The 265,311-nt window shown below is 41.4% G+C and overlaps 1 protein-coding gene, 1 long non-coding RNA gene and 1 other non-coding gene across 6 annotated transcripts; 1 reads left to right on the plus strand and 2 right to left on the minus strand.

The window, feature by feature from the left end:
- Positions 1–50,567: 50,567 nt before the first annotated feature.
- On the minus strand, positions 50,568–196,590 carry LOC116997381. Of its 4 annotated transcripts, XR_004418173.1 has the most exons (5): positions 196,576–196,590; positions 195,455–195,543; positions 117,751–117,869; positions 83,216–83,510; positions 50,568–52,118 (listed from the first exon to the last, which is right to left on the minus strand). It is a non-coding gene; the product is annotated as an uncharacterized LOC116997381 (long non-coding RNA). The 4 variants fall into 4 exon arrangements; XR_004418175.1 differs by lacking the exons at positions 195,455–195,543; positions 196,576–196,590 and adding an exon at positions 137,792–137,829; XR_004418174.1 differs by lacking the exons at positions 195,455–195,543; positions 196,576–196,590 and adding an exon at positions 123,863–123,877.
- Positions 196,591–226,776: 30,186 nt separating this feature from the next.
- Positions 226,777–233,136, minus strand: LOC116998290 (glutaredoxin-related protein 5, mitochondrial-like). Its single transcript, XM_033063829.1, has 2 exons — positions 232,818–233,136; positions 226,777–226,985 (listed from the first exon to the last, which is right to left on the minus strand). The coding sequence occupies exons 1-2, from the start codon at positions 233,134–233,136 to the stop codon at positions 226,807–226,809; spliced, it is 498 nt and encodes a 165-aa protein (XP_032919720.1). The 3' UTR covers positions 226,777–226,806.
- A 2,308-nt stretch (positions 233,137–235,444) lies between these two features.
- On the plus strand, positions 235,445–235,717 carry LOC116998394. The gene has a single exon (XR_004418375.1).
- Positions 235,718–265,311: the final 29,594 nt, after the last annotated feature.

Raw genomic sequence — 265,311 nt, forward strand, 5'->3', positions numbered from 1 at the left:
GCTCTGGCGGTGTGCAGGTCCTCTGCATCACACGTGCCTCTGGACATGCACACCTGGCGGTCACAGATTTCCTACCCAGCCTGTTTTAAAATTCTCCGCTCCCTCTCTCACGACGGCCGAAAAGAACTGCCGACAGCTCAATCTTACATCTTTTCATGCCTGAGCTGTTGGAACTTTTTCAGCTTCTCTCCTCCTTGTTCCCAGAATGTACTGTTCAACAACACACAATAAACATATTTTGTCCCTTTTCTTATGCTTTTCCCAGTTCCTCACAAACACTATTATCACTTTTAACATGAAAAATTCAGTGTATTCATTCATTGCTTGGTTCTGAAAAAACTTTGACACCAACACAAAAAGTAGGATAATGAAAATGTGTGTCATAATGCATTGAAAGCTTTTTTGTGTGATTTTTTTTTTTACCCTTTTGACATGTCCATGTTAGTTTCATCTCCTAGGCAGAAGTGTTTGACTGTGTTTTTACCATTTCAGCATATTGTAGGGGTCTGAATTAGTGCCAATGAGAATACATCTGTATGCCACCACCAGAAGAACATGGAGAATCAACTTTGCACTGGGATTTTAAAGCCTGGAAGAAAAATAGACCGTGCTTCATCATGTGTACTGTGAGCTCTATACTGTTTTGCCTACTGTTGCACTGCTGCAGCAGGAGGTGATGGAAGGAAAATCAGCTGTTTTAAATCAGTCCTTTACTTCAGTGACTATTATTGTGTCTGCCAAAAATGCTTTTATGTCAAGAGGCTCATTAAGTAAACAAGTAAAATCCCAAGGAGGCAATGTAATTTTAAGATTTTTTAATTGAGTTGTGTAAATAATGGAATTTTCTCTTTGTAGATTCTCTCCAAAGTTTTGAAAGGATATCGATGTGCGTGTCAGAAGCCATAAATTAACTTCAAAGCAGTGTTAATCTTTCATCATCCAGATAAATTTTAAATGTGCTGGGTAATCATCTCTTCATAGCAAATGTGGCCTGGTCAGTCACTGTATCTGCAGCAACAGAGAATAACAAAATAGTTCATGGAATAAAAGCATAGCTAAAATTTCAAAACCACAGTGATGTCTGCACTCATTTAATTCTATAGAGCATGAGAATTGTAGAACAACAGAGCTGGAAAGAACCTCAGGAAATAAGCAAGTCCATGAATCTGCTTAAAATATTACCAGTGACCCTCCAAACACGGTGTTTTTCTTTACCCAATCTCTTTTTTAAAGCATCTAATGAGGAATGTTCCATTCCCTACCAGGCAGTGCATAGATTTATTCCATGGCCGTTCTCTAAGTCTGTATCAAACAGGGACATGAAGAAGAAATTATTTTCTTTGAAACAAATTGCATTCTCAGAAATGCTCTTTGTGTTTTTCTTTTACCAGTTTTATGGTATTTTGACCATTCACTGAAAATGCTCAAGGAGGATTTGTAATGGTATCAAGATTTTCCAGGCATATTTCCAAATATTTTACTGTGATGTTCAACAAGTTTAGGAAATTAACACTAATGAGCACCCATGCATTCCTTTAGATGTTACCAAATATTACTTCCTATTCTTGATCTCAGATAGGAATTTGGCTAAGTTATCTTGGAAGACAGTGCCAATCTAAACCAGTAATTGTAGAAATATTTGCAGAGAATTTGCTCCTTTACCTGGTAGAACTTTTTAACCTTCTTCTCTGCTTGGAGGTTCACAGATTTCTATTTGCAAAAGCCATCCAAATCATCCTTATATTTTATTTTAGGAAAATACTATTAATCACCACAATGTCCTCAATCTCCAAGCCATTAATTTTTCATTCACATTTCTTAAGCCCGATAAAGGAAAAAAAGAAAAACCACTGTTCAGTTTTCACTTTTGATTTTTTTTTGTTTACTGCCGTGTTTGTGAAACAGCATGGTTTGTACTGTTTATGAAGCAAATAATTTCTGAGGAACACCAAATTATTTCTCTTTGTGGAATCATAAACCATTAAGGTTCAAAAGACCTCAAAGATCACCAAGTCCAAGTGTTAACCTGACATTGCCACTAAATAATGTCCCTAAGTCCCACATTAACCCAGGGGAACATCACTGACCAGCCACCAGCTGGATGTAACTCTGTTTGCCACCACTCTTCAAGCTTTTAATTATGATACTACAAAATACAAAGCTTTGTTTCTTCGTCTTCCCCCCAAATACATTTTGGATATAAATTGCTTTATAGTAGGTCTGTAAGTTCTTCTGTAAAGCAAACATTTTAGGTGGGCTTCTGTCTTTCAGTAATGATAATGCAGAGCTTGAATGAGATCTGGCAGCTGTCCTGCCCACCTTGTGTCCGGCTTTCTCATCAAAATATCTAGACCACTTAGAAAGATTATGTCACAATTTGCTATTTCTGTAGACAAACATTGTAGCACCCAGCTAAAAATGCAGACATGATTGTATAACATTATTCTTAAAAAACAAGTAAAGATACTCTTTAATTAGCTTTAAAGCTGTTTGCTAAAAAGACCACATTTTTCAGTACAGTGGAACACAACTCAATTAGAGAATAGTTTGGTTTGTCAGTTTTCCTGGGGCATAGTAGGAAATCCTTTCTTTTGCTGCATGTGCACATAAGCTCTGCCTTTGCTTCACAAAACAGACCTAACAAAATATGACAATTGAGTCTTGCTGCCAAAAAGGATTTAAATGGGTTTGTATCTGTACAGCCCCACTTACCATATGTTGTATTTAGACACCTTAGGCAATGCAGTACCAATTTTTAGCTTTGCATCCTGATATCACATTTAAATCTTTCATCTGTGCAAAGGCATACTAAGTTCCCACTTTAAGGAGAGAAGATAGTATTGGTTTATTGCTGCATTTTAATACACTTTAATGCTATTTCTTTTGAATCCCAATTTAAACCTACTGTTGCCTCATTGCAGCAGGTTGGAATCACACAAGGCAATTAATTCCCTTAACGAAGAATCAGCCAGTGACATGGTATCCAGTCTTAAGATAGAGTTCTCATTCTCTGTGATGGACTTGTGCTGCTCAGCATATCATAAAGAAGGCAAAGGATGCTGAATTTTTCACATGAAATCTGGTTGGACTGTATCACAAAAAGGGAATCCACTCAGAAGAATTTCTTTCTTTCTTTCTTTCTTTCTTTCTTTCTTTCTTTCTTTCTTTCTTTCTTTCTTTCTTTCTTTCTTTCTTTCTTTCTTTCTTTCTTTCTTTCTTTCTTTCTTTCTTTCTTTCTTTCTTTCTTTTCATCAGGAGTCGAACGTTTATTTTGTTTGCACTTGGTCTTTCAACAGAAAATGTTGACACCTGCAAATTAACACAGCACAGCCCTTACATTTTGAGCATCCAATTTCACTTCATAGAATGCCCCATCTTGCTCCCCAGGTCCCCTGGGGCAGTTACTCAGGGACTCACTGTCAAACTGGGAATGGAGGTGGTTTGAACTGGTTATTAATAAAGAGTAAAATCAGATGTGTGCTTAAATACTCCTTTACAAATCACAAGTGCTTGAGTCCATGTTGCAGAATGATGCCTCCTCTAGCTCCAGATCCAGCATCTCCTCCTGAGAGAGCATAGCCACAGCCTTTCTTTCACAAAGGTTGGCAAGTCCTATTCCTCTTTGGAAAATATCAGAAGGGGCTCACTGTTCAAAGGGATACACCCAGAAGAGGGAAACTTTGGTTCCATGACCTGCCAACCCAAGATGAACCAAGCAGGTCCTGGTTCCCTGGGTGCATATCTTCTACAAAAGTCTGGCACTGGGAAGCAGACCTGCTCCTCAAACCACATTGAAGGCAGATGTCTCTGTAGAAGGACATGTAAGCCACAACAGAAGAGAGAAAGAACTTGGAGGACTCTGCCTGTAGCTCAGTGTTCCTGTGCAAGCAAAGCACACCCCACTGACAGGCCAGTTGGCTTTTATGTTAGGTACTGCTGGGGAAAGAAGTACAGAAGTGACTGCAGGAGAAGACAGGCACTACAATACTATCTGTCCACCAGATATCCACACCTAGTGCATGTGAGCTCATACTTTACAGTGGTAAATGAGATTACAGTAACAAAGTTTCATTTTTTACACTGTAATCTTTGTTGACTTCAATGTCACCATATTTTAGTCATCATGAAATGGTCAGGATGAGGCTGGGTTTTTTCCTGTTATTTCTCTTCCTTCATGGCTGGGAATGGGTCTGGCTGTATCAGCAATGGAAGCCTGAAGGTCAGATCTATACCCACCAATTTCTACAGCTTGACAAACAAAAATATCTTTGTTAAGTCAAGGTTGCATCATCCCTGCTGACCTTCTGATATATCACAGTAATCACAAGAGGGAGCAACACTGCCTGACATATTTGGTGTGGATTACATCTCTTTTGCTTGCTATAACCTTACACTCTCAGCAGTTACATACTGAAGGGTTCACTCACACATAACATCATAAAACTAGTTAGTGCCAAGTAATTCAGAGACAAGTTTGTAACTTTCTGGGTGACTCCTGAATCCCCACAGCTGTTCACACAATAATAATAATAATAATCAGATATTACTCTCAAAACACTTGTGGGCAAAATAATCCTCACAAAAGAGGTTTAGACTTAAAACTCTTCTACAAGCAGTATCACTAGTGAATAGATGAGCCATAATCGTGCTTAAATTCCTAAAACCTCAGGCCTTTAACTTCATGTAGGATTTAATTCTAACAGGCAAGAAAGCTTCTGAAGGAGCTTCTTCTTGTACTGCTGGCACTGTAGCTTTACAAGCAGACAATCCAGATTGCTGTGATACAGGGACAAATAGAGAAATACTGGAACATAGATACAGGGAACAGCATTGCCTTCTGCTTCACTCCCAGTCTCCAGCAAGGGAAGGATGGGCACTCATCCCTGTTAGGAGTCTGCACTATCCAGAGAGCCCCAGCCAGCTCCTTGGCTACTCCAAGTCTTGAAAAAATCATCATTCTTTTGTCTCATTTATGAGAGCTGAAATGCAACAGAAGGGGCAGCAAAAGCAAAATCTGGCTCCTCAAACTAGGTCAATCTGCCTGGCCCACCCCTGAGCTCACCCTTAGGGTGCCTCTTCCCCTAAGAAGGCTGGGGCTGCTGTCTGTGTTTGCAGCCTGGTGTCTCCCAACCTAGAAAGAATTTGGGAGAGAGAAGGTGATAGAGAGGTGGGAAAGTAACCACAGGGAGTTCCCTCTCCTCTGTGGAGATACACATTTATCACAGACAGATATCAAAGTACCTCTTGCAGCCCTGGGGCTGACCCCTCTGCAGTAGTGTCCATAAGAGTAAGGGATGTATGATGTACCCTTCCTTCTCAATTACAGTCTTCGAGATATTTTGCTACAGAACCATTTGTCTTAGAGATTGCATGTTCAGGTAATGGCTTCAAATCAGTTTATTTCATGTTACATGACAGAAAGATTCATAATGGATCTGGAAATTGGCACTAATTTAAGAGGCACTATTTTGAGATGAATACAAAACAGAAAATGCTTCATACTTATACATTATTAAAAACTTGAGAAATGTCTTGGCTTTTGAAAACATTTATTCCCACCCCAAATTTACATTAGCTGATACAAAGGAATGAATAAAAGATTGCTACCAGTAAGGCTAGAATTCCCAGTTGAGGGTGGATTTTGCCTGCAGTAGCCTCCTCTAACCCTGAAGGAAAAGCTGTCTCTACCAGTTCTGTTTGTCATTGAGTTAAATGACTATAAAAAAGCCTCTAATAGTGTAAAACATTCCTAGTGGAAATAAACACTACTTTTTTACTCCATTCAAGCAGTCTTTTCACCTGTCCTTAGATCATCCAATCTGTTTGAGAGGAGCAATGAGCTCTGCAGTGTGTCTCCTGTCACAACACATTTGATTTCTTGACATTGACACACTCTGGACACATTGAAACAATATATTCATCAACCATAATGTGAACTCGGTTCTGAGTAAGAAATGTCAACATACATTTAAGAACCATATTCCATGACATAATTACCAAGATGCTAATTCAAAATATTGGAAGGAGGACATATGACCTTTAAAAGGAGAATTTCATGGTCCCCACTGGAGTTCTCAAGAGAATTAGTTTGCAAAAGGGATGCCCCTGCAAAACTATAAATATGTGTAGACTTTCATTTTTTAAGATATTAAAATATCCAGAAGAAGACAGCACTGCACAGATCTTTAAGAAATTATCTAATCAGTCCTCTGCCTTGAATGGGGATCAATTACTATTTACCAGCCCTGGTGGGCCAGTTCTTTCTCCTTGCTAAAGAGTCCTTCATCTTCAAGCACATCTCCTGTAAGACCTGAGCTGCCATTCAAATCCCTGGTACCCCACCTCCCCTCTAAAATAAAAAATACAAACAGGCAGTTTCAATCATAAATGCTACATAAATGCTGTGGAGTATTTTCTCCAAATACTATGCTCTCTATATATTGTCCCACTAATGGTTCCCAATACCCATGAGTCCTGCCTGTAAAAAGCTGGCCCTGATGGGCTCTCCAAGAGCAGGAGAGCATAACACATTCTCATTTTCCTGGTACACACCTGAAAGAGCCAGTGTTCTTTGAATTGGCTTAATTCTTCATCTTATTTCACACATTAGAGATAAAGAGGTGAAATATATAAGGAAGCTGCCCAGTAGCTCTCTAAAAGGGGCAGAAAGGGAAGAGGAGAAAAGGTAGGGAATTACCTAAATGGGTGAAAGGGTTCATAAAATAAACCCCATTTATAAAAGCACAGCAGAAATGTTAATTGAGCATTCCTTCAACACACTACAAATATTGTTAGGCTATAATGGAAAAACAAACCAGAACACAGAGGTCATGAGTGTATCTACAGCATAGGTGCTGATGCTCTCCACAAGCCCATCCAAAACCAGAAATGTTGGTGAGAACTCAATAGTTTGGAGTCACCAGGTCAAAAGTATCTCAAGAACAAGGCTGTGGATGTTCTAGTGCAGAATGGCCATGCCAGCACAGCACATTGCTGGTTATATCAGGTTGCTTCTGGCTTAGAGATCTCCACACATTCTGACCCCAGGTTCTAAGCTTGCAGCAGAACTTTTATCTCAGGAGTTCTTTTGTTTTAGCATTGAGTTCAAACTACTTGCTCAATGTACAAAATAATATAAATGTGAGTATTTAATTCTAGAATATTTTAGAGGCAAACAACAACAAGAAAAACCCAGTAATGTCCCATGTGAAGAGGCAAAAATGTTGAGACAGCTCTGACATGAAAAGAGAGGAAAAAGAAAAAGCAGGAACTATGCTATGGTGAGGAAAGGAGCAGTAACTGAAGCATTTAACTAGTAGACTTAGTTAATAGAAGAGTAAATAGTGATAAGAGAGAAGGGAGTGATTTTTCACTACTCAGATGTAGACTGGGAAAACAGTACAGGAAGTTACAGACCATGCTGAATACAAATTTTCATTTCACAAGCCTTGCTGAGAGCAGTTTGTTCAGACCTGGGTCTGGCTGGTGGGGAAAACTGACAGAATTAAATAGAATTTGGGTGAAAGCTGTAGTAGAAGGGAACTGCAGAGATTGTGACATAATAACTGGCACGTTCTGACATGCAGCCCAATCTTCTGACAGATGTAAGCTTTAAAGTGCTGAAGTGCTAAAGTGAACATTTGGAGTACAGGTGGGGCATGCTGTCAGGTATTGCTCTGATCTGTTGCAGAGTTGAAGGGATAGTGTTTGACCTTCTAAGGAACAGGAAATGTAAAAATGCTGAATGAAGACCATAAACATGAGAAAAGGAGGTTCCACCAAGCTCAGGGGTCTGTAGGAGGGCTCTGCAGTGAAAGAAATCAGTGAAGGCAGTGAAATCTCACTATATTAATGCAAAATAAAAAGCTACTTTAGTGAAGAAAATAGGTAGAAGGTAAAGAGTTGTAATTGCATCAGGAAGTGAAATTTTAAAAATTACCAAATTAAGTGTGATTTCCTTCTGACAGTTTGGTTGGCTTTTTTATTAATAAGACTTGGGATGAGAGAATAGGGAAAAGCTCTGTGTTCATTTTATAAAGATCAAACCTCTCCCCCCTCTTTTCCTGGAACACTGAACTCATGAAACACTCAAATTGAATTTCAGTGTTTCTGTCACCTGGCAGTTTTCTGATACAGTGTGGGTTTTTCCATGGTATTCAAACTGAGCTGAATTTGAGTCATCATCAGCCATTTAATTTTTCTTACCAGTGAGGCAAAGCTAATGAAAACTTCTTTCAGAGCAATGTAATATGTGTTTAATGTGTCAGCACTTGTGAAACTGAGTTCACTTCTTTAAAAGATGCAAGGAACTTTTAAATGCAAGGAGGTAACATAACAAATGAAATGTAAACATTGCCACATTGAACTTTGATTTGAACCATTGAAACATTTATATCACATTTCAAACCTTACAGCATGTTACCTTACTGTCATAGGGTATCACAAGAAGATTAATCTTGGCTCTGATCTCTGTTTGAATATTGCTGAACTGAAGCTGATAAAGAAACTTCAAAAGGAGTGTAAATTATTTACAGGTTCTGGGACTTCCCCATTAGAAAATACAATTGGGAAAGAATAAAAGATTTCAGTATTCCAAACACTGAAAGACAAAAATGCTACATCAAAGACTCAAATTCTTTTATCTTTAGGTCACATAATACAAACAAGAATTAAAAATACAGTGAGAAGAAGACACCAAGGGGGCCATGTCCATCATGATGTCTTTCATGATGTCTTTCATGAAGTGTCTTAAAATAATTTTTCTCTGAAATATTGCGAAACATTATTTTCACCTCTAGGGCTTCTACATAGGTTTTTTCTTCTTCATAACTTGGAATATTTCACAAAGACAGTGACACTGAAAGCTAGAAGACAGGATCATCCCAGTAATCACTGTGTAGGACAATGCCCAGCATCATCGTATATATGATACACTTCTATGGACAATGTTCCACAAGCTAATAGTTTTAAAGAAGCTTTTCTTGAATTTGAACCTGTGAAAATACATAACAATGTTTTATCCTCTACATGTTATCTACCTTTTCACCACAACTTCAAATAGTTGTCTCCCTTCCAAAATGTAAGGCAGCCCCACATGCCCTTGATAAAGCAGAAAACCTCAGAGCTTTATGAGACAAGTGTAGGGACTCCAGTTCAGTCCTCATCAGGGCCATTCCCACATCACAGAGAACATCAGTACATCTGGTACTGAGAGGCAAATGAAGCAGAAAGATCCAGCTCTGATTAACATGCCTGAGAAACATCTGCAGATAGAGACATGCTGATACATTCTTCCCATCTGAAGGCAAAATCTGTCTGATTTAGGAGCAGTTTAGGTTCTGGGGTATGGGGCAACTATTTTCAGGTGCTGATCCTCTTCTGACTTGTCATGATTAAGGAATTGTTCAGCTTTCCTGCCTCAGACATTCCACACAAAGGGAAATTACAACCAGGCACCCCTGTGCAGAGGCTTCCATTGGCAGACAGAAGGTGCCTGGCACCAGTGAGAGGCAGGAAGAGAAATATTCTCTGTCACTGATAGTGCTGCATCTGTGGAGAGGGTGTCATGGTCTGTGTACTGCAAAGATTTTAGAAACAACCAGGATTTTTTTTTCTTTGTTTAAAAATGAAATTATAGCAATAGAAAAAGTGAGGCAATCTCATGTGCAAATGTCACTGTGACAAATGCCTCAGTTTATTGGAGAGCCAATTGTTACTCCTGACACATCAATACCTCCCACTGCATTTTATGAGTGAGGCACTTCAGTGGTGTTTTATGTAAATAATACAAAATAACTTGGGTACAAGAGCAGACATCTGTATTTTTCCTTCCTCCCACTTGCCAATGCTTATCAAGCCCAGCTTCAGTCACTTTAATTAAAATACCATGATGTCACTAAAGGGAGATTATAAAGTAGTGCAGGATTCCATGATGGAATTCACAATGGATGTAAGCAAAGCTAATAATCTTTTCCTTGTTGAAAAAGAAAGCTACTAGTATGATCAGCAAGGATTACACTTTTTTTGCTGTCCCCAGTATTTTAGGTCACAAAGCATATTGCTCCCTGAATGCCAAAGCTGACCCTAGGGCTAAAAACAGTGGAAAATGAATGGAAGAAATTGGTTTGTTGATTTCTCCCTTCTCTTGGAAGTAAAGTAATGAATGCTGAACAGACAGAAAAACAAATAATACTTTCCTGGAGTGGAGCAACAAGAATCCTCCTTGAAATAGGACAGGGATGTATGTGGGAAAGCCAAATCTTTCTAAAGGCACTGACCAAAGAAAACTGACCAAGTTCACACTTTTCCACTTGCTGCCAGCTGCAGAATCCATGTGCATGTCTCATGTTCCTTCTCTCTCCATGTGGTCTGTACAAAGAGACATTGCTCTTCACCCTCCCTGGTTTGCACCTTCTTCAGGAGCTGACTTTGCAAGATTGGTAGAATAGGGTCTGTCTTTCAGATAGATTGTGAGGTAATGTTTCTGTCTTCCCAAGAAGAATTCATTGCAACTGTATTCATGCCAGTTGAAGACAGAAAAAAAATGTTAGAGGAACTATAGATATTGAGATTATATATTGAGGTATCATTCATTGTGGGAACATGAAAGCAAAGGTTCTGAAATAGGAAAATAGTTCTCTTTTCCTCCTTCCACTTGCCAGAGCTATGCCACTCTTGCACCTTTGAAGCCCCTGTGAGCTACTGCATCACGCATTATTAGATCTTGTGAGGCAGAAATTCTTCACTAATAAGCTGCTGAGACACTGGAACAGGTTCCCATAGAAGTTTTAGATGTTCCATCCTAGAAAATGTTCAAGGCCAGGCTGGATGGAGCACTAAGCAGCCTGGTCTAGTGGAAGGTGTCCCTGACCATGGCAGTGGGGCTGGAACCAGACTTCAAGGTCTCTTCCAAACCAACCTAAACTGTTCTATGGTCCTGTGGAGAGCAACATCTTCAAGATGTCAAACCCCTTTTCTGGTGGCATATGTCAGAGCTTTTTGCTTTATAACAATATTAATTCATTTTATTCTCTTTATTTTTGGTTGCAATTGTGTTTTACTTTAACAATATACAAAATTTGCCATAAGCAATTAGACTTGGACTGGTTTTGGCAGAAGTCTCAATTGACTCTCTGGTTTTGGCAGAAGGGTCCCAGTGGATTCATTGCAAATCTTCTGTTGAGGTGGTTAAGCCCCAGGCAGCTGCTAACTCACTCCCCAACCAGCAAGATCAGGAAGAGAATCAAAGGGTAAAACCTGGAAATCTTGTGGGCTGAGATAAATACAGGTTAATAGGGAAAGCAAAAGCCACACACACAAGCAAAAGCAAAACAGAGAATTCTGTTTCCCTGCTTCCCACAGTCAGGCAGGTGTTCAGCCATCTCCAGGGCAGCAGAGCCCCATCACAGGCAATGGTTACTTGGGAAGATGAAATCCATCCCCTTCAATGTCCTCCCCTTTCTCCTACTTCCCCCCCATTTTATAAACTGAGCATGATGCCATATGGTCTGGAGTATCCATTTGGTCAGTTTGGGTCACTCACCCCAGCTATGCCTTCTCCCAGTTCACATGCTGCCCCAATTTCCGTGCCAGTGTGGCAGTACAGACAGCAGAAAAGGCTTTGCCTCTTCCTACATGCTGCTGTCAAGAGTATGTACCCACCAGTAGTTAAGAAGTCCAGTGATAAACCCAGTCTAGATAAATATCTACAAACAATGCTGGCTGTCAAGTTGCAACAGGAATAACTCAGAACTGCCACCGTGATGAATGTCAGTCATTGTTACAGCAGGTAACATCTGAGGTATACAGAGAGTTTACTGAGCAAGGAGTCAGCTCCAGAGAGTATGGTCCAATGTCATCTCACCATGCTCACATGTCAGAGCTCTTGTATTCAAAAGGGAGCTGCTCCTTGATGCTCCTGAGGTGTCTCAGGTTCTGTTTTCTGTGAGGAGGAGAGGCTCTATCTTAGAATTACACAGCTTGGACCCAAACTGAAGCACATAATGAAGAAGAAACAAAACACAACTGACCTAACAGACAGAGGGCTAGCCTGCAGGATGCAGTCTTGCCTCGGGCTTTTGTCTGATTTCTCATCCTATTTTTGACAATCTACAGTCAGCTTAGTCTGCATCTTGGTCTATTAGTTATACAATTTAAAAAGAATACTTGAAAAGACTGTCCTTAAAATAATTCCTTTGTCTGAGATGCAAAACATTCACAGGAATCACTAAATAGGTTTTTACACTTCATAAGGAAAGCAGCTATAGTTCCTAGCAAGCATTTGAGCCAGCCCCACCTGCAGTGGCAGCAAAAACTGCAGTGCACAAATTGTTCCAGAAACACATTTGTGGTGAATAAAAGTTGTACCTCTAACTGTACTGATGGAGCTGATGGAGTTGATGGAGCTATTAGAGACACAGAAGACTAAACAGGACCTGAAGAGACCCTTCCATTAATTTTCCCACACTGGGACGGGATTCAGTGTTCTGAGATGGATTTTAAAAACACCCAGTGATGAAGACATGGTGGAGAACTGCAAACTCCCCAGGGACATATTTCAGTGTTAATTGTTAGAAATCCCTTCCTAATGCATAAATTTAAGTTTTCCTTTTTCCTCTTTAAAGTGATTGCTTTCCTCTCATCCTCAGATAAAATGAAGTATACTTTATTGCCTTCCTTTTCAGAGCAAACATTCAGAGATATGAAGAGTGCTATTATTTTTCCTTTATTTTTCCACTTTCCTGTAGCTCAACAACAAATGTTTCAGCCTCTCTACACAGTTCACACCCTCTAGATCTCATGGGCTTTTCTTGACCTTTTTTCATTTTCCTGCACTCTTGAAAGCAAAGTCTAGAATGGCATATTATGCACCAAGGATGGACTTAAAAGTGACACCCTAAAACTTTTTTGCTTTAGCTTTATAAATAATGAAAAGTAAGTTTGTTTTGAAAAAGACAGAAAAATTGTCTGATCCTGTACAGCATCAAGTAAGTGAAAGCTTCTCCTACAGAGCTCACAAACAAACATGGTACAGTGACATGGGCAAGAAACAGCCCTAAAAAAATTAATAACCAAAAAGTGAAACACAGTACTATAATTCATAATAGATGCTACATACTCGTCAGTAAACCTAAACCAAAGATAATGAGGAAGACACTTTGAGTCTTCACAGTTCAGAATTAGAGAAAAAGCATGTTTGGTTACATACTGAAAATACACCCCATACTTATTAAAGCATGCAGCCCCTGGGTAAGGGGAATGGGACATCCTTATTCAAAGTGAACATCTCACAGAACAGCTCACAGAAGTATCAATGTTTTTTGGCTGAGCTCCAAGCCATGTCACCTGTCCAAACTGATCCATCTTCTGTAGACCCATAAGTAATACCCATCAACTCAAATAAACCATGACTTAATCAAACCAGATACAATGACTATATAATGAAAGAAATCACCTATGAAGTCAGAATCTGAATGAACATAAAGATACTTTCAAGAGGGACAGAAATTATTTTGTGGCAAGTGTCCTACTCCAAGGTTTAGGATTTTGTTCTAATCTTAAAGAAAACTTTCCCTACTTTATTGAAAATTTAGCAAGGTTAGGCTCAAATTGGTGAAAAAAATCCATTTTTCATCTCTTGTGCAATGAAAAATGCTTTTCATTTTGTTTTGAAAAAGTCTTCCATAAAGCGAGATAGCGAGGTTTATAATAGAAAGACAAGGTTTTTCCATGAGGAGTTGTAGGCAGCAGTAAGATCCCTCCACCTTCTCCAGGCTGAGCAACTCCAGGTCTCACAGTAAATTTTCATATATCTTGTGTTCCATTTCCTCAATTTTTCTACAATCTTGCTGTGGTCCATTGTGTTCACATCTGCCTTGCACTGGAGAGCCTCAGACTGGGTGCAGTACTCCAGTGCAATAAACCCTACAGGTGTATATTGACAAACATGGGTCATTGAGTGTTATTTCACTCTAATCCACCCCAATGGATCTATCAACAAGAACCTGGATTGCCCTCTTCTTCTAGGGTGGGTTGTTACTGTAACCCTGTCTATTTTCACAAACCATTTTGCAACAATTGTTGAGATCACGCATATTTAGGCACCTTCATGTATGTCCAAGGCTTTGACACAGCCTGTTTGTTCATACTACCCATGTAATTTGTTTTAAACAAGGGAAACTTTTTTGCACAAATCAGAGTGTGTTTGCAGATTATTTCTGAAAAAATAAAAGGTACAGATCAATTCTTCTACTTGTGGTAACTTTGCACACCTTTCCCAGGTGTGGCAGGTATTTATTGTGACATTTTAGGGGCTGTGATGCAGAATGGTTGGGTATTTAAATTTAACTATTTACTGATGTAGAAACTAGGGAATATATCTCTGCCCTCCCTAGCTGGTGCTATAGCTACTAAATAATGAATGTACTCTTCATTGCTTGGTCTCTCAAGAGCAGTGCAGGGGCTCCATGAGAAATAGAAGGAATACTCAGGTCCCCAGTAAAACAGCTGTGATGATCAGGAAACTCTCTGAGCAGAGGCATCATATGTCTTCACTTGGACAGCAGAGGAAGGACAAGCATTTTAAGTGGCGTTCAGGGGAGAAAAAGCATTACTGCTGTTTCACATAGTATTTTATCTGGCAGCATGGGCTGAGACAATTATGAGTTCAACTGTGTCACTGAAAGAGATGGCCACAGAAATGTCTGGCTTGTGAGCCTGTACAGCAACTGGGCAGTCATGCACCTGCTGTCAGAATGAAGGTGGGTCTCCCCTTTCCAGAGATTCGGGGAATCTGCCCACAGCAAAATCAGACATTGAAGCATTTGTAGAAGTTAAGCAGGGTTTTAAAGGTGTAAGTCTTGGGCACAGGATAGCATAATCCTTTATCCAAGTCTATCACTTTCTGTCTTTTTTAAGTGTCTCCTAAATACTAAACCAGATTATTTTGGGTAGTTATTCTCTGCTCTTGCTCTTGAACATGATATATGAAATAAGGTAGATATAGCTAGGCTAACTATGAAAAATTCTTCTCTGTGAAGGTGGTGAGGCACTGGGAGAGGTTCCCAGAGAAACTGTGGATGCCTCATGGGAGTGCTCAAGGCCAGGTTAGATGGGGCTTTGAACAATCTGTGCTAGTGAAAGGTGACCCTGCCCATGGAAAGGGGATTGGAACTAGAAAAGCTTTAGGGTCCCTTCCAACCCAAACCATTCCATAATTCTGTGCAAAAATAACTCAACATAGAGAAATGGAGAGCACAATAGGGTGTTTGACCATGTTCAGATGGCAGGAACACGACCTTGCAGGCCATGAGTTCTGTTGTCATACTGAGGAATGCTGCTACATTTTATGGGACAGTCCCTCAGACCTGCTGAGTTTGTCACATCTGAAGTTCTCAGAGCAGGACACCAGGCCCTCAGGGCAGTGGGGCTCAGGCACTCCTTAAATGGCTCTGAAGTATTTAGTATGCAAAATTAATAAATACTAAAAAGTATTACTGAAGATGAACGCACAAACCTATTTCAGGCAGAAGTAGGATTATTATTGTTCTTAGAGTCTTTGAAGGAAGAGATTATCATTAATACTTTTTTTTAAAAGGGTGGGATGTCGGAATTTTGAAAGGTAGGAGGAGGCAGTCTTTCATTCAATGGATATCTGCACTTCTTAATCTCACACATGTAAAAATTACAGTTTGGAAAGACAGACCTCAAAATTTTGAAATACAGACCCCTACATCGGAAAAAGCAAATTATATTAAATCCAGGGTTTTCAAAGTGTAAGAACAAGAATAGTATATTATACAAAATATAATATTACTATGATATACTACACATATATATTTTACATTAATTAGTTTATGTGCTTTTGGGAAGGTGATATATGATCTTGTTCATCCATCTTCCAAGAATTCAGGTCTGTTTTTGGGTGCTTCAGGCAGATATCCTTACATCCTTGATTTCTTCTAGAAAATAGGGCACAATAAACAAGGGCACTTCAACTTGCCAGTGCAATTTTTAAAGTAGTTCTTTTCAAGACCCAAAGCTGAAAGCCTTTTAATGAAAAGTGTCCTGGAGATACAGACTTGAGATACTGTCAGATTTAACAAGCCAGCTTTTATCACTTGTCACATACTGTTGTAGGGAAGCCCATTTAGAAATGTCATGTGGTAGAGCAGCTGTGTAGGTGTACACTGGATGTCAGAGCCTGTTCCATTTGCTGTCTTTCCTCAAAGTGCTCATTAGGGGACCATAGTCACCATCTCCTAACATCGCAATTCTGGATATTAAAGGCATGTATGCATCCAAATAAAATATTTTTATGCTGTGTCAGATGACAGTATATCTTAGCTCCATTCCCTCAACTATCCTACCAAATGCAATATAAAATGATAGTTAATGTAATTTCATTACTGAATCTTAAGTGGAATCATTTCAAACAGAAAAAAAGCAGTGGACATAAGAAAACTAGTATGAGTGTATAATGACATGACTAAATATTCTCCATGTAGTTAGTATGAGATCGGATTAAATTTCTTAGTTTTGCATGAAGCTTGTAGAGAAAGTGCTGTTTTCTGCACCATCCAAAGCTCACTCTCTCAACATCGTGCACCATTCTTTCCCTCATTGGTGGTATTTGCTCTGGGTGTTTCCAGTGAAGCAACAACAGCCTGGCAACACATAAACTGAACTCTTCCACTTCCTCCAGTGGTTTGAATTCAACTGGGGAGGCTGCTCAGTATGCCCTAGCAGGTTATTAGTAGCAGGATTTTAAGCAGTCTCTCTTTCTCAGATGGCTATGGATTCTCATGACCTAGCCTTTTAGAAGTCCATGTTGGGTACTGCCAGTATGCTAAAAATATTTGATGCTGATTTTCTTGTACTTCTGCACACACCAGTCTTAGCAAGCTGGGGGTTGGGACTAGCAGGTGTGCCCAAAGACTAAGAATACCTCACCTTTTATAGGCCAAATTCTTTTACATTCTGTTTCCCCTGACAGAAAAAGCAAGTGGCAGGTGCCTTTAGATTTTCAAACACAAAAGTTCGGTCATTATTTGTCCAGAGGTGACTTTGTGATGTTGAATTTTATCCCCATTCATGTTTAGCCCAGAAATAAGGCTGGATCTGAGAGTGAAGAGGGGGGAAGGAAAAGTGGTGCAATATCTAAGACAGTTGTTTTCAAAACACAGAGATTGGAGTTTCATCGATTTTTGTCTCCTGGACTGTGTCATTACTAAAACTGAGACATCAAGATTTTCTCAATCTGTCTAAAGCCAGAGAGCCATGACAGATTTTCAGAATACCTTCCTCCCTTCCGTCCCAGTAATGTGGTTTCATTCCCAAATACTTAGCACAAACAGAATGTGCACTGCCTTGTCTTCATGGCTTGAGGGGGGTCATTAGTTTATTACAGATGTTCCAAATTAACCTTCTACCCCAATACAGCCAGCTGTGGTTTCACCCTGTGCAACTTCAGCGTGATAATATTTGCTTTCTAAACCCCAGAATGTCTGCCAAAGTAAATTATCATCTTGATTGCATCATCATGTATTGGGAAACCTTTATGAGTGTTTATGAAAAGGGCAGGAAATGAGAGGTAAAATTATCTGTGTTTCAGAAAAGTTTATAGTTTATGTAAATTTCCTGATCTTGAGGATTTTAGCGTCTCTAATACAAGCATTTTAGTAATTTCACGACTATAAGCCGCACCTGATTATAAGCCGCACCTCAGGGTGTCAGCAACTGTCTTGGGTTACAATACAGAGTGAGATAAAAGGTATCTATTCTATCACCATCTGTTGAGGGTGGGGGCAGTGATCCTTATCTCTGCGGCAGATATTCTGCTAATGGGCCATCCATTGAAACCAGGCAGGGCATTGTTCTTTATCTTTTCACACCCCATCCTTCCTCCAGCCAGTCATTTTCTGCTAATGGCCATTAAGTCCCACTGTGGGACTGATAAAATTACTGCATTCCATTGGAAGTTGCTCCAGCCAGGGGAAAGAGCCCAACATTTCTTACCAAGATAAAACAGAGGTTTTGGGACACTAAGGGAGCCCCTTTCTCCACTGGACTCCAGAGGAAAACCGGATTTCTCCACATCACCACTGGACCTCTGGAGGGAAACTGCACCTTCTACAGGAGCACTGCTCCAACTGAATCACATCTGTCACTGCAGGAGGATGCAGTCACCATTTAATGGGACTGCTACCAACACCCTGCCTGACGGGGTGTCAGGTTGTACTCTGACTTTGTCAGGGTTTGGAGCTTGTTTCTTTGTAGTACTGTATTTCTATTTTAATTTCCCTAGAAAAGAACTGTTATTCCTAATTCCCATACCTTTGCCTGAAAGCCCCTTGATTTCAAAATTATAATAATTTGGAGGGAGGGGGTTTACATTCTCCATTTCAAAGAGAAGCTCCTGCCTTTCTCAGCAGACACCTGTCCTCCAAACTAAAATAGAAACTTTTTGTTCTTTGTCCATATATAAGCCGCACCTGATTATAAGCCGCACTTCCGGGTTCGGACCAAAATTTTGGTCAAAATGGTGCGGCTTATAATCGTGAAATTACTGTAATTGCCTTGGATATTCTTTTTAATGTGAATGTACAGTAAATTCACGAATACAAGCCGCACTGAGTATAAGCCGCATCTCTGGGTGTTGGTAAATATTTCGGTTTTTGTCCATAAATAAACCGCACCCAAATATAAGCCGCTCTGTAGTTCGCAGCGAGGACCTGCGTGCAATTAGTAACAGAACCGCGGGAGGGCGGGGTTTACTGGCTGAGCTAAGGCTGTGCAGGCTCGGCCCACTAGGGGCCGCTGACGGGGCCAGATGGCCCAGCCCGGTGCTGCCGCTCGGGGCCGGCCGCCGCTGCCACTGGGCTCGGTCACCCCGGGTCGGCGCTGCCCCGCGGTGGCAGGCAGGGACGGAGCTTCCCCTGCTCCTACGGCAGCGGCGGCGGGCGGGGACAGAGCTTTCCCGCGCCCGTGGCGCCGGCGGCGGGCGCGGACAAAGCACCCCGCCTCCTCCCCGAGCCGCGGCAATGGCGGCGCGCACTTCCCCCCCCCTCCCCGGGCCGCGGCAATGGCTGTGCAGGGCTCCCGTCGGCTCCCGGAGCCGTGGCAATGGCGGCGCCCCCCGCCCCCCCCCCCCCCCCCACCTCTCCTCCCCTGGGCTGCAGCAGAGGAGGAAAGAGAGCTCTCCCGCCTCTCTCCCCGCCCCCCGTGCTGCCTGCAGGGAGCCAGGGCAACACGGTAACACTGTAACAATTGCGAAATGCCGGCTTTTACTGGCCAGTGCTTGGCTCGGCACTCTGGCTGGCACGTCTGGGGTTGTAAATGTCAGAAAATTATTAATATATTAGCCGCACCCGACTATTAGCCGCACTTCCGGGTTTCCACCAAAATTTTTGTCAAATTGCTGCGGCTTGTATTCGTGAAATTACTGTAATGCTCAGACAAATACAGCTATTGAGAGACCTTGTAATACCTGGTTCACTTGTATAACCAGAGTGCCTGCAGGTCCTAGGCAAGGGGTGGGGCTCTGCTGCACCCCCCAAGCTCACACAGGCTGTGCACAGGCTGCCAGGCTGGCACTTCCCACATCACATTCAGCACTCCTGCTTCTCTGTGCAGACTGGAAACCCTCCCAGTTTTTCCTGTGGACCCAGAGGTGACAGGGTAAGGGAAGGGGTAGTGCTAATGGTGTGTGCTATGTGCCCTCTTGGAGGCTTCTGTGGGATCCCAGAGGGGCACACAGAGCGTGGCAGCAGTAATGCTCCCCCCAGTGCCACCACAGCACTGCACACTCAGCAAAGCTGACAGCCTGAGTGTCTTGGGAACAGTCTTAAATATTTACTTGCTATTACACCATCCACAGACTACTCTTCTCTAGGGAGCTGTCATCGAGCCTTTAATGCAATATTCAAGCTCATTAACAGCCTGTGAAGACAGACTTAAAGAAAGAGGTTAGAACCCAATATTTGACTGTATGATGTCTGCACCTGAGGAAAAATGCAATAACCAGAAAATATCCACTCTCAGAAACAGTCTGTTTGTTAACAAGAGCCATGCTGATGGCACAAACAAAACATAAACTAATATGTTCTACATTTTAAAGGGCAAACCCCAAAGCAGAATTTTTTAGCCAGAATGCAAAAGAAAGCCAAACACTTTATGAAGTCTGATAGAAGCAGCTATTGCTATCAATTACATACAGTAAAAACTAAACTAGAATGGTTATAGACATGGACAGCACTTCCAAACTTCCAGAGAGACAAACAGATAAAGCTTACAAGTAAAAGACTACATAAGGTCAAAAGCCTACATTAAAGTAAGAAGCAAGCGGCAAAAAAACTCCAAAGAAATTATAACAAAATACTAAATATGCAAATATCAGTCAAATAAAGTCACAGATCATGAGTTTGTCCCTAGAGCAAATTTACCTTACGTGGCATCAATTAACTAATTCTTTAACCTGACAAGATCACAGAATTAGGAGGAATTTCAAAGGACCTTCTCTTCTACCCCTACTCTGCAATACAAGCATTTGATTGGAGGTTTTTCAATATTTTAAACTGTTCTGTAATCAAAATTCCATATCCTTCTCATGAAATCCTTCTGTTTCCCTGGCCTCACTACATGGATGGCTAATGCTTTTGACAATTTAATCATACATTCCTCGTGCTGTTCCTGAAGAACTGCAGCCCCTGTGGGGGACCCAGCCAGGGCTGTACCTGTGGGAAGAACCCTGAAATGGAGCAGGGAAACAAAGTGAGGATTACAGAGCAGCTGAGATGGAAGGTTGTGAACTGAGCACTTACCCAATTCCCATCCCATGTGCAGCTCAGGGAAGAGCCAGCAGAGCCAGTACTGAAGCTGAGCCTGGGAAGAACAAGTGGGAAGGGGCAGAGGAAGGGGATTTAGTTTTGTCTTTTCTTGTCACTATCTAAATCTATTTTTAATTGCCAATAAATTGATATAATCCTCCCCAATCAAGACTCTTTTGCCCATGACAGTAGTTGCTAAGCAATCTCGCTGTCTTTATCTCAGCTCACAAGCCCTTTGATCATATCTTCTCCTCCATCCCACTGAGAGAGTGAGAGGTAGTGATGCTTGGTAGGCATCTGGCAACCAGACAAGGTCAAACACCACAGCCATCTCTTCAGCATTTAGAGAACATTATTATGTCATTCTACAGAGTATCTATCCTCTTCAAACTTAGATGAAGCAAATTTTAAAGGTAGCTTTAGGAATATAGAAAACAATGAGCAACAAGAATTACAGATCACCTAAGCCTTTCCTTGGTATTACTTAGAATAAGTAAAGCTTCTCAGAGAAGAACAGGATAAAAATCTTCAGAAATAAGAGATGAGCTGGAATTTACTAGATACATAGTTCATAAAATGAGCTTAATTGCAAACAACAATGTTATTAGACCCACTTATCATACATAAACTAGACCAGTTTTATGTGACTGGTATGGTAAGCAGGAAGAGCTTCCCTCTGAAACAGCATTCCTTTGGGGCTGAATTCATAATCACATGGCTGGCCACAGAAATTATTAGGTCTTCTCAGAAGCTTTAGTTTTTGAATATCAGGGAAGCTAGTAAAATTTTCATCTCCAATATCCTAACCATCATTTAGTGATTTCTAAAATACAGATACACCCCTTTCTTACAATTACTTCCTATGATCCTAATATGTACACATTTGTTCATGAATTTATTATATCCTATTGTTCTTCCCTTTTTGTGTTAGAGTTTCTTATCAGAATCTTAGGATAGGGTTGCTGGGGTTTTTTAAATTTCACAGTGATAAATGACCGGTTTTGAGGGTGGGTATTCTTGAATTCTCCTGCTTCTCACATCACAGCAAGGAGTCAATACTCTTTTTTTATCCTCAGTTCTTTAATCTCAGATCTTTAATCCCATTGGTCTGTTTCTTGCATGGCCACACTCGTACGTGAATAATGTACCTGAGCTGAATCTTTACCAATGAAAAGTACACTGGAAGAAATTATTTCACATATTTTACAAGTTTTACCCCTGGCAATGCAACCTAAGATGACATTTCCCATTTTTGTAATATGGCATGGTTGACCAGAGATTTTTCTTCAAAACTGCAGAAGAAAGTTGCTCCCCATCCTGTACCAGCAGGGATAATTCATCCCACTCATATAGCATGTCTTTGGATTGTTTTAATTCTAACTTCCTTTTAATTTCATCTTGTTTTTAATTCCATTTTCAAATTTGCTAGGAACATTTTTGAACTCTATTTTTGTCATCAAAAGAATTTCTGTATCCAGTGACATTTGCAATTTTAATTTAAGAATTAATTACTAGAAACTAGAAACCATCATCATTAGTGCATTGCAAGATGAATCAGTTTGAAATCCCTGAACTCATGTCACCTCTAAATTGTAATGAAGGTCACACAGATGTGAACTCAAAGTCACTTTAGACTGATGAAAGAGTAAGTTATTTACTTATCTCCAGACTTTCTGGTATCTCAGGCTACCCAGGGGTCTAGCCTCTACAAAGGTCTATCTCTTAACACCAGGGGAACATGCAAAGGACACCAAAAGAGAAGAGCTTATTTCTGATTCTGTTCACCCTTCATGCTATTGTCTACAGGTTTTTAAAAAAATTATTATATTACTATATTGCTAGTGTTATTCAACTCCTCATTAAAATAATTACCCTGTTAAAAGATGGATTTGATTCATGTAAGTAAAGCTTACATGCATTACATTAAAGAAGGAATTCAGCTAAGTTCTTTAGGGGTTCTATCTGTCCTTTTCATTATGTGATAAATGAAATTACTTATAAAAATGGTCATTGCAACTTTTGTTCATCACAAATATTTCAGCTTAGTTATTCAGCATTATGGAAAAAAATCAGTTCATTGCTCAGACCTCTAAAGTAAAGGCCTATTTTTTCCCAGAGATATTCTGGAGCTATTTGGAGTGGCTCAGATTCTGTGCCCAGTCCTGCAGGGTTTCTGCTTACCCATGTGGGCTTGTCCACACTGCTGGAACCCATCTGCCAGCAGAGCAGGGCTCTTGAGAACATTGCTGTGCACAGGGGAGATGTGTGCCTGTCAGATCCAGAGCTGTTGGCAGGAAGGAGCAGATTCAGATTTGGATTTAAGCTTTAAAACCAGAGATTTATATAATTTGATGGAAAGAGAACAATTTTGTCATGCTTCTTTGAAGTAATTAGAAACAATTTTGGAGCTAATTTCTGTGCATAGAGAGATTTGCAGGACTGGTGTTATCTGTGCATTAAAAGGATTCCCAAAAATTCTTGTATTTTTGCTTTACTGTTATGGCCTCATTGGAATTAACAAAGATACTTATATAACTAAAGTCAAGTACATAAAAACAACCTCTTGGTATCAGAACAAAAAGATAAACAAGGAGTAGCAAAGGGAGATAATGCTTTAAAGACTATTGTACCTGAAGAAATTAGTATATTTGCTTGATTTTCTCTTTTTTTGAGTAACAGAAGTTGACTTGCTACTGGATATTAAGAGAAATGTGAGAGAGGAAGCAAGGATGCTATTAAGACCCTGCTGTCCCTGAATCCCCTCATTCCCAAGAAAACTGATCTTTCCATCAGACCACAAACAAATATAGTCTCAGAGTTGCTGGGGTTTTTTGTTTGTTCTTTTTAAGACTGAGCTAATAATAGAGCTGGTGATAATTGCATTAAGTCATGTGCTTACATTTTTGTTCAAACAGGATTTTATGAATTTGAATGTAAAAGAAATCCAGGGAAAGGAAAGCTATCAGAGAGCTGCAGACCTAATCTTGGGATGTTTCTGCCCTCTTGTGACCGTTGTGAGATGCTTTCTGTAGCTCTTTACTGTGCAGCTACATCACATTTATTCTTGCTCAGACCCTCGACCCTTCCCAAAACACGCTCTCACTGTGGTGGCTGTGCCTACACAAGCTGAGACCCTCTCCGTGCCTGACCTCTGCCCAGAGCAAAGCAGAACTCTTTGGCCCTATAATTTTACTTACAGAGGGAAGACAGGGGACCAAACCAAAAGAAAAACCAACCACCACATAGAATAGGTTTCTGATACATTTGTTTCTCCAGCTGCAAAATGGAGATTTTACATTATAATAATGAAAATTGTTGTTAGCTTAATGTAGCCATAAGCTTGGAAAAAGGTCTAGCAGAAACTATCATGAGACATTGTGTTGTATTTTTGGGTGCATGTTTTATTTTGGGAAAATTGGCAGTTGTGTCCAATCCTTCTTATTATTACAGGGTGGTAGGTTTAGTATTGGCATCTGTTGCTGGGTGTGGGTGGCTGATGAGTCCGGGTACCTCCTTTGCTGTTTTTGGTGTACTTGGGCAGAATATTAGTGGGTTTTGTTTGTCTCTGGCAGTGGAGCCCTTTCCAGAAACGTTGGGGGGACTGAAGAGCTGGGTGTGGCATGTGGGAAGCTTTGTTATGGCAGTGGGAGTTATGATTGTCTGAGCATTGGTTTGGTGCAGACACTGCTGGCACAGGGGTGTCTCCTCTGTGTCGCTGGGTTTTAGTGGGGTAGCTGTGCTCTACCCGTGGGGACCAGGGAGGATTCAAGCTTGGAGTTGTCACTAACTTTTTTTGTCATTGTAGAAGTTTCATGGGGACTCTCCTGGGAAGTGATGTGTGCAGTTTAGGGTAGGGAGGAGTCAAAAGTATTTTAATTTCAAACAGCTTTGGGGGTTGTAGATAGATTTTCTTTCTGAAGGTAAAGAATTCCGAGAAGATGTATAATCTTCAATCTTTGGTTTACAAGACCAAAGTTTCTATGAACTATTAGAGTAGTTTTAGAGGTTAAGTAATTTGTTTTCTAAAGCTCCAACAATAGATATAGGATTAAGAGAATTATGAAGTAAGTGAGGGAGGCAAATTGTCTGGTGATAATGAATGGGTGTTCTATTGCTTGGCTGCCTACTCATCTGAGAATAAAGAGATTGGCTACTAGGGTTTAGAACAGCAGTTGTGATGAGTTGAAAGGTTATTCTATGTTGTTGTGATTTCTGTATGAGGGGGACAAGGACAGACTCCTATGGAGGTGGTGAGAGCCAGGACAGGTTGTGTCATGTCACACTGAAGAGCTACACAGTCACCGTGGTGGAGGCATTGGCTGGCTGCAAGGCACTGCCACTGTGCAAACACCATCTCAGGCCTTGAGAGACACATTCTGTGGTGACAGGGTACCCAAGAGAGAATCAATTCAGACAAGGGGACTGATTTTTGAAATAACCTTATAAACTCTTGAGTGCCCAAGGAGCTGCTGACTGCTTCTGGCCATTCTGGCCCCTTCCGTCCTGCCAGCATCATGGGCTCTCTCCTACCTCCTCTGCACCCAGAGGGCACTCTGGGATCAGCTGGATGCTCTGCAGGATTCTTTAGCACCACCAGGTGTCCCTGCCATTTAAGAAATCACCATCCAAAGCCTACCTTAGAAGACAAGATGTTTTGGTGTTTTTTTTTTTAATATATTTTTTTTTTAATCAACAGGAGTTATGTTTGCAGAATGGGCAAACATAAGAGCAGCATCCATCCTCCCTGTCTCTCTTGCTCCCTCTCTCCACCCCTGAGCACAGCCTGTGACAGAACCAAGGTGATTTGTATCCATGAGGGTACAGGCTTCACAGCTTCCCAGCAATACTGCAGTGCATTTACCTCCTCTACTCTCACCACGTGTCCTGAACAGAAAAGAATGTGAGATGGTATTTGACATGGCCATGGGACATTTTGCAAGGAAAAGTAGCCTGATTTGAACATCTGCCCATGTTCAGTGGTGGCTCTGGGGGTGTGTGTAGCTACTCCACTGGGAATTCCCACAGTTCCTGCACATCTTCCTCTGGTCCTTGGCCCTGGCACGGGGTCACTGCACAAGTCCTTCCAGCCTTGGGGACTGTCTCAGAGTCTCCAGCAGCAAATGTCTGAGGAAGGAATATAATAGTAGAGATACACAAAATAATATTTTTCTTCTTCCTGTCCTTCCAGACTCCAATTCTCAGAAAAGTCCTTCCCATGCCTTCAGAAATGCCCATTCTGTGCCTTATGTTTTTATATTACAAAATAAGTATTTGAAACTACTGTCTGTAACTGACCTGTACAGTGCCACACCATAGGCACCAGTGGATTTTGTGAAATAAACCTATATGCAGTATTATTGGATGTATTAACTTTCCTGTTCTCAGCTCTGCTCCTCTTTTCCCTGTGGTTGGACAGAGGTGTGCATACAGGTCATATGAAAACCTCGAGACAGTGAGGAAAATAAAACATCAGAACCAGCCACGAGTTTCCTCACCTGGGGCAGCTGCTGCATGGAACAGCAACTCTCTGGCCAAGGTGGATTTTTCCTCCCAGCCCAGACCCCACCTGCTCATCTCCCTCTTCCTGCTGGAATTCTGGGGCTCACAGTTAAAACAGTCACGTTTCAATTACTAGGGCAGAAACACCAGCCCTTTCTATCATGAAGAAAAGACTCCTGAATCACTAAGATGTCTGAAGAATGAAATATTGTGCTAGTTCTTTCAACTGTTTACTTCTGTATTCCTGATTTCCATATTAATTTATTTATATATGCCTATCTCCAACTCCTTCTTTCAAAAGCATTGATAAAACTAATTGCTAACACACATCCTACAAATCAACTGAGTTCCATTTTAGAATTTAGAAATAATTTAGCACATCATAAAACATAAAAATATAAATATGGCAAATATAAATCTTACTACTATGAAATCACTATTTTATGATAAGAACTTTCTGCAATGTATATACCAAAGTATTTACAGTTAAAAAACCCTGGTCCAGAGTTGCTATTAATACACCCTGTTTCAGTATATTTAGATGTGAAAGATGCATTACATCTCAAAATCTGGTCATTAAAAAATAAATTTACTCATATGAGGGCTCAAAAGGAAAGCAAGTTTTTAATTTAATACTACACAAGTGAAGCAGAGCCATTTAGAAATAAAGCATTATAAAAAGTTGTCTTCTCTGATATGATCATTTGGATTTATTTATAATTTTCTGTCTGAGAATTTCATAGTAAAGGGTAGCTGTAGTTCTGTGGAGACTCTGACCAGTGCCAACTGGAAGCATCATTTGGTCTTACACAGTTTCTTTTCTCTGACAAGCAAGTTAATAAGCAAACAGATGTGCACAGCCTATTGATGCATTTCCTGAAAGATGACATCTAAATTTCTACCAGCCATCCCCTCCACTGCTCAAGCCAATGATGATCCCCTGAGCAATTAGATGCCTCATGGTAAGCCCATCATTGTTTCCATGGACTAAGTCAGAGCTGTTTGCAGCCCTTTACACTGTTCCAAGGGAAGAATGAGTCAAGCATGTTTAAAAATCAGTTGGAACTCAGGCCTCAGTGGTAAAGGGCTCACAAACAAGACAGAGAAAAAAGAAAGATGTGGAATGCTTTAATTAATTCCTACTTTTTTTGAGATTTAACATATTCCCTCTGTTAGGCTTTTAGAAGGGCTTCTAGACCACAATATTCCTCTGGGTGCTCTAATGGCATTTATGGAAGCCAGAAGGAAGCACCAATGTATAAAACTTTCAGCAAGAGTGTGTTAAAGCAGAGCGATTCTGTGGCATTTGAAAAGAGTATAATAGGAGAAATCAAGCAATTTTTCTAAAGAGGAGTACATTTGTAAATAAGAAAATGTCATCTTTATTTATTTACATTGATGTATAGCACAAACAAAATTTGCCATAAAGTATCTGCAAACAGGATAATTCCAATATACGGTTGCAGTTTAGTATTACTTTTTATATGCAGCAAATCCCCAGACAGAGAAAGGCTTAGCAAGGAGATACTTGGAAGCAACACCCCTGAAATGTTTTAGGCACATCCTCAATGCTCACCTCATAAAGGAATCAGACAGGCAACAAAAAGAAAATTGGAAAATCAAGGGTTTTTTTAATTGAAGTAATTCTAGAGAAAATTTTCAGTGCAGAATTCCCCTGTCAGACACACAGATAGCAAAATGCTCACAGGATAATCACAGAAGCACCATGAAGACACATCAGACAGCAGAAAAATTCTCTGCTCGTGTCGAAGGGAACATGAATGTTGGAGAGTCCTGCTGACCAACCAACAGCCCTGTATGCAGCCTTTCAATTTTAGTTAAATTTTGAGTCACAGTGATTTGGACATACAGGAACAAAACACTCTCTTAATCACATTATGGATCTCGGTTAAATGCAAAGATCTATCAAAGACAAATGCAAAAATAAGTTAGGAGCTGGGTGTACAATAAATTATTATTATATAATATTATGTATTATTAAGTCACAGAAAAACCTTGCAAGGTCCATCTGCCAAATGAAGGTCTGCACTGTAGTAAGAGCTCAGCAACAACAGAAGCCAAGAGAATCTAATGAGTGGAACACATTGCTAATGGCACAGCTGCAGGAAACACTTCTGACCGAGTTGGCATCTTTTTAGCTACTCCTAGACCCATCAAGAAATAGGAAACTGTAATGTTCATGCAGCTACTTGTTTACCCAACAGGTGGGTGGATTGTCTGGTGGATGCATAGCACAAGTGAGATGGAAATTCTGATTAAATATTTAGACTCAGTGAAAACAAAGGGGATTTGGGACATAAACTAAAGGTGATTTGAGACATAAACTGAGATGTGTTCTTGATTAATAAGGAAATGGTAATGCTTCCTTCAACAAGTAGATGGCAGCAGTACCATTTGCTGCATAAATACTCCCCTGTAGACTGTGCTTTTGTAATATGTGGACAGAGAAGAATGGGAGTCCCTGTTCTGGAACAGACAACTAGAGGCAAAGGAAAGAATGAAAGCAAATAAGTGCAGTTCCTCTAGTAAATTCCATTCAAAGGAGCTAATAATATTGCATTTAGTATATAAATGAGCATCTGTGAAAAAAAAAAAAACCAAACCAAAACAAAAAAAACCCCACATTTTCCCCTCCAAATAGGACTTAATTATATCCTGTGCATGAAAAGAATGAATTCTGCCTCAGGTCTGTCAAAAATATTCTGACTATTATGAATCTATACAGAGCCAAGGGGAACACATACAGAGCATGACAGAGGCAATTATCAGGCTGCATGCACGTGTGTGAGCACCCTGCCTAGCACAGGGGTAGGAACATGGCTGGCTATGAAGAGTCTGCACAGCACAGCAACAGCTCTGTCTGTGTGGCAGGATGGTCGTTAGTTATTGGATATTCAACCAGCTTTGAGAGTTTACCCTGCCTTTCTTTCTGCAAAGGTTGTCCCTGCCATCTATATGTGAATGCTTTTTCTGTTTTAACAGCCAGGAAATAGAAAGCCTTCAGAGGTTGGAGCCTGATTGCAGTCTTACTCTGAATTTGGATAAGTGAAGCTGCAACTCCTGTCCCCAGCTGTCAGCCCTGCTATACACAGCAGAGGGGAAGAGGTGATAGCCAAGTACTCAGCACAGCCAAATAACAACTGGAAGGATCTGCCTGTATTAATCTGGCACAAAGCCGTGATGCTTTTGGTTGTTTAACAAGTTTGAATATCATGGTTTATACCATACTTTGATGTCCATATGTTTTTATATGAATATCAAAGTCATACATGGGTTGATATACTGCCAGAGGTCTACAGGAACAGACCAGATACATCTACACCTATAGGTACAGCATCAGCCAATAATGATTAATGTAGTTAATCAGGATTGTTCTGAGGTCTGGAAACAGCATTTTCCTACTTTATCCCCATAAAATTTTCCTGATTTTTTTTTTAAAGAAATTTCTGAAGAATGAAACTAAATCTTATAAAAGGTTTAGCATATGGACAGTCCAGACATGCCAAAGGATAGAAGTAGATCATTTTTTCATAAATATGTAAGAGGATTCCCATAATTTCTTTCATGATACTTTGCTTGATTTTTTTCTTCCTATGTTTATAGCAGAAATGGGGAGATACTGACCACTGCTTAAATTAAATCTAGCAAAAAGGTTCTATCACAACCATTCAGCATCTGCTGATGCCAGGCTGCTGTTTAAGGTTGGCCTTAGCTGACCAGAGCAGTGGGATAATCCAAGGATATTAATGATTAGAAGGTCTGCATTGTCACACAGAAGGAGGGAAGCTGGTCAATATTTTGCAAAAATCTATGTTTTCAGCCATTGTTTTACCACACATCAGCATAATCAATTTTATCAGTTATATATAAGCTTATCCTGGCTCACACACAAGATGAGTAGTTGCCTCAGGACTGACATGGGACACCTTGTCTGAGCTGGACAGAATTCTTTCCTAATACTGAAAGTTTCTGTTGTTGATGAGGCACAGCAGTGACAATGGCAGCCATCTAAGACTGACTAATGCCTTCTGGAAATTATTCATTAATTGACTTTTGGATTGCGTGGTGATTGCTAAGTTGTGGAATTTTCAGTGATCCGAGCAAGATAATGAGATTCAAAAAGGAAAAGACTCATAGCTTCTGTTGTGGTTGCTCACAAATTCAGGTCACTCTGAATTCAGATCAGAAATTACAAAAGACAGAGCTTTTCATTACCTCTTTCCCAGAATTTCAATTTCTTCTTAAAAACAGTACTGCATCATTTCTTTTATTTAATCTCAATAGAAAATACAGCAGCAATACATGACATGCTTACAAACTTTAGCCATGCATTTGGTAGGGCATGATGAAGTAAAATTCATACTGAAAGGATATCTACAGTATTTACAGATGAGCGTAAACACCACAAGCATCACTATGACCTAAAAGAAAACAGAGGAGTGCATAGAAAGCTGCACAGGGAGTTTCAGGTGAGAGATGCTCAGAATCAATGGGTGAAGCAAAAGAGGTTTCAGGCAGGGAGGGGTAGAGAGTTTGGCTTCTGGAAGATGTGACACTTGACACTCAGAAATGCAAACTGTTGGAAAATCTGCTACAGTCTTCAAGTTCCTAACAGTCCACTTAACATCCATATAATAAAAATAGACCCTGAGTGTCTGCCTGAAACATTACAGCAGTTTGGTACCACCCACCTTGAAATGCTCACATCAAATTTAGATGAGAAAGACACCCATGTTCCTGTTAAGATCTACCCTTCCTCCCTTCTTCCACACATTCTTTACACATTTGTGTTTACTTCCCTCTGCATTAAGCCATACTATTTAAGTGCTACTTTGCAGTACTCAGAGACTTGAAACACAATGATGATAAATTATTTTGCAAACAATTAGAGGAAGGAGTGCAAACAAAACCACTAATTTCCACAAGTATCTTCAATTGCATGGTGCAGGCTCAGAACCCCAAGCAAATATTAAGATAATTAGTAGCTGTCAACTTGTCAGTCGCATGAAAAGCACCTTCAGTCAATTATGCAAACGTGTCCCTCATATTTCAGAAGGTGTGAGCACAGCTACCTGTTGTTTCTGTCAAGGTCACACTGACTTCACAACACTCTTCCCATGGTGTAGAAGTTCAAATCTATTCTGATAGTTCCTTTAGGATTTCCAGGCCCTTGTTCATCAATCACTATCAATGAATGAAATGCTTGCTTTATATCTCCAGTGAGTACTTCAAACATAACCTTTGAATAACCTCCAATAATTGGATGGCAGATGACGTACATATGAGTTTGGATGTAAGAATTGTTCTAACAAAATCCAGACAAGCACAGAGATGTAGAATTCATGATCAAAAAGGCGAAACAAAGCACCTTTCCAGAAGACAGCCGTTCCCGTTCTTTGTTTTGCAGGAAAGATTTTGGCTTCTGGGACTTAGAAATACCTTGTCACTTGACAGCAACATAGTCATGCCTTCAATAACTACTTAAAGTATTAAGTACAACTGCAAGTTGCTAGTGTTGTGGGTCTTTGGGATTCTTAACATCCTGTGAGGTGAGCTTTCCCCCACCCCTTTTGAGCAATAGCCACTAGTGGAGGATGTGATGGCTGCTCCACCTGACTCTGGACTTTGGGGGCGGATGGCAACATGGCAGCCAGGGGCTGTCTGGAATGGTGACCCAGACGTCCTGCTGGAATGCAAATATGGCCATAAGTCACTCATCCTCCTCTATAAATAGCGGGCAGCCCCGGCCCCTGAGCTCTCCTGTACAGCAGCGGGCTGCACGCCAGGATCTCTCCTGGAGCAGGGACACCTCTCAAGGTTACTCCTGCAGCTGAGAGATCCCTCCCCACAACAGATCCTCAGAGTGATTAACAGCATGATAAACCTCGACTTCTTAGCTAAGCGGTCTAAAGGATTCACTGTGCATGTATAATCCCTTCAACCTAATGTTGGCCAAGTCTGGGACTAGGAGTGGACCCAGCTGTGCCCAGAGTACTCTCTGAGAAGGGTTTCAGAAAGCAGGACATTCTGAACCCCATGATTCAGTGGGAGGGTCTTCCTGACGGTTTTGTCTGACCCTCTCCTCTATGCAGTAACTAATCAAGTAAACTTTGCCAATCTTGTTAAATCACTGTCACATTTACCACTGAGCATTAGCTCACAAATTTTTATTGATACAGTATATGGTGGCTTCTTTCTTGTCAGTGAAGGGCATCAAGACACAAAGCATATCAGTCTATGTATTTATCTATATGAAAACAGAAAAAAACCCCAGAAGGAATGTTGCTGGGGGTATGTCAATACTTCCACCAAGAGAGCACTCTCTGGGAGGAGTGTAACTCCAAACACCCACCTTCATTTTGTACATCCTCATAAACCCCACAGGAGGCAGAAAGTACCCATACATTTTTTTCCATTACTATCAGTTTTGCTAACTTAATACTGTAAATCCTCTTCAGTTCTTTTGCTGAGCATTGTTGAAGATTACATATTTGTACTTAACCATTGCTGTTTCTGAATACAATAACAATAAAATTGTGCTTTAGTGCACACTTTCTGTGAGATTTCTCTGCCCTGACTTCTCAGTGAAGGAAAGCAGCATTACCAAGATGGAGCTGGACAGTTTGTCTCCTGATACAGGACTGTACAGAAATCCTGGCACAATTATTTGCATGTGGAGTGCTTAATGAATTAATGCTACATATAAAGACAGGCACAGAGTGCCTCACTACCTTTCTGAAGGATAGCCTGTCTGTGTGGATGCTGCATTAATTGTGTGACCCACAAAGGGAGAGTGCAAGGATTAGGTTTCCAAAGAAATTAGGCACCCAAAACCTGTTTCAGTGTTACTTCAGCTGCTTTTATCACGTGAAATCTTCAGTTTCCCATGCTCAGGCACTGCCTGGCATCCCAATGGCCAGCTCTGTAGATTCAGACTTCTTGTCTCTGAGCAAAACAAAAAAAAAAAAAGAAAAACAAAAGAGAAAAAACCTTGAAGTGTCTAAGTTAAAGTAGTTCAGATGTATTTCAAAGAGCTCTGAAATAATCCTGCATTTGCCAGCCCTGGAGGAGGCACTGGGAAGCAGAGCATGGCCTCTCCTCACTGCCAGCCCACTGGGCTGGAAATAGTCAGCAGCACATCTGTGGGCTCCTGTGGCTCAGCTGCCCAGCCCTCTGAAAATGTGCTGGCTTAAGCTTCTGTTTGCTCAGGACTTGTGACTGCACTGATTGCAGGCCAGCCCTGGGAGTGCAACTTTGGAGACTCGCTTGTGGTCCATCTGCATATTCTCGTGAGTCTTGCTAGAATGTTTTGCAGTTGCATCCTCAGAGTCTGGAGGCCACCCAAAGAAACCAGCATTGAACCTAAACTCATTTTGGTCTCTGGAGCTGATGCTGCATTTTGGAGCTAGCTCATGCCATGGGCAATAAATGGTGATTTTATGCCCCAGAGCAGATTTACTACAAGATCCCATTCTCAGGGTGAGAAACAGCCTTGGCTTTGAACAAGTGGACACAGCTTTTCAGCATCTGGATGCTTCTAACATCAAGTATGGTAAGGGCTCTCTAGAGACAGTTTTCACTGTCCATTAATTTTGCAGTGTGTCAGCTTTCCAGTATAGTTGGAGAAGTCACTATGGAGCTCAAGGTGTTAGGACAAAAACATGCCAATAAGACAACAAAATTCTCTGACTAGCTAACGTGAGCCAGAAATCTTGGTTGACTCTTCTCTAGTAAAGTCATCCTGTTTGTTTACATCTCCCAACAACTTAAAAGCAACTCCCACAGTCAGAAAGAAGTGAATTTTGCCCAGAGACAAGTTGGAGTTCCCTGTTGCTGGACAGCAGCAGAGGCAGCAGCTGGGACAGATGGAAAGTCATGCTATGAGTGTAACGCTGACCCATGAGAAATGATTTTGCACATTCTGCAGCACAGTCAAGTAGTTTTGCAACTTTTTAAGAGACTAGGAAAAAGATTAGGAACAAAACTTGAGTTGAGGCTTGAGGCTGCCTATGACTCAGTGAGGTGATTTTTTCTTTTCATTTCTTAGCCTTTGAAGAAGCAAGAAGGCTGTTAGCACTGTGGGACCATGCTACAGACTTGGGGCCTTGTCATAAACCTCTAGCAGATGAAATTGAGTATTGCCTAAACATTGTCTTGGTTTAAGACACTTTAAGAAAGTGGAGACTCTAAAAGAATTACCTCTGTTTTTAGTTTTAACCCCTCCCTTTGCATCTACAAAGGGAGAGAAATGCAAGTAGGTATAAGTGAAAAAGTAGCTGTTTACTAAAAAAATGAAACAGCAACAAGAAAAATAACAGCAACCAACCAGTGCATAGAAAGTTGTTGCATCTCACAAGCAATGCCCCTCAATCTCTCCAGCCATGGAAGCTTCACTGACAGAGGTGGCTGAAAGACTCTGGTGGCTGGGAAACTCAGGAGCAGAGAACTCAGCAAACCTGCAGAGTTTCTCGATTTCTCTGCCTCCTCCTCATCTGGCTGGACCTGGTTGGTGCAACACTGGAGTTCCTGAGCCATCCGTTGGTGTGTTGCCATAAGTGGTGTCCCCAGGCACCGAAACCAGCGCCTCCCAACCCTGATGGCTCTGGCTGCGCACCGTGGCTCTGGACAGGCACTGTCAAATTTTCCTTGAAACACTTCAGCACTGCAAAATGCAGCATATTGTAAGCAGCCAAGGAGCTCAGAGAGAACAGAAGGCAACTTCTGCCTTGCTCTGTACCAGCTTCCCCTCAAGAAAGAAAGGGAAAGGGAAAGGGAAAGGGAAAGGGAAAGGGAAAGGGAAAGGGAAAGGGAAAGGGAAAGGGAAAGGGAAAGGGAAAGGGAAAGGGAAAGGGAAAGGGAAAGGGAAAGGGAAAGGGAAGAAAATTCTGCCTGAGAGACCCCAGCCTCCAAACGACCTGGCATGCTGACCTCTGTGGTTCTGTGTCCAGCTGCTGGGTCTTACAGAGACAGTAATATTTTTGGGCACAGGTAGATATGGAATATAATAACACATTAGATTTCCCAGGACAACCTTATCTATTCTGGTGGTTTAGCAGGAAGATGATCTCCAGTGAAAAGGAGTTATAGTCAGATTACTGTTCAGTAAGACCTCATTCCTCATATGTGGTCTTATATGACTTTTCTGTTCACTAAGAAAATTGTTGCAGTTAGATGAGCCCTCAAAAATTGCCTTTGTCTCTTTTTTCACTGTCCAGAGAAGCGGACAATTTTAAAACAAGTGGAACTCAGGAAGTATTTGAAGTAGAACACTATTCTCCAAAACTGCACATGCATCATTATGCACTATTGAGTGACTACTTCCCCCTCTTGTGCACAGAACTCAACATTCATTTGTGTTTATGTCTTGTACTTACACTACATTTACACTGTCATTTTGAAGAGAAAGGATCTTGTAAGGGCACTGAAATCTCTGCACCTGCTCTTTCTTCCTCCCTTGAAGAAGCCAGAATCATATAAGGAACATCAGTGTAGACTAAATTTAATCTGTGTTAAGATGTCCATCTTTCTCAGAGGAGAAGATAGATTGCTCTAATATGCAAGGTTTTGTAATAACAAAATGTCTCGCCTAAAATTGTAGCTTAGTTGGTAGATTAGGTAGAAAGAATTATTCCCATGTAGATTCTAACGTTGTATTTTAATAAATGTTTTAAATAAAGGGCAGGCTACTTCCCATGCAGTTTTGCTTTGTTCTAATGAAATATTTACCATGCTGTAATTGCAGTCCATCCCTCAGGCAGAAGAATACTGCCAGCTATGTAATAAATATTCTACTATGCCTAAGCTAGGCTTTTTGAAAAAGAAATTTCTCTTAGTAGGTAAGAGTTGTTTGATAATGGTTTGTTCTGAGATGACCACTAAGGAATTTGTTCATTAAATGGATTTCAGAAACAGCAGGGGTGTAAGATTCTTCACACATCATCACATCTAGCTAATCATTTATACATTCAAAAAACTTTACTAACTATGCCTCACAGAGGAGAAACAAACCACTTGAGTCAAATCACCAAGTTACTTCTCAATTGCAAAAGCACTTCATAAAATCATCTCTAAAAATACAGGAAACTTTTGAAAAAAGAAACAACAGGAAAGCTAAAGAGGACAATGTCCAGAATCAGCTACTTCCCCAATACCATAACTCTGCTGCTCAGCTTAAACCAGCTGAGACCCTAGATCTCCCTTCAGTCAATGGCAGGGTACTCTTTTCCCCTCCAAAATATTCTAAAGGAAAAAAAAATCTAATTTAATCAAAACAAAGAACATCACAACAGGTCTGGATTTATTTCCACAGTACACAAAGTCTGTGGTCAATGTCCAAGGCCAGGGATCCTGTACTCACTTTTGAGTCACATGCACGCCTGTTTCTCACCTCTGGCCATAGCTGCCCTTTTCCACAAGTGCTGGTTTGGGCTCAGCATCTTCAGGCTCATCCAATATTCAATTTCAGTTTACGAAAAATAACTGCAAGTACTCCTGTAAAACCAAATTAAGTGAAAAACTGGAACTTCTTTTGGTGCTGTAGAGAAGACAGAAAATGTCACAGGAACTCCCATACTGCTTCCTATCTCTATTACTGTTCACAGCTTCTCTGTCAGGAGAAAACACAGGGTGGGGACAGGCAGGGAGAGAGAATGCAGCAGGAGAAAGAGTGAAGCTGTTCATTTTTCTCAGTTCTCTCTCTCACTCTTTGCCTTTCTCTTCTGGGCTTTGATCTAATACTTCGATCTGACAAATGGAAAAGAACAGAGGATCACCAGGAGGTAGCAATAAATATGTAGCAGTACTTTTCTGCCTTTAGTTTTCACCTTCATTCATTGCAGAAAAATTGCCTCAACATATTCTTCCTTACAGAATGGGGAGGAGGACATTTTATGCCAAACAGAGATGTATTTGTTTCCTTTTAAAAGAAAAGATCAGCTTCTTACTTCTGTATTCAGAAGCGTGTATTTACAGAGTTGTTACATTGCCTGCAACCAGACTTTAAATATTTATTGCTTATGTGGTTGAAAAATAATACAATCAGATGACAAGCAAGCCTCCACAGATTCTCCCTCTGACAATATTTCAAGCCATGGGGGAACACACACTACAGCTAGCTGGCAACTTACTCCACAAACAGCTCTGCAGGGACAGATCCTGCTTGAATGCTGGGCTCTTCCACAACTGGGAGGGGAACATAAGCCTAAGGACACCAGTGCTTCATATCTCACAGAAAAGATCCACAGACTCCAAACCAAAACAGAGGGAAAGGATCACCAGAATAGTAATGTTCAGTTTTGAAAACTCTGGAGGTACCACACAGAGAATTACCCTGGGTAGGGCTTTTGGACTACAGAATCTGTGCCTGTCATTCAACAGCCTCTGTCTCTCCCCATATACCCACAGAGGAGACATCCTGACCAGCAATGAAGGCAAAAGTCACGAAGAATGGGAGACTTTTGTTTGGACACACTAAGCCTACAATTTGACAAATATTTTCCTGTTCAGGAGGAGCCACCAGTGTCACTGCAGTAGGGAGCAATATCCCAGGAACCTGCAGCATGTCTCAAAGGACCATCCAAGATTTTCAAACACCTTATGTGTCACCAGTGCTCAACATTCCCCTCCAGGACACCACTAATGTGTTCATCTGCATTGGAAGAACCACTGCTAAATCAGGCTAAGTCTTAAGGACCAATCAGACCTTTCCTCAAACATGCACTCACTGTACAGTGTGGGTTTCCTCCACTGTCAGGTATGATCTGGCAACTGTGGAATACTTTCTGCCCATTCTGTCAACTTTACAGAAGATGGAGTCAAATGCAAAATGCTCTTCAAAGGTTTCAACTGAAAATATTAATGAGTTTTTAGATCAAGGCTTCTAGCTTTTAGTCATCTTTGTGGGAAATTGCAAAGTTTTACCTTTTCCTTGTTTATGGTGTTTCAGCTATAACTCAAACTCAGCCCTATAAGAGTGTCCAATCTCTACTGAATTCTCCACAGTGCACGCTGCATTGTAAAAATTTTTTCTGAAGTGGAAACTCTGAACCACACTGTTACACACAGGAAATGTTTCCTTTTTTTCTAAAAAGATAAGAAGTACCTGCTGAAAAGTGCAGATGCATAAGTAACACCTATAAATGACAAGTCAGGAAGTTTTCCTGCTACTAAATGGATGATTTATCTTGTGAATATAGACAAAAGAAATTTATCTTCATTTTTCCATTTTCAATTTTTCTTGTCCAGGCCCTGCAGTTATGAAAGTCCTGATTAACTGTCATGTAGAGTAAGAGTAGGAATCTTTTCATGCAACACTTGGGTTGCCAAAGGCTTATTGGTTTATTCCAGGGAAGGTGAAGATATTACCTGTGATGCTCTGTAAATACAAAGAGATGAGATGAAAGTATACCATTCTTCTCACACATGAGTAGAGATAGACCAGCTGAAGTTACTATGAAGAGTATGAACATCACTGTTAGCACTGTTGCAGCACCCACAGCTCACACCCCTGGCTGTAAGTATAGGGATACTGAAGTAAATGACAGAATTGCTCCTTGCCTCTCCTACCCTAATACAGGACAGAAAGAATACATTTCCCAATGCATTTTCTGTCTTAGAAAATATGCAGGAATGCAGAATTGTTATTTATGGCTTTCAAAAGGCTAGAAAAAACAAACCGTTGGCAAGGATTTTGCATAGAAAGAGTCAAACCCATGTTATGAGGTAGCCATAAAGAATGGAAATAAAAGCATCAATTTTTTATTGTGCCTTTAAAGGCACAAAAGAAGAAAATATATAAGTAAAGCTTTATGTTTCAAGGCACATAGGCTAAACACACACCAAAATTAAAAACACTCAAGAGGATGACAGAATTTCACATCTCTTATAAATGAAAGGCTAAACTAGCCAGCAAAACAGGGTTGAAAATAGAATCCAAACCTTGAAATAATACCAATGAGATGGCAGAGAGAGAGGACAAGGGGAGATGGCCAGCAGTGAGCATCCTGTGCTCAGAAGACGTGCTGGGAAAATGCCAGAAACAAGTGGTAGGCAGGATTTACATTCTGCTTAAACTAGCATCATTCCTTGAGAGACTCTACTGTGCTGAACAGGGTTATTTCAGTTTTACTCCTGAGGGCAGGGGCATTCTCAAAACCTTTTTGTGCCTTTTTGTGCTCCTTAATTTGTCCAGTTTTGTCAGTTGTTACATGGGTTTTACAGCACTGGATTGAGCTATATTATCTAGGTGAGATAAGAAGGTTCACAGCCCTGGCCAGAGACACCTTCATGCCTTTGCTTCAGTGGTAGCCCAGCCTGGGCAGAGCAGACTTCCTCCCATTTGCTACCCACCACATGCCCAGAGGGCAGCTGTCACAGAGGACTACAGTGGCACACGGTTATATAAATAAGGAAAAGCCAAATACTTTCATGAGTTAAGCTCACATATAATACCAGCAATAAGTGTATTAAGAGGTAAAAGTAACACTGACATTTACTGCAGGAAAAGTCAGAGACCAGGCTCTATGACACAGGTGAGCCATGGCCTGCTTTCACCTTGCATGAGCAAATCAAATCCTCAGAGAACAGTTTTAACAACTTACTCCTCCAGAAAAGTCAGAGCCCTTTTCTCATGGGTAATGGGATTAAAAAAAAAACCACCAAAACCACCAAAAACATAAAATCAACAAAAGTCCAATGCCCTAAGATAAATAATTTCTCCTGATGGCAAAGGTAAATCTACTTTTTCTTTTTGGACAAAACACTCTTCTTTCTTCCTAGCCTAAACCTCTGCCTCAGGTTTATCCCTGTGGAGATGAAGGAACAGGGAAGAGAAGGGAAATTGCCATTGCCCCTGCCTCTGCTGCCTCCACAGACCTCCAGCTGCCACATCAAGCTCCCAGCTCTCCTCTGAGACTGCTTCCCCGTGCTTGCACCTGGTAGAGGCTGGCTCTAAACATCTTTTTCCCAAGTACTCCTTGCTACCTGAGCATGGAAGCTTCATCAGCATCTCACTTCTGTCCCAGATGAGGCTGCCCTTCCCCAGCTGCCCTGCTGGGTTTCTGCCTCTCTGCAGCCAGGAGAGGGCCAGGGCCAGCACAGCTGGTCCCAAAGCTAAAACATCTCTGGCTTTGCCCTGTCCATGAGCTTTGGCCTCATGCACAGGTGTAGGACAGAGCTGTGCAACAGAACACGTTATTTTCATCACAGAAAATATTATTATAACAATAAAAATTTTATTGTTATTGTTAAAATAATGTTATTTTCATCACAGAATGCCTTCAGGCTGCTGTCTCCAGCTTGGGCTGCTTTGGGGGGCAGTCACATTCACTGCAGCTTTCTTCAAGACCTTCCCACTGCCAAAGCAGTCACTGTCAGTGCAACAGTGTGTTGATATACTCAGCAAGGAGAATGACGACAAATGTTGTCCCAGAGGAGACATAAAGAAAAATTAATTAAACGTGTATAAAAATAATTATATTCTGCATAAAGGCACATACAAACTGACATTCCATGGATGACTCATACTTCCCTGCTTTTTTCCCATTTTTCCTTGAAGCCTGCTCTTAGTCATGTTGAGGAGTGCGTGTTTGCTCGCAGAACCAGGCTGCCTTCACGGACAGCACTCGCCTGATCCCACGTCCTCTTCACCACCAGCACAGCCACATCTGCTGGAACAGAGCACATGAGACCAACCTCAGATCTGTCTGTGTCTTCTAGGGCTTTGCCAATGCCCTGAAAGAAAAAAACTCAAAACCCACAAAGAATCACAAAGAGGCAGATTTTTAGGACATCAGCTTGTTTAGAGGCTGCTGCAAAGGTTCAGTTATCAGCTTGATCACCATCACTAGGTCTGTAGGACTAGCACTGCAGGAAGAATGGGATTGTACCAGACAATGAGACAAAGCGATTTCTTTTTTCTAAATAGCTTTATCAAAAACCTCAGAGGCCTCATTATAAGAGGCAACTCCACCCCTCAGCTCTTCCTCTGTTAACTAAAGCGTGGAAGGAAGGAATTTTAGCCCTTCCTTGCAATGCAGCACTGATTGCAACATTCAGCCACAGATTCCTGCATACTGATCTTCCTTTATGGCTCAAAGTGTTTCACCACAGGCTCTGGTGGTTGCACTTCAGTCCAAGAAGTTCTGGTAGCTAATATCACTCTGCAAAGTCCTCTCTGCAGCTGCCCTGGTCCTGGGTCTCACTCACCAGCCGCTTTTGCCCCCAGCCAGAAAAGCTCTGCTGATGGTAGCTGTATTGTCATTACGTGGTGGGGATGCATTTCTGGCAAGCTTTAAATGAGGGAAGGCAGAACTGGTAGAAAGGGCAAAGCATGCCAGGTATACAATAGGAACAGCCCACAGCTGTTCTGGCTGTGGGAGATGATGATGTTCAGCATAGCTGGTGACACTGGTGATTAAAATGGGATCAGAAGATAAAATAAAGCCTTGGGCAAGGAAGAGGTTCACCATTTAAATCTGAGGCACATAAAGCAGAAAGAGGTAGCCATTTAAGCAAGACTATTTAGCTATGATATTTTGTGAGGAATGGAGAAGGCTGATGTTATGAGCCAGGGAACAAGAAAGGAATTGCAGAAAGGAGAGAAGAGACTGAGAGGGAAATGAATGAGTGCTCTGGGACATTTGTTCCCTTCTATTTCAGAGAAATACCTCTTTCAAGCAGTAATAACCTCCCAAAAAAGCAAAATGGACTGAGTGTTTCAGCGTGGCTGCAAGACACTGCCCTGCTCCAGTGAAGCACTTAAGCACATCCTTACTTTCAAGCTTATGGGCAGCCCAGAAAACCAACAGGGCCATGTACTTTCTTGGACAGAATTATGAATATAAATTTTCTGCTGGATTCAGACCTGGGAGCTAAATTCTGCCTTCAGCTCCAGTCATATATCTTCAACAAAGGCTGGACTGACAGCTGGGAAACACCACCCTGTGTGTATGTGAATGTAATGAAAAAGATCTTAGCAAAGAAAAGACATTGAATTAAACTAATATATTTAACTTTTACCTAATAAAGTTATAATTTTCAAGGTAGTTTTCAAAGAGCCTTTGGATACGCGCTGTATATCCTTCTGCTGCTACCACTACTGAATAAAGCAAGTACTTATTTCTGATAGGATTCTATACATTTTGGTCTGTGGAGCTCGAATTGATTGATACAAAGAGATATGTTTTATTTTTACAACTAGACTATTTAATTTCTTTTGTTTAAACTACTTCTCAGCAATGACATAACAACAAGGTTATCATGTAGGACTTGATGAGTAAAAAGACAAGAAGGAGGAAACCATCTGGCTGAAAGGAAGAGTATCTATCCTCTGTACTGGGGAAAAGACTATAAATAAAAACTAACTGATCTGAAAGGATATTGGAAAGTACCAGTCAGATTCTGTTTTACTGTTAAGCCACACTTCAGTACATCCTTCTGGAAACCAAGCATGGACTAATGGAAGAACACTCTGCATGCCTATTGATTTCTTTATTTAGTTTCCAGGCAGTGGAATTGCAGCACAAGGATCACTGTTTTCAGATCTTTTACTTTATTCTGCAAAATGACAAAAAGTTTTACAAAATTTTTGAGCTCATTTGACAGTTGCAGAGATGTCTCAGAACTAAAAGTGTGTTTCAGCTGGTATTAATTATGATATTTTAATAACATGAGATCTTTATCCTTTTCATGTTTCATGGCATCAAAAGAATTCTACTTTGCCACTAATTTTTTTTCAGACAAGCAACAATGTTTGCATTAATTCGAATTACTGACCTCTATAATGAAAGTCAAAGAAGGTGTCATTGCCCTGATAAGCAATGCTGGAAAAGTGGAAATAAATGAGGAGAAAGTTGAGATGCTCAATGACATTTTCCCCCTCAATCTTCAACAGCAACTCTCTTCCCACACTCTGCAGTGGATGGACAGCAGGGTGGGGACTGGGAAGCTAAGTGCCTCCACTGAAAACTGAAAAGGGGCAAGTTTTAGGTCAGAGGGGGTGGAATACTTTGCTGTGAGAGTTGTGAAGAACTGGAGCAAGTTGCCCAGAGCAGCTGTGGATGCTCCATCCCTGGAAGTGCTCAAGGACAGGTTGGATGGGGCTCTGAGCAACCTGGTCTAGTGAAAGGTGTCCCTGTCCGTGGCAAGGGGAGTTGGAATGAAATGACTTTACAACCCAAACCATGTTATGATTCTATTCTGATTGTATCTCATTTAGTCTCTGAGATGATGGGAACATCCTAGCAATTCCCTGAAAAACTTGTGAGCACTCCAGGCACTGTGGATGAAACATGCCATTACTGCAATTCTTACAACAACATGTCATGGAAGTGCTCACAAGTCAAGTAAGACTCATATAAGTGACTCTTAAAGGCTGAGCTGCACTTAGAAGTTATCCTTTAACAATCTCAGAATTTTAAACCAGAGTCAAATTTTAGAGAAGAAGATTCTCAGCTGGATACCCAGGCCTTCATCTGTGGTCCTCACACCCACCCTGTCACATGGAGGTGGCAGGAGTCTGAGGAATACAGATGCAGAAAGCTGCTCCCTTTTCAAACTCTACCAAGAAGTGAGGCAGCTCCTATGAGGGCTGGATAAGGACTTTGTGATTGTCTAGTTTCTAGAACAGGAAGCTGAGGGAGGACCTCTTTGCTCTCTTCAGCTTTCTGAGGAGGGAATGTAGAGAGGAGGGGACTGAACATTTCTCTCTGGGATCCATGGTCTGGGAATGGTGTCCAAAGCTGCATCAGAGGAGATCCAGAGATGGATTTAGGAAACATTTTTTTACCAAGAGTGTGGTCTGAAATAGGTCTGCAATAGGCATTCTATTCTATTCTATTCTATTCTATTCTATTCTATTCTATTCTATTCTATTCTATTCTATTGGAATATGCACATACAGGAAAATATGGAGAGTAAGGGATTGCAGCATCACCCAGCATCCTCTGGGGAATTGGCATGGTCCTATTTAGGAAGATGCCTTTTCAGGCCACTTGAGTCAAAGCAGTGGTGACTTCTGGGGATGAGGATGGCACCAGGTGCTGCCAAGGGCCCTTCACAGCTCCTGAGAGCCACTTCTCTAAAAATATGTATTTTGAGGACATTCAGGAGCACCTTAAGAAATCACTGGTGGCTTCTCTGTTTTATGTTAGGCTACTGCTTGGTGGTGTTTTTTTCCTCTGGATCAATGAAACCAGACATAAAATGGTGACATTTCAAATTTTGGGATATTAGTGACTTGACTGTTATTGCCTGTGATCAGGTGTAGAGGGCACTGAACACTTGGTCTGTCAGGGTACACCAAGGGCTGCTCCCCCATGGGAGAAGGTCAGCCAGGAGCTGAGCACTGTCTCTGGTCATCAGATTTTTTGCCTTGCTCTGTAAATTGCAGATACACTGTAATGCATTGTTTCGAGGAGTTTCACAGCTAGACTATTTTTTTTTCCCCAAAAACAAAGGAAACTAATATTGTATGCAGCACTATATCAGGGTCACTGGGGCCATATGAACAGTCTCAAGAAATAACACCCCTGTTTTGTGTAAATGGTCATATACTTTTAATCTAAGCTTGTAGTGAGGTTTCCATAATTGTATAGTAATTTATGATGTGGTATATTTCTCTTTGTGATCTTTAAAAAAGGAAATGGGTAGGTACTAGAAAGAGGCTTATAAAACTTAAAAAGCAACAAAGGATGCAAAATCCATTTGCTGGTGTTTGCACAGCTCAGTGAAACTGTACATAAATATTATTATGCAATCAAATAGAAACAGTGTGTTGGCTGATGGTGAAACATAAAGGAAAATGTAAAACATTCAGCACTGAGATTTTTTTTAAAGCCATTTAGGGAAATGCTTAGTTTCTGGTAGAAAATGCAGATTTAATATTCCTCTATGGTGTTTATTCTTTCATTGGTTAGGCAGGCTTTAGCCTCATTCTCATCAATCACTCAGTCTGAAAAAAATCAGCTGAAAATAAGGTCAGTGAGACAGAGAAACAGCTCATTGTACAGGAAATTTCTTATTTTTCCCTGTCTGATTAGCTGCATTTTACTACAGCTGAATTGTCAGCTAACTGTCAGCTAATGCCCCAAACCTGCAAATACATATTCATATGCATATTAACTGTAAGGGAACTTAGCCCCTAATCTGAGTTATGTACATGAATAGTCTTAGCAGAGTGAGCTTCTAAATTATGTCCTGGTGTGTACTGTACAATGTCAGCAGGGGTATAAGAATGATAGCTGTGGAGTCTCACTTTGAGTTTGAATCTGCTCAAAATGTATGTGCCTGACATGGTTTTCTTTAGCTAATGCAAACATTTCATATACTTCTCAGTTTGCTGACATTTGTTTGAATACGCACTGCTCTAAATGATAGAACTTTGTCCCACAGAATTCTAGAAATAGGGATATCAAATAATAAAAGTACTGCTAACTATGTGCACTGGATGCAAAGAAAACCACTGACTATCTTTTCCTGCTCACAAGAATGGAATAATACAATACTGACAATATAATCGTCTTTCTTTTGCATCCAGTACCAATGCTTTTGCATTAGCCATCATTATTACAGAAATAAGAATAGCAACTGCAAAACAAAAATGGAATTGTTTGGTAAGGGGTGAAAAAGAAGCAGCACATTAAAATTTGAAAACATATATAGTAAATTTTAATCCATATTTTAAATTGACAAAGCCAGAATTATTTATAAAGCCTTTCCCATTAAGTTTGCAGGAAATAAAGTTGAGAAATCATGCCCTGCTACACAAATATTTTATTACATTTACCCACACCAATATCAATTTACCATAACACCACTGCTCCTCAAGAAGGTAAGTGTTGGAAAGCAGCCACAGTGCATTACCTCTGGCTGCCCCTGGCTCCCAGAGTGTCCCTTGCTAATGCTTGTCCCTTAACATCTTGTTGGCAAAGACTGACCATGCCCAAGACTTGTTATGGTGACACTTTCACGATATCAAGGCCAGATTAAGGTATCATGACATTTAATATGTTCCTGAAGACTTGGCTTCAGGAGCTGTGTGTGTTTAACAAAGTCTCAGCATTGTGAAAGAAGTCTGCCTCAGTCTAAATGGTGACTGAGTCTGTAGAGAACATGAAGTCAGATAATTAACTTTCATTTCCCAGACTATGAGGAATGATGGGTGGGATAAGGGTTTCCATCAGTGCCCTAGGCAGGTGGCCTTGTCATTGTCAGCCAGAAATGGAAGCTCCAGCTGCCATGGTTCCCTATTCTCGGAGATTAGGAAGTCCAGAGCTGTTTACTTCCCTCAGGGGAAGGAAGATCTGCAGCTGCCACAAGAGGCTCAGGGTGGTGCATGGCTCACCTTCAGCAGGACTGGGGCTGGTTGCAGAAGGGGATCCCAGTGGGCATAGCTGAGTGCCTATGAACAAAGCAGGACATCTTTTCACTCTACAGAGCCTGACTTGGGATCCAGGCTTTTGCACACAACACTTCCTCTTGCATATTTTGTGCACACTTTTTTGGCTGGGTGGGCCAGTTAGAGCCCAGCCCCACCCAGGGGAGGCTGTGTCAGTGTGAGAGCACACAAGGAGGGTGGTGTGGTGTGCCATGAACAGGCACTCTCCAGGTGACAGCTCCATTGTGTAAAGTCAGATGATGGGAAACAGTTGGGTGCTTTCAGCTCTACAAATTGCCTTTCACAGTCTGAACCCCCAGGTGAAATGCAGATAAGCAAACCTAATGCCTGAGACAAGGAAAGTCTGATTGGATACCAGATGGTTCATATGCAGATAAATGCATATGGAAGCATGTGGGATTTCAGCCTGGTGTGGAGGTTTTCACACTGAATAGGTTTTGTTTCTCTTGGATCAGTGGTGGGGAAAGAAAGCTACACTGAGTTTATAAGACCTTCTGGGATGAGCCTCCAAAGCACACAGCCAGGCATGGAAGCAGTGTGCAGGTTCTGCCGAGTGTCTGGAGCATATCTGCTGGAAATAAAGGTAAACAGATTTTTTTGTTGATGATGTTGCATAATGTGCTGTTTCATAAATTTGTAAATCTTTGTAAATCTGTGCATTCTGTTCCAAAGAAGACAAAGCCTCTCAGTAAACAAGAAGTGCTGTGTTGCTGGCCTGCCAAACAGTTCTCTTGGGAAGCAAGCCACCCAGAGTCCTGGTCAGTGTTTTCTCTGGAAGACTTCTGCTGAAGTATTTTCAATGAGGTTCTTTCTTTCAATCAGACATATTTCTTCCAGAAACTTTCCAAGGAACAATAATCTCTTTTCTCCAAAATATTGCCTATCCAGAAACATAGTACTGCAGCTAGACCTCAAACTAATTAGTAAATTCTGCTGTGCTGCATCCCTGGAATTTTAATTCAATGGGCCAAGTTCTCTGCATATGCCCTAATTCAAACAGAAATAATAATTCTGACTCAGAAAAGATGAGACCTCTTGACACAGATGAGATCTTGGAGCATTTGGGGTGAGCTCCAGTGTAGAGATTAAATGGAAATATAAGACACATGGACTTAAGGAATGCTTCATACTGAAGTTTGGTTGTGATATAACTGAAGCTTTTGTGTTTTGATGCCTGCTGAATGAAAATGTTACTTGTAGGCCAGGAGTGGGATTTGTCTGGGAACTCACTAAGTGAACTTTCCCTTAAATGACCAGACAGTAACATGGTGATGATTACTGATTGTCCTTAGAATAACAAAACTCAGGCCCATAGTAGATTGCTACACCACAGTAAAACAAAACAACTGCCTCCAGAGGCTGCCAGGCTGGGTTTGTGTTCAAGCTGTCCTCAGGCACAGTGAGCCACACACTGCTGCAGAGGCTCAGGTGGAAGGAGCAGAAGGTAAATAACTGAAAGGACTGCCCTGACAGCCAACACACAGGATGATACATTCCTGTACAAAGATGTGGTTCCTGAGATGTTGAGTTTTCAATGCAGTTGTAGGAATAGGTTGGAGGGCAGTAACCTGTCTGTTTTCTTTCTCCTGATCCTGTTGTGTACATAATAAATAGTTTTATCTTCTCCCTTCTTGGAAGTCTTCTGTATCCACCAGCCAACACAACAAATACTAATGGGGACAGGGTCATGTTTCTGTCACCTCATGAAAATACTCTTGATTCCCATGACACAGACCATCAAACTACATAGGATATGCAATCATATTCTTAGCTGCCTGAAGCAAAAGGTGATGCTTTAATATTTTATTATGATATTGGATATTAATTTCCTTCTACTCTAATGCAAAGATGAAAGTTCCTGTCACTAAGGGACTAATACTTCATTTTTTAAAATTTACTTTGCAAGTTGTTTGTATTACATACAAGTCAAGCCAAAAATGAGACTGTTGGATTTTTCCTTGCCAAAGCAGATTTACCATTGAACTCTTGTAATGAGAAGTTTTATTCAACAGTTTATGGAGCAGTTACTGACTAGAAGGTATCCATGACATATATATTACCTAGTTGAATATTTCTTATAGGTGCATGCTGAAAACTGCTCACATAAAAAAACCATGGGGGTAATTTGGCTCCAGCTCTCACTGAGCCAAGAGCAGGCCTGCCTACAGCTACCTGGGTAGGCACACCTTCAGATCCTTGCATAAAATATTCCTCTACCATTGTCACTCTTGAAAACATACTTTTCCCCTATCAGTGTTCATGAATATCAAATAAAAGGTAAAGAAATTGCCCTCGAAGGAAATTCTTCATTTTTATTTAAATGAATACTTAATGAATCTACTTAAGAAGAAATTGCTCCAGGATATTTCTAGAACTATCTGTGAACAGAAACCTGTAAAATTAAAATATTAAATGTAAAACTTTTTATGGAATGGGATAAACCTTTCTTCCTCTTCCAGAGGAATAAAATTCCTGTAGGAAAGCACATTGCACATGGCTGCTGCTGGTGTGAGGTGATAGTGGACGTGGGCACACTGCCTGCATCAAGACTAACAGGTAAAGTACAGCAGAAAAAAAGTGAAATCCTGAGTCTCTTGATCACCATTTCAGTTTATTTGGGCTATTTGCTGTACCTGTCTTGTTGTAAGGTGCTGGCTCATGTCTGAATAAGTGCAACTGTGCTGAGTAGCAAAAGTTTCTACTTTACTTTAGTGGGTGAGATGTCCTATGCTGTTTTCCAGTGCAGAGCTTTAGTTTGTAATAATAGTAGAGCCCCTCATGAAATTTGATTCATTAAGCATCTTCATGGCCACGAGAAGTTGACAAGTTACCATGTGATGCAGAGGGAGACAAAGGAGCATCTGGCATGAGACTTCAGCTTTTGACTCTAAGGCTGCCCCTCTAAAAGATGAGCATGAGCCTCAGGCAGATCTCTCTGGTGTTTGCTGGAAAAGGAGGAGGACAATTCAAGAGAAATATCTGCAGAGAAGGTCCTGGCAGGCAAGGAGCTGGCTGAAGTTAGACTGTGCCTGGAGCATTGCAGGTGCTCGAAGCCACAGGCTGTGAGCAGCAGTAGTTTAAACAGAGGAAAAAATGCCTAGTGGAGTAAAATATATTGTAGCCATCAGGATGATGAAAAAGTAGAGTTGCTGATTCCTTAGAACTATTAATAGATAACTATAAAAAAGACCATCTTCACTGAGCTGCACTGTCCTGCACCATTACTGTTTCTTGTCCTCTCTAAGACCTGCAGCTCTGCCAGCACTGAGGCTGGAAGAACACAAATGTTTCCTCAGCCATGCTCAGGCATTCATGGCACTGGCTTTCTGGGCTGTTTTGTACTTCAGATATCACCTTTCTCACCCTGTCATGTTTTCATTAACATGAAATTATTTTTGCTCTGCTTTCCTTCAGTCTTCATACTGAATTTCACTGTAATTTATTTACTGACTCTTTTTCTACTCTTAATGGTTTTGTTATGGACTATATGATGCCATAAGAGACTAAACACCTCTGTTTATAAAGAGGTGCCCCTCAAGATTTTCCAGGCTTTCTTTTACATACTGCACTGAAATTTTGAATTTTTGAGGTTATTCCTGCACCCTGTAAAATGGTGAAAAACTCATTATTGATTCCAGAGGGACAGGTCTGATCACTAAAATTAATGAGTCAAAATTTTCACAGCTCTAGCTGACTTCAATACCAATCATCCTTGTGCATGTCAGGATGAAATACAAACCACAAGTCAGTAAACAATTAATTGACCTATTTTTTAGGTGGATGTATCAGAGTTAGTGGGCAATGCACTTAGGCAGCTTGAGGCAGAATTGAGGTCTCATATTTTTAATGCTTCATATATTTGTAGGTACTGAACTCTGAAGAAAAATAGTGATCATCATCATTGTACATTCCTGTCAAAAACACAAGTCAGAATTTCACTGCACCAACTCAGTTAAAGCACATGTCAGAGAAGCGGAAAGAGTTAATGATCCTTACATTTAAAATACACTCTGTATTTACAATCTGGATTTCACTTCAGCCCCCACTATAGGCTCTATAAATTTCTCTTTACAACTGTATAAACCTCTGCTCACTTCTCTCAGCACAAGTACTTAGAGAGCGTGACCAGATTCTGAAAGCCATAAATTCTATGAATTTTGCAATATTTTGTGAGATGCTTCAGTATTCCTTTCATTCCCTTTTTCTTTTTTTGACTATAAATAGAGCCTTCGTTCTGCAACCAGTCTCCAAAGGTCACCTTACAATGTTTTGCTATTTCCCATATTAAGCAGCAATGCTTTTCAGCTGACATTCCAACTTCAAGTCATGCATGTGAGCATGATGTGAGCTTGCTTCAGACCTCAGTGAGAGGGCTGCACACAAGACTGCTGTATAATTGCCGAGAAAGATAACATCCATTGTCAAAAGGGGCACTTCATCAAACAAAATTTAGCTGCATGAATACAAGTGTCTCCAAATATTTGGTTCATGCTAAAAATATAGCACATTTATTAAAAATATATATTTATAAACATTGGTATGAACAGACACAGATGTTAAGCAATTGAGAAAGGAAAAATAGCCATATAATGTATTTCTCCCAACATTTTATCAGGTTTAGGCAGACCTTGTTCAATGGAATTGTTTTTTTTCATGATTGCACCATATGTTCATTCTAAATAAAAAGCTTGTCAGATTCAATGTAAGTAAAAGTAAGAACCAAGAGAAAAAAAACATTTGACCTAAAAGACACGTGATCTGGGCTATGAAGCTATCTTTGAGTTCAGTCTTTGCGGGTATACAGCATACATTTCTATGTACAGTTTCTTTATTTTCTTTTTTTTCCTTTCCTTTTTTTGTTTTCCTTTTTAAATATTTTTAAATTGTGTTAAAACAACATAACCCTGGTGAATTTCTTCAAAGCTACAACTTACATAACTGCAGTCATTCTCCCCCAAACTGAAAACCAAACCAAAAGGGAGAGGGCAGGAGAGAAGAGTTAAGCTTATTACTGTGTGAAAAAGTCTTGTTAAATTAATTGTGCTTCAGTCTTCGCTGCCTTCAGGCAGTGCTTTTATGATGTGTTAATATAATACAGAGTCAATTCTGATTAAAGAACTTGTCAATAGTCAGCAACGTTTGTTGTCACTCTTAATGGCCTTTTTATCTGGTCTATTTGCATGCCTTCTAGTTTACAACGTTGTATAAATATACACAAAAATGATCACAATGAGGTTCAGAATTGTCCCAATAATTCCAAGCATTGCCAAGATGGTTTCTTCTTTGCTTTCCTTTTCTTGACTGCCTTTATCTTCTTCATTTCCGCTAGTGATTACCATCTTGGTGGCCAGTTTCTTTATCCTCCCCTTCAGAATAACCTAGATTTAGGAACAAAAACATCAAAACGGATTATTAGTTGGAGTATAGAAACTCATATTAATAGTGTAGCCAATGGCAGAATTTTTTGCCCCATGACCTATTTTATTAAGAATTCACTTGGAAAAGGATTAGTATTTCTATTAGCTATTTAGTAAATAAAATTATTGTTCGGCTACTCTGTGGTTTACTTATAACCCTCGACTTACATGCCAGCAATCACTCCTAGCACACATAACTCAGCTACTCTGTCATTATAAAACTGGACAGAAATGTACCATGAGCTGTGACTCCTCCAGCATCAGCAGGGACTTTGCCTGGACTGGGACTGCAGGAGATCATCTTGCTGTGCTGTGGAGACCCCATAATTACCCTTCAGTACCAAGAAGCGAGAGAGGGAAATAAAACTGGGAAGACCTTGCTTCCTTTTTTACTAGAAAAAGATCATTAAAGAGAAAGGCATTTTGTCTCCCGATGAGAAGGAAGACAGCAGCGACTTCTTAATAAATAATTCAGAATAAAAGCAAAACCAAAATAACATCCATCTTGGCTTTTATTTTCCTCGTTCTTAATGTACGATGAAAAGTTACTTGCAGTGCAGTGAGCTGAAATGTATCGATCTGCCTGCAGGGAAAATACAGCCATTTCCCAAGCAACAGCCCCAGCCTAAAAAAAGAAGATTCTTCAAATATGGGACAAGCACTGACTCCCAGCACAGCTGAAGCCACAAACAAAGAAGCTGCCTTGGTCTTCCCACCATGGGTAAACATCTGATTGTTCAAATTAGAAATGAATAAATTCTAATCTGTGTTTATCTAACACTGCAAATTTTAATCACATGGGCAAACTAGAGTGTCCCAGAAAACTGAAAAAGATTGGCTGGTCTCCCAACATCAACTGATCTGCCAAGACCTGGGTTCAGGCAAAGCCCTGCTGTTGTCTTCCAAGCTACAAACCATATTCCATCGTATTGCTGCAGCAGAAAGCAATGGTAGGATGTTGAAGAAAATTGTTCCCCAACAGTTCCCGCCTAAAAGAAGAATTTGATTTGGTCATTTAGTGCGCTCTCATTCCTCCCTCCACTAACTCACAGAGCAAAACCTGTACCTGCCAGGCAGTGCATAGGTTCAGGGTGGTGAGGGCTCCCCAGGAACTGGCTGCCACCTCTGTGGGCACTCCCCTCTAGCAGGTATCATCAGAGGAGAGTCCTGACCTGCAGCTCCTGGAGCTGTTCCTGCACTGCACAGCCACAGAGCAGCAGCCAGAGTACTGAAAGGATGGAAAGGACTGGGAGAGGTAAGGAAATCCTGCAGTGGAGAGACTGAGAGGAAGAACTGACAAAAGGAGCCAGACAAAACAGCCTGTATTTTTGTCACATCTGCAAATTGTTCATATATAGGACAGAGAGTAACTGCTGGCAACTTCCTAAAAGTGTTTGATTCCTAGAAGGTACAAGTGATTAGTGGAAAGTAAGGCAGAAGTCAGGCTTTGCAGAGGCCCTTGTACTTGCATTAGCATTTACATGTTTTGTCTTATTGTAACCTGTGGATCAGAGGGAAAAATAAGAAGGGAGTCAGAAACCTGAGAGTACCCACAGCAGAGGGCATGAAACATCAGAATATCAAGCATCAGAGCATCAAATATCAGCGCATGATCATCCAGAAGGTCTTTGGGCAGCCTGCCCCTGGAAAGCAAAACTTCACAGGCACAGGGATTATGGCTCCTGCTGTCCCTCTCCAGATTCCCTTCCAGCCCTCAGAAACTCTGTCTCCAGAGTTCCTCCAGCCACAGCCATCTCAGCTCTTCCTGCAGGACCTACCTCTTCTAGCAGCAGAAGGGTTTTGTTGTATTTGCCCCTGCTGGTGTCCAGAGGAGGGTTTGGCTGCACCTGGTGTGTCCCTACCTTGTTAGCTGCCACTGAGCAGTCAGTGGTATCTTAACAAGCAGCTTGTCTCTGGGAAATCACAGCAGAGTTCCTACCAAGGCCATTTACACTAACATCACAACCTAAGTGCATCCCCTCCGTGTGGCATCAGAGCACAAACCCACATCCCAGGCTGTGACATGCAGCCATTGCTTCACCCACAGAGCCATGAGTCATTTGGATATGGTGTTCTTTTCCCCTTCAGGAGCTGGAAGGTTTTCTTTCTGACCAACTGTTTGAATTTCTCTGTTTATTTGAGAATCAAGTAGGATTACAAATATAGCCTGATAAAATCTCAGGCCTGGAATGCAAGGATTTGAGGGGAGAGTGAAGTTCTTTCTGGTTGGTTCCCACAAGAGCTGAACACTCTTGATTGGTTCCCACAGAAATATGATCATACCCAAGCATCTTGTGGGTCAAGATTTTCTGGTTTGGACAAAGAGAAGGAACAATTTGACTCTGCATCCTGTGGTTTGGGCAGAGTTTCCCATTCACACCAAAAAACCCACAGAGAGTGCAGCAAAGCCCCAGCTGGGGCAACTTTGTTTGCAGCCACTGGCACTCTTAACTTTGGTACAGTGACCCTGTACCACACATGCTGGGAAATCCTGATTCCAGAATTAATGTGAACAGAGGCAGCATGGGGGCTCAGACAGCATCTGATCTCCTGTTATTAACATCCTCATTCTTTTCTTAATAAACTGCAGCACGAAGTCAATATCAAATTCTCTCCTGCAGAACGCTAGATCCTAAAATTAACATCAATCTAAAAAGTAGCTAAATAATTCACAAATGAAGGAGACAAATCAAAGGCTATTAGATACAAAGACAAAGCCTCTGGCTTAGCAAATCCTTGAGTTATGAATTTTTTGTAAGCTATGAAATTATTCTGGGGAAGTATCACCACATCTTTGCCTTATTATTAAAGTCTCTTCCAGGCATTACTGCCTAATGAGAAAGGCAGAGGTCCTTGAGCTGCACAGTCTCTGGTCTGAGGCTGAACAATCACATTTTTCCTCTTTGCAAGCTGTACTTATTAGCAAGGAGATAGTGGGTGGTTTCAGTCCAGGTGACATGAATCAGACTTCCAGGTTATTTCTGTCTCACTAAGAGGCCGTAACTGAGGGAAAAGTGCTCAGTGTGATGCAGTGAAACATGCACAGGGAAACAGGTGGCTGGAACGTGATGAACAACAAGGGGGCATCAGCAATTGAGAGTTTGCACATGGGCTGGTGCACAGTGTGATTTGTGGGAGGTTTTCTCTATGTGCTGTATTTGGCTCATGCTTTGGTGAATCCTGGGACTGCAAAAACTGCATCTTTTTTTGGATGAAACCATGCCCAAAAAAGTGCTTTCAGCCCATGGCAGTAGGCATGCAGACAAAAGCTGGTGTGAAGTGAAACCCCCAAAACACACCTAGTGTGGGCACTGGCAGCACAGGTTTCCCTGCAGGGATTGCTCCTGTGGATTTGCACTGCTCACTGTTTGATACATCACCTAAGCTACAGGAGGGAGCAGCAATGACTGGGTGTTAAGAGGAGTTTAGTTTAACATTCAAACAGGACACGACTGGGACCAAATACAATTACAGTAAATTCACGAATACAAGCCGCACGGACTATAAGCCGCATATCCGGTGTGTTGCCAACATTGTTGCCTTTGTTAATAGATAAGCCGCTCTCGGAATATTAGCCGCAATTTAGTTCGTTGCGAACTTTCACAAAGTTGTCATTTAGTAACACAATTGCGGGATCGCCGGGGCTTACTGGCTTACTGCCGACCTCGGAAACATTGTTTCCAAGTGAAAAAAGACACACCCTTTATTTACAAGCCGAAAAAGACAGGAACAATAGTGTGGTCATTTTGCGAGCATTCCCAATGGATCTGCTCTGCCTTTAAACAGTCGCTCAGCCACGCGGGCTGAGCTCCGAGCGGAGCCACATCTCCGTGCTGGCACAGACACCCCGCTCAGCCCCGCGGGTGAGCGGCCCCCCCCAGCCCTCTCCCAGCAGGGCGAGCGGCTGCTCTACGCCTCTCCCAGCACGGCGAGCAGCTGCTCTACCCCTCTCCCAGCAGGGCGAGCGACTGCTCTACCCCTCTCCCAGCAGGGCGAGCGGTTGCTCTGCCCCTCTCCCTGTGAGCTGAGCGGCCCCCCCCAGCCCTCTCCCAGCAGGGCGAGCGACTGCTCTACCCCTCTCCCAGCAGGGCGAGCGGCTGCTCTACCCCTCTCCCAGCACGGTGAGCGATTGCTCTACCCCTCTCCCATCAGGGCGAGTGGTTGCTCTACCCCTCTCCCAGCAGGGCGAGCGGCTGCTCTACCCCTCTCCCAGCAGGGCGAGCGGTTGCTCTACCCCTCTCCCAGCAGGGCGAGCGACTGCTCTACCCCTCTCCCAGCAGGGCGAGCGGCTGCTCTGCCCCTCCCCCTGTGAGCTGAGCGGCCCCCCCCAGCCCTCTCCCAGCAGGGCGAGTGACTGCTCTACCCCTCTCCCAGCAGGGCGAGCGACTGCTCTACCCCTCTCCCAGCAGGGCGAGCGGTTGCTCTGCCCCTCTCCCTATGAGCTGAGCGGCCCCCCCCAGCCCTCTCCCAGCAGGGCGAGCGACTGCTCTACCCCTCTCCCAGCAGGGCGAGCGGTTGCTCTGCCCCTCTCCCTGTGAGCTGAGCGGCCCCCCCCCCAGCCCTCTCCCAGCAGGGCGAGCAACTGCTCTACCCCTCTCCCAGCAGGGCGAGCGACTGCTCTACCCCTCTCCCAGCAGGGCGAGCGGCTGCTCTACCCCTCTCCCAGCACGGCGAGCGGCTGCTCTACCCCTCTCCCAGCACGGTGAGCGATTGCTCTACCCCTCTCCCATCAGGGCGAGCGGCTGCTCTACCCCTCTCCCAGCAGGGAGAGCAGCCGCTTCATCCTTCTCCCTGCGAGCCTAGCAGCTCCCTCAGCCCTCTCCCTGCAAGCCCAGCCAGCCCCGCAGCCGCACAAGACTGAAAACACTTTAAAAAGTACAGAGAAATATCACACACTTTTATCGAACTGCCAAGGTAACTCGCCGAGGTAACTCACCCCGATAACAACCCCCGCCCCTCAGTAACGCCGCCATCCACAGGCAGGCAATAAGCTGTTCTCTGATTGGTTCATCGTCGGAACAACGGGAAACCATGGATTTCAAAGTGTTTCGGCTCGGGACTAGACTGGTATGATACTAGGTAAGGGCAGATATCACATTTTTGTCCATAGATTAGCCGCACCCAAATATTAGCCGCACTTCCGGGTTTCCACCAAAATTTTTGTCTAATTACTGCGGCTTGTATTCGTGAAATTACTGTATATCGGTACTTTGCCAAATATAGCACTGTTGAAATCAAGGTAAGCGTTGACTTTGTACAGTGAGGAGACCAGAATCAAAATTACATCTCCATATGTAAGGACTGACCTTGGGAGAAGAGTTGCACTCTCCCAATGGCCAACTCAAGCCTTTAACCTTCACAAATCTCACGCTCAGAGCATTTTTTTTGCTGGCTGGGGTTTGTGGGTGTTTTTTGCTATTGGGGAAATACTGCTGTCAGTTTTAGTATAATTACCCCAATTAAGAAAACAGAAAAGTCATCTGGCTTTCTGGGTACCTTTTCTCAGTCTTCATTATTCTCTTCTAGAAATTGATGTTATTTATTTGACATTGTTTGTTATTTTTATGATTCTTATGACACATTTTTCCTTTTTTATTTTTCTGATGGTACTTCATGTTTGACAGAAACATTCCTTTTCCTTACCCAGAACCACTGCTAGAACTGCTGAGATTGGAGGGCTAGAGAATACTAAATTTACCATTTCTTTTAATAACCATCCTTCTTATTTAATTACTACCTCATTAGGAGAGCACTTTCCTGCCACATCAAAATTAATGTCTTTCCTACTTCATTTTGTAAGAGTCATCGTTAACCTAACATCAATCTCTGAAAAGATATGTATTCCAAAAAGCTATCCATTAAAAGATAAATATTCTGTGTATTCTGCACTGCACATGGGAGACAAGGACAGTTCAGTGGTTGGGACACTCCATGCACTATTCATCTCCTTGCACTTCTGCTGACTTCATATATGTCTACAGGAAATCCACTTATTCTCTCTCTGCCTCAGTGTTTCATCTGTGGGATTCTTTGAAGAATGTTATTCAGCCTACAGCAGAAAATGGTCCATACTGAAAACACAGCCTCACAAATATTTCCAAAAGAGGAGCACACTAACATGAAAAGTTTTAAATCCAGCTGTGCTATGACATACACCCACTACCATCTCCCCAAATCTGGGGAACGTGCTGCACATCACTGCTATTGAAAACAGTCCAGTGAACCAGGAAAAGCATTTCTAGCCAAAGATCTTTTTGCATCTTTTTGTTCAGTGTGAATGATCTGAAGGTGATGGCTTGATGGCAGGGCTTTGGAAAAGGCAGTAGCAAGTGCATGTTTGAGAATTTACTGCAGTATGTTTGTCACATCAAAGATACAAAGCACATCCCTCACAAAGCACCTACCCTGACACATCTGACAGTTTTTGAATATGCTGGCACCTTGACTTGATCTTGAAAAAGTTTTGTAATGTTAAATCGTTTCTCCTCTAAGTCATTATTTATGAGCTCCCCAAAGAGGCTGCGAGTGGAGGGCTCAGCCAGCAGGGTCTGAGCTCCGGGGAGCTCAGAGAAGGGCAGCATCATCCAGGCTCTCCCGGGGGCCCTCTGTGCTCCTGATCAGCCCCGTGCTGTCATGTATTATCTGGCACCTTGAAAAACAAGAATGGGAACTTCTGAAAACCTGCCAGGGTCAGATGCTCAGCTGGTACAAAGCAGTCTTCCTCCCCCAGTTCAGCTCAGCCACCTCCATTTACATCAGTTGAGGATATGGCTCCTTGTTTTCAATCTACCTTAAATATCAGCGAGCACAAATTTTGTATTCTTAATCCATAATCACAGACAATCACCAGCCAAATTGTTTTGATATTTAAACTTGTTTACAGTCCCCAGGCTATTAGTTGTGATGACACATTAAGAGATAAGAGAGCTTTAATTTTCTGAGGATAGTTCCACCCTCTGGGGATAAGAAACATGCAGCGGAAACTTGTTTTGATTAGCAAACTGAAGAGGGCACAGAAATCATACAAAGTGGAGTGTGAGTTCAGATGTTGCTGGAGCTGACACCTTCTCTTATCTCACAAACAAGTGCTCGAATTACCAAACAAGGAGGAGAGGCTCCTCGAGGATTTAACCTCACTTGAAGATCACAGCCAAATGCAGTTTTGTTCCTTTTCTCCTAATAAGTACTTCTAGCCTCATTTTCCTCCAAGGGCAAACTTGGGAAGGTGGGTGCTTGGCTTAAATCCTGGACAGCCCCCAAGCAAGATGCAGAGCAGGGCATTAAATGTTACATTTGTGCTTGTTTGCGGCTCTTTTTCTAGGGATTACATTGTCACATTCTCACTTCTGTGATGACTGTGTATCTGCTCTTGACCCTTGTGCTGTTTCTTACTGGACAGAGCTCTCCTGAACACCAGTAACACAGGATGCTGTCAGCTATCAGTCAAGATCCTGCTCACAGAAGCACTGGTAAGTGCAGGGAACCACATTTACATTTATTCTTATAGCTGGATTTCAGGGAACTGAAAGGCACCATGTAAATGCAAGATAAGGCCAAGAGGAGCTCTGGGGTTATAAGGAGCTTGACTAAAAGCTCATCCATACACAGCAGTGTGCACAGGCAGTACACAGCATGGATGAAGAGCAGAGGAATCAAAATGGAAAGAGCAGAAATTAATAAACAGTAGAAATCAGAATGCCCAAGAGAAGCAAAGTCCTGCCATGAGAGTAGGGGGAACTAGAGAAGGTGACCATGGGGAGGTCCTTCATTAGAAAAAAAAAAGATCAGAAGGAACAGGAATGTGAGCCAGGTTCACTAACACTCCCCAGCAGTGAGCAGAGAGACCAGTGCCTAAAGCAAAGGGATGTCTCAGTGGAGAGAGGACACAAGCACTTATGTAGTCCTCAAGCAGGAAAATAAACCCACATCAGACTGCTGCTCTGCTGCAGGTTTTAGTCAGTGGGAAATACTTGCTATTTATAGCACTACAGTCTGGATATTTCCAAAGGTCTCAGCAATGTGAGATCCCCTCTAGAATAAAGGGAAGCACTCAGCAGCAAAGAGGTTATTCTGAGAGGGCAGAATTTCAATAAGTAATGTATTACAGGGCTCATCCTGCTCTCCACCTTGGGTCTGTTCCAGTTTGTTCTGGCAGCAGTTTTTGTCCCCCAGGCAGCTTAGAACTCAGGAGAGGAAAAGCACTTGCAACCAGTTTTACAGTTCTTCCTTCTCCTCGTTTATGTCTCTGGGACTGCTCACAGCTGTGATATGCTCAGGATACCTAAGCTCTATTGTAAAGAAATCCAATATTTTCCATACAAATATTCTTATTTTAGAAACAAAGCTGTAATGCATAGCAGAACAATGATCCTCAAGCACCAGGCTGTTACTACTGTGCAGACAGTGCCATGCCCAGACTCACTGGCAACCTTTGGTTCCTACAGCAAGGCTTCCCATGTCAGGATTCATAAGGCTTCACGAGCCCATGTCTCCTAGATTGTGAAGAGACAAACCTGACCAAAGGGAGAGCAAATTACCCTTTAACCCACAATCCTTTCCCTTTCAGCATGAGTGCACTATGAAGAATTAATTGTTACAGATCAAAATTAACGGTCTATATAAAACACCACTGGAGGAAGCATTTATGATTAATAGTTCAAATTTAACAAGTCCAGAGGTTATTAATTTTCTGGTTGTGGTGGCTTTAGTTTGAATTGGGTGGAAACACTAATTTGATGTAGTGGTTTTCATTTTCTAATTTGAGTTTTTTTGGCTAATGTACTAATTGATGTGGTGGGTTTAGTGTTGGCTAAATTGTTAGTGTACTTACTAGAGTTATTGATTTATTTTTTGTTGTGAGATAGGACTAGGAGAAAGGCAAAATAGGCCTACATTTTGAAGGGTACAATGAAAATGTTTCTTAATAGAAACTAAAAGGAAAAATAATAAGAATCAGGGAAAAAAAATCTAAAAATTAAAATTTATTATTTTTTAAAAAATAAAAATATTTTTAACAAGTCACTTTGCAGTACCAACAATTCAGCTTAAATTTAATTCAGCTTAATTTTTTAAAAAATATTTCTATATGTATCTCCTTTTTTTCTCACTAAATGTCATATGTGCAAAACCACCACACTGGTTCAACCTAAAGAGTAGTGAAAATTCAGTATGCTTGTGTTTGGTTTAGACTGTCCTATTTTGTGTTCACACCCCATTTTCCTGATACACAGCACTCAGCTTGGTTGCTCTGTGCTAATGCTCAGAAGCAGAAGCATTTGACTCTCAGTGGAATGGTGACATACACTTGCCATTTATCTCCTTTTAAACACTCATTATTTCGTTTCAGACTTTTAGATTTCCAGAGCAATACTAGTGCAAGTATTGCTCAATTTTATTAGAAAAAGTCAGTTGGTCCAACCTGTGCTTCTCTTTGTTGTTCCAGAGAGGAAAACTAAATCCTGACTTGTTGGAAGTTAGTGACAATATTCTCTCATATTCACAGAAATCAGAGTTCATGGGCTGCCTTTCATTTTAGCAGGCAACAAGAAATTCTTTAAGATTAATAAATACAAAAATTGGTTGAATAAATGAAAAGCAAGGGACAACTTTAACCCAGGAGTAGTCAGTATTTAAATTAGTTCATGAATGCAGCTATTTTTAGTAGAATCTTATTCTTTGACTTTGGTACTCAATATTGTTTTCTTTCTGTTTTGGTATTTTTCAACCCAGCCTCTTCAGTGAACCTGTCACTACAGTGTCCTCTAGCAATGAGGTCAAAAGATAATTAAAGGACTTCTGAAAAAGTATCCAGTTGTTATTTTTCACTTGTCATTGGGCAATTTGGAACAAAATGAAAAATCGGCTTTTATTCTTCAGGCCACCTCGAGCGCTGTAAATCTCTTACCATATCCCTGTAGCCATCTTTTTGCAGGACTGACAAATCCCAGTCTGTCTAGTGGTATCCTTGTACAGAGGCTTTTGGTTATTTTTTCTTGCCTTTCTCTCTGGCTTTTCTATTAATATGGAGTTTTGAGCAGCAGATGGCAAAACCTTTCTGGGTTTCAGGTATTAATGTCCAGCTTGTGAGCTGAAGATGTACTGTCCTTACTCCAAAGACTTTGTCATTTACACATATCAAGGTTGGCAGAAAGGACACTTCTTGTTGGAAAGGGAAGGGAAGGGAAGGGAAGGGAAGGGAAGGGAAGGGAAGGGAAGGGAAGGGAAGGGAAGGGAAGGGAAGGGAAGGGAAGGGAAGGGAAGGGAAGGGAAGGGAAGGGAAGGGAAGGGAAGGGAAGGGAAGGGAAGGGAAGGGAAGGGAAGGGAAGGGAAGGGAAGGGAAGGGAAGGGAAGGGAAGGGAAGGGAAGGGAAGGGAAGGAAAGGAAAGGAAAGGAAAGGAAAGGAAAGGAAAGGAAAGGAAAGGAAAGGAAAGGAAAGGAAAGGAAAGGAAAGGAAAGGAAAGGAAAGGAAAGGAAAGGAAAGGAAAGGAAAGGAAAGGAAAGGAAAGGAAAGGAAAAAAGAAAAGAAAAAAGAAAAGAAAAGAAAAGAAAAGAGAAAAGAAAAGAAAAGAAAAGAAAAGAAAAGAAAAGAAAAGAAAAGAAAAGAAAAGAAAAGAAAAGAAAAGAAAAGAAAAGAAAAGAAAAGAAAAGAAAAGAGAAAAGAAAAGAAAAGAAAACTAACACTTCTCCCTACCACACACTGGAAATTATGATAAAGATTTGAACTTTGAGCCCAGTGTTCTCTCTTCCATTCTTTTGCCCATCTTTCCTGAGGTTAACAAAGTAGAACAATAAAAATCTATCATGAGCACAGCTGGATGCTGAAAAATTCAGATATGTAAAAAAAAAAAAAACAAACAAACCAACAAATAATTAAAACCCGTAGAAGTCCTCAAATTTGCAACATTTTCGCAGATAAAAGTAGTATTAGCTGAAAAAGCTTTGTGAACGAATGAGATGCTAAAGTATTGTTATGATTTCAGACCTATTTTCCTATTTCAAGGGCATGTTCAGGCTTCTCTTTTAGGAGCAAAAATACATTGAAGCCCTGTACAAGGAAAAAATGCAATATCCAAGTCTCAGAGAAAGACAGGTCTCCGTTATCTGCCAGAAGGCACATAACCTCTGTCATAAGCAATTTGAAGATCTGCCCTCACCACTGCATGTTGGAATGGAAACTGAACTGCTTCAAAGACATTTAAGAAATATTAAGAGAAGGGAAAGTGACATAAATTTATATTAATTTGTTGCTATATAATATCTCCAAGTTCAGCCAAGGCCAGGAGATAATTTGGCCTGTAACGGATCAAGCTACCTTTAGCTCAGATGTGACCCCTCCTTACAAAACAAATGTGCAGCAGAGGAGCATTCAGAGGCCTGAGGGATATAGAAGTAGAGTTTCTCTAGGAAAGATCTTTTAGTGTGTAAATAAAAAAACATCTATAAAGCCTAAAATCTCCACTTTTACTTCCATCTATATATTTAGTCCAAAATTAATTTTTAATTATGGGTACATTAAAGGACACTACAATTAAATCTAGCCAACTGACACTTTCTGGTTTAGGAGAATTGTCATCAGAGTTTTTTTAATAATTTTAAAATTATAACTGTTTGGTTTGATATTATACTTATCATCCATTTGTCTCAGCAAAGAATATTTTTTTTAGAAAAAAATCACCTAATTTTTCTGTTTATAGGAATGATACTTGTAAATCATTTTTTTAATCCGTATAAAAACCTGACAACCATTTCTGTGAAATACTCAAATATCTTTACTTTGAAGCAAGGACCATATTTTCAATTTTTACTGTGGCTGAGATGGTTTGATTTAAGTGCTGAGGAAGTTTTGTGTCTCTGAAAAACATGTTTGTTTTTAAGTGGTAGGTTTTGTAAAAGAAATTACTTATCTTGTAATTTCTTTCCTGTTTAATTACTCTCCTAGCTTAGTGCATCCTTGCAGGACTGTGATAGGTTGAAATGGCATTGAAAGTTTTCAGTAAGAAAATTTGAACAGCAGAAGGTTTCCATTTCGCTTTTAAAAATAACTTCTTTGGGTGTTTTTGGTATTAATTTACAAAGACCACCCAAAAATGCCATAGTTAAATGTGATCTAAAAAGAATTCAGCCTCCATCTATTCCTGCATTATCAGGTAAGCTTTAGGAAGCACTAAATTCCAGTTTCGGTCAGAGTACCATGCATTTGCCATAGAACAGGAGAAAAAGAATCTTTTTTTTGTAGAATGTTTCAAATTTTCAATTTTTTTTTTTTTTTGTTAAAATTTAAAGATGTCAGGAGAATCTGAAGAGAGGAACAGCAGTCTTTTGTCTGCAAGTGTGAGAAGCTGCTCTGAGGAACAGGACAGGTTGCTCACACAGTGCTTTTCAAACCTGTTCCCTGGTCTGTGTTCCTTGGAGCCTGCCTTGGGCCTGGGGGTTGGAATATCTGAAAGTGGCAACTACTGGCCAGTAGTGTAGGGGAAGGTAATAGGAGCTGCAGGATGTGCTGCCAGGTCCTCTGAAAAACTTACATCAGACACCCACAATTATGGATACTTGCAGTCTTGCTCTGATTTTTGCCTTAGGTTACCAGCTGTACTGGGGAGCAGTGATGCTCAGAATTGCTCTTGAGGTGCTGCAAATGGAAATGAGTCAGTGTTTGCACGTGGCAAGGACCCACATGGTGGAACACCCTGGAATGCCCCAGCAGGAAATAATTTTGCCTTCACAGCAGAGCCTGAACTATGCCTTGAAAAGAGAATCAAGTATTGAACTCACAAACTGAGACATTTATTATGCGCACCAAGTGAGACTCGGATCCTGCGCAAAAATAGTCTGTGACTGATGCACCTGTGCAAGGTGGCAAATTAATGGAGTAGAGACAATTGTGCTTACAGCATTTCTTAGCTTCAAGTGCTGAGCTGTGCAACCTTGATAATGTTCTTTCCACATACTGTTTTGTGTGTAATTATTACCTGTATCAGCCCAAATTTAAAAATAGAGCACTTCCCTATTGAATGTCTCTTTCAGGACGCAGTTGCAGCAGACTTTTAAAGGTTCCAACACCCTGCAACTCACGCTGAAGGCTATTGGCAATGTCACAGCAACACCATCCAAACTCTGAAAATTTCAAAGCCTCTTTCAAAGCCCTGGGATGAGCACTCCAAAATGGAGGCAGCCGAAAATCCCTTGCCACTTGTAAAATATTAGATGTAATAAGATAAAATAGCAGATAATTTCCTGAAGAAGCTAGTTTCTAAAACAAAGTTGTCAAAGTAGGGTAACACTCCAGGCAACCAACTCCCACACCTTTTATCATCATCATTAGTCATTTATATTGCAGCAGCATGCAGCAACCCCTGCTGACGTCTGGGCTAGAAACCAGACACTGATAGTGAGAATGATACCTAGCCCAAGCAGCTTGCAAAATTACAACAGTACGAAGAATAAGAAAGGGAGGGAGGAAGAACAGAAGGTTGAAGTGGTTTGCTGAAGGTCGATTTGCACAAGCCTGGCACAGCCAGGAGATTCAGGGCCTCGATCCATGGGAGCAGCTGCTCCTCTGGCTCGTGCCCTGAGTGAGCATGGCATGGAAGAGAGATGGTAGCTCGACTTGTGCAGGTCCCCTGCTCCTGGGGAAACAAGCTGGTTGTGCCAGGAGTAACACATTTGGGAAAACACGTGGGCAAGGTGACACATCTCCCCTTCAGGTCTTGGAGTAGAGCTCTGTGGCAGAGCAGAGAACTGGGATTTGGGAGGGTAAAGGTCACAGTTAACTCACAAAATGCTCTGGGAAGGCCATTGGGACAGGCCTTTGGAAGAAAATAGCATGGGAAGAACAGTTTTTCTAACCCCTGTGCACTGGTGCATTGCTATAGAAAGTGTTTGCTGTTGGGAGTTGTGGTTATCACAGGGTCACAGAATGGCTGGGGCTGCGATCTCTGCCCCCTGGTCAGGCAGGATCACCTGCAGCCAGTTCCCCAGGACCATGTCCAGAGAGTTTTTCAATATCTCAAAGATGGACACTCCACAACCTCTCTGTGCAACTTGTTCCCCTGCTTGGTCAACCTCACAGTTATGTGGTTCCTGAGGTGCAGAAGTTTCCATGGTTTAGCAAAATATTTCACTTTGCCTATGGAGCAGAGACACATGGATTCAATTCTTTTTTCTTACCTCTTATTCTCTTTAAAAAGATACAACTCCTGTGGCCACAGATCTGGAGAGATTATTTGCATATGTCTCCTTCTGTACAGTATGCCTAACAACCCAAGTCTCTGTCTGCAGTGGGTACTGTACTATATAAGGAACATGCTTTGATAGCTAATGTAATGCAACATACACATCATGCTGCCTCAAGGTCATGGTAAATTGTATCTGTTTATATGATGCATCTTGACATACTTTAAAATGTAGTGCTAGTAATTTAAAACAGTGACCATACAAAATGTGGATAAGACCAAGAACATAGCCAAAAATTTCACTGACTTTTTGTATATGAGGATTCACTAGCATATTGGTAATTCTTCACAAGCATTTCAAGAAAAGAATGTATATTTTGCCACATTTTTCTTCAATGGACACCAAGTCAAATCCCATTCACAAAACCTTGAGTAAAATTACCACTTAAAAGAAAGCTAATCTGGATTTATGACCCCAGAGCAGGGAGCCAAGTTTAATCCTGATTTTTTTTAAACATATAATGAATTCATTAAAAATATTGCTTGCAGTAAAGAGGCTGCTAACAATAAATAAAATATTCATAGTATCTGAATTATGCAGAACTGGTCATTGGAAATGATTGTGTGTAAGTCCCAGAATCCTTATAAACATAGGAAGAGAGCCCTGAGTCCCACTTAACTGGTGTGATAAATAAATAAATAGCAACTTGCCTGGAAACAGTAGATTGGATAATGTTTTTTTAAACTTTGTTTTCAAAACAAAGTATTTATGTGTTTTGAATTGTTGACCAAGATATTCTGCATGTTCACACAGACCTGGGTTTTATTCTTGCTGCTGTCATACCAGGCCTATAGGGTTGATGCTTTCTCCAGTAAGATACTTTTCTCACATTTGTAAAGTACCTATTTGGCTTTACCTGTAGTTTTAAAGGTAGATGATCCTCCAGGGAGATTTTGATCCATTTCTTTCCTTTTCATGCTCTAAGGAAGCATCAAGGAGGGCTGGGATGAGCTGATTTGGAGAACTGACCATACTAGTAGAAAAAAAAGCTTATGGTCACAGACCAGCTAAAACCCATGGAAAATGGTAGCCCTGTTCTTCAGGGTCTTTCCCAAGAAAACAAAGCTGGGAAGTGAATGCTAATCATAGCAGAGGTATCCAGGTGTTTTCAGTTCATGATATTTGAAGAAATTCTAACAAATAGAAAAAAAATCTAAGATTAAAAAACCCCAAGCACTTCTCCAAAGGTTATTTGAAGGCTGAACTAAATGTTAATTCAGATTAATCTGAAAATTCTGATCAGAATCATTCATACTGTAAGAGAATGTTTGAATTTTCTTCACTATGTAGGAAAGAAATGGAATGCTGCTTGATGGACAAAAGTCAGCGGTGTTCCAAACCTGGACTGAGAAATGGCACCTTCTAGCGAATACCCACAGACACTGGTAAACATAATTAACCTATTCCAGGATACTATAGCATTTCCAGATATTGTGATTTTAAAACCTATCTGTATTGTAGACTAAATGGGCATTCATAAGGATAAATGTTAGATGTGAAAGGAAAAAGACTACATGACTGAAAAATTGAATGTGCAAAGCACTTTAAGAATACATTGTCACTCTACCACCCATCCAGAAAATTTGAGGCAGAGGAAGATTTTATCTAATTTTATCTAAATTCATGAAGCTGCCTACTGCTCCAGAGAACCAACCCTTTTTCTCAGTTTCCAAATCAGTACCCTGTTCTTTGAACCACATTTTGTCTCTGCACCCTCTGGTTTGAACTGATGCAGCTCATCTTCAGTTTATACTGGTTGAAGAGTTGCAGCATAAGCTTTTTAAGAAGTCACTTTGCAGTACCAACAATTTAAATCAGCTTAACAGAAACATAGAAATAGAAACAGTAAAATGTCTTTTGACCTTTGCTGTTGGCTACAATCAAACCTATGCAACAAAGAGAGCAGAGAGAAAATGTTGGACATATGCTCAAGATGAAAAAAAAATGTTTGGGCATGTAACACAGTACACTGGAGAAAACTCTCAAGAACAATTCATCGTGCTGAGAATATTATTCCTGTAAGACTGAAAGGGTCAGTGTCATCCTAGATTATGCACTGCACGAGTGCCAGCCATAGAAGAGGACCCACCCACAGGCCCTACACTCTTGGGCAGAAGGTCACTAAACACTAGCAATTGATCTGTGGCTCTAGACACTCCAAGGAAGGGCACAAAAAAGCACCAAATGAAATGTGCAGGTTTCTTTTTGTTATTGTACAGACTGCTTTGTGAAAGATGAATAAAGCCTTAATAATGACAATTATTGACTGTCCTGCCAATCCAGAGTTAATCAATGCCAATGGTGAATGAAAATAACACAACTCACAAGAACATCCTTAAACAAAATTCCTCTATATTTCCTCCAGATACTAAAACAACCTTCCAAAGATTTCATCTTGTTTAAAGTAATTTTCCTCCAAAGAATTCACAGCTGGTTAATTGCTTTCACACAAGCCTGTCTACCTTAAGAACTCAACCTAAATCCTACTTTTCTTGTCCTATCAGCCATTAGCTCCACCCAAACCTCACAGACACAGGTGTCATATTCAGTCCTTGTGCTCCTTGCAGGGATTTTGTGTCACCCTCTAAACCACTCTTTTTTAAGCTGACTCCAAGAGCCATGTTGTGCATGCCACAGGTCCAAGGGGAGACAGCTTTTGTCACCCAGTGACTTTTTCTGTTGAGTTTGGCACGGACATTGCCTCAGCCAGACCACAGACCTGGCTCTCAAGCTGCTGTCTGAGGTTTGAACCATTCTTCTCATTTCCTTAGAACTCCAGATGTCAAGCACACTCCAATAATTCACACAGAAACTGCCCAGTGACTGGTGACTGAAGTGCAGCCAGCTCTGGAGTGAAGCACAGGCAGTTACAAACCAGAGAGCCATGCCAAATGGTCCAGAGGAGAGGAAGGGATGCAGATTTTTTTCTGAAGAGAAAGAGTATGGCAAATTTATACTGGGAAATATCTTATTCCATGAATCAAGAGATGCAACCCTTCTTTGCCAAAAACTAAGAAGCCTAAAAGCTCATAACTCTACATTAGTGCAGCAATTATATTAGCTTTCCTGTACTTTAAAAACCCGAGACAAAAGTTTAATGTTTCTGGCTTTGCTTTTTAAATAGAAAGTGAGAGTTACACTAGACAAACTCCAATTTAAAATCTCAGCAGGGCTGACAGCTGTATTGAAGAAGAAAGCTTTTCACAGTACTAGCTTGTGGACTGATTTTAATAATGGACATTTTCTTTCCACAGATCCAATATTATACTCTTGTTGTTATTTTAAAACCTGCCTGGGGACACATAAATCTGCCTGTATCATAATTACACTTACCTACATTTCATGCTTGTAATCAGGCTAGGACCTATGGCAGAAGCCATAGAAATATTGGGTAATATATTCTGCATTGATAAGAAAGACTCCAGGTATTTTTGCAAAAGGATAATCTATTTTATGGATAATAAATTAACTTTGTCAATTTTTTAGGAAGCTAAGGTTTTGTCAGGAGAATTTTTTTGCTTATTTCTGAAAGCAAAAATTCAAAGGACTCCTGAGTCTTTTTTCTTGAGTTCATGTGTCTCTTTCTTCCAGTTGCTCCCAAATTTCAATTCCTTTCTCCAGTCCTTGCTTCCCTGGAGCTTGCAGCACTGTTTGGCAGGGTGGACAGGAAGACAGATGCAGGCTGGTCGAGTCCTTCCAAGAGAAAGCTTGGGGTCATACAGCTCATAGCTACACTGAAACCCCCACAAATAATCCAAGAATCAGGCTCTTTATGGAAACCCACTGGCAGTGTTTTACTTTTAGTACCGCTGCTTCTTGAACTACAAATGTCAGAAGCGTATCTGTAGTGATGTGCTGCTGCAGGCTGGCTTTGGGAAACCCTTCATAAAAATCTGTCAGTGAGGCTGGGTAAGTTCCCTCCTCTTATGAAGTCATCCATTCTGGTCACAGCTACACTCTGCATTGTCCCTGGGGCTAAAGTAAACAGTACTGAGGAGAAAATGTGCATGACTTACAAATTCACAGCGCTTCACAACATGCAGATATTTGCAAATACTTAAGAGCAGAATACCTTTCTCATAGGTACCTGCATGTACACCATGCTTAACCAGCATGTGCCACCTTCTGTACACTGCACAACCAGTTAAGAACAAACTCGTCTACACTGCACATGCAATTACAGTTTTGGTGGATGCTCTTGACTCTCACAGGAAGGATGTTTGAGTGGCCAGAGCACCATGTGGGGACTGAGGAGTCAGGGCCTCTGTGCTCCTAAGGTCACCTTCATGAACACAGGGACACCCTTTGCAGTTGGGAAGTTGGTCAGCATGAGCAATTCTGGCTCTGGGATACTGTGTCTTTGTCTTCTCTTCATATTAACACTCCCTCCCCAGTCATGTGCTGCCAGGACAATGCTGTGCAGAGGTACTAAACATTTTATTAAAGTACATGATTGCCATCTTGTCAAAGCAGTGTATGGGCTGCCTCTTCCTCACTGCTGCCAGGTGGTAATTGCCAAGCAGGAAAACAGGGATTTGCAAAAATGCCTGTGCTTTATAGATGGCACATTGCCTTTTCTTGAAAGGCATAATCCCTCTGTTAGCACACAAATCTCTGCTGCCTTCCTTCTGTTTTCTCATTCCTGACTTCTTGTAAATGCTAATTTTGATTTTTTTTCTTGTGTCATTTTGCTGTCAAAACTGTAAACACTAGACTATAACTAGGCATTGCATCAAAGGAAAGCTTACAGATGATTGGTCTTCATTGCTTTTTTTAACATTCTACCCCCTTTTTTTAACAGCACAGTAAACAAGATATATAAAACTTCCCAAACAAGGCTTATACATGCATCCTGCTCCGACTTTTCCAACTTGCAGTCATTTATAATTGACATCAGCTGTTTCTCTGCTACAGTGACAGGACTGCTGGTCTCATAGCTGTGCCCAAGGTAGCTACCACCTAGCCAGGTGGGAGCAGATGTCTCCTAGACAATAAAAGGCCTGCATCCCCATGAGGAACAGGTACCTGAAACCACAGCCACAGTCCTCCTACACCCTTTACATGCACCAACCCTCCCCTGCCTGTTGCTCAATCCAGCTAGATCAATGCCAGCTGGGTACACTTACACACATCGTTTAGTGCAAGGGTAAACAAAGATCTAAAATGGACTTGTGATGTCACTTTACAAGGAGAAAGAAGAAATCAGCTCCTTTCATTATCAATCATTCTCATGCAGTTTTGTGGCAGACAAGCAGGCTGCTTGAGAGAAACAAAACAAGAAGTGTGCGAAATCGTGGAGATACCCAGCCGTGGAGCAGCAATTCTCAACCAGTGGAGATGTGTGTGCACAAGGCATTGTGCAGATGTGTGTGCAAAGGCATTGTGCAGAGACACACAGATATGCCCTGAACATTTGCTGAAGCCCCAAGTATATGGCAGATAAATATCTGAAAGAGGAAAGTCATGGAAGATAAGTTTCAGATAAAGAAACAAAGTGCAAAGCCAAGGTATATTTGTATTTTCTACCACAGCAACTTGTACCAGTGGTGAAGATGGAACAAGGCGGTGATTTGATCCAGTTGTGGAAGAAATCAGTGGCACAATTCTCACTGACCAGCAGGTACTGGACTAGGCTTTGAAATCAAAAGTTGCCCAGATGAGCAACAGTGAGAGAAACAAAATACACTTTGTAGTAACCAAGTCACTCAAATGGCTAGCATATATATATAGACTCTACAGCCCTGTGTTAGTCCCTGAAAATGAGCCAGTCAGTAATTTATCAGTTCCAGTAACCTCAAAGAACACCATGCAACCATGAAGATTCACAGAAAGTCCCATTCTTTTATTGATCTACTCTTGTTTAGTAACAGCTTATAAGAACAGCCCCTGCATGATGCTGCAGCATGGCTTTCTAGCTTAGGTAGTTGAGGAAAAGTACAGTTACAACCAGAGAGACATCAATAAAGATCAGTGGCAAGTGATCCTCTGCAAAAGGCTTTAAAGATAATGAATGTATTAATCATTAATAGCAAAACTCAACATAAAGATCCACATGTAATTCTGACAGCTGGGACCAAGTTTGTAGTCGAGCAGACAGTGAAAATAGTTACTATCTTTTTGGCATTCTATGTGCTTGCAGAATTATTTATGGGACTTGCATTCACTTAGAATTGAATTCTCTAGAAGAGGCTGTTTCTCTTATCATTTCTTCAATATCTACCCCTGTCAGACCCTGATCTCAATAACTGATATTAGCTGCAATCTATGTGATAAGCACAGAACAAAAAGGTTCCCGAATTTCAAGCACACCCTCCTCTTGGTAGGATTCGCATCCTGAGATGATCTTGTGCTGAGCTTTGCAGCTCTTCTGAGCTTCTGCAGCTCCTGCAGGTGCAGCAGGGCCAAATCCTGCCAGTGGCTCACTAAAGCAGCTCCTGCTGCTGCCTCCTGCCCACAGCCAAGGACAGCTCCCAGCTCTGCCTGCCCTCACTGCTTCCCAGCTGTCCTTCAGGACCTGAACTGCACATGTACTGTAATAGATCCAAGAGGTTTTCTTTGAGTCCATGGTCCTGTACAAGCATAAATCAATGTCTGTATTGAATTCTAGGTTATGTGAAAAGCACTGGCTTTGCATATTTTTGCTTTATCATCCAATCAGTAGGCTAGAAGCAGTAAGTCTAAATCCTGAGAGGGTTAAGCCAGTCAAAATACATCAGTGAACACAGCCTGAAAGAGAAGGCATTGTTTGGCATGTATCTTAAGCTGTCAGGAAGAGCAGCCAGTGAGCAATGCAGTACTTGACCTGTCAGCATGATGCAGATCATTTACATAGCTTTTTACAAACATTAACAGATTAATCCTCACCTTGGGACACACAAGCAAGGTTCAGTAGCCCTGACAAACAGATCTGGAAGCTGTCTCCCACAGTGATGGTAACCTGATTTCCAGGAGGATCAGCATCTTTACATCTTGTAAAAGCAAAGAGGATGAGACTTGATACTTCCAGACCAGGAGAAAAAGAAGTGTGAAGCAGATAGTAGCTTTGGCCCAACCTCTTGTGCTTGTGGGGAACTGGGGCTGTGGGGACTTCCTTAAGTGCTCTATCTTGGCTCCTGTTCACACCAGCTGTGACAATCACAAGTGGGATGGTAGCACTCACCCTGGCACTGAGGACACAGTGTGTTCATGTGCAAAGTACTGCATTTCACACCCAAAGCCTAAAGCAAACCGAGCAGCTGAAGTGGAAAAGTCCTACCTGGTTGTGATTTCCCTACACAAAAAGCTACCCAGAGCATCTCAGCTCATCTCAGTGGAATCATTTTATAGAAGAGTAACAGTCATCATATGAGTGGAAACTGAATTCTGAGCAGAGAGCTTGGGCTTTGCATTGAGGAGCAGGGAGGTTATGAGATGGATATGGCCCAAAAGATCACTGACAGAGCTCATAGACCCGGAGACAAAGTGGCACATGGCTATGGCCCATGAGGCCATGCTGGCTGGTTTTATTAATTACATGAGAGACATGATTTGTGCACACATCATTTATACAGATGAGAAATCTGGTTTTAGCAGTATTACTGAGGACTGAGGAGCTGTCTGTAAGCCATGGGGGACTGGGAGAGCAGGTCCCTGGTGAGGCAGGACAAGGTGTGGTCTCACAGGTGTGACCCCTCACAGGAGGGACATGTGCATTTATGCACTGAAGGGATGAGAATCTTGGTTTATACCCACATGCAGTGTACCAGATGCACTGTCATGGGGTTTAACTGTGTATGGCCTCATGGGCTGGGATAGACACCAACAGGATCAAGGGAAGATGAATCTGTACAAGCATCTGCTAGAGATGTGGGCAAGGAGGAGAGGATGCCACATTCTTCACGTGCTGTAACTTGGTAAAATTTTTTAACTGGCTTTAACTGAAGGTCTCTGTTTTATGAAGGAAATTGCTTATTGATCCTGTCTGTTTGCATCATATTCATACAGTGCTATTCACATGCTTAACCTGGAGACACTCAGAAAGGTTTTTTCTCCTTTTCTCCTTTTTCTCTCTTCACACACAGCTTCTGCAGGGAGATGCTGCACCTCTGGATGAGGCTGTAGCAAAGGGCAGTGGGTAGGAAGAGTTTGTGAGGGAAGGAATGTTGTTCCTGACATTAAAATCCCTGTGATGCCCATTTGGTGTGCTTTCTTCATGTACTCATAGTATCTGCTCAAATCCAGATGAGAGGTCACAAATGGATTTGGAGATAGATTCAGCAAAACCATTGTAGGATTCTCTCTGTACCATTACACATAGTTTACCTATGGATTTTTGGGGGGTTTCGTGATGCTTTTGATGTACCTTCTCTTTTGAAACATTGCAGATGTGATTTGTGGTATTTTACTAGTTTACTAAAATTCAGTGAGGAACGGAGCAGGACTCAGGACCTCTCAGCAGTAAAACATCCATTGCATGGTTTTCAGGGTGGGGCTAACAACTAGACTGAAAGACAACAGTGATCCTATAAAATTCCTTTTGAAAGCACATGAAGAGATGCAGAATTTGTGGTATAACAATTAGGAGCAGAAGTAATAGACCAGCCCTTCCTCAATCCCCTCTGAAGTGCTCATGATACTAAAACCATGCAATGAGGTACCTCACGTTACACAGGGTGTTCCCAGTGAAATGACAATTAAAACATGCTGAACACAACATTATGTCAAAGATGCCAGTACCTGAGCCAACAATACCTCAGAATGGCTCCAGAGGAGCAGGTACAGTGTAGATTGTCATACATATCCACAGCAGAGTTTTCAGAACTCATCCAGCTGTGCCAGGCTTCAGAGCATTTTGGTGCAACATTCCATTTGCTATGGAATGAGGTCGCCCAAGCCAAATGGGTATGACATTACTGAAAATCTTCCTTTTAGAAAGGTTTGTTTTCTGGCTTTCATTAATACATATAGAGGACAAGTACTGTGTTCAGCAGCACAGAAACAAAACTATCCTAAGGCCCATTGTGGTCATCCATTAAGAGCCACGTTCAAGAGTTCTTTAAAAGCCTTTATGAAATCCTACCTTCTCCCATTAAATATTTTGTAGTACTTCTATATTCAGTGAAAAGCTACATTTACTGTGAGAACCCAAACAAAAAACCTTTTACCCAGAGTTTTGTTTAGATGCAACTTAAATAAAGGAATTCCAACACATAGCTTTTAGACAGTCTTGTCATCAGCTTTGCCATTCCAAAAGTTACATGCTTTTGTTTTCAAATATTAGGCTTGTCTTTCTTAAAGGAAAGTTTCTGGTATTCTTAGCACAGTTCAGTAAAATCTCACTTTGCAGACAGTATTGCTAAGTTGGGATGTGTCAAAATAAAGTCCTAAATGTATCACTGTTTCACATGGAGGAAAAAGTGTTGCTTTTCAGTATCTAAAGACATATGCATGCAATGATAAATCACAACTTTTCAGAATTCAGAAGTTAAGACTATGGACTGCATTCATATCCACTGAGGTCCTTACAATTAATGAAATTCATTATTTATTTTTCATTATGTTGATGGACTTCGGTTGTTCTCCAATATTTCTTAGACAAATAAAAACCACTTTAGCTGTGAAAGGTCAGTAATTATCCAACTACAATAATTAGATGTACTTTCCAGACTCCTAATGTTGTGGAAAATATACAAGTATTATATTATAAATCCCATGGTCAGATCCTCAAAGGTATTTGGATACCTTACTCCCTCTGGCTTAAAAAATAAGTAGGGGCCACATGATATGTTAAGTCCTTAAGCATGTGCTTGAACTTAAACACCTTTATGTATTCTAATATCCAAGGTTCCATGGAAAAAAATGCCAGCTTAGCTAGAAAAGACTTCCAGAACTTCTTTTATGATACTTGCAGAACACATTAGGTGTAGTTTAGCAGGCTGAGGCAGGCTGAAGATGACCCTCTGCAGCATCACTGTGGATGAAATTCAAGTGCAGGTGATCTGCCCGGCTGCTGAGCTCTGTGCACTGGAGATTGTTTTGAAGCAAGTTATGTAATTCCTTACTACAATGGAGTAGGTATTGACAAAAGCATTCCTTTCTAATATTTTTCCATTATAAGCCAGTAAAAATTTCATTTCAGAAAAAATAAAAGATTATATTTGGTGCAGTAGGGTCCATTTTAAGTTCTCTTCTTAAGATTTTGCAGGAATAAAACCAAAGTGAGATGAGATTTCCAGTAAAGTACTTTTTAAAATCAGACTTTCATATTCTTCTACATTAATATGTCACTGGGTAATTGGGCAAGTGCTGTACTTGTCAGCATCCAGAGGCATGTAACACCTGGAGCTGCACTAATAGACTGATGTGAGGCAGATACTAGTTAAGCTTCTAGGATGTTCTTCTGCAGAACTAATTCCAAAACTCTGGCATATTTGCAAAAAGCTATTTTTCCTTCTTGACATGTAAAAAAATTTTCTGAGTTTGTATTAAGATGACAAGTCAGATTTTTTTCCCCCAACTTGAGATGTAATTTTAACTGCTAAGTATTTTCCATATAAACCATCTTTTCATTTCTCATAAAGAGGATACAAAACTGAAAGATTATCTTGGACAGAGGAGGCATACCAGGGTTAATAATGACTGTTAGGTATCATATTCTCTTTCACCTCTTTTCCCCACAGCTGCTGGATTCATAATGACCTGTGTGAATTCTAGACAGCAAATCATCAGTCTTTTTATGTTTTAATTGGACTTTTTTCTGTGTTGAAATTTGATTAATTTACCAAAAGCCTTCAAAACCACTGCATAGCCCCACAGCTCTTCCTAAACCCTGACAGCATAAACAGGTGCATATGTACATCCCCCAGAACCTGTATGGCATGTTTAGGATATTTATATTTAGTGACTTTCTGTTTAATATAGGATCTATTTCCCCTGCGTAGCAAAGCAATTGCATAATTAATGGTTACATTCAAACAGAATGGCTCAGGAGAGAAAAAGGAATTTTTAGGACAACTGTGTCAGACTGGAAAGGAAGTATGCATCAGTAATTCCCTTTCACATTTGATGCTTCAGCTAGTATTAAATTTAAAGTCCTAATATAAGTCGTTAAGCAAAGAAATGAACGAAATGAAGACCAACCTTGCAGGGACAGTGGTGAACTGAGAATAAGGACATTTGGGTTCAGTTCCGAACTCTTCCCTTGCCAGTATAGCTTTGGGCACTTTCTTTGTTGCTCAGTTCCTTATCTATTTAATAAGGATATTAATACTCGATTAATTCTACTCCTTCCTGCATGCCTTTTGAGGGTCTCTGGAAGGCTTTTGTAGTAAAAAGTACTACTTCTGGTATCTGTAAAACTCAGAAAAATAGAGGCCTGCTTTTTATTGAGGACGCAAGAAGAATTATAGGAGGGAATTGCCATCAGAGAGTATGTTCTACCATAGACCTGGTGAGAACTGCTGCTCAGTATCAGCAATATGGGACTAGGCAATATGTAGTGCTAAAGAGAACCCTTCAGAAAGCTTCTAGTTAAAGGAATGACTTGTGAGAGCCAATAAATATTGGGACAGCTATAAAAGATCCAGTGAAAAAATTCACAACAAAACCCTTTCCTCTGAAACCAAAAAAAAAGATGTTGCAAAATTTCACTGAGAAAAACAGATAAACAGATATCAGTACAATTTCTTGTAACAAATTGAAGTCTGATTAAAAATGTCAAAATGAAATCTTGTGGCATTTTGACATCAGTATTTCAAACATATTGTTTTTTAGAACTTCTCATTTTTTTTCCTGGTTTATGTAAAACACAGATGCTGATCTATAGAAATGAATTAACAAGAAACATTCTTTCTATGGACATTTACACTTAAATGAAAAAACTTCAAGTTTCATTTGGAATTTGTTTTGGGTTTTTTGCAGGCCTTTCAAAAATCAGGTTTCTGCTGGATCTTGGATCAAGACAGCTCAAGATATTCTGAATACAGGGACTGATTATGTGCCACATTTTTCTTGACTGGAAATAGTTACTGCAGGTGTGGAAAATATTTCCTCTGCTCAGTATAACTTCTCTGACAAGGCAGACGGTTCAAGCTTTAATTCATACTGTTTACAGTAAATTCACGAATACAAGCCGCACTGACTATAAGCCGCATCTCTGGGTGTTGGCAAATATTTCGGTTTTTGTCCATAGATAAGCCACACCCGAATATAAGCCGCTTTGTCGTTCGCAGCGAGGACCCGCGTGCAATTAGTAACAGAACCACGGGAGGGCGGGGTTTACTGGCTGAGCTAAGGCTGTGCAGGCTCGGCCCGCTAGGGGCCGCTGATGGGGCCAGGTGGTCCAGCACGGTGCTGCCGCTCGGGGCCGGCCGCCGCTGCCACTGGGCTCGGTCACCCCGGGTCGGCGCTGCCCCGCCGTGGCAGGCAGGGACGGAGCTTCCCCCGCTCCTACGGCAGCGGCGGCGGGCGGGGACGGAGCTTTCCCGCGCCCGTGGCGCCGGCGGCGGGCAGGGACGGAGTTTCCCCGCTCCTGCCGCGGCGGCGGCGGGCGGGGACAAAGCACCCCATCGGCTCCCCGAGCCGCGGCAATGGCTTGTGTGGGGCTCCTGTCGGCTCCCCGAGCCGCAGCAATGGCGGCGCGGGCTTCCCCCCCCCTCCCCGGGCCGCGGTAGGGGCGGCCCGGGTCCCCCCTCTCCTCCCTGGGCCGCGGCAATGGCGGCGCCGGGCCCCCCCGTCTCTCCCCTGGGCTGTGGCAGAGGAGGAAAGAGAGCTCTCCCGCCTCTCTCCCCGCCCCCTGTGCTGCCTACAGGGAGCCAGGCTCCACCCGCAGTGCAACAAAGTAGCGATTTGTAACAATCGCAAAATGCCGACTTTGCAGCTGCTCGGCTCAGCACTCTGGCAGGCACTTCTGAGGTTGTATTAGCCGCTCCTGATTATTAGCCGCATTTCCGGTTTAGGAGCAAAATCTTAGTCAAATTGGTGTGGCTTGTATTCGTGAAATTACTGTATTTAAAAAATAGTTCAGTGGACTGAAGTGAAAGACAGGTGTTCTCAGCATCAAACCTTTACTATAAGTATCTTAAAAGAAAACAAAATTACTCATTTTACTTGCTTTAGAATTGACAGAGAAAATCAAATGCAGCTGTTGTTTTAAAGTTTTAAAATTATTTAAAATGTCACTAAAGTGCTTAAGTCACAGCAAATCATGGGCAGTAATGTATACTAAAGACAATGAACACCCTGTATCATGTAAACCTTCTCTCTCAAATCAACACACTCTTTAGAAAAGAATCCACTATTCTCACTATGTATATTACAAGGATAAAATAAACAAATGAACCTAATACTGAATTAGTGTACTGATACATATTAAGCTTCTATGCTTGTTTTTCACAATATTTTTCTTTCTATCATAATGCATAACCTTGTGGAATAAAAGTCCTATGCAAAAAAGAACTGTTCTTTGCAAATGACAATTAATTAAATATTGCTTGTTATGTAATATATATCCTAATAATATAGACATTTATAAGCATGCAAAATTGCACAGAGAAATAAAACCCAGATGATTTTATCCTTCCTATTTCAATATATATCTATATTCTGTAGGAAGTTTACGAGAATTATGATTTCATATTGTGTTTCTATACTGTAAAGATAAATCTTCCTGGATCAACTAAAGAGATAAACATCATTTATTAACTTAAAAAATGAACATATTTAATGCAATAAAAAGCTGGGTAAGTGTCCTTGAACCTAATAATAGTGAGTATTTGTAATATCAGTGATGTTTCAAATGAACCCAGGATGGGTTACTGGAAATATTGACAATACCAAGAAGAAATGCTAATACTGTCAGAAAAATAATAAGGCAATGAATGTTTCCAATAAGAATACACTTTGTTTCGATTTGGAGGCCACTAATAAAGGCAAATTTTTGCATACTCTGATAATTTTTCTCTAACAATGTACCTGTACAGTTGCATGATCTTTAAGAATGTAATTAACCTATTTTTCTTGCTCTAATTACAAGGCAAAAGATTTGCATAGGTAAAAAGAAAAATGATTTTGTTTAGAAGGGAAATCCAAATTTTGCCTGAAGCCTAATAAATCTGTTTCCATGACGATCAAAGAGCCTGGTCTTATAAAACATTTTAGAATTTATTCACATGAGTAATTCTTACTCACTGTGCTAGTTTTGACCTCTCCCATTCTGAGTGACCACTGTAAGAGATGGAGCCCAAAGTCACGGATTAAATGAACTCAATAGAGATTTTGTGGACATTTCTGGGTATTTTACAAGGATGGTCCATAGACTAAGGGAGTGATATCTGCATGTTATATATAAAGATGGCAAGGGGAGGTTGGTTAGTGAGGATGAATTGGATAGTGTGGTACCTGAGCATGATGTAAATGGTGTAGAATAAGCAATAGAGAATGTGCTGGGTTTAGCTGGAAGAGAGTAAATTTTATTTCTAGTAATTAGTATGAGGCTATGTTTGGTGCTAGAAACATATTCACAATACAGAGATGCTTCAGCTCTTGCTGGGCAGAGCTTCCACAGTGCCAAGGCCTTTGGTGCCTCTCATGCCACCCCAGCAGAGGCTGGGCTGGGGCTGCACAAGGAAGGGAACACAGCTGGTACAGATGACCCCAACTGACCCAAGGGATATTCTGTATATGGTGTCACATAAAATATGTAAAACAGTGTAAAGATAAAGGAAAAGAGGAGAAGGAATGTTCAAAATTATGGCATTTGTCTTCCCAAGTAACCATTGCACACAATAGAGCTTGGCTCTCCCAGAGATGACTGAACACCTGCCTGCCCATAGGAAGTGGTGAATGAATTCCTTGTTTTGCTTTGTTTGAGTGTGTGTGGTTTTTGCTTTACCTACTCAAGAGTCTTTGTCTCACCCATGAGTTTTCTCACTTTTGCTTTTCTGGTTCTCTCTCCTATCCCACCAGGGAGGAGTGAGCAAGCAGCCCTGCAGTGTTTAATTTCCAGCTGGGGTTAAACAATAACATTCATGCAAGTAGTTCCACTGATTGACATAGAACTGCTGATGTGAGGAGAGGTTTGCAATGGGCAACTTAAATTTAGGATGTAGTCCTCGTTCACACAGAGAGATTCTTTCTGAACTGAAGATGACATTTATGGGCTGTGTTCTTCCTCAGTTTTGCTTATTGGTTCTTACACTAGTCACACATTTTAGATAGCAAAACACACAAAAATTCTGCTTCAATGCACAGGTATATGTTTTTTGAACCTTTACTCCTAAAATCAAGGCTGACTCCTCTGAACCCTGTTGAAATACTGTCACACTACAATGTGTTTTTTCATCTGTGCTTTCTCCTGCTGCAGTGATTTGAAGAAGTTGCTTTACCATTTGCTCTTTAAAAACTGTCTCATGGAGTCCTCCATCATACAAGGAAGAGATTTATTGGGAACTACCACAAAATTACATCTTTTGAATATTATTTAAGCTATGATTCTTTTTCATGAGTTCTGCTATGCCCTGGCTTTTGTGATTTGGCTTTATTTATCCTTCCCATCCTGAGAACCTGCTGCCAGGACCCTGTCATCTCTGTATCCAACTGTACAGTCTATGACAGCTGCCACACAAACCTGCTCCTGATCTTTTTCCAGCTCCATTGAAAGCAGTCAGATTTCCAAGGGGTTGCTTTCAGAGTGGAGGCAGGCCCTTACCACAGTTTACTCAAGAACCACTCAACTTTCCAAACTCAGTGATCAACCAGGATGCATAAGAAAATACATGTTTCACATCACCTCTATATCACCTTTCAGTTCTACCCTAATTTCTGAAACAGACACCCAAATAAACCAGTCTTCCTGGAAAAGAAATCTGTTCTTCCATCTCAGTTTATTAATTGTGCAATTCCTGATCTGCTTGGCAATTTCTTGACAATTTCTTTAAGTATTTGTAAGTCAGGTAGTTACAGCTCCTTGTACTCCTCTAGCACCTTTCATCCAGGGAGACAAAACCACATTGCAGCTATTAACAAAAAATATCTTGCAATGCCCACTGAAGAGATTTCTAATAATTCTCAATGCTCCTCTAATACATAGCAAAAATTACTTGATGTGAGTACATCCCATACTGGACTTGTTTATTTTATGACCTGGGTAATAATTCACAGTGATTCTTTTCAGCTTTCTGACCAAGATCTGTCTCCCACTGTTCTAAAGCACAGCATCCAAGTCTGCACTTGATAGTTGTTTCCCATGGAAACAAAATAGAATAAATATTTTGTACCTGCCAGTATGGCAGACATTCAAAACCTTTCTGTAGCTTTCATTTATTAAAATAAAACTATTTTGGGACCATTCTTGCATTGATACAGGATTTCTTTTACATCCCATTTTTGCCTTCTAGTGGTCAGTGCACGACTGAGGTGCAGGGAAGGTATAGAACCATGACCCAGAGAAACAGAGCAAGAGAAGGAGGAGGCAGGAGAAGGGGAATGGAGGGAGGGGAGGAAGGGAAAAAGAGAGAGAAATGTTAAAGCAAATTCCTAAACATCCTCTTTATCATGGCAATATGTGCAATACAGCTGTAGATGTTCCAGTCCAAATGCAAATGACAGCACAGGTGTGCACAAACACACGCACATACACACTGTCACAAAGCAAGGGAGAAAGACAGAAATGATCTTACAAAGCTGCTGCAGTAATCAGGACACTTGCTCCTGAAAACAACCATGCAAGCAAACATTCCTTTGTTACGTTTGTATATTTTTTCAATTTTCATTTCACTATTGCTATTATTTTATACCTCTCACCACATCAGAAAGATAGTTATTATTAAAAGGAAGGAAAAAGGCCTTACCATGCAGTGCATCAGGAAGAGATGAGAAGCACAGAGCATGCTGCAGAGATTAAGCTCAGCATGGCATTCAGATATCCTTTGGAATTGAAGAAAATTGTCCAACCCATTCTTACTAACAAAGCGGACAAGTTTTCTCTAGGCTTGAATTTTTCACCAGAAGACAGATCCTTACAGTGCATTATATTTTCTTCTTCAGGAGATATATTTCCTCCAGTTAAGTTTCAGCTCCGCAATGCCATTTCCAATCAGCTCTAAGAAGTTCTTCATTCCCAGATTCGCGGTGTCATCAGAGGGACTCCAAAGAAAATAAAAGAAAGAAAGAAAAAAAGAAAATAATACCTTACCAAAGCCCTGAAATTACTACACTGAAAAGGAGAAGATAAAAAAATCCCACAACACCCCCTCTTTTACTCTATTATCTAGGTGTTTCACAACAATCAGTACTACCTCTTTGGTCTCATATATGCAGTGCTGATCATTCGTAACAAAGGAAGAGGCAAAAACTTTCCCAATTTACACATGATGCAATTTCATTGCTGCTGCTCAACTGTGAGCTACCAAACAATCTTTTTCATCCTGATGCATCTTTAAAACCATCTGACAAAAACACCAGCTATCCCTTTCCCTTCCCAAAGAACGCAAATATTAGAATTTCTAGAAAAGTGTTGAAGAAAATCTGACAAATAACCAAAAAAATACAAATCAGATCTAAAAGCAAAAGCCTTGAAGCAAGAAGCTTCTTGAGCAACGAGGTGCTTTGCCTGAAGAATTTGGGGGCACGCACGTTAAGCACCGTAGGGAAGCAGAAAGGGGAAAAGAACGGTGGCTAAGGGAGTGTTTGGAGAGGATGGGGTGGGACCTAATGGGAGTCAGCAGGAGTGGGATCCTGAGTCACCCTCAGCCTCCTGCCTGCTCGCTGACAGCAGCTCGGGCTTTCCCTGCACTTCTGCAAAGCATATTAATTGATTCTGGTTGCTGAGCAACTAACTCTGGGGAGCCACATCGACGGCTCCGGCTCCGGCGCAGCTTCAGCAGCAGCAGCAGGGACAGGGCATGGTCTGTCCTGCCTCTCCTCCTCCCGGGATCATCACCCTACCCTACCCACATGTCCTCAGCTGCCCTGCAGGGAGGCTTTGCAAGGAAAAGGCAGGAGCCCTGGGTAGTGCAGCAGGGAGGAGATGGGATGCTCCCCAGCCCAACTTCAGACTGGCAGCAATGTCCCTCTGCTGCCCTGCCGGGGACCCTGGGCCAGCAGGGCTGGTGGCCACAGGGAACCCAACCAGCTGTGTCAATGGGTAGGTGAATCAGGATGGTGCAGCTTCTCAAAAGCAAAGATCACCTGCAGGATGTTGAAATGACAAGTCCCATGGTTATCACAGAAACATGGAATATCCTGAATAGGAAGGGACCCACGGGATCATCAAAGTCCAACTCCTGGCCCTGAACAGGAGATCCCCAAGAATCACACCATGTGCCTGAGAATCTTGTCCAGATGCTTCTTGAACTCTGTGAGCCTGATGCTGTGACCACTCTTGTGTGGATCCTGTTCCAATGCCCAACCACCCTCTGGGTGAAAAACTTCTTCCTAACATCCAATTCTAAACCTCCTCTAACACAGCTCCATGTCATTTGCTCCAATCTAACATGTTTCCAGTTGAACATGGGGCCAGTTAAGCTCTATCCCTGCAATAACATTAATTATTGCTTATTCCTGACCTCTTTGTGATGTTGAACTTCAGGCAGAGCAGACACTTGTCTGGCTGAAAGGATACACTCTAAACCAGAACCACCATGCAGAGAAAATGCCTAGGCATCTTTGACACTGTTTTTAATACTGCAAAAGGGATGTCTCTGACAAGACCTTATAATTGCTTTAACTTTTAACGTTTAAGTTCCATGGAAGAGCAAAGCAGCAAAGAGGCCATTCAGTTTTGGTCCACAAAAGAGATGGGATAACTGAGTAACTGGAGCTGGCTCAAAGGGGTTTCTCCTGGAGTGCCTCGACTGATGGCCCCGTAGGAGCAACATAGAGGATTTCTGCAAGGTGGATGCCAAGGGGATGGACCCTGAGCAGAGCCCTGCAATTTGTGGCAGGGCTTCCACTGACTTCTGTGGCTCTAGATCTGAAACAACCACAAAACACAAAACCCCAAAACACCACAGTGTCTAAAAGAGGACATTTGCCTTGTGGTGTATGAATCCTTAGTCAGATCGTGGCATTTGTTCAGCACTGACTAAGCTGTCTTTCTGTTGCACAGGTAAGATGTAAGAAATGAGAAGACCTCAAGATTTCTCTCCCTGTGACCTGGCAGTAAGTGCACTAGATCTTGACCAAGCTGCTCACACATGATTACTGTCAAATATCTGAGCTAGATCAGTTCTTTATTCTGTTACAGTGATAGGATAAGTCAAAGGACAAGGCCCTGAGAACTGCCTTAGCTTGCAGTCACAGGGCAGAGTTATCTAATTCTCCTCTTGAAAAACTCTAACCTCTATCTAGTATGCCTTATCTAAGTGGCAAACACCAGGTCTTTGTGAAAAAGGACAGGTTATCTTAAGGAAGAGAATTACTTTTCTGACAGTAACTGAGCTGCACCACACTGCTTTCATGCTTCATAAAGAAAGATCTACAGTTTAGCCTCATTTTCTTAACAAAGCCAGATGCTTCACATATATTCAGAGCTCAGGAAGAGCCATGAGAGCTAGTTAGCAGAGCTGTTGTATGAAGCAGATTGCAGAACATATTCAGTTCATCCAATATGTTTATTGATATGAGCATGTACTGGGAATTCCTTATCCCCCAAGTACAACATCCAGAGAAATATGGGAACATTTAGACTAAGGGAACAAAGAGAGGTGGAGAGATTTCACAAATTCTTGCAAGGGAATTATTAAGTCTACATGAATGTATTTCACCAAACATATAGTAAAGAAAGATTTCTTTCAGCATGATAAGTTATTTTTTTATCTTTCCACTATTACTCCTTTACATTCATGATGGTGCCTGTTTTTATCCCCAACAGTACAATCTTTAAAAAGTGTGACAACAAAGTGTTAATATTTTAATATGCTTTGTTTTTTACTTTATTTTTACAAGGCAGAATACCAAACAGTGTTGAAGTTCTTTGTAGTGGAAAAAGTATCATTAGAAGTTTTGGAGAATGGCAGTTTGAAGGGCAAAACAATAAAACAAAACAACCATAGAAAGAAACGAAGTCAACAACAGGTGATGTCAAAATGAAAGCAAACTAGAGTGTAAGAAATAGCTATCTGATAATTTGAAACATTTAGGAGAGGAAGGTTTGGAAATGTCAACATTTGTGCAACTTTTAACCTTTTTTTTTAGAAAGTGCAAGGCTGCTTAGGTAAAATTCAGTCTCTTACAGAAAGCAAGTACAGTATCTCTTTTTCACTTACACAAGACTTGAATTTAATCTCATATAAATGCTTTTTATTATTCATTGAAAAGTCTGACTAATGCATATGTTCTATTCCTATTCCATTTTTATGTACCTTTTCTCTTCTCACCTTTATTTCCTTTCAATAGTAGCATTATCCTCTTTGAGAAAATAGATGTCCTGTGAGCCGAAGGACCAGAGCAAGCTAGGAACAAGTCATCCCTCATCCCCCGAGGGAATGGCACAGCTGGTGTCCCATCAAAACCTGGCAGCACTGAGCAGACAGGACCCCTACTACAGGACCTGGGGCACCAAAATAACAGGGATGTGAAACAAGCCATGGCCCAGGCTGGACAGAAGTCTGTTTCTGATCTTAGACTCTACTGCCAGGATCTGATAGTGAGAGAAAGTCCCCAGGGAGACAAATGGGAAGAAAAAAGACACTTCTGTCAATATGTTCTAGTCCAGAGTGTAGGTGAGGGTGAGTAAAAGATGACATTTGAAAAAGGCAAGTGAGTGCTGCAGTGAGCACAAAGTGGTGGCTGAGGGCAGGGAAACAGAGCCTTTCTGAGGAGTGAGAGGCTGCCTGTGCTGCAGGGACAGAGGGCAGTCAGGGTGGGTGGGCTCCTTGCTGTGCTGGGCAATTACTCTCCTCTACCCTGGAGCACAGCAGAGGCGACTTGGGAATGGGGGCACAGACTGTCAGACATTTTAGAATTTGAAACAGAAAAATCTCTCAGGGATCTCCCTGCAAGTCAGGAGCAGGGAAGGGCAGAGGGCTGGAAGCAGAGGTGCACCAGCCTTGCTCTCTGTGTGCTCAGACCACTTCTGCAGTGCCTGCCAGCAGCAGGTGCCTTCCCTAGCACAGTGCAGAGGCACCAAGTGACACAGGAAACCTCCCCAGCTGACACAGCCACAGCATGGTCCAGCCACTGAAGGCAGATGAAACAGCCTGCTTCCCAAAGCATTAGCCTTCATCACAATCACAGCTTAATACCATGAAGACCATCATTTTGTTCCTTGTAAGTCACATCTTTTCCAATATCTGTGATTTGAGAAGTGAATTTATTTTTTCAATGCAGCATTGTATGTAAAAGATACAGTAATTTTAATAGAAACTCAAAGATGTGCCCAGATAATGAAAATTATTTAACATATTAAATAAGAGTTATAATTAAATTATTAACCAAATTTTGATTAAAAACTTGTGAAAATTATTTGCAAATAAGTGTTCTGGGCATGGTTCTCATTTTAGCCTTTCAATATCCTGTGTCACATTTGCTATTCAGTCAATTACAGCACAAACAACTGAATTGATTTCTTGCCTTTTTAGTTTAAATGCCATAATACATGCAGGAAAGTCTGAGCTTCGGTGACTGTATTTCCAGGTAATCAGCAATTAATTGAAAAATCTAACCATAAGAAATAAACTTTCATTCAAAGAAAAAAAAATATCCAAAGCATGACAAAGGATGTACACAAAGTTCCATCTATCTACAGAGTATTTAGCATTCCCAAACCCTATTTCTAATGTATTTAAAATATATTATTAATGTAGTAATTATTTTCCATATTCTATATGGCAAGTGTCTCTTTCTTCTCTGTTTTTCATCAATGCAAATCAGACTACACAGTTGTCAAAAACTTACAGCACCAAGAAAATAGTATATGGTAAGTAAATGGTAAGTAAAGCCAGTAAAATGAAAAACATTTAAGATTTGTTATTCTCTTTCTTTTTAAATAAATGCTGCTTTACTACAACTTAACTACCAACTGACTAAAGAATGGTGAAAGGTTACAGCTTGTGTTTGATAATTGTTGGGTTTGTTCATTCTTTCATAAGTTAGTCTGAAATACATTTTAGTGGATCTGTCTTGTATTCCATTTATGGAAAAGTAAACATCTTATATTCACTGATTTCAATGAAATCACTCCTAGTTTACATCAGTGTAGTGAGTATAATCAATTGCAGTACTAATTTTTGTTCTTTTCAGAGTTACCTTCAGTTTAAATTTGTTATGTACCAGTAATATAGCAATGCTTCTTTACATCACCCTAGCTCTAAAAATAGCATCTCAATACTGCTATATCAAAAATGCATGCACAAAAAATATGACTACCTGGCTAGTAGCACATCCATTTTCATTGCAGAAAATATATTCATTAAGTATCTTTTCTTCTTTAGAAAAAGAAAACCTGTTTTCAACCCATTTAAAAACTGACATATTGACTTAGGCTTCCATTTTGTGCATGCAATATGTACAGAAGTTGTATTTGTGGGGGTAAGTCATTGATATTGCACACAAGTTAGATGTCAAAATAGAGAGTTTTATCCTAATACTCTGAAACAGGTAAAAAACGCTCCCTGATTTCTATGGCAAATGAACTGTGTTCTTAGGAGACTACTCCAGTCTCAGACAGAAACTGCTTAGCCTGTTGCACCAAAGAGAGGCAGCCTTGCCCCTCTAAAGCTGCTGAAATGGACTTGTTCTGTGCTTACGTTGAACCACTCCAGAAGACAAGTACTGTGCTGTGAGAGGTGATGATGTGTTTGCAGTGTCTGTGCTCAAAGTGGAATCTCATTAGAAAAACACTAATCTTGCTGTAGAGCTGTGTAGTAAGATAGGACATGCAATGCATGAATTCATTGAATCCCAAGGGTGATCATCTGCCTGAAATTCTTTTCTAGATAAGCATGTTCACACGTAGCAAAAAAGCTCTCAAGCAGCAACAGTTATTACTGCTGAATAAATATTCACATTATTTCTCAACAGGCAATATACCCACCGGGCAAAAAAATAATAGTATGCTAATGAAGGATTAGACAGACATGGCCTAAATTAGTCCTACTACAGTTCTGTTAAGCTCCTGGGTGTGTATTACATGACATTACTATTTAATACCACAGAACAAAAATTTCTCTCTCCCTCCCTCCTTTTATTTATTCTTTTCTCCCTTTCTCCTCTTTATTTAAATTTTGTTTGGTTTTCACTTTTTTTTCCCTTTAACAAAAGAGGTGGAGGTTGCCCTTCCTGGGTTAATTTCCAAGCATTAAGAAAAGTAACATAACCTGAATATTTATATGATTCACATCTAAATCTCTTTATTACTACACAGGATGCTGCTAGAATTAACGTTTCATAGCAGCCAAAGTAGTCCTAAATATTATTCAGTACTCCAAAATGTGCAGTATGGGTGTTGTCATGATACTGCACAGTTTTTTAATAAATACACCTTAGGAATGTGACAGAAGCCAGATTGAAGTAGCTGCTGGCACTTCTATTCTGAATACAGCTGATCTCCAGAATACCAGTATTCTGTCTGGTAAAACCTCTCAAATGCCTGTTCATTCTTTGCTTCACAGAAGCTTCAGCAGCCAGTTTGATTTTCTTTTCATCACCAGCAGAGGTGTCTCTGTAAGCATCCTTCTGGTGGAAGTCACTTGGAACAGCTCAGAAAGTCTTTCAAGTTTAACAGAGAATGCACCTTAGCTGGTGGGGGCAAAATCTCCATCAGCAATCCTCTGCAGGGTCCTTTAAGTCCTTCCTAAATAGTCACTCCATTGATTGATATTTTGAGAGTTTTACTGATGAATAAGGTCCTGGTATTCAGAAGGATTACACTGAGTTAAATGATATCAGCAAAATACACAAATAAGAGTTCCACAAGACACCCTGAGCATGTCGTCTTAATAAAAAACCAAAAAACACACACACAAAAAAAAAACCAAACCAAAAAAACCCCAAGCAAAACAAGACAAATCAATCAAAACGAACCTGAACATGTTAACTGTTTATGATATATCTGTTTCTTAAATATCCCAGTTGCTTTCAGGCTTTTTCTTGGAGCTGGTCTCTGATTAATTAATTAATCACAGCATTTGCACATCTTGAATGCTTTGTTTTAATGTCTCACTCTCTTCTGTGGATTTTTCTGCTGTGAGATTTTAATGAGAGCCATTTCTCATATTTTTATGCAGAATTATTATAAGGAGGAGAAAGTGATAATAACTCAGTCTTCTCTTAATTACGCTTCTAATTATTCTTAGAAGTTTATTTATAATTGTGTCTGCCAGCAGGATTTGTTTCAATTATCATAGCCAGATTGGAAACAGAGCTTAAATGAATTCTTTCTGTAAACAACCATATTTTAAAACAAGCAAACAAGAAATATTAATATTTATTTTTAACTCAGAATACTTCCTTCTCTGATAGTCATTCTTGTAAACAAAAATCTTAGAGAATTGTGTAAAATTTTTGCCCTTCAATACTAATAACACATAAAGTAGCAAATGTTCTCAGAGGACACAAATAACTTAATTAAGACAAAATCTATTTATGGTCAAAGTGTCTTTTTTCCCCCCTTAAATGGTAATAAGGGCTTTTATGTTAAAAGTCTTCAGATAGGAAGCCTCACCTCTAGAGGCACAGCAGTACCATTACTCAAAGAGAATAAATGTTCTTTCAAGGGTGAATAGGGAAGAAAAATCTATTTTTGATGCTGTTAGATTCCCACTTGCGAGATAGGAAACCCCTTGTTCACCGCAGTATTCCTACAATGATGCAGAGCTCATCTGAAAAGCAAGCTGCCGAAAGATCTCAGTTCAGGAAGCCCTGTTTGCAGGGAAAAACTGTTCAACAAAAATCATCTTTAGAAAGTACGATCCTATACATATTATTTCATTTTTCACATGAAATCAAATTATTTTAACCAGAGTAAACAATCTCAAGTAATTATAGGATGACTGAAAGAGATTTAGAAATGGGTATTTCAGTATGCACAGATGGTTGATATACACATTCTCTTCCAATAGTATTAAATGTATAAAAGTTAGGGTTTAATTTGGAGTGAGATTCATGGCTATGAAAAGAAATAATAGCTATTGTTAGGAAATGGATTTGTAACCCGACAGACAGAAAATGACAATGTGCTATACTGCATGTTTCAAATCTAGAGACAAACATTTTGCCTCCCTATCAAACACACTTCCCTTCGACACCAGTGCCCTGCAAGCCCCTGCTCCCTCAGCAAAACGAGCACTTGAGACTTACCTGTTTGCCTGCAGAGGAGGAAGAAGTTTAAAGCATCAAAGTTCTCGTGACAATCGGCCACTAGCACTTAGCTTATGTGGAAATAATTACATTCTTCCATCTTTCAGCTTTCTCAGGAAGTGAAAGCTGGTGATGGATGCCAGCAGCCTTGTTAAAATATCACTGTAATCCGTTCAAGCTCTGGAGATTGCTTAGAAAACCAAGTCATAAACATGCAGTGTCTACAGCTTCACAAGCAGCTCAGCATTTTCCAAGCGTGTGCACATCTTCCTTTTCCAGTACTGTACTTCACAGAGCACTCGACCTGTCTTCATTTGGGTAGAAAGAGCACAGTTGTTGAAAGTAAATCCTGTGTGAACAGAAGTGCTCTCTGTGTTTGTTTTCTCACATCAAATAGTTATTATTTTAGGAAAGGAGACACCCTTTATGTTTTTGGTGGCTGCTGTTCCCTCATCAAGGAAAAAAAAAAAGAATAAAAAAAGCTTCAAATAGAAAAGCAAGAAGCAAAGAAGAGGATACAGCAGTTCAAGAAGCAGCAGGCAAGGATGGGTGTCTTGTGATTGCTTTGAGTTAATACTCCTCAGGGGGAGTTGAAAAAAGCACAAATACAGCAAAATCTGTCTTACAGAGTAAAAATCTGTTGTATAAGCCAGTCTCTGGCAAAGTAAAACAGCATGTGCATTTACTCCATTAATTTCTAGCATGCCAGAGTGCAAAGGAAATTGGTAGCTTTCTGTTTGCTAACAGCAAACAGGTAGGAAGGAGGAAAGAAAATTCACTATATGTAACTTCTCTAATTGTTTCTGCTCTTCTGAGAAATGTATCACATTTGTTGTGAAAGCAGTATTTATCAGTACCACAGAATATTTTATCATTATCAATATTTTCTGGAGCATATGTGGAGGATGCACAATTTAGAGTGCTGCATCCCCTGGATGCAAACAGCACATTTGTGACTGGTCTTCCTGTAGCTTAAAAATTACAGGTCTTTGGGCTCTCTGGAAAATACGAGTATGAAGACTCCTACAAGAATCATGAGTACTGAACTCTGGAGTAACTGACCCAATTACTGGCACCAAGTGATGGGAACTCCAGCCTAAAAACCTTAATTCAATTCTCCCTGGAGCCCATTAAAACAGATTTTGAGAGGCTGTGGATGAGGACCTTTGTCAGCTGGCTCCTTTGTCCCTGGGCTTCAAAACACAGCTAGATCACAGAGTCACCAAAAACCACTTGGAAGGAGCTGGTTGAAGCCCTGCTCTGACCTGAAGTGGTCCTGGATGTGACAGTGTGGTGCTGGGTCTGAATCTGCTCACATAATATATGCAGCACAAACACATGCCTGTTCCTTCAGGGCCAAGAAGAAAACAGTCCATTTATTTGTATGATGAGTCCAGTCACAGATCAAAATGCCACTGAGCCAAATACTATTCAAGCATAAAACAAAGAAACTCCTCAGCTGCATGAATTTGCTGTCCAGCTGTCACCTTTCATACTTTCCACGCACACTACCCACCTGCAGTGCCACCAAATCTTGCAGAACACAGTGTTCTTGACTTTAAAGCTTTCTAGTTATTAACCCTGCCACACTTTGGGTCATTTTTCCCTTAGCAGAGCTTGATCTAGCCCTTGCCAATCAGTGAAAATGCCATATTTTGAAAGAAACCAATTAACTCCTGTTTTCATTGCTCCTTGTAGTTAGAGAGGTTGGAGTCAAAGTGCATCTATGTTATAAACTGAAAATATGAAAAATGGGGAAAAGAAACAGAGCCACGTTTCATATTTAAGCTCTGAGGAACTGCACATGCCGGATACAGCAAATACCACATCCTTGGCACAGAACAAATCATCAATAGCTCAGGGCTTTGCCTCTAAATGCAGTAGCACTTAGTTTGTAAATTCCTTTCTTGTCCATAGTCACAATACTGCATTTTGCTACCATCTGAGTATTCTAGGCTTACATGTTCTTGGAAAACTGCCTTCCATTTGAGGGAGCTTTGGGGGGTGATCCTGTAGGGGAAGCATTTGCACTTCTGTCCCCTAGCATTAGATATGCTAACTACTGTCTTCCTATATCTGCTGCCCTGGTGAAAGGCAAATACTCTTTCTAGATGCACAGCAACCCCACTGACTCTGGAACAGCCACAGGTAGGAAGGTGAGAACAGTTTTTTGAGCATTGAAGAGAAAATCCCAGCCCACAGACCAGTCCAGCAACTTTCAGTGGCATCTTGAGTTGTATCAACTCCAAACCTGCGGGTTTCCTAAGAAAATTTCCCTCTTCCTTGTCAGCTTTGCCATTTGGGTGGGTGTTTGAGCCTTGCCGCTGGCACAGGGCTGCTTTCCAGACACCACATGCAGCACCCCTGCATGGAAAAGGCAGTGAAGCAGCAATGGCATCATCCAACACAGCACATGCAAGCAAACTGCACTTGCACCCACAGAGGAGCTGCCACTGGTGCAGCACACGGTGCTCTCTGCACACCAACACGCACTGCACTGAAACTGCAGATGGGGGGCTGCTCCAGCACTGCCACTGCAATGAAATCTCTGGTGTTTTATGGCAGAAATCTCAGTGCATATCCTGTCTTCAGCTCACATTTGACTTCTAAATATGCTTGCAATGCATTGTGTATTTTTAGCATGAGCAGGATTCCTATTTTGGGTTACTGGCCTGAGAAATCTTTGAAGAGGTCTGATGTTGAGTGAACCTTTGAAAGACTGGTGCATTTTAACATTGGGCAGTAGGAAATGAAAAAAATTAGAAAGACAGATACAAGCTATCAGTAGCTTCTTTCACAAACAGAGGTCAGTGGCCATGAAATTTGTCACTATCTTGTTAAGCATTAAGAACTTCAATGTTTTGATGCCACAAAGTGCACCTGCCTCTGGAAATTATTTTGAATGTCTGAATTATCCCTCTTCCATCAGATACAATAATCTTTGTGCAAAAATATTTGCCTTATATTCTGTACAGAACACTTCCAACACTCAAAGATATATTTTGGGAATAGAGGTCAATGTGTGTACGTCCCAAAGGTAGGATATTAATAACACTGGAAGATCTATAGTTTTCCATGAGACGTGGCATTTCAGCTACTGACTGTAAAAAATTGAATTTGTTCCAAGAGTTGTTTTTGCATAGGAAGGTGACACTACCCTTGTAGAGGACTTATGGGTATTTCCCTCTCATCCTGGGAGATCTGACTGTCCCAGGAAGGACTCTGAGCCTCTTCAGTGCTTTTAGAAGGTCAGAAAGTGAGTGAGTAAGGGTATACAAGCTCCTCAAGGAGCCAGGATCCTAACAAGCATAACATAATGTGGTATTGTGCTGTCTGTTTTTTCTTACATACTATTCCTGCATGGAAAAAGCCTTTGACAGACTGGGATAAATTAATTTTATGAGATACATGCATCTCCCCTCCAAATATTCTTTTTCTTTGTATCCTGCTCAGAGAATCCTCATCAAAGCAATTCTCTCTCTGTATCTTGGAAAGTTGTTTTTATTAAATAGTATATCCTGCATGATTTCCTTGGTGAAATATAATCAAATGGTAAAACAGTCCCAAGACCAAAAACAAAATAATAAAAAACATAACTACTAAATGTTAGCACTGTCCAGGGTGCAAAGCCTTGTGAGAAGGAGCAATAAACAAGAAACACAAAGATAAAAAGAGGTGGAAACTGGTGTCTTTAACAATAACATTACTTTTATTTTCAGCCAGAAACATAAATCCTGATGTACTCTGTGCATATCCATATTCATATCTGGAATAAATTTATTTGTGCTAAAAGAAAAAGTCCCAATACATGAGATTGAGGAAGCTGAGTCTGCAGCTCAGTATTCAGTTGTGGCTTAAGTTCAGCCATATTTTAAAATAAAAATTTGTGATCGCTTCTACTTGTAGTAGCAACAAGAAATTTAAAAACTGTGTTTGATTTTGATTAAGCTCAAACAGTTCTTTTATGTCAGATATTAAATCACTTCTAACACTGCAGAGCTGGACAGGCTGCCATTGGGCTATCTGGTGTTCCCTGTAAAAGAGTAGAACCTGTATTTAAACATATCCATGTCATGGCAACACATATGTCAACATGAATCTAAACTGACAAAACAACTTTTTATTTATTGTCCTGTGCTCAGTATAAGTGCCCAAATATCTAAGTCAAGCTTGAGAAAGAGGCAGAATTTTTTTCATGGTTCAGAGGCAGAAACCCTTTATCAAAGGAAAACTATTCTGGTCTTTCAGCTTTAAGAGAAGGTTACAACACATTCCTTTCAGACATCATGGATGTGATGAATGGGGGAATACTGTAATAAGCTGCCAGGATATATTGATATAATGCCATTTTTTTCCTCAGACTTTCATGAACTCTATAGGGTCCACTCTGAAGTGAGCCAGGTCCATTAACTCTTGAAAAAAAAAAGTTCTAAGCTGCTCAATCGCCACTCAGAACCCTAAAAACAAAAGATAAATTACAAAATGGAGGTGAAATAGAAAGAGGATGAGTGAAGACCGAATCAAGACTAAAACTAGTGGTGGGAAGGCTAAGGACAGGGCTAAAAATACATGTTAGGGGGGAAAAAGATCTATGGGAAGAGAGTTAAGGGGATAGGTCGAGGAGGCAAATGTATGGCAGCATTGAAACTCATGTAAAAAGGACAAAGGTATGAAGCAAACAGCCTGAGATCCTGAATTCAGGTAAGAAGGCAGAAGATTCCCCAAACTGCTATTTGATCATATCATGGAATTAACTGCCTGGGTCAAGTTCTCTTCTGATCCAATCCCTGGCAAAAACTGGGGGGGAGAGGAGGGGTGGGGAAGAAAAGTGAGAATTATTTTAATTGGATTGTTCATATTTTTAAACAGTTTTGGCCTGTTTTCTGCACTAACATTTTACTAAGATTTCTTACTGAGGGCAATTCTTTCAGTGACATAGAGGTGCCTGGGATCTGGATACCTAAAAGCAAACTACTTTCTCACCGAGGACTGGGTCAGGTTCTGAGTCAACCTGGAGCAATTTCAGAAAATATTTCCTCACCCTTTCAGTGCCATTTGCAAATTAACAGCCCCCACCAACAAGCTGCCAAAGGAGGTGTTTAAGCTGTGTAGTTTTGCACAGCACTGATATGTATTAGCTGTGATCTTATGGATGGTTACGCTGTTCATCTGACCAGAATGGCAATTTCCAGCTCTAAAGTGTGCAGAAGTTGAGAGTGGTAACTTTTTAACTTCTTATGGACTCCCCAAACCACACCAGTTTATATTTTTCCTTGCTTCCCGTTTAATACCATGCATTGTTTTCCACCAGGTGCTACTCATTCAGGGAGTGAACTAGAATCCCAAACGGATCACAACCATGGGTATAACAGCAACAGGTGTGGGACTATTATATTTTACAAATATAAGCTTACAGGGTAATTCAGGGAGGAAGGAACCTCAGGAGGTCATCTAGTGAATGTTTGACTCAGTTTCACCTGCTTGTCAGAAGTAACCAACTTGCTCCCAAGCTTAGCTATAAGAGAAGATTTATACTTTTGCACATCTTAAACAGATGGGAAAGACTTTGTTTTTTCTTTTCAATTTTTTTTCTGACTGCATTCCTTCAGGAAAAGACAGGGCTTAAATATAATGAGGGTATTACAACCGTTCTCACTGCATGCTAGACTGTAAAGTTCATAAAAGAAAAATAAATGAACCACAGATAACTTATATCAGTTTCTGTCTTGATTCATGCATTGCATGAGGAGGATTTTTGGGGTTGTAAAGAAAAGATCACATATGGAAGATTCAGCCCAGTCATCCATTCATACAACATTTGCATTATAGAGCACCTGTGACCAGTTCTTTCTCCTGAGCACTTCAAAGAGTACATGCAGTGATATTTTTTTAACTTTGAACAAAAAGAATGTTTGCATCTCATGTGACTCATTAACTCGACAGAGCCATATTATATCAATGGAGCTGCATGTGAAGAGGGCTATAATAGCACAATGAGTCTGTAGCCCTATTTCTAATTAACATGGCTTAACTAGACACAATGAGCAATCTCCCTGTGTAAGCACACTCCTGTGACAGTCATACAAAAAATAATCTGGAAAGGTTCGAAGGATTTCAGTCCAAAAACCTGATTATTTTTCCCATCATCACAACTCAATTTCATTTCAACTTGCAGCTTTTGAAGGGAGAAGTCAAGAGCGGTATTGGAAGATGAGGGCCAATATCATCATTACTCATATGCAAAAGAGACAGAACATTTACTTCCCACAAAAAGACACTGTGATGTTCTCATTATCATTAATAAAATGCCTTGCAATCCACAGATGGAAAACATTGTCTAAAGTCAAGCAGTTCTGTTCATAAGAAGATTTTTGCTTTTCAGTCCACAGACAGCCACTGATTTGTTTTGCTCTTTCTTTTTCCGAGAGAATATTCTGTTGTTTGGTCTTTGGTTTGTACTTTTATCCTCATCTTTGCAATCAGATAGCGCTGGGTTCCGGCACAATGCTTTGCACATTTGCTGTAATGAATTTTAAAGAGTCCCACCATTTTATGAAGTCAGGAAGCAAAATTTCAGTTTTGGAAATGCTAGTACCAAATACATTACAAAATAGGAGGTTTTAGGTCTGCAAACTCACACTCTTCGTTGAAAAGTAACACTACTCATCTCTAGTCTACCAGATTGTTTTGAATAGTTATTCTATTTTCTTAATTTCCAGGAACAACTAAATCAGGGACTTAAGCAACGAATAAATAGTACTGTTACCCATACCTGTACTGTACCAACACTTTGTCAGGAGCAGCTATTTGAATCTTCTGTCCTGAGGCATTAAAGCAAAGGTCACAGTAACGTGTGCTCATGAAAGATCATGTTCTCTTTCCCATAAGCTTCAGGTGACAAATGTGGAACCTTGGACAAAATCCAACTCAGGAAATTGCCTTCTAACTACATAAAATAATTTCTACAATTTCAAGTGAGTAATGTATTTTTCTCCACACTCCATCTTAAGCTCCTGTTCTTGGGCAGCCTTCAGTAACATGAACATTTCACACAAGAGTTGTTTTGAATTCTAAATACTCCTAAATAGTTAAATTTCATCAAATATTTTAGCAACTAATTTCAAAGGAGCCATAAAAGCTCAGTCTTTTCTATTACCATTTTATGTTGAAGAATTAACTTCTTGTGCTAAAACAGCATTTTCCTAAATTCTGTATTTAACTTCATTTGGTAATTTCTGATTATTTTTATTTATTTTTCTCCTTCATATGTTGGAAAAGACCTTTGTTTGTGAGCTATTGTGTGAGAATCTGTTTGGGAATTCTCAGCATATGGAAAGAAGACTTGTTTCTTTGCTTTTAGCATAGTATATCTAATGGACAATATGTTTTTAGTTGTTTACCATAAAGCTGAATTACTTAGAGAAGGACAATGGTCAAAAGCTGGATACTTTCAACTGCTTGAAAATGTAACCAGAGTCCCTGAATTAGCTTGTAATGCCATTATGAACCTGAAATTTATGGGAAACATTAGGACTAAGGTTCTGTGAATATTATGGTTGAAGGTTTTGGAAAAACTTATCTCAGCACAGACGCCAGAGAGCATCATCCAGGCTTGCTGTCCCACAGTAATTCCCAGCAGAACATTATCTGCTTCTCTCCAAGAGCAGCCCCTGGGCAGTGACCCTTCTGAGGAGGCCCTGGATCTCAGCCAGCTCTGTTCCAGAAGCTTGGACAGGGTGAGGTTTATAGTCACTGGAGGGGGGTTGGCTGTCTTGGTGCACAAGGAGTGTCACAGTAAATCACTTTTAACAGATTTTGTTTTGCAGACACATGCCTAGACCTGTTGGAAAGCTCAAACAGTTCCATAAATGTTGAATGACTTGGTTCCAGAAGATGTATGTTTAAAGGCTACACCTTTTGTAGAAACATAATTCCCACACTTCACTTGTGATTTTTCCTCTGTATTATAGCACACAATACTAAATGAAAAGTATATTTATATTCTGTGAAGAAAAATTATCTCCTATGAGGACATAGCCTGTAAAGTTCTTCTTGTCTACATAGGCTTATTTCCTCCTAACTGCATATATTTTTTCTGCAGTCAGTTTTAGATAAACATATTATTCTCAGCTAAGTTTTTCAGATGATGTATGAAGTACTTATTTTATCAAAGAGCTGCCACCAAACAGTCTTAAAATGGAAGATTAAAATCCTCAAAGTCAGTCAGTCACAGCATTATACTTGCGTACACAATCTTAATACAGCCACGGCTGTAGCAGTTTTGAATGCCATTTGCAAATTCTACTTCCTCAACACAGGATTTTTTTTATGATCCTAAAAATATATATGTGAAATTAAGCAGAAAATAAAGGCCAGGTAGTATTTTCACAGATAAATTACAGGAAATGGAAAAATGTTTGTCAATGTGTTTTGAAATCCCATATATTTAATACATTACAGCTTCTAATATTTGTAAGTGAGGTTGGGGAGTCGGGAGGAAGGGACAACTGGAGGGGTCATGGGATAATAACCATATTTTAGAGGTCTGATAATCTATGAGAAAGGTACCAGTCAACAGAAAACATCAGCCCATAATTCAACCCTCATATGATACACAGTAAGTTGCATGCTCACCAGTCCTCCTTGAGGCTGTCAGGAAGTGTAATATTCTGGATATTTACATGTTCTTTCCATAATCTTCTATATCCAACTAAAGGGTTCTTTTCTTTCTTCACAGTTTTTAATGGCCTTCTAATACTGTTTCGTGTTGTTTTGTAATTTAATGTATTATACACATACTCACAGGGATAAAGAGAAGCAACTAGGAATATTTTCACAAAAATATATTTTGTTTTATGGAGTGAAGAATAATTGAACAGGTATGAACACATATTAAGAATAAATACCTAGTTCTGTAAGTTATTCCATCTCTGATATTTCTCTTTCTAAACATCTACTGTACAAACTTTTCCCAACCAGTTCTCATAAAGCACAATACCATTGCACAAGTGATCATTATTAAGAGTTATAGCTCTGATTTAAACTGTTTCAAGCTGAACAAAATGAAGCAAATTGTTTTCTCATTTGATTGTTATGCAAAATTTTCTTAATAAGTTATTATTTAGTGGAATTTCACAAAGATTTTGTGATGAAATACAAATCAAGGAGAGAATGCTCACTCATATCGAATTAATGGAAATATTTCCTCCAATATGCCCATTTCTTAGAATGTGTTCATTTTATAGACATTACACTTTCAAGTGCATAAATATCAGAAAGAACAGTGGTATTCATAACTAAACCAAAGAAAATAGATATTTTTCTGCTTTTTATTTTGTTATCTTTTTATTTCAGCTTTGTCTATCAGCTACTTACTTAAAACTTCAAATTTTCTTCCCAAAGAACTTATTTATTCTTGTCTCTCCTTGGTAAAGATATAGGGCTAATTTATATGCAGCAAATACATAAAAATTCCACAAGATCCTGCATAAATATTTCTCTATCCTTTCATACAATATTTCATTGTTACAGTTGGTTTCTTTGCAATTTTAACAGAATACATGTTCTATACTGCTTAATAAATTGCAAGAGAATACCTATTAGATAAGAAGAAAAAAATTTAAAAGTGATGATATGGATTTCCTATATAAAAAAATTTGCTATTTTTCCTACAACAGAAAAAAAAAAAGAAAAGAAAAAAGAAAAAAGCTCCTAAAAGATATATCCCATCTATCCATCTAACAGTTTTAGAGCTCATATTATGCATAGCCTAAATCAATACAGCAGAGGTGCCTTGCCTATTGTCTTGGGGTGACTGTATGCTCCAGTATCCCCATCATTTGTTTATTTTCTGCTCAGAAATGGCTCCTGTAGCTTTAACAACTGGAAATTCGTATGGTTTTCTACCAAAAGGGTATGTTACGAGGAATAGGGCAAAAACAAATTTCATCTTAGCAGTTTTGTTGACCCATGCTGGAAGAAAATTATAGACAATAAATCATATTTTTTCCTCTAGTCTGGTATTTCCTATGCTCTCAAAAACTATTATAAAAGGCTTTTAGGTTTTTGCATTAAAAAAAAAAGAAATTACAATTTCTCAATTCAGGGAAATATATGAACTTCTAAATTATTGTAAAGTAGGGAAGATGAACCAAAAGCACTTTTAGAATTATAACTTTTAGTTTTCCTGTTTCAGCACTAAAATTTAGAGATGAAATTCTGTTCTATTTCCCTCTAGTGACTACTTTCATTGAAATAAGATTTCATTCGGATTTACTGTGAAGTAGCAGAATGGGAGATGACCCCTTAAGGCAGCCACTCATTTCTCTTGTCGCAAATTATGTAATTCCTGAATTTGATTTCCAGTGCACATGAGGCATAAGACGTGCTTTCGTTAAAAAGAACAGGGATGAGGATCTAACATACAGAAGGGCTTTATTCAAGTCCTCTAAAATGGATTTTGAGGATGTTTTCAGTTTTGGTATTTGCTGCCCTGTGAACACATGTTTTGAGATCAACTTCCATGAATTCAAGTGAGACTTACCATTTTTCTCATGTTAGGACAGGTTTTAATAGTATGAACCAATTGCTTCCACATAAAAAGCTGAATGCCTGTTTGAGACATATTTCTGCTTATCTGGGTGATGCTTTTCAGACATTGGAAATTTTGTTCAGTTTTATTACCTTTGAGAAATTTTACCTATTATTTCATTCTTTTGTGTTGGGAATTTATATCTCAGAGTAAAAGAGTAAAAAAAAACCTGATTCTAAGAAAAGAATTGCCAGAATTCTCTACCCATCCCTTTTCCTTCCTGTTATACTCCAAATTTTATTAAAATAAAAATTAAAAAATAAAGTGGTAGTGGAGAAAGCTTTTACAAGAAAACAAAGGTGGCTTTTTTATTTTCTAACATCAGGAAGAAACATATAGCAATTCCCTCATGAAGTAATACAAGGGAACACAAGTAATTGTGTGCTCAGGCCTATTGCCATCACTAAAGATAATATCTTGTATTCTTGAGAAAAATTTTTGACATCAGCTCATAGAAATTTAAAAAATAATCTTCTTCTATAATTTGCACAAACCCACAATGCTGCACAAACCCACAAGCCCAGCCAGCAATGACTGTGAATATCTTTTCCAAAGCCATGGTGAGATGTGGCTCATTCCCAGGTCATCCTTTCCCTGTGAACTTCCAGCCAACCGATCACCTTAAGCCATAAAACCTTCTTTCTGAAACCATGCTTTCTTTTTCTAGAAAATTTATTTGTAACAGTGCGAAGGTAATATAGAACTATGCCTCTAATTGTGGCTGGATAATCTTTCCCCTTTAGCTGAATGAATTAAATCAGAACTGAAGCATTAGTAAGTGAGTTATGGACATTTTTCTTTGTTTCTTTTGGTTCTGTACTAACTAGGAAACTTCAGGTAGGAGAAAGAATTTTCCATCCTTCCAACTCTCACTGCATTTGGCTTGGCTACAGCCCTAATGAAGATGCCTACAGCATCCTCAGCTACCAGTGAACAGATCCATGATGTATCCACATGCATCTTTGCCAGTCTCTTGTCAGGTGCTCCACTGAAAACAGAATTATAGGAATTACTTAACAGAAGACCCTTTTTCAGTGAACCCATTATCTTCTGAAATGTCTTTATTTCAGTGCAACTGCCTTTCCATTCACTTGATTTGTATTTCCTGCCACAGTCTAAGGAATTTCTATATTATTTTCATTTCATAAATCCATCATATGAGATAGGTTTAAGAAAGTCAATAATATTATATCTTTTCCTCCATTCATCTTGAGAAAGAACATTTTTTTTAACTTCTACATTAATGATGAAAAATTGCCTGCAGTTTTGCAGAATTTACTTATTAAAATATGAATTATAAAAGGGAAATATATAAAAATATATAATATATATAATTTATATGTATATATTATATATATTATTTATATGTATATAAAAGGGAAAGCATCATTGCCTTATAATGTAGCATCCACAGGATCTGAAAAGTTATTTTCTTTGTCTTAGGTTTCATCTTTGCTTTCACAGTCTTATTTATTTTTCTCTTCAATAATAATACTTCTGGTCTATGAGCTACCCTGGATATAATATTTAAAGTAAAAATTATATAGGTCAGAAAATTTGTCCAAATGTTTTGTGATTTCCTAAATTAAAATCAAAAGCTTAACTTTGAATTTTTAGAAAATACACGTATTTTTGTTCATTTTCAAGGGGAAAATACAGATCATTTTCTGCTTAAGAAATCATACTGAAGTCATGGGATTTATACCAACAGATCATTAGACTGAGAAGGTACCAGAATTTGAATGCTTCCATGCTGACTAATTTAATTATTCAGCAGACATAAGTCTCCATATCTTTATCGGCTCTCACTGAAAAATAAAACAAAGCACTCTGTGTATCAAGGATAACTGATATTATTTTGAATCTCACATGATGTAGGAATAAAAAAGGAATAAAAGTCTGCTGAAATGTTGAGGGTGAAAGCAAATTGTCATGTTTTAGGTCTGGTCACAAAGATAAGGTGGATGATGAATTTTCTAGGCAATGGCAAAAATATGAAGAACATGGGACAGGTTTGAGGTGGACTCTTCCATCATCCAAACCACTTGGAAAACAGGGAACCAGGAGCACACTGGTAACAAAGTCTTGTGGTGTCGTATCTCTTTCTGCAAAAGCTAAAGAAAGCAAGTAAAGGAAAAGGCCTCTGACTGTGATTCTACCCAGCCTGGAAGAACTGTGCAGATGCAAAGTAACCTGTCAGAGTGACCATGATATAAATGACAGAATTAACAAACCTCAGATGGTTAGAAGGGAGAACACAAACATCATAAATCATGGAGCTCAGGACAGCAGACTGCAATAAACACCTGGAGGTGGAAGTGCTAGATTTTTACATAATGTCAGGAAAAAGGGGAGAAGGAATTGGAGAAAGCTACTAGTGCTGTTAAAACAAACAGAAACAGAAGGAACAAAAAAAGGACAACTCATAGGCACAAAGTATCCTGAACTAAAGTGTCACAAGCCTAGGAATAAAATGGAAATGGCAAAACGTAACTTGTGAAAAAGTAAAATATAGGAGAAAATTAATTAGCATTGGAATATTAGGGAAAATGCTGGTCTGTTCCTCAACAGGAATCTTGAGAAGGTCCCAGCGTTAATGTCATCTTTGCTTCTATCTTCACTAAAAATGTCAACTCTGATCTTACAGCTAAGAAAACAAGCTGCAGAGATAGAGATGAGTAATTAAACCAGAAGAGTGACAAACAGATTGGAAAATAGGTAAATGAGAGGTTCCAAGATAGGCTCAGTGGAAATTCTTTGCAGGTATTTTCCTAAAGCCTGTCTTTTGTCCCGTGGATGATAAATTATTACGTTTTGAAAACCTGTCAAAAATAAATTAGGCTCCAGAAAACTTGCCACTCCTACATCTAATTTACAAAGAAAAAAAAAATTAATCTTGCAATGAAGAGTGAAAGAAACCATTTACAAACACCTAAAAGACAGAAAAGTCCATCACTGCATGGACTTTTCAATATCAAATCATAGTAAATTAATTCTTTGTATGAGATCAGATTTGCTAAGGTGTAACAACAAAAAATAAATAAGAAAAAAAATAACTGGTCACAAAGGGAGCTGTAGGTCACAAGATAACATGAAGTTGGGTGGGAGTGTTGCTCTACTGAAAGGTGGGAAGGCTCTGGAGAGGGATCTGGACAGGCTGGATCCATGGGTCAAGGCCAGTGGTGTGAGGTTCAACAAGACCAGGTGCCAGTCCTGCACTTGGGTCACAACAACCCAGGCAGTGCCATGGGCTGGGGACAGAGCGGCTGGAAAGCTGCACAGGGGGAAAAGACCTGGGGGTGATGGTGACAGCAGCTGAACATGAGCCAGCTGTGCCCAGGTGGCCAAGAAGGCCAATGGCATCCTGGTCTGTGTCAGCAATAGTGTGGCCAGCAGGACCAGGGCAGGGATTGTCCCCCTGTACCAGCACTGGTGAGGCCACACCTTGAATGCTGTGCTCAGTTCTGGGTTCTTCACAACACTGAAGTGGTGGAGCATGTCCAGAGAAGGGCAACAGAGCTAGAGAAGGGTCTGGAGCACAGTTCTGTTGAGGAGCAGCTAAAGCTCTTTAGTCTGAAATAAAGGAGGCTCTGGTGGGGACTTTGTCTCTCCCTACAATCACCTGAAAAGGGAGCCAGGTGGGGATTGGTCTCTTCTCCCAAGTAACAAGCAACAGGATGAGAAGAAATGGCCTCAAGTTGCAGTAGAGGAGGTTTAAACTGGATGTTAGGAAAAGCTTCTTCATTGGAAGGGTGGTCCAGCATTGGAACACACTGTCCAGGGGTGTAACCACCACTCCTGGGAACATTTAAAAGTTATGTAGGCTAGCATGTATGGATCTGGCTTAGGGGAGGGCTTGGCAGTGCTGGGCTGATGACTGGACTCAACGATCTCAGGAGCGTTTCCCATTGTAAATGATGCTCTGGTTGTATAAGTCAACATTAAACTTCACTGATTTGAGTATCCATACTCTGATAGAAGCCACTAGCAAGGTTCAAAGAAGAACATGGGAAAAGTGTGGTAAGAATGTATTTAACTTTTACGTGGTAGGCTGTCCTGGTTTTAACAAATATGTAATTTAATGATTTTCAGAGCTGGAAGTTGCATCAACAACTATTGGGGGATATTCCATTCAAAATTAAAGCATATTTAAATATAATATCGCAGAATATGATATTATAATATATTTTCAAAAATCACTTATATAACATTATGAATATAATATATTTGTTATATACAGAGATCTACCAAATTTGCAGAAGTTTCAAGCACTGAAAGATCTAGGAATAAAACTCTAAATAATCTTAAAAGGTTAGAGAACATTCCTGCAAAACCAGAATTAATATTAGAGGGAAAGGAAAAAAAGATATGCATTTAGATTGCACTACACAGATAGAGGATAGGGAATGACAGAACTGCTGTGCTGTAAAAGAACTGAGGATTAAAAAGGATCAGATCAGAGCATGTGCCAATAACATTGCCAAAAGCAAACATACTCCCTAAATGAAAGGCTGGCTGTGAGAGCTGGTGCAGCATCCCAGGGAGTAGGTTTTCAGTTACAAGCACTGCTCCTTGAGAATAGTCTAAGTCATTTGAAAGAAGTTAAGAGAGAAGAATGAATTATAGAATTCAATAAAATATTGTTCAAGAAGGGTTGAATGAGTCATAATCTAAAGGAGAGAAATTTGAAAGGAACTTTAACGGTTTTCAGATGTGAAAAAGCAGCTATAAGGAAGACACTAAGCAATTCTCTATGAAGACTGTGGATAAAGCAAGAAGTCCCACACATAAATACCAACAACGAAAATTCAAAGCCAGGTCTTGGAAAAAACTTTTGGACATCCAAAGTTATTCACAAAACAGCTCAGTCTCCATCACTGGAGTTTATCTAGGAAAAGATAGACAAACACCTATCAAAAAATGCTTGGGCATAAATGACACAGCCTCATGTTAAGGGAGTTGGTATGCTGTGTCTTTTCCCATTTTATTTTCTGTGTCCTTTTAGTTGCAGAGACAAATAACTACTTGAACAAATGACCAGTGGAGGTTGTAGAGTCTCAATTACTTCTAGTTGCATTTGAAAATACAAATTCTTCCTATGAAATATACTGCTATGCAACAGTTAATATATGTGGCTTTACGCAGAAATGACAAGCCTTTCCTTATTTTATTTTTTCTGAAGGAGATTAAATTACATGTTTCTAATGCTTTCTTCTGGTCTTGCTATCTAGATGTTATAAATAGATTAACTGAATACTGTTAAGTACTGCAACACTTTGCCCAGAGATGTTATAGAATTTTCAGCCCTGGGCAATATGCTGTAATTGACCCTGCTTTGAACACTGGTGTGGACTGCAGTCTCCAGAGGCCCCTTCTAGCTTTAGTTCTTGTGATTCTGTGAGATCCTGTGATTTCTGGTTTGCAACTGCATTAAGTGCATCTTATCACCATGAATCAAGTGAAAACTCTGAAGCATTCAAGAATGAAAAGAAGAAAAATCAATGTGAAGAGAATTTTCTCTCCTGTCATGGTCCACATGGCTTTTTTTTTTCTGATGTATCCTAATTATTTTTGTTCCAACTGGATTGCTTTTCTAATGAAAATTAGGCTGTTTTCTGCTGTTATGAATGTGGGAAATGAATCTGGTGAAAGCTGCAGACTTTGTGAGATGCTACCCTGTATGTATGTGATAAGCAGTGATACAAAGATGTAGAAGGCAGTTTGGTAGAATGGAAAACATGATGAGATGCTCCCCATGAACTGGGAATTATAAAGACCAATTTAGCACAATAGTTTAGAATGGATAATATAAAATTTTAAATGGGAAAAAGGTAAGTTTTCAATGGAATATACTTAAAAGAAAAGTAGACAAAATACTGGAAGATGTTTTCAGTGTGCAAAGAAAGACAGGGAATGCAGGCAAAACCAGGAGGAATCAGCTTCCACAGCCCAGTGAGTGCTGCTGTCTGATTCCAGGCCCCCACCATTGAAATCTGGAGTTGTGTCATGCCAGTCACATCTTTGACAGATACAAACCCAACCAGTCTGTGAATGAGGGCTCTTCAGTAGTGAGTCTTTTAAGAGGCTCACAAAGAACAGGACAGCAGAAGCAGGACAACCTAACTAACCCACTTCTCTGTTAAGCCCATATTTTCAGAATAAGATTCACCTCCTTTGATTCATCTGATCCCTCAGAAGAAACCACAGACATAGATAGTGCAAACAAATCCTCCTCATGGTGCAAGGGAGAGGTAGATGCTTCTAAATAGGAGTGAGAATCACAAGAAAACACAGCAAGCACTGTGCTGACCAGAGATAGTGGTAACAAGATGACATGGTGTCCTCTTATTGAACCTCTGAGCTAAAAGCTTGTGCAAACCTGACAACTGGAGACTCAAACCATGTCCTGGATGCTGGCACTTAAACCAAGTACTTGGAAAACAGAACACTCCTTAATTCACTTAAATGGCAGAAAAATGGAAGCAGTGATTATAATTTATGTTATAGATTAGAAGTAAAGTGCTCTTATGTGGGAAATAGAAACACTGAGTATGAGACCTTCCCCAGCTTGGTGGTTCAAACTCAAAATTTTCATCTTCCATAGCATGGCTTATCAATTTTAGAAGGAAGCTTTGGATGAGAATTGCTTTCCTGCAGAAGCTCTGTCATAATGCAATAAAGAATTCACTGTTCCCATATACTAAGAAATTTACTGCTCAAATTTACTAACAAATTGAGAATGTAATTTCATTTGAAAATGAAAAATAAAGGCAAAGTCACTGTTAAAGTGAATTCATCTGTGAATGGCAAATTGCCTCCCGAAGCAAATGCACTCATTACGCTCAAAGAAAGGATGAGATCTCCCACAGTTAAATAAAACTAGTAGGAAAAATAATTGCTTGATAAATCAGAGTAATTAAATTTTGCACATGTGAATGCTACTGCACCTCTGTCTTCAGTACAACAAGGCCAGCCCTGTAGCAGAGAAACAACACATAAAGCTCAGCCTTTACTCCTTGAAAAAAACGTATTACTGAAAGAATAGCTCACCTTTTTCCTTTCAGCTCTTCACTAATGAGGAATGGGAAATCTTCCCCTACAAAATTATTGGGATCAGAGCAGCCAAGATGCTGCCTAGTTCCAGTTCACCTCCTGCCAACATTCCACTGACCATTAGTGTGTCTTCTAGCACTTAAAAAACACAAAGCAATAGACTCTGCTTTTCTTTGGGAACCTGTCTGACAGGTCATTGGTCAGTTGGCCTGTCTTATATGTTATTTTTTTTATACCAGGTAAGTAACTGTTTCCCCTTATAAACTGCCATAGGAAAAATACCCATGGGGCCTTTAAACTTTATAGGTATTCCAACTGCTCTGTGTTAGTTCTGAAAATAAGCTTCTGCCACTATCCTTTCAAATTTCAAAAGTTAATTCTTGATCGCTCAAACTCTGTTTGTGTTTAGGCTATCTAAGCACAGTTATCTGCATCCAGGCACGCACACATTCATCAGTTGCTCATCTTCCTGCTGCAGTCAGCAGAAATCCAGCCAATGCAACCTGGAGCACAATTCAGTTCACCCCAACCAAGGGAACCAGCAGCTGCTGAGCTGAATCACTCGCTCAGCTCCAGTGACTCCAGCCTTGGTCTTTATTGACTCTAATAACAGCTTTGATAGGGCTCAATCCATTGCCCACACAGATCTGAGATGGACTGCATAACCTGCCTGTCCTGTTGGCAATACATCTTGCAGAGCTGTCAGGGTGCCTTGCATACTCCAGGGCATCTGAAATGGCAGCAGTTCCTGTGTGTGAGTGACTGAAGCAAGCCTTTAAGCCACAAACAGACTCCTGCAGGTAAGCATAACTAATTTAGGTATCTTGGTTGTCAGCTGAATCTCTGGAATCTAGGAATTTGAACAGCTTTATCTGGAAAGGCCATGGCACTGCCACAGTATACACAGCACTCATAAGAAGTGGCTTATTATGGTTTCCCTCCTATTCAAGAGACTAACAGGAGGAAAGCACAGCACAAGCTCATCCATATCTGTTCCTTGGGAGTACAAGGATGTGTTGCATATTCTGTCTTCAGAACCAGTCAAGCAGAAATCACCAGCAATTACTTTCACAAGAGTTACAGGAGTGATTTTGGGCTTAAGGGTCATTTTAAGGCGTAGCTATATGATCAGATTTAGATGGTCATAAGTTAACTCCACATTTTATGTCACCTCAGGTTCACAATGCATTTAGACACATTTTTACCGGATAACATTTGAACTAAAAATTCACACCTCTCAGTTTATTCATGCAGGCTCAGTAGATGGCAAACTGGGCTACAATCCAAGCTGTAACTGGCCTGTGCTGCAGAATCTTGGGCAGAGGTGGCATCAGATACTAACCTCTGAGTATTTAGGTGTACTCAGACACTTTGGTGCTGACCCCTCACTGCAAGATCACCACGAATCTGGTACATTGAAACATCAGACAGCAAAAGACACATGAAGCACTGAGAGAGCATATCTATGTAGAAACACGTATTCACCTATTGGCAGTCCATCTTTGACAAAAGACAAGTGGCCTTTTATGAAGAGAATCTAGACAAAAAACAGTGATTTTACCAACAGCTTAATGATGTTCAGTAAATATCAGTTCCCTGAGCAATTTCCTTAAAAAATGTCCAGATAGTATTATTACTCATGTGATCTCTGTACATTTACTCTCCTTTTGACTTCTCCACTGCAGCGTTTTTGTAGGAATTGACCATAATGAATGCGATTATGGATGCAGTTTACACAGGTAGAGTTCCTGATATAACTAATCCATTTGGTAGTTGGCTATTCTTTTAGACTAGATACTGCCAGAGGACTGAGCAAGTCCTCTGAGCTTCTTCCCAACACGCCTCGTGTGTGCATGCATCGTGTCTGGCAGAAACTGTAGTGTCCACTGAGAGAAAGAAGACAAGTAGCAGATGCTCGACTGCATTTCTTTTCCTGCTTGACTGCAGTGACTGCTCTGAGAGGTAAACAATCCACTCGGTAAAAAAAACTGCTGCAAATGCATCACTTGATTATTACCTTGCTTATTCTCTTTGCCTAAACAGGTTTATTCAAATTCCCATACCAATTTATATACTCCTGAATTTTTATCAGCTATAGCTCTTCCCTCCAGGCAGAGCCCACACTTCCTTTTTGCTCCAAGCCTGTTTTATCTATATGTAGGATTGGATTTTTGGTACTTATTCTTGGAATTAGTTCCTGTTTTTTTACTAAGGGATGGAATGTTCTATAATGTATTCAGTCTCTAAACCAGACAGTGAGAGAAAAGAATGTGATGTCTCCCATTTTCATATTTGAGAGAGCAGTGGAAGTCAGAAAGCAAGATAAAAAAGGTGACCTTAAAACAATCTGGTTCATGATGATGCTGCCTTTTAGTCTCAATGTCCAATTTATCTCAGAGCACATGCAGGGTTGAAGATTGCAAAGCAAGACTAATGAGTATGGCAGAAACATGTGCAGTAATTCATCATCATAACAAAGCATAGCACAATTATCAGGAATTTCCTGTAGACTTGCCATGATTACATGGAAACCAATTGTTTTGTCTGCTCAGTTAGAAGTGCAAGAATACTGAACAAAAAACCAAAAAGGGATTGTTGCCACTATATACACAAATTATCCTTTTAGGATATGACAAATGTAGAATTTGGCTTTCCTTTTGGGTTTGTACACTGAAACAGTATTCATTCAGTGCCTTGTCAAATGGTCTCCATGTTCTGCAACAAGACACATCACAAAAAAAAATAGGAAGAAGAGGCAGTTTGCTGCTGGGTTTGAGTTAATGGATGTAATCACAATACCTTTTTCATGCTTGCCAAAGACTTTATTGCAGCAAAAATTTCAACTAAGAATGGAAGGAAAGGAAACCTTTAATTAGTTGGAATTTACTTATTTAAAAAGAAACCTTGTCTCTGCTTGATGTATCTTCCTGAGAAAAAACTAACATCAGCATCACTTTGTGAGTAATTTGGTTTGGTCCTGTTCCTAGTGTTCAGCTACCTGGAGTACAGTTTAGGCTGCTGTTTATTTGACTTTCCTCCCTGAGGACCACTCTTCTGTAAGAAAATTAAAGCTATGCAATGCTTACACAGACATTTCTTGCACTTCTGCTGGAGAACAAGACCCATTCTGAGTAAGCACTAATAATAGACAACACTGCAAGTAGCTGCTTGGGGCTCACATGCCTTAGAGACAAAATATTAAAGGAGAAGTCACTGCTGAAAGGAGCAGATAGATTTCATTTGCTATCACAGATCTCTACTGTGTTTCAGTGATCATGCCACTTAGGTAAAGTGGGACTTTGAGAGCTAAAGTCTAATTAAAATAAGTGGGCATTATATAACCATGCTTGGAAGGCAATTTTTATGCAATATTCCTTAGTGACTAGAAGCTGCCTTTCTTTAAGACATTTACACAACTCAGCTCTAGCAATTTAATGGTTGGAAGATGATAAGGAAATAAATTATATTTTGGTACACAGCAGTCAGATTAATTTCAGAGCTGTATGTAACTCTTAGCACTTAAGTCCCATAACCACATGACCCATATCAATTGGAAGGTCCCAGTTTTTCAGGGAAGGCTGGATAAGACACATCACACAATTGTTTTTTAGAAGATGTCATCATACATCATGATAAAACTAATGTTTCAGGGAATGCCTTAGCTCCACCAGGACATCCATTATGGTCAGGGCTCCATTGCTGAGGTTCCAGGGGTGCATCTGGCCTAGGGAGTAAATTTAACCTTCCTGTCCTTTCTTTTGTTTTGTTTTAATTGGTTTGCCTCAGTTGCTTTCATTATTTTCTTCCTCAAACAATTTCCTTTATTGATTTTTTTCTTTCCTTGCTTTTCTCTCTTTCCTGGTTACTTCCAGATTAGCACCAGGATGGAAGTCCCACAGGGAGCCCCACTTGGCCCCTTTCTGCAACAGCCAGTCTTGGCAAAGTGAAGACATTCTTATCAGAATGATGGGGAGCATTGGTGGGAGGGTCTGCTCTGGGTGTCACAGGTCACTGATAATCTGTCACATACTGCAGTCCAGGCAATGCTGCAGCCACTGTGCTCCGGCAGCACTTCCCTAAATCGCACCCACGAAGGAACCATGTCAGGTGCAAAGACAGCTAAGTTCACTCACTGTGTCTGAGCCTGGCTTGCCAGCACTGCTTTCTTAAGGAATGCTGTGCAGAACCTAGCCTCCAGGGAGGGGGAGCCTGCTGCAATCAACCTTATGAAGGAAAATATATCAGCCTCAAATTAATTTCCCTGTATGGATGAATTCTGCCAAGTTCCTGGAATTTCCACAAACCAGTTTCATCCACCCTTAATTTACTGATCTGCTTTTTAAAATGTAAACAACTTTCAAATAAGATTTTATTGCATTTGGATATAATTCTTGTCATGTTCTGTACTTTTCTGCTTCGCTTCCAAAGAATGTTGTGATGATTAACTCATGCATTATGTGATGCCATGTGTAATGCTCCCTTGTGACAATAACTCAAATTGCTATTTTCATGCTATCCTCCTGTCTCTCACTCTTGTTTTATTTTTACTCTATCCTTTTACTCATTTGAACAGAAATATTTTCAGGAATATATTTCTGTCTCCTTTTGCCAAATGACTGCCAGCTCACAGAGTCCAGAACAACGGGTAAGTGGAAACATCCAGCTACCACAGCTTTGCTTCCAGTTGCTGCAGAGCTCACTTTCCCAGGACTTCTCCTGGACCTTCATCTGCAGAGCTCAGTCACTCATCAAAACATCAGCAAGTTGTATGTGAACTCTTTGGATGCCTGGTTAGCCAATGAGGCATACAGCAAAGGAGCAAGCTCATTGCTTTACAACTTTATTATATTCAAAATAAGACTCAGTACTTTTAAACCTTCATTCTGGGTATCAATAGAGAAAGAGAGCTTTTGAATGTTAGCTATCATGGATGAAATGGAAATTGTTTTTTAGATTTTGAGTTATTCCTAACCTGAATGAAGATGCAGATAAATCCATTTCATTTTACCATTTGAATAGAAGAAATAGGCCCAAAGTTTTAAAGCGCCATAATTCTGACAGTGATGTAGGAACTCATATAACACACATGGAGAACCTACAGCAACACAAAATCCTGAAAAATCTAGGAGAGAAGAAAGTGACAGCAGAAAGCTGTCAAGAGAAATTTGAGGTTTCTCTTGAATCTTAGTTGTTCTTGATCACATCAGTAATTACCTGTTACTGTTCACAAACTCCACATCCCAAATCTATCTAGAAAATAAGAAAACTAAGGATAGGAAAATTCATCTTTCAGGACCAGTTAAATCACCTATTTTCCATCAAGTGTTCTGTGCCCAATTGTCCCAACAAAGGAGTAACCAGAATAAAACGAGGGAAGTCCATGAAAATAGATGTTTGAGGTGAATAACTCTTGTGAGCCTATCCAGGGCTGGCACTAGGAAAGTCTATCATCCCACAACAAGAAATACAGTCCAAAGAGCTTGATTTAGAGTTTTAAGTCCACCTTCTCATGAGAGCAGGACTGTTCTCAAAATACTCTATGCAGTAGTTTCTAGTTTAGTTTTAAATACACAAGGCAGTGGCTTTGCTCTTTCTTGTCTTTAAATCTATCCAAGTTTGGAATTCAGTATTCAGTCCTCAGTGGCTTTTGCTGTTCTCCACTTTCAGTTGCTATATATACAACAGAAAGCTGTGATTTGCATTGGGTGGCCCTACATGAGGGTGCTCAAACAGTAAAAATGTTTTCTGCATATAAGGGGCTATATGGATGCAGCCTCAGTAGCTGCCAGACATTAGGATGGAAAGGGCCTTAGTCTTTTACATCACAGCCTGATCACCTGTTCTTTTATCCTATTACTCCCACAGAGAGAGGACCCCAAGGAACATCTCAGACTGCTCCTCCTTGCTGTCAAGGTCACCTACAGACATTAGTAGATATCCATCTATCCTTCGCCAGTAAACTGAAAGACAGTTCACTTTCTTTGTACATCCTCATCTAATAATGTTTCCTTCTGAATTGCCTCCAGTTCACTGCACTGTTAATTAACTTTTATGCACTACCAGAGATGAATGCATCTCAGCAGTGACTTAAGTGATTTCTCTACAGCTTGTGTTTCAGTTTCCATTCATGAAACACTTCAACCTATATTAGTCAAAATTGTCCCCCCTGTAATACTTTTGCATTTCCATAGTATTTCCCATTGTAAAGTAAAAAAGGGCAGAACAACAGAGGAAGTAAGAATTTAGATGCCAATATTTGTCTTTGCCTGAAATACAGTAATTTCACGAATACAAGCCGCAGCAAGAAGACTAAAATTTTGGTGGAAACCCGGAAATGCGGCCAATATTCCGGTGCGGCTAATCTATGGACAAAAATGTGATATCTGCCCTTACCTAGTATCATGCTGGTCCAGTCCCGAGCCAAAACAGTCTGAAATCCATGGTTTCCCGTTGTTCCGACGATGAACCAATCAGAGAACAGCTTATTGCCTGCCTGTGGATGGCGGCGTTACTGAGGGGCGGGGGGTGTTATCGGGGTGAGTTACCTCGGCGAGTTACCTCGGCAGTTCGATAAAAGTGTGTGATATTTCTCTGTACTTTTTAAAGTGTTTTCAGTCTTGTGCGGCTACGGGGCTGGCTGGGCTCGCAGGGAGAGGGCTGGGGGAGCCTCTCTCCCCGCAGGGAGAGGGGTAGAACGGCCACTCGGCTCGCAGGGAGAGGGCTGCAACGGCCGCTTCCCCCGTGGGCTGCGAGGGCTGCAACGGCCGCTTCCCCCCGCGGGCTGCGAGGGCTAAAATGGCCGCTCCCCCCGCCCGGCTGCGAGGGCTAAAACGGCCACTCCTCCCGCCCGGCTGCGGGGGCTAAAACGGCCGCTCCCCCCGCGGGCTGCGGGGGCTACAACGGCCGCTCCCCCCGCCCGGCTGCGAGGGCTAAAACGGCCGCTTCCCCCGTGGGCTGCGAGGGCTGCAACGGCCGCTTCCCCCCGCGGGCTGCGAGGGCTAAAACGGCTGCTCCTCCCGCCCGGCTGCGAGGGCTAAAACGGCCGCTCCCCCCGTGGACTGCGAGGGCTAAAACGGCCGCTCCTCCCGCCCGGCTGCGGGGGCTAAAACGGCCGCTCCCCCCGCCCGGCTGCGGGGGCTACAACGGCCCCTCCCCCCGCGGGCTGCGAGGGTTACAACGGCCGCTCCCCCCGCCCAGCTGCGGGGGCTAAAACGGCCGCTCCCCCCGCCCGGCTGCGGGGGCTACAACGGCCCCTTCCCCCGCCCGGCTGCGAGGGCTAAAACGGCCGCTTCCCCCGTGGGCTGCGAGGGCTAAAACGGCCGCTCCCCCCGCCCGGCTGCGGGGGCTAAAACGGCCCCTTCCCCCGCGGGCTGCGAGGGCTGCAACGGCCGCTTCCCCCCGCGGGCTGCGAGGGCTAAAACGGCCGCTTCCCCCGTGGGCTGCGAGGGCTAAAACGGCCGCTCCCCCCGCGGGCTGCGAGGGCTACAACGGCCGCTTCCCCCGTGGGCTGCGAGGGCTAAAACGGCCGCTCCCCCCGCCCGGCTGCGGGGGCTACAACGGCCCCTTCCCCCGCGGGCTCGAGGGTTACAACGGCCGCTCCCCCCGCGGGCTGCGAGGGCTACAACGGCCGCTCCTGTGCCAGCACGGAGATGTGGCTCCGCTCGGAGCTCAGCTGCCTGCCTGCGTGGCTAAGTGGCTGTTTAAAGGCAACACGGATCCATTGGGAATGCTCACAAAATGACCACACTATTGTTCCTGTCTTTTTCGGCTTGTAAATAAAGGGTGTGTCTTTTTTCACTTGGAAACAATGTTTCCGAGGTCGGCAGTAAGCCAGTAAGCCCCAGCGATCCCGCGATTGTGTTACTAAATGACGACTTTGTGAAAGTTCGCTGCGAACTAAAGTGCGGCTAATATTCCGGGTGCGGCTTATCTATTAACAAAGGCAACAATGTTGCCAACACACCAGCAGTGCGGCTTATATTCCGTGCGGCTTGTATTCGTGAATTTACTGTACTCAGTTTTGTTAGGGGAAAAAACATTCTCTGAGTGTTTGTCAGCTCTGTACTTTCTACATGTCATTTGCATTATTAAATAACAGTGTCTGAGCCTTGCCTTAAACACTAGTGTAATAGGTCCTTAGTTGTTTAGCAATATTGTTTTAAAATGAAGTTTCATACCAAAAAACCCAACCCAAATCTTGTAAGCACTACAAAATGTGTCACTGTAACAAGGATTTCCTCAACAGCTTGCATACAGCACACAGCTTTTCCTGCACATTTTAAGGACATATCTAGCACAAGCACTTTCAATTTTATCATCTAATTATTAGAGAGACAATTTGCAAGAGGAAACAGTTCATACACTGTCTGAACCTCTTAGCAGTGCAATGGCCATCGATATAAAATTGTTTGGTTACATAACAGCAGAATGTGTCTGACTTACACAAATGTTGAATCATTTAGAGTTTAAAGCTGAGGTTTCCCAAACTGGTGGTCTATAGATTTCTGTCAGTGGTCTGCAGCTGAAGATTTATTGGTGTCTGGGTACACAGCATTCATTCCCTATGGACAGTGGGGAGAGAAGAGATTAATAACAAACAAACTGACTGAGAAAAAATACTTCAGCTTATCAACAGCAGTAAAACATTTTTTGCTAAAGCCTGTAGCCCTACAATTTCTGTTAATAACATTTGCATTTTATTATGATTTGTCAAACAGATTGTTTATACTGAAATTTTCTTTTTCAGACTGTTTCCTCTTTTCAAATCTATCCATTTATGAGAAAAAGACTACACAAGATGTTATTTATAGGATATTTTCAACAGGCAAAACACCATGAACTCAAAAACAGGTAAAAATAAAAGTGTTAGCTGGCTGATGTCACTGATGATGGCTAAGATGTAAAATGTGAATGTGCAAGGAATTTATTCAAGACAAGGGAGCAAAACAATTACAACTTAATGTTTTGGGACAAAATAAGGAAAGACAAAACCATCTGATGCTCAAATATTTCACAGAGGGATTCTACAAGTGCATGAGCCTGCAAAAGGACAATCAGTGAAAAAAAATGAGTGTGCTGAAGGGAAGAACTAGCAGTTAAAAAGTTAAATTAATTTTTGCCTTTGCCTTCACAAGCAAAACCTGCTCCTGGACCTTCATATTTCTGCAAAGAGGGAAATCATCAGCAGCAGAGCAGGAGTCCAGAGCTGCCCACAGGCTGGACATCCTCAGTGTAAGGGCTCTGGTTGTGCACAGAGGTGTCCAGCGTGACTGTGGGGTTACTGCCCATCACCTGGGAGGAGCTGCAGCACCACAGCAGGGCCCCAATGAGCACAAAAAAGGCTAAAACACTTTAGGGGAAGGATGGCTACAACAGACACAAGCCCCAATCCAGTGCATATGGACCTTAATAAACTCAGGCAGCAGGACAGCAGAAGCCTCATGAAGTTCATCAAAGCATCAACTTGGAGTTCTAAGCAAAATAAATTCATAGCTTCTGGGATATCCCATTTTGGGATAAAAATGCGATTTGTTTTAGGAGAGGATGAAGTATTTTTTTTAAAACAAATAAAATGTTCAACAGTTTTGGTTTGTCCTACTCCAGGTAAACCGTGTCATATTTCAGTATACATAATTTCCATAAACAGTTGCTGAATTTGGCACAGTATTATATATATATGTAGAAAACATTAGAACTGCCTCTGTGACTGTCACAGTTCTCCTTTATTCTTCTTTCATTGTCTGCTCATCTTATTTAACATCATTCATTCTAATTTCCATCCTAATAAACTCAAATAAAAAGCCACAGATAAAAGGAGGAACCAACATGTACAACTACACAGAAAAGATACCTTCAAATTGCTGTCTCAAAACCACATTTCAAATTACTTTTTCTTTCTTTCTTTTTTTTTTTTTAATCAAGTTCAGAAATACTTTCAAGAATATTTGAAGAATATTTGACTTTCCACTGCCACAAAGTGGAGACTCAATTGCTCAACAACCACAACCAATTCCAAACTTTCTCAGGTCTAATGAAACCACTGCTTTAACTGTATTAGTTACCCAAGTAGTACAACTTGCACTGCAGGATATAAAAAATTCATATCAGTAGAGATTTAAGCTCAGAAAAGTAGAACAATACTTAATGGTTAGTGAACTGCATTGGAATGTTCCTCAAAGCAATTTCTCTTTTTCTATGTCTGTGTTACACTGTATTTTATTTCAACCAAGCCAAGTAGAAACTTCAAGTACTTTAAAAAGTTAGGGGTTTACTGCTACCCCAAAATTCAAGATAAACTTGTGGTCATGCACATTGAGTGAGACTTGCTGGTTAGCCCTAAGCTTATATGCAATAATGAAAAAGAATAGCTCTAATAAAAGCAGCAGATTAAGTAGGAAGAATCTTTCCAGAAGTGTAATTTTGGGTGCTGAAAAATACTGTAGTGAGAAACAACCTGCATGAAAGATACACTGCAGTTCTCTCCAAAGCCTCTGTTTTGGTTTTCACCTAGTGAGACTACAGTGAACAACGGAACAATGGAAACAATAATTATATTGGCATCCTATATTTCTGGTCTTTTAATAGTATTTCTTCTCAAATATGCAGTTCCTTAGCTGCATTCTCTGAATATTTTAAGCCTGATTAAAGAGTTCCTGCAACCTGTTTTATACTGTTTGTGCCAGACAATAACCCAAAAGAACAAAAACAAGCTAATACTTGGAGAGGTGCTGTGAGCATACCTCACATGCCACACAGCCTAGCCACACGTACCTAACAGAATTCACAGTGCCATCTATGAAATCTAATGCTTGGGAAAGTACAAAACAATTGATTTAGTCATCAGTCTTTTGTTTGAGTTCACCACAAATTTTCAATTTCCTCCAGATACCTTTCCACAGGGAAAAAAGCTTGTATTCAATTGCCCCGTTTCATTTTTTAGGCTCAGATTGTTGTACAGCTCTTGGCTTACATGCAATGGTGTCAGGTAGGTCAAACCTGGCAAAACTGGGGGTTTCTGCCAGATTTGATGGACAACATCATTCCTTTCAGAGCAAACAATTCTGTCTTCTCTAGCCTGTGGATTTCCTTTCATTGTCTATCATTTTGCTTTTCACACCTATCACACTTATCCATGTATATTTTCACCTAAGCATATTTGCATGGACTACAAGCACGTCCTGCTTCAACCTCATTCTATTTTTATCCCTATTCCATATTGTCAGCAGCTGCCTGTTGGGACTGCTGCTCCCACTGTAACACCAAACCTGTTTTGGTACACACAGCTCCCTGTCTCTGCCACCTTCAAAAATCCAGCATGTTCCTATGCTAGTTTATGCTGCCACAGGGATTTGTGCAGCCCCACACCAAACCAATCAGGGAATCAATGCAGAGGAAAGTTTAACAAGCAGAAAAGCAGTGAGCCTCTTTCTTCAACAGTGCTGGATTATGCCATCTTCAGGCACTTACACAGTACTATAATGGGATCAGCATTAAGAACTCTAACTTCAGGAATTCTGACCAGACTTGAAGTATGAACAACCAATGCTCTAAATATCCCTTAACATACCAATCTTGTTAGAGATCACAGTGTCTGGAGCAGGAAAGCTTAATCCTTCACAGCTTCATCTTGTCTCCATGCACTCTAACTTTTTTTTCCAGAACATGTCTGGGCAGCATCACAGCATGTTAGCTCAGAGATAAGCAACATCTCTGTCAGCACCCTCTCCAGTGGGCAGTGTGATATATCCAAGACTTGGGATACCTGGTTCAGCTTAACCTGAAACACTTCAGGAGCTTTTCCCATGGGTTCTATTTCTTATGCATCCCTTATGCTCTGTTTTCTGTGAGCTGCAATTTTTAAATGTTGTTGAGACAGACAAGAATCACAGGCCATTTTATTTTTGATACTGGTGAGGATGGACAGAAGAGAGATATATATTTTGATCTTTCTCTAGACTTCATTTTTGTTCTTTACCAGTTCAGTCTCCTAGTTTAAATAGATAGATAGGCAATTTGCACTTGAAGGATCTGTTGTCTCAGGAAATACATGATCATCACCCCTCTAAGTATTCTGCTCATGTGTAGTGATTCATACCAGTCCTTATACTTTGGAAGGTTTGCGGTTCGAAATGTTAATTAACAGATATAGTCCATTTCCATATGTCTTCCTCTAAAGGTTACTGCAACAACATTTCCTGAGTATCCTTTAACAATTTAATGGCAGCCTGGCAGTGGTATCATGACAAATAAATTTAAGTGACATACAGGTTGCAGTGGCAGAATACAAAGTAAAATAAAGCAATGTACTTCTTATAGAGATGTGACATGAAAAACATTGACCTGTGGTCCCAAGTAATTTTCATAAGACAAAAGCTTTCATGGTAATAAAAACAAATCAGTCAGTGTTCTGAAAGACTAATATAATAAACCATTGAGGAAGCTATTCAGCTGTGTTAACTCCATTTAACAAAAGAGGAGTAATTATTATTCAGACTTTGTATTTAAAGTTTGGTGATAACTTTAGCTGCACTATGACAAAGTAGCCTTCTTGATTAATGGGAGATACCTTCAGAATTGGCAGAATTGAGTCTTGAAACATGGAAACATACGGTACCTTGCTGGTCATGTTGAACAAAACCAGTTTGACATCAGGAACACAGGACTGGACTTAAATGATGGGAGAGAATATTAATTGCAGAGAAGCTAAAGATAGTGCATGAAATATTGCCATACCCAAGAATTTATATACTGACAAGTAGCTAGAACGTGAGGAGGATGGACGGGGTCAGGAGCGCAAATATTTTTTATGGGAAGGAAAAAAAGAAAGGAAGAGGAAAAAAGTACTTTCGGTCCGTAGATCCCAAACTGATTCTCAACAAATGGATACTATACTGCTTTTCAAGAGAAACAAAATTTTGCTTTATAATTGTCAAGTTGAAGAAGTTGTATTGCTCTAGCCACTGAGAAAGGGAGAAATTCAGTGAATTACAAGTAATTTGGGGTATAGGTAGAAAAGAATCACAGGTTATGATTACAAACTGTGTATTCTAACCATGAGTTACACATTCGGCAGACATCATTTCTTGAGGAGCTGAAATGTCATAATGATTCTTTTCTTTTCTCACTCATCTGCATCTTTGCAGTTCTGGTTTATAAATAAGATAGTATTTAGAAATATCAAGGTACCAAATAATTAGCTGAAAGTTTTTCAAAGTACCAAGAAGATCTCCTTTTTATCACTCATTTCTTTATCCTGAACTGAATTTCGGAGACTTTACACACTTAACAAACCAGTTTGGTCTTTATTTATACCACAAGCAACTCCACCTAAACCCAGTCAGGGCTTTTTTTCCAATTGCACAAGGTCCACTCATTTATGCCAAACACAGACTGTCAGTGGGACTCCGTGCAATATTCCACAAAAAGTTGTGAACTATTTATTTAGAAGGGGTAAATAGGCATGTAGAGCAGAATAGAAAGGCAGAAAAAAAGAAGATAAATGAAAGGAATGAGCTGTACAGTCAGAGCTGAAAAAGGCATTACAGGTAAAGATATGCAACATCTCTACCTGATTAACAAAATACAAGGTAGTCAGTCTATGACTGAAAGGGCTGCAAGAAACAGGAGTGTTTGAAAGTTGTTCAGAAGACATCTTCCTGCTGATGCAACATGAATGGCTAATTATGATGAATATAATACTGAGGAATTCCACTTGAATTCAGGTCTACCAGGTACCACACAAACAAACTGGTAGAAAATTCAATGCCCTGTCATCTTAAGATATAAAATGATAAGGGTAGACAATGAAACAGATCTGAGGAAAGAAAATAGACAATACTCCTGTTATTTGATCTGTGTTTAAAGCTAGATTGTGAATAAGTCTTCCAAGACTTCCAAGAACAGCAGCAGGTGCCAGATTAAAATATATCACAGCTAGAAAATAAAGGACTTCACCCCCACAAAAGACAAAGCACTCAAGCATTCTGGACTGCAGGGAAAAATCCAGCCTCAGCAAAGATGAAAAACTACTATCCATCTTTAATCAAGTGTAATATTTAATAGTGACTGCTCTTTAAAATCTGAATGGCTTTTCAATGGGAAATTTTAAATACTCTGGTATTTTTTCATGTTAGACATCTGCAAAAAATAAACTTCCATTGCAAAACTGAATTTACATAATGTAGATAGCAACTGTAGTTTAAATTCTCTAGGAAGAATGAATATAAAAAAGCACTGTCTGGTTGCAAAATAAGTTTGTTTTAAGAACTAGTAACTCATGTTATTTATAAAAGCCTTCTATGTACCTATATCAGTTACTATCACTTGGATACAATTAAGAGATCCTGTACTTGTTTATGGACGTTATTCAACTTTTCAAGAAAAAGGCATGTCATTTACAAGCTTGTGATAAATGAACTTTCAAAGGGATTCTTCAGACTTACAAAAATAACATATCATCCTTATTTTCAACCTCAACTTTTGCTGCTGATATGAAATTAAAACAAAATACAAAAAACCCCAAACCCAAACATTCCAATATGATATTTTGTCTAACCTTTATAAGAGGTTAGTTGAATGGTTTTTTTCTCTTGCCATCATCCTTGGATCATCTCCTTGTTACAGATTTGAACATGAACAGCGAACAGAGAACAGCAGTGCAGCATCTATCACTCCTCAGCCTACATCCCAGGCTGTGCTTTTCATGTAAGTTCAGCAGAGAAATTCCCACTAAGAAAGAGAGAATTCAGCGTTGTGTTTCTTTGAGGCTGATTGGCTGAGTTGCTCAGAATTATGGTATAAACCCCTGAGGGCTGGTTCTTGTGGTTTCTCTTGCTAAAGAAAAGAGGTGGTGTGTCTGCTTCCCAAAGGTCAGTCATCCTGCTCCCCCTGCAGAAGCAAAACCAGCAAGCCTGGCTCTCCAAAGCTCATTAACTCACTGTGCAACATCTTCTCCCTTATCCTTTCTTCCCCATAACATAAGGTAGCCCAAGCTCAATCTCTTGGGTGGAAAATCAGGTTTTTTACAGTGCCAATAAACCTTGAATCAACTTAATTTAGAAACATTACTCTGCACCTTTCTCCAAAGGGAACACGGGAAGTCTGTGACCAGACACACTCTTTCTCTATTCTCCAAAATGAAAAATAAATACATAGAAGGGTGAAATAGATCTCCTTTATCAGCACTGCCATAGCAACTTAGGGAAACTGTATAGACAAACAAAATATAGACTAACAGTGAATCACTTTGCTCTAGAAGAAATTATTCTCTCTTGATACCACCTGAATTTGCCTTCATTGGAAGGAGAAGAAAAAAGGTCTCATGAAGTCAGATAATCAGAAATAAACTTAACAAGATAAAGCAGATGGATAGTCGTCTTGCCATTTTATTGATTTAGCTTTTAAATTCTGGATGAAGACCTCTGCAAAACCTCAGAAAATTCAGTCAAGGATGGTATGGTTGTTGACCCAATCAAAGGAGCAAAAGGATTGTAATGCATGGATTGTAATGCATTGAAGAATTTTAAATCCCCAGTCTCCCAAATGATTTGCAGATAGGGAGAGCAGCAGTGGGACATCCTCTCCCAGGCAGTAGCTCCTAAAATGTGGATCACAGTTCCCTGGCCCCAGCCACAGTCATTGTGCAGAGACAACTTCTACAGCTTTTTCAAAAACACTTCTCCAAAAAACATTCTTCTTTGCCATAACATAAGCGTTTGTAAGAACACTCGAGTGACTTAAAACTACCCCCAGTTACAGCATAGACCCTCTGCACATTTTCAACAGAAAAGAAATAGCCACTATTGTAATTAATGTATGTATCTAATGTAATATGTCCCAATTTTACTTTTTCCACCACAATATTCTTAATGACCAGGATAAAACAATATCTCTTTGTGCCATCTAACTTCTTCAGCTCAGCCTACTTTATGCCCAAATTCAAAAGATACTATTTTATTTTTTCCAGTTCAAACACCATGAAAACTTTAAACAACAAACAAACATTTTCCAAATCAATCTTAGCTGTTCTAATGAATAATTTGACCTAATACCAGTCTGATTGATTCAGTGTCTGTGACACTGAGATGTTTTGAATTGTCCTCATTATAGAGGGGATAACTGTTTGCAGGATATTATGTATATAAGCAGCTTTTCTCTTTTAGTCTTAGCTCTGTGAACAGGGCTAGCCCCAAGGCAAAGCCTAAGGCAGAAAGCGAAATACATTTTTTAAAGGCTGTTTGTTAATTGAGCCCTAAACTGCTTTCCTGTTCCTTGCCAGTTTTAACCTAACATAAGAACAAATCAATGTTAAGGCAGTCTGCCAGATGCTGGCCAGCTCAGACTGTTTTGAGCATCCTCTCTCTTCCTTGGCAGCTGAAATCTCTCAACACTACTAAAATTTTGCTCAGCATCTAGCAGCATTCATCCTTAAATGGGCTGCAATCTGCATATGAACATTTTAATTACATGCTGCTATGCAGAGAGAAAACAAACAGCTATGCACAGGCAAGTCAACTAAGAACTTGTAAGCTCTGTGACAGCAACGGATTTATAATTTCAGCCTGTTTATTATGCTTTGGGCATCTTTCTCTAAAAGACTGTGTTTGAGGGCACTGCCAGCTAGGTGCCTTGTTTGGGAAAAAAAAAAAAAAAAGAAAGTGCAGTTGTTACCCTTCTTCAGTCAGTGCAGAAAGTGATGAGAAAATGAAGGAGTTTCTCAGACCACATGCCTGAAATTCACTGTTTTCCTGAAGGCCACTGGACTGGAAGAGGATGATCAGTAGCTTTCAAGAATGAAAAAGACTGCATTTGGCAGCAAGAGGAGGAGGAGGAGGGCAGAGAAGTGATTGAGTGCCAACCAGGTTCTGGTTTGATCAGACCTGCATCAAATGTACTGGACTGACATGAAGCTCCCAATTCCTGCCTACTTTCCATGGTGAGGCTGCACAAAACCAGTGTCTGATGGGGTTGGATCCATTCCCAAAATCATTAGCTATCCAGGCACCCTATTTTTGCATTTCACTTGACCTTTAGAACTCTGTGATTCACTGTCTAGGGATTTGGACAACCAGAAGATAAAAGATGAAGACCCAGGAGTGAAATAGCAGGGAGGAGCTTTGTTGAACAGCCAAAACCTAAAGGGATAAAGGTGAGACAGGCAGTAATGGGGAGTCCACTTGGAGATGTGAGCTGCAGTAGGATACAGGGGGATGGTGAAGGGATACAGGGGGACATGTGAAATGTGAAAATGGAGTGAGGTGACCCTGACAGAGACATCCCTAGCTGTTATCAAATGGCCTCTAAGAAAGAGCTGTCCAAATACCTGCACTGAAAAGAAAGGAAGTCAGTAATCCAAGAGGAAACAGCCTAAATGAAGTTTTCCGTGCTTTCTTCTTGAGTCTCACTCTACAGAAGTAATTTCTTAAACATCCTTCATCTCTTTACCAACCTACCAAACAACCAGGCAAAGCTGCAAAAGAAGGCTGTTTGGAACAACAAACATCTGGGTGATTTAGGAGGAGAGAGAGGACTGCTTGGCTAGTTTTCCTTGTCTTGATTTTTAACTTAACAGTGAAAGGGAGAGAAAGCTTCTTGATAACAAAAATGAAAACATTAATGCCTGTCAGAGCCGTCACCATCTCATGAAAAGGACTAGGCCAGAGTGTAGGTAAAAGCTGTGAGACACCTCAAAAGATAACGAATCTGACACTTGCATGATGTTTCCAGTTTAATGCTGAACTTCTACTTCCCCACTAGACTGAAAGGTTCATCAGCTACCAGATGCTTTTAAGAGCTTGAGGGAATGAAAAGAAATATTATTTTTCCTGTTAGATGCTCTACTTTAAACTGTCTACAATCACAGGGGTTTTTGTGTTAAAAGCCACTGTACTTTGCTTTAAAAAAATTCAGGATTGCAAAAAAAAAATTCAGTATCATCCTGCTGTCCTAATCTTCTTTTCATCAAAAACTTCTGTATCTCCTAAAAGCTTTGATGGACCTGATGAGAGACAAAGGTTGAGACAGAGACCAAGTGAATCTCAAGCACTTAGTAAAGTTTTGTTCTCACACCAAATAAATTGTGAGAGAACTGCACTGAAGTTTTTTAGTAAGTTTGATACTTGTTCATGTCCCTAAAACAAAAAAATTTCAGAATCCTTGGTCGCAGATTTTATGGGGCCATTAGTTTTACTAGACCTTATTGCATGCACAGAGTCTATAAAAATACCCAATAAGACTGAAAGAACTTCCACATTTAACATAAATACAGGAAAACAAAATAGACCCGAATTTTAAGATTTCTAAGCCAATGGACAATTCATGAACTTGGACTGTGTCCCCACAGTCTTAGTAAACCTATGCCTGATAATCTTTACAATTATGAACAATAATATCATCATCAGTTCAATTCTTCCCATCTTTGGATAATACATTCCTCCTAGCAATGTCTTGGATGTCTTTATATAAATATGAACAACAGTGCTTACATTGATCCTCTATACTGTTCAAGACAAAGCTTATTAAAATATTTGGTAACAACAACCCCACAGGCTGGAGACAGAGTGGTTGGAAAACTGCTGAGCCAAAAAGCACCTGGGGGTGCCATTTGGCAGCAGCTGAACATGAGCCAGCTGTGCTCAGGTGGGCAGGAAGGCCAATGGCATCCTGGTCTGTGTCAGCAATAGTGTGGCCAGCAGGACCAGGGCAGGGTTTGTCCCCCTGTACCCAGAACTGGTGAGGCCACTGCTCAAATCCCATGCTCAGTTCTGGGCTCCTCACAACAAGAAAGACACTGAGGGTCTGGACATGTCCAGACAAGGGCAATGGAGCTGGGGAAGGGTCTGGGGCATGTTTCTGATGAAGACTGGCTGAGGGAGCTGGGGGTGTTTAGTCTGGAGAAGAGGAGGCATCTGGATGTGGCACTTGGGGATATTGTTTAGGGGTGGCTATGGTGGTGCTGGGTCAGAAGTTGGGCAAGATAGTTTTCAAGGTCTCTTACAACACTGATGATTCTGTAATTTAAAGGGGTGGGGTTTTAAAGTTCTAATAAATAGCAATAGATGGCCCTGATATGAGTATATGGCTGAATTCATTCCAAGGATACCCTTTTCAAGATTTAAGTATTAAGCCCCTTGAGCAAATTATCATTTTTATCCTCACTCTATGGTCATTAGTTACGCACTTATATTTATCAGCACTAGTAATCAAAAATCATCAAGTACAGTCAGAGACAAGCAGACTTAATCTCTGGATTCAGAAGTGTTTGCAAACCTTGCCAAGAAAGGCCTCTCCCTCCTGATTTAGCATTAAGTTGCAAAATAAGCAATCCCACTAAATTGTATTTCTCAGCTTGAGCACCACAAACAAAACCCAAGTAAATGAGTGTTTACTAGAATGAGCTTGACAAATAATGACTTCCCACCAACAAGCTATCAGTGATATATCTATAGATTGCCATCTGTGACAGATTATTATATCCATAATAATGTATTTTGTTACATGGAGATTGTTGACAGGTGATGACATGGGTTTGCATTGGAAAGGACTTGAGAATTAAAACTGTGATGTACAGAATCATTTTCCAACAAGTCCAAATTGTAAAGATTGAATTACGTACATTAATTATTCTGGTTTTGTTTGAGGGGACTTTGGCAGAACTATCTGCATACAGAACAGATTCAGTTTCTTGAAAATTGGCCTAGACCTGAAGAAAAGCAACCTGAAGCTATGCAGCAATAGGTATGCAGGGCTGAAATCCCTCTATCAGCATGCACATTCATCACTTTTTGATGATACAGTCAGCATCTTCCAGCATTTGAAATGAAGCTTGATCAAGTCTCCTCTTTGCCACATCTTGTCAACAACTAGTTTATTTCTTTACATTTGATGTTTATTTTGTAAATGTTATGGGTTTCCAAGACATCCAGCATCTTGAAACATATAATTCCATTTTTCCATTAAGAATGCTGGAAAATAAAACTGCCAACTCGAATACGCTTTAGAGTCAAATTAACTGGTCACATCTCAGTGATCAATGTCAAGGTCAATTAACTGTGAGTTCACCAGATCCAAGGAACAAGTCCTGAAACCCAGAACATTCAGAATACACACAAACAGCAGATGTGGAGAAGGTAAAAAAAAAAGAGAAAATAATTACATGAATATCAGTTTCTCTGTGATTATAGTATGTTCAGAGTTTACAAGGGGGAAACTGTTCCAAACACAAACAATATGAGAATGAACTTCAGAAAAGAGGAATAGGCAAATCACATAAAAATCTTCCCAAAAAGCTGATCTAACTCCAACTGACTTAGAGTGATTCATTCTCTTCATTGAGTCCTTTTAGAAAAGCAAAATAAAAGACACGCAGGTTTCCAGACTGATCCTTACAAAAAACTCAGTAACAAAACATACAGTAGTTTCACGAATACAAGCCGCACGGATTATAAGCCGCACCCCTGGTGCCTCGACAATGTTGCTGTCTTTGTCAATAGATAAGCCGCACCCCGAATATTAGCCGCACTTTCGTTCATCGCGAGAATCCGTGCGCAGCTTTCACAAATTGGCCAATTAGTAACAGGATCGCGGCATAGCGGGCTTTACTGGCTCGGGGCGGGGCCAGGCAGGCTCGGCCCGCTCATGGTTGCCGACGGGGCCGGGTGGCCCAGCTCAGCGCCACGGCTCGGCGGGGCTGGCCGGGTGGTGCTGCCGCCGCCGCCGGGCTCGCTGGCCCCCCTCTCCCGTCAGCACCGCCCCGCTGCCGCGTTCGCTCGCCCGGCTGGCAGGGCTGCCGCCGCCGGGCTCGCCGTCCGCCCCGCTGCCGCTTTCGCTCGCCCCGCTGCCGCTTTCGCTCGCCCCGCGCCGCGCCTCGCAAGCGCCGCACCCGCCCCGCGGCGCTTTCGCGGCTCGCGGCGGCGCTTTCGCGGCTCGCGGCGGCTCGCGGCGGCGCTTTCGCGGCGAGCGGCGGCTCGCGGCGGCGCTTTCGCGAGCGGCGGCGCTTTCGCTCGCCGGGCGGCGCTTTCGCGAGCGCCGCTTTCGCTCGCCCCGCCGGCAGGGCTGCCGCCGCCGCCACCAGGCTCGCCGGCCGCCCCCTCCCGTCTGCACCGCCGCCGCGTTTCCTCGCCCTGGCCGGCACTGCAGGCCCCCGCACCGCCGGGTTCCCCCACGCTGCTGGCCCCGATTATGCTGGGCTTCCCCCGCTGCCAGGCAGCCCCACCCGCCGGCCTTCCTGCTTCTGCCATGCTCCCCTGCACTGCTAGCCCCAGTTCTCCCGGGCTCCCCCGCCCTGCTGGCCCGGGCTCTGCCGCCCCCCTGCCCCGCCCTGCTGGCTCAGGCTCTGCCGCCCGCCCCCCACACTGCTGGCCCCGCCTCTGCCAGGCTTTCCCACCTCTGCCGGGGCCGGCCGGGCTCCAGCTTGGCTTGGGGCTGCCGCGGGCTCTCACTTCCGTGTTGGCAGCTTTTAGAATTTTGTTAATAGATTAGCCGCCCCGGAATATTAGCCGCACTTCCGGGTTTCCACCAAAATTTTGGTCAAATTGGTGCGGCTTGTATTCGTGAAATTACTGTAACTCATTTTCTGGCTATCTCAATAGGACAACTGATAACAATTGAGTATAATTTCTGTAAATTTTAAGGAGAAGCCTGATACAGAGAAGTTGAAGGAGACAGGTAGCAGTGCCTATTTCTCACCCTCTATTACCTCCTTCAATGTCTTTTAGATGTGGGAGACCTTGAAATCTAGAGAGGGATTTATCTTCTTGAACGTCACTGATATGCATGCTTCTCTCTAGAAGTGTATCTTGAGCTAGTTACCTGAAGCTCTCTAGAGGAAAGAAATATGTATTTTTAGGCAGGATTCATCCAACCTATTTTGCACATCTGCTTTACAATACAATAACACTGCTTAAGACAGTCCTGTTCCTTATTGTCTATAAAGGGAATCTCAATGATTCACTCAGAAACTGAAGTTTACACTAGAGATCTCTAAGATTAGATATGCCAAGGCTTTCCCCTAGGGTCTATAGAAAAGCATACAAACTTGTCTGGTATAGAGGAAAGTGAAATTTTTGCCAGAGGAGATGTCAGGAGTGTGTCAGAAAAAGAACTATGAAGCTTTCTGTTTGATGCCTGCAATCAAGGTGACATCTGGCTCATGTTGTGCAATTTACCTATTTGACCTGAAGAACACAGATCTACTTCTTGCAAAGCCCAGGTATTTGGCCTGTAAGGCATAAGTCTGAAAAATAAATCTTTGGAAGGCTGAGAAGGGCGAATCTCACTTTCCAGACAAGTCACAACCTCTAATTAATCCCTTAAAGTGGTCATGACAGGGACAGCACTCTTCATCATGTAAATTGAAAGTGCCAAGATTTTTTGAAAGAACAAAGCAATGTCCTGGCTCATGAGTGTGTGACACATACTGGGATGGTGCCATCAGCACTGAAAGGATAGTTTTCTCAATGGCCCTGCACTTACTATTACTACTGGGAACTCCTTTCTGTATTTTGTTTTGGAGTGCCATGCCTCCCCAGGAAAGCCACTATGAATAACTCTCTGCAAGCCATTCATTTCAGGTATGTTCTGTGAGACCTGAGACCTTTTGTGGATGTAGCCCATTTGTGGCTTGGCTCATCCCTCCAGTGAGTCTCGGAAGGAAGAGGTCAATGGATTTTTCAAAATTGTGTCTGTATACAGTTTATGAGGTTCAGAATTTCTATCAGTAGGTAAACAAAGAAATTATTACAATCACATTTTTATTCACGTGTTCTTTACTCCCACACATTATATTTAAACATTCCCTCAAGTACATTATCAAATACACAATAAAATCCTAGCCAATGATAATGATGAGGAATGAGAGAGAAGTTTCCTGGCAGAAGTCTAATAGAACATAGTCACTCAACAGGAAGTGTCTGGTACCATTTAGCATCAATATCTCTCAAGTTCATTAATTTTTTTCAGATTTCAACATCCAGAAATCATCAATTCCTTTTTTTTTCTCAGTTAATAAAATTTTTCTTCCTATTGTCCACAATTATTGACAAGACTATTATCTAAATGAGTACTAGCTCTTTCTTAATTAGCAGGCAATTCAGCTGTGACTTGCATACAAAACCTTGTCTATTTTAATAAATGGTTACATTGCTTTACCAGTGCTGAGCAATTAATTAACTCAGAAACCACATTTGGGTTTTTATGCATTTTCCTGGCATTTATATTGTGTACTAACCCATACCACTGTCACATTGACTAAGAGTTTTATTCCCAATCTAGCTTGCTTATGAAATATCAAAAAAAAAAAAAAAAAAAAAGAGTTAGTTATTGGCTTAGAACAGGAATTCTTCTCTGGCACCTACCTATTTTTCTTACTCTTCAAGAGCAGCCAGCTGACATCTATTTGCCTAAGAGAAATTCAGTTACCTGCTCACATGTCTAGAAACCTGTACAACTCAAAATAATATTTTGCTTTCAGATCATTCCCCTGTGCTTATTAGGTATGTATAAACAAGGCCTGGGACCTCAGACCTGATTCCTTACATTATGTTCACAGCAGTGAACATAATGCAGGTCTAAGCCTTCACAGAAGCTGCCTGTGATATTTGTCAACTTCAACAGGGCTGTACTAACTTACACCAGATTCAAACCTTGCTTATGGTATTTTGCATTCACTTTGCCATAGCATGCACGATTACACAAGCTGCAGGGCAGAAAAGTGAATAATTCAGCCCTCTTTTCTCCTCCGCCCACATCTTTTATTTGTATGTAAAGCACCTACTCCATTCCCAGAGATATATAGCTAGGTAACATAAGCAAACTAATGAGGTATAGCCTTGGGGCGTGTCAGCTCTATGTGCCTTAAAAGTGCCTACCTTTCCAAACATAGAATTGCTATTCAAATATTGTTCCTCGTTTTGTTAACTAATAATAAAACCACATGAAAATATAGCACCGTGTCACCCACTGTTTATAAGCTCCATACAAGATGAATAGGTAGCTCGAGCAGGAAGCCTGCACACTCTGTCCTTCCTATTAAGGTTTTTAAGATCAGTTTTTTATCATGCTTCTCAGGAAATACTTGTCTTATCAATGAGCACTGTGCATAGGCTGTCAGAGCATATTGCAGTCCCTTCTCCTGTGGGGCTGTTTTGACTTATCAATTCAAGTAGAAGAATGCGAGTAATTTATATGAGCATTTTGCATTAGAGTACCGAATGCATTCTGGTTTTAATTAGGAGGAACAAGAATTGGTTGCAACAAGATCTAAATGCCTGTTGCAGCTCAAAGGGTTCTCACATTAAAAGTGGCACATTGCAACTGATTCTGATTCATGGCTGTCCACTTTCAGTGGATGCTTCAGATATTTCATCTGTAAGCTTCTCTTTTATCACTGTGGCCCATCTTTCTCCTCTCTACATCCATATACATTCTGTTGGCCTTGAAGCTTGCTCTGTATCATTCTGTTCTCAGATTCTGAGGAAATTCACACAGCTCTTTAAAAGATGCAAAATGTTTACCTCTATTCCAAACTCTGAGCATCAAAGGGTTTTGCCTAGGGTGAAAGATTTAACATGGGATGCACCCATGCCAGCATCATCCCAGCAGTAAGGGCTGTCTGTCTTGAAATGGCAACTGCTCTGTCTATATCAATGTCACACAACAAACCAGTAACAAGCCTTCAAAGAGCGTCTTTCCACTAGGCATTTAAGGGGCAGAACTCATAAAATGCAGCTTATACACAGATGGAAAGACATGCATGTGACAGTTATCAATTTTCAGATAAAAATTCTATGAGTTAAGAGGTTTAGTGAGATATTTAAAGTTACATAGCAAGAGAGCTGGAAATAGAGTGCGTACATTCAACTCCTAGCATGGTGTTTGCTACTTAACAATCTTGTCTTACACACAGAACCTGACAGGAACAGCAGCAGGATGCAATTTCAGTGCATAGACCCAGTTTTGCTATATTCCATGTTCCCTTTTACTTATAAATAAAGTGCTGAGAAATCTAGCTAAGAAAAAAACAAACAAAAAAATGGGGCTAAATCTTCAGCAGGGATAAACCACCTGAGCTCCATTACAAACAATAATTAGCTTGATCTTCAGCATAAGTCAAAGATTATTATTAAATTTTTCTATCAAGCACATAAATATAATTTAGATCCTTTGTAGAATGCTCTCTTTGAGTAGGATGACAAGGAGTCTATGTAGATGAAGTCTCTTTCACTAAACTCTCAGTTTATTAGTTAAAAGGCATGCTTATCTGATTGTTAAAAGGTTGATCAATTTTTTTTTCTACTTAACCATGCAATTTTTATTCATCTGTTAAATATTGTTCCAATGATCATTTATTTTCAGAATCACAGAATATTTTGAGTTGGAAGGGATTCACATGGGTCGTCCAAGTCCAGTTCCTGGTCCTGGTTCTATTTTACACACAGACAAACCACTATGCAGCGTCAAATCAAACTTTTCTAGAAGATTGATCTACCTCACTTCCTGAGCTGGTAGGTTTATCAAGTGAACAACCTTAGAAATGTGATGACGTTCCCCACCAAGCCCCACTAAAGTTCTAGGATTATCATGCAGGCACATATGTGCCTTAACCCCACAGCTGCTACTCAAAGGCAATCTTGCTGAAATAATGATAGCTCCAGAGTTTCATCAAAATGTAAATTCCACGGCAAAGGACTGCTGTGATAAATGACACATAAATGATAAATGAGCCAAAGAGGAAAGTCTGCATGGGACCAGGCCAAGGAACCCCAACTCTGATTTGTAGCTGTTAACAGTGCCCAAGGAGAAGTTCAGAGGTTCCTTAGCCCTGCTGTTGGGATGGACTAAGAGAGACCAAGGAGTTGTTGGATCTTTGTTAAATAAGGTTAAAAGAAGGGTGTTGGAGTTATTCTGATTCAGAATATGAATTGGTCTACCATTCATGATTTGTGGCCCAGATAGATTGCTTTTGGTTAGCCAACTCTATATGGTTGACTTCTGAGGTAGTAGGGATTAAACTGTTAATGGTTTTAAAAATTCAGCAGTGTAGAACTCTGAATGACAACACTATTAGAAAAAGAACAACAAAAAACAACAGAATTGTTTAACTATTGAAGTCCACCACCTCGTGAGTCCCCAGCCTTTGAACAGTCTACAACAATTTGGATAGGGCTCATCGTGAGGTTGAGTGGGAGGTAGGTTTTTTCTAAAAAGAAAAACAAACATTTTAAAGCATCTTAAAAGTCAGTATGTCTGCCGGAATGCAGCCAGATCTTAGGAAGGTTTTCTTTCCTCTTTCCGGCTGTCTTCCCTTTGAAGCAACAGCTACTTGCTTTTCATCCCCTTCTGCTGGAGCTGGATTTTTGGGGACAAAAGGGCCCTTGTCCCACCCCAAGCTGGAGAGGCACTGTGGTTTAGATTAGCACCATCATCTCCCGGAGCTGCATTTAAACAAACATTTCTCCCAGCTGGCAGACAGGACGTGAAGCTGTCTCCGTTTCCGAGGCGGTCAGGCGCTGCTCTGAGCCCGGCTTTGGCTGCTGCTGTGGAGGCGGCCAAGAGAGGGCACCCGGCCCTTGGCTGCTCGGCCGGGAGCCGGGCGTGCCCTGGGCGGCCAGAGCCCCGAACCTGCGGGAATTCCCGGCCTGGCTGCACGGCTGTCCCTCAGGAACCGGGTCCGTGTCCGGGTGAACGGGCGCGCTCTCTCCAGAATGACCTGTGTCCATTTAAAAGCGAGATGTGTCCGAAATAGCCCCGGCGGATTTCATGGCCCAGGTGCTCGGGAAGCGAGCGTGAGCGCTGGTGCTGAGGCTGACAGGACAGGACGGGTTTGTTTGCTTGCCCTTCTTGATACAGTAAGTGGCATTTGATAAATCGTTGTCAGACCACTGAAATCTAATAACATGGATCACTACAAGATGATTACAGCCCCTGAACATTACTGGCACTACCTGAGTGAATAATAACCTTGCCGTTTTTGACAAGGGGATACGTAATCCTCAGGGTATTCAGGGACAAGGTGTGATTTCCAAAACTTGGTCAGGAAAGGCATAAAAAATTATAACGTCATTGGCTGAGAAGCCTTCCCCGCGGATTTTAAAGATTTATGACTATGATAAATAAAATCACTCTTTTAATCAACCCTTTCCAATATAATTTATGAATGCTCTGTTCAAAACATGGTATCATAACAATATGGAAGAAGGTTGGTGTCGAGACACATTGATGCATACATACATACTAAAATACAGATATTGCCAGTACAAGGATAAGATAAAAGCAAACTGACATAAATCAAATCCTCTTAAGGACATTTTAAAAACACAGTTTCTTAACACAATGTACGTGCCAAAGTATTCAACTGATTTTACATCATATCAGGTAATAGCTAGCAATGCTTTCAGTTGCCCAGGAAAGCTAGTAATCAGAGTAGAAACACAATTCACCATGCTTGATAGGTGAGCTAGCAAGGCAGTAATACCTCTGAGAAAATGTCAGGAGTGATATGTGTACACTCTTTCTGTCTTGAGTGCTGAAGCCAGACCTGCTTTCAAAGGCAAGCTGACACTATAATTATAAGCTTTTTTTTTATTGACATCAGCCAGAAATTATCAAGCACAGTCCAGCACAAAGCAGGTAAGATTGACCAATAAATATACATTCCCTCATATTTTGCACTGCAAAAAAAGGATCTTAGACTGGTTTTCACACCTCAAAAACCCTTCTATCAATTGCAAAGAAGACATACACATACACAGATATCTCCTTCAAAAGAAGCATACTGAAAGTAGCTACGAGATCCAATTTAAAATCCTGTTATTTTAAATAATCTTCATAGCAGAAGTAATGTAACCACAACACATTTAAGACCTGGAATAACCACTAATCTGTACAAGTTCAAGTGCAGAAATTCATGATGCAAAAACTCAACTGTGAGGGTTAGGTTTTGCCTGAAGCAATACCTGCCAGCAGTCCCAGTGAAAACAGAGCATACTCAGTGAAATGCTGTTAGGGGGAATGACAGGGGGAGAAGAAAAGCTTGAACTTTAAAGCATCCAGTTTAAAATTCTCATCATGCCTTTTGCGGATAGCCCTGACTGCTGCCCCAATTTCCCACCACATGTGCCAGCACCCTTTTTAGCAATGCCACTTCTCTTCCCTGGGATCCAAGACTTTGCCGAGTTTTTGCTCCTGTCCAATATCAGCCCCGACCCTGAATCCTCACATCACTGCCCCTGGACCAGCCTCAGCACCAGCTGCACAAGCTGAGCTCAAACTGGGCTCAGCAGAACACAGCACCAGGTCCCAGTCAGTGCTCTGCTTGGGTCTCCTATCATGCCCACGCAGGCTGTCCACATTAGGAGCTCTGCTTTTGTTCCATTTGCACCCTTAACACAAAAAACGCCCATGACTAAAACAAGGGAAACATCATTTTGACCCATGCTTGTTCCTCAGTACCACTGCAGATGAGCTCAGCTCTAGGGAGAGGACTCACCATAATGCAAAGCCCTCAGCCTGCTGACCTGAGACACTCCTCAAGACATAAAGTCTTCCACAATGCCTGAGAAAGAGGAGACAATAATGCATTTGTCAGCAGAGAGCTGTGAGGACTCAACTGTACTGTCCTCTAAGTCTGTCGTCCAACCCTATCCCCTCCATCTAGAGGCCAACCAAGACAGATGTCCCTGTAGCAAAGTCTGGCCACCAGACGCCTGCAGGTGGCCGGTATGACGTGGTGGTCGTTCACACGGAGAAAGGAGGGAGGCAGGTGCAGGGGGGAGCAGAGGGAGGGCAGACCAGGAGGGAGACCTGGCAGGACAGACAGCAGGGACACAGGGACCAGGCAGTGGCCTCCCCCACAGGTATGGTCCCAGCACCTGTCCTGAGGAGAAAGAGCCGGGGTGAAAGCATTCATGATGTTCCTGTCCAGATTCAAACGACTGGGGAGAAAGGCTGTTGGGACTGCTGGAGAGGCAGCAGATCCTTCCTGGCAGTGTTTTCAGTCGCTGGGAAGAGGCAGGTGCAGCCCTGGGCAGCCTCTGAAGCTCCATGGTGCTTCCTGTCAAGGAGGATGCCCTGATGCTTGTTGGGCATTGGCCCACTACTGGGGCAGAAAAAGGTTCTGTTCAAATCAGGCACCCCCATACTTCTCTACTGTGGATATGTCTGAACCCATTCATATAAAAATACCTTAGGGGCTGAAAAAAACCTCGCCTCAGAACACCTCTGTTTTCAGACAGGAGAGCAAATGGAGTGACAGTCAGCTGCTCAGAGTCAGACCTTTGTGGCAGGAAGGCAGGAAGACACTATTCCCATAACCAAGTTGAAAATCCAAGAATAAAATGACAGCCACATACTGCACTTCTGCAAAGTGATATCTGAAATGCACCCAATTTCTCTACAGCTGTTAACATGCGGCAATTATTACAGAGCTGCCCAGACTGTGCTAAAATCAGTAATGAAGACTATACAAGTAAGTAAATGGTGAGATCCCCAAGGACAGGAGTAGAGGTGCTCAGGAATGTCATGGACAAAGGTCAGAAGCTACAGCTGCAAGAGCAGGATAAACATAGCTATCTACATTTTGCTTTTGTGTTTTTCTAGATAAACATATCTGTAGGTATGTGTCAAAAATCATCTGCAAACTCATGGCAGGTACATCCTTGTCGTACCCACATGACTCAAACAGGTTTGTAAGATTTGCCTTTCATTTTCACTGAGGTTGAGACAAAAGCTGCAACCTGCTTTATTGTGGCATTGCCAGTGGCTGGCAGGTATCTAATAGATCAGGGAAGGGAAGGAGTGCTGCCTGAAAAGCTCAGTGTGACCCAACAACCTCCCCCTTCACCCCATAAAAATCAAATGTATCCTGGGCTGCATCAAAAGAGGTGTGACCAGCAGGTGGAGGGAGGTGATTCTGCCCCTCTACTCAGTTCTTGCAAGACCCCACCTGGAGTGTTACATCCAGGTCTGGGAGCCTGATAGGGACATGGACCTGTTAGAGCAAGTCTAATGGCTTTACGCTGAAAAGGGGCAGGTTTAGATCAGACAGGAGGAAACTCATTACTGTGAGGGTGGCACAGGTTGACCAGAGAAGCTGGGGCTGCCCCATCCTGGAAGTGTTCAAGGCCAGGTTGGATGGGGCTTGGAGCAACCTGCCTATTGGAAGATGTCCATGTTGATGGCAGGGGTGTGAAACTAGATGATCTCAAGGCTAAGATTTAAAGCCAGGGACTTTAAATTGCACAAGTGAAGACTGCTGCTGTATTGGCTACGTCCAGCAAGTGATTTACAATGGTGATTCTGAATACTTTAAAGGAGAAAGAAGATGAGAAAAAAGAAAAAATAAATATTCCTAGAGAAATTTCGGTTGTCTGCAGACCAGAACAAGACATTTGAGTAGAAGCAATAAAAGAACAAAGTCATTATTAGGAAAGAGACAACATGCACAACCATCTCAGGACTTTGTCTCTGGCCTTCAAAACTGCTTCCCCTACATGCAGCTGCTTCCCTTCAGCACCTATGTGAAAAACATGATGTGACTAACTCTGCTCTTCAAAACTGCAGTGCAGTTTAGTGCCTAACAAAAACAGTGTAAAATTCCCATACAGAGCTGAACAGGTCTTGCAGATCACAGAGGATGGGTGTCAATCCACTGGGGCCACTCTAGCTGAGTTACTGAGGAACTTTTACATTTGTTGCAACTGCTGCTCATCCTAGAGACAGCAGAAGAGCATCCTCAATAGAAAATTACTCCATTTTTCTTTCAGAGGATTTTACCTTAAAGATCTGCTACTTTAAATTCTAGGTGTGAAATGAGAAAACCCACAGTGTCCTCTGAAGTTTAATTTGAAGAGTATAGGAGGAAAGGAGAACAGCTTTATGTCTGACTTGAAAAACATTCCCCCACAATGTAGCCCAGTTCAGCACTGCACTGGAATATTTTATTCAGGGACTAAACTAAAGAAGTTGATATCATGCCCATGAGAAAAAACTAAAGAGTTTCTGGAGATAAGCAAGGAACAGCAACAACAACTTTAAAGTCCTTTTGGTTTGAGTCATAGATGAAGTACTTTGGATAACAAAGACAGATGTGTGGGGTGTGTGTCCTGATCCCTTATCACACCCAGTCTTGGCTGGTAGCTGATGGGAGCCCTGCTCCTGCAGCTGGTTTGTGACAGCCTGAGGCTGTCCCAGGGTCACCCATGAACAGACAGCTGTGCCACGGTAAGTCAGAGGTTGTATGGATCAGAGCAAGATAAAACCCTTCAACAGTGCTCTGAATCTCAAAGAAAAATCCCTCTTCCATTCAACAGACACTGGGAAACAGCAGGGGAAGAGTGAGTTTCATGTTTTAGTCTAGCTACATCCACTTTGAAGGCTCTGAAAAAAAAGGCAAGAATCTGATTTGTGAACATGCTACCTAATTTCACTCATATAATAATATTATAATTCTCCATTTTTATTTGACCCAGGCAGTTACTTCAGCTTAAAAAAGAGACAGAAAGAGTTCTCATGGTTGTTAAATTTTATATGCATGTCAAGCAAGCTGTAGTTTCTGGTTTTCCTTATATCTTTTACTAGTTCTTGAAAGCACTTTAATAAAAAAGGGTCACACATGTGAAAGGAGGCAATATGACATGAACAGGATGGAGTAGCTCTTATGCACAGTAGTGCTGTTTATGCTATTTTTTGTTTTCACTGAACAATGCACAAGGACCTCTTATATCTGAGTGAGTCAGAGCACACAAGTATTGTCTGCCTGTTCTATCACTTCACTTTTCTTTTGTTCCCCACGAGGTCTCATGCTTCTGGAGGTAAAGCCATGGTACAGAAATCCAAACAAGGTCCAGCCCACCCCAACAATACATCTGGGGTTGCACATGACCTCAGCTGCAGTCTCTGGGTCCACATTCTTCACATTTGACCAGAAAAAAGTACTTTTCCCTTAAAGTAGATTAACCACTTATTATTTCTCTAAGCTTGCCTGTAGTTTAAGTATCAGCATCTAGGCTGTGTGAAGTGTGACATTTGTTTCCTCAGAGAATGGGGGTGCATATATTGCACTGATCTCAACTCCACTTTCAAGATCTCTTTAACCAGATTTCTGTGTCCTTTTGCACAGTTGCATAAGCAGGTCTGAGAAATGCCATACAAGTTAAATGAGGAGGTTTCCATTCACAAATCTGACTTTGGCACAGAAATTATGTGTTCAGACAGGCTGTTCCATTTGTTCACAGCTTTTTTCGGAAGCCTTTTTATCTGTTTTGCAGAATAATTCATTAAATGTGATGCTAAGAAGCCAACACAAAAAAAAACCAAAATAAAAAATTTAAAACATGATGGACATATTAGTTCTGAACACAATGCTTCGGCTTGTGCTGTGAAATCTAAATTCTACCATGGAAATGCAGTGGTACCAGCACAGACATAGCAAGCATGTTCTCTAAGTCTATTAAAATGTTATGAAAGCCAGACATATTTAAAGAAGCTTTTAACATACTAGCTGCTATACATTACACGTAACATTTGTAAAATATTAACTGTTTTATTGCTAATTTTGTTTTGAGTCATATATTGTTTAATTAGGATTTTACTCAGGAGCAGATGGTTGTCTTCATTAAATCATAATATATTCTACCCAAATGGAAGCAGCTGGTTTTTTGAATGCAGTATAATTTATTTCCTACATGCCAGAAACCACTCTGAAGGGAATCCAGACTGTAATAATTCAGTTTGTTTTCACTGAAGCTTATTTACAACAAACTTTGAAAGTTTTTAGAAAACAGAAGTTAAGTCTAGGTGACATTTGTCAGCAATACCAATTTTCTGTTATTGAACTTGGCACTAAATCTATATTCGTGGAAGTATTTTCAGATGCCTATAAATGATAGTCATAGCATGCTATGTGCTGTATACAGACATTGGTACAACAAAACAGCAGGAAAAGAGTTTTCAAAATATATAAGAGAAACAGGCAAAGGACAAGAAAAAAAATGTTGGGTTTTGTTTTCCTGTTTGATGACACAAAACAGAAAAAGAAACTTGGATGATAAGGAACATCATCAGAGTCCCAAAGACTGTCTCTGGCAGGCAGAATTAATCTCTCACAATTTCACTGAACTGAGCTGCAAATGCCACATGCACTTAAATGCTTTGTAATTCTTTTCAGTGCTTTTAACAAAAAGCTTTTCTTAGGAAGGATTTTTCTTAAATTACTGGGTTCCAGTCTTCTCTTTACAAAGCAGAGCAGAGTTAAGCTCCCAGATTATGTTCTTATTGCTTCACTTACCATGCACTGATATGCAGAATCATCAGGCAGCTCGATTGTACAGGTAAGGATCAAAAGCTCCTTCTCTCCTATGCTGACAGATTTCTGATGGATTCAGTTATAGAACTTATGATCTCTCTAAACATCTAAAATTTTAGATGTTCCTCCTTGCCTCTGGAATTACTGAGGGAGAGCAGGGCTCTAGATTATAAATTCCAAAAATATGCTGTTTAAATGGGGGTTGACAATTAGGCAGTTATCTTGCATTCTTTGTGAAGCATTACTCCTTTTGGATCCTTGTTCATCCTTCTCTCTTGCACTGCTCAGCTTTTCTGCACCCTATTTCACATCTCATAGTTTTCCTCCCCCTTCTTTTTTTGACTGAGAGTTCTTTGACTTTTTTGTCTGAGTTCAAACAAATTCTTCTACATGCCATTTAATATTAAGTTATATATTATAAAGACAGAAACTAGTCAGTAAACATATAAGCAGGCATTATGCATGCATATGTGTGTGCATTAAACTTAAAAATTAGAAGGTTACAGCATTGGTAAATATCCCATACAACTCTTGTTAAGAAAGCAATAGAAGTCTGTTTTTACTAATGACAAATTCCATTTAGATTCCACATTCCTTCTTTAGATTTGAAAAGAAAGTAACAGTAGATAAACCCTAGAAGATTTTGTCTAATTATCCAGAAATATAACTACCTCAGTATGAAAGTCCATTTTTATGTAGGTGAAGCCAGGGCATCTATACAAAAGACTAGGTAAAAAAATTATATTACTGTGATTCAATGCAGAGACAACCTCTGAAACTAGAAGAGGCATATCAGGATATATTTATCCATCAAAATTTTTCCCCACAGAACCCACTACTGAGTTGCCTTAGTGTGCTAGTATTTTCTATTTTCGACTCAAATTCAGTTTAGACAGAAAATGTTGTTACAGCTCATGTTCTTGTTCACAAATTGCCTAATCCAAAAGCGAGAAATTCAGTGACTGACTTCTAAGTCAACATTCAGAAAAGGGCTTTCAAAAGAATTAGATTTTCTTTTGGAAACAAATTTGATTTAGGAAAAGTTATAGGACAGGAAAGCCTATTAATCTAAATTAAAGTACACTAATTATTTTGAGAAAAAAGAGAGAGTGCAGTTCTCAGAACATTGTATGACCATGCTAGAAGTTCACTGAGCCTTTCATCACTTTGTCACTGATTCTATTAATGTGCATGTTTTACCATTCCTTTTCTACCAAAATCTGAGAAGAATATTTTTCAGACTTGTGTGCAAAGCAGGTTTCTACACCATGCCTTGGATGGAAGGGAACAGCACGGATAGACCATGGCACCTCGTTTTGGTATGGATGGGAAAAACAGTAAGCAAGACTGAGGCCAGAGGATTATGACTGAGAAAAACTTCTGGGAAAAGGAGACATACTGAGCATACAGCAAATGAGCAAGCATCCTATTACACCCTCCTGGTAGTCTGCACCAGGTCTCTGCACGAGCCTTCTCACCCAGTAAGAAAATCACTTTCCTCCATTCCTACCTAAACAGCAGAATTGTCTTTCTCTACCTTGCTTTTAAAACAGTTCTTAAAGGAAAGTGTTACCTCAGGGAAGGTACCAAGCTCAGGAAATTTCTGTTCCCAAGATGACAGTTTTATATATTTACAAACAACTTAAAAGCAGAGGGCTGTTCTTTGCAACTGTAACCATAGGAACAGAGACCAGCACCTGCATTAATAGAGGACTGGGATTCCACTCTGCATAAATTGCCTCAGCCGAAAAATGCTTACCTACTGAGGCTGTGCAATTAAATAAACATTATTCCAGTATCTCTTTACATCAGTGATGTGGAGCAATCTCTTGCTGTCAGGGACAGAGCTATAGCCTCACAAACTTGTGGCTGTCAAAGCCCCCAGATTTGTTTAGCTTAACAGAGAAGCCACCTCCCAGCTGTTCTTCCCATTTTGTTTTCACTTGTCTTTCTCTTTTTGATGCTCTTCATCTTTTACAGCTGTATTCTTCACACTCCCCTTTCCGGCACTTCTCCTGTTTCTCTGCAATGATGAGGAGAAAACAACCTTCAGGATTGTGGGGAGGGGTCTCTGAAGGTGACTTCCCTACTCAGAGTTGCTGCTGTTCATGTGCACTATCCTCTGTTAGAAAACAAAGGATGATGAAGTGTGCTATGTCCTGACATGTATCTCCCATACTTTAGGGATTTCCATCTCTGCTGCTGGCTGAGATATCAGACTGCCAATTTTCATACCTAACAGTGAAAAGGCACGACATGCCCTAAAGCTAAGGGCTCTATTAAAGAAAAATAAGCACTGTGTGGTATCTGCAGCACACAGAACAATACTTTGCTCACTAGAAAAAGTGGTTATTTTGGACTACTTTTTTTAATGGAGGATGGATGTGAAAATAAATAAGCCCCACTGACTTTCTTCAGAAATCAATTTTCTTGTACTTCCTGGTAATATAGATGTAACTGCATTTTTTAATGCATCTGGCAAACACAGATAGAGTGATAGTAAAACTGACATGCTGAAGTAGCAGTGATAGGCTAAATTTGACATCTTATTCTCGCTAATGCATCAGGACACCAGAACCAATCATTCATAAAGTCTCCTTTGAGATTTGTGGAGATCAGGTTGAAGCAAAAGTCAATGGCTGTTGTTTTACATCTATTGGAATGTAAAGCCAAAAAAAAATCTAAGTATGCAAATACAAACAATCTATTAAGCAAATTGTGTTGTACTGTTAGGCCAAAAGAGCAAAAAACTATTTAAAATATAATTCATACAATCCTATTCCAAACAATCAGAACATTCACAAAACATTGATCTTTTCAGCTATTTTTCATGTAGCCTAATATAATTTCCAGTTATTGGTTAAGAAATTATTAGCTGATATAACTCCTTGTATTTTACATTTCATCTTAGTTCTTACTGCTGTAAAGTTACAAAGGGGTAGAGAGAAATGTTGCTAAACATCATCTACTTTCTCAAATAAATATGTTCAGTCTTCAGCCCCACGTCTCTGCCTGATCACCTTGCTACAATTATATTAATTTTCTCCAGGACTTTCTTTTGAAGTGAACCAACTACTTGCATCCAAGACAAAACTGGAGCATAATTTAGAGACTATTTCACAGTAGGGATTGGTTGCTTCAGGCAGGAGGAGCAGAACTGTGCCCAGCTGAGGTTCCTCCATCCTAAAGAGTCATTCAGTCATTTCCCACCAGACTTTGAATCCTCCGTACTTTCCTGCCACCTCCAAGGGCAGGCAACCTACACTTTGGTCTTAAAACTACAGGAACATGCCTCTGGCATGCTGTGACACTCCCTGAAGTATTTGAGGAGCTGCAGAAAAATTACCTCCAACACCCATCTTTCCATCTTCCTTCAAAAAAAAAAAAGACATTTTGGAACAACAAGGAACATAAAGAAAACTGCTGTGGAAGGATCTGCAGCTATTCATAGTGAGCATACAGAGTCAGGTGCCATTCACCCCCAACACCTCCTCTCTAGTTGTCAAATACGCATGTGAAAAGATATTTTTGTGTATGTATATTACTGGGAACAGCAGGGGGATGCAGACTGTGTGCATTATTCTTGCACAGCGCTCAGCACAACAGAGGCTCAGCTCTCCCATGATTTCTGAGAGATGTCTTCATTAGCCCATTCTTCAAGTCTCACAACAGCAACAACAGACCCACTGCACAGCAGATGCCCATTCCTCTCTCTATCACAGGCAAATTCTTCTCCCCACATTGAACAAATGGCACACTTATACAAGCTGTTCTTTGACACAAAAGCTTCAGGCCTTGTGTTTTCATAGCAGCTCTTAATAGGTCTTTATGAGAAGGTGTTTTTTAAGACTTTTTTTTTCCTGAGAAATGGCAATTTTCTAGTTGCCATTGGTTACCTTATATTCTTGTGGTATGACAGCTCTTGGAAAGGGATGGTTATGTTTAGGCCCTAGTGTCTCCCACAAGCTCTTGATCCAGATTTAAAATAGAATGTTATGGGTTGGAAGGGACCTTAAACATCATCCAACCTCCCCTGCCATGGGCAGGCAGATCTCCCATTATACCAGGTTGTTCAAGGACTTATCCAACCTGGCCTTGAATACTGCCAGGATTGAGGCATCACCTGTGCAAGCCTCCCTGTGCAAGCTGTCCCAGTGTCTCATCACCCTCTTGGTAAAGAATTTCTTCCTAATATCTAATGTAAACAGCCCCTCTTTCAGTTTGTACCCATTGCTCTTTGTCCTATCACTACAGTTTCTGACAAAGAACCTCTCTTTGGCTGCCCTGTAGGCTCCTTCAGGTATTGGAAGGTTGATGAGAGTTCTTCATGCAACCTTCTCTTTTCCAGGCTGACCAGCCCACATTTTCTCAGCCTGTTTTTGTAAAAAAACCCAAAACAACTCTGTCTTTATGTCCAACCACTGCATAGCTGGCGGAAAATTACAAGAAAAAGACTAGACCAAAAAGATCTCCACAGCTGACACCATTCTGTTCTTTGGACACACACTGATCTAACTAATATCAAGCAAACTAAAGTAATAAGGAATGACCCCAGTGGGACAGTGTGATCAGATCAGTAGCAAGAATTTTATTTTTTTTTTTAATTACTATATTTATTATGTTGGTTGTCTGACCTCTGTCCAAGCTAATGATGCAGATGCATTGCAGTTCAATGCAACACAACGACTACCCCAATTGGAAAGGCTTCATTTAAAATACGCTGGCTAAGATCTTGTAGCCCTTGGTTGCATTGGGAATGCACAGCTTCAAATTAGCTCCAAAAATGCTGTACAAGAAAACCAGAGTCATCATGTTTATTACACTTTGCTGAGGCTTGGAGTGACTTTGTGCTTGCTGTTGCATTTCAAAGAATACCTTGTGGTTTTATGTCCTGTTCCTGAACTGACTTTCAGGTCTTTTCCATGCTGTTGGCAAGCTCAAAGATATGAGAATTAAGAGATATTTATTATTTTGTGAAACACCTAACTTTACCTCAGGCTTTTACAGAAAGAAGATGAGAGCTGAGTTCCTACAGTACATTTCCAAAAGCTGCTGAAAATTTGTTTCATATTTCTGAATTGACTTTTAAAAGCAGTCCTTGTGAAAGTAATATTCTATTTTCCTTGAAATCTAGCAAAAGTTCATAAGAGAAGCAATAACAAAAGAAATGACTGAGCAGGATACTGACTGCTTGATGTCTTAACTCCCTGCATCACAGCCAAATTTTTAGTAAGTGCAAGTTTATTTTGGTATGGATAGAAGCCACTGCCCTTGCTGATCAGGGTTGCACACTGAGGATCAATGGTGATATTTACTGTTTGAAATTAAGGGCAGTGGCAACAAGTAATCACCTTACCCCTTGCTAATCACTTAATGCATCAGCTAAAACTTGGTAGCTTCCCATCTGAGTGTTTCTCATTTGCCTCAGATGAAAATAAAATCATAAATGCATTGTGAAGGATTAATTGCATGCCTCTTGTCACACAAGCTGGTATCTGACTGGTCATCTGATCTTATGTGCACAGCAATTGTGAGTCAAAGCATCACATCACCTTAGCCCACCACACAACTTCTGGGTGCATCAGGCCAGGGAGAGGACCCTGGTGGACTCTGTAGTTCAGCTGATGTAGGGTAAATCAACAAGTAATGGTAAAACCAAGTAGTTTTTGTCAATACTTTTGAAGTCCATGAAGGCCCTGTCAGAATAATTTATTACACATGGAACATTACATATAATACTCAAGCTGTGTTTCAGCACAAATTCTGCAATTGAAAATAGTCGTGTAAGAGGCATTGCCAATACAATCCACTCAAATTTCATGGACCAGGCTCAAAATAAATTAAAATATTGCCAAAAAGTTCTCAGCTTTCCTACTTGCCTCCTGGATTTGTTTAGATTTGGGTTTTTTTTCCCAAATCCCCCTAAAATATTTTTGCTTTTTTTCCCTTAAACCCTTCATACCGAAGTCATGCTTTTTAATGAGATGCTTGAATTTTCATTCAAGAACAGTGATTATCAAAAAGCTATTCATTATTATGAGGCTTCAGGTGAAAGTGTAGAAACTATAAATGCAACAAGCAAGGCAACATTTTAGTAGCATGTACTTCACCAAAGTCATATGTGAATGGGCAATAGAAGTAGTAGCACTTTAAAAGAACAGAGGACTAAAATCCATAACTAAGCATGACATCTTCTTGCCTGGGTTTAAGGGATTAAGGAAGTAAAAGCAAGGCTGGTTTTAAAAAGCTGAAATTCTAGTTTACAGAAAATCTCTGAAAAAATGTTAGGTGAACAGTATCAAATTGTATTTCCACAGAAATAGAGGGCAAATTGCTGATAAAAGACTAACTACAGTTAGCCAAGGAGAAAAGAGAGCCTCAGACCCAAGGACACAAGCTGATTTTACATCTATGGACGTTCACAAAAGCCAGGTTTGCATCATGAACTCGACTTCCCAGGCAAGGAGGCACAGAGGCAGGCTCCACCAGCATGCTCTAACTTAGCAACTCTTTGCAGGCCCTTGGAAATCTTCTTTCAGGAAGGAAGTCTTAAATTACACTTACAAGACAATTAATGACCATCAACTTCTGAGTGGCCTGAAATAACCCTGTTAAAAAACACCAGCTGTTTAACATTGTTGCTTTAATGGTGTCACTGGTTATATGTCAGCATAATCGATGCTCTGTCACTTTAACTTAATAAGTAGTGTAATTGATGCATTATCACTTTAATTCTTCTTCATTATGAAGGTTATTAAGGTGCACTGTAAGTTAGAGTAATTGGACATTTCAATTGAATGGCTAAGGAGCTTGGAAATAAATAGCTCTAGGATCTAACACTGATGGTTACCTTTGAAATGCGCACCACATTTATATAGAGAAAAATGCATTGGCTTTGTCAGGACTGGAGAGATGAAAAAATACAAAAATAAGACTGGAGAGATGAAAAAATACAAAAATAAGATGGTGTTTAACTTTTTGGATTCTGTATCATTTAAGTTTGCAATGCATCTCATTTGTTCTTCTGTACACATGCAAGGGTTCCTAAGCACTTTAGAGATCCTGCATGTCTGAAAGACTGTGACATAGAGATGTACTTTTCCATTTTTCACAGATAGCTCTGCACTAGAAGAACTAAGTATCGCAGAAATAAGGATCTGCCTCCCTTTGCACTGCAAGTAAAGATGACCTTGTCCTGTCCATACTCTGCCTGACCACAAGCAGAGTGACCATGGGTGTCACACCCAAGGCACCTCACTAATGCACTCAAAACTAGCTGCATCCTGACCTGATCACTTGCAACTCCACAATTTACACTGCACTATGGTCTCAAGTATTTACTCCGCAACACGTGGGAGACCAGATCAGTCATGCATTTCAAATTGCATCCTCAAAAAGGCAGCGGTCTCTGGTGGGAGCAGAATGAACAAGTGCTGCACAAACCTGACTGAGTGCCATGCCTTGGTCCAGCCATGAGGACACCAGCTGCACATTGGAGCCACCAGGTTTCCAAGATTAATTGTAACTACTTTTATGGCAAACCAGAGTGAAGCAGGAGCTGTAGTATGAGAGACAGTCAGTAACAATGAAAACTTTTATGCTTAATCCCATTTCATTTGGAAAAGGAGATTTTACAGGTTGATTGTTATTTGAAGAGACAACCCTGCCACGGGGGGTTTCAGCAGCAGCGTTGAAGAAGTAGAAGACAGGAAACAATGAAAGAATCTTCTTGATTGAGAGATGAAAGATTTTCGAATTAATCATCTTCTATTGCTAACGTTGAACTGAAAGGGCTTTCCTGGCTTCTATGGGGAAGAAAAGCAGTGTCTTTTCACTGCCCTCTTGAGTTTTTAATGCCCTACTAGTCTTCCTAGACTTTAATAAAGAACACAGAAGACACCTTATGCAGCTAAAGGGCACTGGTCATTGTACTGAGAGAATACTGTCTTTCGAGATGATCTCAAAAAATGGTTTTGAACAAATAAATAATAGGGTTTGATCCCACAGGTAAACTCTTTGTAAGTTACTTTACAATACTAAATGATCTATCTCCATCTATTGCTCTGTGGCAAAACAATGAGGAAGAGGCACAACCATATCATCTGAGGATGCAGTGAGACTGGATGGGATAAATTAGTCTATATCATAATGCTAATGAAGTCACTGATGAGTCAGGAGTTAAGCTGAACAAATTATTATTTTTCATTCTTCATGCTTAAGTAATTGGCATGTTAACTCACATATGCAGTGAAATTATTGCAGACAATGTTCCCAGTCATAAATGTGGTTCTTGTAACTAAACTGTCATAAATGTTGCTTTTATACTACTGGACTACAGTTTTGCAAATTTTGAGTCAGGCCATCCAACAATCTTAGAACAATTATCTAGTAAATAAGAAAGAGTATATATTTTACATTCTTTCCGTACACTGCAAGAACAGATTAATATTCCTGGTGAAGCAATAATTCACAGGAAGGTACAACACAATGGGGACAGCAAACCATAAGTGCAGAAGATGGGCTGCATGTAGTATAACCAGGTCTTCCCCTGAAGCTTGCACATCATTGTTACAAAACGTTCCATTATTCTTTTATGTGCTTTTTACTATGATTGTTAATCCTTTACAGACTATAAACGTAATTTTTCATCTGCATGGCTTACAGGAACGCATCTACCTCTTTAAAATAAACTCTTTGCAAGGTTTTTCATCAACATGTACTTAATATTTTGGAATTGTGAATTTAACTCAACACACACTAGGAAATACATTTTAAGACTGATTGTCTCCAGTTCTTAAGCCATTTTTCAGATGTGTGCCCTATACCTATTTTTCTGACAGCCAAAAAAGCTTTCCCTATTCCTACCCTCTCAGAAACTAATTCCCAAACACCCTTTGGTGCAAGTAGGGAGGTTGAGGAATACTCCAGTTCAGTTACAAATGACTTGAATCACATCCTTATATCACAGATCCCTGAGCTTGCCAGAAGACTATTTAGTCTAATTGATAAATGGCAGAGATAAGTAGTTCTCTGTGGCAATGGCTTACTTACATGGACGGATTTATTTGAAGTGCCTGAAACAGCCTAACTCAATCTGTGCTGGATGGCCAAGCAGATTGCAACAGCTTTCAATTCCCTAATAGATATGGTTGAATCTGAAACCTACTTCAACAGAAAAGATCCTTTTTCAAGTTTCTTGGTTTAATATTCCGCTTGCATGGTCTAGGTCTCTGCAGCCATCATAGCTGGGGATACAAAGGAGCATTCCTGTTCCTTAGATGAAAAGATTCCCTTTTCCATCTTGTTTCTCTTGCCAAGGTTATCTCGGTACATCTCATTTTGTGACTTTATATGGGCAATGGACAGTGGTGACAGATTTTTTTTCTCCAGTGATGACTCTGTGTAAGACTATATTTCAGGAAAACTGGGTGGGTGTGGCTTAAAAGGATACCTGCAGTACTACCACCAAATCACCATCAGATGACCAAACAGACCTGAAAGCAGGTCTGACTTTTTGAATATTTTTGTGCTTAACTTCTGCAAAAGTAGAAAGTAAATATTGGCCACATCCTGTCAATCTGCTAAGGAATTCAGAGAGGTTGAAATGCCTTTTCAAGTAATGCATGGAGCAATCACAGGTTATAATGATGCTAGTATCAGATTGCATAAAAACAAGAATATGTTAACATTGTGAGAGTCTAAGTCAGCTCAAAAACTTACTCATTCTATTCTAGTCAGACTTGTTCCAAGGGCTTTTGAAAACAAGGAGATTACACTACTTTTTGTTTACCCAAGACAAAGCCCACAAAATGGCTATGTAAGTACGTACAGTAATTTCACGATTATAAGCCGCACCTGATTATAAGCCGCACATTACAATACAGCATGTGATAAAAGGTATCTATTCTATCACCATCTGTTGAGGGTGGGGCAGTGATCCTTATCTCAACAGCAGATACTCTGCTAATGGGCCATCCATTGAAACCAGGAGGGGCATTGTTCTTTATCTTTTCACAACCCATCCTTCCTCCAGCCAGTCATTTTCTGCTAATGGCCATTGAGTCCCACTGTGGGACTGATAAAATTACTGCATCCCATTGGAAGTTGCTCCAGCCACAGGGAAGAGCCCAACATTTCTTACCAAGATAAAAACAGAGGTTTTTGGACACTAAGGGAGCCCCTTTCTCCACTGGACTCCAGAGGAAAACCGGATTTCTCCACATCACCACTGGACCTCCAGAGGGAAACTGCACCTTCTACAGGAGCACTGCTCCATCTGAGCCACATCTGTCACTGCAGGAGGATGCAGCCACCATTTAATGGGATTGCTGCCAACACCCTGCCTGATGGGGTGTCAGGTTGTACTCTGACTTTGTCAGGGTTTGGAGTTTGTTTCTTTGTAGTACTGTATTTCTGTTTTAATTTCCCTAGAAAAGAACTGTAATTCCTAATTCCCATATTTTTGCCTGAAAGCCCCTTGATTTCAAAATTATAATAATTTGGAGGGAGGGGGTTTACATTCTCCATTTCAATGAGAAGCTCCTGCCTTTCTCAGCAGACACCTGTCCTCCAAACTAAAACAGCAACTTTTTGTTCTTTGTCCATATATAAGCCGCACCTGATTACAAGTAGCACTTCCGGGTTCGGACCAAAATTTTAGTCAAAGTGGTGCGGCTTATAATCGTGAAATTACTGTAATTAATTTCATCCTAGAATTAACATCTCTCACTAAGCATTTTGGGAAGAATCCTACCACAAAAACTAGCACAACAGCAATAAGAACTGGTGGTTGACTTCAGCTGTTTGTAGTCTCATTGCTCTATTTACATCTTCTGTATACCACAGGAATATTGAATGAGTGAAAAAAAAATCAACTTTCTAGGAACAGTGATTTACTATGTGCATATATTATAGGATCTGAATTTACACCACAGGAAAATATTAACCCTAGAGATACATAAAACCTTGGTTAGGGAGCTGCCCACTTGCAAAGAAAAGAATGGAACTGGAGGTATCCTCCCAGTAAAGGCCTCTCGACTTGTTTGGATCGTCCAAGCACTGTTCTTCAAAATGCTTTTTCTAAAATTACTCTGCAGGTAGTCAAACAAGGAAAGAGAAACAGAGAGACATAAAAGCTGTTAACTGTTTATAAACCAGACTAAGACACCATGACTATTAGAGGGGAAAAATAGAATCAGAGGGTGGTCAGGAGAGTATATAACAGGACAGTAAAAATATTTCCATCTGTGAAATTATAGAGCTACAAGAGCTTTAATTTTAGTGTGGTGTCATTTTTCTCCAATATTTCTATAGCAAGTTTCAGATTTTCCCTGAAAATTACATTTGTAGGTTAAACATAGTCTTAGTTTATAGTTGATTTGCCTGCAGTTTGTCTCACTTCATGCCTCAGAGAGGCTGTGGGAAGAGTGGAGGCTAAGCACAGACCCGAAACCTCAGCAAGGACTGGGCCAGTGTAGGAGGGAATAGGGAGCACAGTGGAGAAGCATTCTCAGAAACACACTCTGCCTTACTTTTGCAGGGTTTTAATTTTCTGTTGATGAGGTTTTAAAGCCTCTATTTTTTCAGCATGCACATGTAAACATAACCCTATGGTTCAAGAAAAAAATGCTTCTAACAGGGCTTCATGTCATTCCCCACTGAAGGGTAAAGGACCAGCAAAACCTTCCAGCATGAGTCAAGTCTGCTTTTATAAATGCAGCTAACAAAGCAGTGAATCCCCTCTGACAAGTGCGTGAGGTGTTTGTGCTAGACAAATTAGAGGTACAAAGCCGTGTGTTTAATTCTGACTGAAAGCAATTGAGAGGTACAAATTGTACCAGAGGAACTTTCTAAATTGAAGGGAACACAGGAAAGAGACTCAAAAAAACAGCACTAAAATGACCTCCACACAATGACAGTTGAGAGACATTAAAAACTTAGCAATTTGGAAGGGTGAAAGGAGCAAGGCAGGCAGGAGGACAGGCAGAGAAGTAGTCCGGAAGTTTTTGATGGATAACTTGTTTTTGAGAAAACAAAAGCCCTGCTGCCATGCCTCCTTGGATTATTTCCAGGGTTACAGATGAAGCCACAGCTTAGTGAACACAAAAGCCAGGACTTTTTTTTTTTGTTCCCCTCTTCTTTTTAGCACAAAGAAAGACAGCAATCATGTCAGGAAAGATTTGGTGGCTTTAATTGAGCTGCAGTTGTATCCTTTTCTGTGTTTTCTATCATGTCAATTTTCCAAGTGGCCATCAAGTTTTTGTCAGCTGAAGCAACCCAAGTATACAAGGGTGACATTTAGAATAGCTCCAGGATTTGCCTCCCTCCTGGCAGCACTATCAAGAAGGGCTTTAAGCATGCTTAAGTTGACTTTGAATCAAGATGTCAGTTTTGAAATCAGGCTGTCTTTGGCGTTCTTGTCAATAATGGTGAATTTGACTTAAGCCCCATACACCTTCATGCATTAACCAGCCAGTATTTGAAGCTATGTTTCTCTAATACATATCACAATCTTTTGTCCTTTACTCAGGATTTGGGACATTTGCAGTTCGATAGGATGACATTTTTTTCCCCTTCTCTTGTAATGGGAAAGCCAAATGCTTGGTCTTGCAAGGCCAAGCAGTGGTAGGACCATGGTGAATAGCTTTATAATGGAAGAGGTTAGATTTAGATTTAGATTTAGATTTAGATCAATATTAGGAAAAAATTCTTCACAGCAAGGGTGGTGAACAACCTGTCTGGAACAGTTTTCCCAAAGAACTTGTGGGCGCCCCATCCCTGCAATTTTTCAAGGCCAGGCTGCATGAGGCTCTGAGCAGCCTGGTCTAGTGGAATGTGTCCCTGCCCATGGCAGGAGAATCTGAATGAAATTGTCTTTACAGTTCCTTCCAACACAAATCATTCTATGATTCTATGAAACATTTTTGAGCTTGAATTTAGGGCAGAAGGAGGGGCACAGAGAGAGGGAGGAAGATGTTGCATCAGAATGAAGTCACAACAAAAAGTGAAGATATTTGAGTCTTTGCAGAACTGTGTTTATGTATCTTTGTGTCTATTCTGTGGCAGAGCTGAATGCAAAATGGCTTCCCATCACCAAACACCTTTGGACATTTTATGTGTCTATTGTGAGATGCTCACAATGCATAAAAGCCAAAAGGAAAATAAGAGTCCAGGAGTTCTCCATAGCAAATAGCTGCTAGCTGGACAGAGAAGGCAAAGATACAGGATTATTCCTCTTTCATTATTTCAAAGTTATTTCATTACAGAATCAAAGTAGTTTGCTATCAGAGGAGTTTTGGGAGAAAATCCAAAACACAACACTAAGATTTATCTTTCTAGGTCATAGCAAAATCCCTGGCCAGAACTCCCCTTTGGGAGTTCTGCTTCAACCCATAAGGAGTATAGCAGCACCTGTGTAACGTGGTTTCTGAGTTACATTTCAGAAGTCAGATATGTGAAGACCTCAGCTATCCAGCTGATGATTTTGCCTTACTTCTATACCTTTTTATACCTTTTGCATGAAACACTATGAGGAAATATTTCAAAGTTTTTCACTTGTCATAAGCTAGCACTGAAGTCAATGAAACCAAGACAATTCAGCCTGACTATACAAACTGCACTTTTGACTCATGTATAGGAGGCAAATAATCCAGATTAAGGGAGAACAAAGGGGGACAACCAGTAACTATTACAGAATCTCTCCCACATGGAGGCAGGAAGAGCATTTGTTCTAGAGAGAGGAGCAGTTCTAGCACTTATGCACTTATACTGCAACAGTTTACAGATAATTGCATGGTACAGACAAACCTCTAAAGCAAAAAATTATCAATCAGTGTGAACAGAACTTGAACGTTGTTTCTGCTTTTGATTGAAAACAATGAACTAAGAATATTTGCTTTTCTACACACTTGTCTTGTTCCAGAATACCCAGGAGTATTTCAGAATATATGTAACCTTAGGTATAGGCATGCACTCTGAAAAAACCTCCTTAGAAAGCAAAGAACACCCCACAAAAGCATCAAGAGGTAAATTTCATAGGACTAAAATCTAATTATGGATTAGATTTAGTCAAATCTATAAAAACACTATTTTACCCTCATTTGTAATGAAGAGACGTTTTAGTCTTTTCCTAGCATAAAGCAGGATATGAATAGGAAGAATCTGTAGTCAAATGGAAGCAACTGGGTAATAATATGCATAATAATACTTCTAAATAGCAAATTTACCATAGTGACAAAAAAAAATTCATCACAGCTTCATGGAAATATTAGATGACTTCTCAGTCACTTTATTTAGCAAATTCACATTAATGTCAGTTTTCTCATCACAACTGTTTATGGCAGCTTCTTCCAAAATGACCTCTCAATATTCTGCAGGTGTTCTTATCTAAATATAACACCAAATGAGCTCTGAAATGAGTCATAAGACTCAAAGTGACATTATTATTAGGAAAATGCATTTCAAAAGAATATTATTTTTCCAGCATCCTAAAAGGACAAAATCTAAGGCAAAGGAATGAAAAATTAAACCATCAATTAACACCATGCAGCACAAGCCAGCACATCAGCCTGAACTAAGCCCTCCAATACACTCATGTGTATAATAAGCAGAGGGTTAAATTATCCCAGTTCTATTCCTTGCTGCAGTGGGGATCACAGAAAAAAGAAAATAAAGATTTGTTGAACAGGTCTCAAAATTGGTGTTTGGATTTAGGCAGACTCAGAGTAATGATTGTAATGTGGTGGTAATGAATGTGGTACAGAAACATTCTTAGGATGGAAATTTGTATTCAAGTCAGAGAAAAATGGAAGGATTTATTTTCTTGTTGCTTTACTGTTCTTGTCATTTACTTAAGAACATCAAGTTTTCTCTAATGAAGTTCAATGGAGATGGGAGCTGGGGTGAAATGGTGAATGGTTGAATTTCGGGGGAGGCAGGAATGCTGCTGATGCAAGCAATGTCTTTTACTTGCTAACAGGTCTAAAGGAAATTCTTCTGTGTCTGTTGCTGCACAGAAAACTCCCCTTTGTAATAGAACAAATTTTGACAGCAAAGAGTATCTTGTACCAGGGTAGAGTTTGTGTTCTTGCATCTATTACTCACATGGTAAATAGCACCACACACAAAGATTTTGGGTTTTGTGGTATAAAACCATGAAACTTCACTAAACTAGCTCTACATTCCATATTTAAAGCAAAATCCTTTATTTTACTGAAATGAGGTTTTTTTAGTGGTCAGATAGTGTTTAACACTTTACTAAGTAAACTGAAATTTTACCAAGTGTACAAATCTGAAAGTTGTCTCTGGCAGTGTGAGACAGCACAAAGTCTTCACTGAATCAGGGGCAATTATAGCCCAAAGAAGAACACATGAAGTGGGCATCCACCTTTCATAAGTCAGTAAAAAAGCTGGCAGGCAAAGACCTCAAGAGATTGCTAAGCATGCACGAGGATGGGATATAAACTATCAATTATACTAAAACAAACAGAAGTTTGTCTACCTTGCACCTAAAGTTCTCCAGAGATGAAGATTCTGCTGTGCTCAGCCATCTACTTCACATCTCTGCCTTAGAAGGCAATCAAACTTAGAAGGAACTTAAAAATCTCATTGTATCTCATCATCAAAACATATTCAATTTTTTTATCCCTCATACATAAAACCTTCTGAAATCTCTGAAGTTCATTCCTATTGTGAGGCAATCCTCTGCCCACCTTCCAAAGAGAAACAATCTCTCCTCACTATGAACTGATGTCCCACCTCACATTCTCTCAAGGGCAGGAGTTTGGCTTTTTTGGCTAATTGCAAGGCATCATGTGAGCTGGTGGCTCTTTTCCAAGTAATAATAATGAATTCTCTTTCCATTCTCTTTAGCCATTTAAATTTAACTGATTTTTAAAATGTCTGGTGTCCTTCTGAGCCATGGCAGGTACAGCAGAGTAAAAACTTTCCTGGCAGAATATAAACCTATGTACTTTTCCATTATAAAGTACTGATCCTGCAAATAAATGCCTCCACGTTCTGCCACACTACTGGGAAAAGTATATATATTGCTAATGTGTTTCATTTGGATCATGTGAGCAGCACTTTTGTAATCTCTTGCATGAATATGAGTCCTTTTAAGTGCATTAACTTGATTTATAATAAGCAATAACATAATAGGGATATGAGATTCTGAAGTTAAATCACGGTTTCTTAATAAAGTAAATATTAACTCTGATCATAGATGGGGAGAACTGAAGCCCAAGATACCTCATCTGAAATGACATAATCAATGCAAGCTCTAGAGGAATGTAATTCTCCAGACTCCTCTTTGCACATCTCCCCTTTGTGGCGTCTGCCCTTCTCAATGCAGAAAATAAGTCTTTTTAAAATATTGGATTAAGGATTCCTAGCATGCATTTTCATGAGGTAAGAGAAAAGTTTGGACTTTAAATTTCAAATGCACTTAATAAATAACTGAAGTGCTTTCATAGTTTTGTGGGGAAAAATGTTTTAAAGCATCAATTTTCATCAGCTGCGATCCATTTTGACTGGAAATTAAATATAGCACTACTACTTGTTTCTTAAGGATTTTCATATGGCCCTTCAAAATGCAAAAAGCTCTAAGATCAAGCTATCATTTAATCTCATGATTGTACAGCTGGGACAAAAATATCAATGTACTCCCACATAAAGATACAGTAAGAAAAAAAGCATAGCACAGAATTATGTAGGGCTGGATAAATATAAATTATATTAGTTCTCCGAAGCAGTCAAAAAATCCCAGGAACAAACACAAAAGCAAAGCAGTGCAGTTCTTAGGGCATAATCCTATTTACTGGTTGCCCCTCCTGCATCCCCTCCCCTACTCCTTCCTGAGGGGTTTGCAAGGCTGACATGCAAAGGGGGTTCTCCACACCTCGAGGTGAGTGATTTTCCCGCAGTAGGCAGCCAGCAGCCAGAATTCCTGTTAAACTGGTCCCAGAAGGGGCCAATGAACATCAGACAGTGTGAATCCACCCCTTATCACACCTCCCCTAATCCCTGTTTGTCATAAACCTGAAGTATCTGAATTGAAATCTTGGTCAGTGTGAGATGAAGTGACCAATGCAGAACAGGATTGCTAGGAGAGGAACAAGCTGATGTGTCAGAGGACAGCACAAATGAGTCAAACCAGCATGGCAAATTAATTCATTCACAGCTAGAACACAGAGCGGAAACCACTGCCAGAGGAGGGAGAAATAGTCAAAGGATGCTTACAAAAAATGCCTGGCTATGATACCATGTTTTGGAAAATGCTTCTGCCTCAGGGGAATTAAGAACTGTCACAGGACCAGTTGACACTCAAGTCAGAGAAACCTAGAAAAAAATTAAGGAAGGCTTTGGCTGCAATTAGTGGCAGAGGACAGTCTGATAGAGAAGAACTCAACTGAAGGAATGGAGTTTTAGGTCTGATCATTTAATTCAAAAATATTGGAAAAAAACCAAACTAAACATTTTCACTGGGCAAAAATAAAACTTAATTTGTACTGAGATCATCTACAAGACCAGATTGCTTCTGACCCACATGGTGGCATCTTGGAGACATTTCTCAAGAAACAAAATCCCTGCCCAGGGACAGCTTAGCTGGCAGCACCAAAAGGGAGTAACACAGAGTTACTACAAGAAGCAGAAAATCTGCCGAATGCCCCTGCTGGTAACACGTGCTAGGGCTGGGACAGACACCTGCAGATCAGTGCAACCACAATGGTGTAAAGCAACTCCAGGCTCCAGGAGCTGGGGAAGGAGCAGATGACAGTGCTGCCCACAGGTGATGTGGTCTAAAAGGGACAGTAAATGAAAGCTGCTTTTGCTTTCTGCAAGATTAGATTATGTAAATCTCAAGGGAATGCTAATGAGGTTTTAGCTTATGCAAATAGCAAAAAAACAAATTCCTTGTTCAAATCCCGCCCCAGGATCTTTGTTGAAGGTGGAGCTGCCACAGAGGCTCTTTGGGCTGTTGTCTGTCTTCAAACAATAATGTGAAGAAAGCTGCTTTGACCGAAAACCTTGGTTATATCCAAAGCTGTTCCCATCAGGAATGCAAAGGCTAGAAACACTTTGCTCCCTCTACAGCCTGATCTGGGAAGAAACTTTGTAAATTCTAGGCGTTAATGAGCATTAAAGGCAGGGTATGGTTATCTGTATTCACAGATTTGCAGCAGCAAGTTTCTAGTGATGTATGAAATGAGAAATCCCCACATCATGCACAGGCAGAATTGTACAGAAATTGCTGTTCAGTGTTGTGCCACGCTCAGGCTAGCTTCACACATACTGTTCAGCTCCCAGAAATGTAGAGACACACAAAGACATTGTACCCAGATGTCTCTGAAAATTTTTTTAAAAAGGTCATTAGAAGGCTTTAAAAATAAATAAAAATTTTAAACCAAGCCCTATATTCTTTATCTATATTCTTTATCTATATTCTTTATCTATATTCTTTATCTATATTCTTTATCTTCATCTACGTGACCCTGTCAAACTGTTTTGTTTCTGGTCTTCCAGGATACCCACACTGACTTTAAAAGCTCAAGAAAGACAGCTCAGGGTAGATTTTGAGAAAAAAAAATTATAAAATGATAAGTTACTTAAAAAAGAAAATTAGTGTTAGAATGAACTAGAATGTTAGAATGTTTTGACTTCATTTTGAAAATAAATTATTATCACTTAATGCTACTATATTTTCTCCGGACCAATGTGGTCTTTATTAATGAGCAAGCAGCAGCAGTTCAAATTCTGATGCCCTCAGTGTCTGGCTGCTGCACTGGAGCCCAAAAGCCACACATTGTGAGGGCACAGCAAACCTTCCTCCACAGGCTGCTTCCAGGCTCACAGGAAGCCACATGGGAGCTACTAGCTAATTCCTGGCTGAGGCTTTCATATGGTTTTAATTCTTTGATGAAACCTTGAAACACAGAAGGCTGCTTCGTGAGGGCATTAGAAGACTTTCTCTAGGATAAACCATTTATCCTCCAAATCCTTGTACATTACTCATGTTTGCCCTACAAACAGATATGTTGGCTCTTCTACCCTCAAGGATGTGATTCTCAATTTTCAGTTAATTGTAATCCTTTACATCAGTACAAAGTGGGTGAAAAAAAAAAGGAACAACTGTTTCCCTTGGCCTGCATTTTTCACTATTAGCAGTTAGCCCACACCTGACACTACTGCATTTTAGTCAGGCTGCCTGGTCTTAATTTTTCCTTTTCCTATATCTGTATCATGTACCAGAAAGACATTTGTTTGTAATGACAGTCCTTTGTAATGCCTACATTTTTCTTTCTTTTTACATTTCCAAACAGAACTGGATGATCTTTTTCATGTCCATATTTTTCCCATCAAAAGCATAAATTTAGTGACATTCCTAAGACCTTTAAATTCAAGTTGTCTCCTAAACTCCATAAAAATAAATTACAGAGATTTCAAACACAGTTTATTTTGACGTTTTCAAACTTCCTTGCCACAGCTACTGCTCATTTCAGCTTGTCCTAACATTTTGAACACACTTAAACTTCTCCATGTTCCCATTTCAATTTGAGTGCTCCACCTCATGCACACACATACAGACACACATACACACTCTCTCAACTCACAGTGAACTGAAAAATCAATTGCTCTGTGCAGGACTTGGCACTATCCCACTGATACAAGAGGGGTCTAAGGAAGAGTGTGCTGCAGGCAGGCAGGGTGGCAGCAGTGCCAGGGAGCAGCTCCTGGGCTAGCAGAGCTCTGATCACCACAGCCTCATGGCTGAGCTACCAAACCCTGGGCTGGAGCAAGGCTTGCAGCACAGGCAGCCCCTGGTGCAGCTGTGGCTGTGCCATTTCCCACCCCTGCATGGCAAGTGTTCTGGGATGACTGAGATCACAGCTTATCAAGGCAAAACTTTCAGGCATGGAGCAGAGTTCTGGTGGCTCTGATGAAGCGAGTGCTGACTGAGCTTTGTTTGCCAGGCAGGGCTCGCTGCTTGGCATGTCCCACCCTTATCTGCCTGGAGCCCTTTCATACAAAGCCTTTTTTCAGGTGAAAATCCCAGAAGGCCAGACATTGATGTTTTGAATTATACAACCAGTCTCTGCCTTCCACAGTGAGGGGTCAGGTCCCTGCCAGCAAACTCATTTGTAACGCTGCACTTGTAAACTCCTGATAAAAGGCTCTGATGGAACCACGCTTCGCTGGCTAGTGGCAATAAAACTGCACGGCCTCCTTTACATCATAAAAAGCTTTCAAAACCCTACCATTTCAGACTGAAGCTTCAGTGAGGCAATGGATATAAACCCATAGAGGGGGGATTTGCTATAAAACCTGAACTATTTTTAGGTGTTATCAGCCTAAAGGAAAACATCTTTAGAAGTCAATCTACAGGAGAATCTCGGTGATAGAACAAAATGTTAAGTTCACATTTCTTTCAATGTTTTTCGTGGGATTTGAGTGCATTGATTCTGACCACAGGGGTCAAGAATATCAAAAGAACAGTATAAGGGGAAAGAAAAAAAGTTATCTTATTCCAGGGGCTTGCCTTAAATACATGACAGAAGTTATCACAAATAATTAGGCTGATACTTGCTTCGAGTTACAATTGCCTTTTTACAATCTCTAGTCTTGTTGTAGACTGTTTAATGGGGTGACATATACCACAAAACTGCCTCTGGGACGTGAGATTGTTTACATTCAGGTGCCAATGCCAGCCTGGTAGCAACCAAATGTAGATAAAGACTGATTTTCTAAAGAAAAAAAAATCTGACAAAATTTAAAACAAATCACTGAGAGGGTGAAGAATCAATGATTTTGGAGTACTTGTCTTGAAGTTAGTAGGCACTGGCCACATTGAGTCTCTATGCTGAGTGCCAAGGGAGAACCTTGATACATTAATTGAGGTTGGACACCCCAGGTCTGTGATCAGCACAGCTTGGGTACTGCAGGAGCAGGGCTCCTGGACATAGTAAATACCATCAGAAAAGCCCAGAGTTTCTAAGTCAGCTCACAGCAGGTGCCTGCCAGCAGGGCCAGGCATGCCCAGGAGTGTACACAGTGCTTGAACTTGCACTTAGTGATCATGAAGGCAGATCTTGGCTTAAGCTTTTGCTTCCTATTTCTCCTAAAAAATAGATTTGGTAATTGTATAGATAGAAAAATATACCCTTCCTTCTAGACACTGTCATCATTTCCCCACCAGACAGTCTGACTGTCTCTCTTGAGCAGTCAAATAATTTTCAGGCAGATCATTGTCCCCTGAGTGCAGGAAACTGCTATAACTGTACACAAAGAAGAAAAAGATAAAAAAAGCATAGCAACACAGCCAGAAGACATTTATAATGCATATAGTTTGCTTCAAGAAATGTGTTTTATGGAAGAGAAGGGGTAAGAGACAGGCCCTAGAGACAATGTCTCCCTATTCCTTACTTGTAAGCACATGCTCTTAAAAAAAAGCTCAGGGTTTGACTACATGGAATTCAGCACTGCAGGATCAGACCAAGCGTTTATCTTGTCCTTGAAGCAATATCCCAATGGGAAGACTCCTGCTCCAACCTAACAAAAGGGTTTCTTCTTATTTCCAGAACCATGTTAGGACCACTGGCACTCAGATCCTCACTCACTGGCCCAGCTGTCTGCAGGGTAACCCTGGATCCACAAGCCACGTTCCCACACGTGCACAAAGAGAGGGCAGCTCAGCAGCACACTCAGCTTTACCCTCTGGCTGCCCAGCCCCCATGGCAAGCCCAGGGCTGCTCCTTGTTAAGCCCTGCACACCCGTGGGTGCAATCCAGACTGCCAGCATGGCACGGGAATGCCCATCTGTCTCACCCAGGATGGCACCAACACTGCATCACACAAGCAGCTTTCCCTCTCAGGTCCAGGTGGCACATGAAGGTCTGGTCTGTGTCGGTGCACTGAGATGCATGAAACATTTATAAACACCAGCTGCCTCGAGATCTGCTAAAGATGGTTCTTTTAGGGGTGTTCCTGAGTGTCTGAATTTACAGCTTGTCCATGGTTAAAAGATCAGGACTGGTTTGGAAGATGCCTGCAGGAGAGCCGAGTGTTTATGCAGGGCACACTGGCAGGCAGCTGTGGCTGTGTACAGCAGAAAGTCCTCAAAGCCCCATTTCCTGCGTGTGAACCTGCATCTTGCAGAATGAAACTCAAGCATGGCTCTCATGGCTCTCCAGGAAAACTTGGTAGTAGATGATCCATACAGCTCCAGAGACAATATCACCATGGGATAAACAGTCCTTGTTGTGCTGCCTATATCTCAAATGTCCTTTTGTGGAATCTGCTTTGTGAGTCTATTTGGGTCGTGGAAATTTCCTGATGGACATCTGCCTCAGGGTGAATTTTGGAAAATTCCCAACAAATCCATACACCTTTTTTATTGTACATAAAATTCCAAACAAAACAAAACAAAACACCCTAAAAAAACCAAAATAAAAACTAACTTACAAAAATCACAAACAAACACAAAAATAAAAAAAACAAAACAACAGAAAAATCAACCAAACAGCCAAAATATCAAACTCTTTCATGGTGACACATAAGATTTACTCTCTTAAAAAAAAAAATTAAAATAAAGCTGCCCACTTTTAAGAAAGAGCTTGGTTTGGTTTTGGAAGGGTATTGAATTTTCCTGATTCCAGGAAAATATGCCAAAGTTTACACAATCTCAGAACAGAGAAAAATCCTGTTTTACTCATGACCACTAAAGGCTTATTTGAGTTTGGCAGCTGAATGGTTTGCAGATTCCATCTGGACTAAGCATCTCCAGCCCAGAGCTGCAAAGGTTGAGTAAAGCTTCTGCCGAAATCTCTCTCACCAGCTGCTCAGGGTCACTTCTAACACTGGCAAAGATCCTGTAGGCATTCAATATGCAGCCTTATGCCTAAAAAGTGGGGGTATTTGATCTAAAAAACTGGCAATATGACACACCACTCTTTGTCATTCTCCAACAGTAACTTTAAAGCTGACTGGAAAAAGCAAGTTTGTGCCTGGCTATTAGAGCTCTTTATTAGCATCCCATAAGGCCTTTGAGATATTTGGATACTAAAAATAAGAATCTATACCTTATCTAGATTAGACATGGAAATGAAGAGGAATTAAATGAGTGTGGCACAGCTTTAGCCTATGACATTGTTTTAATACAGATAAACACCTGCTTAAAAGGATTACTTTAATTGGCCAAATTACTAAGCTAAATCCAAATAAAAGGCTGTCCAAATAAAGGCTGAAAATCTTCTGAGTGGGACAGGGATGATAGACATGTAGATCCCCCCAACAGCCAGGGATGGGAAACAGGAAGTGCTGGAACACAGAGCATCCCACCTGAGGGCAGGCATGTGAAGCAGAACAGGTGTGTGTCTGTTTCCATGGACTTTGCAGGAAGCTTTGGGTGACCAAGTGAGTAATAGCTTGTAATACAAGCATTGAATATTGGGAAAAATTCACCAAAGCATAAAAAAGAAATAGGGTAAAATTAACAGAAACTTTGAAGATAACAGAGGTAGGAACTTTTACTCACCTCCAATCAAAAGAAAAACATTGCACTGAATTTGTTAAACACTCAAGATTTTCCTACTTCTGTCCTCTACCCTTTAGGCTTCTCAGTTCAAGTCCACTTGGAAACTTCTCCATCTGTGTTGTTCAGAAAGTGCTGAGGAGTTTTGACTCAGGGAAGATCCTTGTGTTGATTTTTTATTTTGGGGGGATTGTGTGTGCTTGTACATAGCTGAAAAAGCTTTCTCAGGATCCTGTAAACATCTACTTCCCTCAGGGTGTGCTTGGAAGCTCAGTAAGGTATCCAACATAATCATTTTTCATACTGGTAATTTGATATTTTTCCCCTTCCCAATTTCTTTATTTCCCTTCAAAAGCATTTGCAGCTTTACAACTTATACTGGAATCAATCAAATAATTATTTTAAAACTTTTCAGTTAATTTTTTTTTTCACATTTGTGTACATGTCTGGTTTGCACCATAATTCACTACTCCATGCCTGACCACCACCAGGTTTCCACTGATTGATTAGCAGATACACCATCGTGCTGCCTGACAGGGAGCACTCCAGCATTCAGGTTTGGCAAATGGTCGTGATGGAACCTAGGGAAAGTACCAAATCCTAAGGAAAATGTCTCTGGAATTCCTACTCCAACTTCAGAATTTGCTAAGTTTGCTTGGAAAATCATCACTCTTTCACATAAAGGTTGAGTCTGCTACCACACCATATATGTAAATTAAACTCCTGTAAGTACTCTGGGAAAATTCAGAGTAGGCATCACATCTGGAAAACTGGCCTATTCCAATTTCATCAGCTGACATTCTGCCCTTAGAAAAACACCTTTAGCAATCCAACTAAGAGTAACATAAAGATTTCTTTAAAAACAAACAAAAAAGAAGTGTCAGTGTAAGCACCAACCATTCTGCCTCTTTAACTTATTCTAGTTTATAAGAGCAAACTTACTGGACTATACTGTCAATACAGCATGTTCAATGCATCTCAAAATGTGTGAATTTGTCACTTTTTTTTGTCTTTTTAATAGTCTTTTCTTCATGCATAAATGTTCATATTGTAGGAGAATGTTACATAGCTCATCACACATATTTTCTAGACTTTTTTACAGTTTCAACAAGGATAAAGGAAAAGAACAATATCTATACAAGATTTCTCACTGAAGCCAGATATCAGAGATGTCTTAGATTCATAGGTCAGGAAGAGTACAGATACATCTGAAGACTGTGAACCCATTTTCTAGTGACCTCTCCATCAAAATCTGATCAGAGAGATAAACAGGCAAGAGCTGGAAATCCTGTTTAACTGATGTGTGTTCTGAGATGTCAGCGTGGAAGAAAGTGTAGGACATGAAAGCAGGGGCAATATCAGAGACAGTATCTTATCTATAACCTATTAGCAGCAGAGAAAGATACATGGAGAACAGTTTCCCCTTATCTATGAGGGAAAAAATTACCAGGAGATAAGAAAGAGAGGTTTGGATAAGGTTCTGAAAGAAAATGTACTCAAATACAAAGCTTATTTAATATTGATCCCTTCAAACTGTAAACACAGAAATGAAAAATTAGAACTTCAAGTGCTTGGGGTTGCTTCATCTGTGACCCCAAGCAAGAGTTACAATATCTGTGCTTTCCCTTTATATTTATAAAATACAACAGTAATGGAAAAAAGCTATCTCCCGGACAATGATAGTATAAAATTTTAAATTTGAAGTTTTTTAAGTGACATGCATTACTTGGTAGGACTAAATATAAATAACTATGTGATCTCTAAATCTCTCAGGATTCATGTATTGGTATGCACTAAAATTCTTGGAAAAAACTATTAATTTTCAGGTAGGTGAAAATTTATGGCTTTTTTTTCCTAATAATTTTCTAATAATTTTTCCTAATAATTTTATTCTTGGAAGGACACTGAAACACAGATTTAAAGTTAGAATCTTCCCCCAGACTGGATATATTCAAACTTGATACTCCACTTACTTCTACTAGAAATCAACATATAGTGTCATAAGTGGCATAATAGCTGAGATACTTACATATCCCCTGGACCTGATGAGAACAGACATGCATAAAAGCCCCAGAGCAATATTCTTCAGAAGAAAAGCAATTTCAGACATACCATATCAATCCACCCACTTATGTTTGCACTATGACAAGCTCAGCACCAGCAAGAGAGTCATATCAAGAACTGGCTGTATTCAACAGGTGACTTGATTTATTTGACTAGCTGGGTGTCTTCTTACAACAAGGACTTGGATGTAAAATTTGTACTTCATGAAAAATTCAGAAGTGTAAGACAAGCTATAACAATATGCTTACTAACAATAGGCCTCTGAGTAACAATAGACCCTTATGTAAAGTGGAGTATAAAAGAAAGATCTAGAATATTATCTAGAAATTAATCTAAAATATTTCCACATTTCCTCTGCAAAAGCCCTCAGAGAACATCAACAAATAGAAAGAATTGTGAAAAAATTTGATGTGAGACTTGATTGCTAAGCAAATCTCAGAGGGCTATGAAGAGAAAGTTAGAAGCAGAGATCTGCTGGAGATGAGAAAACTGTCACAAGGATAAAGAGTCACCTAGTTCTTGTCAGATCCCAGATAAAGCTCAGTGCACTGACTAGCATCCGGGTAGGTATAAGAACACAGAACAATTCAATGAGGATTTAGGATCTGCCAGGGTCTTGCTTGTTCACCATAGATACAAACACTTCATGTAATAGGAAAGTTACCTACAACAAGTGAATAAAACACCCTGGACAATCTACATCCCCTGACATGTCACAAACTAGTCAATATAGCCCTTTATTAATCTGACTAAAGAGAAGTCATGATCAAGATTTATCTTTTCAATCAAGTTAAAGTCACTAAATTAAAATAAAAGATTTTTCTATGAATTTACCTACCTATTTAGCTGATACATCTTCAAAATGAAGGAGTATATCTTGTTACAGGACACAACAAATGAAGAACAGGGCCAATACACACCTTAGCAATTGATAGTTTAGAAAAAACAGGAAGAAGTCAAAAATGCTCTCAAGCCCAATTTGTAAGTCCATATTTCTACTTTGCAGGTGAGAGTTTCCCAGCTGACCACTAGCAGCTTCTGTCCTTCCTAACTTGGGTCAGCTGGATACTGACTGCTTGGTTTTACCTGGAAAGCTTCTACAAGAACATGTGATGGATCAAAGAAAGTATTTTGCAGTCAGGAAAGCACAAGCATAGGGTTCAAGGGTTTGGGGAGAGGGAGATTCTGTGGGCACGCCAGCAATTCTTTTCCCAATTATATTGCATCATGCTTCAGAGCCTGGTCAGAATATCAATTAATAATTCACCAAACACTAGAAGAACTTTTCTTAGACAAAATTTTCACAGAATTTCCTAGACTTCAAATGCCACATGCTTCACTGGACTCCATATCACAAGTCAATTCAGTGGGCTCTGATGGGCACCAAAAATATTCTGCCCATGCCTGAGCAAGAAGCATACAGCCTACCAGTGTAGCTCAGTTATTATTAACACACATCCCATCACAACAGATCCATCAAAACCTCTTCTATACTGACTGTACTTGCATTTATTTGAAAGTGAGCTCAATTTCCACCCACCCCACACTACGTATTGGTGGGTTGGAATCTGCCTACTTTGTACAGCTGAAGCTGGAATTCTTCCCCAGTTGCATTCAAAACAAGTCACACCAGTGTTAATATGCACCTTTTCTACTACTTAGTCCTTCAGAAGGTTCTTTTATACATCTGTAGACTTTATCTTTGCATTAAGATTGCAAAAATATCTCTTCAGCCACTGAAATTCTGTTAGACTCATCATTGTCTTTACAGATGCAGCATGTATATTAATGTAGAAAAAAATTCATACACCAACTGGATTCTGCCATACCAGATTAATTCCACTACTGTCCACATGTGCTGCAGGCATATTGTGGCTATTAATTAATTAAGATTAATTAAGTCAATAATTGGTTTTGTAATCCATTTGTCCCAATTTATCCAACCTTTTGAGTTGTTCTGCTTTCTACTGCAGTCAGTGCTGTAGCCCTGTTCAAAGAGCAGAGCAAGTTTAGGACTTCTGAACACCACTTGTTGAGCATTGATATTCTAGGATATTGTTCTTAAGAGAAGTTCAGTCTCTAGCTACTATTTCTAAGTGGGAATGTGGGACAGCATTTGACTACACTTAACATACACTTAAATAAAGTGGTTTAGGTGTGGAAAAGATCCCTGCAATTTTTACTTGAGTTATAGCTGGAAGAAAACCCCTGGCTGTTGCACGTATGAAGGTTATTCCCTTAGCGATTATTGAAGAAGGAAAAAAATACTTGAGAACACTTTATTCTTTTCCTGGCACAGGCTATGCTTCAAACAGAAATCCATTTGTACCATTTTTCTATTTGATGCCTGTTTTTATTAGTCTGTCTTGGCTTTTCAGAAGTAAAGTCAGTAGAGATCATTGTCTGTTCTGTATTTTGCATTGCCTAATGTAACATCAGCCTTGAGAGAAGCCCTTAGCTATATAATAACTTTAAATTATTAACTGCCATGACAAGCATTTCAGGAGAAAAACATTTATTGAGAACACAAAAGATGGCCATAAAAACTGCAAATCATTATCTGGCACTTACATTTATAGACTTATGTGTCTTTTGTTTTTTTTTAAGGATTGCATCTGTCAACAGCACATAGCTAGAAGTACAGGAGCAGGAGGCTTCCTTAATAGACTAGTTTGTTCTTAATAAAGCTATTTTAACAACTTTATCTCTTGCTTCACCCACCTTCTCCCATCCTTGAAGTTAATTTTTCATTTTTCCTCTAGTGAGATTGTCAAGATGGGTTTGACTAGAGTTTAAGAACATAAATGAACTGTGTACTTCTTTTCTACTGTTTTTAACCACTCCTTGGTCTCTTGTGAATGAAGCCTTGGAAACTTGTTTGTGTGTGGAGGCATTCTCATGTACAATAGATGAAGAACTGTGTCCTGGGATGCTTCAGGCCCAGCATCACCAGCCAGGCAAGGGAGGGGATTGTCCTCTCTGCTCTGAGCTGGGGCAGCCTCACCTCGAGTGCTGGGGCAGCTTTGGATGCCACAGCATAAGACAATAAAGTGTTGGAGAGTGTCAAGGAAGGCCACAAGGAGGGTGAAGGCTCTGGAGGGGGAGCTGCATGAGGGCAACTGAGGGCACTTGGTCTGTTCAGCCTGGAGGAGACTGAGGGGAGACCCCACCACTGTTACAACTTCTTGTGAGAGCAAGAGGAGAGACAGGCACTGATCTCTCTTGTGATAGTGGCAGGGCTCAGGGAATGGACTGAAGGTGAATCAGGGAAGGTTTAGGTTGAATATCAGGAAAATGTTCTTCTCCAGAGGGTGGTTGAGCACTGAAGCAGACACCCCAGGGCAGTGGTCACAGCACCAAGCCTGACAGAGTTCAAGAAGAGTTTGAACGATGCTCTCAGGCACATGGTGTGATTCCTTGTGGGTCCCTTGAAGGGCCAGGGGTTGGGTCCCTTCCAACACCAGGTATTCCATGAATTTTTGTTAAGAAGCCCTTTGAGCTTCTACTGTACTTGGGTCTGTAATTCCAAACTGTGGCAGGGCATTAACCACTCTATTCAGAGCCAACACATGCAGACCAAAACAAAGACCTATGTATCTTGGGGGTTCAGGCATACAAAAGAAATTTGCATTTACCCCAATGTTTATATAATCTCTTTTTGAACAAAACATGTATGATAGTCACTCAGAAGCTGAGATCTGTGTTCGTTCTTCCACACCTAAAAGCAGCAAAGCAGTTGAGGAGACCACAGGGTCCAAAGTCCCAACACTACTTCATGAGCACAGGAATGGTCCATTTTAAAAAAGAGGAGCAGGCATTATCCAGAGGATCAGCCTCCTTCCTCCAGTACCACAACATCCCACAACAACCAGCCCTAAGGGGAATTTCCAGACACAGGAGAACTTCTTCAAAAATGGAAAGCATGGAAGACTAAAGATATTTCATCGAAATTTGGTGTTAGGACTTTAACAAACATAAAACTCCAAAGTCCAACAAAACCAAAATAAAACCAACCCAAAGCCTAAATAAGTAGGCAGCTCATGTTCTGATTGAAAAGGAGTGCAGGAAGTCAAGACCCACACAGCACAATGATGAATGACCAGAAAATACATTCTGATAAGTTTGACCCCATATCACTGTAATGCAGGGTAGTTTCCATATCAAAATTGAACTCTTAGGTAGGAAACACGGGAAAAAAGTAATTGGCTTTTGTGAACGTGGCCAATTTTAGCAGACAGCAATTGTTTCTGGTATGTAAATCTGTTTCTCTCTCCAGATAACAAGGAAAACAATTACTCACAGAGAGAATGCTTTTAAACATGTATCTTTGCAGAATAGCTCTCAAGAATAGCTTATTGCATTGAGTCTTGGCAGTGAGAGAAGCTAATTATTTTCATCAGGAATCTGTAGGATAATAAACCAACTTCTCATCTAGCAACAAGCTTTAGAAATTCAATTGAGTATTAAAAATAGAAAGCAATTTATGTTTTATTCAATTGCACACAATAATCTTGAGATAATTTTGACTTTAAGGTTATTTTGCACATAGCTTCTCTGGTTACAGAAGTTGTGCAAAATACTTGGTGACTGACTTCCACCAGGGAAAAGCTTGGCAAGTACAGAACAAGTTGGAGCAGAAGCAGACTCCCCTTCAGTTTATCTTGCTGCTGGCAGACAGGAAAATGCACAAGCTCATACCTCAGCTATTCTAATATTCAAGGTATATTTGGGCAAAGGAAAGCCTACTGGGCCCTTAGTTTGGAAGACTGCTAAGCTCAAAGGCAACTGTGAAAGAACTGCACACAAACTCCAGAGCACAGCTCTCAAGAAAGCTTCATGAGGGATAAATTCCATTGCACAAGTGCAAAGTGCTCTGTGTTTTAACAAATTTTGTTTCACCACTTACTTTAAGGATGCTGGCCCCTTCGATGCAGTGAGGTGTGCTATTTGTCCTTCACTTTCACTGCATGATCACATAAGGAATTTTTTTGTGTGTGGAAAGCCACGCCCAAAGACTACAGAGTCAAATGAACAGACACAGGCAGGCAGGCAGGCTTTGCATCTCAGAAAGCATCACTGAAACGTGGTTATCCTGAGTCCCTGCAGCACTCACCACCGTTGCTGTCACTGTGTAGACTAAAGCACAATGTATTTCTTGCCTTCTGGTCTACTACCCCACATTCCATAATGCATTATTTGCAGATCAGGATTTTTAACTATCACAGCAGCTCAGAAGCAAAGCTGTAAAATAGCAGCTACAGATCATTGTCTTCAAGTTTCCTTGTTGACTTTTCTTGACTATGTGGTTGTTTTTCCTGTAGGAAAAATGCATTGAAGAGTCTGAAAACACAGCCACACCATTTGGTTTTAAGTTAATTCCTTCCCTACATTCATCCACAGTTCTTCAGCACTTAGGAAAGGGTTATTGAGACACTACACTGCAGGAAAGGAGGGCTCATGCTGCAGCCAGACATTGTTAGATGTGGGCGAATGTAGCATAAGGAACAGCTTGCTCTATACCAGAAAAAAGCTTTGTGTTGTTAAGTTCCTAATCTTAGAGAAGAAGAATCCCTCATGGGTGTCGTGGAAGAACAAATCTATGAATGCACTGGAAAAGTTTGTGTGGTGGCTTTTGGGTTTTAGTTTTTGTTGCTGTTTATTTGTTTTGTTTCAAAAGTCATAAGAGCTGTTCCATTACGATTTGACAGTATTTCACTAGACAGTTGGCTGATAAAAAAGCATTACACCAGCTGCAAATGCTTCTTCTTTTCTTTCCAGTACCAATCTCTTGTGTGGTTAAGAGCAAGTGGTGGTGGAGTGAAGAACATACAAGAACCTGGAGACACATTAAGACAGTTTGGACACCTCTGCCAGTGAATTCAGTCCAAGGAGAGAAGAGGATATAAGGGGCAACTAGTTTTTCCTCACCTTTCTATTAAGAATTTCTGCTGATCTGTGTGCCCCATTACAAGACATTTAACAAAAATAAGCCTTGAGTAATTTCACAAAACTTATTCAAATTACTCTAGAAAATATCCCTTAACACCAGGAGGTTATTAAAGCAATGCCTGATTTCAGATTCTGTCACATTGCAAAATCCCAACTTGAATAGAGCTGCACATTTTAAATGCAATTTAAATAAACATTGAGGATTCAAAAATCCCACAGCATCCACTTTGCTCATTTAGCCTGCCCTTCATGCTTATCCATCAGCAATTAAAGACAAGATACTACAGTGACTAAAAGAGGTTTCACAGGTTTTATAAGGAACTTTCAGTACTTCTGTGTTTTACCATGTATTTCCATTTCAAATGAGGGAAATTCAAGACCAAATGTGTCTCAAGTCCACTCTACTGTACTGGAGCATTTTGTTCTGCTCCTTAAGTAGTATCAAAGGACCCTGCAGTTATTCAATTCCTGTCTATCAATTAAATAATTTTGACATTTTGAAAGTCCAGAATTTGCTGTACATGCTTTGGATTGCAGCCAACACAAGATCCATTTGTTTCTGAAGAGCAGCACACATTTAGATCTAGAAGAAAAATGTTCTGTGATGAAAAGGGGAGCAACATTTTCTTGCATTGCTTAGTCTGATTTCTTTTTTGTACTGCAGATAAAAACAAATCTTTGGAGCTAGAGGAGAATAAATTTGGATGCAAAGAACAGCCCTCAAAGTAACTAGAAAGCAAATAACACTCCAGATGCAAATGGAGATGCAAGATGCACTAAACTAGACGCAGGGTGATACCACACAAGACAAAGTTTAATAGAGGATGTTTCAGCATAGCTGGAAAGATTAAATAGAAAGAAAGAAAATAAAAAAGACTTTACTAAAAACTATCCCCTGATAATGCCTCCAATCATGTATATAAACATGTTTTTAATTTGTAACACCATAGCATTTCAAATGTTTCCTGAGTTGTGAAATTTAACAAGAGCTATCATGCTTTAGGCTGAATCTGTTTTGTCTTTGCCTAGATTACTGAGCCAAACACAATGAGTTTCAACTCAATGCAGCATTCATGTGCTAACATTTTCCCTGGTTAATGTTTTCTTATGTATGGACAGACAATCAGTGGGAAGTGATTAAACAAACAAATTATTTATCTGCTACATTTGACTGCTTCTCCTCACCCTTCAGGAAATACACCAAGTCTGATGCAACATCTCCCTTGTGAAATATCTCCATCATTTCTGCATGCACACTTCTCCCATGTGGCTCAGCCAAAAGAGGGCGAATGCTGTCTTCATTGACTTGAGAACTGGTGTCTCAAAACCATTTAAGACTTCAGGAAGTGGCATCACGATATGTTTGGGTTTTACTCAACAGAAGCAACAATCTTTGCAACAGGAAATCACACCTTGTCAAAGTATTTCTATGCCTCAATATGAATCATTAAAGTTGGAAAAGACCCTTAAGGTCAAGTACAACAGCCAACCCAGATCACCACCATGATCACAATTAAACCATACTCAAGTGCCAAATCCACACTTCTTTTGAACACTTCCAGAAATGGTGACTCCACCACTTCCATGGGTTGCCTCTTTCATGCTTGACAATCCTTTCTGTGAAAAAAATCCCTAATATTCCTCTAATATTTCTATCAACAGAGTTTCAGAAATATCATTTCAGTCTATACAAAAATTGAAGACCAAAAACCTGAAAATTGGTAGTGAAAAATACATTTAAACCCCTTTTGGTGTATTTTGTCATACACTAGAACATGAAACATAAAAGAGGGAGTCCTGATAAGCTCAATTTTACAGCTAAAGTTTTAGACTAATGACTAATGACTATTATCAGGCAACTGATATGACCTTCAACTCTTTTACAAGATGCTGCTAAAACAAACTATTCTTGCTTAGGTAGTCAGAGGAAAAGCCTGCCTGGAAACTCAAACAAATCTAGAAATAAATGCTGGTAAAGCAATATTCTTAACAGACTGGTATAAATATAGTAACACATCATTCTTCCAGAGAACATGCTGGGGACCATAAAATTGCAGACCAGTATCCCTGCCAGAAAGATCAAGGAATTTCTCCCATGTTGTCCTGTTGGTAACTCTCACTCCCTGGCCTATTTTAAATTGTGTCTGAATATTATTCTAACATTAGTGCTACTACTAAAGCCACAGATTTAATTTATTGGCAGCAGGGAGGGGGAAGAAAAAATTAAAAAAAGCTAAAAATATTAAGACACATAAGGCCAGATTCTGATTGGAGCTATACTGAACACATGCATTAACCCCAGTGACTTCAGAGTAATTACACAAGGTTGCTAAAATTAGCATCTTGCCCATAGCACTGAGCAAATTAGAAATGCATAGACACAGATGAAAGGAGAGACAGCAAATGAGAGCAGCAAGACACTGCCCTCATGTAGTCTTTGCTATGTTGCTGACAAGCCAAAGGAATTTGGGAGAAAAACCCTTTCCATCCCAACTTCTCCCCGGGAAGCTGAGCAGGAGAGTGCTGGGGTGGAAGGTATTTAACGAGAGAGGGAGGCACAGTGGAGAGCTCAGGAAGCCTTTCAAAAGGAAAGGCAGGGAGTTTGCCTGCCAGGCAGGTTTTTGCAAGATCTCATCATTCTATTTATAACACCACATGCCATGTTACATTACATCACACCACGGCAGATGCGCACCACATGCAACAAAACGCATTAGAAACACTGTGGGTTCTCTCCAGAATAAATGCCCACAGCTCACAGTAGCAGCTTGAAGGCAAGTTTTCCAGGAAGGATTTGAAATTCCTTGGCAAAAATTTGTGACCTACGGAGTTAACGTGCACATTCTGCCAGCTCAGCACTTGAGAGTTCAGAGCATCTATCAACACTCCCCTGTTTTACATCCTCACGATTTTAATTTGTTCAGGGTTTATTCTTGCCTTTTTTTCCAAGAAAAAAATGCAGTGTCCTTTTTCTTACATTTAACTGAGTTTTATTCCTCCATCTATTCAGAAGCTCATCCAGGCATCCTGTTTCACGCCATTAAAGCAGAGAGTCACTGGTAACACTGCAGCAAATCTGGGATGTCCCAGATGTTCTGGGGCAATCCACAGGCTTCACTGCACTCAGATGGTGATTGGACATAACTCTGGACAGCCTTATCTAGTCAGACCTCTTTTGAAGTGAGAGGATGTGAGATGCACTAGATAACTTTATCTGGTCAGACCTCTCTTGGAGTGGACAGTCTCTGGAGGCCCCTTCCAGACTGAATTAAGGTTTTATGTTTCTCAATATATTTCATAGTGATGTACTATTTACCAGTGATGTAAAAACCACATGTATCATCTAAATTATTTCCAGTATTTGCTTTGCTTTGATTTATTGGGTTCAGAGTTCTCTTAAAGTAGAACAGACAGCACTAGCTGATTGACTTGAACAAGTGTTTGCTCTTCACAGTGTGCATTGATAAAAATGAGTCCAGTGGTTCATTTCAACTTCTGAAGCCTGCAAATAATCAATTGTAAAACTGCAAGATGAGAAATTTTATGAAGGCAGGGAATAATTGCAAAAAAGTGCATCTCATTGGTATAGAAGCACAATGAGATCAGAACCAACAACTAAAGGGGCTATCTAGATATAGACAGCTTTGCACTGGTGCCAGTTATGTCCTTAGATAAACATGCAGTTAAATAAAATTATCACTTTGAAATCCCTAGGAGGTTATGCATGAAAATCCTTATAAATGCATATTAGCATGTTTTGAGAAAAGGACTACATGAACACACAATTAATTAAAGACTTCATCACAGCAAATGTGCCCAGTGGCACTCAAGAAAGATTGCAAAGGACACTCTCAGTTGTTATTCCCCATATTCTGTAAGCTTGATGTTGTAAATGTGTTGGTGTTTGTTTACTACAGCATGGGTCTCAATTTCACTTAAGAGATGATAAATACAGAAGTATTAGTTTTGGCACGAATTTAGCCATTGGCATAAGGTTGCTGATACTGCAGCACTGTGTGTGTCCTGCCACAGAGCAGCTTGGGGGGCCCCTGGACAGCAGCCCCAGTGTTCCTGGACTGGACAAGAGCTGAACAGTTCCACCAAACTTCTGACCTCAACTAACTAAAAAACTAACTAAAAGCAAAGGAGAGCTCTCTCCTGCTGTCTGTCTGCACTGCACACAACACAGTCTGTGAGAAGGATGCAGGGGAGCAAGTGAAGTTTCTGCAAACAAATCACACACCTCTTTTTCCCCCCTTTGCTCTCTTAGAACCAGTCCTAAACCTGCAGAACTTATCCAGCATAAACAGAACAGATGATGGGGATACAAGCATCATAAAGTCACTCCAGGACAAACACAAAGAAAATTTTTGTGAGAGTTAAGCAAAAGCAAGCAAGCCAAAAGTTATGCTAGGAAAAAATGAACAGGTTTTAGAGATATTTTGGGGAAAGCAGCTAGAAAGATTTCATTGTGGTGTTTTCAGAACATGTGCTATTGTCTGTATTTGCTCTGGTGAGTCAGGTAGCCAACCACCAGCCTCAGTTCTCGGTGCCTATTTAGTGTCTGAGATAAGCAGTGTTTAGTGCACAGTGTTTGTTGATTTTAAGCATAAAAGGATCTCATCCCTCCACTCCAGTTAATAGGATTATATATGCCAGGCAATTTGTGGTGTGTCAAATGCCACATTGAAATCTTTTCTGCAGTAATTGTTTAGTCTCCAGATTCTGAGTAACAATCATAGATAGTTTTTGCCCAGAGCTTGTCTTATGGGAAAAATAAGTAATATCTTAGGCTACCAGCAGAGCAAGTGAAAGTAGGTTTTCAATCAGTTTTAAATTTAAACCATTTAAAGCTATACCTGCTTACACTTCATCTTGCCCGAAAGTGTATCCTAAGAAAACAAGTGGTGACAACATGACAACAGACAGGATCGTGACAGCTTTTGTGAGGAGCTGCCCTGGCTCAGTGCCAATTGCCCAGACCTTTCCTTCATATCAGCCTGATACTACAAGTTCACTGGAGTGGAAGAGCCTCAAGGAAGCAATGATTCATTTCTGGGAAAACATTAGACAATAGTGGAAATTCAGAAAAGGGTATTGGGTCAAGACTGATGCTTTCCCTTTCTCCCGTTCTCTTACAAGTGTTTAGGAAGACATGGGGTGTTCTGGACTAAAGGCTGGGTTTGAATCTTACTTTATCTCTGCTGTTGTTTGTGCAATAAATGTTACAGCAATTTGCTGCCATTTAAAGAAGGTAGTCAGGATCCTAAATTACTGCCTGTGTTTGTATTAATATCATTACTTAAACTTGACAAAGACTCTTCCAAAAAAATAAATCTATGATCTTCAAGCAGGGATGAAGGATGTTGCATATGTGCACTGACAGGTGGATGAAGGAAGATGTGTGGGAAGTCAGGCTGAAAGGATAGTGCAGGAGGCAGTCTTTCCAAATGACTTGCAGCTGTACTGATTACCAAGGAGTGGAAACATCTGTGTCTGCCCAATCAGTTTGGGGATATAGAAGAGTGGGTTAGCTGGCCATAGTTACAGGTAGGTGGGGCTGGAACATGAAATTCAGAGTGTGTTGCGGTTTGGGATGGAGGCTGCTGGCTGTGCTGTGAGCAGGTAAAGAATATGTGATTGTGTAAGGGACAGATGTGGTGGGAAGATGCTGTGTGAGGGGCAGCCAGGGTAAGGTAGCTGGGAAAGGGACAGCTTGGGGTTAGCCAGTCGTGCAGAGTGAGAGAAGGAGCCTGTGCTGTCAGGAGCTGCCTGGGAGAAAAGGAATCAATCCTGTGTGAAGCTGCCTATGAAAGAAGGAGGCCAGAGGTGCCTGAGAGAAGGCATGTAGAATTTGCTGATAAAGAATTGGTGGTGATATCAGTTGTGTCTGTCTCTACATCACTGACAAAGATGCCTCCTGCCTCTCCCAATACCAATTTCACCCAAAGCACACGCTTCACCCTGTGAGCATGGACCAGGGACAGAGTGGTCCCCCGCAAGGCTTCTCATCTCTTGTGCTTTCTGTGCATTTCTCTCTGAAACAAGGTCCTCCAGACAGAGCACTGAGCATCCCTGACCTGCTTCCTGCAGGCTGACCCACTGTCACACTAAATCCCTTCTGAAATTTGTAACCAGCTAAAGAGACCACGAGTAACACAAGCACTACTTGGCTCATAAAGCTGGGTTTCCTTGAAGGACAGTGAGATTCACCTGTAAATGGGTGGGGAGAGTCTTTGTTTCAGCGTTCAAGGGAAAAGGAAGTGTCCAGCAAAACACAATAAAGTTCCCTATGGGGTCTAATTTTTTTTTGTTTAAAAAATTAAGTAAGATTGCTTGTCTTTAATCTCATCACCATTACCAAAAACTTTCTTGCAGCAAAATGCCCTACGTATTCACATGTGTTTCTCTGTTTCATGTGTTTCCTCTTATTCAGCCACATGCAGTACTTCCACTGAGGCTTGTCTGGAGGTAAATCAGAAGTTTATTTGCTTCTAAAACACTGGGCTGAAGCCTGTATCCAGAAATCCCTTATAAAAAGACAAGTAATTAACTTGAAAATCACAATTTTTAAAAAGTACCACTAGCGGTGTAGATGAACAGAATGGTATGTGATTTCCTTCTCAAACTATAGCATTAATTTCACAACTCTTTCATCTCAATAGTTAAGAGATCCACCAACTTAATTCAATTTTTCATGTTCATAATCCCTCTTAAAATAACATTGTACTCATAGTTTTGGGTTACTGAATCTTGTTGGGGTGAAGATGCTTGAAGTGGATGGCCAGCAGTCTGGTAAGAGGAGCCTCTTCTGCCCCAGGAGCCATTCCTTGTTCTCCAGCAGTCTCTGCTCTGGCACCAAAAGCAGTACAGCCTAAAGTATGGAGGAAATTCCTGAAGGGCCTCTACAACACAAGAACTCTGCAGAAAGCCTCCGATCTCCAACTTCTTTAAGGTTCTAACTATTTTGTCTTGATAAAGGCTGCTACTGTTGTATGCTTAAATAACAACTGAGCTCACATGCGAGATCAGCTAGTCTAGTCTACGCATGTGAGATGAACTCCTCACTCTGTAGCTTACTGCTTTCAGCCAGGCAGAGCTGCTGCTCAAGCACAATAAAATAGCATACAGTAATTTCATGATTATAAGCCACATCTCTGGGTGTCGACAACTGTCTTGGGTTACAATACAGAGTGTGATAAAAGGTAACTATTCTATCACCATCTGTTGAGGGTGGGGGCAGTGATCCTTATCTCAACGGCAGATATTCTGCTAATGGGCCATCCATTGAAACCAGGTAGGGCATTGTTCTTTATCTTTTCACAACCCATCCTTCCTCCAGGGAGTCATTTTCTGCTAATGGCCCATTGAGTCCCACTGTGGGACTGATAAAATTACTGCATCCCATTGGAAGTTGCTCCAGCCAGGGGGAAGAGCCCAACATTTCTTACCAAGATAAAAACAGAGATTTTGGGACACTAAGGGAGCCCCTTGCTCTACTGGACTCCAGAGGAAAACTGGATTTCTCCACATGACCACTGGACCTCCGGAGGGAAACTGCACCTTGTACAGGAGCACTGCTCCAACTGAATCACATCTGTCACTGCAGGAGGATGCAGCCACCGTTTAATGGGACTGCTACCAACACCCTGCCTGACAGGGTGTCAGGCTGTACTCTGGCTTTGTCAGGGTTTGGAGTTTGTTTTGTTGTAGTACTGTATTTCTACTTTAATTTCCCTAGAAAAGAACTGTTATTCCTAATTCCCATACTTTTGCCTGAAAGCCTCTTGATTTTGAAATTATAATAATTTGGAGAGAGGGGGGTTTACATTCTCCATTTCAAGGAGAAGCTCCTGCCTTTCTCAGCAGACACCTGTCCTCCAAACTAAAACAGCAACTTTTCGTTCTTTGTCCATATATAAGCCGCGCCTGATTGTAAGCTGCACTTTGGGTTCGGACCAAAATTTTAGTCAAAATGGTGCAGCTTATAATCATGAAATTGCACATTTCAAGCCTGCCAGACACTCCCTGTCTCTTCCTTTGCCCCTTCACCACATCCCTTTGACCATCTTCCACACAGGTTCCTCTTCCATGGGGGGACCTGTCAGAGGGAATATAGCTCTTGTTTTTAGCCTGAATCATCAGGTTGGAACAGGGCTCTGAGACCTTGTACTGGTTGCTTTCACACCCTTTCTCCACACCTGTGAAAGGAGCACAGCATGCAGTGCATGTGGAGGGAGTGACCAACCCAGTCTCTGCAATGAAGCCCACCAGCAAAACTAGAAGGTGTCTTATGTACGTGCTCTCAAAAAACACCCTCCTACTAGGCAAGCCTAAAGCAGCCTCCTACTTCACTCCCATGTATGTGACAAGAGACTAATAAATTTGTTGTTGCTGAGGTCAGTAATTTTGCCTGAGCTCTGTCCCTCTTGCACAACTGGTGGAAGCCTCCTCACCATTGCCATGTCTGTCTCAGCACAGGTTGTCAGGAGAAATCATTGGGCTGTTTATTTGGATGGAAATCCAGTTTGATACTGCTTATGTTTAACAGGTACCAAGATTTGCATTTCTATCAGACAGCTTGAAGTGACAATGAGTCAGAAATACAAAAAAAAGTCAAAGAATCAACACAGCCTTAATCTACATCCATATGGTCCTGAAATAGAAATTAAAAGCTTTTCTTCATATTATTTCACTAGTGCAACAGAATCTGCTTAGATAATTCTCACTGACCACAAATTAATTTATAATATATATAAAAGAACTCCAATGTTATTGTTAGTTATTGTAAGTGCCACAGAAATTTTAATGGCAATATCTCTTTGGGGGAAAAGTTGAGACAAATGGGATTTTAAATTTTTTTTAGGTATCATCTACAGCTGGGGAAAGAACATACCAAATGTTTTAACACATCTTTGCCAGTCAGTGAATAAGCTGTGACAAGGGAAGACAACAGGCCGTTTGAGTTTGTTGGAATGCTTTTTCCTCTGATCAAACTCAGCTACATCTCTGTCAGTGGCAATTTTTTCCCCAGCAGCACCTGCAGGTGCAGATGTAATTTAATCCTGTGTCCCTTTCACAGTAATTCCTCTACAATAAGCCCCTAACAAGTGTGCCCCTGCCTCCTGTGCAGCACAAGCAGCAGAGAGCAAGGCTGGACGTTCAGTGGGAGCATCCCTGCAAAGACAGAGCTGAGGGAGAGCTTTGCCTGCCACTGCTGTGCCTCTGGTCAGGGAGATGTGGCCACAGGCACAAACCCAGTGAACTGCACGGAGCAGTGACTAATAGCAAGCTGAACTCAAGCTACAAAATATTTCGCATGACTAAGTACTACTTCAGTAGGAAAATAAACCTTTATCCAGAACCACCCAAAAACACTTGTCTCCAGTATAGTGTGGCTACTATCTTCAGTACAAAGAGAGAAAGAAATATTATCCCCATTTTGGGACCCCGTCAAGCTGTCAGTACTTGACAAAGTCCTGTCTGCCAGTGGAGCTGCATGCACATACAAAATCAAAAATACATAAGGTCTGATCTTTTTAATTGAAGCTGATACTATTAACTTCATGTAAGTGTGAAATAAAAAGCCTGCACACACTTGTTTGACAGGCAGTAACCTCAGGAAGCAGCAGTTCAGCAGGAACTCTCACCCAGCATTCAGGGAGATGAGCTACACAGAGACAGACCACTGGTCATATGGAAAATCCACAGGGAAGGAGAGGAACCAGCATAAATTTCTCACCACTTCAGTCACTATTCTAACTATACGGTCTCAGCTTCAAGTTTGAAGGCACCTTTTAAACCATTATGAGCTGGCAGTTTTTATTACATTGTTTATTACTCTGAGGGGTTTATGTTGCACATTTTACTGAATCAGTGTTTCCAATATTGTTCTTCTGGACAGCAGCTGATGTTTTCATAATCAACAGTAGATCTCAACGTTTTTTAAAAGCGTAAGTATTTATTGATAAATATATTTTTCTAGTCACCTAGTATTTTTCACCCTTTCACGATTCAAATATTCCACCAGCTTTTTCTTATTTGATAAAATACAGAACCACAATATAAACATCAGATATATTTGTAGAATTTTGGGAATGAAGACCTTTTCATTACTTTTATGTTACCTAATTTCAGTGCATTTGTTTTGGATTTAATCCTACTGTAAACATATATGATATGTGCTTGTTCCTTGTAACAACTTATGTTTGAGACTTGGAACAGTTTGGCCCTGCAATCTGTGGCAAAACATTCGCCATTTTTTCACAAGTTCATTCAAACCTCCTTTTATAAATTATAAACACCTGAAGGCAAAAAAAGTTCATACACTAGTGAAGAAGTATCCTGTATGATTTTCTGCCCTGAAACATTGAAGTGAACATAGATAGCTCAGAAAATATTCAGTGTTGCAAAATAAGCCTCCCAGAGTAGAGTTAGAGACCAGGTTCCAAATACTAAACCCATGGGCGTTTATATCCATGGACCAAAAAGGCATATTGATGAGCATTTGATGGACCATCTATTACTGGCTGCATAAAACCTTGCAACCCATACATGCAGAGATAACAACTTTCCACTCAGCAAACCTGCTTTGGCATTTTCATTGTTTGATATCTTTCCTGTTTAAGCTTTAGCTCAGGCCCCTGGGTATTCAGCCCAATGATCTACCACAGGAGAAATTCCAACTTGCAAAAGGGTAAACAGGTATTTAAGATGGTACATGTCAGGCATTTTCAGAAACGCTCAAAATCATCCTGGATATATTTTTAATATCAAAGTCACTATGTAATCCCACACTGACATTCTCCTCTGTTATTTTTAGATCTTGAGCTTTTCAGGTGAAAACAGAGGTTGCATAAGGGCTGGTGAAAGGGGATTCTTGGCTGTAGATTTCTTTGCAAGTGCCAAATTACCTCTAACCCCCCACACTCTACTGTTCTCTGATGTCATGATCCTTGCTGCAATTTCTGCAGGTAACAATACAGCAGAGGAATAGTCAAAAGCCACATCCTGGTGTGTTCCAGACACACACATTGACCCAAGTCTTTGGCTCATTGAAGCAAGTAGCACAATTTAGACAAAAAACATAGCTATAGACATGAAGGTAGATCTAAGAATACTGCAGCCTTTTGCTGAGTGCCAAACACATGGGTGGTGCCAAGCAGAAAGATGTGGAGGGAGCAATGTTGGGGCAGTGCCCTTCCCCTTGGCATGCCTTTTGTAGTTGCAGCATCCCTGGAGCTCTGGGCTTTGTGGCTTTTTCAAGCCTAACCCTAAGTGGAACAGTAAAAGCTGCTTTTTGCTGAGATGCCCAACACATGGGTAGTGCTGAGGAGAAAGGTGTGGAGGGAGCAATCATTTGGGCAGTGGGGTGCTCTCTTTTCACAGTGAAATGGACCAAACCTTGCCAAATCGATACTCATTGAAATCACAAGATTTCCTTTCCTTGAATGAAATAAAGAATTTCATTTCATGAAAGGAAATAAAATCTCAAAGAGCAAACTGGCTGGGGTTTCCACAATTAGGCACTAGTATGTTCACCAATGTTTTTGCATGTACTATTCTAACAAGAGACATTAAGCACATAGAAAATATTGATTATTGAATTTAAGCCAAGAGATGGGTTTATCCTACTGTCCTGGTCTCTAGGTCCATGCCTTCCCCATGCCCTACCCTTAAGTGAGGAAATACTGTCACTTCTCCTTGCAGTCCTTGTGTCTCCTCCCAAGAGGAGACTCAGGTACATGGGGAGGGACAGAGGCTCCCGTGGCTGAGGCAGAAGGGATCAAGGGGATCAGGAAGGAGAGCTGTCCCAGCCACAAACCAACCCATCACGACTGCAAACCCCCTTTGGCTTTGTGTGGGCTGACCAAACACAGCACAACCTGGCCCACCATGGCACTGAAGGCAGTCTTGTCCAGAGTGACACTTTGGGTACTCATTAATGAAATGAACACAGGGGTGTTCAACCCAAACTCTCCAGTTCAAGCTTACAGTAAATTCACGAATACAAGCCGCACGGAATATAAGCCGCACTGCTGGTGTGTTGGCAACATTGTTGCCTTTGTTAATAGATAAGCCGCACCCGGAATATTAGCCGCACTTTAGTTCGCAGCGAACTTTCACAAAGTCGTCATTTAGTAACACAATCGCGGGATCGCTGGGGCTTACTGGCTTACTGCCGACCTCGGAAACATTGTTTCCAAGTGAAAAAAGACACACCCTTTATTTACAAGCCGAAAAAGACAGGAACAATAGTGTGGTCATTTTGTGAGCATTCCCAATGGATCCGTGTTGCCTTTAAACAGCCACTTAGCCACGCAGGCAGGCAGCTGAGCTCCGAGCGGAGCCACATCTCCGTGCTGGCACAGGAGCGGCCGTTGTAGCCCTCGCAGCCCGCGGGGGGAGCGGCCGTTGTAACCCTCGAGCCCGCGGGGGAAGGGGCCGTTGTAGCCCCCGCAGCCGGGCGGGGGGAGCGGCCGTTTTAGCCCTCGCAGCCCACGGGGGAAGCGGCCGTTGTAGCCCTCGCAGCCCGCGGGGGGAGCGGCCGTTTTAGCCCTCGCAGCCCACGGGGGAAGCGGCCGTTTTAGCCCTCGCAGCCCGCGGGGGGAAGCGGCCGTTGCAGCCCTCGCAGCCCGCGGGGGAAGGGGCCGTTTTAGCCCCCGCAGCCGGGCGGGGGGAGCGGCCGTTTTAGCCCTCGCAGCCCACGGGGGAAGCGGCCGTTTTAGCCCTCGCAGCCGGGCGGGGGAAGGGGCCGTTGTAGCCCCCGCAGCCGGGCGGGGGGAGCGGCCGTTTTAGCCCCCGCAGCTGGGCGGGGGGAGCGGCCGTTGTAACCCTCGCAGCCCGCGGGGGGAGGGGCCGTTGTAGCCCCCGCAGCCGGGCGGGGGGAGCGGCCGTTTTAGCCCCCGCAGCCGGGCGGGAGGAGCGGCCGTTTTAGCCCTCGCAGTCCACGGGGGGAGCGGCCGTTTTAGCCCTCGCAGCCGGGCGGGAGGAGCAGCCGTTTTAGCCCTCGCAGCCCGCGGGGGGAAGCGGCCGTTGCAGCCCTCGCAGCCCACGGGGGAAGCGGCCGTTTTAGCCCTCGCAGCCGGGCGGGGGGAGCGGCCGTTGTAGCCCCCGCAGCCCGCGGGGGGAGCGGCCGTTTTAGCCCCCGCAGCCGGGCGGGAGGAGTGGCCGTTTTAGCCCTCGCAGCCGGGCGGGGGGAGCGGCCATTTTAGCCCTCGCAGCCCGCGGGGGGAAGCGGCCGTTGCAGCCCTCGCAGCCCACGGGGGAAGCGGCCGTTGCAGCCCTCTCCCTGCGAGCCGAGTGGCCGTTCTACCCCTCTCCCTGCGGGGAGAGAGGCTCCCCCAGCCCTCTCCCTGCGAGCCCAGCCAGCCCCGTAGCCGCACAAGACTGAAAACACTTTAAAAAGTACAGAGAAATATCACACACTTTTATCGAACTGCCGAGGTAACTCGCCGAGGTAACTCACCCCGATAACACCCCCCGCCCCTCAGTAACGCCGCCATCCACAGGCAGGCAATAAGCTGTTCTCTGATTGGTTCATCGTCGGAACAACGGGAAACCATGGATTTCAGACTGTTTTGGCTCGGGACTGGACCAGCATGATACTAGGTAAGGGCAGATATCACATTTTTGTCCATAGATTAGCCGCACCGGAATATTGGCCGCATTTCCGGGTTTCCACCAAAATTTTAGTCTTCTTGCTGCGGCTTGTATTCGTGAAATTACTGTACTTTTAATTAGGCTACAAAGAGTTCAGTACCATTGTGGTTATGACTGCTAATGCTTTGTTCCACAATAGATCTTAACAAATTTGTGAAACAAAGTTCCCTGGAAAAGAAAGAAAATTTTAAAAATTTAAATATTAGAAAAATGCTTTGAAGAATTCCTTAAGGAAGGCCCAAAAAAGGACTCAGACACTGTAAAAAAAAAATCCTGCATCAGAGAACAAACTGCAAGGTGAATAACTATACTGTGTTCAGAAATTAAAGGTTGGATATCACTCTAGGGCTGTATTTGGAAGTTCAGGCAGAAAGCAAATGCTGACAGCAAGGAGCTATAACTCGGATGAGATGGTTTCAAATGGGCCATCTGGCCAGCAAAGGAACAGAAGTGGCAATTGGAAAACCTGACAACACCTCATTATAGCACATCAGAACTGAGACTATGACTCTGTTTCCAGCTCTCCTTGAGAAAGCTTGCCCAGACACATAGAACCCAGGCAACAGCTTCCCTTGGCAACTGGGGAAAGAGGAGGGAGGGAAAAGGGAAGGAATGAAGGATTTCTGTTGTGGAGTCACATAATAAACCATAATGGACTATACTTAATCACACAAAATCTAAAGGAGCCTAGAGAAGTGAAACCATACTGTTCCCAAATATCAAATCTAAAAGAAGATGGAGATAAACTCCTTTTTTGTTCAGCACTGAGAACCAGTTTGTAGCAGCTGCAGGAGGATGTTTGTAACACCATTTATTTCCCTTGTTTGGTGAATACATCAGGTCTCTGCTCCCACCCTCGCTATAGTACAAATAAGCATTTTGGAAAGGTGGATCAGCATGCATTGTCATAACTGCCACTCCTATGTCCTCTCACCTTGGGAATGAGAAAGGTGGGGTGTGGGGCAGACTGTAGCTCAGCCCTCCAGCAGCCTCTTCTCTCCCACAGCAGGCAATGTGGTGTAGAGGAATCAGCATTCACATCCTCTTCTGAAGCTACAATATGTACCTTGCTGTTCATCAGCAGCAGTGAGCCTGGAATTACCAAGACACTGGCCCTGTTTCTGGTTTCCTGCAAGTAGGTAATTTAGCTTTTACTTTGTGGATTAACTTTAGCCAGTGGGAAAAGTATATCTTAAACATCTTTGAGCAATCTTGTGATGAAATTCCCAGTTGTTCTTTTTTGTAAAGTTTGCTTTGTCTCCACTGTTCTTTCTTTACATGATTTCAACCCCTTGAATGCTGCTCATAATTTATTTTTAAATTCCAGGCATTTTTGTGCTTCCATCAATTTTTATTATATGTAGGATTTACACTTTTTTTCTGTCCAATTCAGATGTATAATGCATTACTTTGGCTGAAAACTTCTGTGAGTTCTCCAAGATTGCACAATGTTTAAAATAAAATGATTTCCCACACTAGTCACACCAGCAAATTTAATGCCTCAAGCACTGTAATAACATGGCTTTAAATAGACTGCTGAAATATTAATCTTAGTGTTCATTTTTCTTTCATTCTGCCTCTATTGTTTGACTTTTCTTCTCTGTGTCTATGTTTCAATATCCTCTGGACATCATCACATCCACAGGATGATTCAGGTGTTGGGAGAGCTGAGTGTTTCAAGCCACACTGTGTTCCAAAGGAATACATTCCTTATTCTTCACATGGAGCCAGTTTTCTTTGAAACAGCTCACCTGTCTTTCAAACACCGCTTCAAGTTTAAGGATCTATTTATATTAAACTTTGTAATACTGTAGTTACCTTAGGTGACCAAACTATAGTATTACCTTTTTCTCTTTGGGCTTGTTATTTCTCTAGTTATTCTGCAAAGTCACAAAAAAAAGTAAATGAGTCCCCTAACAATCCCCTTGGTGCAGGAAAGGTATCAGACTGAAATGATGTTGTAAAAGTGGATAGCAAGAATGAGCAGCAATTTTGAACCAATAGCATTAGAAATCAGGAGAGATGGTATTTAAAGAAAGACTCAGTTCAGGCAATCTTCTGGAAAAGTTTTATATCTCAAGATGTACTGGCATTCAGACTGAGCTTAAATTGGTATTTGATTTCAATATGCAATTATTCAATGAATAGAATTTTTTAATATTAATAGTATAAAGCATTTTTGTTGCTTTGGTTTTGTGTCATCTACTAAACTGCCCATGAATGTCTCAAGGTTAGAAATGGGAAGTCTTCAAACCACCCAAGACACAGGTTTGGGAACAAAGCCACTATTGCAGAAATGGGAGGAAACATTTTCAATAATTAACTTCCAGGCAAAGACACTTTGGCAAAGAGCAATGGCAGCTGCCTCCAGCAGCAGAACCACAAGTCTGGTGAGCAGAAAAGTGCTCCTGTGCCTGCTCTTAGCCAGAGCATGCTAGTCCAGCAGAGACAGAGATGCAAGACTGTGTCCCTTTGGATGTTCTATGTACCTGTCAGCACACAGGCTTCACATTGAGATCAGCAGACACAAACATTTGACTCCCTTTGGTTCACCAGTCAAGCCTCCACCAACTCATCCAGCACAAGCCCTGTGCCCTGCTCCAGCAGACTTCTATGAAAGACTGGATTTTATCCAAACTGAGTGTGCAAGGCCTGACCTTGGCCCCTGTAAATTTGATCATCACAACAAAGGACACATTTGGTGCTGTTTGCTTGGCTGTCTCTCCAGCTGTTTCTCCCTTGCATGATTGCCAATTGAAAAAAACAAAAACACTTTTGGCTACTAAAAGGGATCCTTAAGATAATACCATGCCTTGGTGAAACACATGAAATGATTTTCTGCTTTCTTTGGGGTTTTATGCCCTATTCAGGAGGGAGAAGATTAACGCAGAGATTAATGTAGTAGAATATCACTTTTTACTCAGTTACTCCACACTGCAATCAGATGCCTGGGAACAGAAAACAGAGATACTAAACCAGAGGCAAAAGCATCTTCTAAAGTGAGCCACCCAACCTCTGGAATGGCAACACCAAGTAGGGACAGAGAAGGATTCAGCCAAAGATATTTTCTTTCACTTTTTCTTAGAGAAAAAGAAATAAAGTGACTACACGAGATTATTTTAGTCAAAGGGATTCATATTCATATTCTCCTCAAAGCAATTCTATTACCTCTGCATACAGGTATCATAATAATCAGCAGAGGAGAAAGGAAAGGCACCAGAAAAGTTCTAGATCCGAAATAATCACAACTAGATAACATAAGGGCTCTTTATGTCGTTTCATAGATTCTGCAAAAGGGTGGAAGGAAAAAAAAAAATCCTAAAATACTATTTTTTTTAAAAATTGGAGATAGAAGGGTGCACTTAAAATTTCCAGTTCAGTTTTACTCTCACTCTGCAATTATCTGACACCTTATCTCATGTACATGTTAATAAGTGCTGTCCTGCCAGCTCAGCACACAGAGTTCCGCAGCACACACAGTCCTGAAAAGAAAAGGGATTCCTCCTCCCTGTGCACCTACTGCAGCTCTCTGCTGGCTGCTGCTCACAGTCAGCCTGAAAATGCTCTGAGAGGACATAATTGTTTGCCCAAGGAAGAGGAGACTGGCTGTGGCAGGTTGGAATGAGCTGCGCCTTAGTGAGGAGCAGCAAAACTCATGACAAGGTTCAGAAATTATTCCTAGATGATTATTACAGCCATAAAGCTACATTTTCTAAAAAATTCTAATTAAATCTAGACAAAGTGAGGAAAATAAGTCAAAACAGATCTGGACATTAATGAGAGATAAAGGCTCCAGTCTTTTGCAATTTCAAAGGTAATTACTAAGGGATGTCTTATCCCCTCACCAGAGCAGAGGAGGAGCACAGAGACCTCTGGATTCCAACTAATCCAACTGTTCTCAGATAAAATAATTTCATGTTAGACAGGTAGCAAACTAGCAAACATTAAGGCAGAACAAGGAGCTGGGATAAAAGTAGTCCACATAGATAACAAACCCCACCATCATTCTCCTTACTGACAGTTCAGCTACTCTAACATGGTGTTTCTCAAAGAAATTTTCTATAGATTTGCAATAACCCATTATTCATTTTGGGGAACATTTATTTTCAGAACAGAACATTTATTTTCAGCAAGTAATTTCCCATCACAAACTAGACAGTGAAGTGTGGTGATTGTATGTGCTGGAACTCTGATCACATCAGAGTGGGCTGTGTTTTACCAACTGCCATCAAGTACAGGTTTCCAGCCCACCCAGGACAGAAAAGGTTTGGTTTAAGGTGAGGAGTTTCATCAGAGTGTATCTTTAATGAAAACTAGGCAGCATATGTTTTGCTAGCATTGCTTTCTAAAAGGGCTCTGTGCCTCTACCAGAAGAAAGTGTATTTTGAAGGCAATTTAGGGACAAGAAGACAACAAATGTTATTTGTAGGAAAAGAAATCAGAAGGGGAGGCCAGGCTTATACCCTGTAATATTATTACACATTATGTTGTTTTTTCTGTTCCAGAGGAGACAGCTGGATTTGAGAAGGATCAGGTCTCTGCCCACTCTCTCATTCTCTGCAGGTTATAGGAAGGCAAAGCCTGCTCAGATCACACTGTTGATGGAGCACTGGGAGTTGCTGTTTTAGAAACACTGACTTAAAATGCTTTGCATTCAGAACAGTGAGTTTTATGTGGGATTTACTTACTGTATTTAAATGCAACAAGCAATTTGTACTGAAATGCAATTATATCCTTAGGATTGCCAATGTAAAACAAAGGATTTAACATCAATGTGTTTAAGGACTGTATTATCCTTTTATACAGAGAATGTTTCACACAAATGCCTTAATCTCTACCACATCATGGTGAGCCCTGAGCCCCATAGTCTGGAGTCTTTAAGATGACACTTAATAGTTTCTGACCACGAGGAAGGATTAGTTTTGCACCACTTAATCTCTAAAAGTGTCCCTTTAGCCATAGGTGCTTCAAATGCATGGTAAGAATGTAAAATTAAGGTTAGCAGCTCAGAAAGGCTCTGGAAGGGATCTAGTTTTCCTGGAAGAGAAACTCTGCCCACCATCACAATAACAGAACCCATCTATTTCCACCCCAGCAAAATTGTGGTACCCCTAATCTCAGTCACTCATGCACCACTGAATGTGCTGGATCATGGACTGCTCTACACAGGGAACTAAATGCCAGAGGCAGAGGCAGAGGGGATGGAGATACTTTTGTGAAGCATTGGTATTAAGATGCAGGTCATCAAAAGAGAAGTCAGATCTGAGCAACCAGAAGCAGCTTTGAGAGAAATATGTGAATAGCAGACTACATAAATTGTTTTGCCTTACCTGATACAAGCAGAGCTGAGTTTATAGGCACAGATCAGGAGATTTGGCTGTTAACCCTAAACACATTCAGTCTTCTGCCGTCTCAGGAGCCAGAGAAAGATTTTTGACAGTGAGCTGTTGGAAGCTATGTCATCTTTTAAAAAGTAAATATATAACATACAGAGGCGTAAAACCTCTTATCAGTTGAGAACAACAGCATCAGTAATGAATTTTCACTATTAATAAATCCTGCCTCCAGAGCTTCTCCAGAAACCTTGATAAATATTTCATTGTGCTCCATTCTGAGAATTAATCCAAATGCAGACTCTGAAAATCTTGAGGAAATGTGAAGGAACTGTTTGAAGTGTAAGATATCGAAATGCTAATAGCTATGAGGAAGCATTAGCACTGTTTATCTCTGATTGCACCAGGAGCAGAATATCTGTGAGAGTGATTTAATGAACAAGACATCCAGCATGGAGCTATCAAATGCTTCACAAGCTTAGTAGGATAGTATTCCAAAGCCACTGCAACCATGATACTGCAGCCTTAAACATAAGGAGAATTGGAATTTCATCCCCCCTCAGTGGAATTCAGTGGAATTTCCCCTGCCCTCCATCATCCAACATGGATAAATTCAAGCCTAAAATACCACACACCATGTCTGCATAAGGTAATCTCACATCACAGATAACATCTTACTTCTGATACCTTCGGCACAAAACAAAAAGCCACGCACTCAGGGCAGAACAAAAAGCCAAGACAAGCATCCGGAAAGTTAAAAACTGCTAGGGCAAACCTCATTTGAAGTTGTAATGAACAACCTTGTCTCCAAAGGCTTTAAATAAATATCCTCAAACACACTAGTAAACATTTTAAATATGTATTCACAGTCCTGTTGGATTCTAATGCTCCTCTGATGAATAAAGCTGGTTCTCCTCTCCAGTAAATAATTCAGTAGCAAAGAATTGCTTGGCCTGGAAAAGAGATGAACAATGGGCCAAGACTTAAGATAGTTGCTCTTTGCTGAGAGATTTTGGCCTCAATTTTCACTTTATGGGTAGAGGTTTCTGCAAAAGATGAAGTCACACAAATAAAGTTAGTGTTTATATTCACAACTACAGTTTAGTATCCATTTTTTCTGACCTTTATTCTTGATTCTGTTAGTGGAAGAAGAAAGAGTTGATGGCATGAAAAGAGAACCAAGAAACATAGTTTATATAAGCTCCTGCCACAGGAGAGTAATTTTTGTATTCAAGGATAAAGTGCAGTTTTGTTCTACCTATGGTCAGGTACATTCATCTTGTGGTACAGTGCTGCTGATATTAGATACTTGGGAGTGCAAGGTACCCAGGAACTTCATCAAGAGTAAGATCCAGAAAGCAAAATACTATTCTGTGTTTTCAAGGGGAGTCTTATGTTTATTTAATGTTAGCACAAAGATGCAGCTCTGTACTGAGAGCAATCTGATCAGGAATGAGGGTAATAGTGATAAAGCACTCCTAAAAAAACAGGCAACTCCAGTTTCCTTAAGTAAGTATTTTTAAACCAGAGGCTTTAAAGCTGACTAAAACCTTTCCCAGATTAATTCCATTAACTTTATGGGTGAGAACATGGTTTGTCCTATAACACCACCAGGCCTGATCTGCAAGCAATATGCATTAATTCTTGATATTGAAAAAACGCCGGAATTCAAACTACATATATTTCTCAATATTGCTTTTGTGAGATAGTTATACAGATCATGGAAAGACTACAGCAAGACTGAAACATTCACAAGGCAGAAACTTTTTGGTAGGCACCTCGGCTTTCCTTTCCAAGCAGCAAAATTCCAACCTAAGCTTCTCTGAAAAATTGAGATATTCACAGGCATTCGCAAACTACTAGCATGAGATCCTGCGAAGTACTAAAGGCACTCTGGGAGACCCACTGCTTAGATAAAAAACACAAAAAGAGGAGAGTTCTAACAGAAATTAGATGTATTCATTTCACATACATATTAAAAGACTGGTAACTTCTAGCAGCCAGTTTAGAGCTCTGCTTTAAATCTTCCCCAGAAATTAAGCTTTGTGTACCTCTAAATTTAGGAGGAAGCCAAAAGACTACATATGCCAGAGCCTCACCTCATTCATCTCACATTTTTTTCAGGTTTAAGTGTGTTTGGATCCACCTTGTTTCTAGAGAATTTCAGGAAAAACCTTATTTCTATAAAGAATTTTCCACAGATAACTCATTTAAAAAAGCAAACAGAAAAATTATTTTTGTATTATTTCACAAGGACTCCTTCTCATAAGTCAGAAAACTAGACAAATACAAAACTACATATGTACAACTGACCCTTTCTGTTTTGAACTTTATCCATGAAAGTTTGCTTAGCAGCATGAACAAATCTTCATGGGTGACTCCCTTTGACTGTGATCTTGGCACTAGAAACAAGGAGTGACACAACAAAACACTTCAATCTGGAGACATAATGCTAGAACCTTAAAGTCTAAGCCAGCTCAGCTCACAAACTGTAAGTGCAAAATAAACTTTAGAAAATAAGTAAATCAAAGCAGCAATCACTGAACAGTGTCTTTTAATGAAACAGTTTTGCACAAGGACTGAGTGCAGTTACAGCTGTTGCATTTTGTCTCTCCTCAGTTAAATCCCAGGAGTATCTGGGATTCTGTCCCTAGCATTTCTCCTGTATTCCAGCCCCACATCAGCAGCAAGGTGGGTCCTGCCTGTCTCTTAGGGACTAGAGTTTGCTCCAGAGCAGAACTATCAAATTGTGCCCCACTATCTGCATTTAGATGCCTCCCCTCAGGTTTCCCCTGACTCAGAGCAGAGTCACACACCGAGGCAGCCCAGCACAGCTGCCTTGAGCCTGCAGAGGAGCAGCACTTCACACCAAACCTCCATCCTGGCTCCTCCTTGGCAGCAGCCCCCTGCTCTCATGTGCTGGCCCTTGGCACTGCCAGACACAATGAAGGGCTGATCCTTGCAGCCCTAGGGTGTACTGCTTTTGCCTCTGCCATGTATTCCTGCAGCCAGCTGCTACAGGGGAGCAGAACATGGCCAGATAGAAAGGGCAGAGGGGAGAGCAACGCAAAGAAGGTGTCCCATGCTCAAACCACTAAGTGGCTTCAAGCGTTTTCTTGCTTAGCACTCTTATTAAATAATAGCTATACAGCAACTCACACACACTTTTGGTTTGGTTACGGTTTGTTGTTTTGAATTATTTTCCATATTGTTTGGTTTTGTATTTTACTTAGGCTGTGCCCCAAGAAATGCTGGCTGTTCAGCTGGACCTTCCTTGTGTGTTGGGGGTAAAGGACAGAGTGACAGACATGGTGTTGGGATACCACAAGCACATGCTCCCTGTCCTATGTATTTTTATAAGTGAACAGGCTCAGAAATGTTCCTTTTTTTTTTCCTTTTTTTTTTCTGCAAAATTTCTTACTGGAACTTCTTACACAACACAGAGAGAAATCCCATCTGGATACGCACGCCGGAACTCACATCAAAAGGGAGGCGTGGAGGGGCTTATGGAGGTGATCAGAGGAGCATTTTCTCAGGGCAGAAGGCTGGAAATCTTGTCTTGCACAGTAAAACACAGACTGAAAGAGGAGACAGTTGCAGTCTCCAAGGCATCCAAGAATTAACTACCATGAGAGGAAAAGAACTATTTAATTTAACAGATATTTAGATATTGTATGAAAACTTGCCACAATCACATCCATCCTGTAAACTAGAAGAAGAATTAGGAATTGGCTATTAGGAAAATGAAGCTGGGGAACTCTCTTCCTAAAAGGCATATTTTACAAAGAGGAAAATGAGCCCCAAAAATGAAAGCCTCAAATTCATACATAAGGTTTCTGTCAGAGAAAGTGAACCAGATACTGTAGGCTTAAATCCCAGGCCAGGTTCCCTAAAACAAAATCAATAATCATATCAGTGAGGGTCAAATGAGTTGAAAACATGGTTTGGTGGGCCAAATTTTGCAACCCAATATAGGTGAAGCAAGAAAAGAAAACTAATGTGAGAAAATAGATTTGATTTTTATAATATTATTAAACTGTTAATAAATAATAAATAAATTGTTATTGGTAAATCAGTACCACTAATCTTCAGAGTGATTAAGGAAATATTTTCCTTTGAGGTAAATATTTACATTTCTGACACAGAGCATTACCCTAGGATGCTACAGAATTAATCAAGGTGGTTTTGGGCAGTCTTTTCCTTCTTTTGCAGCAAAACAATGTATTGACAACTCAGTGTATACGTTATTCCAGGTTTGGGGTTGTTTTTATTTTAAATTTAAATGTAATTTTTGGAATTATCAATACAGTCATGTCCTCAGGGAATAACAACCATGATTGTAAAGTGCAGTTATAAACAAAAAAAGGTTTAGACACTTCTCTTTCTTCTAAACTCCCTTTGATTTGGGATTATCACTTGAGTGTAATCTCATTTTTTTCTCACATAATGCTTGTCGATCTCTTGACCTGTATTTTTCTTTCTCAGTGCCAGATGAGATCAAAGAGCATTTCTATTCCAAGGTTCCCAAGAGGGTTTCCCTTATCAGTTTCATTGCCAGGCCTATTTTATGTCAAGCCCTATACACTACTTGTTTCATCAGCTTTCTCTAAATCCCAATTCCAATACCAAAATCCCACATTTATCCTTTCCTAGTTAATCCTCAGATGCTCGCTTTATGCAAACAGATGTGTTTGCTATTCAGGAGTAAAAGTGGTGTTTGTTTGGCTCCTCAGGTCCCACCCTGGGAGCAGGGACTGTGTTCCTGCTATAAACATGTTGTCACCAACTCCAGCAGGGAAATGGTGACACAGGGTCACGCACTCTCCTCACTGCTCCCTCCTGCTCACAAGGATGTGCCTCGCCTGTCTTGGGAACCTGGATTCCCAAACAGTATTAAAAATGCAATCCCAGCCTTCTCTTCCCCTTGGCCTTACATGAGGCAGAATCTCTCACATTTTGGGTAGTCCTACTTTGTAAAATGTCACCATTCTTAGTTTCTGATCCACAGTCGAGTTACAAAGTCACCTTTGGTAAGAGCAAGCGGCTCAGTGCTCTCATCTTGAACTCCTACAACTGGAACCAGAGTGTGCACTCAGTTTATCCAGTCAACAACATGCTGGACTGTACTTGAAAGAGAAGCAGGAGGACATGCAGGAATCTTTTACAGGAAAGGCTGGGCACAAACACACTCTTTACATTCCTGCTTCTCCGCAGGCATTTCTGTTCTCTGGCAATTTCTTTCTTTCTTTCCTTCTTTCCACAGGAGCTTGGTCTGAATTATGCCATCTTACTACTTTTACTCTGTTGTTCCAAACAACAAAACACTTCATTTTCCTTTTTTTTCCAGTAAATTGAAAGACCAGTTTATCACATGCAGTCAGTGGGGTTGGAATGGAAATTCTCCAACACAATGCAGTCTTAAAGAAAGATATGCAGGGATGCAAAGATGAAGGTTATTCCTTTCTTAAGAGTTGATGTGTTCTCCTGTCTCTCTGGGGAGGGACATTACAACTCCTCTCTCTCCCTACTTGTCTGTCAAAGTGCTGCCATTAATACCAAAATGTCTTGCCTCATCCCCTGTGAGCTCCAGTGAGTTAATAACCACAGCAGCTGTGCAGAGAAAAGCAGCTGAGAAGAAATACATCTTAAATTTACAATACAGTAAAATTTGAGGGCTTATTTATTGGTGTGAGCCATGGAAACATTTCTGCATGACTTTCACATCATCTCCCTCCATCACAGTAAACATATACAGTCTATGTACATTTCTGCCTAAGTATCTTTGGAGAGCCATGGCAGAAAGGTCTAAGTATGTCTTGCAGTAAGTTCTTAGGTGATTTGGGGCATTTTCTGATACAACAATGCTGAATTGGGACTCTCCAAATCAACATGTGGCACTGTCAGGCATCTTGGCACACTGTACTGCTTTGGTCCCAGCACGTGACAGAAGCTACTGGGAACTGCTAAGGGCCTCCCCCACAGAAACTGGAGCATCTTCTAGAGAAACAGACTGCCCTGGGAGGTACAGGACTTGTGTGTGCATGGGATGGCAGGAGGGACAGCAGGAGCTTCTTGCCTCATCCTCTGCTGGCCCCTGGGTCCCACAGGCTGTGAAGGCACCAGGGTGTTCTCATTTGCACTGTGCAGGTGTGCAGGAGGCAAATTTCACATCTCTGCCTGCAGAACCCGGTGTGATGCTGTGCAGTGCCACAGAGGTACAGCTCCACTGCTCAGCTTGAACTGAGAATTAAACACTGTGCTGGGAGCTGCCACCGGGCACGCTGAGCTGTCACTCTTCAAAGGGCTTGGTTGTGTAAGCAGACCAAGGGAATCACAGACAATGAAAACAATTTTAAATGAGAGACTAAATGAAAGGAAAAAAGTTGTCAAAATGTCAAGGTTAATGTTTTCATAAAACTAACCTGGGAATGCCTAGACATTATAAGTGTAAAACCTTAATTAAAAGTTTTGAAGTGTGAATACAAAACTAGCTTCAGTCTAGACAGTCAATAAATCTATCCTCCTTAATGAAATGCTGGTCCTTTTGGTATTTCTGGTCAATTTTTATCCTCATCCTTGCAACTATGCGTAACCTTAATACTCAGATCCCTGTCTATCAAAACCAGAGGAGCCGTGCAGAGCAGGAGCACAGCCTTCTGCTTGGCTCCAGCACCACATCCTCCTGCAGCCCTGGCTGGGCCAGTGGTTCTGGCTACAGCTCTGGGATGGGCAACAGCCCCCAAACACACACAGCAAGCTGGGCAGTGAGACATCTCTGCCCCCACCCCTTTGCTGGACCACGATGTCAGAGGCAGTTTCCTCTGTCTGCAGAGCACCTGGGACCTTGAGGCAGCCTGAAGGAAAAGCATTTCTATGTCCTATAACCTGGCACTGTTGTTTGGACAGCCAGAGATGGCAGAAATTGAGTCTGCAGTGCCTCTGAGAAAGCCTGGCCCCTACATGTCTCCAGCAGATTTTAAGAGATTCTTCTGAAGAGCTCTGGGATCTTGTTTTCTTGCATTTTGTTCTTAGTGGGCATCATCATCCAGAGTTATAGTTCTCTATAAATTATCACTCAATGTTCCTGAAATAAAGCTATATTTTCATTGATGTTAAGAAACTAAAGACAAATCGTAAAACTTTGCATGATCTCAAATTGTTTGGTTACTACTGGTTTAGTGCATGTCATATTTTATATACTATGGGTCCAGGTGAATTTTATAGGGCATGTATGTGCTATCTATTTTAAGATACACAGAGCAGTTGTTCTTTCTTTCTCCTTTCCTTTCATTTGTTGCTCATACTTGAGTGCACAAGCACAGTTGGGTTAAATCATCAAGATTTTAGTGGAATCTCCACACTGTGCTTAGACACTCAAACATCTCTTAGCCCATTTTCATTCATCTTTCTATCCTTCATCAAGCTTATCATTGCTTTTCTTAAACAAAAATTCATATTTTGTGACCAACAGGTGCTCTTTTTTTAACATGCACCTTGTTAAGACACAATTTGCAGCCTGTGCTGCCAGCACAGTGAAGGTTTCCCCAGGGTAGGACCTGGCCTTGCACTGTGATGAAAACCAACTAAGTTGGGAAAATGGTGCAGGGACAATCAGCATGTTGATAACAAACACTGAAAAAAATGGCTGTGCTCCACCTTATAGTCTTAAATTTGGACTTAAATTTGCCTTAATTTGTCTGACTCTATCCTTTCATAACTCCATAGCTGGACTCCTAGTAGGTCCATCAGTATCGTCTCAGCACATGAATAACAGAATACTAAACAAGTATTATGGCTCTGTAACAAAATAAGGATATTGGAATCTTACATCAAAACAATTTTGTTTGGGGGCCATAATATTAATTCAGCATTCTGTTATTCACAGTGCTGAAACAAGGCTGCTTCACGTGTTCCAATCAACAGGGAGAAAACACAGCCAGTACTTCAGCTGCCCATGAGCAAAAACGGTTCTGGATATTTAGTGAGAATAAGTGTAACAAGGAAGATGATAGTTTTCCTCAGAAAGGTCACTAATCAAATAGATTAGATCAGAAGCTCCTATCTTTTCCATACAGAAAAGACAATCTGAAGTTTAATTTCATTTTCATAAGACAAAACAAGAAAGTTATTGTAGCGTATAAAGCCATGAGCATATTGCAAATATTCCAACAGAAGAAAAACATAAGCTAAGAGTCAGATACTCCAGATGAATGTCAAAATGTTTTGACTTATGTATAGATTGTAAATTGCCAAAGCTACCCCAATTAAAACAATGTAAGATCTTACTTTTTTCCCAAAGGGATTTCAATGCAAGCCTTTATTTTTCCTCCAGTACATAAAATAATGGATTTAATGCGAGTAAATCCTTTCTGCCTTTGCTCAGCTACTAGTGAGGAATTTCAGACATGAAACAATGTGTGACAGAACAGTAGAGAAAAACAATAATAAAATTCTACAGGAGATATGTCCTGGTATAGTAAATCAGCACTGAATGCTCCCAGGGTTGCTGCCTGTATTCATGGTTTTCTTTTATTTTACAGTGTTTTGTTATTCTGTTAAATTGAAATATGATGATGCTTTTTAATTAAAACCTTTCTCAAAAAGCTTTTTTTTTTTTTTCCTTCTTTCTGGGGTTATGGAGTTGGTTTTTTCCTGTTGTTGGTCGGGGTTTTTTGTTTTCATTTTCGTGGGGATTTTGATGTTTGGTTGTTTTTATAAAGATAGCTATAAGCTTTTCTTAATTCTGAAGGCAAATCTTTGCCATATAATCTGCCTGGATCCACAGAGTTGAAATTTTTACCTCTGCCATTGAGACAAATTTCTGAAGATAGAGGTCTAGAAATTCAGAGGAGTCTGTGAAGGTGACATACTCCAATCCAAGTACAGTAATTTCACCACTATAAGGCGCACCCTTTTGACTAAAATTTTGGCCTGAATCCATAAATGCGCCTTATAGTCCGGTGAGCCTTATATAAGGACAAAGTTCAGAAATTTGCCAACCCGGAAGTGCAAGCCACGAGGGGAAGTGGCCCCACAGCAGTGCTGGGCTGTGAGGAGGAAGCGGCAGCAGGACTGTGCCAGGCTGTGAGGGGGAGCGGCCCCGCGATGCCACGGCTGCCAGGTGCAGGCGAGCCCGGGGACTCGCGGGGCCGCAGCAACGGGGTGGAGGCAGGGCCTCGGCCAGCAACCGCACAGGGGGTGCCAGAGGCGGATCCTCGCTGCAAAAAAAAGTGCGCCTTATAGTCCGGTGCGCCTTATATATGGGCAAAAGTTCGGAAATTTGCCGACACCCGGAAGTGCGCCTTATAATCCGGTGCGCCTTATAGTCATGAAATTACTGTACACTGGTACAGGCAGGAGTAGTCTCAGAATTACAGAAATATCAGTAGTTCCTGGAAATTTTGGTCAGAAGGAAACAAGACAGAGAGCCTGTGCTGCAGTGAGGGACAAGCAGCCCAACGTGAGTGAGTGCAGAGTTTTGGGCGGGAGACCGCCTGGAGGGATACAGTCACTGCTGAACTGCCTTTGGCATGAGGTCATAGCTCACCCTAGAGAGGAGATCCAAGCGCTGCTAAGGAAGATCAGAACCCCAGGCCTCGAAGCACAGGAGATCCCCAATGCCTGACAGAGCTATTGCAGTGGATGCTCCATCACCCTGTGCAGGACAGATTGCAGGGCCCTGCCCTCCAGCCCCAAGGCTGTCAGTTTAACAATGGGCTTGTGCCACTTAAAGCAAGGGCAGCTTCCTCAGGAAGCACTTGGACCCACATTAGGTGAGCTCAACTCCCTTGCCAGGAACACGAGCAGGAGCAGTAAAGGGCCGTTGACACTTGGGCGACTGGAAGCTCCTGACTCCCCACCACTGACATCCCCTGCCCCAGCCCATCTGTGCCTCCTTCACCACTTTCAGCTTCCTGCCACCCAAAAACTTCCTGTGGCGAGAGCCAGCCTGGGATGCATGGTCACCTGTTGGACAGAGTTTTGCATTTGGTTTTACTAAGAATCGCTTGGCTTGGGAGAATTTATACTTGGATATTAGAGAGACATAAACAGCCATAAAAATTCGAGCTCTGCTTGTACAAATGATCCACTGATGTGTGTTAAATGCACTCTATTGCTGCACTGAAGTCAATTTGCAATTGATCATATTGCATTTCTAGTGTCAGCAGATATGAAAACATGTCATTTACCGATGCTTAATGAACCTCTATGCTGACAAGACATAAATAACAATAAGCAGCTCTCCAGTTAAGGAGGTTAACCAGCAAAGTACTCTGTGAAAACATTAAAGAGGTAATCATCTGGCAATTGCTGTATCCTGGAAGCAGCTGCCCTCAAGGATGACTAAACTTATGCAAAAGACCTTTACAAGAAAAAAGGAGGGCGAAAAAAAAGAGGCAATTAGCTCCATGTTAGAAGCTGAAAAGTTCTATCTGAATGAAAAAAAAAAAAAAGTAATTTTCTTTCTGGATTGCATTTGCCACAAGTAGTTGAGGTAATCCGCTTAGGGGGACTCTTTGCCCACCTTTTTCTTTGGAAAGGAAAAGACAAAACAGCAAGTTACTCTAGTGTTGTTCCTCTTAATTCTTCCAGGTAATGCTCCTCCTTTCTTCTCTCTTTTTTGAACATTTGCATTTCTTCCATGGGTATTTTAATCTTTTTTAAAAATGGTTTTATTTTAATTGTTTAATTTTTTTAATTGTAGAAGTTTTCAGTTTTCTACAAAGTCAAAAGAACACAATAAAAAGGAACATTGCCAGTGCTTAGAAGCATTTTATGAAAGTAAAACACAGCAGATTAAACTTTGCTTTGTAGTTAATGGAGCAATTTAACAGTAGCTACATTCACCACTGGACTGAACAGAAATTTCAAGTTCAATTCAGATTTTAAGTAGATGTAAATGGTGTTTATATTTCATCTACAAAGCCCAAGGCAGCGAGAGTTTTCTGAGCAACCAAAGCAGTCCAAAAGAGTTTAACCTCAGATATACCCACTGCTCATATTGGGTACACACAATACTAAACCAACAAAAAACATCATATATTGCTATTAAATGCAGCCCTGAGGGCTAACAGGATCTCCCATGCCAGAGGGGTTGCAGTTGGATGACCCTCAAAGTCCCGTCTAACCCCACCCATGCTCTGACCCGTAACAGCAGCAGATCAGCTGCCTTGGGCAGAGCATCATTCCTAACCAGCACCTCACAACCTGCAGCTGCTTAGAAAACCACACAGTGGTCATGTTATAAACAATAACCCAGCCAAAAGGAACACTCCAGTGAAGATGAAGGAAGAAGGGGAGTCTTCCCTTCCTGCAGAGGAAACACAGAGATGTTCAGAGAGAGTAGGGAAAGTGATGCCTTCTGCATATTCAGTAATGACTGACTGTTCTAGTGACAAAAATTCCCTGATATTTCAATGCTAATGTGATACTAGTGTGAAAAAATCACCACCTGTATGAGACAGGAAAGGAGGGTCGTACATCATAAGAGAAGCAATTAGCAGGAAATTGCCTGTGTTCTTGCAGGCCTTTGCCATAAATGCTATCAGGTACCACGTGAATCCTTCTCATTTCAGGCAGAGTTTCCAGCAAAAAAAGTCATCACACAGCCCCAATCCTCCTCTCTCCTGTATACATCCTATCCTATTTCAATGCAAATGCATTGCCCCTTGACCACAAGAATAACCCACTCCCATACCACATTTTTTATCAGTAAATGTAAAAGTGAATGTCAGACCAACAGAGGTCAGCTCCTTAACCCCATTTTGCATCTTCAGAGAGTGGGGAATGGGAGATGTCCCTTCTGACATTTGGACACTAGTACTCCCAAGTGTGCTCAAAGGAGCCTATTTAGTTTTCCTGTGGTTACTGAGAATCCACAAAAAGCTGCACTGATTTGTCTCCACTTGGATCTTTCAACATGCAGATGCCAGTTTTCCATACACAACTAAAGTGAAAATTTCAAAAATTGAGTAAAACCTCAAACCATCAGCACGGCTATTTTTAAACTTTCTCCTTTTTTTAAGCATTCTTGATGGCCAGGTTCCAAACCTCAAGTGTCAAACATAAGCCGTTAGGGAAAAGAGATAGGGGTTTCCAGCATCCCTATTACTGTACACCATTGAACTGTTGGTGGTGAGATTTAGAAAGGATATTAATTGCAGAAACACTTCTCAAAGGGTGTCAAAATGTGCTGAAGAAGGCAGTATGCAATAAAGCAAGATGTCACAGAAGCCTTGATTTCCATTGCCAAGGAACCCAGCTGCTGTTTGGCCAACTACAGTTTGAACCAAACATGAGAGAAAATGAAATTGCAATCAATAACAAAATCTTCATACTAAATTAAATATATCCTTCACAACAAGCAGAGTTATACACAACTCAGGAGCATTCCACATCACACAGCAATACTCCAAAAATACATTTGCTTTCAGATGGGATTATGGATGGCCGAGCAGTTCCTTCATAACTCACACCTGAACTTAGAGGCTTTGCCCAGTACTGTAAGCTTTAATCAAATTAAAAAGTTGCTCCCAGGTATGATTATATCTCAACCTTATAGAGATATCTTATTATTCTTGCTGCTTTGTGGAGAGAGAGAGAGAGAGAAAAGCTTTATGTAACCCTGTGTTTGATTTTTTAGAAATTAAATAAAAGAGGAAGTTTCATTTGCACTGAAGGATATTTCCCTCTGGATTTACTGCCCTCTAGATATCTTTCAGTATAAAACTGCTGTGTTTTTTAAAATGGATTTTGCAATAATCTGCATTAGCTGAGGATGTAATGGGAAGGGGTGGATGAGTACAAATGCAGAGAAGAGGCAGTGTTTGAAGAGTTTGTCATGGTTTTTACAAAGATAAGGTGTCTTCAGATGGTGCCAGTTGTCCAAAGAAAGGGGGCAGGTATTTGTGTCTGTGGGGAAGGTAAATCAGAGCTAAAGTGCTGAGCGGTGGCTGTTCCAGGACAGTGTGCTCCATTTGCTCTGCAGAAGGAGCAGAGAGATTATCACACACTGTTCCCACATACTGCTCCACCAGTGAGTGCTAGAGCTGATGTGAGATGTGGAGGCAGATTTCTTTCCCCAAACTCCCTCCCTATGCGTCTCTTGGATAATACAGCACTGCAAAGCTTTCCTCAGTGCTCCGAAGTCTGGGATGGGAGTGCCACTTCACACATTCCAGATCTGTTTGATTTTCTCTGCAGCAGAGAACAAAAATATTTCAGACTATTTCTTTAGCAGAACCTCTTTTGCTACACTCTCTGTTTCCAGGTCTGCAGTGGTTCTGATCCCTCAGTTAGGGATCTCAGCAGAGGGATGTGCACGAGCACAAAGACACAGTGCAGCAGGAGCCCAAGAAAAAAAGGTCATACAAAACAGGAGCAGTACTGTTGATTCATTATCAGATAATACTAGTAAGATGAGGATTAAGTAAGCAGGGGAGCCTATTAGTAAAAGATAATCATAAATAAATTCTTCAGTTTGTTCAAGGTAATGGGGAAAAAGATGTTGTTCAGATTACCTAGAGCAAAAAGACTTCTAAAGGTCTCTCCAAATGAGATGAGACAAATAAATTGCTTCAATTATCTCTCTGTGTCTTAACCAGGGTGTTTACTTCGGGAAAGAATTTTTTGGGAAAAACAGAAACTTTATTGTTAGATGAAGAGAAGAACCACCTCATTATTTGGAGGAGAAAATAAGGCCTGACTTTTGGAGCCTCGAATCTTTGTGCAGGTATCCTACACAAATTTCAAGTAATTTGACTATTATACAAATATTTGTCTAGGCTTCCCCTGGGAAAATCCTGTTAAAATAAAAAAGTGCTTCTCTTTTTCAGCCTAGACATAAATATTCTTGTTGGTCCCAAAGAAAAAAACCATTGCAGAAAGCACTGTTTGCATTTCAGTGTCTGAAAGATCAGACGTTCTGATCCTGACAAAATTATAAGTTGGTGGGCAGAAGGCACCATTCATCAAGAGAAACTAAGGGAAAAACCAGTTATTAACTCTCAAGGTCAGTGTAGGGTGATCAATATCATTAATTGCATGTGGATAAGTCGAGATAGCAGCTCAGCACTTTAGCAATTATCTGAGATTCAATACAAGTATTAAACAGTAACAGTGTTCAATCATGGGTGGTTAAGAGAAGAAGCTCCCCTTGTGCTCACCCTTAGCAGGTGAAAGCAGAGCTCCTGCAGACCAAGTACAGCTGGGTACCTTCAGCCCTGAGCTCAGACCAAGCGTGGGTGGGAGTCACAGAGGTGACACTTTGTCTGTCTTGTCTTTCTTTACCCTGGAAACAGAATCCTCCAACTAGCAGAAAATGCCCTGCCCTGGTGATATTTCTGACTTAACCATAAGGTGAAAATTCCCAAGCCCACCAGACAGCCTGTTTCCCAGAGATTGCAGCGTGACTTTATCTGTGTTGGAACAGGGATCAGCAAACACGGATCAGAACACGATTTCGGGGAAGAGCGAGTGCAGTAAGCAGACATGCTTGCTTACACAGCACACAATACCACAGACATTTCCACCCACAGTCCTGCCAATTAGTCAGAAAAAATCCCTGCTGAGTTACCTAATTTTATCACATACAAAATCCTAAATCCAGGCTTCACTTACCTGTTCAATGTCATTTCAAAATTCATTTCAAGATGGCAAGAAAACATAAATTCCTAATTTTTAAATGAGTGAACATTTTAACTTCTATAATTTTATCATAGCTAAAGTGTTATTCCTATCCTATTGTCATACCTTCAGCTGATATATCACTCCAGTTTATCTTATTTGATCACTCTGTTCCCAGGCACTGACTTCTGTGGTTAAATTATTCTTATAGACTCTTACTCACCCTGTGGTTTTGGGGAATGGGAAAGATCCTGAACCTGTTCCCTATACAGGAGCAGACAAACTCCCGAGCAAAAATAAATTTGTATTAAAATTTGCAAGAGTCCTCAAAAATATCAAACATTTTTTTAGTCCTTGGCTGGAATGCCCAGACCTTGGCTGTTCTCACTGACACTGCTGGGAAGAAAGAATAAGCACTACAAGGTTGTTAGTCATACCACTTGTTGCTTGCCTGAAAAGGCCTAATTTGCTATAGTGATAAGCAGAGATGAGGAACCTGAACAGAATAAAAGTCTTGCTCTTGCTTTGGACCAGAATCTCAGGTGGATATTAGTATTTATAAATTCAAAGACTGCCACTGGTTCAGAGCTAAATTTCAGGCATTCATCCAAATTAAACCCAAAGCTTAAACCTTTTGACACGAGCATTGCTCTCCACCAAGCATTTGTGTAATTAATATATCTTTTTAAAAAAAACTAAAAAAAACCCACTAAGAATCCACAATTCAAAACTGTATCAAATGAGCTGGAAAAGTACAGAGAAAAGGAGGCATTCAGTGAGAGCCCAGAAGCCATAGCTCTGACTTACATAAGCAAAGGACAAGAAGTGTCTTCTATACAGGAGAGTTTATTTTCCTGTCATGATCCAAACTATTAGTGACGGTGGGTTGACTTTTCATATGGATTCCAAAAGAGGGGCATTTTCTAGTGACAGCATTAGCCAGCCCCAGTGTGCATGGGGCCATCATTTTCCTCCAGTGCCACTGCCAACATCAGCTGTTCTTCCCATCAGCCAACCCAGGCGAAACCTCTCCTTCCAGCAAATGACACCTGCTGAGGCACCTGCTGCCCTGGGGTGGGATGGCTGACTGGTGAGGTTGCCTAAGCTTTGTACTGACTTATTGAAGCTGTGACAGCATCTGGAGGAGCAAAGGGAGGGTAAAAATCAACTCAAACAATCACAAGAAGAAATAGAAGTGGAGGCAAAGGCAGAGGTTCTTGATTTCTGGTTATTTTAATCAAATTTTGCCTATGAAAACTTGCAAGTAAGAATATTGGTGCTGGTTCAAAGAAAGAAGTACAGGGAGCTGAGCTGAGGGAGGCACATGGATGGAGGAATTCACTAGAAGTATCACACCTTCAATTACATTGCAAAACCTGTTCATTTCCCACTTCAGGATGCCAAAAGAGTCCCTGTCACCTTCCTCTGGGCACTTGCCTTCAGCAGCTTCTCTAGGATGTGAAACCCTCCCAAGTGTTTCCCGAAGGAGCACAGGATACTTTTCATCCAGTAAAATAATCTCTGCTCTGCTCCAAGCTCCAGGTCATGACAATCAGAGGCAGGGAGCACAGCTGGCTCCATCCCTAGGTATGGCTGACCACAGAGTGCCAGGGCCTCTCCCAAGGAGCACATGGCATCCAACAGGAGAGGATTCCTCAAATGAACATGAGTGCAGCACTGGCTGGCCCCAGTGGAGGGGAGTTCACTTCTGGGCTCATGCTGCAGTCATTCCCTATCAACCTAGCAGATCAAGTAGTGATGGCTTTGCAGTTTGTTTGCACAGAGCAAACCTTGGAAAGGGTTTTATGCAGCACTCCTGACTGCAACAACCAGCATGGGTGAAGAGAAACCTGGAGTGTGCAGTGACTGCCTTAGAGAACCCCGTTTTTGTGGGGAGATGAGACCCAGGGATCTCAGCACTGTTCCTGCTTTTCCACATTGCTCCTTTGCAAATCCCCTGCCCATGCTGGACTGCAGCACCCTGGTACTGCAGAGTTTGAGCCTCTCTTCATTACACATTGTGAGGTCATTCAGGACCTTTATAAACAAGGCATCGCATCAAACACACATCAAATTGTCACATCCTTGATCTCTCAGAAGTCCAAACAAATACACATGCCCCTCTGCAGGGATCTAAGCACAGAATAATGATCGTGAGGAAATTGCTCAGAGCAGAGCCAAGATCTGCTTAGCTCTTTCATTCCAATAACTCTATGGACTCCACTTGACATATAAATTTGCATTTTTCCATATACACACATACATACGTGCATATATATATATGTGGAAATCATGAAAAAAATAAGTGGGCTTTGTTCAAAGTTTCAGTCATTCACATCACCTAGATACAGATAAAAACCTAAATGTAATCAAAACAGCTGCAAAATGTGAGATTTTGGATAATTATAGAGGCAAAAATAATATTGTTTAATGATGCATCAAGTTCACACTATTACCTTCTCACCAGAGCCATCAACCCACTCTGGTGAGAGTTGGATTCTCATTGATGTAAGTAAAATTAATCCCACTGGAATGAACTTAGTCAACATCTATTGAAGACTTACCTTTTACTTTTCTACAACTACTTCCACTTTCAAATGTCCCCAGAGTGATGAATTGTGGATTTATACAGACCCTATTGCACTTCTCAGACTTTCACTGTTGCTGCACTTTTTTAGTTGTCCTAGTTTTTCCTCTCACAACTCCTTTTAAAACTCTGACCATATAATTCACTTAAACTTCTAAATGAGATACCTCTATAACAAGCATCTGGGTCAGCCAGCCTTAATTTGAAAATGTCATTACTCCCACACTAAACTTCTCCAATCAATCCCACAGCAGCCATCATGGTTTGCATGCCTCCCAGAACAACCCAAATGAAACTGTGGTCTTTTCATCTTTCAGAAAGAATGAAAATAGGAGAAAAGGGTAGAAAATACCACCCAGGTGGTGAAGACTCAAATTGTCCAGGGAAACAGAGTGAGAAGCCATGCTCATTTCCACAGATCTTTTGGGTTGCAAAGGTGCAAAGCATTATCTAGAGAAAGGAAAAAAAACCCAGTAAGTTCTTAGCTTGTGCATAGCTCAGCTCCAGCTCAACTATCTTTGAGTCAACATCATTTTGCAAAGTTCAGAAATGTTCAAGATGCTCCTGAGGTTCAGAATATCATTACTGTGTCTCCCACATGGCCTTTCCTGTAGATAACTGGAAAAACTGCTTCTGGGTCAGCGGAGTTAAAAGGATTATATCTCATCTAAAGGTGGGATGCTTTTCACTTTCTTAGCCTGAAAGTTAAACAGCTACATGCCTAGTGTCCCTCTGCAGCCAGTTTGATGAAAGGCACTTCTTTTGCTCCTATAATAACTATTAAAAATAATCCTAACACCTTGCCCTTGGGAGCTGCTTGCCTACATATTTAACTCTAAATGTCTCTGGAAGCCAGACCTGTATCTTCAGGGTGCTGTTGGAGGTGAAGGTGCTTCCATCCAGGTGCCTAGATGTGAGTGCTGGTGCAGGTGGCAATCACTGGGAGAATTTCTGATACAGTGAACAGACCCTAGAGAGCATTTCAGCCTACCCTCAAGCAGACAACGAGGTTTGACTCTGTGGAGATCTCTGATGTGGCCTGCACTTCCAGGACAGAAAAAGTCCTGTGCTAAATCTTCAGCTCTCTGGGGATGTCCCACTTACTCCAGGGCATCTCAAATGGCACCAGACATGTATGTTTAAGCAATTGAAGTAAGCCACTGATGCTTGGACACCTCTCTGGACCACTCTGGCAGGACTGACTGGCCACCATTGACTGCAAACCAAGCACAGACAGCCATTTCACATGTGGACAGCTCCATGCAGATGTCAGTGTTTGCCTAACTCCTGTTAAAACCTACCCAGGTTTTACACATGGGTTAGGACATAGCAGCACCACAGCAAAGTGCTTTTCAGGACGTGTATCCCACCAGCTACTCCCCATTTTCCCAAGGAGGACAAACAGACAGCACAAGCAAACCTAGTGGCTCTGTCCACTTGTCACTGGCACTGCAGAAACAGGCTCAAGGAAAAACCCTGTTCTGTGGGGTAATTAGTGTTAGCTCATTGATTAAAAAAATTAGGTTAAGTCATTGATATAAGGGGAACAGAACCTGAGCCCTGAAGGAAGCATCTCCAGCAGAGTCATTAACAAAGCTTAAAGAGTCTCACTATTCCTGCTCTGGCATCATGACTACAGTGCCTGTACAAAGTGATGTAAAAGGTCAGGGTCTCCTCCTGTCTGCTCTGTCCTAATTACAAGCAGAAGAGAAATGTAAATGCCTCTCTGAATTTCATCAGAAAGCATACAGACTTGTGTTATCGTGGTGATAAAAGTAATACACATTTGCTGAGCTCCAGTGGGGCACATCAACAAAAGCAGCATGTTTAGAAGTGTATTTCCTTAACAGCTACACCACACTCTGGATGTTCTGAGCTGTGCTTCAATGTGGTTAACAGTAATTTCACGATTATAAGCCGCACTGACTATAAACCACATCTCCAAGTGTTGGCAACTTTTTGTTCTTTGTCTATGCATAAGCCGCACCTGATTATAAGCCGCACGTTACAATACAGAGTGTGATAAAAGGTATCTATTCTATCACCATCTGTTGAGGTTTGGGGCAGTGATCCTTATCTCTGCGGCAGATATTCTGCTAATGGGCCATCCATTGAAACCAGGCAGGGCATTGTTCTTTATCTTTTCACAACCCATCCTTCCTCCAGCGAGTCATTTTCTGCTAATGGCCATTGAGTCCCACTGTGGGACTGATAAAATTACTGCATCCCATTGGAAGTTGCTCCAGCCAGGGGGAAGAGCCCAACATTTCTTACCAAGATAAAAACAGAGGTTTTGGGACACTAAGGTAGCCCCTTTCTCCACTGGACTCCAGAGGAAAACCGGATTTCTCCACATCACCACCGGACCTCTGGAGGGAAACTGCACCTTGTACAGGAGCACTGCTCCAACTGAGCCACATCTGTCACTGCAGGAGGATGCAGCCACCATTTAATGGGACTGCTACCAACACCCTGCCTGACGGGGTGTCACGTTGTACTCTGACTTTGTCAGGGTCTGGAGTTTGTTTCTTTGTAGTACTGTATTTCTATTTTAATTTCCCTAGTAAAGAACTGTTGTTCCTAATTCCCATATTTTTGCCTTGATTTCAAAATTATAATAATTTGGGGGGAGGGGGTTTATATTCTCCATTTCAAAGAAAAGCTCCTGCCTTTCTTAGCAGACACTTCCAAACTAAAACAGCAACTTTTAATTCTTTGTCCATATATAAGCCGCACCTGATTATAAGCCACACTTCAGGTTTGGACCAAAATTTTAGTCAAAATGGTGCGGCTTATAATCGTGAAATTACTGTACTTTGGGTTCAAACTTAGTACAATTCAATTGGCTGTTTATAAAGAGATGGTAGGAGATGTATAAAATATGAGTGCAAGGACAGGCTCTTCAGTTTCATGAACCAATCTAGAGTTAAGTGAGTGAATCGTTCATCTGCTCTGCGAGCTAATAAGAGGAGAAAATCAACTCTGAGAAACCAATTATAGTTCAACACCGCCATCCTCCAGGATGTGATCTCAAAGTCAAGTAAGTCTGCAGAAATCAGTCTCTGGGCCTCGCTGGAAAAGTTCTGTATACCAGAACAGAGTAAACTTGTTTTCAGAAGATCTAAATGGACACATCCAAACCAAAAAAGCAAGAGGGCAATAGCATTGTCAGCTAGAAGCAGACATATAAAAACCAGGAATTAAAATTACAGAGGTCAGATTAGATTTAGCATTTGAAATTTTCATCAAAGCAGGACAGTGAACAGAATGAAGTATTAGCCCTACTACACTGCATGAAACATGCATTTGCTTACCTAATAAACATCAAGGTTTATTTACAAGAGGTTCCCATCATATTCTCAGGATACCAGCTCCCAGAACTCTTTAGAAAAGATGTTGTAGGGCTTCACGGTGCAGTTTTTATGATCTCCACAAGAAAAAATAATAGTGTGAGATAATAATCTAGAGGGGGTCAGATGCAGTGTCCTACTTGGGACTGCATCATTTTGTACTGAACTTGGAGACTGCACTCCCTGGTGGAATATCTCAAAGCAGAAAGGACTTTAACAAGCCAGGGTTCAGTACTCATAGTCCCTGAAGTCCTTGAAGTAAGAAGGTCCCTCTGAAAGAGAGAGGCTCTATTTCATCCTCTGTGCCAGAGTTTCTATATAAACCACCATGGCCCTTTGCCTGGATTTGGAAGCCCCAGGCCTGATTTTCAAAGAGATCAAGCACCTAAAGTTCCAGCTGAACTCAGCAGTTTGAGAAAACAAACTCACAATAGCTGACCAGACAAAATGATATCCCTCTTCTGAGAAAAAAAAAAACAAACTGATTTAATTTTCTTTTAACTTTGGCTTCTCCAAATAGAAAACTATATAGCAAATTCCCCTTAATATGAGGTTTGAAGTCTTACTCTCCTATTACAGCTTTTTTTGTGAGGTAAAATATGAAAAACAATTTGTCCACCAGACTAAAGACCCTTTAGCTTTGGGGGAAGGGGCCAGGAAGAAAAAAGTAACCACTAACTGTATAATTACAATTTGCCTTATGCTGGCAGGATGATCAGAAAACATATATGTCTTTTTCTGCTAGGTGGAGCCCAGATGAATAGTTACAACTTGGACATCTTAGAGGAGTTCACAAGATGCTACAATAATTAACACAAAGCTTTTCCTCAAGACTGTATCTGTAATCTCTATTTCGTACTCTGTAGTCCTGTGACTGAAGTCAATTTTCTTTGTCTTAATGAAGAATAAAGTGGTTTTGAGAACTGCTCTGAGCAACCATCACTGAGGTCTTATTGTTTTATCTAGCCCAAAGTAGTTTTGGGTAAGGGAAGAAATGCCAGAGCTGTCTGCCATTCTGCTGATGTAGAAATAACAAGATCACTGTATGTTGGTCCGAGTCTCAGACATGAAAACCAGCTCAAAGAAGCACTTGCTGATGGCACTGATGTGCAAGTGGTTCAGGTTTTTTTGTAGGGTCTTAGTTCTCTTGAGCTTTGACAGTTATGGGTGTTTTCATAAATGGAAAGAAAGGACCCAAACCTACTGACCCTGAAGCATTAGCCTTTCAACTCTGCTGTAGATCGCGCATCTGGAAAAGCCCACAAGCCTGTATATCAGCAAACTGTCACATCAAGCAGCTGAATTTCTGTGTGATGACATGAGCCACAGCATCCTATGGCATCAGAGAGGGGAGACTTTTCTTGCAGAAAAGAGCATTGAGAAAGCTGAGCAGTGGGACCCTGGGGACTCTTGGGGAGCTGAGTGAATCAGCCGTGCTGCTCTGCTCCATGCTGCCGTGGCAAAACTGACTTTGCATCTAAATTAGCTAATTTAAAAGTGTCCTGGGCACCTCTGCACCATCCTTTCCTCCCTTATGTGACTGCATAAGAAATTTAAAGGAAAAGGCAAAACACAGTCTTTCTAAAATGTACATCTTAGTTTACCATCCATAAATACAGCACTTTTCCAGGCATTTCATGGCTGATGCTGTCCCCCACCAAATATCCAGCAAAATCCTAGAAGTGCGGTATACTAGAGGTTATCAACACAAAAATAATTGCACAGAACAGAGCAAAGATAAAAACAGCAGGGTTATTCCAGAAGAATTTAAATTTCCTTTTGCTGTTACCATTTTTGTTACTATAAATCAGTATTTCCTAATCAGCTGAGCACAGTGCGATGGTGAGCTGTACAAACCTCAAGAATGAGGCACAGCATCTTGTGCCTTCTAATTAGCTCTGCTGGCAAAATTGACTCTGGCTGGGCACCAGAGTTGGTACAGCTGTGAGCTGACAAGGCTGTAAGGAGGCAGGAGCAGGTATAGAAGACAAGCAACAGCAGCATCACACACTTGTGAGAGGGAGGGCAAGGAAGGGAAGAGCCCAGGACTGAGGGAAGAATACAGAGAAAAGATCAAAAGAAATAGAGAAGGACTGACAGGCAAAAACAAATGAGAAAGAAGGAGGTAGTAGCTCTGTAGATTGCCTAAAAGAGCAAAGAACCTCTGGTTGAAGTTGATGAAAACTATTTATTTGCATTAACAAAGGTTCTGAACATGAATACTTATTAATGATCTTGTGGTTGGTTTAGGTATTTTTTACACTATTGCACAAAATCCTACTGAAATTTTTTCCCAGTGGCATGGGCAGTTTGTCACCCTTCACTGACAGAATAGAAGCAGGGAAATACCTTTGAAGCAGGATGTGGGAACAAAGACCATGATAAGGAGTCCACAAGTGGTCCCAATTTGAATAAAATTAAGATAGGAAAAAGCTACATTTTTAAGGGTAAAGGTTATTCTTATGGATTTCCTCTAAGGGAAAAGGTATGGATTTTCCTCTCAGCATATCCAGAGTATCACTGTAAACATACAGGTTTGTTGTTAAACAATGTTGACATTGATATTTTATCTACTTAATTCACACATAGCATTGGGAGAGAAAATTAAAACATTGCCTCCTATTTCTTCTTCTGAAATTAGATGCTTTGTGGTATTTGTTTTCTATTTTGCTACAATCAAATTCCTCCTGTTTTTTGAATAGTGCTAGACCTGCTTCTAGTGAGTGACAGTAGAAACAAGCATTCTTCCAACCAGCCCCTGCCTTTACCTAACAATTTGGAGGGTCTTAAATTTTTTGTTCATATTTTTCTTTCCCCATGAGTGCCTTCACCACAAGGATGCTACCTTGGTGCTACCCACAGGAAGAGCTTCCCACCACAGCTGCCACTGATGCTCCTCAGCTCCTCATTTCTGGCCTCCTGCAGTTGCCCACAGCAACCTCTTCATCCTCTGTAGGACTTAAAATTTATAACCAGTGTGTAAGCTTTCTCAACAGTGTTCACCTTTGCAGACAGACAGAAACAACCTCTGCTGATCTTTCTCAGAGCTGGAAATGGGTCACTCATCCCCTCCTCAGCTCCTCACCTCCCAGGACAGCTGGAAGCAGGGCTTGCCATCACATGGATGGGCTAACCCTGCTACAGAGCAGGAACAAGTAACAGACCTGATGCAGCATGGAGATGTCAAGGGTGGTCAGGGCTCCTTTGGACACACAGCCTGGCACAGTCTCACCAGCCAAGAGATTTGCAGCAAGCTCCCCTCTCTTTATTTCACAGTATCCTGCCTCAGCCAAAGGTCCTTTGAGGTTTATCTAAATTGCAGTGGTTCCTTCTTATTTGCCCATTATGAGCATGTCCCATTTGGAGTTAAAACAGATGAATGATGTGAATGATGAGGCATGACTCTTTCTTGCAGAAACTTTAGATACCACCATATATCTTTTTTTTTTTTTTTCCCACTTTATATTCTGTCTTCAACCATCTTATAAAACAGAAGTGTATAGAGAGTGTGTGCTTCCTCAAAATATGTCTATCCTGTTTTCAACTCTGGGTACAACTGTTACCTTCCACTTCTCTAGCAAAATAGCTGGTTTTAATTAAGAAAGGCATATTTTTGCTGCAGATCAGCTGTTTCATACTAAGCTCCTTCAAAACTTTTCAATGTACCATCTGGAGCTGATGATTTGCTGCTTTTTAAATTATCGATTTGTTCCAGCTTTTCCTTCTGACACATCTTGATTACCAGGAAGGAGCAAGTCCCAGTAGGTATCACTCTGAGATTCTCTGCGCCGAAGAGCGCTGCAAACAAATCATTTAGATTCTCAGCAATGTCTTTATCTGCTTTAATTTCTGCCTTTCATCTTCGGTGATCCAGTTTCTGAACTACCAGTTAATTGTTCCAACTCTTCTGACTGATAAACCTGAAGCATTCTTATTTTATAACTTTAGTATTTTGCAGTCCATGATACTCCTTTTATTTCCCTTTTATCTAGTTATCACATTAATTAATAGACAAATGTAGTGGAACTAAGGTTAGATTTTTCAGATTTGGAAGGATTCTGACACTCAGTTGTACTGATTTCCTCTTTGTTTGCCCATTATTACTGCTGTTGGCAAGATACATACCCTCCAGACTCTATTATTGTTCTTAAGTGGAATTCATGGCATCTTCCTCTACTCTTCCCTCAGGAGCTTTCGTGACAAATCCTCTCAACACAACCAAAACCCAGATGCTCTAAAATTTCAGACACTTTTTTGTACTTTATTTCCCACTAAGGTACAGGACTGTATAACATTAATAAGTCTGCTAGCAGCTACAGATTCAATCTTGTCTTGAATTCCTTCCTGCATATTGATTAAGAACCAAAAATCAGTATATCAGGATGTAGGGACCTAAAAAGAGGTGGCATTTTGATCTGAAATTTCACACTGACTTATGGCTCTGGCCCAGGCTGGGGAAAAAAAGGCAGCTACCCCTCTTTTAATGCTTTCCAAAGGCAGTAATTGGACAGTATCTGGAAAACCTGCAGTGTGTAATCCATACCAGTAGCAACATGGTGTTGCAAACTGCTTGTCTGCAATAGTGCAGTGATTAGAGTACTTTCTTCCAGATATGGAAAGGCTGCATGGGAGGGAGGTCAAGCCATTATTGCCCATCTCAAATGAAGCACTTGGCCACCTGGCAGGGAGCTAGGAGGGAAGAGGCACACCCTTCCACTTGCTGGGACAGGGTACCTGGCTCAGAAAGAACTGCAAAGCTCCTGGACTGGAAGGAGGCCTGACACTATAGCTTGGTGGTTTGGGGTCTCAGAGCAGAGACATCTCCTAGGTTTGAGTCAGCATGCTGATCCTAAGCACTTTATTTTATCCATGAGCTCAGTGCAAAATGGTCCCTAAAACAAAGTGTGTAACTTACTGTCTGGTGCCTGCCGAGATTCCTGTTCAATATGTAGGAGGAGCTTATCTTCCTGAGACAGAGATGTGTGGGATGATGTTCAAGTGGTGGCCTGAGCCATCTCCTGCTCAGAGCCCAAGGAACACCCAGCTCCTGCCTGAAAACTTGACAGTTTTTTGGCAGAGTGAGCTGAGCTGTACCACAAGTTCACATGAAAAGCAAAGGAATTTGAACAGGCTTGCTTTGGGCTTGTTATATTACTTCCTGAAGCATTAGTATTAGTACTAGCATTAGTATTTATTAGTATTAGAATTTTCTTCTGGTTTCCTTCTGGTGACACACCTAAGCATGGCTGGACAGCAGAGCTTCTCAATTGCTTCCCTACCCAGCTCATGCCAAATCATTACTCATGTAGCAAAAGCCCCCACGAAATGTCAGCTGAGTTTTAAACCATTTATTAAGGAAAAAAAATAGAATCCTACCACTGGCCATTGAATTGCTGTTGATGATTTTAAAAGAGAGGACTAGAAATGCAGCACAACAGACACAACCCTCAAATCCCTTCACCACTGGCCTCCCCAATGGTTCTACTCCAAAGGAGGTTGGGCCATCCTCGCTCTGATGGCCCTTTCCTCAGCAGCCATATCTCCTCCACCACTGGCCATGCTCACCTCAGCCGCAGAGAAATGGGTGCAGCAATCCCAAAATGGCTCGCTCACAGCACAGTGCAATTAGGGAGGCCTTGTAACCCACCAAGGTACCTGCAGGAGGTTTGCTTCTGGACTCTCTGCCTGCATGTAGAAAGATCTTATTTTGGTTGTACCCATTCAGACAGAGAAGAGCTTAGGCTCAAGAACTGGGTGATTAAATTTATATCACATATGAAACCTTGGTCACTGCTTGGTTACATATGCAGGGGTGCTCAGAGACAGAAACCCTCCTGCAACTGGGGAAAAGCCTTTGATGTTCCCTTCCATTAAATATTCTTCAAGTAACCAGTCTAGTGGCTTCTTGTTGCTACAGTCACTCCCAGGGCATCCACTAACCTGTTTCTTTTCCTTTTCTGGCCAGATTTCAAGCCCCTGAACCAAATGAGATGAGAGGATGCTAACAAAACAGCAAATCAACTGAAAACGTCACCACAACCCTCTGACCTCTCGCTCTGCTGAGACACTCTGGACCGAAAGAACCCCAAATTCCCCTCTCCACCTGCAGTGGTCCCACCCCGGCCCGCCCGCAGACCCTGGCGCCCGCAGGTGCAGGGCAGAGACCCGGGCGGGTTCCCGGAGCCGCGCTCGCCCCGGGCGCGCCCCCAGAGCCGCCCTGGCGCTTACCTGGGCCAGGCACGTGTGCGCCGAGGATGGCGCAGGGAGGCTGGCAGGGCAGGAGCCTGGCAGGGCGGAGGAGCTGGCAGGGAGGCTGGCAGGGCAGGGAAGGCGGCAGGGAGGCTGGCGGTCCCCGAGGAGCCCCCGGAGCGGGCACAGCGCTGCTCCCCACGCGAGGCTGCGAGCGCCCGGCCGGGCACGGCGCTGCTCAGGCGGCGGCTCCGGCGAGGGCAGCGAGCTGGGAAGCTGCTCCCCGCCTCGGCGTTACCATCTCGCCAGCCACGCAGTCCCGGCGAAAAACATCGCCTTCAAGCACTGCCGTCATCTCCACCGAGGGCGCAGGGCTGGCTGGACGGGAATGGCATCGCACAGCGGACCTGGCTAACACCGACACCTTCTCCCTAAAGAAAACCAGGACCCCAAAGAGTAACACAGATGGAAAACAGGGAGGACCGCATTGAAAGATGCTTCTGGGTCAGGGCTGTGCCGCTTTGCCGGTCCAACAGCACCATCTCCTGGGTGGCCTCGCCGCTCAGCCCGAGCATCTCCCCGGGAAGACCCTCCACAGCTTCCCTCTGCCATCAACGTCTTTCGTTTATTTGCTGCCTTTTCAGGTGCTATCAACATTTCCTTTCACATCCTATTGCTTGTATCACGGACGGATGTAAATAAATGAAATACTGAAGAATTCTAGAATCTGTATATTTTTTTACATCTGCAGTACAACGCATTCTTGAATACCAGCCCCAAATCTGCTCCCTTCCTGAGCTGAGAAGGTTTAAATATGTACCCAGTCTTCATGGAGCACATCCTCTTTGAAGTAATCAAAAAGTGCTGCTTCTCACAGAATACCTGTATTTTCTTAAAGAAAAAAAATCTACTTGAAGAGCTGTTTAGACAAGTGAAATGATGGAAAAGAGCAAAACCAGTAGATTTCACAGTATTACCATTCAATGGGGAAATCCTGTCTGACAAGTACTATTTCAAAGATACTCCTTGTAGTGTGTATTTGAAAGCTCTAAGATGCTTGTTGAGATATACCCTGTAAGAGCATGTGGTTTACACTCTCTAGATCATAGGTTTAAGACTAAAGGCTCCAAAATGTTATTCTCTCTATAGCCATTATCATACAAGTAACAAATCACTTCTGTATTTCAGTTTTCATTAGTCTGCAAAGTGAAGGTTTGTCTCACTGTTCTGAGGCTAAATTGTAGATAAAATCCTTCATGCTTTGAAGGCTGTGCTTATATAATAAGCCAAAAAGTTTAAGTCAATGATTTTTTTTTTTTTTAATTCAATATTCATCTAAAGTCCCTTATAACTAATTTACTGTTAAATGCTTGGGAAATTTTTACAGAAGCTCATCTTTAAAAGATACTAAGTAGATCCCTCATGCAAGCTGTAAGTTAGGAGGGTAACTATAAATGCAGACAACACATTCCTGGACATGTGCAGGAGCAGTCTCATGGATTTTTATATGAAACTGCTGCAATACTGAAATGAAAAAAATTATTTTCCCTGTTGTTTGATAAATTGACATCTTATAGTGGCAAAGTTGTTTCAAAATTCATATTGAACTTGGCCTTTGGATTCTTCTTAGGTAATTGTAACCATCACCACCTACACATACTTAAGGTAAACAAGGTTCTTTGGAGATTACATGTATTTCTACTTCTAGAAAAACGTTTCCAGTGACTCCCTCCATCTTTAAGTACGTTTGTTTATTTACTCTGATACTAAAGGTATTAAAACATTAATGTCATTTGAGAATAAAAGTCACCCTTAAAGGATTTTGTTTCTTCTTGAAAGGGGAGTGTAAGCCATCAGCCTGCTGTTCTGTCAGCATTTCTATAGTCCAGTTAAGATGTGATCCTCAAAAATTGCTCATATCCTCAAATGCTTGTTGATTACACACAGCACTGTGCATTCATCTCAGTTGCACCCTATGACTACCATGTATTTTATGGAGTACCATGGTCTTTCTAACAAAAACCCTTTGCTCTTCCCTTTGCCTACTCCCTTACTTCCAGAGGAACAAGGAATAACAAGAAGTTGAATGAGTAAAAATAATTGTTGAAAATAAACCTGAATCCACTTGGCCATTTCAGTCCTATTTTCTGTGTAACTAAAACCTGCTTTCCCTGGGAGATTCCAGGAAAGGCCTCAAGTAATTAAATCAGTGAGGACTTTCTATAGCCATGATCAGGTCACATTAGAGACAGCACTGCTTTGACAGAGCTATTAAACGAAACAAGCAGCATCCCAAAGGAAAAGCCAAAACCAGATAATGAACCACAACCCTTTACAGAGCAGTGTGTTCATCTCAATTCTTTCAGCCAAAAAGCAAGCTTGACCTACCACCCAGCAACCAGCACTAACAATCCAAACCCTTTCCACTCTCTTTACCTTTCTTTATTGTCTTTCCACCTTTGCTACAGATTCCTTAATTTACAGGTGACACCTATCTTGTAACTAATGAGGTTTTTTCTTCCACAGTCCTGTAATATGGGTATTGAATAACCCTATGTAAGATCTGGTTTCTGCAGAAGGGACATGCAAATCAGATTAGACAGGGATTTATTGATCAGGCTGCCAGCTCTGCTTTTTAATATTGCCCTTCTTAGATGCAGGCACTGCCAGAGTCTTACTGGGATTCTTGGTGACCGCTCAGGAGATATTTTCCTTGGTAAAATTCTTCGATTTCATATTCTCAAGCTTGGTTGTTTTCTGTGTACTTTGTTAGTATTGACAGACTCCCAGAAAAGTCCTGCCAAAGATTTCTAGACTACCTTTAAAGAGAACCAGAGAACTCAGTGAGAACATGAAAATAAGCCTACATGTCTGTGAGACCTAAAATAAAGGTACTGAAGTATTTCAGGGCATTTAGATAGTATAAAGTTACTTTTTCAGAGCAGACAAGCAATGAGGAATATTGACCATGTCCAAACATTTGCTAGCAAAATTAAGGCAAGTCATTAGGGCTGAGTAACACACTTGCCATGTAACCTGTTAATATGCCCTGAGCTGTTAACAGCTGTTTTCTCAGGAAAACAACTTTCGTGTTAAGTGATTTTAATGCTCCCAACACAAAATTAGCAGCACAATAGCAAGTGTTTGCAACCTGCTTCCCTTCTGCTCCTCACCAGGACCAGTTCAAGATGAGCAAAGAAACCTTATACTTTAATGAAGGTTTAAGACAGTAGATCAGCTTTGGAATATGAACAATCTCATTTGCTTAAGCCAAAGCACCGTGTTTCATATCAAAGAGGTGTGAAGCGCTAGCAAATACAAAAGATTATCTTAATTTATGATCTGGTGGATAGGTTGGCCCACTCAGTTCAGCCTTTTAACACAGCAGCAACACCAAGGGCATCCTCAGAATAAAATGTAAATAATTATGGAATGGTTTCCAGTTTGGCAAATGCTCATACTACAACCCTATAATAGAATAACAATCCCACATAAGTTTACACACATTCACAGCTCGCTCACTGTAAGCTCTCAGCAGTGCAATCCAACCAAGATGGATGTAGCAGCATCTCACCAGAGGAGCAGCCAGCTGGAATTCCTGCCTGGCACAACGCACAGCACAAAGAGCAGGAATGGGACTGGCTGCTCCACATGCCCAACCTTAATCCACAGAAGCCCTGCAGGTGGCCACGCTTCCGCACAGCCCTGCCGCCTGCCCTATCCTTACCACAGCAGACTCAGCTCAAGACCAGGCAGTTTTGCCTCTCTCTTCACCAAAGATGGCAAGGGCAGGTCCCCATTTTTGCTCTTGGCTGTCCTCAGCAACTTCCATCGGCCTCCCCAAGGAGGAGGGTCACTCTTGACCACTATTACCTGTTTCATCTTCATTTTACAGCAGAGGAACCCAGGCAGAACAAGCAGATGTAGCAGCTTCCCCCACTCCCTCCCTCACCTCCTGTGACAAGCTGCTCCTCCTGGGGAGAAAAAAATTCACCCTTTCCTCTGCAGAACCTGCCACATCCTCCTGGCCAAGGATTCCTCATGGATCCTTCCAGCTGGCACCAGCCCCCCGGTATTAGCTCAGCACACACACTGGTTGTCACCCCATACTCCAGTATTATCAGCTGCCTTCCCCCACTGCCTAAGAACATGAGAAAAGCAGGTGCAAATATCTCAAGAGAGGCATAAGGTTTTTTCTCAAAAAAATCAGTTTATCTGTGGCATCCCTTTGGGATTAGAAGCACATGCTCCCTTTTGCCTCTAGTTTGAGGGACAGCAGAGGAGGATGGGCAGAGTGCACAATATTGCCCATCTAAAATGATCCCCTAGAATAACTTCTTGGGGAAAATAGTCTTAACCAACAACAAAATAAAGCTCTTTGTGGGTATCTGAAGTTTAGAATTCAAGTAGATTATAATTCTTTTATTGCAGTTGGTTTAACATGAAAGCTCTTTGTGGGTATCTGAAGTTTAGAATTTAAGTAGATGATAATTCTTTTATTGCAGTTGGTTTAACATGATCATTTTCATAAATGTAGAAGGACCACTCATGTACACATTGGCTGGAAATGTGCAGCTTGCAGGGGGATGCAGGCAGAAGTCCCAGTTTCATTCCCCACTGTGGTTTGGTCACACGCTCTTTATGGAATCACTGTTGCTTTTACTTGCTCAATAACATGTTCCAGTCAGGTAGAGATTGATATATAAGACTACTATGCATGTTATACAAAGGTTTAATCAAGTAATTAAAATCTAAAGAGGGGAAGAAAGTAGAAATACTTCCATGGTTTTTAAAAGCAGGAACTCATGCTGGGAGAAAAATTTTGCTGCATAGATGGAGGCTACCTGACAATGCTGAAGTTCCCTTTATGTTAAACTGCTGGCAGACATTACTGAAAAATATTTTGCTTGTGCAGAAAACTAGAGAGCTACGCAACAGCAAATTTGGGGGATTCTTTTTTAAATAGATTTATTTAGTAGTCAGACTAAGACTTAGCTATTGAAGCAGAAAATAATTAAATTTTCTTCATTATCTTTTTCTTTACTGGTTACATTCCTTTCAATAGATTGACACAAATAACCAAAGACTTTTGAAATGTACTTCTTTTTCTAAACATGTTGTTTAGAGAATGTAAAACTTGTTTTGCATTCAGAACGGCAAAATCTACTTGTGATTAGCCATAAGAAAGTTCATTTTATCTGAATTCAAATGTTCACAACAAACCTTCATTGATACCTTAAGTTTTGCATGATGTGATGTGCACATGAACAGAGAAAATCTTGCACTCACACCTCCATGCCTGACAGCCACAAGTGACTGTCCCAAGCAGAACTTCCTCCTACTCAGTGGTCACACAGTGACCTCCTCGGACCTGCTGTGGTGACCAAGTGAATACACACAACACACACACATTGTATTAAATCCTGCTGATCCTGATTGTATTACAACTACACAAGCTTACTGTTAACAGGATGGCACGTCCTGTGCAGAATGTTCTAGTGTAGTTTCTCCACTGCTTGCTCAAGTGGGTGGGAGAGATTTAGAACCAGAACTTGCATCAAATCTCTTCTGTCTCCAGGTTCCAGTCCTGTTCTCATCTTTCACTGACCATTTATAATTTCTTCTTTCTCCAGAACACATTTTATATCCTGTGCAGTAGAAAACATCTTAGGCTTCAAATCAAAAGTAGTATCAGTTTCATTAGACATTTAAAAAAGAGCAACTACTGCAGACAATTAACATAAAACATAGTTTATTTCCAACCATTTGCCTAAATCACATGCAGAGTGGTCTACAATAATTAAACTGCATTTAAAAATAGCTTGGTTAGCTTTTAACCTTCGCAGTATTGCTGTAGAGCTGAAGCTACACTGGTTAATATAATTTGTTTTCATTTAGAGAAATGTGGTTAGGTAGGTACTGAACATTTCAGAGACTTTTCACAGAGAAATATTTATCTATTCAGTAACCTCTCTGCTGCACTCATCTTACCCACATGAACATTTAATCTGCAAATCCCATGTCTGAAGACTATATTCTCCTAAGCTCATCAGTCAGGAGAAGACACTTGGAAACACAACAAATATAAAAAGATAACAAGCAAATAATACAAGATTACAGTAATAACTGAAGTATTCTCCTGTACTATTTCAAGCTAGAATACTGAAGTCTTAAACAATTTCCACATTTTAGCCCTGACATAGAACTGCCATACACAAAGTATACAAGCAGGGGGGAAAGCTGTTTTGCAAGAGGTAGAAAAGGTTTTATAAAATATTTAGGCACAATTCTTAGCAGTTTTAAAAGCCATCAGAAAGTTTCAAAGTAATAATGACCACTATATATGTATTTGTACAAGTTCTGTTTATTTTTACCCTTTGGAATAAAAGTATATTTCATGCACTCTCATATAATCTTTTTTTTCTCCTATATTGTTGGAAAACAATATTGTATGTGATTACACAGGTTTTACAGGCTCTTGGGAACTCTTATCACCAGGAATTAAACAGAAAACAGATGCACTATTACTTAATGCTTTGTCAAGAGAAGCAAGGGAATGCAAATGCTGTTTGTATAGGTTCAGGTATTAAAGAACAGAGAATCACACATGTAAAATCCATTAAAATATTATTAGTTCTTTTGGTTTACTCCCACCTCAATGAAGAAGAGCGCTTTTCGAAGTGAACTTTTTAAAACACAAATGTTTGCTTTACAGTGCAGTGGTTATACTCAAATTTTCACAATACCCATAAAACAAAATACCAAGATCACATTTACCATGAGCTAAGAGACATTCACTTAGTGTCAGTTCAGACAGATGCCTTCCTTGACCTAAAGTATGTAAGGCTTTATGGGTAACAAGTTCTTATTGAAGACTTGCTGTATTTCTGTCACAGCTATTTTTCTTGCTCATTTTATTTTTTCTCTTGGTCTTTTTCAGCATCCAGAAGCGCTGAACGGATTCCTAGCTTCTTCAGCTCTTCTACAAGATCTCCATTCTGATGCATCTGGAGGAGTATATCACAGCCACCAACAAATTCACCATTGAGGTACACTTGTGGGATGGTAGGCCAGTTGGAGTAGTCTTTTATTCCTGAATAAGAAAAAAACAATTATTAGAGGTTTCCCCTCCTCTCTTAATGGAATGGTATTTTTAAAGGAATGCATTGCTTCCACCTGAATCTACCACTGATATTTTATTTTCTTTCTCATAAAGGCAAAAAAGATATCTATGTAAGACAAGTACTACCACAAAAAAACCAAAAAACAAAAAAACAACTACGGTAGAGTTAGGTTTGTTTCTCACCCCAACTCAAAGATGTGGGTTGAAAGATACGGAGTCAGCTCCTATACTGACTTCAAGCAGGAACTGGAAAAACACTGCATCTCTTTTTACTCCCAACAAGAAAACATGACTCTCTCAATCAATTACAGAAATGAGAAGTATTGAAAAATACTGAGAACTGTTTACTTTGTTATATTTCTCAGAGGGATTTTAAAATATTTTATGTTCTTACTGAACTCATACAGTTACACTTGTTCCAGCAATTTCAATTGCAAGATACATTTGCCCCTGTAGAGGCCTTATGAATTTCAAATTGCTTTATCTTTCAATGCCAGACCTTACAGCACATGGGAGGGGCACAAAGGCTGAAGTCTCTTTAAAAGTACTCATTTAACAAAACACAGCTCAAGTCACAATTATGAAGTACAGAATTAAAGTTTAAAACTATACTTCATAGAAGGCAAATCTAAGACCACTCAAAATATAAACTGATCAGCTGATACAGACTGAAACCAGCTTGCACTTAGACATCACACAAAAAGTTATACAGAAGAATCTTCATACCTAATTTGCCCCTTTTTAAATGACCCTTCACACATAGCCATTATTTCTGTGGCAGAGGAAATAGCTAAAATCTACTGCTGCCTATTTTTATAAAACAACCACAAAAATCTGATTAGATGACAAGTTTTGAATTCAACATTTTTATGTATTTTCAACATGCAGTACCTGTAATTTTTCTGCCAAAGGCATGAAAGCCCATATAGCAAACTGAAATCTACAGAGGTACCTTTTCAGAACATCAGAGCCCACTCATCTCAGAAGCCAATTCTCCGTCAACAAATATTAGACCTGAGTAGCTGATAGCACAAGAGAACTTGTTTTCCCCTTAGAAAATGTTTTAGTCTCTAGAGACAAGAAAGACAAAACCCAAAATACTCAAGGTAAAAAAATAACCATGTAAGGAAGTTATGCTTGCTTTTTTGGAACTTAAACCACTTTCTTTTTTAATAAATATGTGTAAGTGCAAAAATACACAATGAGATTGTTACTTTAATGTATAAAAGATGCAACATAGCTAATAATTCCCCCTAGCCAAATATAACATGCTTTAAAAATCCGCTAAAATAATAACCTTAAAAAAAAGATTGTTGTGACTAAATGTTCCTAACCACTAAGAGATTCTATTCTGACTTCAGATTTTGTGCATGGACAACCAATGTTTTATAAGCCCAAAACAGAAAGTGTAGCATATATATCAAGGCCAAAGAGAACCCATAACCATATAACCTCCATCATCATCACTTGTAACTTCTTCCTCAGTTTGCAGAACTTCTAAGCTTTGATGTCAATTTGCACTCAGCAATATTTTCTTAAATGCTTTTTCACCTTTGAGTACTCAAAAGTGCTTAAACTGTCCTAAATATTTTTTAACCCATTGAAGTTTCAATGAAAAGTTGTGTTCCATGATTAAGACATGCCTAAGGATGACTCTGGTCATCACTGCAGACATGAAAGGGCACATTTTTCTTAAGATACTGCAATGCTAAACATGAATTGAAAACCAAGGGTTCTGCATAATAAACCTACTGCTAATGAGCATTCCAAGATAATATTTACACCAATAATTCTTTCACAGAAATATTTTCTTCAAGGACCCAACTGCACACACATACAAGCACTGATAGTACTTTCAAGGACCTATCCAGCTTCAGATAAAAATAAGAATACCATCAAGCTCAGCTGCTCTGCATGCTACATTTCATGTGTTGGACAAGCTGCTTTAAATGCCTCTGTGCTGGGGCTCTCCCAGGTCACACACTGAACACTCCCTCCACTGGGCACCCAAGCCTCACCTCAGTGCAGCAGCTACTGACACTGCTGCAGTGGTGTTAAAGCAAGGTAGCCTGGGCTATGCATGTTTGTGATGACCCCAAGGGATCTCCATCCCTCCCTCTCTGATTCCTTGCTGTACTTCAGAAGCTGCAGCCTCTGACCTGAACCACTGTTTACTTTGGAAAAACACATTCCACAGGTCAGGGGCTCAGTCTGATAGCTGTGGCAGCACATTTAAGGAAACTATAAAACCAGGATCGGTGCAAAGAGCTGAAATGGGTACCCAGCACACTCCCACCCCTCTCTCCAGCTCAGTTACCAATTCTCAGCCTCTCCTGGCAGCATTAGCACTAATGAAGCATGGGCCACATCAAAGAACTGAATGAAGCAATACTCATTCCTACTATACTTGTTCCAGAAAAGCAACACATTTTCATGGACATCACAGAATCATTAAGGTTGGAAAAGGCCTCTAAAATCATAGAATCCAACTATTAACTCAGCCCTGTCATTTACTAGTAAACCATATCCCCAAATGTCATATCCACAAACACTTACAGGGATGGAGATTCCAACACTTCCCTGTGCAGCCTATTCCAAAGCCTGAGCACCATTAGCACTGATACAAGCTTTACTGAGGGAAGGCTAGCCAAGGGTGCAAGAAAGGATTAAGAACACCTGATTGGCAGCATGCCATGCTTAGATAATGTACAGACAACAAAGAAAATGGTCTGAGAGTGAACTACCCCAGCAGCTTAAACCACCAATTTTCCAGTATGTAATCCTAAACTTCTCTGCCTCAGTGACTGGGATCAGACTAACACTGTCCATCAGCTGAGAGCCAGCTTAGAGAAACATCAATTGCCAGGGGGCCCAAGAGTGCCAAGGTCTCTTAAACCATCTTTGATAAGAAGGATTTGTGACAGGGAAGTGTATCTTCAGCTCATGTTCAGATAGATAACGTGGAATATCAATAAATTTGGTTTAATAAATTTCACAGATCTGAGGTTTTAGGTAAAGAGGCAAGCAGGGGAGTTGTTCCAGCTTTACAGCTTGTCATATTTAAGCACAGGGTACGTGTCACCAATTGAACTATAACTAGCTAAAAATAAGGTGTTTCAATAGATACAGGCAAGAAACCAACAAGCAAACCAGACAAGCCTGAATTACCCTTTCTCCAACAGGCTGCCCCTACTACAAATGTATAAGCACACATATATTCAAACACTGAAGTTAGGTTCAGGTGAACACAAAGCCGTGGCCAGCTCTCATACAGCAATCTCCTTGCAGATCAGTCTTTTGTTGATGAACTTAATACTTTCACAGCTAAAGGCTCCACACCCCCTCACTAGCCCCCATGCATGCAGTGCAGATTACATTCACAGAGGCAGCCTAGGAAAGGCTCACATGCTGCCCATCTAACTGTTTGGCATTTGAGGCCAGATCCTGGCCTTCAGGCAGTCACTGCTGAAATACAACTGGGAACTTAGAGAACTACAACTTTGAGCAGCCTTGTCCTCTTCTCTGTCAGAGATTGCCACCCACAGAAGCAGGTACATCCTGGCTTTTCAGGGTGCAGAAGGTAATACAGTTTAAGCAGTACAAGAATTCTGCTGCCCTTGAAAACAGCTGTATTGTTCCCCAACTGTTCAAAGCTCCTTTCTTCTTGCTGGCTCTGGCACTCAGCTCAGTACAAACTGCTACTTCAACTTGCAGGCCCAGTGATCCAGTTAATAAATTGAGCTGGCCCTCTGCACAGTTGGGCAGGTGCCAAAGCTGGTGCATGGAAAGGAACAGAACAACTTCTTTAAGCACCTGAGAAGCAGCAGGATATTGTGCAAGGGTGCTCTGTAACTGCATTCTATGTAGCTTAGACACTGGGGGGCTGGATCAAGACACTAATTTCAATTCAAAGCTCTGGTAGCCAGGAAGGCAATAACTTCTCTCATTACATAGCACAAGTCCGAGTGCATGTGGAGGAAAAATTTAAGTTACACAGAAAGAAAATACTGTCTATTCACATGGTCAAGTGCTCAGAGATTATAATTTATAAATGCACTGCCCATTCAGAGGCTCAGGAAAGCACCCTCAACCAAAAGTGAAATGCTGATGGTTTGATTTCAGGGTTTTGTTTCCTCCTTTTATGAGTTGTGGGAAGAGGTAAGAGCTTGTTCTAGTAAACTGTACAATTAATAAATTCAGATATGCAAACAAAGTTTAGAAAATTAGCATGATTCGTTCACTTACAAAGGCAGAGGAAGATTTACTTGAACAAAACCAACCTTCATTAACAAAAGATGTCATTGCACAGAAATTCCAGTATCTAAGCTTTTATACCATACCAACTATTATAGCAGTGAATTGAAAAGCAAACAAGGACTGGGAAAATCAGCCTTAGATAAGAGCTAATGAAGAACTGAGTTAGTCAGATGACACCAAAAACAAAGGAGAACAAAGTCATCTGATACATGCCAGCACATGGCTTTACAGCACATTTTAGTATATTCTGGGCAAGAGCTCTTAATGCCACATACCTACAAGACTAATTACTACGTACTTGTAAATACATGTTTTGTTTTAAAAGTTTCTCAAATAACCACATAAAACCTCAACAGTCAGCTATGCACATTGAAGAGGGAAAGATGAAAAGCATTACCAGAACAGATAACTAGCTTTCCACAACAAGCAAAAAAAACTTTATATTGAATAGCTACTACCACTTGTGCAGTAATGGTGAAACCATTACTAAGTATTTCGTGTGCATAAACTTGTACTTTATCAAGAGAATCCCAGCAGGCAGTACCAGCTGGGAATGAAGTAGTATAAGCCAAAGTCATACATGAAATTTCACCATACTGTTCACAGGGAAGACAAAAGCTGATAATGAAATATTTCAGAGGTCTTTAAAGCAGCTCTCTATCTCTGAACCAGGGAGGCAGTGTGGCACAAAGAGCCTGATCTCCAATCATCACCCTGCACACACAACTGCACTCTGCTGATAACTGAGACCTCCTGAACACGGGGAGGGTCACAAAAACCAAACCAGGGCGTTTGGGCAGCAACTTCAATGGTACATCTCTGCAATACACTTCTAGTTCTAACACCCAAACAGAATCACAAAATTCATTAGGTGAGAAAAGACCTCTGAGATCATCGAGTCCAACCCACGACTGAACATCATCTTGTCAACAGGACCACGGCACTACATGCCATGTCCAGTCTTTCCTTAAACACCTCCAGGGACAGTGACTCCAACACTTCCCTGGGCAGCCCGTCCCAATGCCTTATCACCCTTTCTGTGAAGGAATTCCTCTTAGTATCCAACCTAAAGCACCCCTGGCACAACTTATAACTGTCCTCTCGTCCTGTTGCTTGTTGCCTGGGAGAAGAGGCCGATCCTCCCCTGGCTACAACCTCTTTTCATGTAATTGTAGAGAATAATAATGTTACCCGTGCCATGCACAATAACACTCCTGCAGGTTAAACACCGCCAAACTCCCCCAGCCGCTCCTCACAGGACATGGGCTCCAGACCCTTCCCCAGCTCCCCTGCCCTTCTCCCCACGATGCCCCTGCCCAGCCCACACAGCAAAGCAAGAAGAGGCAAGTTACAGCTGGGACAAGGGGGCAGGGGCCGCCCCCACAGTGCCCGAGGTCAGGAGTGTTAAACCATCCCTGCAGCTCCCGAGAGCCCTTCCCAAGGGCAGCCGGCCCCGGCTCTGCCCCCCAGCAGGAGCCGGCCGGGGCTGCACAGGCCCCGGGGAGGCGGCACCCGGAGGTGACCCCGGCCCGGCCCGGCGCTGACCTTGGCGGAGGTCGGGGTCCTGCAGCACGTCGTGGGCGCGGTAATCCTCCACGCCGTGCAGCCGCAGGATCTGCACCACGGCGTTGCTGAAGCCGCAGAGCGGCTGCGCCGGGCTGCCCTTCATGAACACCACCACCGGGTGCTCCCGCACCAGCCGCTCCACCGCCTCCCGCGACCCCGAGCCGCCGCCGCCGCCGCCACCGCCCTCAGCGCTGCCGCCCTCCCCGGCCGCCTGGCTGAGCGGGCGCCCGGCCCGGCCCCGCAGAGCGGCGGCGGCAGCGGCTCCGATCCGCCACCCCGTCCGCACCGCTGCTCTCATCGCCCCGCCGCCGGCACCGCCGCACCGCGCCCGCACCGCCCGCCCATTGGCGCACGGCGCGACGGGCGGCCGGCGAGCTTCTCCCGCATAGGCGCAGGCACCCGCCAATCAGCACCCGCAGCCAATAGCGAGATACAGCGGGCCGTGTCCCGCCCAGCAACCCTGCGGTGGCTTCGCTGTCCGAGTGGATGGAATAGAGCCGCTGCGGCTGCATTGGGAGGGGCACCTGTCAATCTCGTCCCCTCCGCTGGCACGATTGGTCAGGCTGCCCCGGGGCGGGGCTTTGGCGGGATGCTCGGTGGGCGGTGCGCGATTGGCGTGGGGCTCCTTCCGCTTCCGGGTAGCGGCGGCACGCGTGGGGTGCGGCTCCTCCTCCCGCCTGGGCCCGGCGCCATCCCCGCGATGGACGGGCCGCGCTTCCCCTCCCGAGCCCCCACCGGCGGCTCCGCGGGGAGAGCCGAGCAGTACGGAGGGCAGGTCTTGCTCGGCGGGCGCTGCTGTGCTCAGCCTCTCCCTTCGGGCCTGGGGGCCCTCCAAGACCTCCGGGCCGTGCCGGCGCCGCTGGCCCTCGGTCGGGGACTGGGAGGTTTTATCCCGCCGGCTCTTTGGTGCTGCAGGCGGTGGTGGAGCTCCTTCGGGCTGGGGCTGTCTAGGGATCGAGGGCAGAAGGGGCTGATGGAGCCGGGCTGCGCTGCAGTGTGGGCGGGTGTCCAGTCGCGCCTTCTGTCCCCGTGGCGGCGGAGGCTGTGTGCGGGCAGCCGGCAAGGTGCTGCGCGGGTCTGGCTTCTGCCTGGCTCTGGCTGTGTGCGGAGACCGATTTGACTGCGTTCAGTTGCCCGGGTTTGGTTGATTTTTTGATGGGATAATGCAGGTGTACCTGAGAAAGTAGCGGTGTTTGTTGTTTGGGGTTTGGTGCTGAGAGGGGAGACCCGAGTAGTTTCGCACAGCTTGACCTGTCCCCCGAGCAGCTGGCAGGGGTGGCAGCGGGATGGAAAAACGGGAGCTAGTTTGGGCTGGCTGCCTGCTCAGAAGGATGGTTCAGTCGGTGCTGGAGCAAGGGCAGAACTGCCTGATTGCCAGAGAATTGGATTTGGAACGTGTCCTGCAGACGGCCGCCTGTGCAGCCAGCTTTGCTCGGTCTCCTGGGCAGATGCCGTATTCTTTCCAAGAACTTGGCGCAGAGCTTGGGTCTCCTAAAGCAGCAGGGCCTATCCTGTAAGTAGAAGAAAATGTTGAAGGGTTTTCCAATGTACTAAAATACGGTCTCTCAAAAATTACAAGTATACTTTGAGTGCTAATTTATATTGCAGCTGTAGCATCTGGACTTTGGGTATATTTATGAGCATTTGGCTTATTTGCATTTTTAAGGAAAATAACTTTTACCATCCAGTTCTGTTCTTGTAAGAGCTTTGTAAACAAGACCAGCTTGTTTTCAGCTTTCAGGAGAGTTCTTGCCTAATGCTTGAATGACAACTTTGTTTTAAATTTTTGAAGCCACCCTCAGGGTCATTTCTGTTGCCTTTTGTTTAAATTCATTAAGAACAGATCCCGAATGGAATTGTTGCAAATTTACCCTTTGTCATTCCACGTGAATAGGTTATGAATAAATACAGTGTTGCAACAGTGTTTAAAAGTAGATGTATTTATGAGAAAATACTTTCCATGTTTGATCTGAAGGCAAAGCTCATATGTTATGTTGCTGATGAGCACCATGTTTTTTGTGAGTTGGTATGTTTTGCTTTCAACAAAACATCACAAGCCAGACTCAGCCATGGTGATCAAGACACAGAGGAACTTTTGCTTTCTGGTTAATATGTTGTGATTAACATGGGGAAGGTTGTGCGGTATGAAAAAAAATGTTCTGTTTGGGCTAGATGGACCTGCAGTAACATGCAGAGCAAAAGTATGTTTTCCTGTTTGTTGGACTGTTTCAATATACAAAGACATAACAAGTGTTAAATGTTATGTACCAAGTGTTGTCTTCATATTTTAATCAAGTGGAAAGACTCCTTCCACTTTTAGATCCTGAGGAGTCAAAGCAGAATTAAATAAAATTTGATTGACAAGAAAGATAAATTTTTATTTTTAAAGACAACTGTTTTCTTTCAACAAAATATCGGGCTACAAACAGAATACTGTGGTATTTTCCTTCCTGAATTTTGTCCTAGCTATTTCTACAAATGGATGGTTCATTAAAAATAAGTAACACAAAGACATCAGACTCAGGTGTAATAAACCCTTGTGAGTACATATTCAGAAATACATTCAGAACCATTCAGAAATCGTGTAACCACAGCTGTAGTGTAACGCTCTGTAGTCTAAGAGGTGCCCTTGGTTGTTGGTACCCTGGGCATACCAGGCTTGCAGAGAGAGCAGCAGCGAGAGGAAGCCGAGGCGTGGCTGTCAGAGCGCAGCAGCAACATGCGCAATATTCCTCCAACACTTGCCACTCTGTTGCCACGGAGATAATGACTTTTCCCGTGTCATTATTGATCTATCAACAGTAAGAGCAATTTTGCAGTCTGATATTGTTTAGCAAATAGAGCAATGTCTGCTGAACACTGAAAAAACTGCTATAAAATGCTGGAAAGCTTCTCAGAAGTCTTGTGTGCTAGGTTAAATAGAAGTACTGAATTTGTAGTTACCGTAGTTTTGAGATTGGCCTATGAGATATTAAACTTAAAATAATGTTTTTTAATAAAATATTTAGTAGTGTCAAATGCTTTTGTACTATGCAATATGTAGCACTCAATTAGAGGATAAACACTTTTGCCTTCTGATAATACTTAAAACAATCTGTCCATGTACACTCTAGAAACAGATAATTATGTCACCAGGTCCTGTTTTCTGTTCGTCTAAGTGAAACTTCTTGTGTTTTCCAGATAATGATTTAAATCATCTGTTCAGAAGAAATATTAATGGGATTCCCATAAGACTCCTGACATTTTGCTGATGTTCCCGTTTGAAGACCTGTCACCTCATTTTGAAAACACTAATAAAAGCACAAGTATTCTAACTGCAGGGCTTAAATGCTCACAGTCAGTCCTAAACTGGGTTAACTTCAGGCATTCTGCTGCAGAACAGAATGATGATGTATAAATTTGTGGTTTGTCCTCATGTGGTGTACAAGGAGGTAGACATCCAAGAATGATACTGTCAGCAAAAAGGTTTTTATTTGTTTTTAAAAAGAGACGGGATAAGTTAGTTAGTGAGAAAGAAAAGTCTCATTTCAGCTTATCAGAACAGGACACGTCTTCGTGTTCAATTCTGATACCTCTGTGTCATTCTGAGTTGTGATAGTGACTGAAAATGAAGTCCCTTGTTGTGCCCTAACAATTGAGCTCTATTTAGGTGGGGGTTTTTTTGTTTATTGAAATTTTTAAGTGGGGTAGCTTGCTCTCCAGCTCTTTTGCATGCCAGGTAAATAATCTCAGTGTACCATCACGGTAACATCTGGCAGCACCAACATATCCTTAGTTTTTGAGAGCATTATGAATGCTTAAAATGTACTTGCAATTCTGGGCTGCCTAAATTGTGAACACTGAAAACACATCTGTGAAAAGTTCCTGGTTGTTCTGGAAATGTGCTAGTTTTAAAAAGTTGTGCAACAAACAGCAGAAACATAGAAATGTTGTGTGGGTTTTACAGGTAAATTGACATTTTGGAATCTGAACTGTACCTAACTTCTGATTTTGGATCTAACCTGGAGATCTGTAAGCAAGTTTGTTTCTGAACTGGATAGGTAATTAAATAATATCCATGGATTTATGGCATATTCCTAAGAGGGTGTTTGCATTAGCCTTAAAATACAACAGTCCATTTCATAAATGAGAGAAGTGAAGAATATTTACAAAATTACCTGTAATCGATCTAACTGATGGGAATAAGCATGACCTAAAGCATTGTTTTTATTTAAACCATGTAAAGATAGCTTTGGTGGAGAGGGGTCATGGTAATTATCCAAGGAGAAATGTCTGAGCCCCACATTTAACAAATAGAATGGAAGGTCATGGTGAGGCTTGAATGTGGACCTTTAAATGAGGTACTCTTTAGACCATTTACTTCTTGATGAAGCTGATATCACTGTGTACCTCTTTTCACTGAGCTTTGTGAGTTGTGACACTGTCCTGAAGCAAGGACAAGAAGTATGACCTCTGTAATAGAGGAGCAGATTTATTTTTTGGGATAAGCAGGCTGTTTGCAACTGTTCTGGCATATGAAAATCTGTTAGATCCTTGTTTCTGATTTGCAGATGGTAGTGGTTCATGAGTCTTTCAGTATTAGAGGGGAAGGATCTATTTCCATGCAGAAGTGAAAAATACTGCCTCTAATGAGAACACCTCTTGCCTCTTTTCATCCAGGAGTTAGGAGTGCTAAAATCTTTGATGGGTCTTAGGAAAGACTGGGCAAGCTCAAGAAAAAAATGGATCTGTTAAATATAAAGACACATGGTATCGAGTCCTGAGCCATCGAAGGCTAGGGAGTGGGATTGTGGATTGTAACTATATCCACGTTCTGTTCTTTGCTTCCTGTGTGTTCACTTCTGTCCAGTGTCACAGAAACAGGGTCTTGGTCTCTGGTATGGTAATTGTACAACTGTAATTTACTTAGAGTGCTGGAAGTGTCTCAGCCTTTAGTAAGGCTGGGAAAACCCCAGGGCACTCACTGCAAGAAGAATTCTTGTGTCCCAGTTAAGGTCTGTCAGCACACTGTCACAACAGCGGTGGCAGGGGTGCTTTCATTGGCTCAGTTTATTTTACAGACGTGCAGGTGCAGTGAGGCACGAGGGCATCTGCGATTATCGTGTATGTCGTGACCACGAGGGGGCCCTGGCAGCTTGGGTCTGGGTGAGCCCGGAGCTACACACTGGTACCAGGGCAGGGCTGATTGCTTGGAGCCTCAGTGGCTACATCCCTTCTTGTTCAGCACTTCTGAGTTCCTCTACCGCTTCTATATAACTTTTTTTAGTTACAGTATTTTCCTATGTAATTTTGGGAAATCCATCTCCTTACAAAAATTCACCTCAGCTTTAATAAACAGCCCTGGCCATTTGATTTTCTCTGTGGCAGAAGACAGACAGTATCAAGCATATAATCACATGTGAGTTTTATCTGTGCGAGCTGTTTCCCCAAGTTAAAACTCAAGAGTTTTTCACACATCACTGTATTTGTAAAGTAGAAGGAATTGGTATGAAGAATCTTAAGGGGGGTTTTTTATATCTTAAGAGTTTTTAAGCTTGGTACTACAATATTTCAATAAAGATTTTTTCTCTGTGCACCCTTTAGTCTTTCGTTTTTTCTAGGAATGTGTGTTTGTGAAATCAGCAGGTGCTTTGAACCTGCTGTGCTTTAAATGCCTGCCTGCTGACCACAGATGTAGATTCCATGTGTATCTTAAAAGTGTCCATGAGTACAGTAGGACTATGTTTTATCACTTGATCTAGAGACTTTTTTTTGTGATGTAAAGAAAATCAGACCCAAATGTGTAGCAGAAACTTAAAATGGGAGAGGAGGAGTGGGTGTGATTGGCATACTTGCATTTGTAATGTGTGGACTCAAAGATGAATAAAGGAGTCAAAGTATCTCTTGTGGGAGGTAAAAATGCAAATTCTTAAAGGGGAGCCCAGCAACTTGAATTTTTAGATTGCTGCAGTTAATTAAAAATAAAAACTTGTAAAATCAGAAATAACAATATACAGATAGGGGAGGTTTGGGGTTTTTTGGGTTTTTTTAATGTTCTAAAATGTTTTTACTCCCTGTTTTTGAAATATGAAAATGTGTATATTTTGAAAACCTGACTTTTCAAAGAATATTTCTAAAAGCTCCATACAGATACAGTGATTTTCATTACTCTCAGTGTGCACATGCAGTGGTTTTATTGCTCATAACTCCATCACACAAACAAGTTTGTTCTGGGGATGATTATTAACTCTGTGCTTTAGAGGGCAAGCAGTTCTTTCACAGAACAGGCAGCTTCTCCACAAAATGCAAGCATAGGCGTCTTTCCTAAATTTCCTTTAAAACAACTACATGCTTTCTAGTGCTTCCCTTTATGTTAATTTCTTGCAGTTCAGTGACTGAAGCTTCCATCCTGCAGTACTCTGAAGTGTTTCCTCTTAAGTTCATAGTAGCCTTGTTCCCTTGCTAATATCCATGGCAGCTGAGATTGGACCCCAGCCTCCTTGACATAGCTAGCGACTTGCAGGGTAAAGAACTTGGCCCTGAAAGTTGTGTGTCATTTAATTGTTGCAGTTATTGGGCTTGTATAAAGGTCTCCTTTATAATCAGCTTGGCTCCATTCTAAACAGACAAACAAAAGCATTTTCAGCCTGGCAAAGAGCTGAGTTTTGGAACAATCGCTTTCCTTGTCACAGTAATGCTCAGATCATTCTGAATCATCCTTATCAGTAGCCCTTTTGCTCTCTGTTCACATACTACTTTTCCATCCTTGTTAGACAGGAGGAGACAAAAGTATAGCCTCACAGCTGCTTTGTGTCACTGTACTTTCATTTGAGACAGTGTAAGTAGATATGTGCTCTCTTGTTGTTTTTTTTTAATTATTTTTAGTATCATGCTTGACTGCTGTGGTGAATGATTTAAGGTCTGTGTGTCATGGAAGGAGGAAAGTAAAGCTAAAGACTTCCTGGACATACAAACACTGGCATACAACAGTTGTTTGGTGTAGCATGTGTTTCCTGTCCCTTGAAAACTAGATCTAAACAAATAGTCCTACGCACCTGTTATGTCTAGGAAAAGGGAGACTAGTAAAGGTGGAAGTGTAGATCCAGACTACTGAGTATCAGAGAAATCAGTATAGTAAAACTGTATTTGTGGTGGGAAAGGAAGCAAGGAATAATTTTAATTATGGAATGTAATATGCCAACAGTTGTCTTTGGTCTCTATTCAGAGGACTTCAGAGAATATTTGTTGTTGGCAACTTCTATAATTTTAAAAAAAAAAGAAATTGTGGAGAGTAGTAAGGGAGAAAACCTAATCCAGTGAAATTGGACACAGAAGATTTGGCTTCAAATCCTGATTTTTATGGAATGTTGGCTTCCCTTGGCTCATTTGCTGAGTGCCAATGGGGCATTGCTGTTGGTTACAACAGTTGGCACTGCATCCTCCTAAACCTACAGCCTTCCATTTTGCTGCTGCTTCCTTCATGCTTTCAAAGCACATTGAAAAGCCCCCTTTTAGGTACTCCCTGGAGCCTTCCCTTCCAATATGATCCTGCCTGTGTGTTGCTCAGTAAACTACAGTATGTTGCAACTGGCTGCAAAAGTCATTGAACAGGACAGGACTTTTAGGCCATCTTTGAGAGTTCAATGGGTATGAACAGACACCATTTGTGAATTTGAAAATGTGGTAATTATTGAGCATAATTGGAATTATAGTATCCAATTTGCCCTGCATTTCTGCTCCTTAGTGTTGAATTTGCTCTCACTCAGAATAAGCCCAGCTTGTCCCAGCCCCTCTTGATAGCTGAGGCCAGTTGGGATGAAAGGGGTGTTATTTTTCTCCCAGATTTAATGGAACGAAAAGCTTGGCCATACTCATAAAGTAACAGGGTGTCAGAACTGATCCAGTAGCACAAAGTCTCACTTCTCTGTGGAGGCAGTCAGTCTGTGCTCAGGTGTGGAGCCAAATTACACAAAAGGTAGAGTCCAACATATGCAGCAGGGAGAACGTGGAATGCTGGGTTTGAGTCCATGTGGTCTCTGGATGAATAAAAGACAGGAAGTTAGCCTGGTCTGCCAGTGTGGTCCTTGGCCTAGTGCTCCTGAGGATACATTGCTTTGGCATCAGCATTGACAGCTTTTAGTTCTTGATTCCTCACTAACTGAGGAGAGAGTTCTTGTGCAGCAACTCCCCCAACCACCCACAAAAGCTTGCTGTTGAGCAATATGTACTGTCTAGTAGCTGTAAACACACAAAAAACGCTGAGAAGCTCCAAAATCGAAACCTCTCGTGCTAAAGACATGTCACTGGTATGCTGCACAGAAATGTTACTCTGCCAACAAATGCTGTCCCTCCCACCCTGACAGCCATGTGACTCACTATTTGAATAACAATTTTGTATTGCTCTACCCAAGCAAACATAAAGGAAAACATCCTAATATCTTGTAATACTAGTTTGTCATCAGTTATGAGCATGAATAAATGGGTGTGTTACACTAATACGAGAGAGCAGCTACCCTGCAGCATTTTATGTGGTTCTCTGATACTCTACAGATGTCATGCAGGACCTTCTGTGTAGTAAACCGTGCCATTCTTGTGTTTGTAGTATTTGGTGCTTTCCACCCAGTCTCTTGGGCATTCTGCTCATCACAGGAAATGCCTGAAAATGCTATATATTCACTGACTAAATACTTATGGTTTGGTTTATAGGCTGGGCTAACTGCTTCTAAAAATATATTCCTTTCTTCCAAAGAAAGAGAGCTAGGGCTGCTGTTTCCTTTTCATAAAGCCCCTCCACCCTTCCACATTGCTTGCAGTCATTCTAACCTCTCCTTTGTCATTTAGGTGTGGTTTGTGGGTAGCTTTTTATTGTTTGGGTAATGCACCGAATGTTCATTTACTTAATGCCTGCTGTTTGCTTGTGTGTAGGGATTTTTCTAACTCAGCATGTACAAGCTGTTTGAGGGAGTAGAATCAGAGCCATGAAAGCCTCCACATGGGGAAATGCAGAAGAGGAGCTGAATTCAAGCAATTTTTAGATACAGTGATGTATTGTCCCCCACCAGCAAGCTTTCTGAATACAAGGGGTTTAAAAGGTCTAGGTATGCTAAGCAACTTCCTAGGGGGTGATTTCCTAAGGAATTAATCACTGTCAGTAACAGTAGTTCATCTACTCACCATGATAACTGAGCCTGCTTTCTTAAGGCAAATTCACAAGTAAGATTTTACATTCTGTCATCTACCTATTCTAGACACACTCCTTTGGAGTGCAACCCTTTTGGATTGTATCCATTTCCTCACACTATTCCAAAGGTCATTGAGAGATAGTCAGCTCTGAATTACCATGGGCACGGGCTGTTGCATAGGAATAGATTCAATTTTACACACTGTCTTTATGAACTTCCTCCAAGAAAACAGTCTGTCAAAGCCAAACTAGTGAATAAATTATTTTTCAAGTTAGATGAAAAGTTTACCCAGAAACATAAAGGGATTGCAGCATTCAGTTGCCCTCTCAGTGACAATTTAAAAGGTCATAGTCACCCCAAATTGCACCACTAGAGTCTGCACTGTGGGCACTCAGAGCTTCAAGGTCAGCACCAGCTGTAAAAGTGCGCTCCTTCCCATGAAGTCCTGACAAAGGTTCCTGTGACCTTTTCCACTGCTGGTGAGGGATAGGGATTCCTGATGCTTTGGGAGCAATATAAATACAGAGCTATTCCAGTGAAAGGTGCTGGCACGTGGATGGCAGATCACCTTGCTGGCTGTGGGCAGAAGTGAGCCCGTGAATGCCCCGAGAACACTGTTGGTGTGAGTCAGCCAACCCAGCCTTAGAGAGCTGCTGTCCCCTGCCTCTCGCAGGACTGGGGAGCTCACCCGTTCTGCACTTTTGAATTATGTATCTCGAGGCTCTTAGCCACAGAACTGTTATGTGTAATCAGAGATTTTTATCATAAATAGCCCGTTTTTCTGCTCGTTAGGCAGATGAACCGCCCAGCTTCCCAGCAGCAGAGGGCAGCAATATAAGCCCCTGCCAAAGAGGATGGCTTAGTGCTTTATGAAAGACAAGCTTTTCACATGCTCATTCGGTTTGTTTACATTATATTATTGTTCAAATATGAAGAAGCTCGTCATTCTTTCCTGCTTCCATCCCAGTGGCTCAGCAGACAGGCTCTCCTATGATTACAACTTTCTGATGCTGCAGATGGAACTCAAGATGTGAATGACTCTGGCTTCTCTCGCTGGGCTGCAGAACCGACGCTGTGGCTGGCAACGCACCTCCACTGCTGCTCCTTTTGCTTCTGATTTTTTTTCCATAATTGAGCACACACAGTAGACTTTGTGTCTGAATCAGTACTATCGTGGAGACAGGTTTTGTTTCCTAAGTTTTCGTTGAATTTTTTCCCCGAGATATCACTCCATGCATCCAAACGAATTCCTGTTGGCACTGCCAGCGATGAGCTGGGGTTGTTTCATGCACGTGTAAGTGCTGAGGTGCAGGCTGCTCGCCTGCTTGCGGGCCATTCGAAAGAAACACAAGAGACTTCCCCACGTGTTGGCACGGATCGCCGGAGCTACCGGCACGTGCAAGGATCGCCCGGGGCTTGTCGCCGGCTGTTGGGTGACTCCCAGAGCTCCGAGTCCCCCAGAACACGATACTGTGAGAAACTCAGCTTCTCTTCCGCTGCATTTCACTCTGCTAAAAACAGCAGAGTGCGGGTGCTCACCTGGCACGCACGGCCGCCCGCCGCCGCGCAAGGACAGCCCGGCGCGCTGCCCTCGGCGGGGCTCGGCAGGGCGGGCGGGCCGGGTTACATAACACCGCCCGCCGGCCGGGCCGCGCCGCCCAGGGCGGGCCCTCCGCGCCGCCGGGCCGGTGCCGGGCGGCCCCGCCGAGCTGAGCGAGAGCCCGGGCGGCCGCAGCGCGACGGGGGAGCGGCAGCGCGGCCCTGGAGCTGCCCGCGGGGGAAGCGGCGGCGGCGCCGCGGTGAGTGGGACGGGCCCCGCTGCGCCGCTCGGGGCCTGTTGCCGGTGCGGGGGGGCTGCGGGAGGGAGAAGCGACGGGGCGGCGGCGCCTGGGTCTGCACCGTCCCGTCCCGTCCCGTGCTGCCTGTCCCGTGCTGTCTGTCTTATCCCGTCCGTCCCGCCGGGCGGGAGCGCAGCGCGACACAGGGCTGTGGGCACGGCACCGGGCTGCGGGCTCGGCACCGGGCTCCGGGCTCGGCACAGGGTGCGGGCACGGCACCGGGCTGCGGGCACGGCACCAGGCTGCGGGCACGGCACGGGACTGCGGGCTCGGCACCGGACTGCGGGCACGCCACCGGGCTGCGGGCACGGCACAGGGTGCGGGCTCGGCACCGGGCTGCGGGATCGGCACAGGCTGCAGGCTCGGCGGGGCTCGCTGCCAGCCCGCCCGTTTCCAGACCCGCCTCCTGTTGCTCGGCGCGCCGGGGCGAAGCGCGGCCGGGCCAGCCCGGACCCCGCTCGGACAGCCCGTGTAACGCGGGCAGCGGCACCGCCGGGCGGGAGAGCCGGCAGGGCTTGTCCTTGCCAGGACAGCTCCTGCGCGCCACGAGAGCTCCCCGTGTACTCCCGACACACGCAATATCGTGGCTGCAGTAACTGCAGCGTGTCTCCCTAAGTAATATACGTGAAACTGGCGAAGCCTCTTATTTGGCTTCTTTCAGAAAATCGCATCTGCGAACCAGTGCCAGCCTGGTTCAGCACTTAGCTGCATTCTGCAACTTTTCTTCCTCAGACAGATGTCAGGCTCTTGCCAAAGCCGGTTGCTGAGCGTTACTGTCACATTTCTTAATCGGCAGGTCCCCACTGCCAGGACTCTACTGTGGTTTGCAAGGTCCTCGTTCCTCTTCTCTCTTTCCACTTCTCTTTCCCTTCAAATCCATTGGACACATCGTAGCTTGGCTCTGATTCCCCTTAAGGGGGTTTGGCCTTGTCTCACATTTTCTTCCTAAACAGTTAGAAGGTTTCCCAGTTTTTCTATTATATGAACAACTAACATTCTGTGTAACTTCTATATGTAAGGTTCCCCCACACCCCAAGGTATACTGAGGCTTTGGTTTCTCATACGCTTTTTCTGCCATCCCTTTAATTTGCACATTTTTATTGGCTCGGCCTTGTGCGAGTTTAGATCTTTGTCCAGGAAAATTTTATCCATAGAAAGAGATCTACTCAAATAGGCTAGCAGATTGAAATCTGCAGGACTTATGCATGCATATGATGACTAATGGTGAAAATTATGGTTGCAAGACACTGCTTTATTTTGCAAGTTCATCAGATGCCTGTCTTCTCCTTTGCCTCAAATCTAAGCCTGGCTGTCTTGAATCATTAATGAAAAATAAAATCACTATGCTACTCTTGCCACTTCCTTGCTGCTAGTTTTGGATCTTAATTTTCAGCCCTTGGCATGGTGCATGTCATCTGAAAATCTTTGCACGCAGTGCTTGTTTTCTGGGGAAAGAATTTGAAAAATGCCACAAAACTTTAAAAGCTGATTGGTTGCCTTCAAGTGTTTTCCTTCTCTTCTTGAAAGTGTCTCAATCTGCAGTTGTTGAAATGCACATCAGCTTGGCACAGTCTCTTTGGCTGCCAAATGTGTGAGCCAGTTGGATCTCAAGGAAATGTAACTTATTGCAATCACTCCTGTGGCGACTTTTTGTTCCACAAGAAACAAACATCTTTTGGTGAGTCACAGTAACATTGTTCCCTACAGACTAGTTGTCAGGAAATGGAGTCTGACAATGCCGATGGTCCCTCCATAAAAGCAGCTTTCCCCTACACCCAGTGCTGTTTCCATGTTGTTTGTGAATCATCAGATCCGGAGTCCCCTCAAATTCCCAAAGAAGACAGAATTAGCTATCATTCAGGATGTGGTATTGTGGTGCTTGCCTTCCTTGTTGTATTTCTCCTGATAGTTCCAGTTCTTCCCTTCAGCCATATTTCGCTGCTCCTCGTTTCCCTCTCATCTCGGTCAGCATTTGTACCATACCTCTAAGTCTGTTCCTGGCACATATATCCTCTGGGTGGCCTCTGTGCACTAATCTCATTGGAAAGACTGTCTAGCTTTTCTTTGGGAATAAACCATTTTTTTGTGCTCCTCCGCTTACGTGTGGCTTACAAATTATCCTCAAAACTGTTGTATACACTTGTGGATGCTTGGCCTCAGGATGTGGCTGCAGCTGCATGCACATGACTTTGGAGAGCAATTCCACTGCCTGGGGGGATGCTCCACACCTGCATTGCAGCTTCAGAGAGATAACTGGCATCTGTTTGGAAACAAGGTTTTTTGGCATCACTTAATATATGTATACACATGAGTCTTAGTGTGTGTCCCTTATGTAATAGTTTTTTTGCTATTTCCTAGTTTCAGCCAAGTATGACATAAGGAGAACAGCGCAAAGGTAATTAAGTTCCTGCAAATTTTGTAGAAACAGGCCAACAGGGAAAAGCAAGTCTAAAATCAGACACTTGCTAGTTTTCCCAAGTCTGTGACTGAGTGATACATTCATATTTGACAGCCTCCATTTGGCAATGATGTGTTTGGTGCAAATGAAGCTGTAAAGAGAAAGGGAGAAGGATTTTCTGAGCAAATGCCTCTGAAGTGGCGTCTTAAATCTTCAAAGAATACAAGTAACACTGATGTGATACATTTAATTTTGAACATGGGAACAGAAACTCTTGGTACAGGTCAGTGTATACTTTGAATCAACCAAGGACACAGCCCTGTAGATCTGATTTCCTGAGCTGGCCTGGTCACAGAGTGCTTTGTTTTTACATCCCTGCATCTCCAGGGCACAACTCCTGTCTTTGTTCTGCCAGGCACACATTTGCACAAGTACACAAGGGCTATGATCTCCTCTAGTGTCTTTAGATTTATTTTATTTTGACAAAATTGGCTAACAGTTTCAAGACTGCCATAATATAAGAATAATTCCCATGAAACCAAGAAAAAGCAGTGACGGTTCATCCTGACTCGAAATAACATGTCCTGGCAGGACAAATCCCAGACCATTTGTAGCAATGGCAAGATACTGGATTTCTGTTTTGATTTGGGTTTTCTTAACTGTTCGTCCTTGCCAGTTCCAGATGGAATTTCGTGGCACAGCTCTGATGGGTCCTCCCAAACTTATTCTACCATACAGACAGGTGCAATGGTGTCCTTAGAAAGGGTCCCCTTGTAACTGGATTATGTATGTCTGTGTGAGGATTGTGGGCCAAGTGTGTATCCTGGTAATTCAGGCATGTGAAAGGAAAAAAACACATTGTAGCAGGAAAAATTCTTGAGCTCCAGGAGTGTTAATAGAAGATGTAACTGGCAAGGGAGTTTTTTACTTGTCACATTTTCTGTATGAAGACAAAGGAATCAGGCACCTGAGATCAACAGGAATAAATACCAGGTCTTTCAATACCTCTTTGAGTCTGGCTGAAAACCTTCTCACTGTGTTTGGAGTGCAGTAAGTGGGACACTCCTAGTGTTGAAGGAAAATATCTTTTAGGGTATGCTTACTGATGGTCAGTAATGTCTCCGCTTTTTCAGGCTGCAATTCTCTGAAATTAAAATACACAAACCAGGTGGTCAGGGTCCCTTTTGATCATGCAAGTCTGCTCTGCAAACAACTGAATGATAGGAATTCAGTGCCTTTAGTTAATACTGGTTAAAGTAGTCTGAAATGACACAAGTGAAACTGAAAAGTGTCACTGTGTCATTTGCCATCAAATGCAGTGTTTAAAGTTCAAAACAGCCTGATATTGATTAGTTATAGGGCCCAAATGTCACAGCCTTAAATTTTGCTTACATTTTGGTCTGAAATACAATTTTATTGCCTCAGGCTGATATTGACATATGCACAATTTTTTTATTATACTTCCATGACTAGCTGCAGTGTTGTCAGCATCAACTTAAAGAGTCTTGTTCTTTTGTTTGAAGGTTTATCCTTCTTATTTGTTTTCCAGTGTTTGTTGAGGGCATAGTAGTTGAAGTATTAAGGAAATGAAATCTCTTAAACTGAAAGTGGAGATCCTTACGTGAGGATTGTCCTTACATACTCTTCCACAGAGCTGGAGCTCCAAGTCAGTCCTTGCCTTCCACAAGGACTGATGACTTCAACATGTTGTCTGTCAGCTATTGCTGTGGATTCACTGCTTCAAGACTTGAAGTAGTGCGATGTTGCTTATCATATGTTCCTGTATTGCTGATAAATTACATCACAGGATGGTACTGCCTGAATTACAGAAAAACTACTCGGAGAACAGAGGCCTGGGGTATTTGACTTCAGGTATCTGGAGTGGCCCCACCTCAGTGTAGAGGAGAGTATGAAAGTGGTTCTCACTGACAGCCCATATCAGGTTAATAAGCAATCTTTGATGTCTTTGTCTGTGCACATAGCTTAACTGTATTTCAAGGAAAGTGCACTGATTTCAAGGGGGTGTGGAAACATTTCTTTCCCTTAGACAGAACTGACTTTTAATGTCTCTGCTGTTCCAAGCTTCTTTTCTATGTTACACTTAAATAAAATAAATGGGCTTGATATAAAGTCCTTCATATCAAGGAATTCCAAAGGAATTTCTGCTTTGTCTATAACAGACTGAGGATTACAGGGCAGTCTCGGCCTTGGGATATCACTGGACAGGTGCATACTGGAAGAAATTAAGAGATAGCAGGAAAACAGGAGAGCCAGGAGATTGTAGTTTGATTGGAATTCAGGTACCAAGCTGTGGCTTGTTTGTTTTGTTCTTGATTAGTGTTTATTTAGTGGTGTTGAAAAGGGAAATAGCTGCTGTTACAGTTGTGCTATGCAGAAAGGCTTTTGAGAAATGTGTCAGTAACACCTGGGAGCACAAACTGAATGAGTGCCCCACGTGGCACAGCTTGTGCTGGGGAACTTACTGTGACACACAGTAGATATAGAGCTGTCACTAGGAAACCCTAGACACACTTTACACAAGGCTACATGCTGCTCCCCTCGTGGTTCATTATGATTATAAGAAGAATGGAAGGAACCTACAACAATCACCTGGTGCAACTGCCTGACCAGTTTGAGGCTGAGCAAAAGTTAAAGCACATTATTAAGGGCCCTGAATTCCTCAAACACTGACAGGCCCGGGGCATTGACCGCCTCTCCAGGAGGTTTATTGCAATGTTTGAGCACCCTGTTAGGCAGGAAGTGCTTCCTAATGTCCAGTCTGAGCCTCTCTTAATGCGGCTTTGCCTGCCACAAGTTTGCTCTGTGATCTTGAAGGGGCATGTACAGTCAGAGATTTAAAATGGAACCAGTGATGTTGGATGCTTTGTGTGGTGCTGGATCTGTCAAAGGCTGCATTTGAAAGATAGATGCTGCTGAGAGCACCAGTGTCTTCATGTGTGACATGGGACAGGAACATCTTACCCCTAGGATACACTTGATGTGTGTGGCAGCTGTGTTGTAGGTACCAGGTGGGAGGGTGTCACAGGTGTGACAGAGCAAACCACCCACAGGGGATCTGGGTACTTGGTTTTATTTAAAAACCAAGACTGGAGTTTTCAGCCTAAAAGATTATCTCACACACTGGCTCGCCTACTCACTCATCTGGACTGACACACCAACAATAATAAATTAAACAGTCAAAAGAGTGTAGGGCTTACTTTTGGCTGTGTTTTATCTCCATCTCACAGAGAAGTGATATGTAACTTACAGCATTACATGCTTGTGTTACTTTCCTGCTATTTTAATCAGACAATTGTATCATAAAAACACATGTTGTTTCTGACCCAGGAGTAGTTTGAGAGATGTAACAGCTGGTCTTTATCCAGGCTCTGTACCCCATTGTCAGTGCATCCTGAAGGAGCTCAGGGAAGCTGGAAAGTGTGCAAGCACTGATGTACCCACTGCCTTTTCAAGTCAGTTACATGCAAAGATGGGGTCATGTGAGAAAATATACTCCTGGTTGAAAGCTTCTGTGACTAAATAAATAATTTCTGTCAGTTGTGAAGCTGTCAGTCCTTCCCCAGGCTGTGCATTTCCTTTAGCTTAGATGACTGACTTTTCTTAATGCAAGAGTCTTTGCATGAGCACTCGAGTCTTCAGTAGTGGTTATATGAATGGCAGATGACTGCAGTTGGCAAATGTAGGTGATGTTTCTTATGTAAGTCAGCAGAACTGGTCTATAGGTGCAGCAGGTTAAGCACAGGCTTTGTGTGAAGTGTAAGACTTTAACACTGGCTAATAACACGGGATCAGTAAACACCACAGACGCGCATTAATTTAGATCTCCAGATTAAGAGAGCACCCAAAAAAAAAATTGACTTGTTACCTTGTCTTTTAAGTCCACAGGACTCAGGGTAGAAATCTTGGCTCTGTGACAGTATTGCCCTTGGCTTTACCAGAGCCTGGGATTTTCTCTTGTCTTCTCAGATTATAAACCTGCCGACTCCATTAGTTGTGCTGCTGGCGTGAAATGCTAATCTACAGAAAATGTCTACAGCCTAACAAAAAGGAAAATAATTTAACTGTCTGGTCTGTTTTTTGTTTGTTTGGGATTTTTTTTCTTTGTTTAGGTTTTTGTTGCTTTTTTTGTTCGTTTTGAGGAGGTGTTCTTTTGGTTGATTGGTGGTTTTGTTTGGTTTTTCTACAAAAGAAATTTGTTTCAGATGGAGCTACCGGCAACCCTAACGGTACTTTTCCCTTCAATGTTACTTTATTTCTCCCCTCAGGTCTTTTCATGTCTAGATACTGCATATTGTGACAATAGAAGTTGCCTAGAGAGGCTGTGGAGCTTCTTTTGGAGAGGCTCAAAAGCCATCTAGACACAATCCCGAGTAACATTCTTTACTAGGGGACCCAGGCTGAGCAGGGAGGTTGGATTAGATGAGCTCCAGTGGTCCCTTCCAAGCTCAGCCATTCTGTGATTCTGGGAATACCTCACGATATAGGAAAGCTGGTGATGTCATTCTGGTCTGCAGAGTAAAGTAGTATTTGCTGTCTGATGAAAGAGCTGAAGATGTTTATAAAAACCCTTTTTATACGTAATTATGTTGACACATTTAATCCCGATACTTAAAATGTCATAGCCTCCCTTTTTTTTTTTTTTTTAAGTCCTTTTATTGTTGAATCGTTGTAGTCAGTGCTGAGGAATCTACCTGGATGTGCTTCAGTGCTCTGCAGGTGATTGTTTTCTATAGTGCCCTTCCTATGTCAGCTATCACTGGTATTTGTGAAGTGCTGTTGTTGCTACTAGCAGGTTACACCTTAGTTTGGGGATTTGCAATAGATGTTTTTCTCAGTTAAGTAACTATATCAGCAGGTAACCCACTTCTTGGTTCTTTTAGTCTTGCTCAGATCAAATCTGACATTTTTCAGAGTTTGGTTTGGTGTGTGGGTTGAGTTTTTTTGTTTGTTTCTTTGCTAACTGGTAAATCAAAATCCTTTTTTGCTGTTGTTGTTGTTTTTCCTTGCTGAATGGAATAGAGAGTAAGGATGACCTAAGCCAGACCTTTAAGATGCTCAGCTTGCCAGGTGGGACACCTGAATCATCAGGCATGCATAATGAATAGGTTCTTCATAACGATTCACTATTCACAGAGTGAAACTGTGTAAATACAGAGAGACCAAGAGCTTGACACCTGTCTGTGCTATCCCTGCCAGTACCTCCAAGCCCAGTACTCAGCACAACCTGATTGCTGGATGTGTTTCTTTTCTGAAAAGTCCTTTCACAGCAATTCCAAACCAGATTCTTTGGTGAGAAACACTTGCACTGACAGTCCCTTTATACCAATGTTATTCTGTTTCACAACTAAAATATAGTTAGAAATATGATCTGCAGAGTAAGAATATATAACACAGTTGCTATGGTTGAAGAAAATTTTTATACTGCTGCTCTGTTGTGTCTCTGAGGGGTTTCACAGCTCTTTGCAGAGCTCAGACAACACTTTATAATTTATAACCCTTGCAACCCTGCTGGGGTGATGATGTCTGTCTCCTGAGCAGCTAGAGGACAAGTACATCACTGCCTGCCTGAAGATGCAGAGGCCAGTCTGCCCAGAGTATCACTTACAGTGGATTAATCAGTGGAGTATTGTAGTAACTTAACTCCGTGGGCTGCACTGGCTTTGCAGCAATGTTTCCTTCACAGTGCCCACGGGCTGCCAGGTAATCTAAGATCACCCAACAGACGTGTTACAGGAATTACAGCTACAGCAGATGTTGCCACAGTGACAGATGTAACTGAATCCATGTTTGAAGTTAGACATGTCAGCATGAAGAAGGGGCCATTCAAATGCTTTACTACCATAGCAGAAATGATAGTTGGCCAGAGGAGTGGGAAAAACAGTTTCATCCATCACTGAAATTGGAAATGGACTTCTTTGTATGGGAAAGAAGAGAATGGCAAGTCAGATGTGTGTGGACATTTGGAATATTTTGCTGAACTTGGTTTCCTTTAAAAATATGGAAAAATATAAAATCAAGTTCACTCTAAAGGGAATTATACCAAAGTGGTAATGTGGTATTTATATTTTTTTAATATGTTGTGATACTAACTTACAGAAAGTTTTGTGGACAATGCTGCATTTTTCACTGTTAGTTTGATCCTCTCATTGCTGCCTCTGGCTTGTGGCTGTCTGTGCTCACCTGGAGAGCTCCTTTGCCTTCTAGATTAGCCATCCAAAGAGACTGATTTACCTTGTTCTAGAAGCCACTGTGCATAGCTGATATTAGCCATGTATGCTCAGCTTCCTCAGTACTACTAATTTCAGTGCTTTTTAAAAAAATATTTATTTAATTTTTTTATCAGGACTATGACAAATCTGCAGTGACTGTGGATATGCCACAAGAGAGAGAGAACATACGAAAAGTGAAAGGGGTTCACTTATAGGCATTTAAAATCCCCCATTCAAACAACACAATTCTAAAACACCTCTGATTTGACTTTCAGATATGTTCCCTAGGCATCATATAGTTTAGTCTGCATGCTTATGTGTTTTGAGATGCTCTTATCTTGATGTGTTTGGAGATATCCATATAGCTCTAAGGATTATTCATGTTAGCAAAATGCTAACAGTTGGAAAACAACTGGTATATCAGTTCCCTCTCTAGAGGTACAATCAGCATTGCTAACTCTTAAGATGTTCTTCCTCTTCTGTTCCTTGGGATATTTTTTAACCAAAATTCTGTTTGGTTGGCTGTGCTGAGGTCACCACTGCACATGGGGATCACAGCCTCTCCAAGGCTACTGGTCTTCAGCTAATTCTCTGTGTTAGCAATTTCACAGGGTTAGCTTCGTAAACATTTTCTATCTCACTATTGTTCTTCCACCTAGGTTTTCATCCATTTTTGTTCCTCCCTTCAGTTTTTCCCCATGCTCTTCCCTTGTGCTACCTGATTCCAAAATGGGTGGAGAGGCTCACAGTTTTATCCCTGTTTTATCTGTAGCTTCTAATTTGCAGGCAGAATTCAAACCAACTTTTCCCCTATGTTTTACTTTCATTGATTTCTCCACCTCTCCTCCATATTATAATTCCAGTTGTAATTCTAGAAATGCTGCTCAGTGTAGTATAAGGTATTATGTACAGCAACTAATAAGTTGAGAAATTGTTGGCCTTATGGACTTGCTTTTGAATTACACCAAATTGAGTAAGTGGCACCTGTTTTGGTCTTGGAGTGTATTAGATCTACAGCATTAGGATGATGCAAATGGTAGTGGTAGATAGACCAAACCAATGGGTTTTGCTGGAAGTCTAAAAGCAGATGTACCCAGCAGGATCTTAACTAATCAAGGGAGAATGCTGCTTTATATTTTCCAAAAGTTTTGGGGAATTAGGAAAGGAGAATTCATCATATGCTCCGTTGCGAGGGACAGCTCATGCCTACAAAGTATATTCCATTCAGCCAAATTGTGCAGCAGAGGTATTTCCTGAAAATATGAGCTAGCCTCCTTTTTTGTCTTGTATGACTGTAACTGAGAGCAGAATCTAGATTAGTGTGTCAGTCTGCATAGGGAATTTCCTGCTAGAGACCTTGAGAGTAAAAAAGGAAGTGGAAAATAAAGAAAATTATTATGCTGTTAGAGCATGAGTTAATGATTTCTAAAATCTCAGCTCTGATGTACCTGTCTGCAGTTTTACTTCTTGCTGGTCTTCATCCTGTGTATTCTTGACTAGTTCCCATTCAGCAAATATCTGTCAGGCATAATAATTTCAAGCATTAATCCTTACAGGAATTAACCAGCTTGTTAGTTGATGACCTGAACTAGATAGTTTCTGGGGATTATTGCTATTTAAATCTCACCTACGTTTTAAACAGTGGCAGCATGCCCTGCCCTGGGTTTCTTTTCTATCTTTTTATTTTTTTTCTGCACTGATACAGCTTTGGATTGCCATCTCTTCTTTCACTCCTGCAGCATGGGAGGAGGCAGAGAGGAAGTCCTGTGCTTCCTCCTGCATCAGTAAGGAGGAAGCCACTGGTTTCTCTTCGTGCCGGACTTGCTCGTGCTGCCAGCTGTGCCGAATTGCTGTTCTAACGCCCAGTGGGGCCAGCCTGGATTGTGGTTGCCATGCTGGGAGCCCACCAGGGAACTTTGATGGAATCACCACAGACTTTTACCTACCCTTTTTACCAGATTTCCCAGGATTTTGGTAAGGTTTTTACAAGGTTACTTTTGTTTCATAATGTAGTGAGCTGGTTGTGACAGGCAGTGTGTCTTTTGGCTCCTAGTAACTTTTACACTCATTTTCTGCTTTGCATTAAATTTCCTAGAGACATGGAAGTGTTAAAGATATCAAGTGTCTTGGAATTTCAAGGATTTGAATTCTAGTGAAAGAGGAAATAGAAGTCAGTGGCCTGCTGAAGGAGAACCGAGGGTTCTGGTAGAACCCAGCTGGTGAAGGGCGCCAAGATCAGCCCATTCCCGCGCTTTTCTGCAGAGCAAACCCACGCCTCCCCTCCTGCCTGCTGGGGGAAAGGGTGGGAGAGCCCAGTGCAGTGAAATAAGACCTGATAAATTGTTTTGTGAGCAGCAGGCCAGGATGGGGAACTCCTTGATGTAAGGCAGGAGAAAGGCAGCCAAAATATCCCTGCTGTGGTGTGCACCAGAAGGTTTGGAGATAAGGGACAGTGGGTGAAGTTAATAGAGAGAGTCTGTTGGGAGCTGGGAGCGTGCCTGGTGCTCACAACATGATATCAGCTTTTACAGCCCCAAAATGTTTGCTGAACTGGGGCTGCTGACATCCCTTCCCTGGAGTGTGGGTTTAAGATCACATATGTAATGTTGAAACATGACTGGGGGTATGCAATAGGTTAAAAAAGGGACTAAAGAAATTCAGATTTATTTTTTAACTAGGAAGCATAGTTTGCATGAGCACTATTACTTGTGTTGTGCTCGTTGAACCCAAACAAGGTCATCAGAGTCTCTTTTTTTTGGTGCTTTTGTAATTGTTCTCATCAGAGCTGGACACGTTTTCCTTCAGAAAGGTGAGAACTGTTTTATGAACCAACCTTTTACAAGATACTTGCTGAGCCCTGATCTGTAAATTGAGAGTGGAGAAAAATTTTAGTGATATGAAATGCCTTTAAAATACAGCAGGTGTTTGTGGTATCTTTAGAAGATAGCTTTGGAGACTAGTGGGGAGATATTTTTATTTCTTTTAGACCAAAGTTGAGTTTGTGCCATGATGTCTATTACTCCTTGTAGAATAATTATATATTACTCAGGTTAAGCAAATCTATAGCTTTATAACTTTTTCTTCTTTCAAGTATTTGAGAATAAGTAGTCCTATGTCTGCTAGGGTGTGTGTACAAATCCTTGGCTGATCTGGACCCCTGCTGCTCTAAATGTATCACTGTGTTAGCTCTCTGGCAGCCCCAGGGATTAGTCCCATAATATTTAGGGTGGAATTTTCAAGCTTGCTGAGAATCAGCACGCCCCTCGGGCCCCTCGGGGTCCGAATGGAGTGGAGCTGCCTGATCCCTTCAGACGTTTGCAAGCAAAAAGAGAAAAAAAGAGCTTTGGGTTCTTGTAGTACTCCATTTCTAAAAGGCTAGTGGATGATACAAGTGAGAAGAAAGAGCACTGGCTTTGCTTGGGCTGCTCAGCACGGTAATTATCTGTAATCACAGCTTTAAATAACTCTCTGGTCCTCCTCACTGGGGGATGACTGCTGACAAACACGGCTCACTGCTGGGTCCTGCTCCCATTTTACTCTTTGCTTGAGGTTTGATGAATCTTGGTAGGAGGAGGTTCAGATCCCCTCTGGGTTATAGACTACAGGACTTCAGTTCCTGATCAGGTATAAAAGATGCTAGAAAGGCGTTTTTCTCCTGGTTGTGCAGTCCTGAGTGATCAGAGTGCTGAGTCCTGGCAGTGTTGGGCTGTTCCAGCTGCTGGAGGGGCTGTGCAGCTGCAACCAGATGTGGCTGTGCTCTAACCCACAGTGCCTGGCGCGCTCACTCTGTGGGAGGGTGACATGGAAACTGCAATAGTTCAGGCAAAAATGAGTCATGAGAAAGCAGCCTGTTTAATTCAATTCCAAAAATGTTCTCAACCACTCAAAATTAATTTATAACCAGCATTTTGCAGTGGTCTGCTTTTGTTTCTGAGCTTGGGGATGAGTTTGCTGATGGTTCCAATAGTGTATTTTGTTTGGGACACAGTCAGACCTTGTTTGCCTGTGGGTTTCTCTGTACACAAACCAGTGCTGTTTTGCAATATAAAGCTTGGCATTATCAGATTAATGCAAATATTACTTTTAATTATGTACAGAGTGATGACTGTTTAGGTATGGTTATTTACTGTTTAGGTATGGCTATTTACTGTTTAGGCACAGCCTCCTGTATGTTCTTGACAGCATTTCAAGTGTTCATCTCTTTCAGGGGTCATTTTTCTCTTTCTTTATGTAAACAGATCTTTCTGTTCCATGCAAATTAAAATCTGCTAATTTTTTCCCTAACCATATGCTTTGATCCCAAGAAAATAACTCTTAATCAACAGCTTTAGTATCTAAAATTAGTATTGTCCTACTTGCTACTTTTTTTTCCACTTCCATAAGTCTCACTTTCACTGTATAAATATATCATTAGCATAACTGAACTGATAATGTTTTGAAAGATATGTCTGAGAAATCTTGCTTTGGAGAGTTAGTCCTTCAGCTGTTCTAAATGAGACAAAAGACCTGTGCCCTTGGAGCATACTTGCAAGTGAGTTTGTTTCTAAGAAATATTTCCAGTATATACTTGACTCTAAAGATTTATTAGTTTAAAAGCCATGTGCTTAGTGCTCCAAGTTACACACTCAAAGGTGAGATAGTCAAAAAGATTTTAACACTGATCTTGTAAGGGGAAAAACTGCCTGTGTAAAAACCCCCCAGATCCAAATGTGGAAGCAGTGATGTGGAATAGGAAAGAATACAGACTTGCAGACAGATTGACATCCTGTAGCCCTAAGTATCCATATTACAACTGTAGGCTGCTTCAGAACACAGGATTCCTGAAGAAGGTGAATTATCCCATCTCTGGTGTGGTTCCTTGCCTGGAAGTGCCCCTCTCACACTGACTCCCTATGGAATCACAGGGTTCCTACCACAGGGTGTCCCACCAGCAGCCTGTGGTTCAGTGCAGTGAATCCCTCTTCCTGGTGTGAGATCCAGCCCCTGCTGAGGCCACATGCCCCAGCTGGGCTTGAGAGTCTCTTTCTGTGTATCTGTGGTTCCAAGGGGTGGGTGGAAGCATGGGTGGTGGAAGTGCTGCAGTTTACACAGAGCAGTGGCAATGCAGCTGAAGGCTCTGACAGCCCTTTCTTCCCTCCATCACTCCATGTCCCTAAGTACACACTATGCCTTGCTTTCACTGCCAAACCCCTTCCAACTCGTCCTCTGTAATCTCTTTGGGACAGAGGTTTATCCTTTTAACTGCAGGGCTCACCGAGGGTGCTGTGACAGCACACTCCTCGAGGCTTAGCACTCTGCAGTCCTGATTATGACACTGGCACTTGGGAGCACCCTGTGACAAACTGCACACAAATTAGGAGAGCTGCTCCCAGCTAGCCAGGGAAGAGGGGCAATTTCTCATTAGGGCTGTGTTGCCAAACCAAAGCTAAGCAGCACAGCTGGGGTATTAAGGATTGCCAGCAAGAGTTACTTGGGAATAGTCTCCAGAGCAAAACTAACTTGCAAAGTGTATTTGGCAAATAGGGATAACCACACCTTTGAGAAAATGAGGTTGTCTGTACACAATAATATGACCTGCAAAAGAGGAATGATTTATCAGATATGTTATTCACTCTGAATTGTTCACTGATCTCAAGCCAATGGGCAGACACCACAGAGGTTTATTAGTGTATCAGTGCTGTGACTGGCACCCAGTACTGAGTCTCTGGAGGACAAATGGGAGATAATTGAATACATAAATTCTAGTCTCCAGAGTCTGTGAAACTAACACTGTTGGCTGGCAGGGCTATTTTGTTGGCTCACTGATGGTAAAACTTAGGGAGCTGACAAAAGTTGAAACCGCACCTACTTGGGAACTTGTCCCCAGCTGCTCAAGATGTAGATTGCTGGTAAACCCTCAGATATCTTTTGGATAATTTCCCCATCAGATTCCCTGGACCTGAAGAATCTTTGCTGAAGTTGTAGAGCAGAGGTGTTTAACTTGTGATTTCCCAGACTAAAGTGTCTGTGAGTAGTAACTAGGAAAATGAAGGCTCTTGTCATTAAGTTTGAAGTCACTGAAAAGATATCAGCATCTCAGCAGACACTTGAAGTGGTACAAATTAGAAAAGGCTGAAAATCACCCTCAACAGCATTTATTAACAGATTCTTCGACTTTGTTCTTGTCCTTTCAAGTATTTCCTTATTGCTTAAAGGCAAGAAACAAAGTGCTTTTGAACCCAAGTTGTTATCTGTAAAAGGATAGTCTTACTTCCCAGGAGGGCTGGCTGAATAAATGCTCCAAGGATTGTTTATACCTCAATAATGTGGGGATAGAAAAGCAAAATCTAAACCAGACAGCTATCTAATACAGATACTTTGTCTCCTTGATGGTAAAAAGTAGACCAGAACCAAGCCCTGCATTTTACTTATCTAATGGAATCATGATAGACCAACCCATCCCCTAGAGTGACCTGGAAATGCAAAAGTTTGCGTGTGGAGTGTATGAAATGGGAGACATTTGTAATGAAGGGTCTGCACTTACTCTTTTTACTTCCAAATGACTTGAAAATTGAAATAATAAAAATGGTGTGATCAGATCTGTGATTATCATTCCCTAGAATAGGCCCCAGAACCCAATTCTGCCTTACTTGTATGCTATAATTCCATTTGGATATAAAACTATTTTTAAATTTCAATCCCTTTTTAAAGGAAATGGCTTTTTAGACCTGGGAATTATATATTTTCCCCATCAGTCTTAGGAAACAAGAAGATATGGCACTTGTACTGGCTCTTACCAAAGTCTGAAATTAGTTTTAAAACAAATGACTGAAAAAAATCAGGCAATTTTTTTTTGGAGTTAACCTGCACAAAACATCTTCTGCTTTTCAGTTTTTGATAAGAAAGAGAATATTGTCAGGTGTGCTCATGCTGTGGCAGAATGCCTTGCATTAGCCATAGGTTTCCTGTGGATTGTTTTGTTAGGGAGAGGCTGTGATGTGGATGAGTGCTGCATGTACTCAGAATTGCATTCCTTGGTTGAAGGGGATGCTTGTAATGAGGATGTGGATATGTTTATTCTAAAAAACCCTGTTCATAGTCTAGCTCGTTAATTAGGACAAACAACTGCTGACTGTCATAAACATTCACTGCCAGTAACACAGGAGAGGGCTGTGCTGGAAGATGGCCAAGGTGATAGGTTTATTTTTTGAGCCTCTAAAAGATTATGCTGGAAATAACTACTTCTTTTATTTGAGACCTTGAGAACTTCTGCATCTGCTCAGGCAGTTTAACTGGGCTCTGCATGGGTGCAGCTGCTGTCCTGGAGGCTTTCAGGAAGGCTGGTAAGGCTGGCTGGATTCAAAATTCACAGTAGCTCCTCCTGGAGTAGACCAAGAATATTCAGTTTGGAAAGGCAAGGGTCAGTGCTCTGTAGTCTGTGCCAGCTCCTGACCTCTGCTCCAATCTGAAAGCAGACAGAGATCCCAGCTCTGTGCCTCTTCAGAGCTCTCTTTTTAGTTTCTAGGGAAGCTGAAAAGTTACTAAATTATCCCAGATACAATTCCCAGAACCAAAATTGTTTCCACACTCATAATTTGTCTAAAATTTGATACAGTTCAGTGGGCTTTTAATTTTTTTTTCCTTCACATTCAATCCCAGAACCAATTGAAAAGGGTTATGAAAAGTTTGAAGTATTTCAATAATTGGAAAATAGTCTCCCTAATGGTGAATGGTTTGAATTTTCCTGGAGCATTTTTGTACTTTTATTTTTGTAAGAACTGGGCTCTGGAAACTAGTCAAGTAGTACATGAATATAAGAATCCAAGACATATTGAAACCATTTAAAAACCTGTGTTCTATAAGTATAGGATTTAAAAGAATGTGTAAAATGGGAGTGGTTGTAAGAAAAGTTTTAAGAGACTTAGATTTAAAAAATAAAAAACCAAACCAAAAAATTGAACCCCAGTATGACTGGCAGAGAGAAAATAACACGTTAGGAAACATTACAAAGTAATAGGATAATCCTAAGAAAAAGACACTGCACTTGCAAAATAATTTTAAAAGCTCTCAGTAGTGCATTACAAATATTAAATAAGTAAATCTTGCAATGTCCCAGAAGAGTTATTATATGCACTAGCATGGCTCCTGCAGTGGCTGTACTTATGGAAGAACTGCTCAGAGAAATCTGGCCCAGTGGGAGCCACATGGGTCACAGGAGGGGTGACCTCTGCCTGTGTCTGTCAGGGTCTGCAGTGGAAACCCAGCCATGTCCATGGCAGAGCGATAATGCAGAGAATCAGCTAATTCATTCATCTGATCTTTCAGCAAGATGGCTCCAAGACCACAGCTGGAACAAAGCTGCTTCTGCAGCTCTGCAGCCCAGCACAACTGGAGCAGATTTTAAAAGCAAAACCCAAGTTGATATTGCTTTGGCTCTCATTAATTCAGGTTGAGTGTTCAGCATGGGGGTGAGCCTGGGTGCCCCACAGCATCCTTCCTACTGCCCCTTCTCCAGGATTTTGGGAAGAGGTGGTAGGCTGCAGTACCTTGACTTCCCTCCTTGCTAAATGGTTTTGTGCTTGGATGAGAGAGTGGGAGAGGGGTGATGCTGACTTGAGACAAGTGTGTGTTGTGTCAGGTGTTCACCTTTCCCTCTTCCAAAGGTGCAGATATCCCGTGCATGTAAGCAAGCCTCAGACGAACCAGTGCAAGCCCTGGCTGTGCTGTGGGTGTGCAGTGGGTCTGGCAGAACTGGCCAAGGGCTGAGGCATCATCCCTCTGTGGCACTGAAACGTGTATGCCTGCCCAGACACTGCCAAGCTGTGTTCTAGGGGTCATGGAGGGTGATTCAGAGAACGTGGGAAGAGTAGTGTTGTGGGAGAAGTTCAGCTACAGGTTTCTGCAGGTAATCTGTTTTACATATTCCTGGTCCTAAATGTGCTTTCTGTAACCTGTGGATATACTGCAGGAGCTGTCCTGGGTCAGTTCTGTTTAGCACCCTGAAATACACTTCTTTGTTACTTCTACCAAGAAATTGTTACTGCATCTGACGAATAAAACTTGATTTTGCTCAGCTTTTCACTAGCCAGAATTTCTTACACTTGGTTATTACCCTCATTTAGTAACATGTACAGAGGTGCCAAGTGATTTCTACAGTGTAAATGCACTTTCCACAATGTAAATTAATACACTGATTCAAGTAGCATTAAATGGAAAGCAGTTTTGAACAGCTGGATGCATTTGAAAATAACCATGAGAAGTTTGTACAAATTACTCAGAGGATCACACTGGTGATTAAGCGAAGACTTTACATGGCACAATGGGTCCCAGAGACTGAGCCTGGGATAGGGGCTGCTGCACCACTGTACAGGTGTCCCTAATGGTGACAGGTTGGTGTGTGAATGGTGGCTTTGCACAGCTCTGCAGCTTAGGTCTGCTCCAGGAGCCACTATGTCTCCTTTGTCCTTTTTGTACTGATCAGGGTCCAGAAGTATTGCTCAATTTCATGTCCAAAAGTATTGCTCAATCTTTTAGTTCCACTGATGCAACAGAAATGGGGTGAATGTTGTTGCTTGGTTAACTTTTATCTACTAATCATTAGTCCCAGCTTCAGAAGAATTTGCAAAGGAGTTACAGATCTCAAATAGATACCAGCTGTTTTTCCTCAGTAAGTCAGACAGTAAGTCTGACAGTAAGTCAGAAATCATACTTTTACCTTGCAGGTATAAATAAAGCTGTTAATGCTTGGGAAGGGTTCCAGAAAAAAAAAGTCTGTTGTTGTAGCTGATTGCTTCAGCCAGTGTCTGGCTGCCCTGCACAGAGGGAGGACAGGAGGTCTCAAAAGGCAGCATAAATCCATGTCAGACATTGCAAGTTGTCACTACTATGAAATCCACCTGAGCATTGAGTTCATGCTAAATTTAATCATTTTTGTGGTACTAGATACAGGAATTGCTTGGTCAAAATCAGTCGATGATGTTTTATGCCTGTAGTTGGAGTAGCAAAGTGTTTCTCTTCCTTTTCAAGCTGGTGATCTTAATATCAAAATAACTTTTCTTATGGTTTCCTGTGTTGACTGCTTATGTGGATTGACTGTGTGTGGGCTGGGGGAGGGCTGTGAGGTTTTGACAAAAATAAATTTCTTGTGCTCAGAGAGCAGCAGCATGAGGGCAGAGTGTGAGTGGGGTTTTCTTCCTGTTGGATATCAGTAGGTTTTCCACTGCTTCTTAACCGTGTTAGATTGCCCTCGACTTTTTGTAAAAAGTCAGACTGGGATAACATTTCTGTATTGGCTACACCATGACTGGAGTACTGAAGCCAATTTTGAATATGATATGAATGTTGCCAGGAATAGAAACCTCTCCTAGGAAATGAATGCCACTTCTTGTCAGGGTCTATCCAGCAAATGCGCTGTGAGTTTTTGTTTCACTATAGCAGAGCTCGGAATCACCACAGCTCACACATGAGCATTCAGAAACTGTTTGCCTAGAAATGTATGTAGGTATGTAACAAGGGGAGTTTTAAAGGACAGTCCCTCTACAACTGCCAGATACAGTGAGAAATGTTAATGTGAAAGTGAGTTGGTTTTTCAGCTGCAATGACATATGTGCTCTTTTCCAAGAGCTGGATTATTGTAGTTCAGAAATGTCAATTCTGAACCAGTCATAGTTGAAGAAGGACACAGCTATCTAGCAATCCACTGAGAATAACATTACTCCATTAGCTGGCTTCATCTTTAGAACTCTTGTGATGTAAGTCAATTATTTTATCTTGAATTATATATCCTGTCATAATTTTTATATTTGAAAGAGGGAGTAGCTGCCCCATGTCACACCACCCTCACTAAATCCAGTGCATCCTGTTTTATTTTTTAAACCTTTTCAAGGTGAGGTCACTCTTTTTAAAGCTACTCTCAAGTTCTGAGAGCTACAGCCTTAGATTCTGTCCTGTCTGACAGGTCTCACTTAGGGAGGAATTTCTCTTTCATGCAAATGCAGCTCTGCTGGTCTGCACATGGAGCTCTGACCCCATCCTCTGCTCCAGCTGTCCCCATGGGTGGTGCAGTAGCTGGTCTGCAGTTCATTCATTCTGTTCTGGGACTTGTTGAGTAGAAAGCCTGATGACAGCTGGGAAGCAGCAATTCAGAGTGTTGTGAATGCTGACATTTTGGTTTTTTTCTGGTCTAATGTGAAAGAAAACTCACTGGAAGCTGCAGGGAAGGACCTCTAATATTGCATGAATCCTTTACCTCGTGGAAAGGAACATTGGCAGAATGGTGGGGAGCTTTCTGCTTGTGACCAGATGGACGGCTCTCCTTTGTAAAGCCTGAGCTGCTGAGAGCTGTGGTATTTGCAAAACACCATTGGTCCAGCTTCACCAGGAGCCATGCTCTGCCTTTCACACTGAGCACTTTTTCCGCGTGAATCGTTTCATGGAAGCTGAGGGGCTCTGTGGAACTGAATTCTGGGCAACAAACTTGGGTCCAGTAATTAAGTCTCAAACTTTGTGCTGAAAAAAATCCTTCAGTGATGAATAACAAAGAGGAAGAATATTTTATTTTCCACAAAACACTGGCTACTTGTCTGGCAGTAGTTGTAGGATGTGATCCAAACCCATTGAATGTTACGGCTCTCATTCTGTTCACTTCAGTGGAGCTGACCTAGGGTGCTCTGTTATGGTTCGTCCTTATTAGTCAAGTTTAGTCCAGCATGTCCTAGGGGTGAGCCTAGGATGGCTGTGGTCTATTTTACAGGCACAAAGGAGGCTGTCTGGGCAGTGGAGAGCTTGTTCTCTAAACAGACATCAACAGAGCCACCAAGCCTCATACATTCCTGCTGATGGGGAATGGGAAACAGGAGAGAGGGAGAGGAAATTAAAGCTTAGAGTCTGGTATGGATTAAAAGAGATGGCAAAAGAAGACATCCACCAGTGTTGATAACCACCTGTGAAGGCTTGTTTGTGGTTTGTCTTGGAAAGTTGCTGGCCAATTCCTGTTGTCTGTGTATCCCAGACTCACTGCATGTGCTCTCAGGTAACCTCTGCATGGTCTCAGCAGAAGTTAACTGATTGTCCAAGCATCTGATCCTGTTTTCAGCAGCTGTAATACCTCTGCAACAGCAATTTTAAACACCTCCAAGTTAAGCATGTGCCAAAGTACTTCATTAGTCTGGTGTCAGGTGCTCAGTACATGAGCCTGGAAGGGACTGCGAGAGTTTTCCACTGACATGACTCTGGGAAGAAAGTGTTTGTGCTTGGTATAGCTAATCTGGAATACACCACAATCACTAAATTAATCTCATTAAAATCTTTAAATTAAATCTGTTTACTGTAATGGAGCCTCCCACAGTTCTCCACCTTCTTTTTGTTTCCTGGTATATTTTCATTTGGGAAAGCTGCAGAGTGAACTGAACAGCGACACTGCTGCAGTTTTGGTGTTATTGTTCGAAGAAAATCACAACATCATTAGCTTTTCTCCCTTGCTCCTTTGGATTGCCTTTCATTCCTGTTCAGATCTTACCCAAAACCTGCTTACCTCCTTGTTTCCTGTCCTTTCAGCTTCTTCCAATGCGATGACTCAGCAAGCTACAGGATGAATTTGACAGTAGCGTGGAGAATGCAGAAGCTTGGATGAAAGCCATCCAAGAGAGACTGAGGATCAATGACAACACCAAAGGACCTCGGTCTGCCCTAGAAGCCAGACTGAGAGAGACTGAGGTAAGGGAAGAACGACGGAATTCAGAGGTGGCTCTCACTGCTGCCATTGGTACAGCAGCTATTGCTGTGAGCTCTGGAGTTTCCATTAGGAAATTGTCAGCTGCCCCTACTGGGGCATTGGGTCTGTGTGGATGGGTTCACATCAGTATTTTT

Source organism: Catharus ustulatus, chromosome 6 (genome assembly GCF_009819885.2).
Source record: "Catharus ustulatus isolate bCatUst1 chromosome 6, bCatUst1.pri.v2, whole genome shotgun sequence".
In the NCBI taxonomy this organism is placed as follows: Eukaryota; Metazoa; Chordata; class Aves; order Passeriformes; family Turdidae; genus Catharus; species Catharus ustulatus.

Coding starts and splice junctions, on each gene's coding strand:
- LOC116998290 (XM_033063829.1), bottom strand. CDS start 233,136: ATGAGAGCAGCGGTGCGGACGGGGTGGCGGATCGGAGCCGCTGCCGCC. Junction 226,986..232,817: donor GGACCCCGACCTCCGCCAAG/GTCAGCGCCGGG, acceptor TTTCTTATTCAG/GAATAAAAGACTACTCCAAC.